General features: G+C 40.7%; 12 protein-coding genes and 1 pseudogene across 12 annotated transcripts in view; 6 read left to right on the top strand and 7 right to left on the bottom strand.

The window, feature by feature from the left end:
* The first annotated feature begins 675 nt into the window (after positions 1 to 675).
* LOC139475365 (uncharacterized) lies at positions 676 to 5151 on the top strand (annotated as a pseudogene).
* Positions 5152 to 21110: 15959 nt separating this feature from the next.
* On the top strand, positions 21111 to 22412 carry LOC139475362 (uncharacterized protein F54H12.2-like). The gene has a single exon (XM_071258586.1). It carries the CDS (start codon positions 21111 to 21113, stop codon positions 22410 to 22412), a length of 1302 nt encoding a protein of 433 aa, XP_071114687.1.
* Positions 22413 to 33485: 11073 nt separating this feature from the next.
* Positions 33486 to 47679, top strand: LOC139475068 (1-deoxypentalenic acid 11-beta-hydroxylase-like). The gene is made up of 9 exons (XM_071258298.1): positions 33486 to 33698; positions 35110 to 35278; positions 37624 to 37681; positions 38133 to 38196; positions 40329 to 40484; positions 41006 to 41064; positions 42777 to 42882; positions 43201 to 43260; positions 44699 to 47679. The coding sequence occupies exons 1-9, from the start codon at positions 33568 to 33570 to the stop codon at positions 44841 to 44843; spliced, it is 948 nt and encodes a 315-aa protein (XP_071114399.1). The 5' UTR covers positions 33486 to 33567; the 3' UTR covers positions 44844 to 47679.
* A 1371-nt stretch (positions 47680 to 49050) lies between these two features.
* On the bottom strand, positions 49051 to 68837 carry LOC139474521 (nuclear migration protein nudC-like). Its single transcript, XM_071257574.1, has 10 exons — positions 68686 to 68837; positions 65187 to 65264; positions 63873 to 64088; positions 63159 to 63236; positions 58352 to 58462; positions 55686 to 55754; positions 54586 to 54711; positions 52597 to 52680; positions 51287 to 51405; positions 49051 to 50351 (listed from the first exon to the last, which is right to left on the bottom strand). Exons 1-10 carry the CDS (start codon positions 68755 to 68757, stop codon positions 50300 to 50302), a joined length of 1005 nt encoding a protein of 334 aa, XP_071113675.1. The 5' UTR covers positions 68758 to 68837; the 3' UTR covers positions 49051 to 50299.
* A 77-nt stretch (positions 68838 to 68914) lies between these two features.
* On the top strand, positions 68915 to 79160 carry LOC139474700 (uncharacterized). The gene is made up of 4 exons (XM_071257801.1): positions 68915 to 69021; positions 73068 to 73825; positions 74763 to 74910; positions 78305 to 79160. Exons 1-4 carry the CDS (start codon positions 68972 to 68974, stop codon positions 78462 to 78464), a joined length of 1116 nt encoding a protein of 371 aa, XP_071113902.1. The 5' UTR covers positions 68915 to 68971; the 3' UTR covers positions 78465 to 79160.
* Positions 79161 to 79526: 366 nt separating this feature from the next.
* On the top strand, positions 79527 to 79946 carry LOC139475361 (uncharacterized). The gene has a single exon (XM_071258585.1). The coding sequence runs from the start codon at positions 79527 to 79529 to the stop codon at positions 79944 to 79946; it is 420 nt and encodes a 139-aa protein (XP_071114686.1).
* Positions 79947 to 82109: 2163 nt separating this feature from the next.
* On the bottom strand, positions 82110 to 92025 carry LOC139474402 (uncharacterized). The gene is made up of 5 exons (XM_071257408.1): positions 91897 to 92025; positions 90308 to 90353; positions 89017 to 89444; positions 86211 to 87297; positions 82110 to 84074 (listed from the first exon to the last, which is right to left on the bottom strand). The coding sequence occupies exons 1-5, from the start codon at positions 91924 to 91926 to the stop codon at positions 82303 to 82305; spliced, it is 3363 nt and encodes a 1120-aa protein (XP_071113509.1). The 5' UTR covers positions 91927 to 92025; the 3' UTR covers positions 82110 to 82302.
* Positions 92026 to 105161: 13136 nt separating this feature from the next.
* On the bottom strand, positions 105162 to 113750 carry LOC139474886 (uncharacterized). Its single transcript, XM_071258079.1, has 5 exons — positions 113653 to 113750; positions 112987 to 113145; positions 110435 to 110496; positions 107417 to 107536; positions 105162 to 106988 (listed from the first exon to the last, which is right to left on the bottom strand). Exons 3-5 carry the CDS (start codon positions 110487 to 110489, stop codon positions 106645 to 106647), a joined length of 519 nt encoding a protein of 172 aa, XP_071114180.1. The 5' UTR covers positions 110490 to 110496; positions 112987 to 113145; positions 113653 to 113750; the 3' UTR covers positions 105162 to 106644.
* Positions 113751 to 121046: 7296 nt separating this feature from the next.
* On the bottom strand, positions 121047 to 137708 carry LOC139474940 (betaine--homocysteine S-methyltransferase 1-like). The gene is made up of 7 exons (XM_071258133.1): positions 137647 to 137708; positions 129951 to 130141; positions 129476 to 129670; positions 125062 to 125173; positions 123292 to 123470; positions 122882 to 122963; positions 121047 to 121743 (listed from the first exon to the last, which is right to left on the bottom strand). The coding sequence occupies exons 1-7, from the start codon at positions 137657 to 137659 to the stop codon at positions 121460 to 121462; spliced, it is 1056 nt and encodes a 351-aa protein (XP_071114234.1). The 5' UTR covers positions 137660 to 137708; the 3' UTR covers positions 121047 to 121459.
* Positions 137709 to 144632: 6924 nt separating this feature from the next.
* Positions 144633 to 159063, bottom strand: LOC139474234 (WASH complex subunit 3-like). Its single transcript, XM_071257155.1, has 6 exons — positions 158915 to 159063; positions 157905 to 158069; positions 151382 to 151528; positions 150898 to 151005; positions 149747 to 149811; positions 144633 to 149528 (listed from the first exon to the last, which is right to left on the bottom strand). Exons 1-6 carry the CDS (start codon positions 158963 to 158965, stop codon positions 149369 to 149371), a joined length of 696 nt encoding a protein of 231 aa, XP_071113256.1. The 5' UTR covers positions 158966 to 159063; the 3' UTR covers positions 144633 to 149368.
* A 219-nt stretch (positions 159064 to 159282) lies between these two features.
* LOC139473609 (transportin-3-like) lies at positions 159283 to 197721 on the top strand. The gene is made up of 27 exons (XM_071256281.1): positions 159283 to 159469; positions 162846 to 162935; positions 164571 to 164612; positions 165361 to 165432; positions 165806 to 165879; positions 166362 to 166425; positions 168320 to 168412; positions 168649 to 168792; positions 170689 to 170763; positions 172941 to 173041; positions 173665 to 173740; positions 173923 to 173985; positions 176810 to 176956; positions 177439 to 177546; positions 178147 to 178241; positions 178642 to 178781; positions 183000 to 183191; positions 183698 to 183789; positions 183972 to 184057; positions 184533 to 184593; positions 185519 to 185659; positions 185916 to 186032; positions 186489 to 186583; positions 186885 to 187041; positions 187533 to 187700; positions 189921 to 190033; positions 192208 to 197721. The coding sequence occupies exons 1-27, from the start codon at positions 159353 to 159355 to the stop codon at positions 192266 to 192268; spliced, it is 2784 nt and encodes a 927-aa protein (XP_071112382.1). The 5' UTR covers positions 159283 to 159352; the 3' UTR covers positions 192269 to 197721.
* Positions 197722 to 203876: 6155 nt separating this feature from the next.
* On the bottom strand, positions 203877 to 278025 carry LOC139474279 (ras-related and estrogen-regulated growth inhibitor-like). Its single transcript, XM_071257225.1, has 4 exons — positions 277781 to 278025; positions 222390 to 222446; positions 213492 to 213604; positions 203877 to 205170 (listed from the first exon to the last, which is right to left on the bottom strand). Exons 1-4 carry the CDS (start codon positions 277869 to 277871, stop codon positions 204724 to 204726), a joined length of 708 nt encoding a protein of 235 aa, XP_071113326.1. The 5' UTR covers positions 277872 to 278025; the 3' UTR covers positions 203877 to 204723.
* Positions 278026 to 285853: 7828 nt separating this feature from the next.
* LOC139476032 (organic cation transporter protein-like) overlaps positions 285854 to 288358 on the bottom strand; it is a 9797-nt gene continuing 7292 nt past the window's right edge. The window contains exons 7-10 of the mRNA XM_071259272.1: positions 287820 to 288046; positions 287558 to 287733; positions 286708 to 286859; positions 285854 to 285940 (exon numbers count right to left, since the gene is read on the bottom strand). Coding sequence (XP_071115373.1) covers positions 285862 to 285940; positions 286708 to 286859; positions 287558 to 287733; positions 287820 to 288046 — 634 coding nt within the window. The 3' untranslated portion in view covers positions 285854 to 285861. The remainder of the gene's footprint in view (positions 285941 to 286707; positions 286860 to 287557; positions 287734 to 287819; positions 288047 to 288358) is intronic.

Below are 288358 nucleotides of genomic sequence, written 5' to 3'. Positions count from 1 at the left end.
ATACTATGCCGCTGGAACTGGGCATGGAAGCTCCTATTCGCGAAAGGACTTTCACATCGTAAGTATGGAGGACATGGTGACAATATTGAAAATGTCGTTTTGCCTCATTACCCAAGCATGTCTGAATTGCATGTGAAAGGCGATATGTTGTAAGCAAACGACGTGTGTACGGGTATATGGTATTTTTCTTTCTGTACTTCAGTTTTGACTATACTATGAACATAGAATATTTTATACCCAGAGAGAGGTAATAAAACTGCATATTCCACCTCTTTTTTGAAGTCACCAGGTTTATGAATCTCACATTTTGTTCCCAACCAATGATGACACATATATATTATATACTGGTTTCGGGCACCTTTAAGGAAAGAGCGAAACTATACAGATAGAACTTCATAATATTACTGATATTATACAATTGCTATTCATGCCAGGCTACTTGCTTCTAAACCGCAAGTTACGAAGGGAAAACCTCTACACATGTTATTACTAGGAAGAACTGGAAGCGGGAAGAATGCCACTGGCAATACGATACTGGGACAAGAGACGTTTGAATATTGCGGGGGGGGGGGGGGGGGGGGGGGGGGGGGGGGGGAATCAGTTACACACAAATGCAACCTGGCATATCAAAGAGTCGATGACCGAGACCTCTATGTCCTTGACACACCTGGAACTATGGACACGGGCAACCCAGAAGAGGTGTTACGGGAGCTCGGTAAAGCAGTCGTATGTTTGCTTTAAATACCACGCTCTGTGACATTATTGAGCGGTATTCAGGTAGATGTAGATATAATAATATTCTATAGGTGTATAATAAACCTTACGACGTGTATAATAAACTTTAAGGTTTATGTTGGGTCTAGGCTGATTTTAATACCTACAATTTGTTGTCGGGGAATTAGCGTGGACCGCACACTTTAAAACAACCAAGAGAAGCATCTATTAGTGACCAGTCTTTATTCGGTGTATCTCATCAGTCTTTTACATATCACAATAACACATAAGCAAAGTACAGCCTAAGACAATTAAAATATTCCGAAAATTATGAATTAACGGTTACTGTATAAATCTTACTGACAATGTATCATACAATAAACAGTTGCATTTTAAACAATGAAACGAAGACACTTTACATTTGGTTGAAAATAAAACACACGTGATTTACCGCAATTGAGGACAATGTATTGTAAATAAATAAGATTACTCTTAGGTAAGACACGTACTACATGTGTTACCAATAAATTAAATAATCTTACATGATCTTTGATATTTATGAAGAACGTAATGATAAGCTTTACCTTAATACAACCAAGCAAGGGACAATTTAAACCGAAAAATAAAACTACACAAATATTAATATACAATTTCAATCTACTTGTTCAATAATATGACTACATCTTTTATATCTAAACTACGGTTTATAACCAAAAATCATATGCCGAACGGCATGTCCTTGAATGTGTACACTGTATACATAAATAGAACTCAACAATACTGAGAATATAGCAATACATGAGCAGCTGAATAAAACAACAAGTGTTATGGGAGCTCACGGGTTTTAAGTCCACAGTATAGTTACCTAGCTTAATAAGTACATAGTGTAAACATTAATTACATCAAGGGTAGTGTGAATCATTTGAATTGAACACACACAGTCATTTTTTAAGGATACATTCATTTACATAACTTTAATTGCAAACATTCAATAAAATATAAGATTGACAACAGGTGCACAAGAATGATTTTGCTTCCACGAGCCCGATTATGTATGGGCTCCATGGCCAAGTCGGACCAAACACTTGTGACTTAAACTCAGCAGTAGTCTCAAGTATAGACTATCTTGTAGACAAGGAAGTCATTATATAGGCTTTACGACCTTACACCAAGCTGTCATGTGGGTTGTATTCTATCGTTACCAACCAACAACAGTGAACATAAGCCCGAATCACTCTGACATAAGGTGGGTATACTCATGTGTTTACATGTGAAATGTTTCATTCTGTAAAGATCATATATCTGTCTATTGTATACCTAACTAAAATGACTACTTCAGATATTTAATTAAATGTTACATGTAAACATAACAATATTAACACAGCTAAATGTTTTTCGTTAAACAGGTTATTTCGCCATATTTGATACGAAGACACATCACGGTAAGTATAAGCATGTCTTAAGTGTGTGAAGCCCAAGCTTTTATGTTTTAGTGACTTAATTTCATGTCTTGATAAATATATCGCCTGTATTGAAAAACACGCTTCTGCATTCTTGCATGTCACAAAACGAGACCGACATAAATAATACAAGTATTTGGCTACACGCCAAGACTTGAGAGACATATGCTTTTGATTTTGCATTGCACGTATCGAGGTCGAATGCTACGGGATAGAAGGTGTTTGTATGGTGGCCGAGAGGTGAACGAGATTTTTCAGTCACATTTCAAATTATACCTATGGAGAGAACGTTACATTTGTCTCACTATTTACTTAAATATAAACAAACTGTACAGAAGTGGGGGGTTCTTAGACAATCCACTGATTTCTGCGTAAAAAGTAATTGATTGATGTATGGTCCTATTTAGGAGTGTTATGGGACTATCACGCCGTCAGCGCGTGGCGGGTTCTGAAAATAATCTAAATACTAATGCAACACATTCATTTCTTTGAAGTCGAACATGTCATTTCCCACTGTAGGTTGTGGAAATAGCGAAATAAAGACAGCCACTGGGGTCCCCCACCACCCGTGGTATAGCAATACATGTTACCCGCTTAGTGGGAAAGTAAAGGTCATATCAGTCATGACTGGATACATGTACCTGGTTAAGGTACATGTCTTTATGCATGGTCATGGTATGGTGGTGGTGAAGGGACGGCCGCTACAGTCATGGGAACTCCTGTCAAGTTCAGATATCCGGATTTATATCTCATTCAAATTAACAAGAATATTTCATAACAGAGGCAGGTTTCCAGATAAACAGGGTTTCACGCTATTTTGTGTTAATCCTTCCAGGTAACGATGATACAGATAATTTATAAGTTGCATGACCCCGTGGTGATTCTAGGTTAGAACAGACCTCAAACAACATATGCTGGCGTAAGATGCGACTAAATGAACCGGGTGGTCAGGCACGGTGACGGCTGATTGTGAGCTCCGTACGGCCTATTTTGGATTGTCTTGTCCAGACTCGATTATTCACAAGGCGCCATCCTATACATGTAATGTCGCTGAGCGCGCTGAGTGCGTCGTGAAGCAGCAAACAAGCATTAAGTGAGAATCAAACTCTAAGTTTAACGTCTCCACTTAGTGAATGAGTGAAGAGCATTTCAGTGATATTGCATGTAAGTTTAAGGTAGTTTCAGAACATAACATGCATGTCTTCCAAATTGCGGAGTAACATAACCCTGATATTTTGGTTTTTACCCTGCGTACAATAAATATGGATTAAATAAGTAAATAAGTCAAAGGTTGCTTCAGCGATATGTTCATCTACATGTACATTGGAGGTTGATTTCATTTCTAACATTAGTTAACAGACATGATCGGTTGTCTAATCGCCAATACACCACGAGCTTGATGAGGCCCCGTTCCAATACAACGGATAATGGGAAATACTTCTGTCTCTTTACGGCTCTTAATTTATACATCGAAAGCACGTGATCAAACTTAATAATTCTCATAACGTGTTTCAAACGTGCAGTATATACTGGTTTCTAAAATATTTCGACGAGCGTGAAATCATGCTAAGGAATGGTAAACCTTCCAACAAAAACATTTATGTGTAAATTAAAATTATAGTTCTTCCGTTTCCTATTCAGGCCAACCTGCCTTATTTATCAAAACCGGGAGTTCCGAAGGGAAAACCTCTACACATGTTGTTACTAGGAAAAACTGGAAGCGGGAAGAGTGCCACTGGCAATACGATACTGGGACAAGAGTCGTTTGAATATTGTGGGGGAGCCAAATCAGTTACACACAAATGCAACCTGGCATATCAAAGAGTCGATGACCGAGACCTCTATGTCGTTGACACATCTGGAACTATGGACACGGGCAACCCAGAAGAGGCGTTACGGGAGCTCGGTAAAGCAGTCGTGTGTCTACCGGAAGGGTATGATGCATTTGTTATTGTGCTGAAACAGGGAGATCGGATGACAGAGGAGGAGAAAGATGCCCTGAAAAAATTGGAAATTATTTTCGGACCAAAGATGATGCAATACGCTCTAGTCGTTTTCACTCACGGGGACAATTTTTATGCTGAAATAACGAAGAAAAAACAAAACATCACTTTCGATCAGTTCATTGAAACGACGGGAGTTGAATATTTGAAAGGATTTCTATCACGTTGTGGAGGAAAGTACATACTCGTCAATAACATGTGTGCAACGGATACTGAAACGAAAAAGGAAACGGTGCGAATAATCAAACATATCGACAAAATGATCCTCAAAAACGGGTCCATACGGTATACAAATGCCTTCTTTGATATGGCAAAGAATTTGACTGGAAGTGAAAGTTCGAGAGTGGACGAAGTAGTAAAGGAAATAAAGAAAACGGGTGAATGTTTTCCAGGCAGATCCATTGTGATAACTGCTGACGCTGGAAGAAAATGCATCAAGGACCTAACCGTGGGTCAAAATGTGCTTACTTTCGGGCCAAAAGGACAGCGAATCTGGACCGAGGTTTATCTCTTTGGCCATAAGTTAGAATGCTACTGCTCGACGTTTGTCTGCCTGAAGACCAAGTCTCATGTACTGAAGCTATCTCCGAAGCACCACGTCTATGTTGTCACATCAGGCGGCCTGCGGACCATGTATGCCCAGGATGTGAGGGTGAACCATTGGCTGCCTGTTCTGGACAAAGGTGGTCAGTACCAGACCAAGGAACAGCTAGGTGACCGATATCTGGCTGTCCGAGGAGGAAGGTATCTACGCCCCCTTCACTATGACTGGCACCATAGTCGTTGACGGTGTCCTTACGTCATGCTACGTCGGTGTCCCCCATGATGCCGCCCACTCACTGCTGTGGCCCGTGCGACAGTTGTACAAGACGTCGCCGATAGCACTCGCCGTCATCAGCAAGACTCGTGAGGACGGTATGCCGTGGTGGATCAAATGGTGTCTGGATCACAGAATAATGGACTTGACAAGTTAGCTGTGAGCTGTGTCATTGGATGTATGCTGTAGATGTCAGTGTACAATGTACTTTGTTAGAGTATATGTATTGTTAGAAGAGTTGTTCCAAATGTTATAGAAATAGAAATGATACATACTGTTTATGTCAATAGTTGGCGTGTTAAATTTACATTTGTATTGTAATAGTGAGTGAGGTAAAATTTAGCATCACACTGCGCGTGATGTGGATTCAATGATGTTGAAATACATATAGAGAATCTCACCCGAGTGTCTTTTGATATCAAATATATCAACACACGAGTTGATAAAAGTGGAAAAATTCCGAGGCTTTTATCAACGAGTGATGATATATTTGATATCAAAAGACACGAGGGTGAGATTTTATTTATCATCCAACATCATTCTTCCAACTTTTTCAATTTGTAGACAGTGTAAAAAGTACTGCTAACAGCTTCAGTAGCAGAGCCATTAGTGATGTCATTTGATTGTGGCGTCATGGTAACCGGTGACGTCACAATGGTCTGCAAAGCATTGTGATGTAATTTCACTGCAGCGATAGATATCGCTTTATCTAATCCAAGCAATATCTCCTGTGGAAGCCAGTTTTGGATGATAAATCACCATTAGCCCCCTGGATGCCACAGGGACACATATGCCCTCCTCTGCAACCCTCACTTTGAAGTCGAATAAAATTCAAAATACATCATCCACACAAATACACTTCACAGTTTTAAATAAGATGTGAAATTCCCTGTTCTGTGCTACCATACTCTGGCATTTTAGGCCAAGCAAAAGTACTGAAAATGACCTCTGAAAATTAGGTACATAGTAAATGTCGCTATTTTTTACACATTACTAAATCACCACTCGCGCATATTAGTGATCACGGGTATCTGTCTTTCATGAAATCAACCAAGATCATTCCAAAACGTCTTCGATAACCCTAGAATCGTTTGGAATGTTTTGGAAAATACGCAAACACGCCGAAGTGAACTTTCCGCCATATTGGATAGTGTTTACAAAATCACGTTTCAGGTCCACCGGTTATGAGGCGCCTGTAACATCACGTATATTTCAAACTTAGCTGCGATACATACATCATTGAATTCCACATACATTTTAGAATCAAATGACTAATGGTCTTTGTCACCAATACAAAGTGGCTGGGTGAAATCAAGCAAAATAAGTGAGGTGTGAAAACGAACGCTGTGCTCGAAAAACTGCACTTGCTTGAAATGTAAACAAAGCAAAATTCAAATTGTACACAGTGTAGCAGTTTCTCCTATTTTGAACTATCCATTCGTCTATTCGTTCAAGATATTGGCTCAACATTTTCAGAATATGCACGGGAAGAGAATCGTAGGAAGAAATTAATGAATTTGAAATATATACATTGCAATGATTTGATATTTTCAACAGAAATTGCCAAAGTTAGCGTTCTCCGTGACGCCATAACTAACGCAAAATCACGCACAACGACAACGGCATTTATCGGAATTTCTAACTATTTCCGTTGGTTTCAATTAAATATATAACAACAAATAACAGTACATAGATTGTCAGAATGTTTCTGATTACATACATATCACATTTATGTATATGCGATCCCTGAATCAACGAAAGTCCCCTCGTAAAATCCGGCGTACTGTTGACAGTGAACACGACATTTAGTAAAAGTCGGTCACAGGTAGTGATGTCATACGTCAACATTGTTGTACATATTTGGTAATTTCTTTGAGGGGTGAAGGTCCTTGAATGAGAGTGCACGCGATCATTTTACCATGCTGTTTACAGTTTCTGTTATGATGTAGATTTTGCATATTTTTAATGCATTTTTTTTTTACACGATTAATTTCACTTTGGATATTTGTGAATGTTCAAAATGATATCATACATACATATAGGCCACAACATGTATGAACGAACCTTTGATAATCTCCTGTTTGTTTGAACATTGTTTACATAACAATTGATTTCGAATACGATATTTCTTTCCTTTGGACGAGTGTTACAAGATGAAATGTAAATGTAACTGCAGCATGTACGTATTTCTTGGGATGTGTAATAGTCAATAGTATAAGTACTAGTTCATATAACCAATGTCCATGAATAGCCGTTTCATTTTATTTTATAACTAAAACTGAATATATTAATTACTTCAACAAAATGGATAATATTTTTCGGTAAAATATATGCACACATTTCTGAAAGAATTGCCTTGATCTTGGAATTGTTTTTTATGTCGTTTGATACACAGAACAGTGATATCTAACGATTCGCCAGGTGCGCGTTAGTCACAAACAATTTCCGAATTATTCCTCTCGTTTTGCATTATATAATCAATGGGTTCATTCTTTTTTCAATATTGTGATCACAGGATATTAAACTGTTTACTTTATTTCTCCAGGAATTGTAAAATGTATAAAAATAAAACCCATGCCAGGTACCCCGTTGGTTCAACCTTATACGATTATCCTGATAATTCTATACCAATAGAGCTTTCTTCGCATCTTTTATTGTGTAAATCTGAGACGAGATGAAGAGAAATAATAGCATAATAATGAACAAACATGTCCAATATTGAATATTTTTGGTTGTTTTGAAATATTCTTTTGGGTATTTCATTTCGTAAATTGATGCCCAATTAAGATACACGATAAACTATCTAATTGTTAACATATTCAAGACATTATGTACTTGGTGAAAGCAGTCCTTTTATGTTGTGTCGAAAAAGCGTCAAATTCCGTTTTACACATGGAGATTTTCCATACCATGAACGAAAATTAGGGGAGATATATATTGATCAAAATACCAGTGTCGTCTTTCTCCGACGTTATCAAAGACAAAACCAGCCATGGCGTCAAAAGGAATGGTATTATTTTGGGGGTATTTCATTACATTTGATGATAAGGCTAGTGCTCCATTAATAATGATGCAACATTAGTCAAATTACACTTACACAATCAGGATAAGGTTGGAATCTAAGGACTAAGTTATATCTTAGAAAGGGCCATCCATTTATCTATTACCTCTTTTTTTAGGAAGTACGATTTCCTCATTTCTTATGGGTTTTGTTTATAACTAAACTCTGGCGCTTGGCATTAAGGGGCTAAAACAAGGCTTGGTCGGCTCGGAGTCAGTACACTGTGTCTGAGTGGGGTATTCATGTTAAACTGCAGCATGGTAGTAGATAATAAGTAAGAAGTATCCCCCCTAACCCCCTCATTTGATGACGTCACAAGTGCACCTAGTAACCCCACGTGACTGATGACGTCACAAGTGCACCTAGTAACCCCACGTGACTGATGACGTCACATAACCTTGACCTTGGGGAGGGGGGGGGGGTGTTGTCAACGTCATTGCCTCATTAATATGCAGAATAACTCATTAATATGCAAATGTATGCATGACGTCATAGGTCAATTAGGTTAATAAAGGGTCAACTGACCAAATGCAATCATGCAATTAATGACTTGACCATTCGTTAACCATAGAACATGGGATAGTAATGAATGTCCCTATATGGACATGATACTACGACCGGGGGTTGGGTTGGGTCTTGACTCACGCGGAATGGAATGTCATTGTGAGACCATTTTGGCGCGAGAACATGTGGTAAACATTTGAACCTTTTGCGTTGAAGACATTTCTCTGTGGGCATTCGGTAGCGGGCTATGTGTGGTAATATTAAAAAGCCCAGGAACAGGTTCATGTAGAAAGATCTCCCGATATTCAATTACGTTCATTAACGGTCAACTGATTGGATGCAATCATGCAATTAATTACTTGACCATTCGTTAAACGTAGAACAACACGTGTCTAAAAACAAGATGGTGGACGTTGCCACGAACGCTCACGGGCGTCACGTGTCCTCGGTTTGTATCTCGCGCCTGACCTACAAGTCAGTTCTATGGGACCCCATTCCACATCTCAGGCTAAGTTGATCCATACCTGCAATAACTCAATCATAGTCCAATATAATCATGACGTCACAGGTCAGAAAGGCTAATGAGAGGTCTGTTGTTCCAATGCACGAATGCAGTGTGTTAATGAGTCCTTCATTTAGTGAGAACGAAGCGTAGTAATGAGTGTCCCTATATGGAAGTGGCTACTACGAGGTTCAAATGTGATTCACGGGGAAAGGAATGTCATTGTTAGACATATGCCATTGATGCATGTATTTCGCGTAGTAATGACTGTCACATGTGGCAAAGAGGGGTGTGAGTTGAATTTCCATAGAAACCACATGTCCAGTTCTTAACTCTTCTAGTGTTACCTTTTATAAGCTCCTTTTTAACATTCAGTTTCCATGACAACTATATAAAACAATAAGGGTTAACAGTCTTGACTCCTAGCTAGAGGTCAGCTCGGAGAAATATAGAGTCGGTATCGCGAAACCCGTGTGTTGAAGACTGTAATGTATGCCAGTCTGGTCTAAGACGTTTTAATACTGTAAAATTCTATTCTCTTTATTCTAAAAGATGTTTGAGTTCAAAATGTCGGTTCAGTTTCCTATTTCAATTGAAAAAATACTCGTTTAACCCATACCCAGAATCATTTTCATGAGAAAAAATAGAGTGAAATAACGCAGTTTCAAGAAATTTTATACGATATCCTTTCACATGTCAACACTTTTCAATGAAAAAGAATAATGTCTCACGTTTACAAGAGTGTTTCAGTTTTAATGCATAAAACTCTTGTTCTTAAACAATCTGGTGAATAGAAACAGCTGTTTCAACGGGGGCATGTTAGGAGTATTGGGTTGTAGCGGACACGCCTGTTGACTGAGCAAACAACTGTGTTGAATGGAAACAGCTGTGTCAACAGGCGTGGCGTGTTAGGAGTTAGGTGTAATTGGTTGAAGCGGACACGCCTGTTTACTTACCAAACAAATCTCGTGAATGAAAACAGCTGAGTCAACAGGGGCTTGTTAGGAATATTGGGTTGTAGCGGACACGCCTGTTGACTGAGCAAACAACTGTGTTGAATGGAAACAGCTGTGTCAACAGGGGCGTGTTAGGAATATTGGGTTGTAGCGGACACGCCTGTTGACTGAGCAAACAACTGTGTTGAATGGAAACAGCTGTGTCAACAGGGGCGAGTTAGGAATATTGGGTTGTAATGGACACGCCTGTTGATTGAACAAACAGGTCTCACGAATGAAAACACATGTGTCAACACAACAGGGGGTGTTGAATATGTGTCAATTTTGCCCTATAAATAGCAGAGTTGTCATCTAAACCTCACATTCCGTCTCTCTTGATTCATAAATGAACATTGTGCCTATCTGTGCCATTTATTTTTCTCCCTACCAAAAGGTGACACAGGAGTTTGTTTTTCAAATTGGATAGATTTATTCTTCATACAAAAGGTAAGAGTTTTATGTTTTACATTGCATAAACAATTATATTAAAAAGATCTTCTAATTATAATTATAATTTCAGTATATCACAAGTATTACATCCTTGCATCCATTTTAAAACAGTGTAAATTTTGTCCCAAGATCTATCAAAGTTGTGATTATGAAGAACACTTCGAACTCCTTTAAATTGTCATGTTGACTTTAATAGTCTGAAAGACAAACTATTCTATTTATTATCTCTTTATTTATTTCAGAAAATAGAAGTGTTCCAAGAACATTGTTTGCTAGACTTTATGTAAAAAAAAAAAATAAATAAATAAATAAATGTCTACCCCATCTACAACACCTGTGTATACATGTGAGTTTTGTCAAAAATCCTACAGTAACAAAAAGCACATTGTTAGACATCAGAGGAATTGTGGCCCAGCTTCCAAACATTTTGATTGTCAATTATGTTCCAAATCATTCAACCGTAGTGATAACTTACAAAGACACATAAAAAGTCAACACAAAGATCCACAACCATCTACTTCTACTTCTACCTTTACTTTTACTTGTCATACATGTTCGACCACTTTCCCATCAGTGAAAGATCTCACTAAACACAGGAGACAAACCCATTCAAATCAACAAAGTGGTGGCGGGGCTGCAGCTAAACGTAGGAAAACTAATGTAGATAATCAACAGTCATGTTCCAGACAAGCAATAAATGGAAATGTCAGGGAATTTGATTTTATTCCTCAGGGCCAAGAGGGAAATGATCCCTACTATTATTTTGTGAAAATTCAACCTGACATGATTCATCACTTGAAAACAGAAATTGAAACAAAACATAGTATCAAGTGGGGACTTTGTACCCAATTTAGATTCAGCAAAACCAACTCGGACGGTCTGAATTCATTTACTGAACCTTACTTTCGAACCAAAATGTCTCCAGCCACCCAAGCTGATGATTTGGATGCGTTGTACACCGAAGCCGCAAACACAATCATGAAACTGATGGACAATTACGAAGGAGATAGTTCAAACTTAAACTTTGAAACTGTGTTGAGCGTGAAATTATCCGTGGTTAAATTTCAACCCTTTCGCGGAAGTTCGTATCTCCCCCTCCCTCCTTCGCTAGAGAACAAGCGCTGTCTGTTAAACATTAAAAACGTGGACGACGACCTCTGTTTTGCCTATTGCGTTTTGGCTCATCTGTTCCCCGTTCAGTCTGATCTGGTCGGAGAACAAGTGAGTCACTACAAGGACAAACTACACGAGTTAGATTTGAAAGGGTGTGAATTTCCCATGAGTCTTAAACATATTTCAAAATTTGAAAAAGCAAACGATCTCAGCATCAATGTGTATGGCATTGATGGAGATGAAGATCAACACCATGTTGTCTTTCCTTTGCGAGTCAGTTCCGATGTGACCCACTTACCTAAAGAACGTCATATCAATCTCCTTCTGCTAATGTCAGAAGTAGACGAGGAAGAGTCGGACGAATCCTCCATTTCACATTATGTTCTGATCACCAGTTTGCCGGCTTTGATAAGAAAAGCTGGAGACACTAACAGCAAATTCATTTGTCGGAAATGTTTGTGGACGTTTACATCTGATGATAGATTACAAAAGCACACCCCTTACTGTTATCACAAAGCTCAACGAATTAAAATGCCTGAACCAAACAAAGCCTTTAGAAGGTTCGGACTGGGTCACTATGCCAAAACAGTCAAAGTCCCCTTTGTGATCTACTGTGATTTTGAATCCGTGTTGTCACCTTTAGAACATAATGAGACATCGGAGAGGAGAAGTCACCACGTCCACGAGCACATTCCCTGTGGTTACAGTTATCAAATTGTATGTCGGGAACCCGACATGTACACATTTCCATTGAGAACCTATAGCGGCGAACGGGCCTCAGAGCATTTCATGACACATCTTTTGGAGGATTACGATCATATCACGGACATTTTAAATCATCCCGTGCCCATAAAATTAAAAGATGAGGAAAAGTTAGCTTTAGATTCGAAAACCCATTGCTATCTTTGTGGGGAGAAAGTACAGCAGAATGAGCGACACATCGATCACGATCATTTGACGGGTCGAGTCAGGGGTCTGTGTCACAATTACTGCAACGTCAACTACAACGAAGCCAAATTTGTCAATGTCATTTGTCACAATGCTTCGAGGTATGACAATCATTTGATTCTTCAAGCAGCAGAACTGTTTGCCGATCGAAAGTTGACGTGCATAGGTCAAAATTCGGAACACTTCATCATGTTTCAAATAGATCAACTTCGTTTCTTGGACAGTTTCAAATTTTTAAACACCAGCTTACAAAATTTGGCCAACAATTTGAGAAGCAAAGGCGAAGAAGAATTTGTCTATTTGACAAAGAACTTTCCCGAACATGTGGATTTGCTGACTCGAAAGTTACCCTACTTTTATGAGTATGTGGACAGTTTTGAAAAATTAGATCGAACAGAATTTCCGAGTCGTGACGACTTTTACTCTTCCTTAACGGAAGAAACCATTTCTGAACAAGACTATGCCTTCGCCCGTCACATTTGGGAGACTTTTAAAATTAGATCGGTGAGACAGTTCATGGAATTGTACGTTGCCGTAGACACTTTGATTTTGACCGATGTGTTCGAAGCATTCCGTGACATGTGTCTGAGCTACTACAGATTGGACCCGTGTCAGTACTTTACTCTCCCGGGGATGGCCATGGATGCTTGTCTTTTGATGACGGGGGTGAGCTTAGATCTTATGACCGATCCCGATATGTACAACTTTGTCTCAAACGCAGTGAGAGGAGGCGTGGCGAGTATCAATCATCGCCACGCTCAAGCCAATAACAAACACATGTCCGATTTCGACCCGTCCAAACCCGAATCTCACCTGATGTACTTTGACATTAACAATTTGTATGGTGCAGCCATGAGTTGTCCTTTACCTCAAGGTCATTTTGACTGGGTAGACGAAACAGAAATAGAGTCTATTGATTGGTTGCAACTAGACCCCGAAGGTAGCGTGGGTTACATTGTAGAGTGTGATTTGGAATATCAACGTCACCTTCATTCTGTCCATCAGTCGCTGCCCCTCGCTCCCACCAAAGAAAGCATTCCCTTTGAAGATATGTCCCCCTATCATAGAGAATTGCTCGCAGAGCTTGGTATCAAAGGGGTGAAAGCCACGGGAACCAAACTTTTTGGCACATTGAAAAACAAAGAATGTTGTCTTTCCTTTGCGAGTCAGTTCCGATGTGACCCACTTACCTAAAGAACGTCATATCAATCTCCTTCTGCTAATGTCAGAAGTAGACGAGGAAGAGTCGGACGAATCCTCCATTTCACATTATGTTCTGATCACCAGTTTGCCGGCTTTGATAAGAAAAGCTGGAGACACTAACAGCAAATTCATTTGTCGGAAATGTTTGTGGACGTTTACATCTGATGATAGATTACAAAAGCACACCCCTTACTGTTATCACAAAGCTCAACGAATTAAAATGCCTGAACCAAACAAAGCCTTTAGAAGGTTCGGACTGGGTCACTATGCCAAAACAGTCAAAGTCCCCTTTGTGATCTACTGTGATTTTGAATCCGTGTTGTCACCTTTAGAACATAATGAGACATCGGAGAGGAGAAGTCACCACGTCCACGAGCACATTCCCTGTGGTTACAGTTATCAAATTGTATGTCGGGAACCCGACATGTACACATTTCCATTGAGAACCTATAGCGGCGAACGGGCCTCAGAGCATTTCATGACACATCTTTTGGAGGATTACGATCATATCACGGACATTTTAAATCATCCCGTGCCCATAAAATTAAAAGATGAGGAAAAGTTAGCTTTAGATTCGAAAACCCATTGCTATCTTTGTGGGGAGAAAGTACAGCAGAATGAGCGACACATCGATCACGATCATTTGACGGGTCGAGTCAGGGGTCTGTGTCACAATTACTGCAACGTCAACTACAACGAAGCCAAATTTGTCAATGTCATTTGTCACAATGCTTCGAGGTATGACAATCATTTGATTCTTCAAGCAGCAGAACTGTTTGCCGATCGAAAGTTGACGTGCATAGGTCAAAATTCGGAACACTTCATCATGTTTCAAATAGATCAACTTCGTTTCTTGGACAGTTTCAAATTTTTAAACACCAGCTTACAAAATTTGGCCAACAATTTGAGAAGCAAAGGCGAAGAAGAATTTGTCTATTTGACAAAGAACTTTCCCGAACATGTGGATTTGCTGACTCGAAAGTTACCCTACTTTTATGAGTATGTGGACAGTTTTGAAAAATTAGATCGAACAGAATTTCCGAGTCGTGACGACTTTTACTCTTCCTTAACGGAAGAAACCATTTCTGAACAAGACTATGCCTTCGCCCGTCACATTTGGGAGACTTTTAAAATTAGATCGGTGAGACAGTTCATGGAATTGTACGTTGCCGTAGACACTTTGATTTTGACCGATGTGTTCGAAGCATTCCGTGACATGTGTCTGAGCTACTACAGATTGGACCCGTGTCAGTACTTTACTCTCCCGGGGATGGCCATGGATGCTTGTCTTTTGATGACGGGGGTGAGCTTAGATCTTATGACCGATCCCGATATGTACAACTTTGTCTCAAACGCAGTGAGAGGAGGCGTGGCGAGTATCAATCATCGCCACGCTCAAGCCAATAACAAACACATGTCCGATTTCGACCCGTCCAAACCCGAATCTCACCTGATGTACTTTGACATTAACAATTTGTATGGTGCAGCCATGAGTTGTCCTTTACCTCAAGGTCATTTTGACTGGGTAGACGAAACAGAAATAGAGTCTATTGATTGGTTGCAACTAGACCCCGAAGGTAGCGTGGGTTACATTGTAGAGTGTGATTTGGAATATCAACGTCACCTTCATTCTGTCCATCAGTCGCTGCCCCTCGCTCCCACCAAAGAAAGCATTCCCTTTGAAGATATGTCCCCCTATCATAGAGAATTGCTCGCAGAGCTTGGTATCAAAGGGGTGAAAGCCACGGGAACCAAACTTTTTGGCACATTGAAAAACAAAGAAAATTATATCATTTACTTGGCTACTTTGCAGCAATATTTACAATTGGGTTTGAAACTGAAAAAAGTACACAAAGTTTTGAAATTTACTCAGACCAAATGGATGAAGCCCTACATTGACTTTAACACTCAGAAACGAAAAGAAGCCACGGATGACTTTTCGAAAGATTTGTTTAAACTTCTCTCAAATGCCGTGTATGGGAAACAGTTGCAAAATGTAAGAAATTACAAACAAATTGAATTAATTGCGACCGAGGAAAGACTGCGAAGGTTTTCATCAAAATCCAATTTCAAAAGTGTAAACATCTTTTCGGAAAATTTGGTCGTGGTGAGCATGGAAAAGGTGTCTGTGACTTTGAACCAACCCGTCGCCGTGGGCTTCACCATTTTGGAACACGCAAAAAGACTTCTTTATGACTTTCACTACAATGTCATGTTGAAGGAATACGATAGTGACAATGTCAGGGTCCTCATGACAGACACGGATAGCTTGTTTTATCAAATCTGGTCCCCTGTGGGTACTCCTGTCCGCGATCCTCAAGACTTTATGTTAGCTAACACCCACCTCTTTGACACCTCAAACTATCCCGTAGACCACCCACTTCATTCAATGGAAAGACACAAGGCCATCGGTTTGATGAAAGATGAAGTGGGTGGCAAAACCATCAGAGAGTTTGTCGGACTTCGTCCCAAAAACTATAGTTTTATTTTTGACAAAACTCCTGGTGAAAGGGTTGAGAAACGCACTGCTAAAGGTGTGCAGAAAGCTTTTGTCAAAAAACATCTCCGTCACCAGATGTTTAAAGATTGTCTTTTTAAACACCAACAAAACATGTCAACATTTCATCAAATTCGATCCATTCATAACACACTCTTGACAGTCAAAGTGATCAAATTGGGTTTAACTCCTCAAGATGATAAGCGATACTTGCTGACAGATGGCATCGAATCTCGACCCTATGGGTTCAATCCTATTTAGAACTTTGTAACTAACATTCCCCATTCCAAGAAAATAAAAAATGAGATCGTCTAGCAAACAATGACTACATCCACAAAATGATGAAACCTCTGGAGTGTTCCTCGACATGTGAAAGGTAGAAGAAACATTTCATTATTGTTTTGTTTTTAAAAACTTTTGCGAAAAATATGTTGTGAAGTAAATTTTTAAAAACAGTTAGTGATGAAAGCTAGAAATAAAACTTAATGACAGATACATTGATTTGACCACAAAAAAACTTGTATGACAAAACACTTATGACAGAAAATATAAATGTCAGAAACCAAATAGGTTTGACATCAACAAATCAAAAAATTGGTTTGACAAAAACAAATAAAATAAAACACAAGAAATATGTTTGAAAGTAACAAAATATGTTACAGAAAAAAAAAAATGTCCAGGATATAAATTTTTTAAAATAAAATGTGTTTTCTATAAACAGGATGAGTGGACGAGCAACTACCTACCACTACAGGGTGAGAGGGGGAAGAGGAGAACTTATCCGAGATGGGGCACAATCGAAACGATCTCGCCTTGCTGCTTATCTTGCTGGATGTCGATCTCTGGAGAGAACCCTGAGAACACATTGTCAACGGGATAGCACATCAGCGGATATATTAACAGGACCTTTCACTATTAACGTCCGGGAAGTGAGTATTCCCGAACCAAATCAGAATCTTTGATCAAACAGAGAACAATTTGAAATGGTCCTTGAAAAGCTTTACTTGGACCGCTTACGTGTCATAGTGAATGAATTGTGCAATAGTAACTGTTATGGGTCTGAGATAAATCACCCATCGCAACGCCATCATCAGTGTTTGATGATCGAGCCTGATGAATGTGTGATGATGTACTTTGACGATGCTTTAGAAGCTGTGTCCCATGGCGACATCTTTGAAGAGGCGAGGACACAAAAGAATTCTTCTGGAGTTGACTTCCTGGACATTCAAAACCTGCCTTATGAGAATGTTGATGACTTGAACAGACATTTTTTAACTTCCAGTAGGAAGGAACGATTGGAGGCCAAATTGATTGAGATCATATGATGAGATCATGAAAGTATTCATCTACATATCATAAATAGATAATATGTCTGTTACTTAGTGTGAATAAAAGTTAGATAAAAAGAATAATGTGTTCTTTTCATGTGTGTTTCTTTCTTTGTTGAATATATTATGAACAAGAGATAACAGAATGGTTATCAGAGAGAGTTTGAATATAATTAAACCTATAAATATACTACATAAACACCCAATGAAATGTTTTTTTTTCATGTAGATCCAATCATCAAAGGTTTTAATGAACACGTGATCAACAAACCAACCAACCAACCAATGAATTTGAAATAATAGAATAGTGTCATGCTCATCATTGCGCTTAAATCACACGCATTTCTTCCTGTACATTCAGAGACTCGAGTTGTTTCAGAAAAACACAGTTACTGTATCATGGCAGAAAGGTTAGTGTTCACTCCATCTTAATTTACAATTTACATAGCTAATGTCTTTTAAGTTGTTTATCATAGTATTAGTATTCACTCGACATAGCTATTGCCTTTTAATTTGTTAATGGTGGTATTTGTCACTTTTTGGTTTGTTTAAGTAAAAAAAAATAATAACAAAGAGCTGTCACAGAAATTCTAAATTTAGTCATTCTATCTTTAAACAGAGTGGGAAGAAAAGACAAATCTACATTCTATTCCTGGAAGCAGGTCATGAAAATGCCGCACACCCTAAACGAGGCGGTCATTCACCAATCTCACGAATGGTTTCCAAATCGTGACGAATGCGTGAAAAACGCCAAGCGCAAGTTTCGAGACGATTTCAACGTCACTAAGCGAGTGATTATAAAAAAATCTTGCTGGGCACTCTCCGCGGACGAGGTCGCCGTGGCGGAGAAGATGAAACTCGTTGAAAACTTGTTGACTTTATGCTACTGTCTTCAACTCACCAAGATGATCAAACGACTGTCTCGTGAATTGTGTTTCGGGTGCATGTTCGATGCAGAAGGTGAATGGGGCCACACCTGCGATATGTCTGAACAACAACTGATGGAGAAATACTTTAACACGGCATTATCCGACGTAGACGATGGAGAGGTGCACGAGAGCTGGATAAAACTGCTGCTAGAAGACCCAAGTTTTCGAGATGTGAGGGACTTTAACTTGGTCCCGTATCGATGCAAGGACTATCGTGACTCTCAATTTAAAACGTCTCAATGGAAGGAGGGATTGAAAGAACGCGTCGAGAAAATGTTAAAGTTAGACAAAAGAATGTGAAATGTTTTTTCTTGGGACTAATTGAATGAATGTTTTGTTTGTTTATTTTAATTATGATATTGATTTGATAATAAAAATCAATGTTGAAAATTTGTATTTTGTTTGTATTTTATCTTCAGTCACACATAATGAGCGAGTGAGTGAGTGAGTTAGGGTTTAATGCCGTTTTCAACAATTGTTTTCCGTTATACCATGGCGGCAGGGTTTATAGCTGCAGGAGGAAAAGCCTGCATCACCAATGTGGTTATGTGATGCAGTGACACCTGCGAGCTTCGGCCTGGTACCTGCGAACAGACACACACAGACGCACAACAACAATGATATAAAACGAAACATCATCCATGATATTCTATCATTACACGATGAGCTCTCGAGAGATAACTTCTGACAAAGTACTAGAAGATTATTATTTCACTCCCAGAAATCCGGGCGCGTTTTTGGGTCCGAGTAAACTCAAAAAGGTGTTAAAAGGTCAATTGGAAGTTCCAGCGAGCAGTGTCAGACGGTTTGTCAACAATCAAGATGCTTACAGTTTACACAAACCCGTCAGATACCGTTTCAATCGAATGAAAGTCAGAGTGAATTCTATCGACGAAATGTTCGACGTGGATTTGGCCGACCTGTCTAGGTTTACGAAGTGGAACGATGGTGTGAGATACTTGCTGGTGGCCATCGACATATTGAGCCGCTTTGCATTCGCCCTTCCGTTAGACAATAAGAAACCCGAAACCGTCTTGAAAGCTTTCAAACACATCCTCGAACAGCGACGTCCCGGGAAGGTGAGAGTAGATGGCGGAAGCGAATTTAAGGGGGCGTTCAAGACGTTTTTAGAAAAACAAAAGATAAAACTCACCATAGCTCGCAACGAAAACATCAAAAGTAATTACGTTGAACGTTTTAACAGAACACTGAAATCACTGATCACCAGATACATGACCCACAATAACACCAAACGTTATCTGGACGTTCTGGCGGATTTAGTATCCAATTATAATCACACCCTTCATTCGTCTCTGCCTCATCTCTCTCCTGCAGATGTCGATAAAACCAACGAAGTGAAAGTGTGGGATCACCTCTATCTGGAACCTCTGAGAAAAGTCAAACCCAACATCAAGAAATACTTATTTAAAGTGGGCGACCTGGTTCGCATCTCATACCTCAGGAAACCTTTCACCAAGGAACTCGATCTCAAGTGGACGGAAGAACTGTTTAAAGTGGCTCGACGTTACAAGAAGCAAACGTTCCCTCAGTACAAGCTGAAAGATTTCCACGACGAACCCTTGATAGGTAGCTTTTACGCGAACGAACTACAGAAGGTCGAGAAAGAGGGTGATGTGCTGTGGCAAGTCGACAAAATTCTGAAAAGAAAAAAGGTGAAAGGCAAGACCCATGTTCTAGTGCGTTGGCTAGGGTGGCCCAGTTCCTTTGATTCCTACGTAGAAGAGAGCGAACTGAAAGACCTCTGATGATGGAAAAGTACGTTTTTCTCAAAAGCTCAGACTCCAAAACAACCTCCTTTCCTGAGAATTCACCCTATCATTTTCGAGTCAAATTAAATCAAAGGTTAGTCTTTGACGGATTCTGGGTGGTGTCTTTAGTCGAGCTCAATTTTGGAAAGCTGGATGCGAAAAAAATCCCCAGTGGTGACCCCTACGTGGACGTGTTATGTAACTTATGTGACAGCTCGTTGGTAGGGGAAACTCAACTGGCCTTATTGAGACGCATCGATCTGAGACAGGGGCCTACCTATACGTTTGGTAGTGAATTTACCATTCGTGTCAAATTAAAAGAAACCGACAATATTGAGCTGTATTTAAAGTCGGGGAGTACCTCTACACCGTCATTCTTAACGGAAGAGACCTACGCCACACTTCACTTAAGACGTTATCCTTTTGTGGAGTAAACATGGATGCTTCGCGCCCATTGTATTTCCCCGACTACGCCAAGTTTAAACATTACTTTGACAAACACGCGACAAGGTCATCCTCCAGACTGGTTAATGGGAAGATGCAAAGGATGGTGATTCCAGTTCATCGACAGGCAACACAACAACAAAAGGCAGATCCTCCAACTAAGGTCACTCTCCAAATGACATCCGAATCCCAAAGCGAAGTAGAGAGAGCAGAAGCACACGGCAAAAGAGAAAAGGCTTTAAAACGCAAGGCGGGGGCTAAGTGCGTCACAACCAAGAAGATACGTCGAACTGACAACATCAACGCACCTTCCAAGACGGCTAAAGTGCTCAAGTGTACCCCAGTGAAAGAAAACGACATCTTTAGTTAAATCATGGCCCTGTTGAACGACAAAGAATTCGAGGAACTGGTTCCCGAAACCTTAAATCTCTTCACTCTGCCTCCCTATCAAACCAGCGTTCAGAAACATTACTTCGTCAACGTGCGTCCTCTGAGCCAAATCAACGATTCCACACCTTTGGAATTTCACGTGTCCAATTCCGGAGGCGACTACGTCGATCTGAAGCGCACCCGTCTGCACCTCAATGTCAAAGTCACTCAAACGGACGGTACAGCATTAGCAGAAGATGAAAACGTGGCCCCCGTGAACCTGTTTTTGCAGTCGCTCTTTTCTCAAGTCACGGTCTACCTGCAGAATCAGCTCGTGTCTTCCACCAACAACCATTACGCTTACAAAAGTATGATGAAGACCCTGTTGGAGTACGGAGCCGAGGCAAAGACCACTCAGTTGACAGCTCAGCTGTTCTACAAGGACGTAGCCGAACAAAACTCCGACCTGGAGAGTAGCGACGTCACTGGATCTATCAACGGCGGAATGTCATCGAGAGCCTCCTACATAGCGGACAGCAAAGTACTGACCATGTCGGGACCCATCTACGAAGATATCTTTGACATGAACCGGTACCTGCTGAACGAGGTGGACCTGACATTGAAGATGTACAGATCGAATCCTGAATTCTGCTTGATGAGCAGCGTGACCGAGCACGAATTCAAAGTTCAAATCTTGGATGCCTACCTACAGGTATGCAAAGTCAAAGTCAACCCCGCCCTGATTTTGGCTCACAACACGCTGTTCGAAAAGACGAACGCTCTCTACCCGTATACAAAAAATGAGGTCAAGGTCACCAGCATCCCCACCACGCAGCAGACTCACTGCATAGACAACGTCTCTAACCCCGTGGCCAACAGATACGTCGTCGGATTGGTGGACAGTTCGAGTCTAAATGGCAGCTATACAGGCAACCCGTTTAATTTTAAGTCGTCCATGCTTAAAAAGATGACGTTGTACATCGATGGGGTCAGTGTTCCGGGTCAACCCACCGAAGCAGATGATGTCGCCTGTTACGTTAACATGCTAGACGGCATGGGTCTGTGGAAGGAAAACAAGGGAAACGCTATCACCAGAAGTGAATTTCTCTTGGGGAATGCCTTGTTCGTCTTCGACATTGATAAAATGTGTGCAGATTCGGAGTACCTGAACCTGGTGAAATCTGGAAGTGTGAGGCTCGAACTTGAATTCAAATGGCCACTCACCACGACGCTGAGTTGCGTCGTCTTGACTCAGAGGAATTCCATCATCGAAATCGACCAGGCTCGCAACGTGTTTGTCAAGTAACTTTCAATTCATCTAAAAGAAAAAAGCAGAGACAATATGAAAGCCTCTCAGCTTTGGTGCGCCATACAGTGTGACCCGAGTTTACAATCCCATGTCATAGGTGTTTTTGCCAAAGATACTTTGCCCACTCTGACACCTGGCCAGCGTGCCAAAGGTGTGGGACTCATTGTCAACACAGAGACTAGCACAAGAGAAGGTCGTCACTGGATCGCCATGTATTTCAAAGGGAATAAAGCAGAAATGTTTGATTCTTTATCAGAACGACCCGTGGATAAAGTATTCAATCACTATTTGAAGTCTGAGAATAGCTCCTCTTACACTCGCAATAGAAAGCAATTACAATCTTCAAACTCTGATACATGCGGATTTTTTACATTGTATTATCTGTTATGTAAATTCAAATCCAATTTACGCATGGATGATATTGTACAGCAGTTCGATACAAATGATCATTTAATCAACGATGAATACGTTTCCGCATTTGTTTGTCGCTATTTTAGATATTGTACAGATTCGTGTTCACGCCATATTCATGAGTCATGTACGAGATAATCATATGACATGGGCATGCAGTTTGTGAAATGCTTTGTTTCATGTCTATATGCTGTGGTAGAAGTCAATAAAACATCAGTTTTAGTCCTCATTGTGTCATGTTGTGTATAAATACCTATGTGAGTAGTCTATCAAAAACAGTTCTATGGTAAAGAGTGACCAAGACACATCATCACCATGGAAGAAGAATTGAAATGTCTTTTGCCTTTTCAAACCCCTACTACCATATCAGTGGTGGGCGGGTCATCGAGTGGTAAAACAGTTTGGGTTGCACAACTGCTAAAAGAAGTCAATACCATGTTCGACCCAGCACCAAACCTCATTATTTACTGTTACGCTGTTTGGCAAGATGTGTACACTGACATAGAGAGATCTGTCAACAACAACATTCGATTTCGGGATTCTCTACCAACAGAAGATGAACTAAAATCGTATTCTTTGGAGACTGACAAGAACTGTTTGCTGGTCGTCGATGATTACATGGAGCAAGTGTGTAAAAATCAGTTATTCTTACGTCTCTACAGTACTTTATCCCACCACCTCGGGATTTCCGTCATAAACATACAGCAATCAGCCTATCCCAAAGGAGAGTGTAACAGAACCATGTCTTTAAACACTCATTACTTCGTGCTGTTGTCCAACCCACGATCGGCACACGAATACAAAATTTTAGCATCACAAATATTTCCGGGTCAAGCGAAATATTTTTCGGATTCCTTCCAGGATGCTGTGAGTAGGAAAAAATACGGGTATCTCGTTATGGATGTGTCGCCCTATGCAGAAGAGGAATACGGACGTTTGCGTACGGGGATATTTCCAGGTGACGTGTGCACGGTGTACTTACCACAGTAAGGAAAAAACAACAACAACAGAAAACAAATCATTGCGCATGACATTGTTGATGTGTGACTAAGAAGTACAGATGTGCTATACCCTTTTGGTTCATTTCGCTTTCACCTCACAAACAGAACAGAACTAAGGCTCGAAACACGATGGATGTATGTGGGAGGTTTGATGTCGATTCAGTTACAGACTGCGCAGAAGTAATAGAGCGCAGTACAGATGTGTACGGAGAAAAGTTTAGCGACAGACTGAAATCCTTCGCTATCTGGCCTCTTCAGATGAAGCAGTCTCCAAAATCCATGGCAGAGGCTGGATTTATATACACAGGACAAAACGACAGAGTCTACTGTTTCAAATGCAAAATTCGCGTACACCGATGGATACCAGAAGATGACCCGATGACGGAACACTTCAGACTGTCCCCTCGCTGTACCTATATCCACATGGTGTGCGAAGAACCCAAGGTCAACAAGGAAGGGTAGAAAAAAGAAATCTCTGTTGGTTTTTTGGGGGGAGGGAGGATGCAATAAAACACTATTGGCAAGCATACACCTGTTCATTTGAGAGCGAGACAATCAAACAGTAAACACCATTATGAGTGGACTACTGGAGAAACATTTAACTTTTCTACTGATGCTGGAACAAGCTAACACCAAGCAAAGAAAAGCTTTGCTGACGCATGCATCGCGTGAACAGTTTATGGGTGTTATCACTCTGTTATTCAACATTTTAAGAGGGAATATACACTTATCGGATGAGGATAAAATTCGACTGTCGCGTCACAAGAAGTGCATTCGCTCCTTGGCCAGCAAGACAGTTAGTCGACGTGAAAAACGTGAGTTGATACTCGCACATCATTCTGTTCTCCCGGTTTGCATCAGAGCCTATCGAGCATACCTCTCGTCGTCAGCACAGTCGGGAGATAACGTTCATCATGAGCAAACCTTTGGTTCTTCTGACGAGGGAGACGTATCAAAGATTGATGACCAACCGAGAAGAACAGAATCCACAGACGACAGTGAATCAGACAGCGGAGGATCCTCAGACAGCGATTTCTAATAGACTTGACAATGATACATCACTGCCTGTTACAGAGGGACAAACTGAAAGGAAGCTCATGCTTCAAGTTCCTGACCAGTTAATCAGAGACATTTCCTCTACGAAGACAATAGGGAGGTTAATGGCTTTGTGGTTGTTCGTCAAAGAAAACATTCTGAGTGGGCAATTGAGTTTGAATAAACATTTACAAGTTGTGATGAGCAATGGAGATGTATTGCATAATTCAAACATTGTGGACTTGATTCGCTATGTCATCACGTCACCCCGTGTTCAAAGCAGACGGCATCCGGAGGGTTACCAGGAATTTCGTAAACTTTTAAGACAATTAAACGTTCCAAAGCATTTCGTGAAAAGCAGACAAAAGGAAGACAAAAAAGAAAAGCGTGTAAAAGCCTTAGTTATCAAGCGTAAAGCAGTTGATGGTGTGCCCGGGAACGCTAAATCGAGAAAGTTAGAAGCTTTTTAATGCAAATGAACATGTATATCCATATAGATGATGTACAAGTTGTCGATACAAATTATGCATAACATGAAATACATTGTTTGTAATAGTTTATGACAAACTAATGTTTACTTTTGATCAACATTGTTAACCTCTTGATGCTTTTCGTCAATTTTGTTTCTCAATGTATAATGTCATTGTGTTAAATAAAATGTAGATCTCATTATTTTTTTCCGGTGTTGTTTTTAAAAATCCCCTTTCCTCGAGAACACTCCGTTACAAAATGGTTGCAGTCTATTTCCAAATATGGGGACTGAAACAGGAGAAGAAATCTACATTTGCTTCCACATGACTTAATTGCAGTTGCAAACTTCAATTCCAAGGTCTTTTAGTTCTACAGTAAAACTCAAATCCCAAGGCATGTTTGTTCTGCAGTAAAACAATGCAGTAAACATCCCATCACTTTGTATCAATGATATGTTACTGAGGGGTTAGATGCTTTACCATCATACTACATTGTCTTTGATTAAGATGGTTCCCGATGTCAATTTGCGTGTTAAATGTATGCAGTCTTCTATTTTCCAAGGATGGACAGTGATATACAAGGAGAAGTTTAAGTCTACACTGTTTATTCACTGATGACGTCGCAAGATGCGGTAAAGTAACTTTAGAAAGAAAAGAAATATGGACTCTTTGTAGAAAATGTTCAGTGATATAAAATCATTGTTTACCATCCGTGTTGAATAAGCTGTACTTGATGAAAGTTATTTTATTAAAACTACATTCATACATATGGACATTGAGCCGTAGGCATCACGCCCTGGAGTCTGGATCCCGTCTTGTATTAACAGCAGCAGGTGTTGCGGCTATTGTATGCCCCCACGAATGTCAACAGCAGGGTTGCATACCTATTATGCTTAAACCACATCCAAACAACCACATCGTGCTTGCCCCTCCACCAAAAAAAAAAAACCCCAACAAAACAAAAACGTGTCTGACAGGTTCCCATGTGTCACATTTTTTTCACACAACACTTTCATAAATATGAACTCAGCACTCCCTCAGCAATACAGAATAGGAACTGTGGGCAAATTAAAGAATCCATTTTGTTTATCTGGTTGACTTAAAAACATCATTAGCCATGCGATCTTGGTGTTGACATATGAACGTACACATTCTCGATATTATGTGAAAGTCCGCAATACTTGTTGATATAAGGATGTAAAATTTCACAAAAAAAATAGACATCAAATAATTCTTATTAAGTTCATATTGTGCTGTTCTGTTTACATACACAAAATGAGGGCGATGATATGTCACTTATTGCTGTCAGATCTCTTCACATCGACTCAGGATGTCATTAAGCCAGCAGTCAAAATAATGTATGGTATTGTTCTCTTGGGGAAATGCGTATGTGAGCAGAATAGTTCCTCCAATAAATGTCGGTAAGTTAAACACAAGATGTAAGCATTCATCATTGTTTAAGCACTCTTCTCTGGGACAACCCATATCATACCACCCATATCATAAGTTATGATTTAAACATATTTTATTCAGTAAATATTTAGTTAAGTCGCAAGTCTGACAGTCTGATTTTACGACCGGTCAGTTAAATTAAACTGTCAACAACTCGATTGCCAAGCAATATATTTACTTATCAAACATACTCATACACGAACATGCTCTCAATCAATCTCCAATAATTATCAATTGACTTTCAAGTTATCAGGCAACGACCATTCCGTTAGCTAGCTATCGCGGTATTATAATATGTATCTAGCAAACAATGGTTACATGTTCAGTTTAAAGTTAAAACTGTCATGAAATATTACACAATGATTTTGCAAATTCGTACTTTGCAGAGTTAAAGATTATGGTTGTAAATTTCACACAGGCGAATTGGTGTTTTTCATATAATTAGTATTGTTCCTTTACAAAATTAGATCCTGATATTCTTAGTATTCAACATGCCTTTATTGAATAGCATATGATAAAATTACACCAGTTTCTTATAAGTGAAAAATCTAAGAATGAACACACCCCACGTAGCGTGTTTAGTTTAGAACCGTATGACTAGACAAATTATTCGTTTAAAATATTTGCGTTATTCAATGTCAGTCAGACAGTTGGGTGTGGGCATCTAACAGTGTCGGGACAGTCATCTAGGCCCGCAGTTTGGGTTTTCATTGTCAAAAAACGGGAGGGGTGTTTCAGTTGTATTGGAATTACCGACCATTATTTATTGGATAAAATTCAATACGCGGTACGTGAATTTTGTCTCTCCATTCACATGTATCACATGGCATGTGTATAGTAACTCATACCATATGTGAACTTTCTACAACGGAGTGGAGCAGTGGTTAACCATTCATAAGCAGACTCACGATAAATGGCATGTGGTGACCTCAATTTCAGGAGGCTCTCTGGACGTTAGTATTTCACAAAACAGCGACACTGACAAAACAAGGTGTTATGTGTATCACATATACCAACTCATTCGGACTGTTGTAAAATAAACCTCACTTGTTACCATATAAGCAATATGATCTACTGTTAGATGCGTCGACAACTGTGTACATAGTACACTAACTAAATATGGAAATATTACTATGCCCATTGAGCGTTGTAAAGAAGGTGATCACGTGACTCCCCAGCGAATATGTACTTGGTGAAGCTTGCGTTGAATTGATCATCGGGTTATCTTCCTGACCACTGGCAGAGGACACAATACACCAAACGATTAATCTTAAGGTTTTAAAAAGCTAATCATGCTAAATTCAGAATATTCTAACTTTATCTTGAGTCATAGAAATTTATCATGACAAGGGTTAACTAACACGATGCTTAGATCACCTTTTAAAAACCTTAAGATTAATCGTAAGTGTTTTGTAAAAAGACAATATAAGAATACATCGATCGATGTCTGACTTTATTAAACAGCACATAGGTAAAGGTAACTACATCACGATGTCTCTTCATTACGATGGTTCTTCAATGGGACGCCATTTGTGGTGCACACATCCTGGAACAAAGGGAACATTGAATTTGTACATGTACAATGAGAATTCGTTGGACTCATGATAAGATAATAAACTCAATCAAGGTTTTTTTCTCATACAAATGCATACATCATGCAGAAACAGACTATAACATCTACAGCCAGGAATCGCAATGCTATGGCATGTACCCAAAAGTTTTGCGCCGCTCGCAAAATAAAGTATAGGCCGTATCAGACATCACTTTTTTACATTTCATACAAAGTTAATTTTCATGACATCACTTCGAGTATTCTATTTCTTGCGTTGTAAAATGTTTAACGAGTGATGTTTTATCAACAACAACAACAACAAAAAGAAGAAGGATTATATCTGATTTCTGTTGGGTATTAAACTCTACAAATGAATTAGTAAAAAGGAATCTGTTTTAAGTTTAACTGTTAAATAATATGAATCATTAAGTCAAAAGCATGATGTACAAATGCATACGTAACATTACAAAAATGCTTTACACAAATATGCATTAGAGGTAGACAGATGAGAAAGAAAGAAAAAGGATTTCAATATAACTAATTACTTATCAGTAAATAATCTGTAAAAATATTTAGATTAAAATTATTACTCACCTAAGACTGACTCTGACACAGCAGCACGTCATCTCCATTCTCCTCATTCATTCCGTCTTCAGTACACTTGAAGAATTTTATTCGGTTGAACATTCGATTGGATTTAGACCGACCTTGTCCCTCGAAGATCAAATGAGTTGAATTTTCGAGGGCTTCCGAGTACTGCATATTCAGAAGGACGTCAAAGTCCATGCTTCCTACTTTCTTCACTGCAGGAGACAGTAGAACTTTCCACAGGTCTTCATCCTTGACACAGATGGATTCGTGAGAGATGATCTCGAGCAAAAGATTCTTTGGTAAATCACTCACTTTACATCTTGTGGAATTTTCTTGTAGGATTCCGTTTGCATTCACCTTTTTCATCAGTTCATGTCGGGAAACGATGGTCACTTTGGGTTTGAACATTTTATTCCCCTCCATGTTATCAGCTACTTCTGATGATAAACGCTTGAGAGACGTGGCCATTTTTTGGGGGGTATGGTGAAAAAGCTCTCTGTGATGATACCAATGGTGGATTGGAGACCAACTGTATCGCAAAAAGATTTGGGCTTTCTTTTTTATATGATTTTGCATGGCTATCGTGAGAAGCAGCACATGCCCCTGTTGACACAGGTGTTGGTCAACTGGTTCACGATAGCCATGCAAAACGGATGTTTTTGACACAGACCCACCCAAGAGGGAAACCCGTCCCTCCTGTTGACACATCTGTTTCCATTCAACAGAGTTGTTTGGTAAGTAAACAGGCGTGTCCGCTACAACCCAATATTCCTGACACGCCTCTGTTGACACAGCTGTTTCCGTTCAACACAGTTGTTTGCTCAGTCAACAGGCGTGTCCGTTACAATCGAATATTCCTAACACGCCCCTGTTGACACAGCTGTTTTCGTTCAACACAGTTGTTTGCTCAGTCAACAGGCGTGTCCGCTTCAACCCATTACACCTAACTCCTAACACGCCACCCCTGTTGACACAGCTGTTTTCATTTACGAGATTTGTTTGGTAAGTAAACAGGCGTGCCCGCTTCAGCCAATTACACCTAACTTCTAACGCCACTCCTGTTGACACAGCTGTTTCCATTCAACACAGTTGTTTGCTCAGTCAACAGGCATGTCCGCTACAACCCAATACTCCTAACATGCCCCGTTGAAACAGCTGTTTCTGTGCACCAGATTGTTTAAGAACAAGAGTTTTATGCATTAAAAATGAAACACGCTTGTATTGTTTTTTTCAATGAAATAAACGTGAGACATGATTTTTTTTTTTTTCATTGAAAATTGTTGACATGTGAAAGGATATCGTATAAAATTTCTTGAAACGACGTTATTTCACTCTATTTTTTCTGATGAAAATGATTCTGGGTATGAGTTAAACGAGTATTTTTTCCATTGAAATAGGAAACTGAATCGACATTTTGAACTCAAACATCTTTTAGAAGAACAAGAATAGAATTTTACAGTATTAAAACGTCTTAGACCAGACTGGCATACATTACAGTCTTCAACACACGGGTTTCGCGATACCGACTCTATATTTCTCCGAGCTGACCTCTAGCTAGGAGTCAAGACTGTTAACCCTTATTGTTTTATATAGTTGTCATGGAAACTGAATGTTAAAAAGGAGCTTATAAAAGGTAACACTAGAAGAGTTAAGAACTGGACATGTGGTTTCTATGGAAATTCAATTCACACCCCTCTTTGCTACATGTGACAGTCATTACTACGCGAAATACATGCATCAATGGCATATGTCTAACAATGACATTCCTTTCCCCGTGAATCACATTTGAACCTCGTAGTAGCCACTTCCATATAGGGACACTCATTACTACGCTTCGTTCTCACTAAATGAAGGACTCATTAACACACTGCATTCGTGCATTGGAACAACAGACCTCTCATTAGCCTTTCTGACCTGTGACGTCATGATTATATTGGACTATGATTGAGTTATTGCAGGTATGGATCAACTTAGCCTGAGATGTGGAATGGGGTCCCATAGAACTGACTTGTAGGTCAGGCGCGAGATACAAACCGAGGACACGTGACGCCCGTGAGCGTTCATGGCAACGTCCACCATCTTGTTTTTAGACACGTGTTGTTCTACGTTTAACGAATGGTCAAGTAATTAATTGCATGATTGCATCCAATCAGTTGACCGTTAATGAACGTAATTGAATATCGGGAGATCTTTCTACATGAACCTGTTCCTGGGCTTTTTAATATTACCACACATAGCCCGCTACCGAATGCCCACAGAGAAATGTCTTCAACGCAAAAGGTTCAAATGTTTACCACATGTTCTCGCGCCAAAATGGTCTCACAATGACATTCCATTCCGCGTGAGTCAAGACCCAACCCAACCCCCGGTCGTAGTATCATGTCCATATAGGGACATTCATTACTATCCCATGTTCTATGGTTAACGAATGGTCAAGTCATTAATTGCATGATTGCATTTGGTCAGTTGACCCTTTATTAACCTAATTGACCTATGACGTCATGCATACATTTGCATATTAATGAGTTATTCTGCATATTAATGAGGCAATGACGTTGACAACACCCCCCCCCCCCTCCCCAAGGTCAAGGTTATGTGACGTCATCAGTCACGTGGGGTTACTAGGTGCACTTGTGACGTCATCAGTCACGTGGGGTTACTAGGTGCACTTGTGACGTCATCAAATGAGGGGGTGAGGGGGGATACTTCTTACTTATTATCTACTCATGGTATCTCAGTGAGCTAGCACTATAAATCGGCATCAGTCCGGACTAGTACAAGCAGCCACACAAACACACACGCACGTCACAAACACACACACGTACATGCACGTCGCTATATAAGTGCAATAATCTTGGACGCGACGTTAAACCCCATTTCATCTCACCTCACCTCACCTCACCTCGTATCGTGTATGGCTTATGCTCAGCGGCACACAACAATGGAGGGTGCTTGACGATAGCGCCATTATTTTATTTGTTTGTTTGTTGTTTAACCTCGCACTCGTCAATATTCAGCTATATGACGGGAGTCTGTTAATAATCGAGTCTGGACCAGACAATCCAGTGATTGACATCATGAGCATCGACCCAGGCTAATGGTATACATGACATGCATCAACCAAGTCAGCGAGCCTGACCACCCGATCCCGTTAGTCGCTTCTAACGACAGGCATAGTCGCCTGTTATGGCAAGGTCTTCACGGGTCTCCATTATTTTGACAGTACTTCGATCCGAGTGTCTATGCAGAGTCCGCGTCGGTTTGGATTCATGCATAAATATTGCATAAATGTGCATGTTCCGCATTGGGTAGTATAGCTTTATGAGGCCTTGTTTTACTACTTATACCTGATGTTATTATATCAATAATTCATTTATTGACATCAAAAAATGAATTATTGCTATCAAAAATTCGATTTAATGATATCATAAAGGTTATTATTGATATCATGAAATAGTTATTGATGTCTCAAATTCGAATTTTAGACATACATTGAATTTGTATCTAAAAATGATTTATGATGTCACTAAATCGAATTCGTGATATCTATATGTCTTACGTAATTGTTTTAAATATTTGATCAAATTCAGTTTTTAGATATCAGCAATTCATTTTACGCCATCAAATTATCGAGTCTGTGATGTCAATTATTCAATTAGTGTCACAGGAACTCGTTACTGGTCAGTAAATAAAAATATATACCCCCTATATGTAAGTAGAAACTAGAAACTTACATATAGGGGGTATATATTTTTATTGTGCTGACCTCTACTTACATATAGGGGTATATATTTTTATTTGCTGACCAATAACGAGTTGTACTTACATATAGGGGTATATATTTTTATTTACTGACCTCTGCTTACATATAGAGGTATATATTTATATTTACTGACCTCTACTTACATATAGGGGGTATATATTTTTATTTACTGACCTCTACTTACATATAGGGGGTATATGTTTTTATTTACTGACCAATAACGAGTTGTACTTACATATAGGGGGTATATATTTTTATTTACCCACCAATAACGAGTTGTACTTACATATAGGGGTATATATTTTTATTTACTAACCTCTACTGACATATAGGTGGTATATATTTTTATTTACTGACCTCTACTTACATATAGGGGGTATATATTTTTATTTACTGACCTCTACTTACATATAGGGGGTATATATTTTTATTTACTGACCTCTACTTACATATAGGGGTATATATTTATATTTACCCACCAATAACGAGTTGTACTTACATATAGGGGTATATATTTTTATTTACTGACCAATAATGAGTTCCTGTGATTTGTGTACACATAATAGTTTTGATTACTAATGTAGTGACTGCGTGCATGTATATTTACGTATAGCTTCAATATGGCGAGGAAACATAAACCGAAAACCACGCGCATATCCCGACAAGTGTCTGTGTTGGTTCAGGGTTGCTGTGTGTTTATCACTGTGTAATAGAGAGTCACGAAAAGAAAAGTTTCAGATGTGAGGGTCACGTGATTTACATGTGATTTATACACTAGTTCAAAATGACGACCAGTTTGTTTGGCCGTGCGAAGCAGTGCTATTGCTATCTTATCTGTGATTGACAACCCACGTACGCACAAAACACCACGTCGGAGATGGCGACGAGAGAGGTGAAACTCGGGACAAGGACAGTACAGTTTCCATCAACGTATCTGCAAGAGTTGCAAGATTGCAATGATAAACTTGATGATGTGGACGCTCTGCACAAGGAACTCGATGATAAAGGGTATGTTAGAGGTGAAATAGGGTTTAACATCGCGTTCAAGATTATTACACTTATGTAGCGACGTGCATGCACGTGTGTGTTTGTGTGTGGCTGCTTTTTTCTAGTCCGGACTAATACCGAGACACCATGCCGCAGTTTACATAAATAACCCACTCAGTACGCTGACTCCGAGGCGACTAGCCGAGAGCAGCGATGGGGTCTTAGGGTAGACCAGACCGCGTGCCAGGCATCGTATCAACAAGTGTCATCTTTCTACGTCTATGGTATGATGTGGCCAGGGTTCGAACCCCGGACCTTCTGGGTGGACGCTTTACCACTAGGCCACGTAGGCGGTCTATTCATGTTAGCCAGGCACGGATCATTTTAAGGTTCCCAACGATGATTACTTTATTTACAGATCCACTGAGCCACAATTCAACAAAAGAACTACTTTTGAAAATGCTCAGGCAAATTGACCAACCTTGAGTATCGATCTATAGCCAAGTGTAGGATGTTTAAATGCTATCACAGTCTTATTGACTCCGTTACCATGGTTACAGTATTTAGATATATGTACTGAAAACATACTTTAAAAAGTGAAAAATAGCCATAGTTCAGTCCATTTTCTTCCCTTGTAATCCCTGTTAATTTATTTCAGAGTTATAAAAAGACAGTCACAGGTATATATGTATTTGCCTGTTATGACTTCTTTCAAACCCAACTGCATCTTCTATATTTAGCTTCTCTGTTTTGGTTACAAATCTTTAAAAGTAAGCCTCCTTATGTGTGAGCCTGCAGTACAAAGACAGGAGAGACACAGGATGTGAGGTGTGTGTGGTGGGATTGATCTTAGGACTGTATGTTAACATTCTTTCATGCCACCCCTCAATTCATGTAAAAAAAAGAAATTCCCAACCCCCACTCCATCCAATTTATATCAAATAATGATCAAATTTATAACTCTTTTATTTGAAAGAAATATAACTCTCCACTGTCCCATGAACATGGAGCTGTATTAACAGCTAGGCCACCTTGATTTAGCTGGAATATTGCAGACCCATATATTTGCACAGAAAAATTTCTTTCACTTAATGACCTTAATCTAATTTTGTTTGTTTGTTTGTTTGATGTTTAACACCGCACTCAACAATATTCCAGCTATATGATGGCGGTCTGTAAATAATCGAATCTTGACCAGACAATCCAGTGATTGACATCATGAGAATTGATCCACGCAATTGGGATACAATGACATGTATCAACCAAGTCAGCGAGCCTGATTACCCGATCCCATTAGTCACCCTTACGACAAGCATGGGTTGCTGGAGACCCCGGATCTTCATGGGTCGACCTTAATCAAAACATCAGTTAGTGGAGTGCTTGTAAACCAGCACAATGGTATGATTGTGTGTTATGATGATGTGTTTTTCAGGTATCTGTTCATCCGTGGTCTCCATGATCGGGAAGAGGTTCTGGCGGCACGCCTGGCAGTCCTACAGTACTTAAAGGACCAGGGGGAGGGGATCCTCCACCCCTCGGAGCCAGTGGAGAAGGGGGTCCTCCAGCAAGGCTGTGGGGTAGGGTGTGTACCCACCATGGAGGTAGGTCATATATCTGCCGTCTCTGTGTCAAACTGAACTGACAGAATGAACAACGTCCCATGCCTTGATCACCCTGCAAAATTTAATTGCCTCCTGTAACTAGCAATAGGGTGCTGATGACCTGTTCTTACGCCAGTTTTACTTAAGCTACAGTCACACAGATAATGCGACCGCGATGCAACCTCTTGGCAACTGATTTCCTTTGCGACCGACTGGCGATCACCGAGACCGGTGCAACTACTTCTGCCCATATTTGGTATTAGGGTATGATCACCGATCAATCAGTGATAGGTTTTCGGCAACTGTTTACCGCAGATACGGCGAAATGTTTGCAACTGGCTGAGACCAATCGGTTCACTAGTCACTTTTGATAAGTCAGCTAATCTTCGGTGACTTGTTGCAACTGAACGGGGACTGGTCAGTGACTAGTTGTCGGTCGATCACCAAAAGACATAATGCATAAAAAGGGTGCTTTTCTGAATCAAATCATTTGCAAGTTGTCAAAATGTTAACAGCAGGACAGTAGCAGTTACTCCGTCTGCAAAGAATAAATCAAAATGCTGCAGTTGCTGCCATGATGGTGTACAGAAGATTGAGAAGGACAAGGCAAAGGCAGTATTGGCAGAAACCTTGGATCACAAGAGGGACACAGCTAGGAGACTATGAGAATCTGATGGCAGAGTTGGAGAGAGTAAAGTCGTGGTGATTTCGTTGGCTACGTCAGAGTGGAGCAGACTTGTGCACCACAGCAGTTGTCTCTATTGTATCTTTTACAATTTCTGGTTCTTTCATTTTCCTGCCTTTACGGACCATAGTGATGAATGGAAATAATTTATGTGAACTCTCTGAGTACTTATGACAAAATGATGCTGTAATGCCTAGACAGGACTTTTATAGACGGTCACGTGTTGCAAGCCCAACTGCGAATGATCGACGCACGTTTGGAAACCACTTTGCACCCAATCGACAACCAGTCACCAATCAAGCGACTGCTGATCACCATCTCATCACTGAATAATTAAATTTTCGTTGTGTTCATGGAAATTCCTGCATTCTGATTAGCTGAATTGGTCACGTGTTATTGCATTCATTTCCAAATGAATGTAAAAAATTAAGCCACCCCCACCGCAGCCCACTACTTTTATTACAGCGGAATGTCGGGGAATCCCAATATTACAGTCGAGGGAATTCCCTTTCTGCTCACGTGTATCGTCATGCACAGGACATTTAGCGACTTTCATTCATATTCATTGTCTAAACTACCCTTTGAAACTGAAGGCCGAGAATGAATGAAACAGCAAACGTACAGGCTCACTCCCCTGTTTTTTTCCCGCTCACCTCGGTTCAACTTTCATGTCTTCGGGTTTCATTTCTAACTAGCATTTCTCCAACTGTGTTTTACCCTAATCAGGGAAATAATGTTTGAATCACGCAGTAAATGACCATGTTATTTGAAACACCTGCCTTCTCTTGGACATATTTTTTCCGGTTCGTTACAGTCTGACTGTGCCAGTTCTTTTCGCCTCTTGCCTTAATTGAACATTCATTTAATCCCACTCTCCGTTGATTGGCTACTGACTGTGTAGGCGTGTCAAGTTATGTGCATAAATTAAACGATCACCTGATTCATGTCAGGCCACTGTATGTATTCCTACACCTGGAATGTTTATCAATGTCGTCATTTTTGTCCGTTTTGATATATTTAACTGTTTGGGGTTAAACTGTTGTAGATAAAACATGTTTTACCTTGTCAAATTCATACAGTTTGCACATCGGTTTTTCAATTCATACCTCAATGAACCGAAAAAAATACACAGTCAATCCTTAATTAATCACCGATAGGTCACTACTAGCTCACAAAGAGTCAACACACTTGTGTAGACAAAACCAATCGCCGCACAGTGGAAACCAATCTGTGATTAAAATAACACCACTTAGGGACCTGTAGGAGACCAATGAAACCTCCATGCGACCATATCGGACGCAGCCAATCTTTTGTGCATGTTCCAAAGACTGGTTGAGACCGAATGGGTTTTGCGACCGCTCTGAAAACGTTTAGTGACTTCGGTGAAACCTTTCAGAGACACCAGAAACCTCATTGCGATTGTCAAATATTTTGGCCGCCAGGAGGTTGCATCACAATCGCATTGTCTGTGTGACTGAGGCTTTAAATAGATATAGGCCTATCATGTTCTTTGAATGGCCAACATTTTTCACAATCAAGTATGTCCCATCCACATTATAGGATGTCTGGACTGAATGCTGATGTTGGTGCCCAATAACAATATCATTCAGCATAAATGACTACATGAACTGTTTGACATGTTTGATTTTCTCACATGCAGGGTGTCCCGAGTATCACCCACCGAGATCCTGTCAAAGCAGTCATTGAAGGCCCTAGACGTAAGTAGGAGTAAACAAGTCCTTTCACTCTTATATGCTAAGTGGCAAGCAGGGTAGCAATAGGTGCCACAGGGATTTATCTGGACCTGCTCACAGGCCAATATTTGGCACCCAACTCTGCTGCAATTGTCAGTAAAGATGGCCAAATGGTAAATACAAATGTCCTTTTCATGTAAATATAGTTATAACTTAAGTGATGGTTGGTTGAGGTCACGTCTAAGCCAATGGTAACAGAAGCACACCCCAAAAAATGACAGCAAAGGGGCGGGGGTACCACAGACACATGAACACTATTATCCTTCTAGCAGTGTTTGAAGGCATCTTGGGTTGTATATTTCCCAGGGAGCTGAGAATGACAAATAAAGTGCACACCTGCCCATTAATAAAAATGCAGAATTTCAATCGTTTATTGTATATGGAATACCCAAATCTCATTCCTATTTATTTACAGCTTTCAGTTTCTTCAAGAAGTTCTTTGGTAAAGATGTTACAACACTGGACTTCAAGTGGTTACGGTAGGCAAGAGTTTGGGTCACTTACTGATGCAGTGATAATTAAATACCATTGATTCATAAAGCAGCAGGGAAGAGACAGACTAGTTTCTCAGCTGTGGTAGAGTGTACATTCAATGTCACTATTCCTATAGAGGGATTTGTCTTAACCTGCTCAGTGGCCAATATTTGGCCCCAAGTTTGAAGCAATTGTCAGTTAAAAAATCATCCCAAATTTGAATGAAAATATTGCCAAGTCATGTTATGATAGTGATGACTAATGTTATCACTTGCAGAGCCAACATACATTTCACTGATAACAGGACCAATGAACAAGAAGATGTTTTCATGTTTAGTTTACATTTTAGCATTGAATGAAGTATGAAGATAACCCTGTATTTCAGAAAAATAGTACTTTCAAGAAAATCCCAATTTTGAACAAACTTATGTTTCTTCCCCCAATTTGTCTGTCCCTGATATGGAGTCCCAACAGGAGGGAAGTATGAGATGAACCTAGACTTGACCTGTATGCTCCTGCATCATATATATAGCAGTGATGTCTGCAATGTACAAGCAAGTTGACCTACTGGATGTAACCCATGAAGATCTGGGTTTGAACTGGTCTTCAGCAACCCATGCTTGTCGTAAGAGGCGACTAACGAGATTGGTTGGTAGGAGTCACTGACTTGGTTGATGTATGTCATTGTATCCCAATTGCGTAGATCGATGCTCATGATGTCAATCACTGGATTGTCTGGTCCAGACTCAATTATTTACGTTGTAGTTGTACATTCTGTCTCCTGCAGGGCTGTTCCCACCGATGCCTTCACCGGGGTCCAGGGATACTCACTTTGTTGTTGTACATCCTGTCTCCTGCAGGGCTGTTCCCACCGATGCCTTCACCGGGGTCCAGGGATACTCACTTTGTTGTTGTACATCCTGTCTCCTGCAGGGCTGTTCCCACTGATGCCTTCACCGAGGTCCAGGGATACTCACTTTGTTGTTGTACATCCTGTCTCCTGCAGGGCTGTTCCCACCGATGCCTTCACCGGGGTCCAGGGATACTCACTTTGTTGTTGTACATCCTCTCTCCAGCAGGGCTGTTCCCACCGATGCCTTCACCGGGGTCCAGGGATACTCACTTTGTTGTTGTACATCCTGTCTCCTGCAGGGCTGTTCCCACCGATGCCTTCACCGAGGTCCAGGGATACTCACTTTGTTGTTGTACATCCTGTCTCCTGCAGGGCTGTTCCCACCGATGCCTTCACCGGGGTCCAGGGATACTCACTTTGTTGTTGTACATCCTCTCTCCAGCAGGGCTGTTCCCACCGATGCCTTCACCGGGGTCCAGGGATACTCACTTTGTTGTTGTACATCCTGTCTCCTGCAGGGCTGTTCCCACCGATGCCTTCACCGGGGTCCAGGGATACTCACGTTGTTGTTGTAGTTGTACATTCTGTCTCCAGCAGGGCTGTTCCCACCGATGCCTTCACCGGGGTCCAGGGATACTCACTTTTTTGTTGTTGTACATTCTGTCTCCTGCAGGGCTGTTCCCACCGATGCCTTCACCAGGGTCCAGGGATACTCACGTTGTTGTTGTAGTTGTACATTCTGTCTCCAGCAGGGCTGTTCCCACCGATGCCTTCACCGGGGTCCAGCGATACTCACTTTGTTGTTGTACATTCTGTCTCCTGCAGGGCTGTTCCCACCGATGCCTTCACCAGGGTCCAGGGATACTCACGTTGTTGTTGTAGTTGTACATTCTGTCTCCAGCAGGGCTGTTCCCACCGATGCCTTCACCGGGGTCCAGGGATACTCACGTTGTTGTTGTTGTACATTCTGTCTCCAGCAGGGCTGTTCCCACCGATGCCTTCACCGGGGTCCAGGGATACTCACTTTGTTGTTGTACATTCTGTCTCCTGGAGGGCTGTTCCCACCGATGCCTTCACCGGGGTCCAGGGATACTCTCATTGTAGTTGTACATTGTGTCTCCTGCAGGGATGTTCCCACCGATGCCTTCACCGAGGTCCAGGGATACTCACGTTGTTGTTGTAGTTGTACGTTCTGTCTCCTGCAGGGCTGTTCCCACCGATGCCTTCACCGAGGTCCAGGGATACTCACGTTGTTGTTGTAGTTGTACGTTCTGTCTCCTGCAGGGCTGTTCCCACCGATGCCTTCACCGGGGTCCATGTGGACAGTGTGTATATGAGTCGTGGCTCCCAGTCCCTCCTCACCATGTGGACTCCGGTGGGGGATATCAGCATAGAGATGGGTGTCCTGGCCATGTGTGAGGGATCACATCAACTACCTGGGTCAGTTGAGATAGTGAGGGAGTGAGTGAGTTGGTTTGATGTGGGAAGAAAGCCTAAAGTGATGCAGCTCTAAGACGTTTACTGTCGTAAATATTGCAAATACATAATGGTAAATTGGATTACAGCGTACATGTTAAATAAACCCTTAAAGTGTTTTATACAGTATTGTTGGGATATAATTGTTGGATTATACTTAAATAATAATTAGTTTCATTTGTTTTATTGGCTTCAGTTCAGGGATGTAAACATTCATCTTAAAGATGTTATATGTGATCACGTCTTAATGAAAACGTGAAATACTTACATATTTAGAACCACCACCTACACCAAAAGATAGTAAATGTCTACACTGTGTTAACGGCCCAGATAACCTATTATCAGTTGTGAGAACTGATTGAGAATATGATCAGTATGATTGAGCATGTCATAGATTATTGTTGTGGGGATTATGGACTCACTGATACCACAGTCACGAGAGCCTATTAGATTATTAGAATCAGCATTGTTATTGAATATTTCAGGTTTGCTCAATTCCAAAACACATATGGCAATCTTGACGCAGAGGAAGCAAGACTGAAAGGTAGCTGTGGGACTGTTGTTTTATCCATGCTGAGACAAATACACAAACAGACATTATTATCATAATAGTATCTCAGAACAGTTTCTGGAACATTTCTACAGAACCACTATTGAATAAAGTGTATTCACATATTGCCGTGCTTTCACAGTGTATCCACATATTGCTGTGCCTTCACAGTGTATTCACATATTGCAATACCTTCATAGTGTATTCACATATTGCAATAACTTCATAGTGTATTCACATTATCAAGGCATTGCAATATTGCAGTGACTTCATAGTGTATTCACATATTGCAATACCTTCATAGTGTATTCACATTTTGCAGTGCCTTCACAGTATATTCACATATTGCAATACCTACATAGTGTAGTCACATATTACAGTGCCTACATAGTGTATTCACATGTTGCAGTGCCAATATAGCGTATTCACATATTGCCGTGCCTACATAGTGTATTCACATATTGCAGTGCCTACATAGTGTTTTCACATATTGCAGTGCCTACATAGTGTATTCCCATATTGTAGTGCCTCCATAGTGTATTCACATATTGTAGTGCCTTTATAGTGTGTTCACATATTGCAGTGCCTACATAGTGTATTCACATATTGCAGTGCCTACATAGTGTAGTCACATATTACAGTGCCTTCATAGTGTATTTACATATTGCAGTGCCTACATAGTGTATTCATATATTGCAGTGCCTACATAGCGTATTCACATATTGTAATACCTACATAGTGTAGTCACATATTACAGTGCCTACATAGTGTAGTCACATATTGTAGTGCCTACATAGTGTATTCACATGTTGCAGTGCCAATATAGCGTATTCACATATTGCAATACCTACATAGTGTATTCACATATTACAGTGCCTACATAGTGTAGTCACATATTGTAGTGCCTACATAGTGTATTCATATATTGCAGTGCCTACATAGTGTATTCACATATTGCAGTGCCTACATAGTGTATTCATATATTGCAGTGCCTACATAGTGTATTCACATATTGTAGTGCCTACATAGTGTATTCATATATTGCAGTGCCTACATAGTGTATTCACATATTGCAATACCTACATAGTGTATTCACATATTGCAGTGCCTACATAGTGTATTCACATATTGCAATACCTACATAGTGTATTCACATATTGCAGTGCCTACATAGTGTATTCACATATTACAGTGCCTACATAGTGTAGTCACATATTGTAGTGCCTACTTAGTGTATTCATATATTGCAGTGCCTACATAGTGTATTCACATATTGCAGTGCCTACATAGTGTATTCACATATTGCAATGCCTACATAGTGTATTCACATATTGCAGTGCCTACATAGTGTATTCATATATTGCAGTGCCTACATAGTGTATTCACATATTGTAGTGCCTACATAGTCTATTCATATATTGCAGTGCCTACATAGTGTATTCACATATTGCAATACCTACATAGTGTATTCACATATTGCAGTGCCTACATAGTGTATTCACATATTACAGTGCCTACATAGTGTAGTCACATATTGTAGTGCCTACATAGTGTATTCATATATTGCAGTGCCTACATAGTGTATTCACATATTGCAGTGCCTACATAGTGCAGTGCCTACATAGTGTATTCACATATTGCAGTGCCTACATAGTGTATTCCCATATTGCAATACCTCAATAGTGTATTTTCATTTTTCAATGCAGGCACTGGGTGGTTTACAACAGATCCTTTTGAAATAACAGACAAATTTGGAGGCCAATGGAAAACCACAGACTTCAAGGCGGGTGACGTCATGGTATTTGGAATGAGGTGAGTGAGTTGGTATTATCTGTTGTAACTTCATAGACAGGAAGTACATGCATTCTACAGACCTTAGTGTAGTACACAGAATAAAACATAAGCTCACTTGTCTTTAAAATTCCTGTCCTTCAGGAACCACCCAGCTTACAAATAGTCATAATATAACAAGATGTATGTGGAATAATGAAATTAGGATGCATGTTGGAAGCACTTGTTCACACCTATAAAACACTGTCCACCCGTACTATTAATGGGCTGGGTTTCACACATGGTAAACATAGGAATAAGAATATTATTTTTATGAAATGATCTTGGAATGATGTACAGGACGGTGCACATGTCTACCTGCAACCTGACGAACCTTGCCCGCATCAGCTGTGATACACGGTACGTCCCAAACATTTCCCCTCCCTTTACTCTCCCTGTCACTGCCCCAGCACCCACACCTACTATGGACTGTAGTGTATACCTGACACATAATGATGATGCAATGATCACTTTGGAAGTATACAATATTAAAATGATTACGTCTACACAACAGTGTTTCAGTATTATTTATCAATCAAGTTTTGGACATCTTGAAGCATGATGTCATCACACATTACAAGAGAACAAATAACCGTAATGAGCTTATTTCACAGCAGTAGCCAATTTTTCAAGGAATTTTATTGAATTTTAAGTCCTTTTTGAGAAATCTTAGATTTTAAGTCATTTCAAGGCCCAACAATCAATTCAAGTCTGAATGTTAATTTTATGGACAGTAAAATATCATCTCACCCAGTACAGCCACATTACTGATGGGTCAGTGTTAACAGTGTAATATCATCTCACCCAGTACAGCCACATTACTGATGGGTCTGTGTCTATAGTGAAGTATCATCTCACCCAGTACAGCCACATTACTGATGGGTCTGTGTCTACAGTGTAATATCATCTCACCCAGTACAGCCACATTACTGATGGGTCTGTGTCTACAGTGTAATATCATCTCACCCAGTACAGCCACATTACTGATGGGTCTGTGTCTACAGTGTAATATCATCTCACCCAGTACAGCCACATTACTGATGGGTCAGTGTCTACAGTGAAATATCATCTCACCCAGTACAGCCACATTACTGATGGGTCTGTGTCTACAGTGTAATATCATCTCACCCAGTACAGCCACATTACTGATGGGTCTGTGACTACAGTGAAATATCATCTCACCCAGTACAGCCACATTACTGATGGGTCTGTGTCTACAGTGTAATATCATCTCACCCAGTATAGCCACATTACTGATGGGTCTGTGACTACAGTGAAATATCATCTCACCCAGTACAGCCACATTACTGATGGGTCTGTGTCTACAGTGTAATATCATCTCACCCAGTACAGCCACATTGCTGATGGGTCTGTGTCTATAGTGAAGTATCATCTCGCCCAGTATAGCCACAGTTTGGGAAAGTGCCCTGTGTGGAGTCCAGGGCAGAATGTTCCCATGAATCCTATGCTTGTTATAAGGCTGGACTAGTGAGCATTGGTAGGCTGTGTCACCATGCCCAAAATGTCATGGACTGTCATCCACCCCAAAATGCCATGGACTGTCATCCACCCCAAAATGTCATGGACTGTCATCCTCCCAAAATGCCATTGACTGTCATCATACCCACAATATCATGTCATGGACTGTCAACCACTGGGTTGCCTGGCCTGATTATTTGCAGGCTCAAATTTTGCTTTCATACAGGAACATTCAGTCATTAATTTGGGTAAATACTGTCGATTTATTCTCTTTAAGTCTTGTAACTCCATGCCTATTGACAAATTTCTTCTGATGTAGATGGCAGCCATCCGATGAGCCAGCAGACAGTCGCTACATGGAGGGCAGTGAAGGACCCGAGTTAGCATTTGGTCTCCACGCGAAGGACGAGAGCTCTGCTAGTGAGACCACCATGGAATCACTCCGACTCAGATGGGGGCTGTGAGAAAGGCTCATCTTCAAAGTTTTGTCTGTTTCAGACAATATTTAGAAAATATAAAGCTAATTGAAGTGCTGTAATTACTCAGATCTTTCAACCCTTGTGGGTAAAATCAAGCATTATGTATGTAATATGTACTTGTACTTTGTACATGTTGTAAGATATTTACTGGAAATGAACTAGTTTCAGGAAAGATGTACATGTGGATAAATAGAAGGGATCACATGAATGGAACAATCAGTGGTCGTGAGGTGTATGTATAATACTTGTCATAAGAGGCGACTAACGGGATTGGGTGGTCAGGCTCTCTGACTTGGTTGATGTATGTCATCGATCCCATTTGCGTGGATCCATGCTCATGATTCACTGGATTGTCTGGTCCAGACACAATTATTTACAGACCGCCATCATATAGCTGCAATATTGCTGAGTGCGGTGTTTAACAACAAACCAACCAACCAACCAACAGTTATGTAAAAGACTGTTCATGATTGTGACCCCTGTGGACCCGGACAACTACGGTACCTGACTTTGTTGTTACTGTTTCAACTTGTAAGCCACGTAACCATAACACAGTACTTGCTTGTTCAAGACCAGAGCTGAGGCAATCTAGACTGGAGTTAGGACTCCTTCTTGAATTTATTCTCTAGGGTCTGGGAGACAGACTATGGTTGTTCCTGTAATTGTAAAACCCTCAAGAAGTGAGCTTTGGTCTTCCGTTTGGTCATACAGAGTCATGGGGTCGCCTCGTGGTTACATCATTGCATCTTACAGTAAACGCCAGAGTTTCACATGTTTCATATGAGCTGTTCTGTCTGAGTTTCATGTTATCATGTTTTATCTGGCCAAAAATGTGAGATCATGGCAATCTTTGATTCAACATAGTCTTTGGCTGTGCTTTAAGTAATCTAAAGGCTCAATGCTTCCATTTGGGTTTTAATACAAGACAAAGACGGTTTGCTGGATGGATGTATTATCTACTGAGCAGTGGCTGAAGCGTTTAAATATTGTTAAAATAGAAATAAAGGTGGGTCTTTTATGCCAATTCTATCACCAGCAGGGGAATCATGGTAATTGTTACTTATATGACCAACACACTACTTAATGTGCTCAAGAAGAAAGTAACTCAATGGCACAACAAGGATTATCCCCCGCCATGAAGAGGAAGGGGATATAGGAACGGAGTTCATCCGTCCTTCCGCTTCTCAAAGGGGACAAAGTTTCTAAAAACTATTTCAGTCAGAGAAAAGCAATTTTACACTCCGATGTTACTGGTCATGATTCAATAATTGGTGTCGTAAGTTCCATTTTTGCAGAGTAATGGCCCTTGCTCAGTTTGCTTTTCAACTTAGTGCACACTGCGTCAAATGTTTTCTCAGAAACTACTGAAATTACATGAATGAAAGTTTGCATGCTTATATATATAAGAGATACATGTCAAGATTAAATTTGAAATTGGTTCCATAATTAGTTTTTTTACAGAGCTATGGCCCTTGCTCCATGCTTTTTTACTTTGCCCATGGTGTCTGCAATGGGGGCAACTTTTCTCAGTGACTTACGTTAGATGAAAGAGTTAGTGAACTGTGTGTATAGTATCTGCAATGGGGACATTTCTCAGAAACTTCTGAAGTTTCATGAATGAAAGTTTGCATGCTTATCTATGAGATACATGTCAAGACTGTTTGAAAATTGTGTGTATCAATTTCACATTTAATAATTGTTTCTGATGACATAAAACAACCCGAGTGTCCATCTCTTCTTACTGTTCAATAGGACTCTCTTTTTTATAGTTCATATTCAGTACTATATGAACAAATAATTCTTATGTGCCCCATGGCGAGGGATAGTGATAACGCTGTTTTCTTGTTTATACATGTTTTTCTCATTACTGGGTTATTAAACATATTTTGCTGTCCTGAGTTGTAGTTAAATGTAGCATAAAACAGGAACTTGTTTCCATTGTCGCTGTGCACGGACAATTCTTCTGTAGTTGTGGATACATTCAGTTAAGACCGTTGGGGCATTATAAAGCCATATCCTGAACACAAAGACTGTAAACACTGCATCCAAGTCCTTGATTGTGTCCACATGCGACTGAGCTACTCAATCATCTCTTTAAGATATGGGTACAAAACATATGAGGCTGTTTGTTTTTCTGCTAATAAAGGTACCTGCTGCAATGAGCAGGTTGGTTTTAGCGCCACTTTGTGCAGCATTTCAGTGACATCACAGCATGGCAGCATCGAAAGCCCAAAGTGATGCTGACCTTATGTTTACCACTTTGGTGAAACCCATGAGCACAGGTGTCGTGCTGACAAACCTAGAAACATAACCACGGGAGACTGGGATTCGAACCCATTATCTTATGGTTCCTGCCGACCTTGGGGACACAACTCTGCACAGTGAGTGCCGGCACCTTTTCATCAACCACATTGAGAGCATGAGCTCTGGATCTTCATATGTCTTTTGACTGATATTTTGAATTGAGTTAATACAATACGCTTCAGGTCATAATTGTTAGATGGTTTTTTTCATGTATTTTAGTAGTAATTAATAAATTATCAATTTAATGTACCTGTAAATGCTTGGTTTTTACAATTATTTGTGCTTGGATTTCCTTCATTTAGTTGGGTTGTTTTCATTTGAGCAAAATGCCTCACACATCCATTTGATGTATTTTTACATGTATGTTTAGACCCTATGCATCTTCTCTCTTGCTATCAGTCTTTGATGTCAGCACATTATCCTACTCTGACTATTCATTCATTTTCAGTAACAACAGTGTCAGTGTATTTCTGGCTGGCAACCCTATATTTTACAACTGCTAAGTGGTATGAATGGTCTCAAGTGTCTTTAGTAAGTTTAGTAAAACAAAATGTAATTATTATTTTGAACTTTTATGTATAAATTTGTGTAAATACAGGTTTTGAAAAATTCCCATAAATTATTCTTATTATTCTTATAAAAACATACCATTGAATACAAAATCTGAAATATACTATTGTAAAAAAGCATTTATTTCATTCAGATCAGTTAATTCATGTTTACTGTGAAAAAAGTTGGAATTTGAAGAAAAAATAATTTTGGACAATTTTATTAATGTTGTTATGACAATTTACTCCCAAAGGAACAAGGGGACTACACTTTTTATATATCATTTTAAAATAACCATAATCTAAAGTAGTTACATTTGCAATTCTTTCCATTTCTACATGGGATTTGTCTGCAACAATTTTAGTAATTAGCCTGTGCTGAATGCTAGTCCCTGGTCCATGACCAACAGTCCCCAGTGCTGAATTGTAGACAAGGTTTTTTAGGACTCTTTGTCTTTTGTCTATCATCCAATCACCTGAACGTTTGAGGTATTTCAATGGTCATAACTAGATGGAATACAGTGCACACAAAAATGTACATACTCTCCCAACACAGAGCACATACTCCATCAACACTTATTTACATGTAAAAATGGCTGTAACATGAGCAGAGTTTGAAATCAAGTCAGAATGTAGCTCACATTCTCCTTTCAAAATTCAAATCTAATTTTACATGGCTGCTATGTACAATGGTAATTTTTAAAGTGACCTTATGCAATACTCAGGCATTTCTGCATGTCCTTCAGATTTTGAGGGTGCAGTATCATTCTAACAGTTTGTTGTGCGTTTTGATTTTACAACTTCTTGAACATCCATACTTGTTACTACAGTGGCCATGACAAACGTGGGTTGGCCCTTTACTATACATGTACCACACATTCATCAGTTTCAGCTGAAGTGTAATATAGTAAGACCCGGGACAGAATAGGTCCGCAGCAACCCATGCTTGCCATAAGAGGTGACCATGCTTGTCGTAAGAGGCGACTAACGGCATCAGGTGGTCAGGCTCGCTGATGCATGTCATAGATCCCAATTGCATGGATCGCTGCTCATGAGATTAATCACTGGATTGTCTGGTCCAGACTTGATTATTTACAGACCACAATCATATAGCTGGAATATTGCTGTGTGTGGTGTTCAACAACAAACCAACCAACCCACCAAATCAATATGAGTACCATATTCTTTTTCTGAACTTAATAATTAAATGATGCATTTATTCAAGAAAGCTTTGGATGCACACACGATAGAACCATGTGGCTCTATTTTCATGTGATTGACCATTCTGCCTGGAATTCGTCCACTTCGAAGAGCATTTAAAACACAGACTATACCAAGACTGATGATTGAAACCATTTATTACTGATGAAATGACAAAGAAACTTTCATGACTGTTCAATCAACAGCTTCATCGATGAAGGATTTTCTCAATCTCACTGTGAATATTTGACAGTCCAGAGTCATCACTCACTCCTGTTGTGAGATAGTGGTGTATTGATATGGAACACCACTGTGCAATAATATATACAGTAACGAAACAAGAACCTAGTACAGGGACATGATGATGACGTGACTTGCTGGACAACCAATGGTCACACACTCTTCCTACACGACACAGCATTGGCCCACAATACTACATTGGTAATCATGTCCATCTGATATTATCTACATTTAAATATAAATGTACGGTACCTGTCTGGAACTGAGTGGTAAAAAGCACGAGTACTGTAACCATGGTAACCTTTCCTTGTCTTTATAAAAAAAACATGGCCATACCAAAGAGTTTTATCAACACTCATGAAACAAACATCAATAATTTGAGTTCCCTCACATCATGTTCATAGAGTATTGAAGACCTTTAGCTGACTTATTAACGTGGATTGGTCAACATGGTCAATTTAAACGTAATTAATTTTTCAGTTATAGTTGTCATCCAGTTGATTGGGATAAAAGAGGGCAGGAAATTCTGTGTGTATATCTTATTGTAAAACATACGATGCATTTGATATTGAAACTTAGTTTGCATTATTATAGCAGTTGTACCTTTCTTTTCCAAGCATTTAACATGATTTAAGACAATGTAAGATAGAGCAGTTGGAAAATATAATTGATAATTTTTTCTGATCATGGTTTTCAGCTGTGGTTGGTTAATTGCTTTGTGTGACTTCGATATTTCAGTGTCTGATCAAAGTCTTGAATAACAAAACGGACAACAAACATATTGTAACAAATCTCCAAAATATCAAAACCACGAAGTTAGACTGTATAAAATATCCATTATCACTGGTTCTACATAAAGCAAGATGTATCACAAACATTGTCATATCTACCTTATTTAATGCGAGTCTTATTCAGAAAATGAAGACGACATAAACATGTTAAAGGAATGGTATGCATTTGAGGGGGTGACCACTGAAACAACACGTTCAATACAAATGCTGGTGAACAGCTGGTTTTTCCATCACAACACAAAGACAGTTTTCATAACAAAAATTGGTGTAAAATGGAAATGTGTTGTTGATCTGTATGTACACGAAACAAGGAGTTGTTGATCACATTTGGAGATGGTTGACTTATCAGCAGTGTTCATCATGTAAATTTGCACTTGGAGAAGTCCATTTCAGGATGTTGTGTCATGAACCTGCAACATGAGACAACAATGCATGTAATTACTATGTACGAGGATGATCGTCAACATGGAGAGAAACTCGTACCAATTGGCAGTCCTGGCAAATTCGACCTAAACTGGTCAGCATCCCTTCATCATCACTCATCAAATCTAGTGAAAATCTGCCTTCATTGGGTATATAGAGGCACACCAAATTACAGCCATAACCGTGATAATAGTCCAGTCAATCTATGACTAAACAGTACTTTAGTTTTTTTTCGTGTTTCTTGTATGTGAAGATAAAGCACATAACAGCAATATCTAAATAGGGGAAAGCTTTCTATGGCAGGATTTTTGCCCTCTTTTCATGTTTCGTTATCACATGAATTTCCCTAGAGTTATGTTTTCAACATAATGTACAATGTTATGATATCGATGGAAAGCTGAGACCTCCACGCTGCATGATTGATTCAAAATACTTTTAATAAAAGTGGTCTTGAATGGAAGTCCCCAGTTTAAAACTAGTACCGGAAAGCTCAAGAAAGCTGCCTTTTTATTGGCTAATGTTGACTTCTCCAGTCATTCATGTCATTGGTTGGTCAAAGTTCACGAAAGGTCTTCCTGACCTGCAATGGGATGTCCTTAGCAGTTGTGAGAGTGAGGGAGTATGGTTTTACGCTGCTTAGCTGTTGTGAGAACTAAGATCTGATGTTAATGAGAGTGAGGTAAATTAGACATGTGATCAATCCTGTTTTGTTTATTTGAAGGATTAATTGTATGTTTTACTTCTCCTGCATTACTCCTTAATTTGTGATCACAAGAACCACGGAAATGGATCCTGGGGTTAGTGCTGGTTTACTGACATGCGAGCCCTGGCGATATAGAGGATGCCAACTGTCCAATCAAAAGAATATACTACCGAAACATGACATTGTTGACATGCCAGATTTTCAGTCCCCGCGACTTACTTGTTGAGGATATCCTGTTTCTTCTGCTCATCTGATGTGGGTAACCCCATCTCTTTCTGTCTCTGATCAAACATCATCTTCTCCACCATCGCCCGCGTCTCTCCATCCAGGTCAGACAGCTGCAACAGTCATGGTTACATGTCTCAACTCAAAAATCATTCCTGGTTTTCATTCTCTGGACCAAGCAGGTTGAATATCAGCCTCGACCAGTGTGTATGCCTGACTCAACAGATCCCAACCTCCAGGATAGGGGAAGAACTACTCCCCAGGCAACAGCGTTTGTTGTAAGAGTCGACAATGGAATGGGTGCTCTAGACCCGGGGACGAGGTTAATTGCATTCTTCGATAGTTGCTCATGTTTACTGTTCTAACTGGTCAAGACTTGATAATGAACAGGTCTCCGGAATACTGCTGACTTGTATGTAACAGATAATCTCACCTGATTGTCTGTTGATATTAATATTTATTATTGCTGCTCAATAAACCAAGATATGGATAATATAGTTGTTTGGGTTTATATTCAATTAGGTATTTCCGCTAACAAAAGTGTGCAGTGAGGCCGTCTTATTGTTGATAGTCATTTTGGAGACATACATGCAAAGTTTAATAATGTGAGAAAAGACAACTCACATTTTTCACATTTAATTCATGGTCATGTTAATTTCAAGTTTCACAGTATTAACATCATCTACGCAATTGTGATACGATGACCACCCAATCCTGTTAGTCGCTTCCTATGACAAGCAAGGGTGGCAAGGGAGTTAACTGACTAAAAAAAGTCCAGTTTCCACCCTTGCCGAACTAGGCAGGTATTATGGAGCTACAACTTGGCTGGACTAACAAGTCCATAGTGCATAGTCCAATCAAAATCGCATATAGAAATCAACATCCGGTTCGTAAACAGTATGGACTTCAATGTGCAAAACAAAAATCTTTTCATGTATTTAATCAAGGTGCTTACATGATTTTATGCACATCGCGAGGTAAGACACCATTTTGTTTAAAGCAAATGCAAGTGGAATCTGATTGGTCAATAGGAGGGATATAGAAGGGGCATAACTCACAATAGCCACTGGTGGAAATTCCAGCCTAGTTCGGCAAGGGTGGAAACTGGACTTTTATAGTCAGTTAACTCCCTTGCCCTGGGAAGTTGCCTTTTACCATGCCTACGCCAAGCATGGGTTTGCTGAGGATCAGTTCTTACCCCGATCTTCACAGATTGGTTGGAACAGGTAACACAATCAGCCTGTTCAAGCAACAAGCAGTGACCTGGTTCTATATAAACTTATACAACAAACATGGTCTCTCACCTTCGAATTCTCTGGTTGCACTTTCTTTGTGTTTATTTCTGGGTCTGTTGTGACAATTCGACTCCACCATTCCATCTTGTTAATCTGCAGACAAATGACAAAAACTCATCTGAGACACAAAGTAACAACTGCCACAACATGACAACATTCAGTATCTGAGCACTACGGCAAGTGATAGTGGTAAGTTTATGACTGTTGGTTTGTCACCGTGTCTCAGTCATAGATTTAGTGATCTGACTCATTCATTTTCTTGTGATTTAATGGTACTCTCTCTCATTCATGTATTAACTTGATGTATGTTATCTTGTATATGTTTGCTACCTTATTCATGTATTGAAAATGTTTTTGTATCTATGATTTTCACACATTAGGGGAATTTACATTCAAATATTTCTCATGTATTTATATTCATTTTTGCATCATCACTAATTGTACATAACTTGTTGTTAATCTTCAATGTTACCGTTAGATAGCTTATGTTCAGCACTTTATTTTGTTACCTACATCTTTATTATAGATATAGTAGTTAGTTTGCTGTTTGTGTTAAGCCCGTGTTTAGAAAAAACATGTTGGTTTGGTGCCTCAGACTACTGTATCTGACGTCTGCGAGCAGTGCATATGTATTCTGTCAGATCTTGTGTCCTTCGCCCCCGGGACTCGTTAGGCCATTTGTACGGGTCAATGTGCTACGAGGTGGTCACGTTCGAAACTGAGGTTTTGTTAGTAAGTGGTTACGGGACACCTTCTATCTAGTATTGACTTACTCTGGTTGTATTGATCTAAACTTAGTACTGTATTTTCTTGAGTAAAGTGAGCACCCATTCATTCATTCAGAGCATTGAGTTAACTGACTCAGGTTTTAATTTTAATCTGGACGGTATCTTGACAAAGTGTTTTTTAACTACTCTCCTTTTATTACTGTAATACATGAATATTTGCTCTGATGTAATTAATCAGTGATTTGTCTCAGCGCAGATTGGGTTTATAGGATTCTTTCATTGTCATCAATTGGTACCAATTTTTGTCAATAATAAACCTGTGAACCTATTACCACGTTTTCATTATTACTTTATTCTTGTTTAATGACACCCCTTATCATTGGAGCACAACTCTGTGACAGGATCAAAATACAATCTCATTAAAATCAAATCTTAGTTCTCGCTACCCTTTATCAAAGACCTGAGGACATCCAATTATGGGTCATGTCAGAACATCCTTTCATCTGACCAATCAGAGCATCGCTTACCAGATCAGGAAAGTGACAGTCTGAATGTGTTTTCTAATCAGGCAACCTCGAAATCGTTACCTACTAAAGGTACGGACTGTATGACTGATTCCATGAAAAACAATGTCAATCTCTCACTTAAATATGTTTAATGGGATTAACATTTGAAACGGAACTGACTTTCCCTAGCCCGAGGAAAGTACTGCCATACAATCTCGGCCATCTATTTATCATTTTCGTTTGTTCAGTATTTAAATTTTGAATCAGTATTTTTCAAGGCATTGTCTGGAATGGAAGTCGCCAGTTTTAAACTGGTGTAAAGCTTGGGAAAACTGATTTCTGATTGCCAACTTCTTGTTAGTCATTGTTAGTCATTGTTAGTCTTGTTAGTCATTTCATTGTTCAGTCAAAGTTAGCAAAAGGTCATTCTGACATGACCCTTAATGGGATGTGTCTCAGTTCAAAGTTTTGAACCAAACTAAAGTTTCACAATGAGTTTGGGTTATCATTTTTAATGAAATTGCATTAGATTGATTTTTGTCCTGTTGGATGCAATTTCAACTTGGAACATACTAAATCAATGTGAATGATGACATACAGGCTTGATCTGAATGAAGTGAACCACTTTTTGTCAGTCTCAGCAAATGCTCAGTGACCATGTGGACAAATAACACATTCATCTCATTTTGTGACCTTAAAAAGTTGACATGTTCTGCTCCTGGCTGCATCCCCCATGAATTGATGGATATTGGATATTCACTGACCTTCTCTATGTTGATGACCAGTACTTTCTTGTCCTGGATGACCCAGGTGGACTCCTCCATCTTGACACTGTTGTACAGCTCACCATCAATAACAGGGGGCTGACCTTTCAGGCCTGCCTTTAGGTGCTGCAATCAGTTCAGAATAATTACTACTTAGTGGAGAAATTGAGAATCTGTTGATTCTGGAAAATGTTTGCCATGTCTTCCTAATGGAATAATTGAAAATGACAGTCTGACTGTTTCACATGTAACATTCAAAATTATGACTGGTCCCACAGAAAATATTCTTCTTAAATAGAAACAAGAATTCTAAACAATTTTTCTTACATTTAGTGATTTACCAAGGATACTGGTCCAGATTATTGTTAACTGACATTTTCCTATTGGGGCCGAAAACCCTGACAACTGATCAAACAGCAACTGTCTCAGATGGAGTTCAACCAGTGACTATCGTCATTACCCAACAGTCTATTTGTGCTTGTTTAACTCACTCATCTGTTCCATATACTTTTGCAAAATCTCTTGTAAAGAACATGACAAATGGCAAATACATTCATCTTATAGCAACCTGTTTGATGAAAGTCAAACAAGTACATACAATCACACTATACAGGTAATGCAAGGTTGTGCTGCTAATGTAATCATATTGATAAAGATTGTATTTTGGTAATGTGCCCTGTCACTGGGCAACGGATGCAACTGAAGAATACGGAAGATATCAACCCTAAACTATATATGTTTACGTGAATGAGACTTTGTGTACATGACACAACATAGCTTGATGAATAGTTTTGATGACACTGCTTATATTACAAAGATGTCTTCATCACGTTAATCATAATTACCTGTCATATACAGTACATGATACATACTTGAATACAGGACTATCATGTTTGATATTGTGAATGAATTGAACACTAAACCTCCTGGCTGTGTGTGTGTGTGTGTGTGTGTGTGTGTGTGTCTGTGTGTGTGTGTGTGTGTGGTGGTGACACTACTGTCTCTCATAACTTCACACACTTGCATTTATTTAGGTCACCGGTACACATGCTGTAAACATGATTAAATCAATACACTGACAACAATTACTTGTAACTTACCTTTTTCTGTATGTCTACAACCAAATCTTTCCCCTTGAGATTGAACTTAACATCAAACGGAATCTTTATCTGAAATCCAGAGTTTTCTCACATTATCAAGCAGAATTAATCAAATGTATAAAAGATGATGAATGCAACCATTCTGAAGAGATACAGTTTCTTACATACATGATAAAATACAGATTCACATATAGAGGTAAAGCTACTGTGTTTTGAAATTGGATGTAGTCCCCCGATAGAGAAGATACCTCTTATTTCTACTTGGCGCCGAGTGCTTTAGCACCAGCTTTCAAATGTCTAAATATGTCTCTCTAACAAACTTGATGAATCAACATTCTACTACTTGCTTTACATGTGTAGAGAATGTGTAAAGATCCGGGGTAGAACAGGTCTTCAGCAGCCCATGCTTGCCATAAAAGACAACTATGCTTGTCATAAAAGGCATCTAACGGGATCGGGTGGTCAGGCCCGCTGACTTGGTTGATGCATGTCATCGTATCCCAATTACGTGGATTGATGTTCATGATGTCAATCACTGGATTCTCTGGCCCAAACTCAATTATTTACATACTGCCATACTGCAATTACCCCCAGTAAATACGAATTTCAAAATAAATGCCTCTTCACCACGAACCATGTGGCAGAACTTAACCTATATCATGGTTTCTTGCACCTCATAACTGTCAAAAGGCTGCCAATGTTGTTGCTTACGTAAGCTATGCCTCTGACAAATTACAAAAAGCAAGATGACAACCCCGACCTGTGATGTGGTTCAACATTAACCTGTTGATTCACTGGGAATGAGCCTGCTGGTACAATGTGATTGCCAATGGAACTGTAGTAAGACTAAACAGACGCTTTTTAGGCTGCAAATGAGCTGGCTATTTTGACGCAAGGAATCTGATTTGACCTGTCACAACTGTCACGTTAATTTACTTCACAGGCCGGCATGGTGGCCCAGAAACAGTGGTTCCTGAATGATTTGCTTAATTGTGAGTGTTCTGAAATGAATTTCATCAAGATTTGATAAATCGTTAAAATCAAGTGCCTGTGCTGTAACTTCAGTGATATCGGGACATTGTTTTTGTGGCCTTTCAAAGGGAGGAGTGTTTTCTGATAGACTTTCAAATCCCATCCTATCAAATCTTTACGGTGGTGGTTGACTGAGATGACAAGGAAAATTAATCACAAAAAGGTTTGTAAACAACATGTCATGAATACACCTTTTTATAATGTGATATTTTACTTTCATTGTCGGTTGTATCAATGAGAAAACGTGTTCCAAGTCTGTTCGCCAGATCATCTATTAACTTCGAGAAAGCCGTTGACCCGGCATGTATTAGAGACCTGGGTGCCTTTGTACAAAACAACCTTAGCACCATGACTGTCATAAGTCTATGCTAAGGTATAAGAGTTATGATCACCTCAGTGCTAAGATCGCTTTGTACAACAGCACCCTGGCTTGTGAAAGAGACCCAGCGTGTAACAGAGGAAATATTGATATGTTCCTATGGGGGATAGATCGGCAGCCTTTTTTTATGAATCGATATGTAGGCTAAGGATGTATTCATATGCACGTTTTTTGTGTGTAAAGGTTTAATATATTTCAAAGCGGTTTCCGTAGCAAAAGGAAACCTCTTTTTAACAAATCAGAATCAAGCATTCTTCAATGTCATGGTAGAATGTACATTAACATGATTAACAAAGCAGGGCCCATTCCACAAAGGGATCGTAGCGCTGAGGTGATTGTAACTATTTTACATAGACTTAAGACAGTTATGGCACTACGATCGCTTTATGGAACAGGGGTCAGTAGCATAATTATCACAGTGCTCCAGATAACTTTTCAACTATTTGAGTACAATACTACTGATTATTATTATCAGAGTTGACAAGTACCAGATATATTTTTGAAACCAGTAAGTACTGTACAGTTTGTTTGTAGATTTGATGAGTACTAGTATGATATATAGGCGAGGTTAAATGGGGTTTAACGTTGCATTCCAGATTTTTTCACTTATAATGAGTGAGTGAGTATGGTTTTACGCCGCTTTTAGCAATATTCCAGCAATAACACGATGGGGGACACCAGAAATGGGCTCACTTATAATGTGATGAGCAAGCATGTGTGGACTGCGCGTTCCGTTCCAAATTCAAATTAGCGAGGTTAAATCTACAGGTAACCTAGCTCTACAATGAAAACACAGTACCGTATTTGACGTAAGAAGCGCCTAGGGCTGTCTCAAAATTAGAAATAGGGGGCTCTTATTAGAATATTATTATGGTGGAAAAAAAAAAGAGTTGAAAGATAAATTTCATGGTTTATGATGACAGCCTGAAATGTTTATATACGACAGATGTATTTTTCCAGAATTTAATTGCCAATAATAAAGGGTGCATATAACACATGAGTGCGTATTATATGCGAATAGGGGAAGGAAGGGGTGCGTATTATATGAGAACAGGGGTCAGAAGGGTAGCTAATTGGGATTGTTCACTAGCCAATATATTAGCAAATCTCGCCGTGGGCGCTTATTAGAGCGGAGTGCTTATTACGTCGAATACGGTATGTTAATCTCCTAATTAGACACTCTATAGTATATTCTTGATGACTCACACTTGTGCACCTTGAGAATATAAACAATAAATGGATGACCAGTGGTTACCTCAACTTCCTCCAGCGTCTGGGTCCAGCGGTAATGCTCCATGTCAGCTCCATTTTCAGAGTTGGGTTTCAGCTTGCCTTTGTCCTTTTCATCCTCCTCATCATCATCAGACTGCAAGGTAAACAAGGTAAGTATCAAGCAGGAATCTCGGATGCAGCCTGATAGGACCACCACACATAATTTTTTGTATCAACATTAGAACCATCTGAGTAAGTGAGTGAGTGAATCGGGTTTAACGCCGCTTTGAACAGTGTTCCAGTTATATGAGCCAAATTTGGAAGGAAAGCCTGATGAGATGCAAGTCTCAGACATTACCACTTTGGTGAAACCCCTGTGCACAGGTGCTGACAAGCCTAAACGTACTAGATTTGTTTGTTTGTTGCTTAACACCGCAATCAGCAATATTCCAGCATATGACGGCAGTCTGTAAATAATCAAGTCTGGACCAGACAATCCAGTGATTCTCATCATGAGCATCAATCTACGCGATTGGGATATGATGACCATGTCAGCATGTCTGACCAACAGTTAGTTGCCTCTTACAAGTATCGGTTGCTGAAGATCAATCATAACCCAGATCCTCATGGGTAGACATGCTGGAAACATAGGGAATCCAAGTAATCGGAGGGTGTTTTGGGGTGTATGTTCTATTTGTTCTACGCTGTTTCACGATTGAAGCAAGAAGGAATATTGCATAAAAATATAAGATGCATTGGATATGAAACCCTGGGAATCAGAGTATTCCCCTTATATAAATACTTATCCTGACACAACAGTATGCAATATTCCTTCTTGGTTTCGATCATATAACAGTGTAGAACAATGTAAAACAATCACCGGAACACACGCTCATGCTCCTAGCATGCTCCTGTACTACTCATCACTTTTCCCCACGATTGCCCGTACACAGGTAACAAGTTAACTTGGTGCATTTATCCCACAGTAGGGCAGTTGGTTGGGTCAACTGCATATCCCTATTAGCCATTTAGTGGTTGGGTCAGAGCACATACTAGACTAGACTGCCACTTTGTCTCCAACCCCAGGGTGCGTTCAACTTTCACAAGTCCCATAATACATGCATGATTACAGGTAAGGCATGGTCTGAAATTACATTGCAACTGGAGACACTCGAAATATTGGAAACCGTAGTTGCCCTCACGATACATAGTATCACTAGTACTGAGTTAAGTCAATCCGCAGAAAGAAGGACAAAGCATGCAGGAGTACCGGTATGGTTGTCTTTGATAGCAGTCCTGTTCCCACCAAGTCACGGCGATGTGGAGGGGCAACAGGTTGTTGGGCACGACAAGAGGACCCAGCTGGTGGACTCCGTCGATATCCTCAACAGACAGATCCCAGAGGTAGAAGTCGCCAAAAACAAACCTAGACGATGTCTATGATGGAGCTGTTGGTGTAGATGGCCATCATGGAAATCAACACCTGAATTCCATGGGACTGGAAGCTTCAGGCGGATCCATACTAAAATGGGTGTAAGCCTGAAGAGTGGAGCAGCGTAACCAATATGACAGCATATTTTGGAGATATTCCTGCGACCCTCCTCGAATATCGGTAGGAAAACGCGTTTAAGTTGGTGCCAAAAACGATATGTCAATATAACAGGGTAACTCACAAAGAGGGCAGAGGGAGATGTCCTCTGTGTCACCAGAACCTACAATGTTAGTCAGCAGGGTGTTTGTGAAGGTGTGATTAGACTGACCAGGCAATTGATTTTTGGCAATAAAGTCCCACATTAAGCCAAGATGTACTTCCTCTGGTGGTGATACAGGTAGATCGGGAGGTGCCAAAGACCGAGTTAATACAGCTGAAACATGACTGGCAAATGGTGCCGCCTGACAGCTGTTCAGTCTGTCGGATGTAGTGAAGGAGTTTGTCATGAGTGGAGTTGTCGCCAAAGTAGGATCCATATCGTATTAATGGCAATAAGTCTGGAAACACAACAACTTCATGTCATACAGGGATGTGGTAGAAGGGCAGTTGTGTCTGGCAATTGCCACTCCTTGGGGCCATGACTGACTTGGGCAAGAGAGGGTGTCAGCAAGAATGTTGGAAACACCAAGAAGTGGCGAGCTCTCACCTTCAACAGAATGTAGTCTATGAGACGGTAGAATGCGAACGTGAGATCCAGGAGACTGTGAGTGAGTGGATCCCAACCGATTGATGTAATGATAAATTGTGACATGAGTTCCCAGCAAGATCGGCTGCCATGTCTGAATGGCCAATAGAACTGCTTTAAACTCCAGACAGTTGATGTGCAAATGGAGAAATGGGGTGGATCACAGTCCTGAAGCCCAGATATTCCCCCCACCCTTCGTTTTGATGCATCCATCAATAGGTGACGAGTTGGAATGAAGTTGGTCAAAGAGATCCCGTTGAAGATATTTGAATCAAGGGTCCATCAGTGGATGTAGGGTCGTAGTGGGAGAGAGATAAGACGTTGTCAGGCGTGTCTTGATCGAACCACAGCTGGAAAAAATCTGCAGACGACATAACTGCTGGCATACACAGCAGTTTTGAGTCCTGCGCCAAGCGTTGCTAACTGTGTATCTCAAGTCCAGATGACAAGCCTGTTTGGACCAGAAGTTCCACCGTGGCCATGAAACAAAGAGGAGGCCTCGATTTGTGTTGAATAGTCACTTGATGAAGTGAAGAGTCCAGGAAAGAGTCAACTCTGACTTGTTGAAATTAATCTGCCATCCAAGCTGCTGAAGGAAACGGAAATCCAATCTGTCTGAAGCAGCCGAGACAAGGAATCACTCATAAGGCAATTGTCAATGTACAAGCTGAAGGGGATCCCCTGCTGGTGTAGGAATGTCCCTAGGCTTTTGGTAATAGGAGTGAAAACCAACTGGGTTGCAGAGATGACAAACAGTAGGACTTGTCAGCGAATTTAAAATGGAGATACTGACAATGGGCTGGAAAAAAGGAGACACGCAGGTAGGCATCCTGGAGGTCGAGTGAGGCCAGGAAGTCGCCAGGTTGAATGATAGACCAGGGCAGCGGTAGCATAACCATCCAAAACCATTGTGGCGTGTCCAAGAAGTTGCGGTTGAAGACAGACAGATTGTGAATAATACGTATCTGGGGACGAGCTCCAAGTGTTATTTCAGGCACGGTAGTTGGAGCAGCAATACAGTGCGAGGAGGTTGCACTAGTAAGGGTAAGCGAGGTACCGATATATAGCAGAGTCTGAATGACCCAGTGGTCGGAGAAGAGTTGGTCATAGCTTAGCCAGAACCGATGGGGATGTCTGCCAACAGGAGAGTAATAAGAAATGAAGACCAATGGCGGAAGATCCCAGTCACCCACCCTGGAAGGAGTATCTGCCTGCCGTGCAGGGAGCCATCGTGTCGTCTTGTGGCCCTGTACCCAGCGCCCGAGGACGAGGGCTGAGAGTGGCCCCTTGCCGATCTGGCCTTAGAAACCTGAGAAGTTGTGGCCTGCATTGAAGGTTTGGAGTAGATGTTTAGCCTCAGGTTGATAGGGTGTCCTCCATGTGTATTGGGTACCCAGGCGGGTTATACACATCGGCAAATTCTGAACTGTAGCTTCAGCCTAGGCAATGGAGAAAGATTTCTAATAAACCTCCTGAACCTTACTGTTGAAGAGTTTCATAAATGACCAAGGTTGGCAAAAGAGTTCAAACAAAAGGGATGGGCGCTATCCAGCCTCCTAAATATAACATAACGACACATAAGGAGGAGGGAGCCCGTAGCAAGCATAAGAATTGAGTCAAGTCCCCGAAGTCTCATACAAAGTCGAGAGCAAGTCCCTCAAAAGGTATGTCTTCCACTGGCCAATCCAATGCCTGCATGAAGATGGTAATGAGAGAGGGTAGCTGTAGTGTGCCCTCTAGCGTAGTATAAGTATGTAAAACTTGAAAAGGTCATGGATACGTGTTCACAATCAGTGCAATTCTGGTCAAAGGTGCAGGAGACCTGGCAGAGACCATGGTGGTCCTGTGCTGATTTCTTCCAAAGCAGTCCACGAACTTTCGAGGAGAGCACAGGAAGGACCAGTTTGTCCATAATTTCTCAAAATCTAAAACACAAGAAGAGAATTAATATTGACAAAAATCATGAACATTAAACAAAATGCAACCGGCTTTCACGTGCCTCAGGGAGCAATGGTGGGGAAAGAACGCCTGTGAGGAGGAGAAGGGGCCATTTAATTATATTTATCGATAAATAACAAACAGGGACCCTGATAATTATGCACTAAGGAGGATAAATCGAAGTCAAACCCAAATGACAAAACCAATCCATTCATAATTGTGGGATGAAAGCACAATACGTCCATTCAGCACAGGTGATGAAAGAAAAAGTGACGAGTAGTACAGAAGCATACTGGGAGTGAGGTGGTCAGAGGGTGTGTTCCTGTGATAATTTTACATTATTCTACACTGTCATATGATCGAAGCAAGAAGGGGTGTGTGAGTATTGTTTTACGCCGCTCTTAGCAATATTCCAGCAATGTCACAGCAGGGTACACCAGAAATGGGCTTCACACATTGTACCCATGTGGGGAATTGAACCTGGGTCTTCAGCATGACAACCAAACACTTAAACCACTCGGCAACCCCACTGCTCCAAAGCAAAGAGGAATATTGCATACTGTTATGGAGGGATGAATTACAAACATACATATTCATAATATTTGGTTATGATCACAATAGCCAGTGGTTAGAACATAGAGTCAATACATCAGTGCTGTCTTGACAACCACCTAACCTACTGGCATGCCTCTCTACAAGTCACATACAGATCAAGTACAGTCCCTGTCTAATCACCTCCTTGTCACCACTCCCGCTATCATCTTTCTTCGATTCACCATTAACTTCAGTGCCTTCAGCCGGCTTGGACTTCTTCTGTAATGAAAGCAGTAACCCTTAGCATGGTTGACAACCAAATATTTGCTTATCATCAGTTTTTGTTGGTTAATATATGAAGAATTACTCATATTCAAGAGATTCTAGATTGGTTTGTCGGACAAACGAAACATACTGTTACGTTGCAGGAACCGACGGTCATGAGCGCATCACTTGTAATGTCATAGATCCATGACTAGAGATGCACCGTTTGTCTCGTGCAGGATTAACGTGTAAAGTTTGGAAATCATGTGCAGCATGTCGTGATAAGAATAAAGACACCCTGTGGTGACAATTGACTGATTGTTAATTGGTCATGTGGTACACATTGGAAACATCTCTTCTTGACATGCATAGTTCTCTATATGTTTCTATGGTTTGCGTTTCTTTTGGCGGTGAGTATATATATATATATATATATATATATATATATATATATATATATATATATATATATATATACACATACATACATACATACATACATACATACATACATACATACATACATACATACATACATACATACATGCTTCAACTTGCCACAGAGAAGACTACTTGACTTTATATAACACTATGCTGCTGACATTGAAACACACTGGAAATAGATATGAAAGTATAACAGCCGCATCAAACCTGTGCAATTTCCTTCTGTAATTTCTCAGCTTCTTCATCAGTCAGTTCTTTGATTTTAGGTTCCTCTTTCTGACCTTCCTGTTCTTTCTCCTCTGTAGCTTTCCGTCTTGCTATTTTCTCTTGTCTGCGTTTCTCTTCGGCCTCCTTCTCTGCTTTGACCTCAGCAGCCTTGGCTTCAGCTTGAGACTGGTACTTCTTAAACTTCTCCTGAATCATCTGAAAAACACACAGGAGAATACAGACTGGGTTCTGGCAGCAAAACAGCATCATGAAGTACAAAATATCTGAGGATGAAGTGAGTGAGTGAGTTGGGTTTAACACTGTTTTTAACAGTATTCCAGTTATATCATGGCGTCTCTGCTTAATGTGGGAGGAAAGCCCGAAGTGATGCAGGTCCCAGACGTTTACCACTTCGGTGAAACCCACGAGCACCGGTATGGTGCTGACAAACCTAGAAACATAATCAGGGAAAACCGTGATTCAAACCCACAATCATAGGTTTCTGGCATGCCCAAGGGGATGCAATTCTGCACTGCGAATCGCGACATCTTAGACTACTAGGTCACCCATGCCCCCCCCTGAGGACCAAGTGAAAGTTGAGGGTATAAACATTACTAACTACTGCTAAACAAACATCAGAGGACATCCTATTACAGGTCATGTCAGAACGGCCTTTCATCCAACCAATCAGAGCATCGCTTACCAGATCGTCAAATCATGCAACCTTGAAAAGGTTAACACGGGGTAAGCCCAACGGCAGGTACAGGCTGTACTACTGATTCGGACAAGATCATCTAACTTTCGCTTGGAACGGAAGAGTCTTTCCATAGCCCATGGAAGTACTGCCTAACCATCTTGGCCATTCGTTAGACATTCCAGATTTATTTTCCTTTGTTCAGTTTTCAAATTTTGAACTGAGAACTTTGACAAAATATGTTTACAAAGGGTCAATCGAGTCAAGAAAGGAAGTCTCCAGTTTCAAACTAGTGCCGCACTGCTCAAGCTGCTTTCTGATTGGCTAATGTGGTCTTCCTATTGGTTATTTCATTGGCCAGTCAAAGATCACAAAAAATTGTTCTGATGAGACCTGTAATCAGGTAATGGGATGTCCTCCAATCTCTGTGTGGTGATAGTAAGCACTAAGATCTGATATTAATGTTATTGGGTGTCATGGAACAATACCATGACGTAACCTCGGCCAACAGTTACTGTCCCATGTGCTACAACTAGAAATGTTATTCTAGTCACAAAATACACAAGGGAGTGTGGGTGCATATGGAATAATTTAACCAGATCTGCTGTTGAACAAAGTACCTTCTCGGCTGCTCCTTCCCCACCACCCATGTAGAAGTCAGTTTTCCGCGACAAGAAATTGAAGAGCACATCTAGCAACTGCAACCAGAAATAAAAATGAAAATAATTTTGTTGTTGGCTACTATGGTTCCTGTTCAACAATCACTAACACATACCGTACATACTGACAGTGTAGTGACAACCAACAACATATTTTTCACACACAAGGCATATTCAAGCTATTGCAGTGTTTAGCAAATTGCAATCAAGTTTAGCAAGGTTTGTTTGACACACAGAATCAGCCATAAAAATTTGTAGTTGAAATTGTTGATCTCCCATGATTGCTGTTGATTCTGTAGCCCATAAACATGATAATTTACGCTTGTTTAATAATATAACCACCATGACAATTTGGGCTGGCTATGGGTATAAATCTGGGGAGATTGATAATCGTCAACTAAATATTGATCAATTATTGCTATTCGCCAGCACTAATGACAATACAGTGCTTTAGAGTGCTTTAAAGGAGCATATGCTTGACCTGATGCCCTCTTCTAATCCTGGTACCCGTTCCACAGAGCGATCTTAGCACTTTCGATTATCTGAAGTCTATGTTGAAGCATATTATAATGATCATCTCAGTGCTAAGACCGCTTTGTGGAATAGGACTCAGGACTAGATGTTGGAAATATCAAATGCTGTGTAAACCATCACCTCAGTCAGTGTAATGAGGGTTTTAATAACATTTCCTTAACATGATCATGATGATTTATTACTGATGTAATTCCCAAAATCTAAATTCCCAAAGAAACACAATGAACACAGTGCTGGTAATCATGTTCCTGTGGTGTCAGAATGACATGAATCAAACTTGCATGGACTGACAATTTGTTGAAGCCTTGTCACCCTTTAATACTCATGTATGGCTGAAGCAAGTGAATACATATGAACATGATGAAAGATGGGTCAGGCATCATTGCCAGCAGAAACATGGAACTATGCACTCACATCATGCATATGACCAGTGTTAGAAATTGGCACTAGTCCTGTGGTCCTTGCCATACTGTCCAGTAGTTAAAGTATCATAAGGACTAGTAGAAATTTGCCATTATTAATAGTTTTGCTATATATTATTATTATTATAAGGACCAGTGCACTAAAAATATAAGTTTCTATTGCCATGATCGCTGATGACTCAGAAATTGACAAAAGGTAGTGTTTGGCATGCTGCTTTTTTTCTGGGGTTAACATTGTCAATGACAAGGGCTCCTACTTTAGTGCCAGTGTGAAGCACTGAAAATTGCAATATACCATTCTTGGCTGCAGGAAAATCCTTGTATAATTCATTTGACAAGACATTAGCCGAATCATGGTAATACGATGTCAGTCAGCATGATCTGTGAAGGGTATAGCGGTTCTACAGCTATGTTTAATGGATGCATCAGAATGAGGCTGCCAACACACTCTTCAGTCCTGGTGCATGTGATTCATAGGTCTTATTTAGAGAGTACTTAGGATTCAGCATGTTCATCAAGGAACACAAATATAATCATATTTGGCATAATGATTCAACATATATGGAGTAATTATAAATTTACTTTAGATATTTGACTTTTTCAATTTTTTGGCAGTAGCTGTGTCTATGATTAACATTCGCCTTTGTAGAGTGAATTCTGAGATGCTTTTGAGATTTGTGTAATTATATTCAGTGAGTGAGTGAGTGAGTTGGGTTTAACGCCGATTTTAACATTATTCCAGTTATATCACGGTGTGTCAGCTTAATGGGGGAGGGAAGCCCGAAGTGATGCAGGTCTCAGACGTTTACCACTTCGGTGAAACCCAAGAGCATGGGTATGGTGCTGACAAACCTAGAAACATAATCAGGGTGAACCGGGATTCGAACCCACAATCATAGGTTTCTGGCGTGTCCAGGGGACTCAACTCTGCACAGCGAATCGCCTTAGACGACTGAGCCACCCGTGCCCCCTAATTATATTCAGGATTCAGGGGTGAGCAAAAGTAAATCAAGAGTGAAAAATTAGATTTGGCATTATGGGGAGGGGGTTGGCACTCTCCAGAATGTATGAGCATGTGGAAAATAGTCTTGTATTTGGTCAAAAGAGTGAGTGAGATCATATTTAATGTCCCATCAGCATTATTTCAGCAAAATCTGCACTACATCTACTCATGTACCTGTCATGGTGGTTACCCATTCACTGAACAATTAAAAAACCTCCAACCAAAATCATAGTGATTAGCAAATTTTGAACAGCTGGCCTCTGTATTTTTAGGTCAACAGTCACCCTCCCCTTACGTGTCTATCTGAGGCACTGCCAGTTACCTCATGTGCTTTGTTCAACATATGATTGGATAAGTGTGTACCCAACTTTTCAGAATCATGTAACTGTTTATCCATTGTATTCCATCCGCCCTAGCCCATTTTTCAAGACACCAGTGTCTAGTCTGGTGCAGGCTAAAATGGCACCTCAGCAAAACGTCACCGATTTCTCAGACTAAAACGTCACCTCATTTGGCGAAAATGGCTACTAATCATGCTAATTGTCGGGCGAAAACGACACCTCAATTTTTAATAACAATAAAAATTATTTATTCAGTAGTAGTATATATGCTTTATTTACATGCTTTATTATGTTATGTTGTAGTATATATGTTTTCCTTTGGCATATGTTGGGCGGGGACACAGTCTGTTATCCAAAGGAACATTCTTGGCTGCCGACAGAAAGGGGAGATATATATATATATAAAATATCTATAAAATTACTATTTATTTCCTACTAAGTAAAATGAATATTTCCGCCAGGCTCAGTTTCATCTTAACATGGAGTTAATCGACTTACGGTCTCCCAATCAGAGTTGGTGAGTAAATTGGACATAATTTAATTTAACAATTATTTGTGTTTGCAAGTGACCATGTAAGTTTAATTTCATTTATTTTACTTCAAAGCATGTGATGCCTTCACATATAAGTATAGATCTAGTTGTGCCTCCAAATCAGAGTCGGTGAGGTAAAGGCTAGTTTGTAATGTACCAGTAAACATTTTGTAACATTTCACAAAATTATGTTTGTGTTTGAGGTTGATTTAATTCATGTATTTCAGTGCCAAGGTTAAAAGAATAATAAAGTGACATTTTCACCATAGGCAAGGTGATGTTTTGGCCAATCAATGCCATTTTCGCTCAGTGAGGTTTTGCTGAGGTGCCGTCTAACTAGGCCTATAACCCGTCTACTCCATGTGTTTTGGTCCACTTTGGTGCACCCCCTTTTTCACACTCCTGAATCTGTCTGTTTATACATGTTATCCCACTGAAAACGAAAATAACAAATATACACCATGTCATGATACATCCATATGGTAATAGCTATCATGATCCTATTTTAGAGAGAGGGTTCATTTTGTCTGAATATTGTAGACGGTTCCAGATCGCAACTAAGATCTTCGCTTCGTGCCTTGTTTGACAATACTCAATAGCACGATATGAGCACATTCCACGATTTTACCTCTTGAACACCTCCTTCACATTGTGAGGCCATGCCAAGAAGCATCCCGTCAAATCTCTCAGGGTCTGCCATTGTCGTCTTTGGTTACTTTCGCTTTTAGTTCACCTTAGTCTTGAAAGCACTACCTCCACTAGCAACTTTGCACGCTAATACCCACTTCCGGTTATTGATACAGGAAATTGGCAGATACGCATGCGTCGTATCCAGCATAGCTCACATCCGTAAACAATGTCGGCGTCTCTGTTCTGTAAGTGTGACAGCTAGGCCTAAGGAAACCTCAGTGACAATGAACCCCGACCCTGATTTCGTTCTCCGTGGGAAATCCCCTTCGTACTGGTATGTTTCTTTCCTAGTCAGCTTGCATGCGAATATTTGCAGTTTCTGGACTGAATGACTGCTTCGATGAAACGGCGGGCGGTCACAACAAAACAAGTGTGAACACGACTTAGTCACAGTTCTACAGCACAAAGTTCACGAAAGAAATGGAAAAAAATAATAGTTGTTATCTATTTTTATGACACAATTTGGGAAATTCATGACAAACACATTATAAGATAAAATATCTACACTGAAATTAAAACGTTTTATAAACTTATTATCAGAGACCATATAATAGAGGGACGATCCTCCCCAACAGTTTATCATAAACCATCAGCGCTACGGTCTGGCATGTAACTGATACATCCCGACACCCTGCTGTTAACCTCTCTGTACCGCTGCAGATGCGCAGTAGATGCGCAGACATTCACGACTGACCATTCTGGTAACCACGTAAACAATATTATATAATATCCGGGGTAAGAGTTAATTCCCTTAGCCGAGATTTCTCCGAATACGACCAGCGACAATCCAATAAAAGGACGTCTTTTAGCGGATTACAAAGATTTTTTTATGATATCTCTCATTAGCACATGTCATTTGGCTGCAAATTATTTGCTGAACATGTGTGTCTTTCGGAACATCTATTTCAATTTACATTCGCCACAGCCATGGACGACTTCATTAACTTGGACGATTTCGTCTTGGACCTAGATATGCCACTTGAAGAATTCCCTCTCTTCGATCAGGGGTTGGTTTCGGATGACTCTTGGTCTAAATAGAATGACAGTGATGTTACTGCTACCAAGCCGTTGGTAATACCTCCCAAAAAGTTTCACTCAAAGAAAAAGATAGGAAATGAAAATATGACGTCTGTCCACAAGCGTAAGTTTTCGAGGGCGTGTGACGAAAAAGCCGCTCCGATATCAAAAGTATTTTATAATGTATTCTATTTGTTTTAAAAATCAGTTAATATATCTCATTTTATGCTGCAATTGTTAACTATTATAAATAAACAAATATACCAAATCTACTACGAACGCCACAGAAAACTACGATCAGGTAAATTGCACAGGAACTCAGGAAGTGTAAATAAAACTCATCCAGAAGCAAGGAAGACACTTGTAACATATCACCATATTCCCGATGTTCACAAAATATATCTCCAGATTGACTTTATATCTTATAATAAGTCCAGACTAGATTTACTTGCAAAAATGCATGATCATCGACTGGTGTAAATGCTTTACTATTCGCCAGAAAGAAAATGACGCCATATTAATGTTTTTATTTCATGTAAATTCGCTACTATTTTATAATGCTAATAGTTCCAGTGAATTAGAAATACACATTAAACTATGAGCGTTGTTAAATGAATTTTCGATGTGTCCTACAATGGGGTTCGAAAGAATCAAATGTTATTGGTTAATGCCAGTTTGGGGCTAGCAGTGATAATGGGGTTTGCCGGAGCGAGGTAAGTTTTTTTTCAAAGGGAGGCTACTATTAAATTCCAAAGCAAAGAGGACGATTGTAATTTTACAATCGTTATTCGATATTACCCGATTAGATTGATATTTCAACATACAAATAATTAGATATTTCAGGTATAACAATATATCTTCAACGAGCATGGTACTAGATATGTACTAGTGTATCGTAAACTGTAGTAACGTTTGTTGTTTTCCAAATTCTTTCATCATAGTTTTCTATATCTGATCAATGAAAAACAAACTTTAAACTCTAACCTGGAACGAAGCATGCAACTATTACTATTAAAACAAAACAAAACATCACAAACTCTGACATGTGTTTTTCACAGAAAAGGACAATAGACCATCTATATATTTTACTGAATGACACCTTCGACCTTGTTGTCTGGAACTTCTCTCCCGACGACTGCCGATATAATCCTTCTTCTTTCTTGGCATTTACAAAGCAAATGATAATTTTATTATACAAATATTTCATGTAACGGATTTTTGTTTTTGTATGATGTTTTCATTGTTGTGTAAATACACAAAGTAAGTAGTACTTTCATCATATTTACATTATTATGATTGGGTTTAGGACAATATCATTTTGCTCATAATCAATAATTACACGGCATAAAATAAATAATTGATTAAATGGAGTCATGATTTATACAGACAAAATCTACAGAAGATAACAAATATGTAGTATTGTAGTAGGTAGTATATGCACGATATGTGATAGAAGCCTAACTGAAACAAAGTTAAACTTACGAAGAAATGGCGAAAGCAATGGTAAAAAAATACGCGTTTTACAAAAACAATTCTTATATCATACAATATAAGTGACTTTGTAGAATGTTTCAAAGGATATTTGCGGATGATGATCACAGACAAAATGCATGTTATGTGGTCTGCTATATGGTAATTTAACTTAAAATATGTGACGTAAAATATGGCCTTGCGCCAAAAATCATACCAAAATACCAACTGCCGATCGTACCTAAATAACGTTGGTACCAAGCCAAAGGGGAAATGAATGTAAAACTGTTAAATTCAGGACCGATAATAGGAACACATTCATCTGAAAGCATGCGAAAATTAAGAGTTATGGTGTAATTATTTCGGGAAAATTCAGATTTAGTCCCATTTCTGGAGTCAAAATCTGAAATTTCGCATCCGCCCTAAATTTGTTAATGGCACTAAGCCAATTTTTAACATATCTCCTTTTTATACACCTAGGTAACCAAGGACTTTCATTGCGAATTAGAGGCCGTTATTGAAAATCAAAATCTGCACTTTTGCAGATTTTACATATGCGCCATTTTGTTCTCTCGGACAAAGACAAAGCGTGATCACAGCCATCAAATACAGTGACAACGACATGCTTTAGGCCACCAACAAATCTCAGTTGTAATGTTAACAATGTTAAGAAATACATGAGTGTAATTATGTATTGTCAAATATATCTTTTGCATGGGAAAAAAGGCAACAACGATGACTACAGTGAACGCGTTTCTGCTCGCTTCCGGACAGGCTGCGCAGTACAAGCCGTAGCACTGATGGTTTCGCGCATAGGCTAGAGGGCCGTCCCTCTATTATATGGTCTCTGTTATTATGAAAGACATCAGAACAAATAATATCCCAATACTGTTTTTAGTCTTATACTATAGCCTGCAACCTCAGGGTATCGCAGTACTTGTCATGTACGCTAAATGGAACAAAATGCACTCACCAACCTTTATGATTATTCATGTTCTCTATATCAGATATCATTTATTTTATCAAATAATGCATATTTTACTGATAAAAGTTCACTATTTACATCAGTAGTAAAACCTGGGCCTCGCGCTCTGTTTGACAAGGGAGAGAACTCCATTGTATCGCGGTACAGAGAAAAGTTGTGTATGGAGGTCCGAATTGGACAAAAAGAGGACATAATTCTACCAACCAATGGTATGATCCTGCCAGACATCAGTGATTTGTCCAGACAAGTGCAAAGACAGCACAAGTAAAATTCTAAATGTGTTATCAGTAATAGGTATTCAATGCATATTTACCGAAAATTAAGACAAACATATTTTTACAAGTCAACAACAAAATATCAGAAATGATATTCTAAGATTCTTTATAAAAAAATTGGATGACAATAATTTGTCACAAAATGGAAAAGTGTTTAACGTCAACAATAAATATATATAAAGCACTTCTAGTATGCCCAAAGTATGTATTTATCTTTTGGCTACTAGTGAAGAACGTATTTCTAAGTTTGGCATTATGGCCCTTATGATCTCCCAATAGATTCTTGGCACAGAGCGGGAAAAAATGTGCGGACTACGTAACTTCCGTTTCCTTAATAGTCGCCATGAATATGCAGATGATCTAGTTCAGGTCGATAGAGAATGTTTACTTGGGGAACTGCTTTCATATTGCTCACTGAGGCATAAATGTATCATATAATAATATTCACTAACCATGCTAACTTTTCATTAAACATATGGAACATTGTGTTAGATATAGAGAAATATTTAACGTCTAATGTTGTGTCTGACACTTAATTGTCAGAACAAGTATAACTATGGATTATGTTTTCAGGTCCAAACCTGGATATCTTAGCAACAGTCAACTAACCACCACAACAAGCGGAGTGGGGAGGTATTCTCCAGAGTGTTACCATGACAATTATGACAACCAGAAATTGTCCCAGTCATTAAGAAGCATGAGTCATAATCTAAACAGAGTAAGCAGTAATTTAAAACAAACCCTACTTGGAAAAGATTCAGAAGCAACTAACTTATCTCAATCTAAGGATTTCCACAGCAGTTTACATACAAGTGCTACAGAGGCTGAACTGGCTCGATTAATGCATCACAACTTAGATTTGGAAGATTCCTATGCTGGTAGGCCACGGTCAAGAGAGGAATCTCAGTGGTACACAAGCCCAGTCCACATGTCTCAGACGTACCTCCGGCCATCTCGGTCCACTTCGCCTATACATAACACAACTGGTACCCTTGGAGCATTACTGGATGAAGAAATAACTTCAGACAAGCAGGTATATAGAGAAATTGCCTATAAAGCACAAGCCAATGAAGGTGGTCTTGCAGCCACATATTTTCCAGTTACTCTCGGTGCAGGTTATTACATGCAAGCAGCAGACAGGCAGACTGGGCCTCCCCTGTCATCCACCAAACTTGTCAAGACTAGTCCATCAAAGTCACGGTCAAACACTGGAATATTGAAGAAATCTAAGCGTGCAAAATCTGCAGCCAGAGCGGATGAGCTTCTCGGTAACAGTGAATACAAGAGACATGATAACATGCACTTCCTGGTGAATGAGGCCCCAACTATTGGTAAGCTGGAGTTTAGGGTCAGCAAGTTATGGAAATGCAGGATATAGTTAAATATCATTCAAGAGTTTTGTAAGTTCTTTAAATGTTGTCTACATGAAGGACACTAAAGAATGCTCTACATGCACAGTTTTTTATATTTTCATTTCTCATGTTCATGAACTATGATTCAAGAATTGGCTTCAATAATGTCTGTGGTTATGAAGATATAAACATAAAAAAATGATGTGCATGCTGCCTTGAATCTGCATAGTATTGAACCTTGAATAACACACAAGGATAAGACTAGATATGCTGTTGTGTTAGATCCTTGTTAGATCCATTACCTTTGTTCAAACAGTTATTCTTGTAGATGACAGTGATAGAAAATTCTTCTTTTTAAGTGTGCACTTCAGGCACCAGGAACATATTAACCATGATGAATATAGCCATGGCATTATCACTCTAATACAAGGAACCCTGGATTATGTGATTAATATAAAGAGGGAGATTGTACGGATGTCAACTAATTCTGATGAGGAACACAGCGTTTCGGAGTACCGTATGTACTTACTCCTTCAGGTGAATGAATGCAAGGATGCAGAGGGCATATATGTACCTGTAAGAAAATAAAGGCAGTAAGATAACAACTTGGTGGAAGCCAACAGTTAATTAGCGCGGATTGGTGATCGATTAACAATGGACAAATGGGAGCCAGGAGTTAAATTAGCCCTGATTCAGTGATTGGTTATGAGCAATGGACAAATGGAAGCCAACTGGATTAATTAGCTTTGATAGTAGCATAAGGTGACAGATAGATGGTGACACAGATTAATAAATCAATCAGTCCCAAGCACGTTGTGTTCCTCATAATAAAAAGTTGACATCCATAAATTCTCTTTTTTATGTGTATCACTTCTAAAAGACATTTGAAGACTTATTATGTTCAATGTTGATTCAGCGTCAGCAGTGAAGTTGATAACAGTGACGCCCTATCAGACTGAGCTGGCTCGACTGCGGATGGAGAGACTGAGGATGGAGGAGGACAGGTTGCTGGAGCTGAAGAGACAGGAGGAGTTGGAGAGAATACGAGGGCCCAAGCAGAAATGGTAAGGTATCTTTTGGTACTATGTGAGATTGGACATGCAAAGCGAATAATTTTTTTAGGTCTGTGTTATTGCATATTCAGATAAAGAAATAATTTGGTTACATTTTTTGTTTTTCATTTAGCGATAATAAAGGTCGGGAATCAGTCAAGGGCTAATAGAGTTGTGATGCCAGTACACTGGGTAGTCCCTGCATGCTTGCTTCAGTGACTTTGTCCAAGCAAGCACAAATCAGAGTTCTGTAGTTGGAATTGAAAATCAACATTGTCAAGAGGCTTAGAACTGTGTCTGGCAGTTTCATAACATGTAGAAAAATATTTCTGATTAAAAGTCATATCCCTGTTAGTATTGTCTGAAATGCCAGTAATATATGTGTTAAAGAAGGGTAATAAATGCCTGGGGTTTTTTTCCAATGTCAGTAAACAACAATACGATTACTGTTAATCTGATGTCTACATATGGTACCAATAAATTTTAAATTGGGGAATGCAGATGTTTTATTTTGTGGTTGAATTGTTTTCATAACTGACAGATGTTGAAGCGGTGTTGATGTTGGTGGTGTCTTACTGATGTGAGGGTTGGGTGTGTGTTGTGTCTTACTGATGTGTATGGTGTTTTACTGATGTGAGGGTTGGGTGTGTGTTGTGTCTTACTGATGTGTATGGTGTTTTACTGATGTGAGGGTTGGGTGTGTGTTGTGTCTTACTGATTTGTATGGTGTTTTACTTATGTGAGAGTTGGGTGTGAGTGTGGTGTCTTACTGATGTGTATAGTGTTTTACTGATGTGAGGGTTGTGTGTGTGTGTTGTCTTACTGATGTGTATGGTGTTTTTCTGATGTGAGGGTTGTGTGTGTGTGTGTGGTGTCTTACTGATGTGTATGGTGTTTTACTGATGTGAGGGTTGGGTGTGTGTGTGGTGTCTTACTGATGTGTATGGTGTTTTACTGATGTGAGGGTTGGGTGTGTGTGTGTGTGTGTGGTGTCTTACTGATATGTATAGTGTTTTACTGATGTGAGGGTTGCCCCCAAACAGTTTGTGGGTTGAGCTTTGATCCCAATCCCGCAAACTTATATCGCATTTCCTCCCAGGAGAAAAGGAATGTTTCACAGGCTGCAATATAATCTATTGATCAGAACGATCTTGACGTTTTGTTAATGTTTATGTTGGTAATTAATCCACTAAACAACATTCAGAGAGTCTGGAATCTGCCATGAATATCATATGGATTAAGTATCTCCCAATTAAACTTTGTTAATAGGATTCATCTAGCATCTTTATCCACAAGTATTTCATTTCCCATGGTGACTTTTAGACCACTTGGAATAGATAGAACACTTCACATGGACCTTGCTTACACTGCACTGTTTTCAATCTGGCAGAGGTCCTTGAGCGTAGAACATCTATATGAAATCATTTTTAATTATACAAATATCATATATATGTGTTGTAATACATTTATATCATTGAAAATATAAATGACTAAATGACAGAACAAGGATTTTTTAGGGATTGCTCATTGTGTAATCATTGTGATTGGTTGTTGGTTTCAAACTCATGTCTGAATAAGATATGACATTAATTATATTTTCCCTTGTCCTCAATGTTACAAGTCCTAACTGAATTTTACCAGTCTCAGAGTTGAAGATTTTTCTTAATTTAGAACCCTGATGAGCAAGAAACGTCTCTGATGAGAGAGGTAAAGATTGTGCTGTCAGTCATGCAGCTGTGGTGAAAAAAGGGTCAAAACAACATTTTTGATATATATTTGACATGATGTAAAACTAAAACTTTGTAAAAGCTATGTCCAGTTGATTGGTGCGAGATGTTGTAGGTGGGGGATGTTGGTGGAGATCGATGTAGGTTGGGATGTTGGTGGAGTTTGATGTTGATGGTGGATGTTGGTGGAGATCGATGTAGGTTGGGATGTTGGTGGAGATCGATGATGATTGGGGGATGTTGGTGGAGATCGATGTAGGTTGGGATGTTGGTGGAGATCGATGATGATTGGGGGATGTTGGTGGAGATTGATGTAGATGGGGGATGTTGATGGGGGATGTTAGTGGGGAATGTTGGTGGAGATCGATGTAGGTTGGGGATGTTAGTGGAGATCGATGTTGATGGGGGATGTTGGTGGAGATCGATGTAGGTTGGGGATGTTGGTGGAGATCGATGTTGATGGGGGATGTTGGTGGAGATCGATGTTGATGGGGGATGTTAGTGGAGATCAATGTAGGTTGGGGATGTTGGTGAAGATCGATTTTGATGGGGGATGTTGGTGGAGATCGATGTTGATGGGGGGTGTTGATGGAATCCGTCGATGGGGGATGTTGGTGGAGATCGATGTAGATGGGGGATGTTGATGGGGAATGTTGGTGGAGATCGATGTAGGTTGGGGATGTTAGTGGAGATCGATGTTGATTGGGGATGTTGGTGGAGATCGATGTAGGTTGGGGATGTTGGTTGAGATCGATGTTGATGGGGGGATGTTGGTTGAGATCGATGTTGATGGGGGATGTTAGTGGAGATCGATGTAGGTTGGGGATGTTGGTGAAGATCGATTTTGATGGGGGATGTTGGTGGAGATCGATGTTGATGGGGGATGTTGATGGGGGATGTTGGTGGAGATCAATGTTGATGGGGAATGTTGATGGAGATCGATGTCGATTAGGGATGTTGATGGGGGATGTTGGTGGAGATCGATGTTGATGGTGGATGTCGGTGGAGATCGATGTAGGTTGGGATGTTGATGGGGGATGTTGGTGGAGATTGATGTTGATTGGGGATGTTGATTGGGGATGTTGATGGGGGATGTTGGTGAAGATCGATGTAGGTTGGGGATGTTAGTGGAGATCGATGTAGATGGGGGATGTTGGTGGAGATCGATGTTGATGGGGGATGTTAGTGGAGATCGATGTTGATGGTGGATGTTGGTGGAGATTGATGTAGGTTGGGGATGTTGGTGGAGATCGATGTTGACGTGGGATGTTGGTGAAGATCAATTTTGATGGGGATGTTGGTGGAGATCAATGTTGATGGGGGATGTTAATTGGGGATGTTGGTGGAGATCGATGTAGGTTGGGGATGTTGGTGAAGATCGATGTTGATGGGGGATGTTGATTGGGGGTGTTGATGGAATCCGTCGATGGGGGATGGTATCAATGTCAATGACTGAATTTTTCATTCATCACTGATGTATTACCATTGGGAGAGGATATTAGCAATGCACTGTTGGAAGCTAATGGGGATGCTTGGTTCCTTGAGGTTTGTTACAGTAGTATTATAACCTGTGGACCCCTAAGTCTTGGAGTTGAACAGGGCTAGATTAAGAGCCTTGGCTTTCCTGCTTCATTTTCTAACAACATTGTTTAATTAACTTTTCCACGCTTGTTTCCTAGGTACGAGATGAAGACCCCAGAGTTCCACTACGAGGCTCACAAGAATAATCAGCTGATCAGGTCACGTGACAAATGGCAGGATCTGCTGACATATCGGGAAGAGCTGAGTCATGCCTCAGATGACTTTCACCGTTCCTGGGATTCACCACTCACAGCTTGAAACTTTACAACCTTCTTGCATACAGTTGACCCATGCAGCATACAGTTGACCCGTGTAGCATACAGTTGACTGTTGCAGCATGCAGTTGCCCCATGCAGCATACAGTTGACCCTTGCAGCATACAGTTGACCCATGCAGCATACAGTTGACCCTTGCAGCATACAGTTGACCCATGCAGCATACAGTTGACCCTTGCAGCATACAGTTAACCCTTTCTGCATACAGTTGACCCTTGCAGCATGCATTTGACCCTTGCAGCATACAGTTGACCCTTGCAGCATACAGTTGACCCATGCAGCATGCAGTTTACCCTTGCAGCATACAGTTGATGCCAGTTGATAATAATATTGATCATCATCTCAAATGAATTTTGTGGAAGTACCTGAATTTAGAGAATTTGATTTAAAAACATGGCTTATGGAAGAAAAAATAGGAAGTTTTTATTGGTCTTATTATTTCAGCATTTAATTTATTGTTTATCTAATTTATTAAAGTTTTTATTTTCTCCCGTAGAGGAGCGTGTAGAATGTAGTGTTATTTGTTTCACTTCATGTACAAGAGCTACATATAATTGAATAATTGAATTGCATTATTGGCAAATAGTATCACAATGTATAAATCATTTTTATATATAATTGAAAAATACAAAGGAATTAAATATGTAACTAGCAAACTGAAGTTTCATTTATGCCTTTGAATGACGTTACAGTTGACTATAGTGTTAGCAGAATGTGACATCCGTTCATTCTGACCATCTGTTGTTATTGATAGTTAATTTTGAGTTAATGAATGTATCTTCTTGTGCTTGGTCTGGTCATTCTGTAATGTCAGTATACAGGAAATAGAAACTTTTAGCCATGAGATGAAACACAATATATCTACAGATAAATTATAAAATGTATTTTTCTTTTTGTTTCTTCTCAAAACGATGTGATAAATTGAGTTATCATTGACAGTTCTGGTCAATTTGCATTCATTAAGTCTTTTGGTGTTACTTTGTTGAAAATATATTACCAAGTGATTGAGTCATAGTGTACGCTCAGTCAGGAATTAATGTTAAGTATGCTTCAAATAGGTGGGGTGCACACCCCTCCACACCAAGCAGACCTCAATACACCCTTCAGAACACCACGGCACACCCTCTCCATGCCAGTGCACATCCCTGAACACCCCTACACACCCTTCACACCACGGCACACCCTCTCCATGCCAGTGCACATCCCTGAACACCTCTACACACCCTTCACCACACCACGGCACACCCTCTCCATGCCAGCACACAATCCTGAACACACCTACACACCCTTCACCACACCATGGCACACCCTCTCCATGCCAGCACACATCCCTGAACACCCCTACACACCCTTCACCACACCACGGCAAACCCTCTCCATGCCAGTGCACATCCCTGAACACCCACCCCTACACACTCTTCACCACACCACGGCACACCCTCTCCATGCCAGTGCACATCCCTGAACACCCCTACACACCCTTCACCACACCACGGCACACCTTCTCCATGCCAGCACACATCCCTGAACACACCTACACACACTTCACCACACCACGGCACACCCTCTCCATGCCAGTGCACATCCCTGAACACCCACCCCTACACACCCTTCACCACACCACGGCACACCCTCACTATGCCAGTGCACATCCCTGAACACCCCTACACACCCTCCACCACACCACGGCACACCCTCTCCATGCCAGTGCACATCCCTGAACACCCACCCCTACACACCCTTCTTCACACTCCTTTGTATCCCTGCTCCCCTGTGAAGATCCGGGGTAGAATAGGTATTCAGTAACCCATGCTTGCCGTAAAAGGCGACTATTCTTGTTGTAATAGGCGACTTAGGGGATTTGGTGGTCAGGGTTGCTGACTTGGTTGATACATGTCATCGTATCCCAATTGCGTGGATCGATGCTCATGATGTCAATCACTGGATTGTCTGGTCCATACTCGATCATTTACTGACCGCCGTCATATAGCTGGAATATTGCTGAGTGCAGCGTTAAACAACAAACAAATCCTACCCCTGCTTAGCCCTCCACATCCCTCCTCTTGGTCCATGTATGTTGTAAGAACAGATATTGTCAATAATGAAAATGTAGTAGTTATCAGATCAATAGCCGAATACACTCTTCCAGTTATATCCCAGCATGTCAGCTTACTGTGGGAGGAAAGTCTGATGTGATGCAGGTCTCAGACGTTTACCACTTTAGTGAAACCCACGAGCACAGGTATGCTGCTGACAAACCTAGAAACATAATGTAATTCGAACAATCTTAGGTGTCTGGTGCATCAATGCAACTCTGCACAGTGAATTGCATGGCCTATGACAACTGGGCCACCCATGCCCCCAATGAGACCAGAAGAGGGCTGCAATTGCTGATAATGTGTGTGTGCATTAACAAGCATAAGAATGTGCACTGTAATTCAGCTGTCCAGAACCATGACAACAGACAGTAGCTCACAGGCACCTATCATCTAAGTGACCCAATGGCACAGTACATTGTTCTCTGTCATCCATCTGTTCATGTTTTACTTCTCTGACCTGGCTAAAGGGATGAGCCTGAAACTTAATGATGAGGTTTAGCTCCATAATAGGGCTCAGATGTGTTCATGGCATCAAACTATAGAAAAAAAACCTGGGTGTTTATATGAAAAATATCACTGGACGAGTGACCTTTGGCTAGTCTGTTGATTTATTCAATCTTGCAGTTCCAATTTGTATCATGTAGTATGTAGTATGGAAAGTGATCCCTTTAATGAGTGAGTGAATGTTGTTTTACTGCTGCAGACTGCAACATTACCCTATGCTACAGCAGCCCATCAGGGTGCACACAGTCCACTAGATCAGACCTTGTAACAACATCCTGGTTGTGTTGGGGTGGTGGCGTAGCCTAGTGGTTCAAACATTCGCTCATCACACTGGATACAATGTGTGAAGCCCATGTCTGGTGTCCCGCACCCAGATATTGCTGGAATATTGTTAAAAGCGATGTAACACTATAACCACTCACTCACTCCAGTTTGTGTGGACTTTTACAAGCACTGGGGCCTCAACACTTGAATGAGCAAGGGGAGATTATGAACGCTTTTGGGGATGAGCATGACCTTTACTCATAAAGTACCCAATGACCAAATGCTTGGCCCACAAATCTGTACTTTTTAATCCGTTGTAGAGGTCAAGCTGGTTAAAAAAATATCGAACTGTCATCTCAACATTCTCTTGTTTATTACCAGAGAGATGTATATTGGCTGAATGACTTTTAATCAAAATTTATCTTGGACTTAAAATTTTCTACTAAATTGAGCTATTTGATCCCTGATCTACCAAATAAGGGGACATGTTCCATATCGCATATCGTGGTCTGTTCTACCTGTGAGTGGAATTAGACTGGGGTAAGGAGTCAACCGGAGACGTATCCAGATTGAGTGATATATTTACGATTTTACCTTAGTCTCATTTGCCATCCTTCATCTTAGGAACAATGCAGGTAGTTTAAAGTTTGAAATGTACTGAAAGCTGGTACTTACTGGATGTGTATGATTAGATTCAGGATTAGATACATCTAACGTTTACACAAGGCTCTGTTGTGCTGTTTAAGAAAACAGTATGGAAATCAGGTTATAAAATATTTATTCAAAAAGAAATGCAAACAGTATCTTTGATATCCCAATAGCATCCTTCTTCAGAAGTAAATGGTTATAAACAATATCTGAGCTACATACACATTCGTATTTGTCGAGCACGGGCGGAGCAATTATCATTCATAGATAGACCTGAAGAAAGGATTATTTTGTCACTGAATGTTCCTATGACATAGGTTCTGTCGGGGACAGAGTTGCAGCTGTCGTGGTCTCTGTAGACTGCGTTGAGCCAGGGCAGTAGTTCCTGGCTTGTTCGGGAGGACATTTCCAGCTCCCATCACATGCACAGGTGCATCTGAAAGAAATGCATCCTTTCCGCAGTTTGAACTCCGAGTTTCCAGGATATTTCCTACCCTGAACAACACACCTCTGGCATGTTTCCCGACTCACTGTTGGTTCACTGGAAGGTTTCTTACAGATATCCACAGCAGCATCTGTTTGACATCCCCATCTACCATCACACCGGCAGTGACATGGGTACACTTTGCAGCCTCTTTTAACCTTGAATTTAGATTCGCCCGCATAATCCATTCCATCCACCATGCACTTCTTACAAAGGTCTTCCTTAGGAGTCGGTTGTGTGGTTGGCTTCAGTTGAACAGATGTTGTCTGGCATATATTAACAGCGCTTCTGTCATCACATTCCACGGACCCACTACATGTACATCTGCATTCCTTGACAATACAGCCGCGTGTTGTCAGGAATGTCGAGTTTCCTGGATACTGCCTTCCCTGAACAAGGCACTTTTGACATGACACTAAGTCTTTCTTTGGTGGGGATTCCGTCTCATTACAGCCATGCTGCGCCTGGTATCTCCTACAGGTGTGCTTACCATTGCATAAGCATATGCATCTGTCGGTGTAACATCCATTCTGTAAGTCAAACTGAGAATTTCCATCATATTGTGTTCCATTAATCATACATTTCTTGCACTCCTGAGGTCCTGGTGTCCTCACATTGTCGGTGGCAATTACCTCGAACAGAGGCTTGACGGATGGTGGACGAGTACCACATATGTTGACAGCACTTTCTTCGTAACACTCGACAGTTCCACTACAGGTACACGCACAGTTGAGAGCTGTACACCCAGTGGTGAACTTGAACGTTGCATTTCCAGGGTAGTGCACTCCCTGTAAAAAACATCCTCGACAGGGCCTCAGATCATCAATTGATCCATCATCAAACCCTGTGTCGTCGTTGCAGATATTGCGTGCCCAGTTCCGAATGCATGAGTACCTTCCGTTGCATAAGCAGAAACAAGTGTCAATGTAACATCCCACCTTGGCGTTGAACTGTGAGTTCCCATCAATCAGTCTTCCTGCCACTACGCACTTTTGGCAGTCCTGCAGCTCCACCCTCTGCTTGTTCACCTGTATTTCTAGCTGCGGCTGTGGAGTTGGCTGTGCTGACACGCATCTGTTCACTGCACTTGATTGATCACACTCTATGGTCCCATTACAGCTACAACTGCAGTCAGTAGTGATGCAGTCCCTAGTGTACTGGAACCTAGATTCTGAGGGGTGTTCTATGCCTTCAATAAGACACTTCTTACAGTTACGATTTGGTTTCAAATCGAATCGAGATGCCTCTGATCCTGTTTGACTGTTTGGGACACAAGTGTTCTCTGTTTGGTTTGGTGAACAAGCTGAGGTGCCATTACAGAAGCATTTGCATTCTCTGAACAAGGTGCACCCATCTTGTAGTTCAAACATGCTATTCCCTTGGACGATTTCTCCTTCAACAGTACAACTGCTGCATGCGGGTCTTTCTCTCTTTTTCTCTATACCTTGTTCACAGACCCTCACTTTGTCCTGAGCTGGGCAGTCATAGGAGCCATCACAGTGACAGATACACTGGTACTTGTGACAGTCCTCCTCATAGGAAAATCTAGAATGTCCACGGAAAGTCTGGTTTCCAACTTTACAGTCTGTGCAACCTAAAACAAACGTTCAGTCCTTGTCAGATTTTCATAAATATATATAAATATAATATATACCACAAATTAGTATTCTGCCAATATGGCAGTGTGGGTATATATATATACTCTTCAAAAAAAGAAACTTCACATAGATGCAAAACCACTTTTTGCCAAATATCTAAAATAATTACAGTAAATGAGAACCAAATAAGTCAAACAGAAAGATGATGTGTCTATAATTCGCGAAAACACATGCAAAGCACATAAACGTAGCGTTTGGGGATCAATTTTACAGCTTCATCCAAACGCAACCGCCCGTAAAAAACGTGCAGCACAGGATCCTGCATTTAGGCATGCAGGCCCCCCTGCTGAATGGGTATAAAAATCCACATCAACGGCTGTTCATACAGTCCTTATAACGGCAGTAGAGGTGGTGACAGAATGCCAAGACTGAATGCAGCTCAACGGAACAACGCCATTGGGAGATTACAAGCTAGAGCAACTCAGCAAGAAGTAGCCAGGCACTTTGGCGTATCCAGACAGACAATCTCCGCACTGTGGACCCGATACAACAACACCAACAGAGTTGACGACAGACCAAGGTGACAACCCAAGCACAAGATCGATACATCCGGCTGCGACACCTCCGAGACCGCACTACCACAGCCACGTCTACAACCACACAGATCCCTGGGGTACGCAGAATATCAGATCAAACGGTACGCAACAGACTAAGGGAGGCTGGACTTTTTGCACGAAGACCTGTTCGACGTCATGTATTGCCCCCACGTAATCTGACGGACCATCTGCTTTGGTGCCAACAGAGGGTTAGATGGGCACGTGCAAGGTGGAGAAATGTACTGTTTACTGACGAGTCCCGTTTCCTACTCACACGTGCTGATGGGCGGGCTCGTGTCTACAGACGTCGGGGTGAATGTTACGCCCCCAACTGTGTGCAGCAGGTTGTCCCATTTGGCGGCGGGAGTGTCATGGTATGGACCGGAATTCATCACGGTGGTAGGACGCCTCTCGTGCATGTGGCAGGTACATTGACAGGTGTGCGTTACAGAGACTTGATCCTACAGCCTTACGTTCTTCCTCACGTCAACGTTCATGGCGGACAGTTCCAGCAGGACAACGCTCGGTCGCATATTGCAAGTGTGTGTCAGATCTTCTTACAACACAACAACATCGAGACATTACCTTGGCCAGCCCGGTCACCAGATTTGTCCCCGATTGAGTATCTGTGGGACGAGTTGGATCGATGCGTCCGCAGAAGGAATCCAACGCCCCAAACACTTCCGGCGCTTCTTGATGCACTTCAGCATGAATGGCAGCACATCCAACAACGTGTTATTGACAACTTGATTGCATCTATGGGTCGTCGGTGTCAAGCAGTGATTGATGCACGTGGTGGGCACAAACGATACTGACATTTTCTGTACCCCTGTGACATTGACTGTATCGTGTACGTGTGTCTGTCTAGGTGACACGATTAATGTTTTGAACATTGTGTACATTGATCTTCAAACAGTGTTTCAATTATGGTTTCTGTGTCCTATTTTGAAACAATCGCATTATATTACATTTTGAAAGTCAGTGTCAAGTTTCTTTTTTTGAAGAGTATATAACTGAAGTTGTTTTTATCAGTCTATCCTTAAAATATCACATGGAAACATACGAAAGCCTTATGATGTGCTTTTGGTAGCGTTCTTTTTTAAAATCCGAAATGTCTCGTTATTTCAAATATTTTCTAGACAATGAACTTTTTCGCGTTACTTCGAATAATTTTTCATTATTTCAAGTTTATCGCAAAAACGAAATTTCGAGAAAATAATCGATGTGACGAGAGAAAAACTCGAAGCAATGAGAATATAATAGAAATAATGAGTAAATAAATGAGGTAACAAGTTTCTTAAATAAACTTGAAATAACAAGAAAACATTTGACATTACAAAACTATTCCAAATGACGAGAAAAAACTCGAAATTTCGAGAAAATAAACAAATAATTGAAATAACGAGAAATTTTGATTTAAAAATTAACATATATATATATATATATGCTACCAAAGTGGCACCATTAGGCTTTGACCAAAGTGGCACTGACAATGCTTTGACTAAACAAGAAATGTATAAAGCAAAAACCACTTACGGCTCCTAATCAACTTTTCATATTCAGAGCGTTGCTGACTTGCTGATCTTGCAGTAGTGGATGTTGGACTGGTGGTTGAAACACTATTCCGTTCGAGGCGTGTATCATTCTCAGACAGTTCATGTTTCCCTCCGAATGGCATTTCTCTGTCGTGTGTACCCTTAATGTTCTCTTCAGATCTTCGCTTTTCATAGTATTCTTCCTTTTCCTTCATCAGCTTTTGACGTTGTGCCTCTTCTTCGAGCCGAAGTATCCTCGTAACTTCCTCATTCTGTCCTCTCTGTTTTTCCAACTGTCTTATTCTCTTTTCTTCCAACTGTCGTCTACTCTCTTCTTCTCTGCGTCTTTTGTCGCCGTCAACTTGTCCTGTGCCGACTTTTTCTAGCTGACGCCTCCTTTCTTCATCTAATGTTCTTCTCCTTTCTTCATCTAATGTTCTTCTCCTTTCTTCATCTAATGTTCTTCTCCTTTCTTCATCTAATGTTCTTCTCCTTTCTTCATCTAATGTTCTTCTCCTTTCTTCATCTAATGTTCTTCTCCTTTCTTCATCTAATTTTCTTTTCATTTCTTCATCTAATTTTCTTCTCCTTTCTTCATCTAATTGTCTTCTCCTTTCTTCATCTAATTGTCTTCTCCTTTCTTCATCTGAGTTTCGTCTAGTTTCTTCCTCTAACTGTCGCCTTCTTTGTTCATCTACCTGATGTTGCCTTTCTTCTTCTAAATGTCGTTGTTTTTCCTCTTCTAACTCCAGTCTCCTGTTCTCCTCCACTCTCATATCTTCCGACGGTCCATTGCCTTCTACCTGACGATGACCACTCTGATGTACGCCCTGACGGATAATAGTGGCATTAGCTTCATTGTCTGTTAGTTTCTGTCCGTCTTCACCGACTCGGTTAACTCTGCTCACATCAAATTGAGGATCTTTCTTTTCTGGTTGATGTCTGCTCTGGTCTTTGGGTTCTCTGTCTCTCTCATTATATATCAAACTCTCGACATCTTCATCTCCTCCCTCTGCACCTTGTTGTGCTGAAGACGTCCTGGTTCCTCCTTGCAGTCTGTTAATCCGGTCTTCTTCTTTCCTTGAGACCTTAAAACAAATATGTTCTGTTCACAACACAACTTATAACCACTCTTATTGAAAAACCAACTGTCCTTTTGTTAACAAACACAATGCAAAATATCACAATAATGTCCTGTGGATTGTAAATTAATAATACATTGATATGGTAGCACTAATATGTTACAAGAAATATGTATAATAAGGGAATATGTGTATTCCCTGAAATTTTCAGGGAATATATTTAATGTCTGATTCACTCAGGGAATATACATAATCCCTAAAATGTTCAGGTATTATACATATTCCCTGATTTAACATCAAATTTGTTAGACAAATTCCTTGAACGTACTTTTGAGGCTCTCATATCGTAAAACTTGATATAAAAAATCGAGAAGACAAATTTATTTGACATGATAACAAATACCTTTCAAAAATATCATAGGTGTTGTGATTGAATGCAGTGACAATGACTTGTACACAATAGCTGTGAAAGGTGGCATACTGAATGGGAAGTTCTCTCGTAACCAGTTTGATGTTTGTGCTACAGCATTGTACTTAACTGAAGACATTGTCACTGACAAGAACATTTCACTTCGCCAGGCTGTGCAGTTTGAATCCAACTGTGGAGGACAAGGTTTCCCCCGGTGTAACTGTGCTGGTAGAAAGAAATGTCAGACCAACAGATGTAGATCTTTCAAGGCTAAGCTGCTTTGTAACTCAAGGTGCCACTCAAGTCTGACATGTGTCAACAAAAACTAAATTGTTCTTCTTTGTTAAGTCAAGAAGACTAATTGTTTAGTTAAGTGAAAGGTATTTGTTATCATGTCAAATAAATTTGTCGTCTCATAAATAATTTGTTTGTTTTTTTGATCAAATTTGACCACATAAGATACTCAAAAGTAATTCCAGGGAATATGTCTAAAAAACTTGATGTTAAATCAGGGAATATGTATAATACCTGAAAAGCTTAGGGATTATGTATATTCCAGGAGTGAATCAGACATGAAATATATTCCCTGAAGTTTTCAGGGATTATACATATTCCCTGATTATAGATATTCCCTGTAACATATATATGTTGGGCGACAGCACCCTGATGACACACTGTTAATTAACTTGCGTATGGTTGCCCGTGGTATTGGGCGCCATTCCGCCTGAAGAACTACCCTAAACTGATCCTCGTTCGTCAACATATCCCACATAGCCAACGCACATCAACAATACCCAAATCAGTTCAAGTGCCATGTGTGATGCCGCCACTGACCATGACACAACCGCCCCCGTACCGAACATGGCCAAGAATTGATGCCTGGCATACGGCTCGCCGCTACGTCGCCAAGAACGTTTCCTATAATCTGTGGATAGGAGGCAAAACCATGATTCGTGTGGAAACATGGTGTAACGCCATTTGTGCACATCCCGTCCCTGGTGTTGCCTGACCCACCCCAATTTTTGCCTCCTATGGTAAGCTGTTAGGGTCACATCCTTCACAGGACACCTTGCTTTCAAGCGGGCTGCATAGAGCCGGTTGTTAATGGTAGGTATTGAAATCCGCCTCCCGATTTTTTAGCGACAATAGACAGCTGATATTCTTATTTAAAACTATGGGTGCTGATTCTTTTAAAAAGAAAACACCTTGTAACTTTTGTGGCCGACATTTCATTTTTTGAAACAGTCTGAACCACAATATGTTTTTTACGATAAAATCCAGCATAACAAATGGTTGGTACCTAAGACAGTAATTACCTTCCGTTCGTGTTCGAGCCGTCGTTTCCGTTCCCACCTAGCCTGATACCTGCGATTGCCTATAGGGACCCGTCTTCTAGCAGCAGCCAGCATTACCGCGGCTCCTCTATGTCTCTTAGAATTTCGGGCCCGTTTAGCAGCTTCCTTCGCCTTGAGACCTTCCTCTAACCTCCTTCTGGCCAGAGCAACTGCTACTGCTGACCTTCTGTGTCGTGCATTACTTCCGCCTTCCATCATGGCAACCCAGGTCTTGGGTGAACTTGATTTCCGGGACGTCACGGATTTAGTTTCGGCTCTTACGACGATTCGTTTCTTGGTTGTTCCTTGGTTGGTGAACGACGACTGGCTCATGGCGTTTGCAAAGAGGTCGTGCTGACTTTTTGTTTGTCTGAACACTTCCCTACCAACCTTGGCTGATTCGGCATTGCCTGAATGAATGATACAGATTTATGCATATATTATTTCACTCAAAGACATTGGAGATCATCTTTTTTTCAAATTTTAAGTGCACCAACCGTGGTGTGCATAATGTATTAACGTTAATAGTTACACATTTGCAATCACGGTCAGGATACACAAATGGTGATGAATGTAAGGAGGGAAACCCACCCCTCCAACACCTCAACAATATTGAGCTATAACTTAGTACCCTTTTCATGAGTAACCGTTGTGGTGAATCAGCGTTAGTTTGTTTGTTGTTTAACGCCACACTCAGCAATATTCAAGTAATATAACGGCGGTCTGTAACTAATGGAGTCTGGACCAGACAATCCAGTGATTAATATCATGAGCATCGATCCACGCAAATTGGATACGATGACATGCATCAACCAAGTCAGCGAACGGGACCACCTGATCCCGTTAGTCGCCTCTTACAAGCAAGGGTTTCTGAAGACCTATTTTACCCCGGATCTTCATGGGTCGAATCAGCGTTAGGACAGGTCCCCATCAAACTATGCTCGTCGTACGAGAAGACTAAAATGGGTTGGGTAGTCAGGCTAGGAGAATCAGTTGGTTGCGTGTCATACCACACCAAAGGCGTTGCTCAATATCATTCACATGTGTGTCCGCCATTTGTGTGAAAGGCCATCCCCAAGAAAGAATTCTCAGCATTCTCAGCTGAATAAACCAAATATACGCCTTGCACATACTGGATCCATGCCAGAATACCAATAAATAGTTGAATGCATAAGCTTTAAATAAACTTAAGTTAGCTTCATGTACATATGGAAAAGCTAAACCTGTAATCACCTGCAACTAATGTTAACAACAGAGAATTACATAAACTTACATGCGGCCTCTTTGAAACTGCAGCAAAGTATTCCGATGGCGACAACCTGCAACATCAGATGGGTGGTAAACGAGAGAGAAAACTGACAAGGAACGCATGTCTGGATCTTTACTCTACATTTCACAGTTCATGAGAGAGAGAGAGAGATTTAAAAGAAATATATATTCGAAAAATAGAAGTGCGTCATTTATTTAGGACTGATCTTGCAATTTTGTCTGGTTATATGTGTTGGGTTATTGGTGTGTTTGTGTGGCCGTGAGATGCTGCTTCAAGAGTACATGGAGTTGAGTGTAGCGGCTTCAGTATCACACAGTCCACAGCACGCAAAGTTGGGGGATCCGGTCATTGATGGCTTATTCCGGTGAAAGTTAAAGTGTTTCTTCTCTTCACTTGAGCTACAGGGTGTATCCGAAGATGTACATTTCGATAGCGTTGTTTGTAGAACGTATTTTGATAGACATTGCTACCAACTGTAAAGTGTGTTGGTGACAGGTACACATTTCCCATTTACTCATACACGTGTATACGTTCTCTACACAATTCAGGGCTCGATTTATATAAGGAAATTGATTTAACTTACACCAATGCCTAGTAGCACCAGACAAAAAAACCAGGTTGCACCTGGTCCCATAAAGTTGTACATACACTGAAGTACCTACAGTTTGATGACGTCAAGCCCAAGAAAGCATGACAAGTTAAACATAACTCGGGGATTATATGATGCAGTATGGTAATTAGAAATTAGTGGTACTGAATGTGTTCAAAGACCCTTCCGAGTAAGGGGTAGACGAAAAACAGGTTGGACCCTGGTCCCATCAATTTATCAAAATTTAAATGTGCACAGAACCCGCAGTTTGATGACTCCAAGCCCAAGAAAGCTTGACAAATTCTACTTAACATCAGGCAATAACATAACATCAGGGATTATTTATGTAGTATGGTAAATAGAGGTTAGAGGTATTGAGGTATTAGAGGTTCAAACATTTGAAAGATTTTCACATGCACTTGGTGCATGTAGACATAAACATAAGATTGCATTTTTCAATAATAGGATGTACTGGTGCATGGTTTATATGGCTAAATCGAGCCCTGTAATTATAACATACGTGGAGTAATACATTAAATAAACCCCGTCAATCCAGAACCTTGTATTCCCAATACAGTAATCATAAATGGCATGGGAAGGTATCAAAATAAGATGATACTTTTATCAACTATCCCAGTCATCGTTTACGTCTATTGCCTTTTGAGCAGAAGTTCGAAGGTTCGATCCCCGGCCGGGTCATACCAAAAGACGTTAAAAGATGGTACTTGACGTTACCCTGCCTGGCGCTCGGTTCAGGGGCTAAAAGAAGGACTGGTAGGCTCGGAGTCGGTATGCTGTGTCTGAGTGTGGTATTCATGTTCAGTGTGCTATCACTATAAATGTCAGCATTAGTCCGGACTAATATAAGCACACACACACACACACACACACACACACACACACACACAAATACACACACATAATTGCCATATACTACTAATCAACAGTGCCAGAGCATATTTTCCTATACAATGAAAATATACTGTAACCACCGAAGACATACCTGCCCCCATATCTTGCTGCGACTGGCCATTGTGGAGGTGTAGCGTCTAGGCCTCGTTCCGGAGAGTGCAGATGGCTGGAGTAAGGCGGGACCGCTGAACACACGTCAGGAAACCTCCTCTTCATCTACTCTCCATCACTGACCGCGATGTATCACTACATGTCCTATATATTTGTGTAGTAGGCCAGACACCTTAGGGATAGACCATTTGATATTCTATTCCCCTCCACCCCCACACCCCCACATCCAAGAATGGTCGATCCCCTATATGATCAGATTGAATGTCGAGTCGGTTTTAAGTTGTTAGATAATTTGTTCATAAATATATACGTCATCTTTGCACTCTTTCTTATCATCTGTTTATGACTGCAGAGTGTGTCTTATTTCATGCTTACAAATATTCTCTCAAACACTCGACAAGAAAAGTGTCAGTACAAGCTGTGACAGTACATACATGACTCTACATAGCTTGACATACATGTGTGAACTTGTGGGTTTGGTTTGAGCCGTTTTAAACAGAATTTAAGTCATATAACGGCATGTCAGCTTCATCTGTGAGGAAAGTCCGAAGTAATGCGGTTCTGAGACATTTCGTGAACATAATCAAGACCCACGAAATTTGATTTCTGGCACGTCTACGGGACGCATCACGGATTTGCATATTGGTTTCACGTAACGTAGTGATTTTGAAAGAGCATATAAATCGAACATGTCATACTAAGTGTTCATGAGATCATGGGTGTTATCGAAAAAATAAATTGTCACAGAATTCTTGACAAAAATAATTGTTCTTCAGACTGTGAGAAAAAATAAATTGCCTGCCACAAAATTACATTGTCACCAGGTGTTTTTCTTAAAAAATATTCAGGCTCATTGTTGTAATTAAATAAATATCTGGTTTTGCAGCTGTAGCTGAAATTATATAAAATCTTCAGACAAAATCCTCCCCTCCCCCCTACCACCCCGAATGGTCTGTCAGTTATATGATTACGCTTGAAGAATGTATTATGATTCTGTTTTAAGATGTTGGATAAATAGTGCCTAGATATATACTTCATCTGCGCACTCTTTCTTATCATATGATTAGGGCTGTAGGGAATATCTTATTTAATGCTAGGGGCGGTCGGGTAGCCTAGTGGTTAAAGGGTTCGCTCGTCACGCCGAAGACCCGGGTTCGAATCCCTACATGGGTACAATGTGTGAAGCCAATTTCTGGTGTCCCCAGCCGTGATGTTGCTGGAATATTGCTAAAAGTGGCCTAAAACCAAACTCACTCACTCACTCACTATTTAATGCTTACAAATGTCGTTCTAAGTGTTCATGAAAACAGAAGAAAGTTAGTCTATGACACTTACTTTCAACATCCACGTGACTGATAGCGTGTTATTCTTTCCTTTATACTTAAAAGCACATTTTGGTATTTTGAGATGAAGCGGGGAAATCATTCGCGATAGCTTGGTCGTTACATACTTCCCGTCCGTCGTTTGTTACTTCGATGTGTTGTCGAGCTACTAGTGTGTTACGTAACAAAAAGAGTCGATAACTGTGTTCATCATTGTATGGAAGGTCATCATTTCAATCTAACGATAATTCCTTGTGTGAAAATATACACGTATTGTGTTTAACACCGCATGACCTTGCACCCATAAAGATGTTTCGGGAACACAGATTCGACAGATGTAGGTATCGTCACACATTGCACAACTAATAGAGACACGTTGGTGACATAACCGTTTAATAACTTTTCAAAAATACGGCTGCATCATTCAAGGAGAGAAACTTTTTTATTGGCCACTGACCTACAAAGAAAAGAATGAATTATTATTTCTTCACATGGAGTATGCAGTGATAGAAACGAGAACAACCGGTATCGTTATTTCTCGTTAATTTAATTATTTTCTCGTTAATTCAATTATTTTCTCGTTACTTCTAGTTTTTTCCTCGTTAGTTTGAGTTTATTTAAAAAAAACTTGAAATTTCGATTTTTTTTCTCGTTACTTCGAATATTTTCTCGATATTTCAAGTTTATTTTCTCGTTATTTCAATTATTTTCTCGTTACCTCGATTGTTTTTCTCTTAACATTTCGATTATATTGTCATTATTATAAGTTTATTTGAAAAAAATCGAAATTTAAAATATTTTCTCGTTATTTCAAAAACTCGAAATTTTGATTTTCGCTTTATTTCATTTATTTTATTCGAGATTTCGATTTTTTCTCGTTATTTCGATTATTTTCTCGTTTTTTTTCAAGTTTATTTAAAAAACTCGAAAATAATTGAAAAAACGAGAAATTTCGATTTAAAAAAAATAAAATATGGTACTAAAGTGGGACCAATACGCTTTCGTAGAATACCACCTACTACCATGGCGTCGTCTTGGAAGAGACATTACCGTCTTTATGTCTCGTATCACTAAGTAAACTAAACAGCATATTTTTTTAAGATGAAACGAATTAGTTTCGCCTAATTTAGCGAATCGGTCTCAGAACGAAGGTGTGGTAGCGACTGGGTCAGTAGTATTTCCATTCAAGAATGGAGATAAACCACACAGGAGACACAAAGATAAGAAACGTACTAACGATAAGATTTTGTTGATGCAAAACAACGTCTCTCCGTGCACAGTCACCTTGTTATGTTAAACCATAATTTTCAAAACTTTCTCACGAATGCAAATACAGGGACCTTATGTCTGATGTATAACTGCCCAATATATTTCTCAAAGTTTAAAGTTCACGTAATGATAAAACTACAATTAGAAAATATCAGTTAGACAATTATTTAAAACTTCTGTGTATGGTTATTTCATAAACCTAAATTATAATCACCTTGCTGCGTGTAGTCTGTTTCACTTGCGGATAGCATCCGTTTTGCTGTCACCATCTGTCTCTGAAAATATACGGAAACAGTGGCAGTGTGTGAGTGAGTAAGTATGGTTTTACGCCGCAGTGATGTGTACATGACTGTGATGTGTGATTGACTTTACAACTATTGTAACAATGTCGGAAATCGAACCCAGACCTTTGGTACCCCAAGTGAACACTATAACGTCAAGACTACGCCTCCGCCGTGTCTATACATATGACTTGTATATGAGTGAGCGGGGGAGTTGTGGAGTGACACTCACATGAACAGGATTTCGCTAATACCATACGTGTTTGTTTAATATGGGAGGAAAATCCAGAGTGATGCAGGCCTCAAACATTAACCAGTTTGGAGATACCCTGAGCAGGGAATAGTGCACACAAACCACGAGTCATAATCATGGCAAACGATACGCGGATCCTGATACGACTACGGGGTGCAACTATCCCCAGCGAAATGCGGCGCCCTTGACCTGACCATTGAGTTGTGTAACATATGGAAGTTTATAACAGGACATAAATAAAACAATGTTTGTAGAAACCTACGTTTATAATCGTCGATTACTTTTCTCTCTTCCTCACTCTCCATAAACGACCGTAGATCGTCCTCCCTTTCCCCCAGTGCAGACAGACTTTGCCTAGAATGGATATCAAATACTTAAACTTCATCCTTTGCGCTAAACACAAATTCCTTTTCGTCCAATACCAAGTATGTATGGATTCCCAGAAGGGACACTGTCGCGTTGTCGCATATATTGTTCAAAGAGCAACAATGCGACAACTGGACAGAGCGAATAAACGTCACTGACAGTATAAAACGTTGTCACATTGTCTCGCTTAGGCAAAATTTGACGTGTTTGTGCGCGGGCGACAACGCCCTCAAGAGTTCCATACATATGTTGTAAGCTTAATTAGACAACCAAAATATATAATTACATAGTTCTTCTGATTGATTACCCTTTCATGTGCGTCTTGCCAGATGGGTTTACTGCTACGGGTCGATGAACTGTAGGTAAAAGTTTCCCAAGGCGAAGTAGGGCATGGATTTAAGCATTAAACAATGACACACGTGTATGCCTACAAAGCCTCAACTGGCATAAAGAAAATCATCCTTACGCTTTACTCTCCTTCCTGCGGCTTCCTTCTCGACGGAAGACAATATTGATGAAGGAGCTCACAAGAGGAAGCAGCACAAGCAGCACTAGCATCAGCTTCATGTCTGGTGAAAGGTTTAGCTCTAGAAAGAAAAGTACAATATTATATCCTCCAAAATGCCATGCCAGACAACGGCGAGGATTTATGAAGGTCATTTTGCAACGTTTCAAGATTATAAAGTAAGGATACTACCACTACTACTACTACTACTACTACTACTACTACTACTACTACTACTATTACTACTACTACTACTTCTACTACTACTATTTCTCTGCCAAGCTCGGCATTAATGTACGAAAACTGATAGGCTCGGAGTCAGCATACTGTGTCTCAGTCCGGTACATATGTTAAACTGCTGTATGGTATCCACCATTAGAACGGTGTTGAAAAAGTGAAGTGGACAAATAAAAACCGCGCTGGCATGATGCAATGTGTGCAATATCTCATTCTACGTTTTGATGATTACTTGTCAATTTTCAGGATAAGTCAACAGCGTTTTGATGTACAACTAAAAATTGATATATTCTGGAAATCGAAACCAAAACTGCCTTCGTCGTGAGTAACGACAAGCATAGTCGCCTTTACGGCAAGCATGGGTTGCTAAAAACCTATTCTACCCCGGATCTTCACGGGTCCCCATACCAATGAATAAGACGGCATGTGCATATGGCATGATGAAAGGTCGCTATAAAGGATATGTTTCTTCCAAATAATATACTCTTTGACCCCAAAAATTATACTCACATTGTGCCAACTTCAAGTCACCGTTTCTCCGCTGTATAACAGGGTACTGATGGTTACTGCCCTTTATAAACGCAGGAACGCCTACTTTCCACTGACCCAGGGTGCTGACGCCAGCCGTGACAGAGATGTGATGATGTGATATGTGCAATACTGATATGACACGAACTTCTTTCACACCCGGTTCGTTTGTCAGTCCCGTCTGACCTTCAATACGTCCCTACCTGAGTGGATTGGAGAATTTTTTCCATTAACTTTCAATCTGCGTTCATTGTGGGTTGTTTATAGGTACTCTGTATTGTTTGTCGTTTGTAGAATGAGGCGAAGTATACAAATATCATTACTGGGACTAACACCATTGATGCACGCAAACTACACAACGGATTGCAATATCAGTGGAAACATATTGCAAGCTTATTTCAGTTAGCATTTACACACTGGTTGCACGTGTTATGATATTTATAAGGGGTGTCAATACTGCGCAGTTTCATCTGGTGATTTTGGTAATTATTGGATAGGTTTGAATCAGGTGAGTGCGACGAAGCAACAGAACAAATTGTACTTCTACAAATACACATGCCTGAAAAACCTGGGATGAGAGGGTAGGTGATGTGAGGGTAGGGTGATGTGAGGGTAGGGTGATGTGAGGGTAGGGTGATGTTAGGGTAGGGTGATGGAAGGCTAGGGTGATATGAGGGTAGGGTGATGTTAGAGTAGGGTGATGTTAGGGTAGGGTGATGGAAGGCTAGGGTGATATGAGGGTAGGGTGATGTTAGAGTAGGGTGGTTTGAGGGTAGGATGTGGGGATTGTTTGGTGATGGAAAGGTAGTGTATAGGGTGATGGGAGGGTAGGGTGATAGGAGATTAAGGTGATGTGAGGGTAGGGTGATGTGAGGGTAGGGTGGTGTGAGAGTAGGGTGAGGGGAATTAGGATGATCGAAGGGTAGTGTTATGAGTGATGGAGATTTTGGTGTAGGGTGATGAGATGGTTGTGTTTAGGGTGATTGGAGGATAGGGTGATGGGAGATTAGGTTTACCTGAGGTTAGGGTGATGTGAGGGTAGTGTGTAGGGTAATGTGAGGGTTTTGTGTAGGGCGATGGAAGGGTAGGGTAAAGCGTAGGGTGACGGGAGGGTTTGTTGTAAGGTGATGTGTAGGGTGATGGGAGGGTTTTGTGTTAGGCGATGGAAGGGTAGGGGGAAGTGTAGGGTGATGGAAGGTTAGGGTGATGGAAGGGTAGGGTGATGGGAGGGTAGTGGAAGGTTAGGGTGATGAAGGGTAGGGTGCGACGAAGCAATAGAACACATTGCACTTCTACAAATACACACACCTGAAAAACCTGGGATGTGAGGGTAGGTAGGTGTGAGGGTATGGTGAGAGGATTGTTGGGTGATGGAAGGGTAGTGTTAAGGGTGATCGGAGATTAGGTGTGTGAGTAAGTTGGGTTTAACGCCGCTTTTAACAGTATTCCAGTTATATCACGGCCTGTCAGCTTAATGTGGGAGGAAAGCCCAAAGTGATGCAGGTCTCGGACGTTTACCACTTCGGTGATGTGAGGGAAGGGTGATATGAGGGTAGAGTGAGGGGATTGTAGGGTGATGGAAGGGTGGTGTGCAGGGTGAAGGAAGGATAGGGTGATGGGAGGGTTTGGTGTAGGGTGATGGGAGGATAGGGTGATGGAAGGTTAGGGTGATGTGAGGGTAGGATGATGTGAGGGTAGGGTGATGTGAGGGTAGGGTGAGGGGATTGTAGGGTGATGAAAGGGTAGTGTGGAGGGTGATGGGAGGGTATGGTGATGTGAGGGTTGAGTGATGTGACGGTAGTGTGTAGGATGATGTGAGGGTAGGGTGAGGTGATTGTAGGGTGATGAAAGGGTAGTGTAGAGGGTGATGGGAGAGTATGGGGATGTGAGGGTTGAGTGATGTGACGGTAGTGTGTAGGGTGATGTGAGGATAGGGTGATGGGAGGTAGTGTGTAGGGTGCTGTGAGGATGGGGTGATGGGAGGTAGTGTGTAGGGTGATGTGAGGATAGGGTGATGGGAGGTAGTGTGTAGGGTGATGTGAGGATAGGGTGATGGGAGGTAGTGTGTAGGGTGATGTGATTGTAGGGTGATGGGAGGTAGTGTGTAGGGTGATGTGAGGATAGGGTGATGGGAGGTAGTGTGTAGGGTGATGTGAGGATAGGGTGATGGGAGGTAGTGTGTAGGGTGATGTGAGGATAGGGTGATGGGAGGTAGTGTGTAGGGTGATGTGAGGATAGGGTGATGGGAGGTAGTGTGTAGGGTGATGTGAGGATAGGGTGATGGGAGGTAGTGTGTAGGGTGATGTGAGGATAGGGTGATGGGAGGTAGTGTGTAGGGTGATGTGAGGATAGGGTGATGTGAGGTAGTGTGTAGGGTGATGTTAGGATAGGGTGATGGGAGGTAGTGTGTAGGGTGATGTGAGGATAGGGTGATGGGAGGTAGTGTGTAGGGTGATGTGAGGATAGGGTGATGGGAGGTAGTGTGTAGGGTGATGTGAGGATAAGGTGATATGAGTATAGGGTGATGTGAGGGTAGGGTGATGTGAGGGTAGGGTGAGGGGATTGTAGGGTGATGAAAGGGTAGTGTGAAAGGTGATGGGAGGTGGAAGGTTAGGGTGATTGCGAGGGATAGGGGCGGGGGGGGGGGGACTTAAGGTGATTGGGGTAGGGTTATAGAACGTTAGGGTGATAGAAGGGTAGAGTGATGGGAGGGTATGGTGATGGGGGGTGGGGGTGGAAGATGATGGAAGTGTGGTTATGGAAGGGTAGGGTGATGGGAGGGTAGGGTGATGTGAGGGTAGGGTGATGGAAGGATAGGGTGATTGGAGGGTAGGGTGATTGGAGGGTAGGGTGATTGGAGGGTAGGGTGATTAGAGGGTAAGGTGATTGGAGGGTAGTGTGATGGGAGGATAGGGTGATGGAAGGGTAGGGTTGTGCAAGGGAAAGATGATTGGGGCGGAGGGATTGCAGGGCTGAGGAATGGTGGTGCAGGATACTTTGAAAATAAGAATTCCATTGCTAAGATTTATCAATATCAGAGAAGATAGTGGTCCTTCGTCACTCTGCTTGTCTCAGAGCGGGATTAAAGTCGCTGTCACAGAAATTGTTTCAACACGTCTTAATAAGTTTCAGTTAGATGGGGATTTTGCTGATTGTAACGCAAAAGAAAGTTATACAGAGTAGAAAAACAATTCTTATGCATGACATATCATATTATTTACTTTAATTCATTTCACGGTATTTTGTATGCTAAAAAGTCGTTTTCCTTCTTATTTCTAATTGACTAACACGTCCCATAAAGCATTCGTAAAATATCTGACACGCTTCTTACCATTTCATTGAACATTTAACAGGGTCGATTTGTTCAAGCCAGCAGCTGGGATCAGCGCTTGGCAGAGCTTGAAAGCGCTGGGAAGCAGTGTCTGCGACAACCCTCCGCTGTATCTGCGCATATCGATAGACAGGACGGATGTGTATGTGTAGCAGTGACAGATTTTGTATATTTCTTGTATTTTACATGTTACGTATGATTCATGTACATACTTAAATGTTATTTAGTCCTCTTATTTCATTTCTCAGCCCACCTTCAAAATTACACTATCATTCATAGCCATTTTACTAAGCATGCTTACTGCATGGTTAGTTTGCGAAATTCACACCCTGTGCGCTTTCCCCACTCAGGCCCTTTTGTCTTCATCCTCAGTTTGGGTACTCAGCTCAGCTGTGTACTGGACACATCAGGAGGTATGTGGTCACTCCACAAATATTCTTAAAAAACAAACTTACATCTATATTCTGACTCGTGATTCGTAAGGATATTCTCAGTGGGAGCTTTGGATCATATTCCAATGTTAGTATTTTAGTATTGGATTTATGACTTTATTCACTAATTGCAATAAAGTACTTCAAATTTAGTGATGAAGTTAAAGGTGTTTTCAAGGCACAAAAGGCATCATTTACAAAACATGTGAAACGACCGATATTTTTATCTTTACCCAGTCTGCCGTTGCATGATCTTAGACCTGTTAGTTTGCACATATCAATGAGGGAACGTCCACGCTTATTGATGCTCTGATATCCTCAATATTTCCCACATCTTCATCAATTGGTAAATATGTGGTATCGTCATCAATAATGTAGTCACAAAAGGAGCCATCACCTGTCCCTGCATTTAAATCGCCCTGAACAATGATGTCACAATCCTGATCTGCCGTTTTAAACTTAGCAACGTCAGCCCTTAGTATTTCAAATAATGATTCGTCTGCATGCTTACTCGATCCTTCAGGTGAATAGTAAACAGTTGCATGGTAAACATTTCTTTGATCTGGAATGTAAATTTTTAACCAAATTATATTACAAGAGTCACTTTTAAGGAGAGTACAAAAGTTTACAATAGATTTCTTTTTGTAAACTTGGATTCCACCAGAGTTTCTATAGAACCGTGTGTTTTAGCACGTATTGAACTAAAACCTGTCTAGTCCTGAATGTCCACACAGTCATTATCACACCATGTTTCCACAAATGAAATTAGATAATATTTGTTAATAAAGTTAATAAAGTCGGATTTCTGTAAATACTTTCGCAAAAGGGATAATATTTACGTTGTTAGGACCTTGGCCACACCTTTATTCTTTAGCTTTACGTGTTTTTGAGAGTTGTGTTGGATTCATCGTCCCATGTATACATTTTGTTGTCAATAATCAGTTTATCAGATCTCAACACAGTGAAACTTCCATTTTCACGAGCTTCATACATGAAGTCTTTCAATTTGGCCCTAGATTCTCTCACTTTCTTCGTGAAATCATCTGCAACCCCAATCTTAGTCCCCTTAAGTTTTCCTGTTGATTTCAGCACTGTAGACTTCGACTTAAAGTCTTTGAACTTCACAAGAATGGGTCTTGCGCCTAGTGATTTACTCGGTAGTCTCTACACACTGAATATATATATATTCTTGCTCATGACAAGACTAGCATGTATTTACTTGAAAGTATATGAACACTGACAACCATAGCCAGTGCATTTGCAACAAATGCTAAATGCTACCTACTGTATTAGTACGTTTGTGAATTGAAGTGTACTCCTGTGTTTGTAATATATTGTTTTATATGTGTTATAATGTAGAACTAATTGTTTCAGGGTTTCCTTACATACCATCTGGAATAAACATATTGGCCACTGACGAACATAGTAACGTCTGTTGTCTGTGAGCGGCTCACGAAGTCCTACTACATATGTTACGAAGCAGAACACCATACAAAACATATCTTCTGACGCTTTGGTGTAATCTAAATAATTTTATCCTTACTGGTGATGAACAACAGGTACATATAGGCTAAAGCAATATGCTCACCCGGCCCTGATCCGTGATGGGTAATTTGATAGCATGAAACTCCTTATGCAAACATGTTAGTTGAAACAATAACCAAAACCTGATTGATAGTAGTAAATGAATAGGCCTAGCCTGATTGAACATCGGTAACTTCATTCTCAGGGAGAGACAGTTCAATTTGCTTCGTTGTCGTGCCATTTTTATTTTTCTTCACAGCACGGCCAAGGTTCTCCCAGAGTTGCCGACTTTCGGTCTTCATCGCTGTGTCACAGCCTGGAGTCGTAAAGCACAGCACTGGTTAGTGCCAGGCATAGTCCAGTCAGAATGTACAATTCATTGGTGCATTTAGTGTAACATAATCACCTTTCTCATAACATTGTGTTGCACCATTTGTTCGGACATTTACGTTTAAAAGGTGTTATGTCATAGACACATAAGGCAATGTGGTTAAGAGATCTAGATCTACATACATATACATATATCTGCACACTAGATTGAGACACAATTGCAGCACACAAAACCCATTCCATTGCCTTTTCGAAATCACTTTATATGACATTATTATCAAATATTGTAGTCTCAGAGTGCAAGAAGCTTTACATAGTATTTTATTTCCAGTACATTGTACATAGTCTTTTATATCAGTACTTTATATACATGTCATTCTTCAATTGTAATTGTTTTTGTTACTGGAAAAAGAGGAACCTTCATGGAACCATTGGAATCCAAAAGAACAAGCCATTAACAGAGACCAAGTTACGGTATCTACTGTGCTTTAATCACATCATCAACCCCAAATGGACCTTATGGTAGCTTTGTAGTTGTTGATGCTTCCGCTGTTGTTGTTGTTGAAGTCAGTATCATATCTAATTATGACATGGTCAATTAAGGTTCAAGTATGTGTTGTTATCCTTGTAGATTCTTTAATTACACGATGTAAATTGTTCCTTTCCATAAGCTCGGTAATACAGAATGTTTTACGACTCATGACACTGTCATTAAGATCTCAAAAAGAAGAAAAAGAAAAAAGGGAAAAGGAGAAAAAGGAGAGGAGAACGAACAAGAATGAGGAGCAGGAGGAGACAAAGAAGGAGGAGGTGAGGTAACATCGGGTTTAAGGTCGCGTCCAAGATTATTGCACTTATATAGCGACGAGCATGCACGCGTGTGTGTCCGCACTGATGCCGATTTATAGATATATCCCACTGAGGTACCATGTCGCAGTTTAACGTGAATACCCTACTCAGACACAGTATACTCACTCCGAGCCGACCAGTCCTTATTTTAGCCACTAAATACCGAGTAATGTCACGAAAAGTACCATCTTTTAACGTCTTTTGGTACGGCGATGGCCAGGGATCGAACCTCGGAACTGCCGCACCCGGCGGACGCTCTACCACGAGACCGCGTAGGAGTTCAAAAGAAGGAGACGGAGAAGAAGAAAGAGAAGGGGAGGAGGAGAAAAATGACAAGAAGGAAAAGAAGAAAAAGAAGAATGAGGAAGAGGAGAAAAAGAAGGGAGAGGGGAAAAGGAGGAGGAGGAGAAGAAGAACATGATCGCCTACAAACAGCTCTATATAGATGTAAGGTATGGACATCTATGCCTACAAACAGCTCTATAAGGATGTAAGGTATGGACATCTATGTCTACAAACAGCTCTATATGGATGTAAGGAATGGACATCTGTGTCTACAAACAGCTCTATAATGATGTAAAGTATGGACATATGTGTATACAAACAGCTCTATAAGGATGTAAGGTATGGACATCTATAATGTCTACAAACAGCTCTATACGGATGTAAGGTATGGACACCTGTGTCTACAAACAGCTCTATAAGGATGTAAGGTATGGACATATGTGTATACAAACAGCTCTATATGGATGTACGGTATGGACATCTATGTCTACAAACAGCTCTATGTGGATGTAAGGAATGGACATCTGAGTCTACAAACAGCTCTATATGGATGTAAGGTATGGACATCTATGTCTACAAACAGCTGTATACGGATGTACGGTGTGGACATATATGTCTACAAACAGCTCTATAAGGATGTAAGGTATGGACATATGTGTCTACAAACAGCTCTATATTGATGTACGGTATGGACATTTATGTCTACAAACAGCTCTTTACGGATGTAAGGAATGGACATATGTGTCTACAAACAGCTCTATACGGATGTAAGGTATGGACATTTGTGTCTACAAACAACTCTATAAGGATGTAAAGTATGGACATCTATGTCTACAAACAGCTCTATGTGGATGTAAGGTATGGACATCTATGTCTACAAACAGCTCTATAAGGATGTAAGGTATGGATATCTTTGTCTACAAACAGCTCTATAAGGATGTAAGGTATGGACATATGTGTCTACAAACAGCTATATAAGGATGTAAGGTATGGACATCTTTGTCTACAAACAGCTCTATAAGGATGTAAGGTATGGACATCTTTGTCTACAAACAGCTCTATATGGATGTAAGGTATGGACATACGTGTCTACAAACAACTCTATACGGATTTACGGTATGGACATCTTTGTCTACAAACAGCTCTATAAGGATGTACGGTATGGACATTTTTGTCTACAAACAGCTCTATACGGATGTACGGTATGGACATCTATATCTACAAACAGCTCTATAAGGATGTAAGGTATGGATATCTGCGTCTACAAACAGCTCTATAAGGATGTAAGGTATGGACATATATGTCTACAAACATCTCTATACGGATGTACGGTGTGGACATATATGTCTACAAACAGCTCTATAAGGATGTAAGGTATGGACATATGTGCCTACAAACAGCTCTATATTGATGTACGGTATGGACATCTATGTCTACAAACAGCTCTATACGGATGTAAGGTATGGGCATATGTGTCTACAAACAGCTCTATAAGGATGTAAGGTATGGACATCTATGTCTACAAACAGCTCTATATGAATGTAAGGTATGGACATCTTTGTCTACAAACAGCTCTATGTGGATGTAAGGTTCTAACATCTGTATCTACAAACAGCTCTATAAGGATGTAAGGTATGGGCATATATGTATACAAACAGCTCTATACGGATGTAAGGTATGGACATCTATGCCTACAAACAGCTCTATACAGATGTAAGGTATGGACATCTGCGTCTACAAACAGCTCTATAAGGATTAGGGTCAGCGGGATAGATCTTGGCCATACCTCCGCCCGTATTGAACTCCTTCTTCGAAACCTTTAAACATCATCATCCGTTGTTAGTATTAAACACTTACTTATTTAGGTTGAGGGTAGGTTATAACTTAGGTAACATTTGAAGCAGTGCTTACGGGCGGAAATCTTTCCCATGACGTCACAGGAGGGCTATTACAAATATCAGTGTGTAGTATATACATGGTTTTTTTAAGGTAAGCAATTCCTACAACACCATTGTGTCTTGCATGACCGTCGCTGAGAGGCAGGTAGAGGAAATGGCGAGTTCACTTCCCACAATAATAACATCAGTAGTAAAGGATACGGACAATAACACTGAAGCGGTAAGCTTTCTTTAATCAGCCCACAATTCCTAGTGCAATTTGGAAAACCACGAAAGAGGAAAAACTCCCCAGAGATACTCATTGATGTTGACCAACAAAACAACAATTCTGCGCACAAGTTTATTGTTTACATGTGGACACAAAAATGTAACAATGTGCCCACGGTGGCTTACAGCAAGGACATCAGAAGAATTTTACAAGAGGGCACTATCCACGAACAATGTATTACATTGTTGAACATAACCTGACCCGAAAAGCACGTTCGACGACTTCAAGGCGCACGGCCAGGACGGTCTGTCGTTACAATCAAACTTAATACGTAATGTCTAGTGAAATATGATGAAACCAACACACAAATATCACTGTTGTATGCCTAATCCACACAGCCTCAATCTGAATGTACAGTCAGGAGTACTTTAACCAGGTTTCACGTGCCGATAGGTCTATACACTAAAGTTCACTTCCAGCAAAAAGGTCATCTTCGGTACAAACGTCAATTCCATGAACCTCTCCACAATGGCGACTCCCAGTGTTTACCATCGCCTCGGTCCAAACGCGGATGCTGGGTTATGGAAGGGTGAGGAAGAATTTAAATGCCAAAATATATGATTCAGGATGCATTTTGAAATTATTACCCACACATTAGTCAATTAATAGTTTGTTTTGTTCATTATCGATGACGTTATTTGGTATTTTGTACAAGCCAATATGGTGAGTGTGCTTCAAAAGGGTATGTATGTGTGCGTGCGAGATTGTGTGTACCTCCTCCACTATAAAACCTTTCATAATGTCCCGTTATGATGTGAAGGGAGGGTGGAGATACCTACGAATATTCCGATTACCAAGTTTTAATTGGCCTTAAAAGAGGACTTATCAGAACGTGTCTGCATATGTCAAATCTGCACACCAGACGATTCCATTAAAGGCACATGTGTGACATGCATGCCTCTGTGAAAAAGGAAAATCCATGCAAATATGTGTTTTCGTATATTTTGCAAGAGGCATTTCATGTTATTTTTTATTTATTTTATATCTTTTCGCCTTAAACCTCTGGAACCAGGTTTGTTATGCAATGTGCCAAAGGCAATTCACATACGATTTAGTACATCTTAATGATGACAATTGCCATTAAGGCATTGATGACAATAAATTGATTGCACGAAGCAAACTTATCTGCGAAAGACCCAGGGGACCTGAACGTTACATCATTGGGAGTCTTCTCCACGGTATAAGTATAATCACTAAGAATAAGGTTCCCTCCCTTGTACAACAATATATTACGACCTTTGGGGGTATGTGATTCCACCCTATTACTGGGTAGGTTGAACTTGAAAGCATAATCTACTCGTCCAGCGTTCATATTCGCCTTCCAGCCGTTTTGGTAATTGTTCTTCGCTATTGCCTCCTTGCCGTGGGCTGGGCTCAGACCAGTGCCGTACACGCCTGAAACCACACGGAGATAGTGAACAAGTGAACAAGATGCTAGGGGTCGTCAGTCACCCGCAAACAAGAACCAACAGATTAGAACAGACAGCAACTCCTGCTCCTGACGTCATGCTGGGACAGATAATAACTTCTGCAGCTACTGTCGTGCTGGGAGAGATAGTACCTCAGTGACATCCTAACAAAGTGGATAAGATTCTGCTACTGCCGTGGCTACTGACATGCTGTAACAGATAGTAACTCGGTCACACATATTTATTGAAAGGATTATCAATATTCACTTATTTCAATTCTGCATAAGGCAATGTTCAACGATATCATACCCATGTTACCCTTCTGTTACTTTGCTGTGAATCATCATTACAACACACTACAATTTAGACGCTGAAGATTTAACAGGTGGAACCGATGTCTGCGCAAATACGTACCTGTTCCAAAGTGGGCATATTTCGGATCCGTACTCTGTTTAATAAAACCACTTTGTTTTATGCCGTCAACACCAGCTTTGTTGGTGTAGTGATAGAAGACTGTTGCATATCCGGGAGCGGCTGAAAATACAATCGTCTATGAATAATCCATCAGGATGAATACGATTTTCCGCAGACTAATATTATTGAAAACAGTTTTGATAATGTAGCCGTTGTACACTTATGATTTACTGAATTAGGCATATTAAATTATCAACTGGACATATCAGTGAAGTGATTGGAAACAAGTTAATGTCAAGCAACAAGAAAATTAGCAGATCAAAATAATCGAATGGTTTCCCTATCCATCAACCAGAGTGAGGCTTCCCGTTAGAACACCGATGCTAAACATATGGTGCCATTGATGTAAACAACTAGGATATCCCAGATATCTGATGTGGGGTATTGCGTTACATTACAGTTCAGAGAATCAGTTCATCACCATCCCGGTAGCTAGCCTGGATGTGTGTGTGTGTGTGTGTGTGTGTGTGGGAGGGGGAGGGGGGGGGGGGGGGGGGTGGGTGGGGGGTGGGGGGTGTGTGTGTGGGTGTGGGTGGGTGTGGGGGGTGCTATTCAGCTCCAGCTACAAATATAGATATTTCTTATTGAAAACACTGAACCTGATTTTTTAAAAAGAGAAACGCCAAGAAACCTGGCAACTAAGCAATTTATGTTGCAGGCAATTTTCTTTTTCGAAAGTAAAACATCCCATCAAAGCCAACATAGATGTCACCTTTTCTGGCGGCAAGTCTATCGAGACCCACCTACAAGCCAGTGTAGAGACACAACCCCAGAGGATGTATATAACAGATCCCCAGCCATGAGCCATGAACAGGGAACCTATTTGCCCAGTGCTTGGAATTTATTGCTTTGATCTTTGTCAGTGCTAATTATCTAACTGGCTTCCATGTGTCCATTGTTATATCCATTCTATTACCTATTAATGCTAATTACTCCCCGGCCTCCCGTTTTCTCATTGTCCATTGCCCACAACCAATCAGTGATCATTTAAGTCCCGGCTTTCATTTGTCCATCATAATCATCTATCAGCGCTATTTACTCTTCAGTGTAGGTTTCCATGTGGCAAAGTTTCCCTTTAAGTTCCACCTTTGTTATCTCATTACTTTTGTGGTTCTTAAAGGTACATATATATGCTCTCTGGTTAACAGCATTTATTCTAACTAGGAAGCACCCTTTACTTACCCCAATATCTCAACGAATTTTCAACTACCTAAACGAAAACCAAATAGATAACCTCCAACAAAACTGCAAACCATCAAATATATTTACCCCAAAACTAAAAATCCCCAAAATAGACACATCTCTGGCAAACTCAATAAACAAACAAACCGATCCAAACATAGCTAAATCCACCACACTAGCTTACATACACGAAAACTGGCCAAATTGGTGCCACATCTACACAGACGGATCTTCCGATCCGATCACAAATCGCACAGGTTTCGGAGTCCACATAGCACAACCAAATAGGAACACACAATCTTATCGACTCCCAAACAACCAATCCATCTTCACTGCAGAGTTAATGGGCATAGCATCCGCCCTCCATAACCAACATGCTAAAAAACATAAAAAAATCCTAATACTCACAGACTCACTAAGTGGACTACAGGCTCTCCAAAATAAAAAACACCAAAAACCGCCCTAAACTCATTAACCAAATACTCAAAAGCGCAAATAACTTAACAGAGGCAGGCAAACTAATAGCATTTATCTGGATCCCAGCCCACGTAGGAATATATGGAAACGAAAACGCCGATCAAGCCGCCAAAAAATCCCTCAAAATTCCTGAAATAAGCCTTAATCTACCAATATCTAAAGCAGAGATCAAAAGCATTAACAAACGTAAAATCACCCAAAAATGGCATAAGACATACCTAAAAACAAACACACAGATAATCAAAATCCTCAAAAAACCTCTAACCAAACCTAAAATCCTCCATCCATCCAAGAAAATTGATAGAATAATCACCAAACTCCAAACAGGTCACACCAAACTAAACAGTCAACTCCTAAAAATAAAAAAACACGCAACCGGAAAATGCCCACACTGCCCACACCTGGAAACAATAGAACATGCACTATTACACTGCACGCACTACCAAACCCACCGAGCAACACTCCAAACAAATCTAAAACTAGATAAAGCCATAACCCTAGAATCAATCCTAAATCCACATAACAATATAGAAAAATTTAAAGCACTAGGCGTATACTTAACTAAAACCAATCTAATGATCCGCATCTAAAAACACTCAACCACACTCCCTTAGTACACTACCACACCCCTAGGCATGTATTCCAAATTTCAAAATCTCCAAAACTTATATAAGCAACCACTAAAACCCCCCTCTGGTTGCAACACCTTTATTTTCCCTTCAAAACCACGCTAAATGGCCCGACCGGGCCCGTGTGCGAAATACGCTCCAGTCGGAAAGCGCACGTTAAATCTCCAAACGTAAGTAAGTAAGTAAGCATTTATTCACCTGATGAAGGGGTAAGTAATACTCTGAAACTTTGTGTACCTTATAATAAAGAAGTTGACATCCATAAATTCTCTTCCTTATGTGTATCACTTCTAAATGCCTTTCAAAGACTTGAAAAAAGATACATTTTTAAAAACAATTGTTCCCTTAACAAGTTGTTTTAGATATCAAGCCAAGCCAGCGTTCTTCTCCATTAGAGATGTACAACACTGTGAAGGGAAAGAAAGTTTTAAGCTTGACTTTTTTATCCAAAAATCGGTTTGACCTAAGTTGTAACTTTGTAAGAATCCATATTTCAAGAATGTTGTTATCAATGTATTCTTAAGTGTATTACTGTCGTATTATGTTTTTGCCGTCTATTATGGAAGTTGAAAGTTGGTTCAATTCTTCTCACACCTGTGTAAACATCATATTGAGGATATTTGAATATTATTGGAGCAGTTAACGTCTTATTGATCATTCAGACACTCACCAGATATCAGTATAAGCGCTATCTGGAGTACGACCAGCTGCTTCTTGAAGTTCATTCTGTTTCTGGAGAAGGACAATTTACAAAACATACACACTATGTCATGTATTATACAAAAGTGGTATATAAAGTACCACTAACTAAGGGGAATGATTTAGGAATGACTTTGACAATGCCGCGGCCTGTTTAGATGGCGTTTAACGAAGGACGAGATGCTTTTTCAATATATATATATGGTGACCCAGTGTTTCCTTTAGTAATCAAGTCGAGCAGGACGAACGGGTTTCCAAGGTCAATCTTAAAAGAACCTCCAATGGAACCCTGATCGAGTGAATCGTTGGAAATGCTCAAATAAAGTTATTATACTAATTTAATAATTTTCACAGTTAGAACATCTTCGGAAATGCTTTCCACATTTACATTCTTAAAATAAATGCAAAAGTTGTAGTAAATATTTTCAAAAGTAAAATTCGTGGATAAAGCATGCCATATTACTGGATAATAAAACTGGAAATTACATTAAAACAGATTAAACTTTTGACGGCATACGAATGATCCAATGTAATGTACATGTACATGGACCTAATACAGATTACCCTGTATTTTACAACACACTATCGAACAATATTATAGACTTTGACAATGAAGCTATCGTATTTTGCGGGTACTGGAATTTGGTTCTTAAACCTTTAATCGACCTTGACAGTTATCAAAATTGAAACAATTCTAAAGATCGAAATGTATTTTTTGAGAATATGGAAAATGTTGATCTCCTTGATATCTTGATGGAACTATACCACGAAAATAGAAAAGACCTAAGACAACAAGCGAAGCTTGAATTTTATCTAGTATCAAAAGAATGTTTAAAACTTTCTTTGCAATGTAATATTCTACCAGGTTAAAAATCTGACCACTCTGTGATTACTTTGGAATTTTCTAATGTCTTCGGTAAAACTAAGGGTAAATGATATTGATAATTCAACACATCCTTATTGTACAAAGAGGAACACATACAATTAGTTGGAGACTTATTATAGACTCAACATTTGAATATGCGCAGGATAAAAAGGACATTGAAGTAATAGATGATTTATTGGAATAACGATAAGTGATTCTCTATTTCTTTACACTTTTCTTGTGAAAGTTAGAGGCAAATCAATTTCTTTGGGTTCATCTATAAAAGGAAACCAAGTGAAGAAAATGAATTTCTTTTTAAAAAAGTAAGTGAATTAGAAAATTTCATTTTAGAAGATGTCCAAAACATAAATGAATCAACATTGGCAGATTTAAGTGAATATAAATCCGAACTGAATAAAATCAGAGAAGAACATGTGAGAGTAATTCACGAAGTATGAATGACATGAGGAAGGTGAAACACCAACTAGCTATTAGGAATTATTATACTAATAAAAACGTACAAACAATTTAGTAAATCATAGTAGTGAAATAATTACTGATGAAAATCAGATCATGGAAGATCAAAAGATATTTTATAAAAAAATGGTATTCTATTTCAGAAAACATAGATGATGATCACCGAAACTTTTTAGACAAAATAACTCCCATCTTAGACCAAGCCCTCTACACACAATAAATAAAACCAATGAAAATGAATGAAATTTCAAAAGCTGGTAAAATAAAAGTCCAGGAATTGACGGTTTTCCAATTTAACTTTTCAAATGGCAAAAAATTATCAATATTGACATTTCTGGCGAGGAAATATTTTTACAATACAGAAATGTATAAAATATATTTAGATGTTAGACTTTCAATATAGAATTATATATAGAATTATTTATACCAGAATTGTTTATGATGAATATTAATGATGATAACAATTGTTCCTTTTGTGAGAAGGAACCAGAATCTTCGATGCATGTTTATATGGAATGCCACTATGTAGATTCAGTTTGGACACAACTAGAGAACCATCTTCATAGTTTACCTTTTGAAATTAAATTTGATGAAAACCAGATATTATTATTACAAAAAAATACTTGATCATGTTATTATAATATAAAAGATATATCTATACTTCTAACATTAAGAAGGAAAAACAAACACTAATGTCTAATCAATATTTTGTAAAAAAACCAACATTTATCTTTTTGAAAAATTCTTGGCCAAACGAGAAACACAATGAAATCTTTTCTTTACAAATGGTCTGATCTATGTGACCTACTTTGCTTAATCTTATTGGGTTTCAAGAAATATCTTATACGTGGTGACCATTAAGATTTAGTATTACTGCTTGTGTCCACACGGCATATCCTTTGTTTTCTTAAACAATGATATGTAATTTTACATAATGAAATACACCCTTTAATAATAACATGATGTGACAGCGACAAGGAAATATTTGTTTGCTTTCCTAAAGGGTAATTTAGGCGAAAGAAAATAATGCGCGAAAGACTATTTGAGTAATTTTGTATCTTTAGAGGTACATTAATGAATTTCTATATTCTTAGAATATCCCCCGCTCCTCTGCTTTTCTTTCGACTAAAGATTCTACAGAAGCAAAACAAACAAGTGTCTGAAAGGAAAATTATACTCACAACGAAAATTAACGTCTTCACGACTCGAGCATTGATGACGAGATGATATAGAGATGTGTCTGGGTAGGGTCATGATCACGTGATGGTTATTGTCCGCAAGTGAGAACTATGCCCTCATAGTTAACATCCTGTTTGTGATCACGTTTACGTTGCAAATTTCTGAAACAATGGTATATTAATACATATGATTCTTGGGGAGTAAACGGTCGAGTATGGACCAGACAGTCAATGGAACCACGCAGTTTGAACACGATGACATGGTGGTGGGGGGCCTTTTGGGCCCCGAAGTGAAGCAGTGATACAGACGAGACGTTTACCTCTGTGTAGAATATGGTATTCGAACCAACGATTATATCATCAAAACACCGATATACGAATGCAAAAAAACTGAAACACAGAACTAGACTCAGTTTCAGAGCTGAAACCAACTGTGGTTTTAATAATTTCATGCATAAAATCACTGTCACCAGCTGACTGAACTGACTTTGAACATTTAACATCGATTAGTTAGGCAGCATGGCCAATCGGGTGAAACTTAAATAATTGAAGCTGAACTGAACGTATGAGAGGAAACGAATTACATAATTCTTTTAATTATGAGACTCGTGACGATCCAGATTGGAATAGGTCTTCAGGAACTAATGCTTGTCGTAAAAGGCGACTAACGGGATCGGGTGGTCAGAATCGCTGAATTGTTTGACGCTTGTCGTGGTATCCCAATTGTGTGGAACGATGCTGATGATGTCAATCACTGGATTGTCTGGTCCAGATACGATTATTTACAGACCGCCGTCATAGAGCTGGAATATAGTTGTAGTGTGGAGTTAAACAACAAACAAGCAATTATTATTTTTGCAACAATTACCATTGTTTTCAACAGCGATTTGCATATTTGCTGCTTGATGGTGTCAGAGATGGTAAACAATGCGTTAGTAAGACATTGGACAGGGAGAGGATGTCCTGTTAGAAACTGCAGATCACGCACGTGATTCAGCGGAAGTATGTACTCAGAGGATGGCACAATCACTTATACTGCATTATATGTCCTATTGAATATACAGGAACCTGTAAAAACATGTGTGATGAAATGTTAGGAGATACGTGTATGATGAAGTTTAGGGAGATACATGTGTGATGAAGTGTAGGGAGATACATGTATGATGAAGTGTAGGGGGGTACATGCATGGTGTAGTGTAGGGAGATACATATATGATGAAGTGTAGGGAGATACATATATGATGAAGTGTAGGGAGATACATGCATGATGAAGTGTAGGGAGATACATATATAATGAAGTGTAGGGAGATACATATACGATTAATTGTAGAGACATACATGCATCATGAAGTGTAGATAGAGTATATGCATGATGAAGTGTTTGGAGATACATGTATGATGAAGAGTTCGGAGATACATGCATGATGAAGTGTAGGGATATACATATATGATGAAGTGTAGGGAGATACATGCATCATGAAGTGTAGGTAGATTATATGCATGATGAAGTGTTTGGAGATACATGTATGATGAAGAGTTCGGGGATACATGTATGATGAAGTGTAGGGAGATCCATCTATGATGAATTGTAGAGAGATGCGTATATGATGAAGTGTAGAGAGATACATGTATGATGAAGTGTAGAGAGATACATATATGATGAAGTGTAGGGAGATACATGTATGATGAAGTGTAGAGAAATACATGCGTGATGAAGTGTAGAGAGATACATATATGATGAAGTGTAGAGAGATACATGCATCATGAAGTGTAGATAGATTATATGCATGATGAAGTGTTTGGAGATACATGTATGATGAAGAGTTCGGAGATACATGCATGATGAAGTGTAGGGATATACATATATGGTGAAGTGTAGGGAGATACATGCATCATGAAGTGTAGGTAGATTATATGCATGATGAAGTGTTTGGAGATACATGTATGATGAAGAGTTCGGGGATACATGCATGATGAAGTGTAGGGATATATATGTATATATGATGAAGTGTAGGGAGATACATGTATGATGAAGTGAAGGGAGATACATATATGATGAAGTGTAGAGAGATACATGTATGATGAAGTGTATAGAGATACATGCATGATGAAGTGTAGAGAGATACATGTATGATGGAGTGTATAGAGATACATATATGATGAAGTGTAGAGAGATACATGTATGATGAAGTGTATAGAGATACATGTATGATGAAGTGTAGAGAGATACATGTATGATGAAGTGTAGAGAGATACATGTATGATGAAGTGTATAGAGATACATATATGATGAAGTGTAGGGAGATACATGTATGATGAAGCGTAGAGATATACATGTATGATGAAGTGTAGGGAGATACATGTATGATGAAGTGTAGGGAGATCCATGTATGATGAATTGTAGAGAGATGCGTATATGATGAAGTGTAGAGAGATACATGTATGATGAAGTGTAGAGAGATACATATATGATGAAGTGTAGGGAGATACATGTATGATGAAGTGTAGAGAAATACATGCGTGATGAAGTGTAAAGAGATACATGTATGATGACGTTAAGGGAGATACATATCTGATGAAGTGTAGGGAGATACATATCTGATGAAGTGTTTGGAGATACATGTATGATGAAGCGTAGAGAGATACATATATGATGAAGTGTAGGGAGATTACATGTATGATGAAGTGTAGGGAGATACATATATGATGAAGTGTAGGGAGATACATGTATGATGAAGTGTATAGAGATACATGTATGATGAAGTGTAGAGAGATACATATATGATGAAGTGTAGGGAGATACATATCTAATGAAGTGTAGAGAGATACATGTATGATGAAGTGTAGAGAGATACATATGTGATGAAGTGTAGAGAGATACATGTATGATGACATGTAGGGAGATACATGTATGATGACGTGTAGAGAGATACATGTATGATGAAGTGTAGAGAGATACATATATGATGACGTGTAGAGAGATACATGTATGATGAAGTGTAGAGAGGTACATGTATGATGAAATGTAGAGAGATACATGTATGATGAAGTGTAGAGAGATACATGTATGATGAAGTGTAGAGAGATACATGTATGATGAAGTGTAGAGAGATACATGTATGATGACGTGTAGAGAGATACATGTATGATGACGTGTAGAGAGATACATGTATGATGAAGTGTAGAGAGATACATGTATGATGAAGTGTAGAGAGATACATGTATAATGACGTGTAGGGAGATACATGTATGATGAAGTGTTTGGAGGTACGTTTTTGATGAAGTGTAGGGAGATACAGTACATGCATGCTGAAGTGTTTGGAGGTACGTTTTTGATGAAGTGTAGAGAGATACATGTATGATGAAGTGTAAAGAGATACATGTATGATGAAGTGTAGAGGTGAGGTGAAATTGGGTTTAACGTCGCGTCCAAGATTATTGCACTTATATAGCGACGTGCATGCACGTGTATGTGTGTGTGTGGCTGCTTGTACTAGTCTGGACTGATGCCGATTTATAGTGCTAGCTCACTGAGATACCATGCCGCAGTTTTAACACGAATACCCCACTCAGACACAGTATACTGACTCCGAGCCGACCAGTCCTTGTTTTAGCCCCTTCATGCCGAGCGCCAGACAGGGTAACAACAAGTACAATCTTTTAACGTCTTTTTGTATGACGCGGCCCGGGATCGAACCCTGGACCTTCCGCTCTCCGGGCGGACGCTCTACCACAAGACCACGGAGGCGGTCTGATGAAGTGTAGAGAGATACATATATGATGAAGTGTAGGGAGATACATATCTGATGAAGTGTAGAGAAATACATGTATGATGAAGTGTAGAGAGATACATATGTGATGAAGTGTAGAGAGATACATGTATGATGACGTGTAGGGAGATACATGTATGATGACGTGTAGAGAGATACATGTATGATGAAGTGTAGAGAGATACATATATGATGAAGTGTAGAGAGATACATGTATGATGAAGTGTAGAGAGGTACATGTATGATGAAATGTAGAGAGATACATGTATGATGAAGTGTAGAGAGATACATGTATGATGAAGTGTAGAGAGATACATGTATGATGAAGTGTAGAGAGATACATGTATAATGACGTGTAGGGAGATACATGTATGATGACGTGTAGAGAGATACATGTATGATGAAGTGTAGAGAGATACATGTATGATGAAGTGTAGAGAGATACATGTATAATGACGTGTAGGGAGATACATGTATAATGACGTGTAGGGAGATACATGTATGATGAAGTGTAGAGAGATACATGTATGATGACGTGTAGAGAGATACATGTATGATGACGTGTAGAGAGATACATGTATGATGAAGTGTAGAGAGATACATGTATGATGAAGTGTAGAGAGATACATGTATAATGACGTGTAGGGAGATACATGTATGATGAAGTGTTTGGAGGTACGTTTTTGATGAAGTGTAGAGAGATACAGTACATGCATGCTGAAGTGTTTGGAGGCACGTTTTTGATGAAGTGTAGAGAGATACATGTATGATGAAGTGTAGGGAGATACATGTATGATGAAGTGTAGGGAGATACATGTATGTTGAAGTGTATAGAGGTTATCACGCGAGTGTGTTGTATTTAGCGAGCCTCAGTGTTCATTCCTAATACAGGATATTTACCATCCTCAAACACACAAGCGTGATAACCTCTTTATCATATAATGTCATTCTTTAAATCTGTGCTTGAAAATAGCTTTCCCTCTCTCACAAACATTACCGAAACATTGCGAGTTATAAAATGCCTTAGCTGCATCGCAGTTAGACACTGATTTTCAGTATATTAGACTGTTCTTTTGATGATGATAGCAATTATCTCTTTAGTTTATCAAGATTCCCGATGGTTAATTCTGACTCGATCGCCGAAAGACAAGGGCGACGTCATGTTTGTTTGTAAACACTGGAAGTAGTCCCTACTTGACCTTTGATATTTGCATATCTACCCGCATATGACCCCAACGGACATCGTTTTTATCCGTTGGCTTTATCCTGCCGAGAAACCTACCCATTATATGATAAATGGAGATACATGTATGATGAAGTTGTCGGGTTCAAACATGCATATTGACCTGAGGGCATAAATACGTATGTGATATGTATGTTCAAAGCAACCCGTTGCGACATGCATACGAGCATGTGAGTCAAACTGAATTTCCGAAACGAATGTAAGAATTCTTGCATTTCCCGAGCGAGAGCGAGGGTAATGCATGATCTATTACACGAGTTTCTTAAAATTCATTATGACACACATTTGAGTGTAATAATTTCATTATTACCCATTATTTTTTAATCCGTTTGAGCTCCCCTTTAGAAACATGCACTGATTACCACGAAAAACACAATTTGTTGAATGACGTTAACAATCTTCAGCTCTGTAGTGATATACATGTACACAGTAACCTGTAGTGATATACATGTACACAGTAACCTGTAGTGATGTACATGTACACAGTAACCTGTAGTGATATACATGTACACAGTAACCTGTAGTGATATACATGTACACAGTAACCTGTAGTGATGTACATGCACATAGGAACCTGTAGTGATGTACATGTACACAGTAACCTGTAGTGATATACATGTACACAGTAACCTGTAGTGATATACATGTACACAGTAACCTGTAGTGATGTACATGCACATAGGAACCTGTAGTGATATACATGTACACAGTAACCTGCAGTGATGTACATGCACATAGGAACCTGTAGTGATGTACATGCACATAGTAACCTGTATGGATATACATGTACACAGTAACCTGTAGTGATGTACATGCACATAGGAACCTGTAGTGATATACATGTACACAGTAACCTGCAGTGATGTACATGCACATAGGAACCTGTAGTGATATACATGTACACAGTAACCTGTAGTGATGTACATGTACACAGGAACCTGTAGTGATATACATGTACACAGTAACCTGTAGTGATGTACATGTACACAGTAACCTGTAGTGATATACATGTACACAGTAACCTGTAGTGATGTACATGCACATAGGAACCTGCAGTGATGTACATGTACATAGTAACCTGTAGTGATATACATGTGCACAGTAACCTGTAGTGATGTACATGCACATAGGAACCTGCAGTGATGTACATGCACATAGTAACCTGTATGGATATACATGTACACAGTAACCTGTAGTGATGTACATGCACATAGGAACCTGTAGTGATATACATGTACACAGTAACCTGCAGTGATGTACATGCACATAGGAACCTGTAGTGATATACATGTACACAGTAACCTGCAGTGATGTACATGCACATAGGAACCTGTAGTGATATACATGTACACAGTAACCTGCAGTGATGTACATGCACATAGGAACCTGTAGTGATATACATGTACACAGTAACCTGTAGTGATGTACATGTACACAGTAACCTGTAGTGATATACATGTACACAGTAACCTGTAGTGATGTACATGCACATAGGAACCTGCAGTGATGTACATGTACATAGTAACCTGTAGTGATATACATGTGCACAGTAACCTGTAGTGATGTACATGCACATAGGAACCTGCAGTGATGTACATGCACATAGTAACCTGTATGGATATACATGTACACAGTAACCTGTAGTGATGTACATGCACATAGGAACCTGTAGTGATATACATGTACACAGTAACCTGCAGTGATGTACATGCACATAGGAACCTGTAGTGATATACATGTACACAGTAACCTGCAGTGATGTACATGCACATAGGAACCTGTAGTGATATACATGTACACAGTAACCTGCAGTGATGTACATGCACATAGGAACCTGTAGTGATATACATGTACACAGTAACCTGCAGTGATGTACATGTACACAGTAACCTGTAGTGATATACATGTACACAGTAACCTGCAGTGATGTACATGCACATAGGAACCTGCAGTGATATACATGCACATAGGAACCTGTAGTGATGTACATGTGCATAGTAACATGTAGTGATATACTTGTACATAGTAACATGTAGTAATATATAACATGTAATAAATATCTTTCATTAACGTTTATTCATTCTTGTCACATAACTATTTCCGTGTGATTTAAGTAGTTCTGATACAATATATATTTACAGTATAACAGGGATATGGGCTACACCAAGCTATGTTCTTGTGAGTAATGTGGGTTTCGTAACTCGTGTTGAAGCAGAATTACTTTTATAAACAAATCTTATTTAAATACTAGATACAATGCAAATGAAGAGACGTCCATCTGCGACATCTCAACAACACAATGGGTTTACAGGATGACAATTCAACTATATTGAAAGGATGTTACAACTTGTCGGAAACTACTTTGTACGTCCTTATCAGCAGCGGCAACCAACTATGTCATCATGAGCGAACAATTTCTTGGGAACAGGTTATGTGTACTCGAGTTTCCACGAAACTGTAATATTTTCAAAATGGATGGTGGTATAGATGTCTCAGAAATTATAGGTGCGTTTGTGTTGGCATAACACTAAATCAAAACCACAAAGCATTGAAACTCCGTGGCTCAGCTTCCTTATTGACTTTAGAGAAATCCCTTAACTATTTAATTTCACATACTTTAACAATCGCTACGACAACACGTATTCTTCTTATCTATTAAAGCAACAAAACCATTTACATAAGCATAATATATCTCTACTAAGAGATTTCTTTGTGTGATTCCGACGAAAACATAACCCCTTGTTTCTGGAGCACTATGACATAGTCATGAGCGTATCCTGTCCGAGATCTACATACTTCTGCCAACGATGCTGGAGTGCCTCGATCCCACTGGTGTACGAGGCTTACTCCTGGTGGTTTAAAACCTCCTCCGCAGATATGGTATCATCATCGTTTGAATCAAGCTTCCAAGACAGTTCTTTCTTTAAGTTTGAGAAGAGTTTGAAATCTGACAGTGCCACATCTTGTGAGTTCAGAGCCACAGTCGTGTATTGCAACCATGGCGACAACGGACAGGTTTAAGAAAGTTAGAGGCAAACACACATTGCAAGGAGAGGATTAGTGTTTATTTACAACAGCATCATCATGCTGAGATCTGGGCTGATCGGTCACTGCCAGAGCACAAAGACTGCAAATCGTGAATTTCATGAAGTCTGGTAGACGTCTTAGAGAGTCTTGCTTGAGAACTCTTAAAATGTCTACCTGCTCCACCAAATCACCTCGCTATTTATTCAGAACTTGACCTCAAATTATCATACGTCTCTCTCTCTTTTAGTGTATTAAAAATATTTATGACAAATATATATGTATATATAATAAGTATACAAATAATACCATAAACAAAACAAACAGATGTAAAATGCTTATCATTATCCAATCGATCGCTACACAGCAAATACATTTATAAAATGCATACAAGGTAATTCAACGAAAGCAAGCATTATGATAAAAAACATATATGTAACTAATCGTTATTACTGCTAACTGTCTGTTTCAAGCCCTCCTGGTTGTAACTAAGGAAGGCAGCGTTCTGGCCGAACACATAATGCTGAGACATTTCTGGAGAGTATCTGCTGGCTGGCGGTTGACGCCCGTATCCTTCCGCGACTATTCGCATGTAGCTGGAACTATTTCCGCAACATAGTCCCACGTACTGTACCCCCAGATCGAAAGCCGCCTGGGTGAACTTTGCAATCTGGGTTCGGCTGCACAGCTGGGCAGACAGGTCGTGGGGGAACGCCCGTTTACCTGGAAAAAATGTAATAGTAAATATGTTTGTATACCATTCAACTTTAGATAGCAATGACTTCGTCATGATGTTTTCCAACTTATGACTCATAATGTGGTATGTACATGGCATCCTCACACTTGAGTAGTATTATATATGATCGTGAAATATTTTAAAAGAAAATATTATATCATCTGGGTTTTTTATTTTAAGGTTTTAAATGGTCATAGACTAGCTGGATGGGCATGTCGTTCTTGATCTCATGGAACTCTCGAACTAAACATCGGCTATATAGAGCTGGGAGTAGATTCGTATATTGAGTTATATAGGGTCGACGGTAACTTTAAACATAGTTTCAGTCATATTGCGCCTTAAGTTAATATTCGAGCCCAAAGTCACGGCGGCTGTGGATGTGTTTGTTTGCTTGTTGTTTAACGCCTCACTCGGCAATATTCCATCTGTATGACGGTTGTCTGTGAATAATCAAGTCTGGACTAGACAATCCAGTGATTGGCATCGTGAACATCGATCCACGCAAATGGGATACGATGACCTCCATCAAACAAGTCAGTGACTCTGACAACCCGATCCCGTTAGCATGGGTTGTTGAAGAGCAATTCTAACCCGGATCTTCACGGAAATCCGAAGATGTCATCTGTTTAAAAGTGAGTGAGTGAGTTGGGTATAACGCCACTTTTAACAGTATTTCAGTTATATCCTGGCGTGTCAGCTTAATGTTGGAGGAAAAAGTGATACAGGTCTCAGACGTTTACCGCTTCGGTGAAACCCACGAGCACGGGTATGGTGATGACAAACCTAGAAACATAATCGGGGCGAACCGGCATTCGAACCCACAATCATAGGTTTCTGGCGCGCCCAAGGGGCACAGCGAATCGCGACGCCTTAGACGACTGGGCCACCCGTGCCCCCTCTGTTTAAAAAAATAACTTGAAGTATTGTTGTATGGTGCTAGGAGAGGCATTCAACACCCTGGACCCCTTAGTGCCATGTGATCAATGGTTCAGGAAATGCAACTCTGACTGTATAAACCCTTGTTCCTCAGATAACAACGGCATCCTTATTGAACCACAACATATAGTAGGACACAAATAAACGTGAGTAGAAGTTATAACGGTGAAATGCAAGCAGGTACAACACCTGTTTCGGGGTCCTTGAGCGACTGCATTGTGGGAAAATCCGCCGTGGTTCTGTACGGGACGGGCAGAGCGGCGATAGGGCCCTGGGAGCCAATAAACTTGGTATGAGAGTGAGTGAGACATGTTTTACGTCGCTTTAAAAGTACATATGTATCACAACGCTGTATCAGACCCCCTTTATAACCGTTGCGAATGTTCGAACGATCAGCAGATTCTAGCTTGGCTAAGTTACTGCGTTTTAGCCAACTGTGAACGCCATCTGGCACACAAACAGCCAAGCCACATGCAGTAACCTACCAATTACATTTCAAGAACAGGGAACTGGGGACAATTTCTACCCCTGCTTCTCCACCTTGGCTAAACAAGAGGCGGGATTCCTTCATATCAATCCTACGACTGCCAACCACACACCTTGCAAGCCCTTCTGACTTCCTTCATCAGTGTCATTGTTGTCTTGGGGCCCCTGTGGCAGTTTAACCCTACCACAGCAGCCCCTGCAGCCTCGAGTCTGCGACACGCCTCCGCCATGGGGACACCGTCGTGCGTGGTGTCGACAGTCTGTGGGGCCAGGGTGACGACTGCAGGTAGACCTGCCAACACAGTGAGTGAACGTCGATTGCACAGCACATTTACATCGTACATAATAACTTAAAGGAAGCCATCGATCGATACCAAAAGGATGGAAGACCCAAAGTCGCACGTGATGTTTTGTTTGTTTGTTGTTTAACGCCGCGCTGAGCAATATTCCAGCTATATGACGGCGGTGTGTAAATAATCGCGTCTGGACCAGAAAATCCGTTGACTGACATCACGAGCATCGATCCACGCAATTGGGATACGATGACATGCATCAACCAAGTCAGCGACTCTGACTACTCGATCCCGTTATACCCCCATCACACCAAACTAGTTCTCAATACGTTCGTAAAAATTTTGTCGAACGGGCTCCAACTGTGTATGAATGTTGTGGACGTTATCCCGTCCATCCCGTTCTGCAATGTGTGTGATTGACAACGTACTCAAAACGATAAAGACGTATTATGAACGGAATTGCCGTACTTCTCACGGAATTGCCGTACTTCGAACCTACTAGGGATGTGTTACGACGTGGTCCAGTCCGACATAAATTTCAGTACATGTGCACACCGATCGGGTTGACTTCTCTTTGGAGGCATGATGTGTACAGCTCGGAGCGCTGAACTTGAATGAAGACCAGGACGCAAATACACACGCACTTGGGACGAGATGAGGACGTACTGTGAACGAGTTGGTCGGGTTAAGAATAAGTTAGAACTGGCTTGAACGTATTGTGAACGGGGTAGAACAAGGTTGAACTGGTTAAGAACGGGTTCATAACGGCTAAGGACGTGCTCGAACTGCTTCGAAACGTTGTCGGAATGAGATGAACGGGCCCTTTTACACGATCTGAACTGGATACGAACGGACTGCAGACTGGCTAAGAACGAGAAAGACGTATTAAGGACTGCTTATGAACGAACTAGCATCATAGTTTAATGCCAAACTACGCGTTCTACCGTGATCACAGCCCGTTCTAGTGTTTTGTTTAGAACGGGGAAGAACGGGATAGAACTACTTTGGTGTGATGGTAGCATAAGCGTTAGTCGCCTCATACGGCAAGAATTGTCTGCGCTTTACTTATGCCTGAGTCAGTACTCCGCTTTTAGCAACAATTCAGCAATGACACGTGGGCTTCACACATTGTACTCACGTGGGGAGGACGTAGGAGAAACGACCAACTTGCTGTAGGTGATAGACGTTTATTATATTGCAGATCAATATCAGATCAGAGTCATTAAAACGGGGCGAGTCTTAGGAACCTAGCCTTCTAACCGCGGATCCTTGCAAGGCTGACAGCGCCTAAGGGACCGACCATTTGATCTTTTGGGGGCCTAGGATTTTATGCAAAAAATGTTTTGAAAAAAATGATTATGCTTCTGACTGTTGAGAAAAAAAGAAATTGTCTGCCACACAAATTTCATTGTTGAAAGATGTTTTTCTCTTAATATCAAATCTCGATACAAAATACCCACATCACATGATCAAGACGATCCCGTATATGCATGGCGCTTCTGTTAATAAGATTTACTAGTTCGTAAAACTATCCAGTACGCCAGGCACGCCAGGCACGCCCTCTGTTGGCGAGACAACGGGATCACCTACCTTGTCCGTATTTCTTTATAGACTCCAAAGCAATCTCAGCTTCTCCCAGATCGCTGAATGTTTCAGCAACAATGAAATCTGCGCCATATTGTTGCGCCCACTCGATTTGTTCCTGAATAATATAAATTAGTTGTCAATCAGCGACAACAATTTCTGAATCTGAACGTAAAGCTCACAAAGACATCGTTTCAATCCCCAGATAACATAATTAAATAAAGAATGAAGCAGCAGTAGCATTTTGGGTCAGTGTGTTATAATTCCTACAAATATCTTACCTCTTTTACAAATTATATTATAAATTCATGTTCTGGCAATAATCAAACTATAAAATCTTCGGATCTTTCAATAGACGTCCTCTTCACTGATACTTATCCCAATAGTTTTTTTAGTTAGACAATATCCTCAGTCATAATGCATTTGTGCATGCGCAAGGCGGGAAAAACATCATTTCTTTCCTGTGTGTGTTATCTCTCTGGCAAATTGACTTCCTTAGAGGAACACACGTGCGTCAAGGGGGTCTAGATAGATCACGTTACTCAAGCCACCCGCCCAAAACTAAGGAGCAGGTAGGTAGTGCAAAAGTGCTCTCTCGACCACAGTCACACGTGACAACCGTGTCAATAGCTCTGACGGTTATGAATCATCAACTTATTACAGTTGTTCAGCACAATCCTCGCGCAGCTCGAGCCAAGGGTCGCAGCTGAGAGAAATATATACACCACGTGATTATACGTGGTTATACTGGTTCATCTCACGATGAAACCGTTATGCTCCCATTTAAGCCAAATGACTACTCATTTAAAGATATCATTTACGAAATATATAAGTTGATTCCTTCAGTCAAACCGCCAAGCAATGAGGAAGCTGAAACGGTGCTTATTTAACGGGCGGTGAAAATCCTGTATAAAGGGGGAATGTTTTCATACATTGCCCCGTATCACAGAAAATGTGGTCGCTAAAAGGAATGCGGAATTAAACGCTTCTACCAGCAGATGTTTCAACCTGCCTTTTTCCCCACAAAGGGAGACAATGCTATGAGACACACACTTGCCCGTTTCCCACATCACCTACCATTGATGAGGAATATTCGATCTGGTCAGACACCCAAATACAAGGATTAATGTCTAGATGAATGAATTCAAAGAATAAGACACTGTCAATAAGCAGATGATAAACATTAGCATGTACATGAACAGGTTTGCGATGGGCATCAGACATGTACTTCCACCCTGTTAACAGTGGCGAATTTGCAGGTCAACCATGTGACACGAAAGTAGAGATGAACCTGACACATGTTGGGATCATTCATAGTGAGATGGGCAGCATTCTGAAATGCACGGAGAGCTCCAATCTGCACATGTTTGGATGTTCACACTACTATCTCCTTGGCACGATACCCAGAGTCACACGGACCCTCCTTAAAAGCAGACTTGGACGTGAGTCTTTTCGTGCCTCTACTTGGAGAAGTTTGTCACATTCCAGGGAGGTATGAATCCCGAAGAAGGAGAGGTCGTGGTCAATCCTATACCAGAGTTTGAGGCAGACGTCTTTCATGACTCTCTACTCTCTGCTTCCACCAAGAATCACTCAGGCAACTCTTATTGACCTTGCTATGTTACAGAAACTCCATTACCGATTACCAAAATTCAACTAAACGCCTACCGCAGAGCCAGTCGGCGGTCGTCTGTCTGTCAACTATACGCCGAAAACTGGAAGTCAATTACGGACGACAATTGGCTGCTGAAAATGGTACAAAGAGCGTACAAACTCTATTTCCACCAGCATCCAGAACTTTTAGTCCACACCAAACGACAACGTTTTCATCTAGTAGGGGCCAAGGTCGCGGCAACAGAACTACTAAACAAGGGGGCCATCAGCGTCCCACAAAAGTCTGACACCACAAGAGGTTTTTACTGTCCAGTCGTTCTGCTCCCCCTACAAAAACACTTCAAAGATACTCAACAGAGACTACCTAGTACATCCCCCAAAGTTTCAAATGGAGTCAGTCAAAAAGTTACGCAACTCTCTCAGACAAGGAGATTATCCAAGCAATCAAGTCATGGTCTCATCTGCTGCACCACTCATCAGTACTGATAGCTACAGTGGTAGCTTACATACAACATCAAGGGGGCACGAGATAAGAACTTTTGTGGAGGGAGGTTACGCTTTTATTTGCCTTGGCAGAGTCAGTGAGTTGCAGGAAAGAGGCACGGCACATACCGGGAAGAGTCAACATACTTGCAGACCGTCTATCCTGGAGACACAGATTGTAACCACGGAATGGACTCTCAATCCCAAGGTATTCAAATGGATCACCTCGGCGTGGGATACCCCTCATCTGGCTCTTTTTGCCACATGCCTAAACCGACTTTCCATATATGTCAGCCCAGTCCCAGGTCCATTAGCACTCCAGGTCGACGGCCTATCCATGAGTTGGCAAGGGATGTTCACCGATGCCTTCCTTCCTTGGTCTCTCATGGACAGTGTAATAAGGAAGATCGAGGACACATATTGCATCATAATTCTGATAGCCCCAGCACGGCCCAACAGAGTATGGTTCCCAAGACTGCTTCCGCTACTCATAGAAGAACTTCTCAAACTACCAGAACGTCATAATCTCCTCAGCTAACCAAAATCAGACATATTTTAAGGCAGCCTCGTAAATCTCCACCTTCACGCCTGGAAACTATAGCGCCAAAGATGCAAGTTTCCAGTTTCTCTAAACCAGCTTCAGAAGCGGTGGCTAGCTCAAGGAAACCAGCTTCCTCAACAATCAATAAAGTCAGATGGAGAAATTTCTAAGTGGCGAATAGAAAGAGGTTTGCATGACGAGACCATAACAGTACCCACAGTGGCTGATTTGCTACTTCACTAGAGAAATGGGAAGAAATTCAGACATGGTACAATTGAAGGCTATAGATCAGCATTTGCCTCAGTTCTGCAACATGATGGTCTGTCCACAGGCTCATGCCCAGTATTCAGTCGACTCATAAAGTTTTTTTCCCTGCATGATATTAAAGTCCCACGCATTCGGACCCGGGGGACATGTTAGTCATATATCACCAAAAAAACAGGGACAATTATGACGTCATAGAATGGGAAGGGCGCCACGAGTGCCAAAGTTTTCTTCAGATTTGCCATGGGTAAAACCAGAGAGGTAGGCATTGGTTCACACCCCCGTTTCCTTTATGTATTCCCCGACTGCACGTCTGCGTTTTCTGGGAGTACTAGATAACAGATCCCGATGGTCCTTCTGGTAAATACTGGCTATGATGTAAGAGAGTTATGGTATTTGTAGGAATTATGTAACAATAGTTATCATTGTGTATAGTTCTAAAATACTACCTCTATTACATAAGGCAATAGTTCCCCCAACCTCCCCAATATATCTTACATCTAGTCGATGCAGGTTATTGGAAAGAAGTGATCTTTTCCCGCCTTGCGCATGCGCAGATGCAGTGTGACTAAGGACAGGGTCTACCTCAAAAGTATTAGGATAATTGGCAGCAAAAACGACGTTTGTTGAAAAATCTGAAGATTTTATAGTTTGATTGTTGACAAAAACAGGAAGTTATGGTTATGATGTAATAGAGGTAGTATTCTTAGAATTGTACACAATGATAACTATTGTTTGAAATCTCATACTATTAAGATAAATAACCTGATCTCACTCGTCACCAGCTCTATGTCTCTTATCAATGACTTAAATCAGAATTTCTTTCGCTCATGGGATTGAAATCACCAACAAATCAAAACGGTTAATCTGCATTCCAGTTCGGCATTGATCAACATCATCAATCGCAAACTCACCACAGCGAATCACAACAGGCAAGTCACACAATGTGACCACCAACTGTTCATTTCTAACGGCTTTTGTGATGACACATTATAATAATAATAATAATGATAATAATAAAATAGGCTATTTATATTGGGCATATATCCACATCGCTATTATTACCCCAGTCACTGGATCACTGTGCACTCAGAATCATTATCAGCTCCCTGAGGAGTATACAATTCAAGCTGCCTGTTAGGCGCTAGAGAGTTATTAGTCATTGCTATCTCACTCATTCACTGCTGGGTGAACAGAGGCACGTTTTGAACAAAGTCACTAGCCCAAGGAGACGCCTCATGTGTTTTATGTGCTTCAGTGTGTGGCAGGACCAAAGCACTAGAAACAATCAGTTTCATCCCTCCAAGGACTCTCCAGGACCGACGTTGCCTAACTATAGCAAAGAGAAGCTGTAACAACTAATTCCACAAAACCACAACTGTGTCATCTTGTGGACCAATCCTGCACACTCCCGGAGGATTACACAAGTGACCAAAAAAAAGCTTTGGTCTTGGAGGGAGTTACACAGGGGGAGCCCACTCCTGGGTAAACGGTGCATGGTGTTTCTTGGAAACTCACCTTGAACATGGCCTCCGTTTTTTCAATTGAGTCCCTGTCGTCCTTCATGTAGATGGTGGTGTTGCAAATGTTGCCAGCCATCAACGTCCCGGTCTCGTCTGCGACGTCACGCGCTATCTTCAGGGCATCGTGATTCAGCTTCTCTAGGAGATGTTCCTTACCAATAAGACGGAGCTTCTCTCGGTGGCCATAGTACTGGAATATACAAGTGGATGAGTTATCTATATGTCTGATTCCAACAGTGTGCTCATTGTGTGGCGAGCAAACACGTAACTATTGCCCCGACCCCAGAGTGTAATAAAGAATATACTTTTTGTGTCTCGTCATAAAATGCATTTCATAAAGTCTTAGTGGATATTTTACATTACTTGAGACTTTAAAATTATCAAACGAGAGAACATGTGTTGTGTGTATATGATGCGTATGTCGATAAATGAAAGAATAAGTGAAGGAATGTCTCAGACAAAGGTATTACCGTGAATGCAAGAACAACGTCACTTCCGGCGTGGACGAACTCCTCGTGCATGTTCCGAACAAGATTCGGATGCTCCAACACCACTTCCGGTACGAAACATCCGGCTCTGAGGTAGCCCCTTCTCTCGAACTCGAACACATATCCTTCCGCCACCAGCACGTTACCTCCACCGGACAACCTCTCGACTAAACCTGAAGAGCATCAAATCATAAATAACCAATGGGTTACAACGTTAATATTATTATGATAACTGTGCTGATGCGATGGGGAAACATGTCAACACAAGCCTTACAAAACAAGGTCAGAATGGTTTACAATCTTAAGTTTAAGACATCTTGCTTTGTTCAGTAGGCGTTTCTCAACAGAAGTGTACATTCCATTATCACGGAAACTTTGGCAATAAAACGGGACCTGGTATCTGATCACAAACGCACCAAGCACGACGTTTCGTGATAATGTTGCTGATCTAGAAACTTCTTGCACCGATTTGTGACGACGGTTGTAACAAGGGTTCGACACATCCAAATAACAATCAAAATATTGGAAGCATTTGACATCACAACCACCAGTAATGAATGACTTCTAAAACCCTTCTTCCTGATGCTATTTTAAACATGCAATGTATGTATTATAATACATTAAAGTGAGTATGTATATTTGTTTATTGTTAATTTTATATTGTACTCTTGTCCCACCGTGTGTCGTTTTGAGTAAATTAATTAATCTGAGTTTGAATTGGAATCTCAATCTGGTGTCCCCGCCGTGACATTGCTTGAATATTGCTAAAAGCAACGTAAAACATACTCTCACACCGGTTTTCACGGCAGGAAGTGGGCATCATACATTGTACCATAGACCATAAGATATTGTAGTATGGTCTCTGGTTGTACCCATTTGGGAAATCGAACAGGGGCCTTCATTAACAATGAAACGATTGTTAATGAAGGGGGACAGTGGTGTAGACAAGTCAGAACGCCAGTTAATTCATATTATCCATTATTGGGGGCAGTCCTATGTGGAGATGTTAATGTAAGGACTGGTCACGAATTAGTTTATTTGATAGATGATGAGATAGATTATCTACCTCTTCATAAAGAATAGATATCAGATGAAATGTGTCAACAACGATGTGTCAGTGATTTTCATATAATTAACTGTGGTAGAGCCTTACTTGAATTGTGTAAGTCACTTAGGCATCACATCGTTAATGGCAGGACAAACGCAGCTAGTCCAGGCAATCTTGCTTTTATTTCTCACACAGGAAGTAGAACTGTAGATTATTATATTGTTTCATCGAGTTCATTTGAAACTATTACAGATATGGCAGTGGTTGAACGAACTGACTCAGATCACTTGCCTATTGCCTGTCCCATCAAATATCTTATTCCTTGTACTTTTCAACAAACTAATAATGTAAACACTGCATCGGCTTCATAAACCCCTGTAACAAGCTAAGACTTCCTCCTGAGGAAGCTGTTTCAACTTTCATCTCAGTAATACATTAAGTGGAGAAATGTTTAACGAGTTTGCAGTTATTTTGAAGGGTAATTAACGCAGCAGTTACTAAGCTGACTGACATTGTGATATGTTGTGCTACAAGTACTGGCGCTGTTTGCTTTTGGTCCAGAAACGTCGTGTATCTCAGCCAGTCTGGATTGATAGCGAGTGTCAGACAACCTGGTTTGACAGCGAGTGTCTCAACAACTTCAGAAATCATAAGTGTGATTTGAACTTGCAGGAACATAATCGTGCAAAGTCAGAATTTTAAAAGATTTGTGAACGTAAGAAACAACTGTATGACATAAAACTGAGTGACGATATTAGTCAGCGCATTATGGAAATTGTAAAACGTTTTGGAAAAATACCTAAGAAGTCGTTTTCGTAAAAACTCACTAGACAGATCTAAAACTCCTAATGTATGGCGTTCTTATTTTCAGAACTTATTGAATCCGATGAGCATGGCGGCAAAAACAGAATTGATCTATCAATATCTGATTTATTAGATCTCATATGTGTGATTAATTTACTGAACTTCCATTCGCGGAAGAATTGTTATCTGGTGATATCACAGAACAAGAAGTGAGAGAAGCAGTAAAACGTCCTGAAATGGTAAAGCTTCAGGCGTTGATCGAGTCCCACCAGACAAAATATCAGAAGATTTTATTTTATTCAAGACAAACCTTGACACAGGTATTTCCCCGATGTATGGAATATTGGAATGATAATGTCTTTATACAAATCAGGAAATCAAGTCAACCAAGCAATTTCAGAGGCATATCTATTTTAAATGTCGTCGGAAAACTATTTGCATTTGTTGTTGAAAATTGGCTTAAAATTTGGCTTGAAGTAAATGATATGATATCTGAAGCTCAAGCAGGGTTTCGCTCTGAGTATTCTGCAGTTGTTAACATCCTAATATTTATGTAAACCTAGAGGTAGTTTTTATTCCGCCTTTGTTAACTTCCGCAAAGCTTTTAATAACGTTGATAGAAAAACTGCTGTACCTATTGATCACTAAAGAATGTCCTGGGAAAATGTCAATAGTTCTTAAAAATATGTATTCCTCAATCAAAGCATGTATTAAAACTGACTCGAGTATGACTCGGGTTTTATTTCTTCTAGTGGTGTTCGTTAAGGTTGCATCTTAAGCTCCGTCTTATTCGTCTTTATTACAAAGACACAAGACATTATAGATACTATGCTATTGCTGTTCGCGGATGATGTTGCTCTGGTGTCCTACTGTGTGGTAGGCCTGCAGAAACAGCTTAATATATTGCAAGCATATTCTGTATTAAGTGGGGTTTAAAAGTAAACCTTGAAGAGAAAACCTATGTTATTGTTTTTAGAAATGGTGGAATTATATGGAAGCGTGGAAATTGGATATCTGGTTTTAAACATTTAGAAATTGCTAGGTATTATAAGAATTTGTGACCATCAATGTCCTCGAGACTAAATTGGTCCAAGGCTTTTAAGACCTTAGCCTTTCAGGCATCTAATGGAATGTTTCCTGTTTATAAATTATTTAAGGAAAACAAATGTATCTCGTTTTCAACAGCAAATTCGATATTTGATGGTACAATTGTAACTAATTTGTTATACGGCTTAGGAAATATGATGCATTAAATATTTTGAATCCATTGAAAAAGTTCATACTTTCTATTTTCAGCGATTTGTATGCAATGGTAAATATGCTTCAAATAAGGCAGTACTTGGTGAACCTGGTCGCTGTAGTACTTATGTTCATAGCCAGCTGCGTGTTGCTAAATATTGAATAAAATTATTAAAAATGGATGCTCATAGATATCTAATTCAATGTTGCAAAATGTTAAAGCAATTAGATAATGAGGGGAAAACGAATTGGGGATCTGGTGTAAGAAGCATATTATTTAAAACTGGATTTTCCTTTGCATGGATCTCAGAAGACAACGGTAATAAAAAACTATTTGAAATACATTTAAACAAAGATTATTAGATATATTTCAGCAAAACCGGCACCATCAAGTGTCCTCTTCACACTTTCTCTAGCAATATGCTGGTATTAAATCATCAGAAAAGTATATTACTGTATTGACAGATGAATCTCTATTGAGAGGTCTTTGTAAATTTTGAATATCTCTCCATAACTTCCATACCAATAAATGTCGTACATCCAAGGCTATTGGTTTTGTAAATTGTATATGTACTAGCTGTACCAACCAGAGATTGAAGACGAGTTTCATGTTCTTTTTATATGTAAAAAATATAAAACTATGAGATCATAGTTTCTGTCTAATTTAGATATTATGCACAATCAATTGATGATCAAATTGTTTAATTCCAACAATGAAGATGTTATCAAATCTTTTGCAATGTATTTGAAACATGAATTTACTTTAATTTCAATATATACTCTTCAAAAAAAAGAAACTTGACACTGACTTTCAAAATGTAATATAATGCGATTTTTCAAAATAGGACACAGAAACCATAATTGAAACGCTGTTTGAAGATCAATGTACACAATGTTCAAAACATTAATCGTGTCACCTAGACAGACACACGAACACGATACAGTTAATGTCACAGGGGTACAGAAAATGTCAGTATCGGTTGTGCCCACCACGTGCATCAATCACTTCTTGACCCCGACGACCCATAGATGCAATCAAGTTGTCAATAACACGCTGTTGGATGTGCTGCCATTCATGATGAAGTGCATCAAGAAGCACCGGAAGTGTTTGGGGCGTGGGATTCCTTCTGCGAACGCGTCGATCCAACTCGTCCCACAGATGCTTAATCGGCTGGCCAAGGTAATGTCTGGATGTTGTTGTGCTGTAAGAAGTCCTGACAAACACGTGCAATATGCGGTCGAGCGTTGTCCTGCTGGAACTGTCCGCCATGAACTTTGACGTGAGGAAGAACGTAAGGCTGTAGGATCAAGTCTCTGTAACGCACACCTGTCAATGCACCTGCCACATGCACGAGAGGCGTCCTACCACCGTGATGAATTCCGGTCCATACCATGACACTCCCGCCGCCAAATGGGACAACCTGCTGCACACAGTTGGGGACGTAACGTTCACCCCGACGTCTGTAGACACGTGCGCGCCCATCAGCACGTGTGAGTAGGAAACGGGACTCGTCAGTAAACAGTTCATTTCTCCACCTTGCACATGCCCATCTAACCCTCTGTTGGCACCAAAGCAGATGGTCCGCCAGATGACGTGGGGTCAATGCCTAAATGCAGGATCCTGTGCTGCACGTTTTTTACAGGCGGTTGCGTTTGGATGAAGCTATAAAATTGATTTTATTTATTATTTTAGATATTTTGCAAAAAGTGGTTTTACATCTGTGAAGTTTCTTTTTTTTAAGAGTATATCCAATGCTATGTTCAAGATCACGATTGATATTCACGAATTTGTTAAAAACTGAACTTCACTTTTAGCCACATGGCCTTCCATGTTTTAAACTGTCTGTCTGTCTGTCTGCCTGTCTGTCTGAAACGATTTTAGTTCCAGAAATACACACCCTACATAGCTCACTTCACTTTGTGTTTATGTTCGGAAATATAGATGTGAGATAAATCCTACATCACATTTATTAATGGACGAATGGGAATCTTGATAGCCATACATAGTTATAGTTCATGCGTACATGCGTACATGCGTCAAGCGTACATGCGTTATCTTTCAGCCTTGACCTTGACACCGGAACAGTTGACAGTTGGTTTTAAAGGTTGCCGTACACATTGCATAAATTAATGATGCCGTGCTGATAACCTTAATAAAACAACGAAAGAGCAGGTGTAATCTCTTGACATGGAGCAGACCTATCCACTCAAACCTCTTGAACCGGTTTATATTTTTGTTCAATTCGTTTTTCTTTTCGAACTGAGCGACAATAACACCCGTGCCTTGACATTGATTAACGATCATGTGTCAACAAATTATGGATAAATGTAATGAACACAGTTCACGTGTACACAAGTAGAGTTGGGTCGAATTGTAATATCACTACTCCGGGTGTATGTGGACGGGGGTATACAAACCTCAATCTGAGCTTAAGAGTCATGTGTCAGACAAAACAGAAACTATGACGTAGTTTGCATTTTTCAGAGTCTCATTCACAGTGGTGTTTATGAACGAATAGACCACAAGATACTGCTGAGGGGGCAAACTCGTCTTGCTAATGATAGATTTTTTGTCACAATAAACAAAGAGCCAAAGTTGAGAGTATCATCACTCCAGGTGACCTCAGTGATATTATACAATCTGTCAGAGTTGTTCCTAGCCCATTTTCAGAGACAGAAATGAAGAGCCAGGATTTTATGGACTATCGCAAATTAAACCAAGCTAGTATTAAATCAACTTTCAAAGATCAGAATGGTGCAAAGGTTGCCTTTTCAAAGGTAAGGTGGTTCAGCGATGGAATGAGCGATGTGAAAGACTTTCTGACAGGCGAAGTAAAACAAATCTCACATGAATCTGAAGTGTGGCGTAGGTACACCCATGACCATAGTGAAGCCTGGAAGAAAGTACGTGTGTTTAGGCGATGTGCCTTCTCACAAAATCTGTCGCGGAAGTATTCAGACCTCGTCATACTAAAAAAACCTAAGTGGGCAGACATCTGCAAACAACTGCCTTACATTTGTGATACAACAAAACGTGCCTTAGTTGAAAGATTATAGTTACTGTTCATGCTATTTTGCGTTGAGAAAGTTGTAAGAGTTACGTAATAAAAAAGCACCATCAGGGAAATGATACTGGGGATATAACCTGTACAATACAAGTGTTCATGTTTGCACCCTCTTACAGTGTGCATTTAGCAGAGGAACGACCAATGAACATGTTTTGAATGATTCCCTCTTCAATAAAGATGCTCTACTGTTTCGAAATCTATATTTTTATCTTTCTGCTTACGATTGATAGCGTATTGATGATTGGTGATGCTTCATTGAATACCAGAATATCATGTAGAAATTTTACATGGAAACTATGTGGTTTATCAAATATTATTTTTCTCGTATAATTATGATGAATCTTAAGTGAAACAAGTTAAAATATAATTTTAAAAAAATAATTTTTTGACTTAGGTTGTTTTCCTACAGGATTTTAATGGCTAAGGTTCTTTTGAAAAATTCCTTGACTTAGGCTATCTTGCCTTTATCTTTTTGCATCAAAATACGATATTTTCCATTTCCCACGATATGAACAAGTAACTCTACTATTCTATTCTCTAAAAAGTAGCATTTTCTGCCTCTCCTGTAAAGTTGCAAAAAGTGCTTTGCGACCCTTCAGATAGAAAACACACGACAGCACATGATTAATGGTAAGGGCCGCTGATGCAGGAGTCGTTTAATCATATAAATATTATTTCATTAGGACAACATGCTTTTCGTACAGGCCTAGGATGGAATGTATTGTTAAGTGCGATATCGTAGTTGTGTACTGCAACGCTTTTACTAGATCAGACATCTACATGTCGCTAACACAGATTCGCTCACGCAAAACGTTCTTGTAGTCCCTTACTGATTTTGACCAGCCTTCACTCGACTCAAACGTGTATCAGGTTCATAACGCAGCAACTATGCATACCTGGGCCAGTACTGACCCGATTACAACAATGAGAGCCTCATAACTTCTTTAAGTGGGAGGCATTGAAATAAAGAAGTTGTATATCCATATAACTATCTCCCATGTAAATAAAAGTCCGCCCCGATACAAGAAAAACTGCTTTGCGCGTTAGCTGGGAATTGGACCAGGGCCCACTTGCACAAAGCGATCTTAGCGCTAAGATGATCGTAACGCCCATACTTCAACATAGGCTTACAATAATCTTAGCGCTAAGATCGGCTAGTGCAAATGGGCCCAGTACTGTTTTCGGTTACAGGGCTGCCATGAGATAATAATTCTATGCTGCGGAATCAAACGGATGAAACATCAGAATTAATATCACTGCCCAATTTTATCGTGAGTACTTTACAGGTTTTGTAAACACTACGTTTTCACATTAAGGAACGTAGTGTAAACAAACCCGTGAAGATGTGATCTCATCCACTGCAGCCCGAGACATTCGGTAGGTTAAGAAATAAGCCGAGTGGACGTGTCCTTTTGGTAGAGGCTCTGGGCTCTCCTGGACAACTAATACATGAAGTCGCGTTGAACAAAGATACAAACTGAATGAACAGTAAAGGTGTTTAGATGGGAAACGAGCCTACCTTGGCCTGGCATTGTGGTCTGAATGGTGATGAGGTAGATAAGCTATATATGTCATCGACCCTTATGCAACACAGGACTTGAGGTAGTCATAACCAGTTTAAACCGGATCTCACCTGTTACTGGGCCGTGTCTACTGATAGTGCCATTCAGCATGTTGACCTTCTACTGACGTCATTATATTGTAACTGGGGGTTCTTCTTTTCTCAGGATATTTCTACAGAAAGCCCAGGGCATTCACTCAATATATAATCTGGACACAACACGTTTAATGAATTTGGTTGTTTCATTTAAAACAAACGTTCCTTATAGTTTATTAGACTGTAACGTTGAACACGACATTTGGTCCTTGTTCCTCGACTGTTGCCATCATTCCGGCTGTATCTCCACATGCAGCTGGTATGGTCTCAGATATTATTTGCTCAGGTGCATTCGACATGGTGTCAGACATGTGGGCCTTCTGTGTATCTGATGTACCTTTGTAGGTCCTTACGGCCACGCCCTTGTGACCTGCATTGAACACGAATATTCGTTAACGGATTACTAGTATTTAATGGAGTTATACAAATTGTGTAATGAAAGTCACATAACATGGGCTAAATGTGTCACTTGGCCATGGCACAACATGTAGGGCTAAAACGTTGTGGGTATTTTAAACCAACCTCATGCTAACCAGTTTTCTCGCAGATAAAGCCTTGCAGCTCTACACTCTAAAACCAAGTGTTCTACTTCTAGACTCCAGACAGAACACATGGATGTAACGCTTTAAGAACGCGTCCATGTGTTCTAAAAATAATCTGAAAATTAATGTTCTCCATCCAGAACAGTAATATTCGACAAATATTTTTAGAATGTTTCCACTTGTTCTGACGATGTAACACTTTCAGAACACTTGTAAGGCTTTTTAGGCCGATAATCTGAACACTACCGTCACAGATAATGAATTTGCCCTCTATCCAGGCGACATTGTCTTTAAAGGCGTAAGAATTCAAACCATAGCTACACAAACTGTTTGATTGGTATTCTAGAAGTTGGTGAATAAATAGGAGATGTATGCATATTTACATTAGGGCTACAAGTCTTTGGTAGATATTTCATTATAACAGCATCAAAAGTAGCACATGATATTTGTCAGCTAGTGAGACCGGAGACCAGGCTCGCAGAGACGAGAACGCACTGTAGAAGTAGAAACGCCTAAGGCCACTGGCGTTCAGCGGGTCATTTCTGAGTGTGGTAGCAGTCCCGAAGTGATGACGTCTTGCTGCAATCAGGAGAAACCTGTCTCCCCGCTGTGTGATGGAACGCTGTCGACCACCTGCATATCGCTGGGTAGCTGATCCAAACGTCTGGTATCGATTCCACGCCCTACTGACACTAAAGACGTTTGCAACGTGACATTGTGTTTGCCCAGTTTCAAGCATGCCTTTGCATCTGTCTTATTCTTAGATAGTCAAACGATTTGCAACGATTCTGTCACGATACATTCAAACAAGGTTTTCAAGCACCCCGTACACATCGTGCCCATAACTGCATGTCTCTGCCCGTTCATAATGAAACTGAAGTCCTACAGGTTCTACTACACCAAATCAGAACCCGTTTGGACAGTGCCTTCAGTGCAGATCGATCGATATCTGCAGGCTGTGATTGGAGGATATTCTGTAAGATTTTTATGTCTTTCAAATGTACATCCATCCAGTTATTAAAACTGACCATGTTTTTCTATATTTAGTACTGTCTTTTCAAACATGATGACTTATGCTGAATGTGACCACAGCTATTTTCAAGTAGGTGACATTTGGTGCGAAACTGATGAGGGAGTGTTTAGCTTCCTGTACTCGGAAAAGGAGCTGGCTAAGCTAGTTATTTTGTACTTTTTTTATTGCTGCTCTAAGGTCAAACTGTGCTCACACGTACAGGTAATAGCTGTTGAATGCTTAGTTATTTTAAAAAAAAATATAACGTTACTATGGAAGTATATTGTAAAAGATTTGGTTGTGTGTAACCTGTAGTGGTTGCGCAATCATTGTGTACATGGATATAATACAGTATATGCTTCAGGAAACGTCGTGTCACATATATAACAAGCATGAAATACTCATATCCCCCGCGAGTATGTCCTGTTGTGTGCAATGCATTAGCTCCGGTGAACTATGTTTACTGGGCCTTTTTGTAAATGGCCTAATTGCAGCACTAAAAAAAGTTATTACTGGTGTTGTTTTTTATCATATGCAGTTTATGATAGAATATGTAACTGTATTTGTAATGAGTAAGAGTGAGACATATGGACAAACAACTTCTTTAATACAATTAGGATCGATGGTTTCGGTGTAGGTTCTGACACCGTTCACCGCAAGTGAAGTACAGAGTATGGGTGACAAGAATATACAGGATAGGAGGCAGTGTTTATACAGTTGAGTAGGTTTAAGATCAGCTACACTGTTGTATTTGTTATGAGTTGTGTTTCTGCATGAAGTTAGTCAGTGAATGCAACAACCGTGTCCATAACACTTTTGGAGGAACATACACACAAGCAATGCAGAACTTACCAACAAGAAAGGAAATGTATTCAATACTGCAAGATGACATTATGTGCCAAGTTTGGTGAGGAAATATGGTACGGTTTTCAAGATCTGCTCCGGAAACGAGGACTACCGCAATTTTCAGTCTAAGGCAAAGTTGTTGTCATCGAAACTCGAAAAATATTTTTTGAATTAAATATCCAATTCTATCAAAAGGCACCAGTTCACCACTAGACCTATCTATGTCACAAGTTTGGTGAAGAAATATGGTACGGTTTTCAAGATCTGCTCCGGAAACGAAATGTGATGGAAGGACGGAAGGGCGGACGGATGGCACCCATTCGTATATCCCCCTTCCACTTCGTGGCGTGGGATAATAAATGGTGATCAATTTAATCACTGCGGTCAACACACTGCCCTCCTCATTCCCATCTGTGCCTGAAAACCGAATCTCTCGCAATGAAGATGTTTGGAGTTTGACTCGGGTCTGTCTCACAGTGCCTGAACTATATTATTTTCCCTTCTACCCAGCCCTTACCGTAATGATATAGTTCTAAATGAAGCAAGTCTAGATTCTCTTCTGGTCTCCCCATCCCACAGAAGCTTCTTTTCAATCTGAAGGGAGTTGTTTGTTTTTGTCAAAATTGTATATTTTCAGAGAATAAACATTAGTCTAAGTTTGACTCCATCAATAAAAGGAAGGATACGGGGGAATTGTAAGACGTTACTTTTCAAGGTAGTCGTGATGTCCGACTCCACAACATCCAACGAACATTTTTTCATATGTTTATAAACTCGCAAATGATACATACGACATTGCCCTAACAATATTGGTTATTAAACACAAGATGACTGTGATAATCACGCTTGTTTTATGTTTTACAGGCTAGAAAATGTTTTGCCGAAAATGTCATTGGACTTTCAAAGCTATAACTTACAAAATTAGCCATAGATATATACTGAAGCAAATCTAGACCAGTGCCTCCTCAACAGATCTGCAGACCTGATCACTTGTTTCTTGTCCTCCCTGGCGTCACCGTGTGCTGTGTTCTGTAATTTATATGATATTGATCATTTGAAATGATTCCTGTAATAAAAACGAGAAAACCAAGCGAGTCTCAATCTCTTTACAATCAGATCGTAGTTCTCGATAGCACTGTTTAGCGATAGCGAGGACTAAGATCTGGTTTTAATCAGATTGGTCTGTTTCTCCAAATGGTTTCACAAAGGGAAAGTCAGAAACATGTTATGTGTACGTATAGATCTAGTTCCTTATGTTCATGACATGCTCACACCAGCCCTACTCTCCGCCGATTTCATTCCCTCGTGACCCAAATAAAGATTTTTGTGAGAGTTGTTCATATCCGAACATCATACTCCCAATTCATATAAAACCTGATATTTATATTCATTTCGGGATAACACTTTCTTACTAAAGTACAGATTCTCGTGCCTTTTGAGGTTGAGTCCCGTCCTTACTTTATTGAGAAAGTGTAACATTTCACCACTTTCTGAATGGCATTGCGTGTTCAAAGCCTCCGTCCATGAGAGCCGTACCAATTTACACTTGTCAGAGGGGTACACAAAGTACGTGAAGCTAGACTTTGCTGACTTTGCGTGCTGGTGATTAGGTGCCTCACTCTGGCAGTATGGGTTCGAATCCCGACGTGAGAATCTGTACTTTACTAAGAAAGTGTTATCCCAACTATAACATTTGTTACATATGACCACTTTCTAAATAACATTGTGTGTTCGTATATTCATTTCACTTGAACATCATTTCGGAAACGTTCAAATGGTCACAAGTACAAACAGACATTTGTGATGATAGCAACTACATATTAGTAGAATTTCATCTAACAATTTGTGAATTACGCATGTGTGTTGCAGTGATAGAAATGACGGTTAAAATGGCGAAGTATATGTCGTCTGCTTGTTATATTTAGTCGGGCTACATGAGTTATTATTAAACAATTTTGGGTTTATAAAATATTATACAATATTCAACAAAATATCAATCTTCTTATACGCATTTTCTGTTTGACTTAAAACGCAATCAGCAGCTCTTATTCTAAAATAGATACATCCAGAGCACAAATATATAGTCCAGGTTAAAGTTATCTATCAATATTCAGCACAGTCATGATCTTTGCTACTGTGCATGGACCTCTCGCCATGAGAGAACACACGGGCTCTAAAACAGATCACAGGCGTTCAGCAATGGAACAGCTATCACAGGACATCGTATTCTGTGGCAGACTATGTGGACGCGTCCAGTGTTCAATATTAGAACAAAGAGTGCAATGCAAGCACAGAATAAGGACTGAAATATGCAGACGTTAACAAAAAGCCACAACAGGGTAACTTGTGTACGGGGCGGAATGGCTGGCGTATGGCGTCCGTCTTAATGTTGTCATCTGCCGTGTTGATATCTACGATAACATAATTTGATTTGTGTTCAAGTCTTCTCATTGTGATATTGGTCCATGCTTTGTCGTTGGAGACACACGCATATCGCGACATAGTGACAAATTGCAAGAGATAAACTTGAAACAACTTCTATGGACACGACAGGTGTGAGGGTTGTTAGCTAGACATAAAAAACATTAACATCCCCTTTCAGCAATCATACTCCACTTGGCTTGGCTTGTCCCTTTAAACATACGTAACACACCACACAGATGGAGGGCTACGTAATACTATGAGACTGAAAGTGAGGTAATGGTAAAGTAGACACAATGACAGCCTTGAAATTCTAAGAGGTATGTCTGGTCGCGTCATTGCACTCATATAGCGACGACATGCACTTGCATGTGTATGGTTGCTTGCTCTAGTCCGGAATGATGCCGAGTTTACAGTGCCAGCCCACTGAGATACCATGAGGCAGTTTCACATGAATACGCAAATCAGACTCAGTATACTGACTCCGACCCGACCAGTCCTTGTTTTAGCCCCTTAACGCCGAGCGCCAGGCAGTGTAACGAGTACCATCTTTTTAATGTCGTTTGTATGACGCGGTTGGAGGAAGGCAAATAGAGAGAAACGTTCACCACTTGGATCTACAAGAATGTATATTAATCCAATACACAATAGCTACATTTACTGTACACGAAGTTTCAACTATGATACTTACACATCTTCCCGAGGCAAGGGAGTTAAGTGACTGTAACAATGTGGAAACTGGACTTTTATAGTCAGTTAACTCCCTTGACTGGGAGGTGACCCATACATTAAGGAGAATATCTATTTCTAATGCCATACAATTTTTCCAGTTGTTAAAAAAAGTCTAAAATCCCAATGATATGAACAAAACGTGATTTCATCATGAAGAGAAACATGACAAAGTTCAAATCTCTCAGTCTGGCAATATGATAGAACATGTTTATATTCTCTCCTCATAAACAACCACTGGACAGATGAAGCTGAAACTTCACATTCTTGTTCCCACCACTTGTGACATGTAAATTTGCTCTTATGCAGCTGTATTGAAAAACCTGTTTATGACACAGCTCAATATGTAACATACTGCTCTTAAAATGTCTATTTCTCTCTGTAAACTACTACGAAACTGTTAGTTTGAGGCACAAACAGACTTTTCAATGTTGGTGCTGTGAAGGATTTGAACCCCTTGAACAAAGTGAGGTGTCCTCATAGGTTGGTACAAGTACTGATGTTTCAGCTTCATGGGTCCAGTGGTTTCTGAGAAAATGATGTTTATAGTGGAATGTAATGATAACCACTACTAACTACACTTATACCCAATGGCATTACATCTTAACAAAGTAATGGCTAATGGCCATAAGATGTCCAGTTTGCAGTATGGTCAAAACCTGTGAAGATCTGGGGTAAAATAGGTCTTCGGCAACCCATGCTTGCCGTAAAAGGCGACTATGCTTGTCGTAAAAGGCGACTAATGGGATCGGATGGTCAGGCTCGCTGACTTGGTTGATGCATGTCATTGTATCCCAATTACATGGATCGATGGTCATGATGTCAATCATTGGATTGTCTGGTCCAGACTCGATTATTTACAGACCCCCGTCATATAGCTGGAATATTGCCGAGTGCAGCATTAAACAACAACAACAGTATGATCAAAGTGCAAATGTCAACATTTTAAAATCTATATCATCTGTATATGTAGAATCCCACCCGAAAATACACATTACATTTCTATACATTTAGAATGAAAGTTGCTGAGGAATGGCCATAAATAGATTTTTCAATATAGCTTGATTTGGTTTGGCACCCCTTGAACAGATTCAGGTGTTATCACTGGTCGGAACAAGCATGTGAAGTTTTAGCTGCATTGGTTTGTGGGATGATCTGTACCCATGATGCAGTTGCCGCCAGACAACTAGGCCACGATATGAGCTCACTTTCAGTCAGGTGACCTGAACAGGTTTGCCTTTATTGTAGCTTGAGGTCGCAGGGAGTACTTCATTCCATAAAGAAGACAAACATGGATGTATGCTTCAAATGTACATCGATAGCACACCTTTATTCATCATACATAATCCATCATTAATATGACCTAACAGAACATATTTCAAACATTTTGTATTTGACAAATGGACCCTTTTATCACATGATACTTATACGCTCATCACTGCTCATAGACTCAGGTTCATTCTTGAATTCTCCCATCCTCAACTACTCGACCAAAAATCTCTTACAGATATCAAAGCATGCACATGATATCAGTGTTGTGTGGTGCTGTACAGTATTAAACATAAGTGTGAGTGAACCAGTTAGGTCTCATTCCAATTTGTGCAGTAAACTTAAGATACAATAATATATGTTATAGTTTCAGATTGGTACATATATTTTTAAGTCCTTTGACATTTTGTCTTGATATTTAAGAATGGTTATGGTAAAGATGAATGTCCTACTTAAAATGATAATTTCACAGAAATAAACCCTAATGTCTATGGCCATTCAACTCTTGAAACTGTTGCTGCTATTGTAGGGATTAAACAGATCCTGTCTTAACCCACTCTCCTGTGATCACATGGAATGGTGAAACATTTCACCATGCTTTCAAAACACAGTGATCCTGAACACACTTGTGTCTGTTCTCCCACATCCCAACTTTGTCCTTGCAGCAGGTACATGCATGCCTTTGAGAGTGCTACCTTCTCCATATATCTTTGTAAACATGTCAAATTAAACTTAAAGATGCAAATTTCGAAGATCCAGGGTAGAATAGGTCTTCAGCAACCCATGCTTACTGTGAAAGGCGACTATGCTTGTTGTAACAGGCGACTAATGGGATTGGGTGGTCAGGCTCGCTGACTTCATTGATGAATGCCATCGTATCCCAATTGTGTGGATCGATGCTCATGATGTCAATCACTGGATTGTCTGGTCCAGATTCAATTATTTACAGACCGCCGTAATATAGCTGGAATATTGCTGGGTGGGGCGTTAAACAACAAGCAAACTAACAAAACAAAATCCCCATTCAGTAATGTGTCACTGCCAAGACATTAAAAACAAATTAGTATCCTTTCAAGTACATTGAACATAAATGAATGACAATTTCTCTGAAATAATATTTAATTTTCTCAATCATTATTAGACGTGCATCGAAGACATTAAAAGATCAGTCAGTTCAGAAAACTAGTTCTCATGGTACCAGACTTTGCCAGTTCAGATAGCACTTTTGGACACAAACCAATCTGTCTACATTAAACCCTCTTATCAAAGTAGAAGCTATTCTTTGATGACATCATGGAATGTTTTACAGGGTTGTTATGAAAATATCTAAGGTCAAGAAAGATTTGGTAAACATAAAAATATTATCTTCCAAAAATCAAATGAAAAAAAATATGCCATGTTTGATTATGTTGTTTCCGTTAAAATGTCAACACCAGATGAGTGCTTCTACACAGATACAGAGGGGGGTGTTTGATATCATTTCACTTTTGTAATCAGCACTTCTGGTTCCTCTTTTTATTCTTTATGTAATTACGTTTCAGCCGAACCTAATTAATTTTAAAATAGTGTACAACCTCTTCGCCCTGCATTCTCTCCCTCACCCACAAAAGAATCCCAAGAAATAGAATTTGATGTCTAATATAATACAATATTACAATGGCATTACATGGCGTTTCTGCAACTGCAGCTATATACCCTGTGACATCGTGATGAAGCAATGAAAACAGGTTATGTTTCAATATGGCTGCTTTCAAGACTACACAACAACTTACTGTTATGGTTAGGATCATGGGTACAAGCTTGTCAATTAATGAAGAAAATCCTGTGTTTGACACTGCAACTCAACTGAACAACGCTCCAAGGTCATCATAAACATACCACTAGTCTTGCTATGTCACTTCATGTTCACACCACAAAGCATGCTCCTATACATATATTTGCTGTGTTTGAACTTAAGCATCAAAGTCAAGGGAGCTTCGTCATAACTCTAATGTTAAAAGTCTGGTCCCTAGATTTAAACACTTCTGGCGCAAAGCTAGAGGATCACCTTAATTTTGAACACAAGCTTGTGTTGTGGTTCTGGTACTGCATACACAGTCGATGCACTGTTACTATGACCAGTTATTTCCACATCATGAAACTTGAAAATACTGTCACGTAAACATCTCAGCTTGTTATGTGTTCACAAGCTAGTTATTTAAACACATCTATATCCAATATATAGAAATAAATAACAGAGGTGGTATTTATACACATGTATATATTATCCTGATTATGCCAGCTTCACACAAACATTGGCAATTATCAATTCACGATAACCATGATAACAAATAACAACAGTAACCTTGTTCCCTGACAGGGAGGTACAACAGCTGGCTGACATCCTTCAACTCCTTGCATGGCCATCACAGAACAGAGTGTGCCAGGGAAAACGGACTTCCGTTAATAACACACTTGCAGCCAGTGCACACGCACACAAAACACACTTCTCCAGGTCTGCAGGGTCAAGTGAAATCCTGTTGATATGGACAGTACTATTCTCAGTGAAATCATCCCTTTCAACAAGTTTCTGGATTAACAAATTATTGACAGGACAAAAATGTATATATAATATTATATTTTATCCCAAATTTTCAATCTGGGGTAGAATAGGTCTTCAGAAACCCATGCTTGCCGTGAATGGTGACTATGCTTGTTGTAAGAGGGAACTAATGGGATTGGGTGGTCAGACTCACTGACTTTGTTGGTGCATGCAACCAACCAAATTTTCAAAAAATGTTTGGCAGGAAGCATTTTAATATTATTTTTTTAAACAAGCTGTTCAATGCATCTGTGAACACTAATTGTTGATGGATGTGATTCATATGAAGCATGAATGCTTGGTAGGACTACGTATATATTCCTTTTAGGAAAGGAAGAATGGAAGACACAGAGCAAATTTCTTTGTAGGTACTTGGGGAAAACAACATGATGTGAGACGGGTGTTTGGAGTGTGTGTAGTTATGGCTCGTGGAGTAATGTGCAGACATTGATAACACATTCATCTGGATAGTTGGGTTTCCAGGCCAACCAGGTTCAACTGTATATGACATCAAAAGACAGAGATACCAAACATAATTGCTTCTCATTCACTGACTACAGACATGAATCTGATGTCACACTCTGGTTAAATAATATTGACATAACATTACAATCAATCTGGACATCAATCTGGAATGTACAATTATGTATACATTGTCACTTTGTCAGCATCTGTGCAGACACTGTGCGCACTGACAGTGTTGAGGCTTCCATACACCTGGACTCTGCACTATGCTAACCTCACAAACATGATATTGTATGATCAGGACACTTCAGAAGCAGGCAACATTTTTCTGTTGTTAATATAACAATACAGGGGTCCCCAAAGTTGAAAGGACACACTTGTGACACCCACTCAGAAGTCACAGTGCCGAGTTGGGAGGGAAATCCAATTGACATCTCTGCATTATCCTTGAAGGTGGGTTTACTTTAATTGCGAAACGATGTTTACACAAAATATATCAGTTACTATATAAACCTGAAATACACAAAGACCATGGAAAACACATACAAATTTGATCTTGAAGCTCTTACTCAACACTGATTATTTCAGAGAAGTATGGAGGTATCATGAAAATAACAAACAAGAAACAGTACTCATGACATCCTTGTTTGATGGTCTTGTAAATTTGCTCGGTACGCCCCGACTCAGTCAAGAATTTAAAATGTGACCACTGCGCCTTCCTTTTAAAAATCATATGATGATACATAAACAAAGAACAGCACAGTGGACCAAAGCGGGGAGAAGGACACCAACTCAGGTATGTTGTTCGGGTCTTTCTGGTACAAGGGAAATATGACCTTTCTAGACATGGAATCCTGATTTTTTTAACAGGATCTCATGCTGGTGTTTTTTGTATGAGGGTGTGGAGGTATTATCTACATGGGTTGGTATATTAAAAAATTCTACTTGTTTGGATTTATCCAGATTTATCTGATTATCCAGATTTTCACAACAAACTAATCTTCCTCTTTATACCCTTGATAGTTGTCAGTGATGGAACCCTATCTATGAGAGACATGTTTGTCCAGCTGACGTCACAGCTATCACATGGGCAATGTCTTTGGTCTGAGGTTTAATAGCATAACAACAACTGATAAAAATACTAACATGAACTCATAACTGACAATTTGAACTTGTGCTGGTCAGAGCACTGTGCATCTTCCCGAGGCAAGGGTGTAAACTGACTAGTCCAGTTTCCACCCTTGCCAAACTAAGCTGGAGCTTCTTTGTTATATTTTGGCTGTCCTTATAAGCCTATGCATAGCACATTCAAAAATGGCGTTACAAAATCAAAACCGTTTCGAAAACAACATGGTGAATCTGATTGGTCAATAGTAAGGACATAGAAGGGACATAACTCACAAAAGCACCTGGTGACAAACAATTGAGTCACGAAATACCGCCCATGTTCAGCAAGGGTGGAAACTGGACTTTATGGCCAGTTAACTGCCTTGATTCAGGAAGATGATTACTTTGTATCTTATGTGTTGATCTACACTGTATACTGAGAATTTTCTGCACTAATATAAAACAACAAAATCTTTTTGCCATGACGTCAAGCTTAACCAGCTTATCAACTCTACATAGTATTAGCAATGATATATCAGGAAATTCAGGAATCAATACAACATGATCTTCACTACATGAGAGGGAATTTGTGGAATGAGTTATTGCACAGTATCACCAGTCTTCATCATCACTGTCACCACCTCCATCATCTTCATCATCATCACCATTATCATTATCATCACTGAAGTCATCACTGTCACTCTTGTTGCCGCCGCCACCACCGCCCCCAGATGAGCTTCCTCCACCGTCAGGCGCCGGGGCATCTGGGTTGCTAGTGTAATACAGAAGCAAGCATGGAAAAAAGGAGTGGATCTTCACATGTTCAGTATTTCCATTCAGTTACAAATTTACTGGTACCCAGGAGCGGTAGCACCTCAAAATACTGGTACATTCAATATTTTGGCCCAATAGAGTTAAATGTTGCAGAACTGCCAAACTACTCATATCACCTTTTGATACACAATTCTGATGTTGGTTAGAGATACTTACTCCAGTAAATCTGGGTTCAGTCCTTCAGCAATCATCTTGTTCTTGACAGCCATAGCTGGCACCCCCTGAAGCAGGAAAGGGATAGTGAGAGAGAGAGAGAGAGAGAGAGAGAGAGAGAGAGAGAGAGAGAGAGAGAGAAGAGAGAGAGAGAGAGAGAGAGAGAGAGAGAGAGAGAGAGAGAGAGAGAGAGGCGGACAACCGGGTGAGAGATCAGCAGACAACACAGAGAGAGTGAGAACAGCAGACAACAGAGAGAGAGAGAGAACAGAAGACAACAGAGAGAGAGAGAGAGAGCGTGAGAACTGTGCCTGAGTCTGACAATACTGCCCTCCACTGTGCCTGAGTCTGACAATACTGCCCTCCACTGTGCCTGAGTCTGACAATACAGCCCTCCACTGTGCCTGAGTCTGACAATACAGCCCTCCACTGTGCCTGAGTCTGACAATACAGCCCTCCACTGTGCCTGAGTCTGACAATACTGCCCTCCACTGTGCCTGAGTCTGACAATACTGCCCTCCACTGTGCCTGAGTCTGACAATACTGCCCCTCCACTGTGCCTGAGTCTGACAATACTGCCCTTCACTGTGCCTGAGTCTGACAATACAGCCCTCCACTGTGCCTGAGTCTGACAATACAGCCCTCCACTGTGCCTGAGTCTGACAATACTGCCCTCCACTGTGCCTGAGTCTGACAATACTGCCCTCCACTGTGCCTGAGTCTGACAATACAGCCCTCCACTGTGCCTGAGTCTGACAATACAGCCCTCCACTGTGCCTGAGTCGAATATTTTATGTCAGTTTCAGTTACTATTGTGAGCGATGGTACACGTCAAAAAGGCATTCTGTACTTCCAGTGGAGAGGTTATGAGGTGGGCCATCCTTTTGAGGATAAGCTTTCTTTGACAAAATATAAGATGGCTGTCTAGCAGCATTACTAAATTTACAAAAGAGATCACAGCTGAACCCCTTTATAGTCAGAAACACCTGTTCAAGAAACGCAGCAGTTCAGGAGTAAAAAATGTAGAAGTCTATGGACGACATCCAATCTTGTCTCCTCAAATTGCCTTTTTATTTCAGTAAGCAATGGACAAAGATGACAAAGTATTGCCAAGTATAGATGTAAGCACAAACTCTCTGAAAGCCTTCACTTACCACTTGAACCATCTTGAAGAACCTGGTGTAACTAGGATGTTGCGATACTGTCATTGTTGGCTTAGCTTCCTCCGGTGCTGCTGCTGCTGCTGCCCCAGGATCACCAGGCTGAAGGGGGAACAGGAATACAGTCTGAGTGGGGCATATTGTAGTCAGCAAAAGGGATTACTGTTATTATTTATCTGTTCATCAATATAGAACTATAAAATAAACAGCAAGAATCTGAGATTTTCAAATTTGCCATGAATACAAAAGCAGAGCCTATGTGACTGTTAAAGCTCAACCACAAAAAAGGACAACTATGCAAAAAAATCTTATTTCCTCCATGTTGTGTTTAGGTTTCCTGTCATGTGTGAAGGAGAAAATCCATGAGATAACAAAGTGACTTGAGCTGTGAACATACAGATGCTTCCCTAGGCAGCCAATCAGTTTACTGGAAGTGATTTAGAGTTACTTGCTGATGTGATGTCTACACAGTACTCACCACCGTTGATGGTGCGGGTGCTGCTGTGGCAGATGAGGCAGGAGCAGCTGTTGTTGTTGTGGGTGTAGCAGAGGAGTCGGTAACTGTAGTCGTGGTACTGCTGCTGGCTGCCACGGTCACGTTCTCCAGGCCAGGCACTGAAGACAGCTGCAGAACACATACTAGCATACATGTGTGACCTGACAATATTCTAAATGATAGGCCCAGTAAACCCCTAGGGTACCTAGGTCCTACTCAGGACCCAACGGACCCGAGTACCCAAGTTACTCCTCCTAGCTCTAATCCATATGGTTTTTACATAAGCTGTGCCATGTGTCTCGTAGGCCCTGCAAACCTGATATTTGATATTTTGATAAAATAAATGTCATACTTGTATTAAGTACAATGTGTGACACAATAATAAAATGACTTTCTTCTTCTTATTCATGTATTGTATTATCATATAATGAGTATGTTTCTCTGCAGGATAAAGCCAACGGATATAAACGATATCCGTTGAGGTCAAATGCGGATAGAGATGCAAATATCAAAGGTCAAGTAGGGACTACTTTCAGTGTTTATGAACAAACATGGCGTCGCATCATTCAGCAATTGAGTCAGAATTAACCATCGGGAATCTGGATAAACTACAGGGATAATTGCTATCATTATCAAAAGAACAGTCTAATATCCTGAAAATCAGTGTCTAACTCTGACGTACCTAAGGCATTTTATAAATTTTGGCAACTTTGGAGATATAAATTTGGAAACAATTTTGCGAGGGCACTAGGCCTAGCCAAGCGGGATCAGTAGCCACATCTGTGCTTGTCGACCTCTGCAGCTTGGAACTTTTTCCACAAATTAAAATTGTTGGATTTGGCCGAAATATGTTTGAATTGTTACCTTGTTTCGTTTTGTCGCTGTGTGTACATCTGACTACACTTCTTAATGTTATGACAGGACAGGCGGACTGTCTGAACGTGGTCGTGACGTCTCATAGACTAGGGTTAGAGTAGCTTCCCTTTGACAAAGGGCTGTTACTCTAGCGGACATACAGATGGATTGCCGCGAAATGCAAGTAAAAACAGTTGTTGTTTTGCGTATATGTTGCTTCGCCACTGTATAAGAAACAGATTTCAGTTGGAACTATATTGGCTACTGTCACTGTCCGACTGACATATCACTTACCCTGTCACGTAATAAATATTAATGCGCACATTCCAGGAAAACTCACAATGTTTAGGTAATGTTTGTGAGACAGGGAAAGCGATTTTCAAGCACAGAATTAAATAATGACATTATATGATAAAGAGGTTATCACGCTTGTGTGTTTGGGGATGGTAAATATCCTGTATTAGGAATAAACACTATGTATTTAGCTCACCAAGGCTTGCTTAATACAATGTTTATTTCTAATGCAGGATATTTAAAAATAACCTTTTGAAAATTATCATCCATCAGTGTGATATTTAATATATTGGACTTATCACTAAATAGTGTAGATATTCTTTTGGGGCATACTGGATTTGAGATAAATTGTAATAATAGTATGTCCATCAAACTAGTTTCTCTCCTGTTACCAACAGCTAAGTACGATCTTGAAACAATTAATTCTCCCTCATTTGAAAGTGATGGTTGTTTCATGCACATTAACACTCCCTGTCCACTACATGGCAACTTCTTTCTGGTGATGTGGAGTCTAAACGTCCCATTTTTTATGCAGTCAGTGGTATCACAGGTAAGGAGTCCTTTTTTCATAGTTCTCTACCGTTTCCCTCCTATTGCTGTGTAATTAACAAAATATTTTTTTTAAAATGTTCACATAACTAGAGTTTTAATGTCTCTTCAATTTCCCTCCATTTTGAGTTGCATAGGGACCATCCATTTGTCGTAAAGTATATATTTACTGTTAATTTCCCTCCTGTTTCTATGGCTAAGGTTACAGTAACAGGAGGGAGATTTCTTGAAGAATTTGCAAGAAAGTAACAGAATTCAAACCTTACCCAGGCATAAGACTGACTACATATTTAAGCTCATAGTTTGAGAGTGTAATTTGGTTTTGCTTTAAATACAAAATAAACTGGAAAACCTTGAGCAATTTCTTGTGAAGATAACAGGAAGGGAAAAAGGTAACAGGATAGAAATCAATTACAACTATCATAGATTTAAAATTATTTAAGTTGTGTTGACAGATTCATCATTGGTTAGTAGTAGTTTAATACAATGCATGTTAGTAAAATTCTCAAGTGAAATTGTACGTTCCAATGTTGTGAAAGTTGAACATATTACATTTGTACCAACTACTTAATGTTAACTAGTAACAGCAGGGATGCAGTTTGGTAACAGGATGGAAATCCTTTTCTATCAGATAATATTACAGGTGTATTTTATACATTGACTGTATTCCACTGATCAAAATTGTAGTTATAATTGATAGGCCATGTTTGACATAACTAAACAGTTAAAATTGAATATATGGTTTGAATAGGAAACACGACAGAACATTTTGGCAACAGTATAGAAAGTTCTGGTAGACAAACATCATACATCTAATAGAATGTTGCTTTTTTCCCACAGGAAACATGGTTCACAAAGACACAGAATCAGAGCCAATATAGGCCAAGGTGAAATTCTAATCCAATAAAAAGACAAGCTTACCTATCTAAAGAAAGACAAAAGAATGAAAACGAAAAACGGGGGAAGGAAAAGTTGGTTAAGGACCTGACTCGGAGAGAGCATAGAAAGGGTACTTTCATGAAGATGATGAAGAACATAAAGAGTCGGGAGAAGGGCATGGCAAGGATCAAATACTTCAAATTAGTAAAATCTAAATATTTTTACATTTGTATACTTATCCTGCATTAGCCCGTATTGCATTTACTGCTGCCTTTTGACAGAGTAACAAACTGTGTGAGATCCAGCTGCAGAAGAAAATTTGTTCCAACCAGTAGAGGCAACACCCTCGCACAGTCAGCACGAGACCCGGAAGTCAAGGCGTCAAAACACATAACTGCTTTAAACATAACATCTGAAATTTCATGGGAGGCAGCATAGCGAAGGGAGGGCACTTAGACTTCGTAATGTAGGATAAGTAGACAAATGTAAAAAATATTTACATTTTACTAAATGTTTTAACATATCCTGCATTGCTCCAGTTCGCATCTTCATCAGAATGCACGGCTATTGGGCATATTTTCAGATTTGGTCCATAATAAACCCTCGTCAAGGTCTGATGAATCCACATCGCATACAAGTGATGACCGGAACATCTATGACCATTCCTGTCTTCAGGAAACAAGAGTTGATGCAAAAAGTAAAACCTGAACAGGTGACAGAAATAGAATGAGGCTGGTAGCCAAAAAATAGTACTGATCTAAGAGCGAATGCGGAACACAGTAGAGACCTCTATTCTGGGGTGATTAACATCACAGAGGTCGACCGGCCCCGCTCAGGGTATTTCAGAATCAGTGGCGTCTGTGACTGGTGACCTGTTGGGCTACAACCTGGGAACCAAGACTGTGAACGCCGGCGACATCTTCCAAGGCTACAACACGAGGTAGTGGCTGGTGAAGACGGTGTCAGATCGCCAAGATCAGCCTTCCATGATCAACTGGATGGAGCAGTTACTATGAAGAGCCATGGTAAATGCAGTCGCCCTGATCTCGTGTGGGTTGTTAGCCTTGGGGGATGACCGCCCTGAGCCACAGGGAAATAGTATTCCGACTGCAACAAAGGGGGACCAACAGAAAAAGGCGTTTCCTAGACTTGCGGCAGGCTTTAGATCGTAGTAGGAAACCTTCTGTGCCAGAACTGGGGACAATTAAAGCTCCCCCTCATCGTTGGCACCCACAATGGATGACAGGGGGAATTCTAGCCGAATAGCCCTTGGCTCATAGGGCTTTCAGCAGAGGTGCCGGCGTGCAGACGAAACCGTGCGGGTTTTTGGGTGTAGCAACCAACTGTGTGGGTGAAGCAGAAGGTTGGACCACGCCGAAAGTTCCAGGGGGTTGTCTCTGGCGATGTATCGGAGGTCAACAAACCACTTTCTGGACAACCAAGGCACGACAAAAATCTGTGTCAGGTGCCGAGTGGCCTGTATCTTTGTATCTGTATCTTTGAAGAACCCTGGGAAGGAGAACCGGAAAAGCATACGCGCGTATTGCTACCCAGGGAACACTGAAGGCCACAGCGGCCGGATCCGGCACTGGTGAAATGTAAGTTGGCTTTGAAGAAACGGCTTCCAATGAACATGTGAGCACCTTCAGCCTCATCCAAGGAATGACCCTGCAGGTCATCTCTCCTAAAGCATGGCGCTTAAACGAGGGGGTTAAGGAGAATGTTGCAAAACAAAACCTCGCCCAGACAACCAGTGAAGGCTGAATCAGACCAAATGTCTACTGGTTAAAAAGATTTCTCCCAGGAAGTTGAATGATAATCACGATCCTGACGACGTACAGGAGAGAAGCAACAATTGAAAGACATGGTTTCACCTTGCCATTATGACGATCTATGAGAGTCAGTAATAGAAGAAGATGCCAGTGCCGAAGTAGAGTAGAAGATCAGCTGAGATATTCAGGAGATACTCTGCTGAGATACTCAGGCGCCAAGGGCGCCAGGAGAGTTGGAGGCACCGATAATGCTGGAAGGCTTGGCTGAGATATTCAGGTGCCGGAGGCGCTGGGAAGTTTGGTTGAGATACTCAGGCACCGTAGGCACCGTGAGCGCCAGGAAGCTTGGCTGAGATACTCAGGTAGGCACCGTGAGCGCAAGGAAGCTTGGTTGAGATACTCAGGCACCGTAGGCACCGTGAGTGCCAGGAACCTTGGCTGAGATACTCAGGCGGCGGAGGTTCCTGAGAAGCTTGGTTGAGATACTCAGGCACCGAGAGACGCCGGTGGCTTTGCTTCTCGGGAGCACCGACGGTACCGCTGCTGTCGACGTAGATGCGGAGGAGATGGAAAGCTGGTCCCATTACCGTTGTCGATAAATGTGACTGCACAGGAGGTGTAGAAAGACCGCAGTCTCTGAGTTGAAAGCCATATCAGGGTGTCAACGAGCACACTGAGTGAGGCGTGTCCTGGATACTCGTATTGAGTTGATGGAGCACAGCGACAAAGGACTGCAACATTGGCAAAACCACAAAGTACAGTAAGCATAATGTGTTTTATTTAAGTTTATGAGAGCAAACAATTACACTAAAAGGTAGTGAGAAGGCAAAGCTTTAAGCATGCCAAAACAAAATAAATAAACTTAGTGTATTACCTAAGCCAAAGAGAGAATTCAAAATGCAGAACACAAATTTACGTGGCCACGTGATGAATGGCAAAAATGGCGGGGAAAAAATAAAATGGCGGGAACAACAGTACTCCGGTAAATTACTGTGACTAGAGCCACAAACGAGTGAGAAACGTTACAAATTACGAATTGGAAGATGCTAAAGGTAACAGCCCATAAACATGTAACAATGTAGCAGCAGACGATGAATGTAGAAACACGCAAAAAATAGAAACAATTAGCTTAATTTCCACAAGGGACACAAAGTACGTCCATCCATGGAGGTGACAAAGCAGTTATGTGTTTTGATGTGACGTCATGACTTCCGGGTCACGTGTCGACTGTGTGAGGGTGCTGCTTCTACTGGTTGGAACAACTTTTCTTCAGCAGCTGGACCTCTCACATAGTTCGTCTCTCTGTCAAAAGACAGCAGTAAATGCAATACGGAGTAATGCAGGATAAGTTAAAAAACATTATGGAAATAGAAAGAAACAAAAGCAGGGAACTGCTACTGGAGTAGGATAACATGAAAGTGGGGAAAAAAGGGATGTAGAAGTGAGGAGGGAAGGAAGCGATGAGAGGGTTGATGTGGATGATTATGATAGTGATGAGTAAAAAAAGAAGGAATAAGAAGAATAAAAAAAGGTGTTGATGCTGAAAAGATAGTTAGAAGGGCAGGGAGAGTGGATAAGAAAAGAGTGACAGTTGATGCTTATGAGAGATTAACTACAATGTGTATATGAAAACATACAATACATATTTTTCCCTCGAGCGCATCAATGGATCAAAGAATCATGTAAAATATACATCATCGAATAAACAAAAAATTCCAACACAGCTAAGCAGTAGAGATGTCATGTTATAATGAATAACAGTATTCCATGTTCCATGCCATATAGCTGACAAGAGGTTGTTGCATGATGATTTTCTCTTCTGCATTAAGTTTATCTTCTTTTTAACCATAACCCCATAGTTAAAACTGGAGACAACAAGTTAATACTTAATAATATTTATTATTGGAAAGGGAACCACTAAACTTAAACTGGAATAATCATGATGATTTTGAATTCATACTTACCTGTTATTATTTTCTTTGAGTATCCATGATCACAGATTTAAAAGATTTTTTTTACTTATGATAATCTTAAAATCCCTCCATCATGTCTATCAAATAAATGCTATGAACATGACAAATGAAAGATAGTTTATATTTAAATCTCATAGTTTTTTCAACACCTAGGGTGTAGGGAGTACTTCATTAATGGATTACCTTGGCCTCCAGCAGACTCATGGAGATCTCCAGGTGCTGGATCCGGTTGGAAAGTTGTTCCAGTTTTTGTTCACATACTCCCGAGAATCGATTAAGAAAGCTGGCAGTATGTGTTATGAAGTGATTGATGAAAGCTATGGTCCGCTTCTGATGTATTGCTTCGACCTTAGATTGAAAAAAACAAAAGTTGGATGAAATATACTTCATCATGCATTCAAAACAAATTCATATGGTTATGTAAGAAATCATTCCTTTTCCTGCCAAAAGAAACATGAACCATAGAAACATACAGTGACGTATGAATATTAAGTAGAGATGTTTCCAATGTGTGCCACTTTAATGACAAAACTAACAATCAGTGAGCATGGTCAAGTGTTACTACAGCGTGACTTTATTCTTTTCATGATATGCTGCACATGATTTCCAAACTTTACACGCTAATCCTGCTTGAGGCAAAAGGTGCATCTCGAGTCATGGATCTCTGACATTTCAGGCTGTCAGCATAAACCACGAAATTTATCTTTTAACTCTGTGTTTTTCCACTAAAATAACATTTTAATAAGAGCCGCCTGTTTCTAATTTTGAGAGCGCCTTGGGCCCTTATTACGTCGAATATGGTACGTCACTGTATAAGATCGTTTCCTATATGATACGCTGGAAAACATGGGTTTGGCATAAAGGAAGTGACAAACAACTAAAGAACCAGTTACATGCATTGCATCCTGCGGCAGAATGGACTCATCCAACGGTACGTTTCTGTATTTTGTTTTTGGCTCGGGGTACATTTCTGAAGTACTTGTGCCGACAACGACCCATTCAGCTGAGTTGGTGGAGACAAAGTTAATAATTTGATTAAAGCTATCTTACAATACATCCACACTGTCAACATAAAAATAATGGGATCCGATTGATCAATTCAACTACAATCACTGGATCCAGGCCACGATCATGGCGATTAGCTTTGCACAATAATATATCTGGCTAGTGTCTTAATAATTTCCCCTTTAAACCTTTGTGTAATCCACTCCTGGGCCGACAAGGGGAAGACCGTCGGCGTCCATGGCACCAATGTATCTCTATCAAATGTTCCTGTGAATTATGCGTTGGTCAAATTAAACATAACGTGGAAGTGTATATCCCTGTTGAGTCAGTCTCATAGGGGAGGAGCACGAGTGTTTACTAACGAAGGTGAAGGACCTGCACTGTCACGGGGTGAATATTTTTGAAAAATGAAACAAACAATTTTAATCTGCCATGGCAATGAAGTGTTCAATATACTCTTCATTTTCATTTCCAAATTAACCTTTTGATTTACTAAATTTTGCCAAACACGATATGCGATACTGCGCGCCCGATACTGCTACCTGGGCACTATTTCCGGTCAGAAGAACTTCGCCAGAGAAAAGTTCGATGGTTTTGCAAACGAAATAGAGTATTTTACTTATAAAATGGAGCAAGCGCCGACCTTAGATACTGTAAATCAAGCTTTACAAGCACTTTATAACAATCCAGATGTTGTTGGAAAAGAAAAGGCTTCAGTTTGGCTTGGAGAGCTTCAGAGATCTGTAAGTGCAAAAATTCCATGCGAAAATGTGACGTGCGGGTGGTTGGCATGGTTAGGATGAATAGTTTGGTGACTGAGAGTCGTAGCTCACTGAAGCCAATTTTCCCTGATCACACATCGCAACGTCCACAGATTACTGTAAAATAGATACAAAGAAATACGTAGATGAACGATTTTCCCATTAATCACAAGTAAATACTATTTGAAAGCCATTCTATTTTGTGGGCCTTATTCTGCAAGGATGCTAGCTCTGTATCTGGCAAATAATCTTCATATATTTTCTCCATGTCTAACCCTCAGCATCTCAATAGCGAATGCTTCATATCTAACTCCTGATGATGAAGCTAGAAGTGTGGTTTGGGATCTAGCAGCTTGAACTTCTAAGGACATGTGGTTTTTAAGAGGCTGTAGGTGAATTCGTTAGCAAACTAATTCGTAGCCATGGAGAATTTGTGGACACTCCTAACTCGTAGAGAAAATACACAATGACCTCGTAGACAAAACAGATAAAGTTGTGACAGACTTAAATATTGATTTGTTACATATCATCTTGAAATATTTTGTGGCAAGTGTATCATCATGATCATGTGTATTTCAAATCTTTTTTTAACATCAAATACTTGATGAATTGTGTCCATGATGACCTAACTTGATGATCAAACAGTTGTTTAATCTTTTATCCACTCACCATTTACCAAATGATCTGCTTGTCCTTCTCACCTTGGATATATATACTTACCAGATTATTTATTTATGAGAGGTATTTACAAAGGCTTCCACAAAAGAAATTCTATTACTAGCCATAATTGTTAAAATATATACCCTGTTATCATGGTTATACGAATGTACTTACATATATGAGGGCCATTGTGGAGGGATATAGTTTTTATTCACAGACCAATAGTGAGTTCCCGTGGTTAATATTCCGCTCAGTATTTATATTATCATTCAATTCCAATATTAAAAACAAATGTGTCTACGAAATCACTCCCGGTTTGTCTTCGAGTTCACCTTAAATTGTGTCTACAAATTTGGTTGTGTCTGTGAATTTACCGCATCCCTTTTTCACATGAAAATTACATAAAATAAATATGCAGTTGTGCACAGTAAATATGGTAAAACCATATTTTTTTTATTACCTCTTCAAGACCGATACTACTAGAGGATGATCAATAAATATGACAGAGTAGTGGATACAGGAGTTATGGTTATGGGAGGCACTCTTGTTAACTGTCAGATTTAAATTAATGAATGTTTACCTGTTTACTGAATTGATATACACAGTGCATCCTTACAGTCCTCAAAATGATAGAACACGTTCATGTGTTTAATAATGATTAATATTGTTTTCATTTTCGTACTACGACTAGTGTTAGAAATTGGTACTAGTCCTGTAGTCCTTGCCAAAATGCCCAATAGTTAAGGTATCGTAAGGACTAGTAGAAATTTGCCACATTATAAGGGTATTGCTGTATGTTATCATTATAAGGACTAGTGGACTAAAAACGTTAGTTTCTATTGCTGCTATGACACTTTTGTTGTGTAGTCAAAGACCATAACATAAATGTTATGGTCTTTGGTGTAGCACAGCAATGATATTAACTTATGAACAATTACACTTTTCGTGATCATCATGATCATGGTGTTTGGTCATTTAGCCAACAGCTATTCAAATCTATCTGAAGAAAAGCTTTGTATCATTTGTACATGGTGTATACAGGTGCATGCATTGCAAGACAGAATGAAGTTTGTACCTAGAGGTTGATATGACACTGACATTTGAAAAAGATCCTGAACATGTTGAAACGTAGTTAAAACCATTTTATTATCACATGTTTGACAGAATTATCAGCAACCCAAACTGTGGAGTCGTAATCTCATGGAGTCATCTCCACTGCCTTGTAACGTAAAATATTATGATCACAATCATGACAATGGCACGGAAAAAAGAGTACCTATGAAAATATGGTTCTTGTCTTGTTTTTTACCATGTTTACTGGATATGACTTAATGGTTTATTCGAAAAATCCAGTTCTAGTTTTTTGTTCATGTTATAATGGAATTATAATTTGGTACGAATGAAGAGAGTCATTTACTTCATTTGTTCCAACTTCTGAATTTAATGTGGGGGCACGGGTGGCCCAGTCGTCGAAAGCGCCGCGATTCGCTGTGCAGAGTTGTGTCCCTTGGGCACGCTAGAAACCTATGATTGTGGGTTCGAATCCCGGTTCGCCCCAATTATGTTTCTAGATTTGTCAGCACCATACCCGTGCTCGTGGGTTTTACCGAAGTGGTAAATGTTTAAGACCTGCATCACTTCTAGCTTTCCTTCCACATTAACATGATTAAGCTGACACGCCGCAATATAACTGGAATACTGTTAAAAACAGCGTTAAACCCAACTCACTGACTCACTGAATGTAATCTCCTCTGTAGTCATCAAAATTTCAGAGAGGACTGACAGAGGGATTACCAATGGCTTGAGTTTTACATTGTGACTCACCACTGAACTCCCTTCACCTAGGTCAAACTCTTACCAAGAAAAGCTACTGTTAGTCCATGATGTATCAGACACTGCAAAACATATTTAACTTCTGACAGGTGTTAATTAATGCATATGTAGGGCCCTGGTCTTTGACTACGCTATCATGCTCATTTTTGCTTATGTCATTATCCTAATTTCCTAAACTGCTAAAGGGATATACTACTTCTGATTGATTCAGACACTAAACATGCAAAATGAATAAAATTCAAGGGCTCTGGGTTCCCAATAATTTTGCATGATGTTAAATGTTTTATCTGTCAGCAGTTTTAGCCAGTAGCCCAAAGCCTGAGTCTAGTTACATTCTGTTCAGTCAAGTAAGCTGAGCTAGTAAAAGTAACATTACACTAAGATAAATAAAAAGTTATGTTAAAAGCCATGTTTGAGCTTGTAGTCTCAAAAGCTTTTGAAGCAGACTGTTATGTGGTTCCGTTAATTCTTACCGTCACACTTTTCTCATTGTGTTCAATGTCAAGCTAATTTTGATATACATAAATGTCCCATATTGTCAGGGATTCAACTTAACCTGAAACATTTCCAGCCCAAATAGTGATCGCGTACATAAGGACACCCCTAAAGAGCCTGGAATTCTACTGGCCCTTGATATACACTGTACCTTTAACATTAGGCCAAATGACTTTGGCAACCAGGCTAGTGCCAAGTTGCATCCCCTTTTTGTTCTGGTTGGAAAAGTGGAATATGTGACTTAATCATTGGACTTGCTGTTGCCATAGAGCTTGTAATTTTGAACAAATTCAATTACATTTTGATGAATGCATTAAACATTTTATTTCAGTTTTGCATCCTCAGTATGCCATATTTTGTGTTTTTACAGGTATTTGCCTGGCAGATAGCTGATCAACTACTGCGCCTCAATCAGTCCCTAGAATCATGCTACTTTGCAGCTCAGACGATGAGGACAAAGGTCAGTATGCATGGTTTATTAGTAATGTCAAGTTTCCTATATATACTACATCCTTGTCACAGCTATGTTTTTTGTATAAGTCAAGGTGATGTTTGTATGAAGCATGTTAAATGCTAACAATGGTTAATGAGATTTTAATGTTAATTTTTTTACAGTTATAGATAGTGATGTAATTATATAGAGTGTGTGCATGCGTGTGTGGGGATACAAAGGTTGGCGCAGATATAGTGAGATAATTGTGTAAGATAGGTGGCTGAGGATGCATGTTTGCAGGTATGAGTGGATACACAGGAGCACATGCAGACTTGGGGTTGGGGGACTGAGCCTGCCTGCACCGATGTCACTTTTTCCCCCTTTCTTTTACTCACTTATAGTGTTTTCTTTTAAACTGTAAATGTTTTACGCATTTGAATGACATTAGTGTGTACACATATCTACCAAACTATGTCGCAATTTCTATGCTGTACAATGTGTGACACTTAGATAAAAATCTTCTTTTTCTGCTTCTTCTTAATACTGTTCGTACTCTGTGGTAGCTAGTTTCAAAATGTGAATTCAGGCCAGAAAATGTTGCTTGCCCAGATGCTGAGTAGATGTTGACATGTAAGTTTATTATCCATATTTAGAAAATAATATATGTCAGTGTATTGATGCATTGATTAGGGATACCATCAGTTGCAAGATAACACTAGGGGCAGATTTGTAAATTGTATAAACTCCAAAAGGTTAGGCTTGAGATTGTTGAAAATTAGTCATCATCATGATCATGGCTATGAGGTTACATGTGATAAGATATGTTATTACTCACCTGTGAATAGATCACTCGTTTAATAAACATACAGCTGTATTACACTGTGTAATACAAAGTGTGTGGTTATGTACTATGGGAACAAGTTTCACTAATAAATATTGAAAACTCCAAGCATCCCGTGGCCTTTTCAGTGACATTGCATATAGAGATGATAGATCACTGAGAGGAGCTTATGCACACTCGATGTCTGCCTATTCACAAACGACAGTAAAGTTAAAAACAAATAATTATAAACAATATGTAATAAATAAAATACTAAACAAGCTCCCGTGAAATACCCCTCATCAGATACCAGAACTATTCACTCGTTTCATAAAATTGGTAATACAGGGGAGCTTGTTTCGTATTCTATGTACATACCATTATGTATAAAGAGCATGTATTGTATCTTGACAAAGTGAATCATAACCATTACAGTCATGTGGTTGATAACTGAAATTTAGTTTTTCATTATCAGAGGGTATGACTAGCTTCCCAAATAAATTTAGTATTTGACATTTAATATTGCTTCCAAATAACTTACATAATCAGGTATATACTTACCATGTTTACTTTATGTTAGTTTTACTATTGATTAATGCTGTTACACAATACTGGTATTGTGGCCAAAGACCCATGAAGATCCGGGGTAAAATAGGTCTTCAGCAACCCATGGTTGCCATAAAAGATGACTTTGCTTGTCATAAAAGGCGACTAATGGGATCGGTCTGTCAGGCTCGCTGCGTGTGCATAAATACAGTATCGGGAGAGATTTTAGCTTGAACCATGTGAACCATTTCACTTGCTTCCACAAAAGATTTTTTACTTGTGCATTTCACTTTCAGATCCAGTATGCCTTTCATGAACTGCCTCAGGCCTCACACCAGGTATAGTTTCATTAGTTGGCCATCAAGGATACAAGATCCTCTGTTGCTTGCAATGTAACTTGTGGGTGGATTGGACCATTGAGATTTCCTAGTTAAGTTGGGTGGTTGAACTGTTGGTCATAATTTGCCTTTTGCAGACCTGAATTAAAGTCATTGTTTTGCAAAGACTGATTTGAAGTGGATACAAATGAGATTTGAGTATGTTAAGTTCATTCATTTACAGTTATCCCCCTGTTACCATGATGGTTACTGGTACTGTAGACGATGATGTAATAAAAATATATTCATGATTTAAAAACATAACTGCTTGATTATTCAGTGAACCCCAGTGCCCAAATGACATTGTTTTAAACAAATTCAAAATGATAAACAGCCATGTAGTGATAAATATATCTGTTGATATATAAACACACAAACCTAGCCTGTGTTGCATGGTCTTGCAGCCTCATTGCCTCAACAATTGTCTTCATAATATTTCAGTGTTTATTTTAGTTTCCCTCTGAAATTGAACCATGTGAACAGAACATTTTATCTGGTTCTACATAAAATGTTTCTCATTAATTATTTGCCAATAAAGACGTAAAAATAATGCAATGATCACCGGAAAGCTATGAGGTCCATTGGTGAATTAGCATGTCAGTGTTAAAAGATTGATGTATCCAGCATGCTCTGGCCATGGCAATGTTCATTTCCTGGATAAGATCGGTCGGTGATCAAATGTCATGTTTCTGTTAATGTTGGTTGATAGTCGCTGCGAGACTCACTACTAGAGCATGCTGGGAAGATTACCCCCGAGACACCGGCTGTTATTGTTACACAGGTGAGTGTGCTAACTGTCTTTATATTTTCAAGGAATGTTGGAAGGAATGTGATATCCCATTTAGTGTTACTTGCTGAAACTTCAGTTCCAGTTTCACCAAGCTTATTCACTTCTTGTTGCTCAAAGTTCGCGAAAGGCCTTGAGCTGTATTGGGATATTCTTAGATGTATGTGTAGTGGTAACAATCACAAACATTTGATATTAATAAAATTGTCATTGTCATTTGCAGTGAATAACATGTCTAATCTGCATAATCTTCACTGTCATGTTTAAGGTAGTAGGTACAGTTGGTGTTTAGTTTGTAAGAATGAATAAGATCAGAGTCAACTACAATGTGGACAGCTATAGCATACAACACAACCTGTCATTGCAGCTTAGCTTGGCCTTGGCCGACCTCGCCCTGGAGATGGCCACATGGAAGGATGCTGTCTCAGATCTCATTCAAAAGTAAGTGAAGCTTGGTAGTGTACAGTACAGGGAGATGTGTCAGTCAGCAATAGTACGAGGCTGTAGGGAAATCTGTATCTATGGAGTTGAAAAACATTCATCACATTCAGATGTCCTGACGGTTTGGATCGTTGCCCACACTATTGATCACTGGACTGCCTACTTGCAGGTGGAATATTGCTGAATAGAGGCATGAAACAACAAACAAAACTTGTCCAGGTGTTTCACTACACAACTACTGCTGGTATAAGAACACGAGGAGGTAGTGTTATGTTTTCCCAGTTATTTTTATTCTTATATCATGTGTATGAATTAAGTCAGATGTGGCGATTCTCAATGGGGGAATAGGGATAAGATATTGTATTAATGGTGGGTAATGAAACATGTATTGAAAGGAACAGTGGGCTTGCCCTGTGGTTGTGTGGTTACATCGTATATCTACATGACACTCAGCATAATTTACAACTGCCTGTTATCTTCAGATTTGGCTCAAACATGCAGCAACTTCCATTCCTGCTGGAGGTTCTCACAGTCATGCCTGAAGAGGTCAGTAGCCATACCAAGACTTTGTGATGATAGTAGCCATACCAAGACTTTGTGATGATAGTAGCCATACAGTCTGTGTGATAGTAGCCATACAGTCTGTGTGATAGTAGCCATACAGTCTGTGTGATGATAGTAGCCATACTCAGTCTGTGTGATGATAGTAGCCATACTCAGTCTGTGTGATGATAGTAGCCATACAGTCTGTGTGATGATAGTAGCCATACAGTCTGTGTGATGATAGTAGCCATACAGTCTGTGTGATGATAGTAGCCATACTCAGTCTGTGTGATGATAGTAGCCATACAGTCTGTGTGATGATAGTAGCCATACTCAGTCTTTGTGATGATAGTAGCCATACTCAGTCTGTGTGATGATAGTAGCCATACTCAGTCTTTGTGATGATAGTAGCCATACTCAGTCTTTGTGATGATAGTAGCCATACAGTCTGTGTGATGAAAGTAGCCATACAGTCTGTGTGATGAAAGTAGCCATACTCAGTCTGTGTAATGATAGTAGCCATACATAGTCCGTCTGATGATAGTAGCCATACACAGTCTGTGTAATGATAGTACAGAGGAAAGCCCGAAGTGATGCAGGTCTCAGACGTTTACCACTTCGGTGAAATCCACGAGCACGGGTATGGTGCTGACAAACCTAGAAACATAATTGGGGCAAACCGGGATTTGAACCCACAATCATAGGTTTCTGGCATGCCCAAGGGACGCAACTCTGCTCAGTGAATCACGGGGCCCTTAGACAACTGGGCCACCCGTGCCCCCAGTAGCCTGATAGATTCCTGGTCTGTATGACTAGTAGCTGGATGCATTCCTGGTCTGTATACTAGTAACTGGGTGCATTCCTTGTGTGTATGACTAGTAGCTGGATGCATTCTTTGTGTGTATGACTAGTAGCTGGATGCATTCCTTGTGTGTATGACTAGTAGCTGGATGCATTCCTGGTCTGTATGACTCGTAGCTGGATGCATTCCTTCTGTGTATGACTAGTAGCTGGATGCATTCCTGGTCTGTATGACTAGTAGCTGGATGCATTCCTGGTCTGTATGATTAGTAGCTGGATGCATTTCTAGTCTGTATGACTAGTAGCTGGATGCATTCCTGGTCTGTATGACTCGTAGCTGGATGCATTCCTTCTGTGTATGACTAGTAGCTGGATGCATTCCTGGTCTGTATGACTAGTAGCTGGATGCATTCCTGGTCTGTATGACTAGTAGCTGGATGCATTCCTTGTCTTTATGATTGGTAGCCTGATGGATTCCTGGTCTGTATGACTAGTAGCTGGGTGCATTCCTGGTCTGTATGATTAGTAGCCTGATGCATTCCTGATCTGTATGATTAGTAGCCTGATGGATTCCTGGTCTGTATGATTAGTAGCCTGATGGATTCCTGGTCTGTATGGCTAGTAGCTGGATACATTCCTGGTCTGTATGATTAGTAGCCTGATGGATTCCTGGTCTGTATGATTAGTAGCCTGATGGATTCCTGGTCTGTATGGCTTGTAGCTGGATACATTGCTGGTCTGTATGATTAGTAGCCTGATGGATTCCTGGTCTGTATGATTAGTAGTTGGATGCATTCCTTGTGTGTATGACTAGTAATTGGGTGCATTCCTTTTCTGTATGATGATAGTAGCAAGATGCATACCTTAACTGTATGATGGTAGTAGCCAGATGCATAACCGGTCTATGTGATGAATTAGCAAGATGTATGTATCAGATCTATATATATGCAAGATATACACCAGGTCTATTCATATTTGCATGATGATTGTGTATGACCAATATTTTCTTCCATGTGCAGCATTATTATTGAGTCTGAAATATGATTATTTTGTGAATCAAGGAATATCTTGCCTCAATCCTGAATGTATTTTCCAGATCAATAGCCGCTCCCTCCGTCTTGGGGCAAACAGAAGAACAGAGATCACGGAGGAGCTGGGGAAGTCTTGCCCTTTAGTCATACAGCTACTGGTGAGGTCCCATACCTCCTTATGCAGGAGGTCATATGGTCTTTAAGTAATATGCTGTAATCTTCATATTGTCGGTCATTACCTTGAATGAGCAGTGGGGTTGCCTAGTGGTTGAAGCGTTGGCTTGTCACTCTGAAGACTCAAGTTTGATATTAATATTATTTGTATACTTTGTATGGATCTTGATTACTGCTGCTATGTTTCACCCTTGTGTATATTGTGTGTGTTTGTGTGCAGGCTGCCTGTGTCGACAGCGTGGAGGGGAACCACCGGGTCCAGGCCAAAGTGTTCCGGGTACTTGGGAGCTGGTTCAGTGTCGGCGCCATCCCCAGTGACAGCATCCTCAACACTAAACTCCTGCAGGCTCCATTCCAGGCACTGGTGAGTTGGAACAAGCAGGGGCGGGGCGCCATTCCAGGCTATTGGGAGTTGGCACAAGCATGGGCAGGGCGCCATTCCAGGCTCTTGGGAGTTGGCACAAGCATGGGCGGGGCACCATTCCAGGCTCTTAGGAGTTGGCACAAGCAGAGGCCAGGGCCATTCCAGGCAATTGGGAGTTGACACAAGCATGGGCAGGGCGCCATTCCAGGCTCTTGGGAGTTGGCACAAGCATGGGCGGGGCGCCATTCCAGACTCTTAGGAGTTGGCACAAGCAGAGGCCGGGGCCATTCCAGGCTCTTGGAAGTTGGCACAAGCATAGGCAGGGCGCCATTCCAGGCTCTTGGGAGTTGGCACAAGCATGGGCGGTGCGCCATTCCAGGCTCTTAGGAGTTGGCACAAGCAGAGGCCGGGACCATTCCAGGCTCTTGGGAGTTGGCACAAGCATGGGCGGTGCGCCATTCCAGGCTCTTAGGAGTTGGCACAAGCAGAGGCCGGGACCATTCCAGGCTCTTGGGAGTTTGCACAAGCAGGGGCGGGGCGCCATTCCAGGCTCTTGGGGGTTGGCACAAGCAGGAGTGGGGTGCCATTCCAGGCTCTTGGGAGTTTGCACAAGCAGGGGCGGGGCGCCATTCCAGGCTCTTGGGGGTTGGCACAAGCAGGAGTGGGGTGCCATTCCAGGCACTTGGGAGTTTGCACAAGCAAGAGCGGGGCGCCATTCCAGGCTCTTGGGAGTTGGCTGAAGTGTGGGTGGGGTTGGGTGGTAGGGAAGGAGACAGGAGTGGGAGGGGAGTGTACATCCCTGGATAAGGCCCTGGGCTTCTCAAGCACTTGATTATTTTGATCAACATGGTTGGAAGGGAAAATAGATGGTTTCATTGATGTTTAAGGAAAATGGGTTCTGTGTTACAGAATAACACATTGATATTCTTCCCCCGTTGAGATGTCAAGTCAGAATAGGTCCTCGGCAACCAATGCAAACCATAAGGACAAACTTATATCCGGTGGTTCCAGTGTGTAACAAGGAAGAGTGTGTCATTATTCCCTTATGGTTTTGTCATGCAATTGGTTTTCTTGGACAATCTCATTAACATCAGATCTGACTTCTCGCTACCACTATGTACAGATCTGAGGACATCCCATTACAGGTCACACCAGATCAACCTTTCACAAACTATACCAACCAGTGAAATGACTATTAATGAATAGAACTATTAGCACGATAAGGCACTAGTTTCAGCTGGCGACTTCCATTCAAAACTAAGCTTTGAAATATATCGATTCAAGATTTTAAAAACCAAAATAATTCTGGAATGTCTAATTGACTGCAGAGATTGTATATCAGTACTCATACTGGCTATGCAAAGTCGTTTCCGTTTCAAATGTTTATCCCACTGAAGTGAGAGATGGGCGATGATGAGTCATACAGCCCATAACTGTTTTTAGAAATGCCCTGTGTTAACCTTGCATGATAAGAAACCACATTCTGACTGTCACTTTCCTGATCTCGTAACAATGCCCTCATTGGCCAGATAAAAGGTCTTTCTGATGTGACCCTTAATGACGTGTCCTCAGACCTTTGCATAGTGGTAGCGAGAAGTCAGATCTGATGTTAATGAGATTGAAAAGTGTCAGTAATATCTGTTCTTGATAATACCACTACAGACTGTCAGTGATTTGTCAATAATTGGTTTTCTTTTTCTCCTGAGAATACTACCCACACACTGTGACAATGATTTTAATGAGATTGTTTGCACGGACCAACATTATCATGTACAGGCCTCAATAATCATTCCATTATTCATTCAGAGGAGTCACTTCCTTATGGAATCAAAAAACATAGTCCCTCATTAAAGTTTTGCTAAGATTTGTGTTGTATGAGCGGTTTATGTTTGACAGGCAAGTCGAGAGTGTCCATCTCCCCTCCATGAGGCAGCCACAGATTGTGTGTGTTCCGCTCTGTACTGCACTGAGGTGAGTACTCCATGACTGGTAGTCATGCATTGGTATAAAGGGTAGTTGCGGTTAACATATCCCCTCATATATATTATATGGGGCGATCGGGTAGCCTCGTGGTTAAAGTGTTTGCTCATCACACTGAAGACCCAGTTTTGTGTGAAGCCCATTTCTGGTGGCCCCTGCCATCATGTTGCTGGAATATTGCTAAAGGCGGCGTAAAACCAAACTCACTCACTCACTCATATATATTGTTTCTCATCATCTTTTCTGCATGTAGTTTCTCATTTATTCATCAAAAGTAAACTTTGAATGAGGATTCCTGATCAACATCACGACCCTTTTCAAAATCCTTGATGCTTGTTAAAAGTTCATCTTTGAGAAAAACTTGATACTACTTTGGATGTACAAAGTGATTGGTTTTATAAAGATTTATGAATATTTTTATATGTAGCCAACTGAAGATATAGAAGTGTGTTGTACATCCTTCAGTGCAATTTGTCAGTCTGTAATCCACAGTAGTGACATACAGAAATATAGAACCGCTGACGTTAAATGATGAATGATGGATCAGTGAGTACAGTAACTGCTGCTTGAGGAGTGATGTATGAAAATAGTGTGTATTGATTGCATTTGACATCAGGCCCTGCTGCACCTGTAAAACACCCCAGATAAAGCATTCTGTTTTATATGCTGCTATTCATATGTAGTGTTCAATTGTTACTAATGAAAGAGAGGCGTGGAAAGGTAAAGAATGTTCAGCAGGAATGATAAGCACTATTAAGTGTCAAGTATGGTTGGAAGACAAGGAATAAACTCTTCAGCAGTAAAAAAGGTGAAAATGTCTACTGCGCATGTGCATTAAGGTAAACAACCGGGTGCTACTTGTTGAGCACTATTAATTGGCAGGAAAGCGTTGGCTAATAAGATTAACTCATTGGCCAAGCCAAGCTTCGCTTCAAGCTGGCCCCGTGAGTTAATTGAAATCCGAAAAGGTGCGCCTGGAAAAGAGCACTACTCCTATTTTATGTTATCGCGATAGCAGCACACAAGTTCTGACGAAAAGATTTAACTTCATGGCACCATTGTAAAGATTTTCCTGACACTAAGAATTGTATTAAGATGAAGATAAATATGAGACGGACGTCCAAAAACCATGGACTCGTGCTGTGGGAGCAGTTAAAGAATATATACAAAACAAAAACTTGAATCCTGCAGGTGTGGCTCAATCGACCGACCAACCAATGGCATTTATGCCCGGGTAAAAAAACGGGTAAAAATTCCAGTCCGTCGATAACGGACAAGGACGTAAACAATCTGTCATTGTCATTGAATAAGATCATGTTTTTCTTCTCCATTTATTTTTAACTTGATGTTATTATTACTGCAATTGCTATGGTTTAAACTGTAGCTTTTGCAACATATTGTTGACTTCACACACGCAGTGAACTTCCTACAAATACCCGCCAGAAACACATGGTCCTCTTTGTGACTGCTGATGTATCCCATAATTATTACTGTTCGTGCTCACTAATAATTGAGCTATCAGACTTATGATGACATGTGAACATGATTACAGAATGAACATCAATATTTGGTTGGACTACATATTTCATAAAGCAAAGAAACAAGACAACAGGCTACTGATTTCTTCTCTTGACTTTTATTTTTAACATCCTGAAATAAACGATCAAAACGATATGCCTTAACTGTTCCATGACGTGGATGAAATAACTAATCAGCTGCTAATTGATATAGGAAATGCTCACACTCATAATGTGAACTCTCAACATCTACTGAATGTTGTATTGAATTATAGACCATTCATTGTGGGCTATGATGAATAGATAAACCACTAAACTTGTGAAGTTTATGTAATAATTTTCAAACAAACAATCCTGATAGTGCAACATGTCAGTTTTAAATCACACACATTCAAGTACACACACGTCTTCTTCTCATGTATCCGCATTCAGCCGCTAACCGCACAGACCATGGCCACCTATTGGCTAAACAAGTCTCCTGGTGGTAATGAAGGCCGCGAAGTGACACCAATATACAAGATATTCAAAGTCCTTTTACACGCGCTTCATTGACTTTGCCCAAGCACGCAAAAAAACGGGTCCTGCAGTAGAAATTGAAAATCCACATCCCAAAGAGGCCCCCCTGACTGGTTAAGTACTGTATGATTTCAGAGTTTGTCGAAGAATCCCCAGATGGCCCAGCACCTGTTTGAAGGAGTCCTTACTCTGCCCACCGCCTACCATCTCTCCGTGGCGGACGAGGATTCCGACAAGTCAGTGCATATGTTTTACTAAACTCCATTTGCTATAAAGTATGTATATTAATATACCAAGTGGAGTGGTATCGATCACTCAGTGATTCATGGTTGACTAAAATAGACTATTGGTAGACAATGTAGCAGCTGTGTCTGGAACAGCTCGCTAAGAAGAATAAGATTGGTGACAACCTAGGAAACGGACCTAGCTGCAAACGATTGTGCCATGAGCCTGCATTTTGTCACTGGGTTGTTATGCCATATCTTTCACTAAATCAACAATGCTAGGTGAGACATGTATCATCATCATTATGGAAGATATGTGTCTTTAATATGTTTACAAACTTCCCTTCTTGAATGCTTCCCCTTTGACAGTCAGGTTGGGACTTGTTGTCGCGACAAGGGTCTTGTGATTATTGACTGTCAGACTGATAACCGTAGAATATGATACTATCAATTCATATTCTTGTAATGGAATACAATCACTGCTTGATGATGAGCTTCTGGTAGCAATATTTGGATGTATTAAATCCTTAGCAGCATTTAAGTGATAGAAAATGTAAAACTGTGACTTCCTGCTGTGTAGGGTGGAAGGACAGTGGTTGAAACTGGGCCTAATACCCTGATGATTTGTGTTCCAGGTCAGTTAACTACTGCAGGATATTTACAGAAATGGCAGAATCATTTTTAGAATCTATTGTTTCCACACCTAATCAGGTAAGAATAACGAGTGACTGTGAAAATACTTCTTTGAAACAGTAGCTATTGTTATCTATTGAAATTCCTAATTTCCCATTCTTTCAAAGACTACATTAAAACAGTACATGTAAGAGAATTGTTTATGATAATTTTGTGGTGTTTCCTGACTGGTTTTTCAATGATGTTGTTTATTATTTCAGGCTCTTGGGGATTTTAGAACGTTGGAACTTTTGTTAACCTGTGTCGGCCATCATTTGTACGAGGTAACATTATTATTTGACAGTTTGCAATGTTATGACCTGGTCCTGTTGCTCAAGATAGCCTTCAGTGGTTAAAGCAGTGGCTTGTCAAGCTGAAAATTCCTTGCAAGATTTCAATGGTTCAATCCTACTTTTAATGTCTCAAGGTGTTATATTCTTGGAATATTAGTGTCAAACCAGACTCACTCCAGCTGAACCGAGTAGGATAATGTACAGGTACTTGAGGTGATGTGTCAGAATGTTATGATCTTGTGAGGTGACATTGTGGATCATTATTTATATGTCATGGGGAATTATGGAAAATATGTTATCTTTGTTAAACAAGGTATTAGTAATCTGGATATCACCCTTTGTGATATGATGTCAAGATTGCACATGCTATCACATGCTGGGTCCAAGCTTCACATGTTGGGTCCTAGTGTCATGCTTGTTCCTAGTGTCACATGCAGGGTCCTTGTGTCACATGTGGGGTCTTAATGGCACATGTTGGGTCCTAGTGTCGTGCTTGTTCCTAGTGTCACATGCGGGGTCCTTGTGTCACATGTTGGGTCTTAATGTCACATGTTGGGTCCTAGTGTCACATGTTGTGTGCAAGTGTCACATGCAGGGTCGTAGTGTCACATGTGGGGTCTTAATGGCACATGTGGGGTCCTAGTGTCATGCTTGTTCCTAGTGTCACATGCAGGGTCCTTGTGTCACATGCGGGGTCTTAATGGCACATGTTGGGTCCTAGTGTCATGCTTGTTCCTAGTGTCACATGCAGGGTCCTTGTGTCACATGTGGGGTCTTAATGGCACATATTGGATCCTAGCGTCATGATTGTTCCTAGTGTCACATGCGGGGTCCTTGTGTCACATGTTGGGTCTTAATGTCACACGTTGGGTTTTAATGTCACATGTTGGGTCCTAGTGTCACATGTTGGGTGCAAGTGTCACATGCGGGGTCGTAGTGTCACATGTTGGGTCCTAGAGTCATGCGACCTGTGAAGATTCCAGGGTAGAATAGGTCTTCAGCAACCCATGCTTGCCGTAAAAGGTGACTATGCTTGTTGTAAAAGGCGACTAACGGGATCGGGTGGTCACGCTCACTGACTTGGTTGATACATGTCAACGGTCCCAATTGCATGAATCGATGCTCATTATATTAATCGCTGGATTGTCTGGTCCAGACTCGGTTATTTACAGACCGCCGTCATATAGCTGGAATATTGCTGAGTGCAGCGTTAAACAACAAACCAACCAACCAACCAACCTAGTGTCATGCTTGTTCTTGTTCCTAGTGTCACATTTGTGGTCCAAGTGTCACATGCTGGTTCCTGTTGTCACATTTGGGGGGCCTAATGTCACATGCTGGGTCCTACTGTCACATGCTGGCTCAAGTGTCATATTCGGGGCCCTAGTGTCAAATTTGGGGTCCTAATGCCACATGCGGGGTCATAGTGTCACATGCTTGGTCCTAATGTCACATGCTGGGTCCTCGGTCTTCAGCAACCCATGCTTGCTGTAAAGAGCGACTCACAAGATCGGGTGGTCAGGTTCGCTGACTTGGTTGATGTTTGCTGTGTGTCCCAATAGTGTGGATCGATGCTCATGATGTCAATCACTTGATTGTCTAGTCCAGACTCTGTTATTTACAGACTGTTGTCATAAAGCTGGAATATTGCGGAGTGTGGCGTTATACAACAAACAAACAAACAAACAACAAACCTACTGTCACATCTTCGGTTGTAGTGTCAACTGCTTGCTCCTAGTGTCACATGTTTGGTCTAAGTGTTACATGTGGGGTTCTAGTGTCACATGCTGGGTCGTAGTGTCAAATGCTTGTTCCTAGTGTCACATGTTTGGTCCTATTGTCACATGCTGAGTTCTATTGTCAAATGTCTATTGTCCTACTGTACCTGTTTGCTCCTAGTGTACCTGTTCGCTCGTAGTGTCACATACTTGTTCCTATTGTCACATGTAGGGTCCTAGTGTCACATGCTGGGTCGTAGTGTCACATGCTGGGTCCTATTGTCACATGTTGGGTCCTAGTATCACATGTAGGGTCCTAGTGTCACATGCTTGTTCCTGGTGTCACATGCTGGGTCCTAGTGTCACATGCTGGGCCATAGTGTCACATGCTGGGCCCTAGTGTCACATGCTGGGCCCTAGTGTCACATGCTGGGTCCCAGTGTCACATGCTGGGTCCTAGTGTTACATGCTGGGTCCTAGTGTTACATGCTGGGTCCCAGTGTCACATGCTGGGTCCTAGTGTCACATGCTGGGTCCTAGTGTCACATGCTGGGTCCCAGTGTCACATGCTGGGCCATAGTGTCACATGCTTGGCCATAGTGTCACATGCTGGGCCCTAGTGTCACATGCTGGGTCCCAGTGTCACATGCTGGGTCCTAGTGTTACGTGCTGGGTCCTAGTGTCACATGCTGGGTCCTAGTGTCACATGTAGGATCCTAGTGTCACATGTAGGGTCCTAGTGTCACATGCTTTCCTTGTGTCCCATGCAGGGTCCTAGTGTCACATGTTGGGTCCTATTGTCACATACAGAGACATAATGTCACATGTTAGGCCTAGTGTCACATGTTGGGTCCTAGTGTCACATGCTGGGTCCTCGTGTAAAATGTTTGTTCCTCATGTCACATGTAAGCTCCTATTGTCACAGACTGTTGATTAGTGCCACTAGTGCAAATCCTGAGTCTACTAAAATGTATTGTTTGCAGAGCTTATGATAGCCCCTATATTAGCATGGAGAGCTTTTAAGGCTCTGTTTACATGGTCTATATACTTAAACGTTTTAGGCACAGACTGGTTTTATATGTGTGCTCTTCCTCCAGGTTGCCGAGATCACCTTCAACTTCTGGTACAGACTGTCAGAGGAGCTGTATCAGCTGAACTCAGTCGACATGAATGAAATATTCAAGCCCTACATCCAGAGACTGATTGTAGCACTATCACGGCATTGTCAGATGGAACCCGATCATGTTAGTGGATCTCACACTCTTAGATTTGAACTATTTTCACTCACAGTGTGAGACTGTCTGCACTAAGGCTCGGACATATTAGTGTTATTTCTCATGCATTGTGGCATCATTAAGAATTCTGTTTCTTCATTACAAATCTGTTTCAATGTGTTCATCTTAATCATGTTAATATCAGTAATTTACTGTTTATTTTAACTTAATTCATGATTTTCATTCAAGAACTTTAGCATAAGTATTTGCTTGAACATTATAATGATTACATTTCATTTGATTGAGTTCGATACCAAAAGACATTAAAAGATGGTACTTGTTGTTACTCTGCCTGACGCTCGACATTAATGTGGCGAAAAAAGCACTGATTGGCTCTGAATCACTGTAATGTGTCTGATTTACCATTTCACCTAACCTCGCTTGATAGACACTTTGTCAAGTTCTTTGTTATAGTGATATTTGTTGTTCAGTTTGTGGGATATCTCTTGCAGGAAGGTGTTCCAGATGACACAGGAGATTTTGGGGAGTTCCGTCTCCGAGTGTCTGAGCTCATCAAAGATGTAGTATTCATTGTTGGTTCCTCGTCCTGCTTTTCACAGGTAACAATGACTGCTGCACACGCTGATCCAATTGTTTCTCACAGTTGCATGTTAGCATCATATGTGATCTTGTGGACTAACATGCAACTGTACATATAGTCATACTGGTGCGTTGCTTCCTCCGTAAGCAAAGACATGATTGATGTGCTAAAACATGTTTACTTCTGTTCCATTCCTGTAAACTGTAACATATCATCCCCAGTATAAAACTTTTAAAAAAATTCTATAAAGGAACCCTTGAGTATTAAGATACTGTTAGGTCTGAGGTGAAGAAGAGATGACTTTAGGCCACTAGAGCTGAGAAGGGGATGAGAATGGCATTGGGTGATTGTTTAATGAGGAAGCATATGTTCTGGGGTCTTAAGAGAGACTACATTTTCTGAAATGCATTAAAATGCATGGTGACCGGGGGATATCTCTGTAGACGTAGATAACTTTACAAAAATTGTAATTGATACTTTGAAGATTGACTAATATCTTTACCATGAGAACAGTTCCTAGACTACTTTTGTTAGAAACTGAGACGTTTTGTTGAGTCAGAAACTGTCTGTTGAAATGTCTCTAAGAGACTGTTGACAATGTATTATGTGTTCTCCCCAGATGTTTGAGAACCTGAAGAACCAGGCCACATCCTCCTGGGATCTGTCCGAGTCCTCCTTGTTCGTCATGAGCGCCGTCGCCAAAAATATTCTCCCGTACGTACACCGTCCTCCACATACTCTAACAGGCAGTGTACCTGTGAATATTTCCCATGTTTGTCTTTGTTTGTCTGTCTGGAAGCCAAAATTATGATTAAATGTAAGGAGTTTTACTTTTGCAGCTGCAATAAACAATTGTAAGAAGACCTTGGAACTTTCAGTTTTATGCACTGAGTACTGTTAAAAGAATAAGAAAATTTTACTATTTAAGTTGAAATAGTCCCAAATGTTTCAAAAATCTTTACCCAAGGAGTCTATCCTCCATAAAAATATTCATGAATTTTATTGTGCAGATCAATGAAAGTTAGGGCTTGAGATAAGTGGTTCACCATGGTTTACAGAGATTGCCTGTCTGCAGTAATATTTTTAATTTTAAATTTAAATATGTGCTTTACAGAGACGAGAATGAGATAGTGCCTCAGGTGTTAGAGGCCGTGTTGTCACTCCCGAATACAGCCCACGTCGCTGTCCGGTATTCCAGTGTCCAGCTCATTGGGGAACTCTGCGAATGGATAGAGAGACACCCACAGTATCTAGGTGAGTTAACACATACTGCTGAGAAACAGTTTTGTATATTCATGGAGAGAATTCTACCAGGTACAGTGCAATTGTAGTTGACATATTTCTCAGGCTGTTAAGGGGCAAGTCTCATCAGTATATACAACTTTGCAGATTTGGATATTTCCTAACATGTCATGGCAAATATTGATTTCAAAACATCGAAAGCAGCACGTAAATAAGGTTTATTTGCACTTTAGTCTTTTGTCTTATCAATTTCAAAAGCTGAAACGAAAATACGGCAGAGACAGGTCCATTATATAGAGAGGCTGTGTATCTGGTCTTGTTGGAGGAAATTACCTTTTGATTGCACCAGCTACCTCCACAATTACACACTTGTTTGCACCAGCTACCTCCACAATTACACACTTGTTTGCACCAGGTACCTCCACAATTACACACTTGTTTGCACCAGCTACCTCCACAATTACACACTTGTTTGCACCAACTACCTCCACAATTACACACTTGTTTGCACCAACTAACTCCACAATTACACATTTGATTGCACCAACTACCTCCACAATTACACATTTGATTGCACCAGCTACCTCCACAATTACACACTTGATTGCACCAACTACCTTCACAATTAAACACTTCCTTGCACCAGCTACCTCCACAATTACACACTTGTTTGCACCAGCTACCTCCACAATTACACACTTGTTTGCACCAACTACCTCCACAATTACACACTTGTTTGCACCAACTACCTCCACAATTACACATTTGATTGCACCAACTACCTCCACAATTACACACTCGATTGCACCAACTACCTCCACAATTACACACTTGATTGCACCAAGTACCTCCAAAATTACACACTTGATTGCACCAAGTACCTCCAAAATTACACACTTGATTGCACCAAGAACCTCAAAAACTACACACTTGATTGCACCAGCTACCTCCACAATTACACACTTGATTGCACCAACTACCTTCACAATTAAACACTTCATTGCACCAACTACCTCCACAATTACACACTTGTTTGCACCAACTACCTCCACAATTACACACTTGTTTGCGCCAACTACCTCCACAATTACACACTTGTTTGCACCAACTACCTCCACAATTACACATTTGATTGCACCAGCTACCTCCACAATTACACACTTGTTTGCACCAACTACCTCCACAATTACACACTTGTTTGCACCAACTACCTCCACAATTACACACTTGATTGCACCAACTACCTTCACAATTAAACACTTGATTGCACCAACTACCTTCACAATTAAACACTTGTTTGCACCAACTACCTCCACAATTACACACTTGTTTGCACCAACTACCTCCACAATTACACACTTGATTGCACCAACTACCTCCACAATTACACACTTGATTGCACCAACTACCTTCACAATTAAACACTTGATTGCACCAACTACCTTCACAATTAAACACTTGTTTGCACCAACTACCTCCACAATTACACACTTGATTGCACCAACTACCTCCACAATTACACACTTGATTGCACCAACTACCCTCCAAAATCACATGTTTGATATCACAAAAAGCCTGCCCCTCCATTTGTACTCAAGCAGGAACAGCCTCTGTTCCTGGTCATGGTTCTCTGCACAGGTTCTCGACAAGGCTAACCTCATCTTCACCGAGGCAAGGGAGTTAACTGACTATAAAAGTCCAGTTTCCACCCTTGCCGAATTAGGCTGGTATTATGGAGTTATATTTTGACTGGACTTACGAGTCTATGCATAGTCCAATCAAAATCATGCAACGAAATCAAAATCCGCTTCGTAAACTGTTGTGCAGATTTCGGTCGATTACAGGATTTGCAAAGCATGTGCAACAGATATTTTCCAGATATTTTCATGTTTTTAATCAAGGTGCTCATGTGATTTGATGCGATGATAAGACCCATTTTATCGCAATATAGATCCTGATTATTGATCAGATTGTTTTGACTGGGCGCCGTCATTTTGTTTGAAACAAGTGACACGAGAGGTGGAACCTGATTGGTTCATAGGAGAGGCTTAGAAGGGACATAACTCGTAGTAATCACTGGTGGCGCTACAATCGAGGTGGATCGAGCCTGGAATTCCAGCCTGGTTCGGCAAGGGTGGAAACTGGACTTTTAAAGTCAGTTAACTCTCTTGCCTCGGGAAGATGGGCTTACCTATTCATCACCCTTTTTAACCCTTAGACTTTCTCCTTTCCAGTTAGCAATGATCATTTGTAGTGTATTTTCATTCATATGAGTGAGATTAAAGGATTATAATGTACTGTTTCTTTCAACAATCACAAATTGAGGTCAATATTTGGGGAAAAAATAATGTGGGAGACATGCTTTTTCTTCAAATACGTTTATTGTTCACGTTCAGTACTTTTCTCATTTTTAATTTAGTTGTTAAACTTTTCTTTGTTCAGAATATTGGCTGACCTGTGTATAAAATGATGAAGCATAGTACTTACTTTCACAACTTTCAGATATGACCGACAATAGTAACTCAAATATGGATGGATGATCCCATCTTGGATGCATGGATTACAAGTGATTGCAAAACACAGATTAGTTTGTTTGTTTTGGTTCTATTCTCCAAATCACAGATTCCTGTTGCAGTTGAGAAAAAAACACACAAAGATATAGCGACATGTCATAGACTCTGTGAATCTGTGTCACTTGCTAACGTTACATTACACTATACACATAGCTGAGTGTATTATGATACCTGGACTGACTGCCTACATACATTATGCAATAATCTACTGCAGTTGCATGTTGTTGTGAGATGAGTGACTGAAGGTGACACAAATACTCTTCAACACAACTATTCTTGACATAAAATACATGGAATCCATACTGTTATACAACTCAGGCATCCATGCTAATTAAAATGTGCCTCATCGTTAATGCTTCAAGCCTTGTTTGGGTTGTAACAAATACAGATCTCCAAATACATACTTTTAATTAAACACAACAGCCCTAATTTTTAAACACTTTTTTCTCGGCTATCGTATTATACATCATACTGACTACATGATTATGTAAGAAACATTTATTACTATTTTCACTTTAGCTGTTTGTCCCATATAGCAGCATTTGCGGTTGCCTCATTCTTCAGTATTCACTCACCCACTGTTTCAAATGGTTATGCACCATGTGCAATTGAACATCTTTGTCCCTTTGGATTTCCTTTAAGTAAGGATTACTTCTTTTGTCTAGATATTTCCTCGGGGTGAAAGCATCCCCATGTGAATGCCTCCCCATGCCAAATGTAAGGAAGGACCTGCCCCATACTGACTCTCCCCGTCAGAGATACCATCACTGAGCATGGTGACAGTGTGCTGCTATTCCGTGGAATTCCATGGAGGGGAAAGCCAGCTGCATAGTTTCTGTTATATAAATAATGATCCAGACTCCAGATCCCCTTCTGTTGAGCTGAATATTCGTCCTACTATTGTCCAACTGGTCAGTTGTATACAGAGTTTGTAGGAGATGTGTGCAGTGCTAGCGCATGTACTGTTGTATGGGTATGTACAGTCACAAATTCAGGTGTTGTCGTTTGACTAAATGCTGTAAGTGTATTGCTTGAATAAATGTGTTGTACTGGGCCCTGTTCCACAAACCGATCTTATCGCTATAGTTCCTATACTTTTACATAGACTTATGACAGTAGTAGCGTTAAGATTGCTTTGTAGAACAGGGCCCTGTACTGTTGGATTATGACATTAGTTTCATTGCCAATACAATGCAAGTCTGCTGTATAACCATGATAACAGTCCATGATGTGAAAGATGACAGGTGCAAGTGTTCTCATTTCTTTATTACTTGGTAGTGAACTGGTGACTTGTTTATAAATATTCCTCATCAGGTAAAATGTATGGGATACTGTATATGGTGGGTCACAGAAAATAATGGCCTTGCAATTCTTATGTCATGTTATATAAATATAATATACACGCATTCATGAATATATACTTGCAGTTCACTGCATTTGGCATTTTCTTTTTTTTTTATGGTAATTTATGGCAAAATACAGGTATTGGATTTTTCATTATAAAATCAAACCAAAAAAATCTTTAAAAAAGTTTTTGTTGAAAAAAAGGAATTGGCAATTGCGATGAACAAATGATAAAGTGTTATCATGGTTATGGCTAAAAGTGTGAAGAGTAGTGATGGAGTAAAGGAGATGCTGATGCTGCTTCGTGTTGCAGACCCAGTATTACAGTATCTCCTGGCCGGCCTCCAGCAGCCCCCTCTCGCCTCTATATCTGCCAACAGTCTACAGAGCATCTCCACGCAGTGTCGAGACCACATGATCGAACACTTCGCCGGACTCATACAGATCGTGCAGGCAATGGGCACCTTCAATCTCTCCAATGATGCTGCCATAGGACTACTGAAAGGTAGGGGTTGGTTTGATTGGAAAGGAAATTGATCAGGAAAGATGGAAGAGCATGTTTTAAGTCTCTGTGTCCCATTTTCATGAATGAAAGCATGGATAGCTATATATGTAAAATTAACAAAATGTTATTGAAAGAATGAGAACATGAATGTGTTTAAACACAAGACATTCATCACCTCTCATTCAGTGTTATGTTAATACAGGGTATTGGTTTTATATGGAAGCACTTTTTACTACCTTCAAGGGCAAACATATCGGGGTTCATAAAGTCACGTCATGAGACAACAATGTATTGTTTCTGTCATCTGGACGGCATTGTTGACGTCATTCAAATCTTATTCTGACATGAGGTCGGAATGATGTCACACTAGAAACAAGGTCATCATGGTCATAGCTGAAGATTGTTGACGTCATTCGACAAATTGTGGTTCCACTGTTGCGACTTGCAACACTAAAATGAACACTCATATGATAGACAGATAGTGATAGTGATGATTGTGTTTCTAGGTACAGCCACTATTCTGGGCCGCCTTCCTCACGGTAAAGTCACGGAGGGCCTTCAACAGCTGTGCTCCATACAGTTATCTCCCCTGAATAAAGTAAGCCCATATACCTCAACTTAAATATAGCTTTAGATGCATCTATAATGCATGACGAAATAAGTTCGTCAAATTAATTATTTCATAAGACGATTCAGTTTGTGTTGCATAATTTGTTGAAAGTATTTCCTTTTAGTTGTGTCTTTACTTTTTGTTTAGTCTTTTTGCTGTTTTCTTCCCAGTTAATATCTGAAGAAACTGGGCCAGTGAAGCATGGCTCAATCAACGACCCTACACTATGGCTGGACAGACTAGCTGCAGTCTTTAGGTGGGTGAGCAGTGTTGGAAAGTAAGAATTAACATGATTCAGTCCTTGGCCTTGTTGAATACTACAGGAACAAACCACCAGGATCCCAGGAACCCCATAATTTAAAATGCTTGTTTGTGGAACAGGAGACTTTGTTTAATTAATAGCTTTGGACTATGTTTGTTCAGACTGTAGCAACATATCGATGGTCATGTTACTGGTTCCATGATAAGACAATAATTGTATGAATATGCTGCTCATATTTGTCATATTTTTCGAAAATGTATCCTGTGTAGTCATTTCTGATGGTATGTGCAAGAGTTCCCATTCCATTGTTAATATAATTGAGTGAAGTTTACTAAATATGTTTCCATTCTGTGTCTGTCCAAGTGATGATAGAATACAACTCCTTAGTATGACAAATGTATCACTTCCTGGCTGATGGGTCAGTGGATATGTCAATGAATGTTGATGAAGACATGTTCTCTGTGTACAGGTTTACAAACCCCAGTGTGTCCAACGGGCAGGTCCATCCATGTCAGCCGGTCATACAGGAGGTGAGATGCTCACTGGCAGTAGTAAAGCCTTCATGCGTAAACTTAATGAAGGAACTATTCTCCGTACACAAAGCAAAAATTGCTCTTTCCTAAAAGTGATATGGATATTCCAGGCTAGAATTTGTCCCTTGTAACCTATTGTTGTAGTCGAAGGGGGTTTAGTGGATGAGGTGGTCAGGCTCAGTGACTTGGTTGAGTGCATGTTATTGTACCCATCAGTGTGGGACATTACTCTTAGTATCAGTCACAGGTTCATCTGGTCCAGACTCAATTATTTACAGCTGGAATATTGCTGGCTGCTTTGTTAAACATGGACAGTAGTATTTACAATTGAAGGTTTTAAGTTGACGATAGACTCACCGGTGATTCAGTAACTAGTAAGCTGCAAACAAGGTGGGTTGGCCCAGTGCTATGAAGTGGCCAGGGTTTTACGTGACTCACAAATGTAAAGAATGCAAAAACCTATAGTGTGTCCCAAGGGACGTACAATAATATTCATTGTCACAGCTAACCAAGAGCAGATATGAGTGTCTGTATTTCACCCATCACTCATGACCACTGTCCACATGATGATTGATTCATTCCAGGCTCTAAAGTAATTATCTAAATGTACAGTACACTACACAGTTTCATTAGATTACAGGCCCATCATTTTGCCTGCAAGGACCCTTTAAATTAATTATTGAAGGTCCCGTGGAGCCCCCACTTTGTTAGTCAAGGTAAAACCCTGAGTGACTCAACTCCATCACGACCTGCATGTCCGAGGTTTGGGAGTTATCAGCACCAGACCCATGTTTGCTTGTTACATCAACGTGATATCTGCCATTAAACTGATGGCAGTGAAATATTGTGAAATGTGATATTAAAACTAAACTAGTTTCCTGAGGAGTATGATCATGGTACCATGTTGGTCATTGTGTTGCAGGTATGGCCAGTATTATCTAACGCATGTAACAAGTATCAAGCAGATGTGAGGATCATTGAGAGGTGTTGTCGCTGTATTAGGTTTGCAATCAGATGCCTGGGGAAGAACTCCGCAACATTGTTAACACCTTTAGTCACACAGGTAAGAGGACAGGCAGTACTCTCACTTATACTAGACAGTGGCGTCCCGGGGCCACATCCAGAAGTCTTCACACAACAGATGCTAGATTAATGTCTATCAAGATGCTGCAAATTGCAAAATATGTGATTGACAGTTTACAGTTGGTCATGATAAAACTGAAGAATAAGTGTTAAAAGGCATTCACTCATTTAAGTGTATCATGCCTTTGCAATTTGGCCTCGACTGTACATTGATATTTAAAACTGTTGGTTTCCAGATGGTGAGTCTCTACCAGGTCCATCAGCATTCATGTTTCCTGTACCTCGGCAGTATTCTGGTAGACGAGTATGGCACAGAACAAGGCTGTATACCAGGGCTTCTAGACATGTTGCAGGTGAGGAACTTCACTGTCGCAGATGGGTCGTTTTAGGGGGTAGTGAAAGAAATGGTGATCAAAGGGATGGGGACGATGAAAGCGATGGGGACGATGGAGGTGGTGGTGATGAAGGGAATGGTGATGAGGCTGGTGCTGATGAAGTTGATGGTGCTAATGAAGGGGATGGGGATGATGGTGTGAGTGAAGATGGTTTTATACAGCTTTTAGCAATATTCCAGCAAGATCACGGCAGGGGACTCAGAAATTGACTTCACATATTGTACCCATGTGGGAAATCGAACCACTAGGCTACTCACCGCCCCATAATGATGGAGGTGGTGGTGATAAAGGGAATGACGAAGGGGATGGTGGTGATGATTGGGTTGGTAGTGATGATGGAGTCGGTGGTGATGACTTATACTGAGAGTGTCATGGGGTAAATATGGTACTGAATGTTTTTTCCTCTGCTGACAGGCTTTTTGCGGACCAACATTTAAGATTCTAGAAGAGCACAATGGTCTTCGCAACCACCCCGATACAGTAGACGACTTATTCCGGTTATGTCTTAGGTGAGTGAAGTAACATTGTCATTAGTTATTAGCTTGAATTACATCATGGTCTTGCATGTTAGAAGTGTTTCTGCTTATGAACATATTTTAATATTGATCATGGTAATGGTGGAACCAGAGACATTGACTGTAGTCATACTTGATGGTTGAAGTGTTTGTTACAGAAAAATAGGGTAAGCAGTAGGACACCTGATTATCTTTGTGATATAGCAGGAATAGCACTGACTGTTCCATGAAACAGCATTCAATCGCTGATAATTTGACGTTGCACACCATAGATCATGTGTCCTTTTACTGCCAGGTTCATCCAGCGATCGCCTGCATCCTTCCTGCAGAGTCAGATGGCCAAGCCTCTCCTGTGTTGTGCAATAGCGGCGTGCTCCCTCGATCACAAGGATGCCAATGCTTCCGTCATGAAGTTCCTCACAGACTTCATTAAGTGTGCAAGAGAAAAAGAAGTAAGGTGTTCCTGAATTCAAAGTCCCATAGGTTTTACTTCAGTTTGATGGGTCAGTAATAGTTTGTTTGTTGTGATGTTATCTAAAATAAGGATTGTATGGTCACAATGTCTGTGTATGTATGGATGGTATGCTGCTAACCTGATATGAGTACAGTGACTATCCAGGTGGACGTGTTGTCATTGAATTGTATTTGCCACCATAATGGAACTGACATTTTCAGATTAATTTCAAGTTCAACTCAACCTTGATGCTCATCACAACAGTTGATGCCTTCTGAACTATGTAGACATATACCATGTCTTCGTGTCGGTGTGGATTGTTGCCTTGTCCAGACATGATCTTTTCCAGGCTGCTGGGATAGAGCTGGAATATTGCCGACTGAATTGATCAACAATTCACAGCCTTCACAACGGTTGAGTTTTGTGAGATAATATCAGACTTTTTATGCTTGTTTTACATTTCTCTGACTTCTTCAGTGTCCATTACAGGACAAGGAGGACTTTGAGCTGCGGAAGACAGCAGTATCAACGTTACTTAATGATCATGGTCAAGCTCTAGTGCATGCATGCATCAATGCCTGCATCTTCTGTCTGCCCACGTATATGATACCGGATGTAGCTGAAGTTCTGTACGAGCTGATGCTGATTGACAGGGCGGTAGGTTGATATTTCAAATATTTAGGGAAAATATGACTAATGCATTGACGTTGATAATATGAGGGATGAATATGAATAGGAGACTGATATTGATAATATGAGGGATGAATATGAATAGGAGTCTGATATTGATAATACGAGGGATGAATATGAATAGGAGACTGATATTGATAATATGAGGGATGAATATGTATAGGATACTGATATTGATAATATGAGGGGTGGATATGAATAGAATACTGATAATGATAATATGAGGTATGAATATGAATAGGATACTGATATTGATAATATGAGGTATGAATATGTATAGGATACTGATATTGATAATATGAGGGGTGGACATGAATAGAATACTGATATTGATAATATGAGGTATGAATATGAATAGGATACTGATATTGATAATATCAGGTATGAATATGTATAGGAGACTGATATTGATAATTTAAGGTATGAATATGAATAGGAGACTGATATTTATAATATGAGTGATGAATATGAATAGGAGACTGATATATTGATAATATGAGGTATGAATATGTATAGGAGACTGATATTGATAATTTAAGGTATGAATATGAATAGGAGACTGATATTGATAATTTAAGGTATGAATATGAATAGGAGACTGATATTGATAACATGAGTGATGAATATGAATAGGAGACTGATATATTGATAATATGAGGTATGAATATGTATAGGAGACTGATATTGATAATTTAAGGTATGAATATGAATAGGAGACTGATATTGATAATATGAGAGATGAATATGAATAGGAGACTGATATTGATAATATGAGCGATGAACAGGAATAGGAGAATGATATATTGATAATATGAGCGATGAATATGAATAGGAGACTGATATTGATAACATGAGGGATGGATATGAATAGGATACTGATATTGATAACATGAGGGGTGGATATGAATAGAATACTGATATTGATAATATGAGGGGTGGATATGAATAGGATACTGATATTGATAATATGAGGTATGAATATGTATAGGATACTGATATTGATAATATGAGGGGTGGACATGAATAGAATACTGATATTGATAATATGAGGGGTGGATATGTATAGGATGCTGATATTGACAATATGAGGGGTGGATATGAATAGAATACTGATATTGATAATATGAGGGGTGGAAATGAATAGGATGCTGATATTGATAATATGAGGGATGGATATGAATAGGATGCTGATATTGATAATATGAGAGATGGATATGAATAGGATGCTGATATTGATAATATGAGGGGTGGAAATGAATAGGATGCTGATATTGATAATATGAGGGATGGATATGAATAGGATGCTGATATTGATAATATGAGAGATGGATATGAATAGGATGCTGATATTGATAATATGAGAGATGGATATGAATAGGATGCTGATATTGATAACATGAGGGGTGGATATGAATAGAATACTGATATTGATAATATGAGGGATGGATATGAATAGGATGCTGATATTGATAATATGAGGGATGGATATGAATAGGATGCTGATATTGATATTATGAGGGGTGGAAATGAATAGGAGACTGATATTGATAATATGAGGGGTGGATATGAATAGGATGCTGATATTGATAATATGAGGGGTGGATATGAATAGGATGCTGATATTGATAATATGAGGGGTGGATATGAATAGGAGACTGATATTGATAATATGAGGGGTGGATATGAATAGGATGCTGATGTTGATAATATGAGGGGTGGAAATGAATAGGAGACTGAATTACTGAATCCTTTTCCTTGGTTATCTTAATTTACCTTCCCTTAAATTTTCATCAACAATTTTTCCAACCAATCAGACATCAGGATAAAGAAAAAGAAAGTGGGTGAGGGAGATGGACGTGAAGACATCCTTTCCATCTAAATGAATTTTAAAGGGCTCTCTTTTGCACGTCAGTCAGTTTTTCAATGTTGAATGTACCGCAAATTGTGTTGTAGTCAATGAAAATCAAGCGGGGGTTGTAATTTAAGATCACGAGAACCCCAGGACAAAGGAATGGATCCAGGGGTTAGTGTAGGTTCACCAAAATGCGAGCCCTGGGGATATAGAGGTTGGGTTATCCATTTGTAATATGCTATTATGGGTATTATGTGAGATATATTTCACTGCTTGTGCAGACTCATGTCTCAGCTGGACTTTTCTTCACTTTGCTAACTTGTGTTTTATGACAGACATTCTGTGTATGGCTGGAGACAACGCTGACTGCCCTGCCCACTGAGAGTAGTGGAGGAGCTGTCACGGCCACGAAGAAACAGCTGACAGATTTCCATAAAACAGTCACAAGGTTTGTGAACATGTGATGACACTGACTTAGAGTGCCCTTCCTGCTTGTTAGGTGATAGTAATACATAGGAATACAATAGTCATCAGAGTAGATCTTCACCCAAATTTGACATCTCCCGACAAGAAAAGGTGGGAGGCATTTTAAGTTAATGTTTTTATAGGCATGCTCAGGACATCTGTGTACCTGTGATTTACCAAGTGATTTTCTTTTTCTATAGACTGGGGAGAGTAAAATGATGCGAGACCACTATTTAGTAGTGAAGTGGGCAGGGGGAAATGTTTAAACTTATCCTATCTCACCATGCTCACACTATGCATATCTTCTTCTTCGATCCTATGTGTGCAACGTGCTTAAACCCTGTTTCCATCTTCTAGAACAAAAACATTAGCCTAAACACACCCCAGCATCACTCTGGTAACGACCAACAATTGGGTCCATTTGGTGCTCTCATGCACAGTAACCTTCCACATTTTGACCATGTGCGTCTCTCTACCCACTTATTCTCTTTCTAATCGTCACCGTGTGTGGACATATTGCTTGGACCTAGAGAACACATTTGTTTTGTTGAGACTTATTGCGGTTTGAGACAGTCTACAACATGGGAAAGAAGAACAAACTTCCCCTGGCCTGTGCGAAATGCCAACATACTGATTCAACGTCAGACCTGCACAAGTTGCGATTATTGTGACCAGTGTAATTTGGAATCTAGATGCACAGAGTGTCATTCTTTAGAAGATTCTGCATTCCGTATCTATGTCCAGAGATACCACAGATGAATCCTAGACCGCAGATCTAAGTCTAAAGATTCCATGATATCATCGTCTGTCTGAGAAAACGAAAGTCGCTAATCCGTTAAAGATTCCATTCTCAGAATTGTCAAACACGCATGATCATAGGAGGAACAATAAACTGACTGCTCCATCCAAGGCTACTCATCAGGATGCTCCCAATCGTCTATCTTGGGATTGTCAGAAAGAAGCTACACTGGATCGAAGATCAGGGGCTAAGGATTGGGACCGGCACTCTCTCTCTCTAAGGATAGGCATTTAAGATCGGACTGACGCTCCTGACATTCTCGGAACACGATTGTACACACCGCTCCCATGTTTAACACCTCCCAGAACAACTAGTATGGTGGGATTAGTCGCAGGTACCAAGGTCTAGTTTGACTTTGGTTGACTGCTCTTCAGCTCGTACCCCCTTGGAATGCCCTTCCTACTTTAGAGATAGGTCCCCTGTCATTGATTACCATCACCAACATTAGTCTGCAACATTAAAGTCCCCATTAGGCATGGACGTTACAAGAAATAGAACGGTGTCCCAAACCTTTATTCCACTCACCACTGCCTAGAGTATGTGATTTAGGGTTTTGGTTCGAAGATCCTCTTACAGATATTGTCAGTCGTTCCCTTTCATGTCTTGGTTTGGCTCATGCACTCGAATGTGTTCGATAACCTTGACGTTAAGAGAGGTCAAATCATTGACCCAGTTGTTGGTCGTAACCCTAGAGATGCTGGGTTGTGTTTTTGTTTAAGAAGTTGGAAACAGGGTTCAAACATGTTTTCACATAGGATCAAAAAAGAAAGAACATTTTGCTTGGTGTGAGGTAGGATAATTGTATAAGTAAATATACAACAGAAACTAAAATTTCCAATTAATTTGTCATTGATAGAGATCACAGATTTCTATTAGGAACCAGTTCAAACGTTTGATAGTGTGTGAGGTGGTAATGGCCTTTATCATCACCGGCAATAGTCCGTCTTGTGCAGTGAGTAATATATCAAGACGGATTTGATCGATAAAACACAGGGCAAAGACGAAAATGAGTGACAAAAGAGGCCACTAGACTCGGAAATTTAACATTTTGGAATTAAGGTTTTTGGGGGGATTTGGGGTATATCTTAAAACTTAAGAAATTCAGTTTTTTATCTGATATTAAGCTTTTGAACTGGTCCCTTTGTATAGTGTTAACAGATACTCAATTGTTTTACAAGAGTTTTCATGAAAAAGTCCATTAACTCAAGACAATTTAACGTTTTGGTCACTGCTGTAAGCTGATCAACACTATAGTCTGAAAGAGCCCATAAATTAACTTGCTGTAGTTACCATGGTTACCAAGGTTTCATTGTATTTCCTGTTATATGGTCCTGTATTTCTCTTCTTTCTTGTTTCAGTGCTGAGCATCTCAAGCCTGTATCCCATGCCATCAGAGATTTCTCCCGCCTATATAGATAGAAACAACTAGTTGTCTGGATAACACTACACACATAGACACAGCTAGTTGTCACTCATGCAGTATCCTGGTGCTAGTCAATGCGTGTGACAGAAGCCATTGTGTCCTGGGTCTCCAAGACTCCCACTGCTTAAGCAGGCCTTAAGTAGATGTTATGTTTGCCTTAGCTGAGCTTAAGTATGCCTTAAGTTCTCCAGCTGTGATAAGCGTTCAGTGTTGCATGTGTCACAAAGCACCCCGAAGGCCTCTCATGTCCTGATGCTTCACCTGACTAGCCAGGACCTGACTGAAGATTTGAAGGCAAAAAAGAAATCCTTAAGAGATTTTACTGAGTATGAAAGACTTTTGATGGGCATGTTTTGATGGTTGAAGAATCCCTGCTAGTTATATGCATTCTCAGTCTTCGTTCGAAGGGGAAGCCTTGAGTTACAGGTGGAATATGATGGTTCATGAAAGCCCCCTCCTTGTGCTCTTGCTGCTCAATGTAATCCTCGATGCTGATACTCAACTGGAGTGATAATCTCGAACAGTCTATGCCTGGACTCTACCACAGTATTGGGCATGTATCAGGCTGGTATCACCTCAGCATGCTCTTCAGCAATTCTATAGATATGTGTGTCACATTGTAGTCTGTGTGAGATGAAGACAATTCATCATATTCAGGGATTTTGCTGGGTGGTACTGACATCTGTATTACCCATATTATCCCAGGTAATACTAACATCGGTCAAACACATACTATCCCATGTTATACTGACACTGATATAATCCATACTATACCGGGTTATACTGACATCTGTATCTGTATAACCCATACTATACCGGGTTATACTGACATCTGTATAACCCATACTATACCTGGTTATACTGACATCTGTATAACCCATACTATACCTGGTTATACTGACATCTGTATAACCCATACTATACCGGGTTATACTGACATCTGTATAACCCATACTATACCTGGTTATACTGACATCTGTATAACCCATATTATGCCTGGTTATACTGACATCTGTATAACCCATACTATACCGGGTTATACTGAAATCTGTATAACCCATACTATATCTGGTTATACTGACATCTGTATAACCCATACTATGCCAGATTTGACCTGTGTTTGTAGGAGTTTCACACATTGTGCTGACATTATGCTAATGTAACTGAAATTCAAAACAGTATTAAATCTATGTCAGCTTCTGAAGCATATTTGAAGCTGTAACAGAATACTTGGAACAGAATAGCTTGGGTGCACAGAAAAATGTTGTTCCTCTCTTGACCATATATATATATCTGAAAGCATGCTCTTACACCGCTGTCATAACTAGCCAGCAACAGCACTTACTACCAGGTGATACATGATATGTTTAACCATATGGTTACAATGTTAGTGACAGTCCATGGGTTGACGAGTTGAAGTATGAGTGTTGTCTGTTGCTCACTAGTGTTGTAGTGTATCCAGACATTGTATATTACTTGACTGTGATTTCTTTGGTCCACCCGGTCCAGATGGTGAATGCCAAATGAGATGGTGAATGCCTTTCATAAGTTGGCACCGGAAGGTGAATACCAATGTGTTGGGCAAGGTTTGGTGCATCAGTTGCACAAGGTGAATGCCAGAAGTAGGGGGAAATGTCTTGGTAAAGACGATGAATGCCATTGGTTCATCAGCTTCTTAAAGTGAATGCCAACAGATGTGGTGATTGTCTTTGGGACATTGACATCCGAAGGTAAATGCCAAAAAGCTTAGGGAATGCATTTAAAACATCAGCTCAGGAAAGCGCATACCTTTGACACCTTACCTTGAGAAGATGAATGCCTTTGGTCCATTGGCTTGAAAAGGTGAATATGTATGGTCCATTGGCTTGAGAAGGAGAATGGCTTTGGAATATCAACTCAAGAAGATCCATTGGCTCCCAAAGGTGAATGTCTGTGTTGCGTTCACTCCAGAAAAGGAATGCCCTAGGCATTGAATGCTTCTTGGAGTTGAATGATTGCACTCGTAATTAGGGTGTTAAGAGTACTTATGCATAGGTTTCTGAATGGGGAATGTCAATTGCAATGCAGCTGTTATAAATTGCTGAGATGTAGTTCGTGCTAGTGAATAAGGAGGTTCTTGGGTTTTTTGCTGTTAAATATGCAGACACATAAAAACAGGAGTGTGAATGCTGGGCTTGCAATACCAAGTCAGAACCAGCAAAGTATAAAGAATTCCATCAGGTGTATTGTCAAAATGTGCAATTATCAGTAGTCAGAAGACACTGACTAATGTCTGAAGAATGTGGCACATCAAAATGAGCACCAGCTGTAGTGGTTGATCCTGTACAGAGAAGGATGGCGTTGTGTTCGATTGTCATGGTCTTCCCTAAATGAAAAGGAGTGTTGATTTCAATGTGGTTCTTATACCATAAGTGTTTTGTTCTGTGTCTCCAGTGCTGTTGTTGCAGTAGGGCTACAAGAGTGTTGCATCATGAAGTATGACAGTTCTCCAGGCAACTGGTCTATGAAGCAGTTCAAGCATGTCAAGCAAATTTTCATCTCATTACTATCCAAATTTAGTCTTCTGATCATTTGTCTTGTAAGGTGCAGGCACAGATGATCTAGTGCTGTGCAGAGTTGCATCCCTTAGCATTGCCAGAATCCTAGATCGTGGAGTCAGTCAGCTCCACACCATGTTCCTTGGTTTCAACTCTATCTTATCACATACAAACTTTATCACTTAAGGTAATCCTCAACACTTGGCTGGCATGCCATGATATAACCCATTTCTGGTGTCCCCTGTCGAGTTGCTGCTATATTGCTAAAAGCCATACTCATACTCAACTGTTGTGCTTCTCACATTCTCATTATGTTTAGATATGATCATAATACCTCTAGCTGTGTCTATAAATTTGATGCCCATGTCCGTTGAAGGAAGTAAACCCAGTCAAGATTCTTTCCTGTTCAGCTTTCATACAACATACCAAGTTAGAGATGTCAAAACTATGCAAGTAAGTATAGTCAGAAACTATATAAAAACATAAAATTAAGTTCAAACAGAATGGTGTTTAATGTAACCTTTTTTTATTTTAAGACAGCTTTTGTTAAGTATTTGTTGTTAAGGACAAGCTCATCTGTAAAACAAATAACTGATTGGTCTGGCCTGATATAGTTGAGAGCTGTCATACTGAATGATGTGCCATGTTGCTGAGGAACATGTTCCTGTAATGGATGAGGTTTTGAAATTTATCATGCTGTAATTAGTGCTTGCTGTCTCAAATTATTTTTTGCAAAGGAATTGGTTGTGCTTTGATGTGTATTTTCTATGTTTAAATGATACCAGATGTCAACTGAGCATGTGATGTCTGAGATTACTGAATCAAAACAAGAAAGTAGGTGAAGCCACAGTTGTTTACAGTCCTAGGAAGTCTGGTGCTTTTGAACACCAGTAATGCTCAATCAAAAACCATTGCGTTAGTTTGCATGATTCAAATCTTGATTCATCCGGAAGCGAGAAACAAGTGTCTGAATTTCAAAACCTATGGATGTAGTTGAGTGTTGATATTTGTCATGTACATTTTGTAAACTGTGTCCTCTTCTGTTTGTATCTGTACATTGTTTTAGAACATGTGTAGATGTTTTAATTCTTTGTTATATTTATTTCTTTTATGTTCACAGTTTGGTCTGTTGTTGTAACAGACGTGAGATGATGTTAGAGTAACACTGTACTTTTGGGGTCAACGTCCCTCTGCGAAACATGAACAAAGCTGCATGTATCAACTCCTGTATTTTATGAGTTAAGGATGTCTGCTGGAATGTTTCCATGTTTCGTTTGTAACTTGTAGGTCATGTGTTAGAAGTTCTTCAAAGACATTTTAAGTGAAGCTGTCCCCGATGCCAAACGGTGCAGCCAAGAAAAACTTATTTATGGTCACTGATTGCTCGTGGCAAAGGTTGTCAACTATGAGTTTTATGTAAAAAATGTTTACATGGTGAATGACTGCTGTGTCGCTGAGAAATTGTGAAGTTGGTACACCACAATGAAAGGAAGGCACCATGAACCCCCATCCATTTTGACAGATCATATTTTCAACATCTAGTTCTATTAATGTGTCAGAGAAAAATGTAAAATCTTTCCATAGAGTTTAGCAGACATCCTTAAAAGCCTTTTCTCTTTGTTTTATGAAGTTTTAGTTATTTTACTACATGTAATGAAATGCATGCTTTGGTTGGTGTGAGTGTGGTAAAGACGTTTGACACAAGGTTACATTTAAATATTAGAAGCCCCCAACTCACGACAGTCTCTTTATTAACCAGATATTGACAGACAAGCATTTTATCTAACTCTTGTTAAAACTAAAATGGCATATACCTGTTGAATTTATATGTATAAAACAAGTTTCTTTTCGACAAGAATTAATCCAGTCTTTGATGCCATCACCAGACTTCCATGTTTGTACTCTCAGAACACAAACGGTGGTTCTTCACTTCGTTTCTTTTCAATCGTTTTTGAACATTGTTATTTAAGTTCTACGTTCCTAAAGGCTGGTTATTCTGCAGCAAGACTATTGAAATCTGAAATTGTACAAATGTATAAATATATATATCAATTTTGTATAATTGTACATACAAACGCTCTTAGGAGAACCATGGTGTAGATTTGGAACCGACATGCATACAGTGTTAGTGCTTGTGGCTCTGGGTTATGCTGATGTTAAATATAACAATGATGTCATGCTAGTTACCTGTCCAGAACAAACCTCCTTGTTTTCTTCCTCTAGTCCAACTGCTGAGTGTATGACAAGCTTTCATTTATATCACTATTCTATGAACCTAAACCAATTCTTTAAAACTCTTCATTCAAAACTGATCTCCCACTGAAGTATTATTTTCTATTGCCGTTACCGCTATTGAGTAAATAAGCCTACAATTATCCTAATTTCAAATATACTTCTTTCCCACTTTTGTCAAAACAATTAGGGGCGGTGGGGTAGCCTAGTGGTTAAATCCTCCGTTTGTCACCCCGAAGACCCAGGTTCTATTCCCCACATGGTTACATTGTGTGAAGCCCATTTCAGGTTTCCCATTGTGATATTGCTGGAATATTGCTAAAAACGGCGTAAAACTATACTCGCTCACTCAAAACAATTAACTTGATATTATTCAATTATATTAGACAGATATTCTTGAATGTAGACTATGTTTCATTCCTACCGATTAGATGTTAAACCACTAAGTCTAGTCACTGTCAATCATGTGAAAATGACAAACTGCTCAAATCCCAGGTAGACTAAGGATTTTGCTGTCATGCCAGTGTTATATGTTACCAAGGTAAGTAGAGGATAAATGGAAATAACTAACTGTACCACATTGTTACAAATTCAGGCTTTATTTTTGATTCAGCAACTGCACTTGCATCTTATTTTTTTTTACCTTTTATTTATGCTGACAATAAATTTTATCCATGACAGTTTGACTTGTTGTCTGTCAAGTTAATATGTGTTCAGTAGTGGTGTAAGTATCATAGTTACCAGAGCAACAGAGCATAACCAGAACCATCATCTATACCACAATTCCAGGTGTTCCAGCCAAAGCTCAATTTACTGGAGTTGCATCCATAAGTTTTTTCTGCTTGATCGCAACCTAGATTCATCCTAAATATGATCCTTGGTGCGTCTGTGCTACATCCATGCTTATTGGATCACTTGGTCTGTCTCCTAGGTCACTTTGGGGTTTGCCCCCACTTGGGTTGACATGCTGTGACATCACTAGAACCTGTTTGTTGTTTAACGCCACACACACCCGATGACCTTAGCATGGGTCTCTGAAGAACAAGTATTACTGGGTTCTGCAGGGGTCGACATCACTAGGAACCCATTTGATTTGGTATACATCTTTTGGAGTGATCTGTCAATTCCTAGAAGTAAATCTATGGGTGTATCCAGGACAGATGGCAACGTTTCCCATGCCTGCTCTCGCCTTAAATACTGGGGACTTGACACAGCCATCACCGGTGAAGATCCGGGGTAGAATAGGTCTTCAGCAACCCATGCTGGCTGTAAAAGGTTACTATGCTTGTAGTAAGAGGCGACTAACTGGATCGGGTGGTAAGGCTCACTGACTTGGTTGATGCATGTCTTCAATCAAAATTGCGTGGATAGGTGCTGATGATATTAATCACTGGATTGTCTGGTCCAGACATGATTATTTACAGACCGCCGTCATATAGCTGGAATATTGCTGAGTGTGGCGTTGAACAACAAACAAACAGACCAAATCACTCACTTGATTATACCTGAATGGAGGCAGGTTTCAGTTCAGAATTGGAAGTACGACATGAGTCAATTTAGTTGTGCTCTACGAGTAATATAATACTCCCAAAAAACTAGTTTTGATTTAAGTGCATGCAACACTACAAAACATGATTTTCCTCTGTTGGTGGGCTGAATTGATTGGTATTGGGTTATGTAAGATAGCTACGCGATAAATCGCAAAGAACAATGAAGAAGAAGCGTGTTTGATTTAAGAAATAAACGACGAGTTGGAGTGGTTTATCGTACAATAAAACACTGCAGGGAGAATAAACGATGAGGGGCGATCAGCATATCCATCCTTTTTCCGTTTCAGGAGTAGAACTGCAAAACCGTTAAGTATTTCTATTTGAAACTTGATATAGGTAGCCAAACTCCATTTCCGAATTGCACCAGACCGGGGGGATATGTCATCTCCTGATGTCTCTTTTTATATCAGAATTCTGTTTTTAGTGCAGAGGTCACAGCCTCTGAACGATTTTCGCAACCAACTGAGGGGGGAAGGGAGGCACAAGGTGGGCAATGTGGTTAAAAGCATTTGCCAGTCACGCCTTGTCCATTTTAGCTCACCTGTCTGGAAGTGAAGTGACCTGTCCAGGCAGAATGCTGATCCAATTTGAAATTGTCTTTTTTAGCTATTACTCAGTGTATTCTGCATGTATCAGCTGCAACCTTTGACTTTCCAATACCCTGTTTTTCTAGTATTACTGCATTTTGACATTTCCGCTGAAACGGCGAATGCCCATGGAGCTGAAACTTTGATTGATCTACTGCGTCTCTAAACTATGGACACAGAGGTCCGGTCTGTATTTGTAAATGACCACCACGGTTCCCCCATATCTAGAAACACATTATTGGCTATTAATTGACCATGAACTGAAATTCTGCGCAGGTGTAATCATTTGAGGGGCCAAACATTTTTTTTTCATTTTTGTGATGTTATGAATATTGATCTTTAAATGCTGACTTCGAGACATGTATCAAGCAATGTTATATGCAAGTGGTACACATTTTGATTCAGGAGAAAGTTCAAGCAAGCACTAACTGTCTACGGACCAAGCAGAACGGCATTCTCGTCAATTTGACTAATGCCTCAGTTACCCCTTCGCTGGTCAAAGCCAAAACAGCTACCAGTTCCCTCTGTTGAGAAAGGACTAGGTACCTACAGCACAGCAAAGAAAAGTCTCTTTGACAGTCTTCTTAGAGACCAGCCATTTGGTTTGTGGGAAGGTCAGGGAGTTTGAATGGAGACTAGGTATTTGTTCAGTTCAGCCTAAATATTTTTGTCTAAAAAAACCGCATTGCAACATTGTAGTTTTTGTGGCAAAATGTTTTTAGCCAAGAATCGGTTTTTTAATGATGCAAAATTACCCTTTTTTCATTTTGCTTAGAATCTTAAGCATCAATAGTTCCCTAACTCCTGTATATGTTTGTACTAAAATAAGGTTGTAGTGTCAAGTCATGTCTTCATGCTCAAGCAAGGTGAACACCGGGACCGCTGTGTTCAGTCCCATTACTAACTAGACGTATCAAATTTCATTACATTTTGAACACAAATGGCAGTAGGGTTTCAATATTTGTTTGCTATATTCAAAATCAGATTCGAAGCTCCTGAACAAAAGTAGGTGTCATCATTGATGGGAACGAGCATGCGGAGTAGCAGCTTCGTTGGTCCAGTGGTTTCTGGGGAGTGGATGTGTTACAGAGCATAGAGTGCATTTTAAGTGCAATGGTCAAATCAGGGTCAACATTTTAAATATCGCCCCAAAACGGAACATGTACGTTGAGCCTCACAACAAAATACACATAAACAAAATTACACTTCAAATGACAATGGCTTTATAATGGTGTTTTTTTCAATATGGCTACCGTATGATTCGCACCTCTTGAACAAATCGGGCTGTCATTGGCAGGACAAGCATTTGAAGTTTCAACTGTATTGAGATGAGCTAAAAATATCCCTGTGTACAACTGTCTCAAAGTAATGTAATTCTGTTTTGTAAGTTCAGCTAAATTGAATTTCCTGAGACAAATTAAAAGTATTATGCTTTGTAGGTGGTCGTATGCTTTTTATCCGAAATCAATTATGAGCAAATAATTTGAATAGATCAAGTCACAGAAAATCAGAAGAGTCCCTGTAATTGCGTAAACACAACTATCGAGATTGCCACGCTTGCCTGTTGTGTCTGATTATTGATTTTCACTGTGTTTTTCTTAGACAGGTACTCGGTTCGGAGTTTTCTGTCCATTTCAGTCGAGACAAATTTACCGGAGTGTCAGTCCGAGAGGGATATTCAATGCTGAGTGTCCCCGAGGTTAGATGTTCCTTGAAAGTCTATTGTTTTATTGTGACGCCTAAAAATTGCAATTACAAACCTAACCATCTGATGCCTCGTCTTTCCAACAGTAACAGCGTTGGGGATCTTGTCTTTATGATATGTTGAGGAGTTGTTCTTTTAGTTCTCTGTGAAAATTGAATTGGGTCCTTTAATCTTAACTTGGCTAAATAAATGATAATATCTAGATCGTACATGAAATAAAGTCACAAAAAACGCAAAGTGTTACATAAACAGTTTATTTTCATGTTAAACGTACCCATTAAACATTACTGCAAATCGACAACAGACATGTATTGGCAAGAATGCAGTATGTTACCCCTGCACTTCCACACCGCAGTCGTTAGATAAAGATTATTATACGAGCATGCGATGTTACGAAACGATTATCTTACACAATTCTTACACGAGTTTCGTAAAGTCAGTATCTTTATTTCCTATTTATGTTTAATCCTTTAGATACAATGCATTGATGCCCCTTCTTTGAAACCCATAATTGTCGAATGACATCAGCAAACTTCAGCTATGACGACGTAATAAGATCGAATAATGTCAACAATGCCGTCGGTATGACGTAAACAACACACTGGTGCGCGTGATATCTGCATACAGTGTACATACGATTTGTGTGGAGGACGAATATCATTTGTTTTGTTAATTTGTAACGCGTATGGTAACCTTCGCCCGCAGTATATTCCAGAAAAGTTTCATGTTCATCCCACATTTTCTAACTTTAATGTTCTAATGTGAAACTGAGACAGATAGTGAACTAGAAATACAGCCATGTTTGAGCATTATGCAATAAATCGCCGTTTGGCCATTTTGTCTTCTGGGCCGAAGGCATACACAATGTATTAGAAATTAAACAACACTCCTGTGCACGCTAGAATACCATAAGGTACCCCTTAGCATCCCACCCAAGTCACTAGAGAAGACTATACAGTATTATTTATGCTCATAAAAATTTGCTTCACTTACAAAATCTGAAACTGTCTGCCACAAAGACGCAATGCCACAGAGCAGATCCTACTTGTAGAAAGCGGCGGTAATTCTGCGATCATGTCTACACCCTCCCGAGGGGGTCAGGGACAGATTACCTCCCCAATACCCCAGGGTTGTCTCCAGAACCGACATCAGAGCATTCTGTAGTGGACACGGTCAGAGCATGACACGGATGCATAAGTAATTTGTAAGTGCTTAGCTCAAGGATTTATATGACAGGAACGTCTTGGTCGCATTGGTATCTCTCGAACGTATTCTCAGCTTACCATGCAGAGAAAATAATTTTATACTTCTTAGCGTTTGTCCAGCCTAGTAATTGCTACAGGTGACAATACCGACCCTGTAGTTGACCCAGACCCCCATCCCCTGTTTAATCATCCAGAGACCGCCATTACCAGTATAGCTTGAAAACTGTAGACTGTCACCAACATTCAGTTCATGTCAACACACATCACAAACTTATGAACCGTAGAACGGTAATGGCTTTCTGCAAGTGGAACCTGTCGGGTAAACGTAGACACAACAGGATTTGCCATGTTGAAGTAGTGTCAAGTAATACATACTTTTCACAATGCGCCCCGCAAGTACCACTATGCACACCATCGACACGGGCTCCATTCTGCCTAGCTATATATATATACACACAATAGGTCTCTCCTGCAGTCTCGGCTCCCGCAACGAATTGTCGCTTTTCAATATCAGTCTTGCTATATATCCTTGCAGCCACTTGGCTATTCGCAAACAGGTTACGTGAGACCAGGGATGCTTGATGTATACAGTCGTTACTGGTGATTAAAAAAGTACGGTGTCTGGTGTGATACTGTTATAGGGATCATATTGATCTACGCGTATATTGATAGGGAGCTTTAACACTCTTTGGATACTTAATAAAACTGAAAAACAGTCGCACAGCAAACTAAACGTTCAATCAGGAACATATAACACTGCAGCTGGCATACAGATGGCAGTGCATAGACGTACAGAGAGATGGAACCAAAAATGGATGACATCTGGCGAAACCGAAAACCCTTTCAACAGTACTACTTGAGACGAGTCTTTATGATACTGTTACAATAATGGTGAAAGGGCGGAATTGGAAGGTTTCTATATTTCTGTGTTGGAATTCTATTTGATATTTGGAAACAAGTTCCCAAATATAATAGTTCTTGCTGAAAACAAACGAGCATTTCCAGCAAGTGCTACTTAAAATAGCTTCATTGAATTAACCCTTGGAAAGAATCCATCTCTATTCAATAATGTCGTCTCTCAAAGAGAGTCGTTACCCATCTCACGTGACATGCTTTAAGTGGGGGCTTATCGCTGAGATATGCGTCAGAATTCTTGGTGCATGTCACCTCGTATGTATTGACGCTACATATAATTAAATGGAATATATGTTGCAGTCTTAACAAATCTCGTGTGATATTAAATTATTTTTGGAATATGGAAAATGAAAATTATGTGACAGAAAAAAAAATCCCTTCGCACATTATTCTTGCATATTTACTCTGGTTATAATTCAATAATAAGGACACTGTCTTTCCTTGATACGTTGTGAAACGTCCCTGGTCTTTGATGTGGTGGATGGTCTGTCCGAAGATGGAAAGGTCGTAGGTTCTACTCCCTGACTGCGTCACATCAAAATACTTTAAAAGATGGCTACCCTGCCTGGCGCCCGATATCAAGGAGAAAAAAAGGACTGAGAGGTCAGAGTGAACGTACTGTGTTTGATTTGGGTATCCATATTAAGCTGTGACATTTCAGTGGGCTAGCACTAAATAAGAGGCATGAAATCAGGACTAGTACAAGCAGCCACTCACAAACACGCGTGCATGCACGTCGTTATATAAGAGCAGTAATCTTGAACGCGACGTTAAACCCAATACCCGTCGTTTCTGTTCCTGGCGTTGATGCTGCATCAAGGGACCGAAGGCGAGACATATCCAGAACATGACACGGACGCATAAATAATCTCTCGAACGTATTGGCACCTGTCCATGTACAGAAAACGATATTAAACTACTTCGCGTGTGTCCAACCAAGATATTTCTACAGGCGGGCAATACCGCCCCATGGCGAGACGAGATGCGCACCTTAGTGTCAGAGGTTCCGCCAACTTCACCCAGTTATGACGAAGCAGGATGATGAGAAGAGCGGGTTTCCAGCTGATTAATCAGTCGCTGTATGTTTTTCAGACCTACTTCAACCCATAACGTCCGGTCACAGTTTCTTTTGAAGGTCCTTGGTAGCGGTTTATTACCTAACTCTCGTCCATGAGGTATTAGTCCAAGGCCTTAACCACCGTACGTTAGTCCCACACATTCAAGGTAGGAGAATCAAGCTCATGGGCTACTTGCAGCGGCTACGTTGATACTGCAATGATAATCGGGGATAAAATATACATTCGCGAAATAAGGAAAACAAATCGACCACAGGGATTGGTAACCCCCAGATATGGGATTGCGGGATCGTTCTAAATAATACGCGTCACAGACAAATTTCCAAGCTGATACTTCAGGGTCAAGGCATCTACTGTAGCCAATGTCAGACATTGTTGTCTCTGATGAACTAATCGGTTTCCATTCAAAGAAAATAACTTGCATGCTTTTCTTTTTTGAATCAAAGCGTCCCTGTGTTAAAGTTGAGGTTCATCCACGTGTAAGACATAGTCAGTCAACGACAAAATCATAAGGCGACCTGTGTCTGAGAGCATTACGTATATGTCCGAGTGTGTCAGAACCTCCGCACCAGGTTATAATGTCATTAAATATTTGAGTAAATGGAATAAACGTGAAGGCGAAAGAAAACAATGGCCACACATCGTCACAATGTTGAGGTCCTCGATCGCCATTTCCGCTCAGCAAGGTTTCTAAGAGATTGTCTGATTTGTAACTTGGCCGCCACGGCCGGTCTCTGCATGATCCAAGTAAGTTTTTCTCGTTTCTTATGCACCGTCTTCACCTGTCGACACAGTATACTGAACACCTCATACACACTGTCACAGTCATCGCTAGCCGACACTTCACAGTGGAGGCAGTTATGTTCCTGCGCCCACCCGGTACACTCCTGGAGCGTCAGTTGACGCATGTGTATAAGGTCACACTTATTGCCAGCGATAACGATTGGCAGTCTCTCATCTTCTCTAGCCAATCGGAGACGGTCCACCAAGTCCACAACAAACTGGAAACTTTCCGGGTCCGTCACTGAGTAGACCAATAGGAAACCGTCCGCCCAGGTGATCGGATCCTCCTTAAGTCCGTTGCTGGGTGCCTGGAAGTATTAAGATAATAGTTTTAACCAAGTATAGGAACTACATTAAAGGGATCAAAGGCTCTTGGTTTCTCACTGTCCGAGCACATTGAAGTAATTCCAAACACAATTGTTGGACACAATCATCTACCTGACTTACTAGACTCTAAGCTCAGGGGAGCGGTCGGGTAGCCTAGTGGTTAAAGCGTTCACTCGTCACGCCGAAGACCCGGGTTCGATTCCCGACATGGGTACAATGTGTGAAGCCCATTTCTGGTGTCCCCCGCCGTGATATTGCTGGAATATTGCTAAAAGCGGCGTAAAACCATACTCACTCACTCACTCTATAGGCTCAGGGCACCAGATCACGGAGCGTAATCTCCTTTAAAAATATTGGAAATACAACAGTTGACTGATCGAGTTTATACTGTGTTGTGGTTTCAGTTGATATACAACAGGAAAACAACGAGAATACGCACTGGTTATCCAGCTGAACCAACACACAAAACGCGTTTGAGACAAGAAGGCGGCGCACAGACGTTGGGCAAACATATTTGGTTTCTAACAGGTAGAGAGGGTGTACGCATGTTGTGCACGTGCAGGTCATGACAATGAAATTGAATACGCTCCCGTGGAGACACGTGTCGCTCGTAAGACTATTAATAGTTCGGTGTGACAAGTCGATACTAGAATTGTTAGCCGAGACGCGCTCACATCCACCGTACTACTTGTCGCGGACCACCCCCTACCCCTTTCTTAACAGTGGTACGCGCCAGTGAGCGGACCTCATACATAGTCATACGGGGTTAATTTTCAGATCACAAATCAACTTATTCTGGCTTACTAGTAAGCTAGATGAGGACTCTGTTGTGGTTGCCGTATCCCAATTCATTCATCGTTTATTATCAGTCGTTCCATGTCACTGCATGAAACTATGGGAAGAATCTTTAGGTCTGTCTTATTAGGGATTCGAGACAAAAATATATCGTTGGGATTTTTGTAAACCACACAGTGGTCCCAATGAGAAGGTTTATTGCTCTTTATTTGTGTTTAGTCTCAAATCCTTAATTAAGGTCACTTTCGTATAGGTATACGTTTTGGGCTAAGTGATACAGGCGGAGATGTTATTATTTGTAGCCAGTCGGAGGTGTATGTACATCTCACACCGTAGACATATCTGACGAGTCGTTTCGTAGCCTTCAATAGTGGTATGTAGATGAACGAACGAGGAGCTATGACAGCGAAGCACAGAAATAGAAAAGAAATTGCAAAGGAATCATTGTAAAGGCCAATGCAGATCATAAAATGCGACAACTCAATATTGCCAACAAATGAGTAAATATATACTTGTGCTTTCAACAATTAAACTTTATCGGAGCTTGCGCTATTTCGCGGAAAGAAATAATTTCTTAAACCGACAGATGGCATGAGAGTGTATACTAAAAATGTTCCACAGTCACAGAAATAGATTTGAATAATATGATTATATGAACAATTCTTCTTAAGAACATCCTCAGTACTAGGCCATCAGCCTCGGTCCAAAGTTTTGGCCACCGGTATCAAGTTAGGGGAATAACGCTCATAGCGATTTTTGGCAAGGTATGGACCCCTAGAGCATTGCAGCGGTGGCAGCTTTTTGGTGTTATCACCATTTTTCAAAATGGCCGCCAAAATACGCGTTACCACATATAAGTGGCCATATCTAAGCTCATAGAGCAGTTAGGACGGTCATTCTGGTGTCTATGACAAGGTTTGAGGGGTCAGTCGCGGTGTTTATATGTGTATACGCTCTGTATTTTGACCATTTACTGACCAGCCGTCCTTTGTGTGGTGTTTAGGTTGAGATCTTCCTTACAGGTAAGTAATATATCTTATATGCATTGATATTATGAATTTGTACATATTTGTGTAATCAGTTATTGGTATATCATCACACTATCTATTTTATTTATTTGAGAATGAGTGAGTGAATGCATATTTACTTACCATGTCTGTGTATAGTTACCTATGTTGTTTGCGCGTAATATGAAGCGATCGCATATATGTATTTAAGGGGATTACATGTAACATGTTTGCTACACGATACAGTTTTCCTTGAGTATGTGTGTACATGTATTTAGAGGCAGTCACCACAGTCGTTATACTGTAAGATCAGTAGTTGGTGCACCCCGTTCCAATCCGTGTGTTTGTTTGTTTGTTGTTTAACGCTGCACTCAACAATATTCCAGATATATGACGAGGGTCGCTAACTAATCAAGTCTGGGCCTGACAATCCAGTGATTGCCACCATGAGCATCGATCTACGCATTTGGGATACGATGACATGGAATCAACCAAGTCAGCGAGCCTGACCACCCGATTCCTTTAGTCGCCTCTTACGACAAGCATTGTCGCCTGTTACGGCAAGCATGGGTTGCTGAAAAAAAACTATTTTTTACCCCGGAACTTAACTGTTCCGGAACTGTGTGTCATCTCCAAAGTATGATTGTATATTTGTATATGAATGCAATTATGTATATCATAGCATTATGCAGATATACTGATGCACACATACAGTGTCAGAATACAGCTGCATGAATTCTGACAAGAATACCAGAGGGAGAGCACATGACTCCCATGCTGACTTAACTACGCTGGATGCCATTCAACCAAAGGGTGCGACTAAACTACTCACCCTGGTTTACAATGCAATGCATGGTTTGGCTCCTGCATAGTTACAGGAACCCATGCTGCCCTACAAGTCAGCACGTTCTCTGCGATCAAAGGATCAACATGTGCAGGCGGTGCCACAAGAAATCCGAGAAACAGAACATTTGACACTCAAAACCTGTGCTTTGAAGAGAACCTTTAACTGGATCAATCATGGAATAAGTGCATTAGAGCAGTGCTGCTTTGTAACTATGATGTCGTCCGTGTGATGCTGTAAATGAGTACACGGATGACTGGATGTGATATGTCCGTACATATCTAAGAACGTGCATATTTATCATGAAGTATATGTTTGTTCGGACTTGGGTCGCACACTCCTCACCACCTGCGCCCTGTGTCTGTTCTGAACACTTCCCTGGTTACAGGAGTACATTTACTTCAAGTACAAGATTCCGTTCCACAAAGCTATCGTAGAGCTACGATTATCGTAACGGTAAGACTTCCGTCCGTATCTCCCACTCAAAGAAATATAATGGAAAGACAATATGTAAATATAATTAACTTTTGGATAGGGGATAGAGGATTCGGACGGCAGTCTTTCCATCGTAACTCTCTTACTTTCACTGTCGTCGCGCTAGGATCGCTTTGTTGAACTGTGCCTTGGACGCCAAAATGGCCTTGACGATAAACCTGACGGTAGTGTTTCGAAGTTCTCAATGAACGTGTGGCAATTGGCTGTCAGCATTTTAAGATTTGTTAACTAGGTGCTGAAGTAAATTCATATATTGCTCTATAATATTGTTGACAGTCACAGTCAGAGTACACAGGCTTTCAGGGGGCAAATCTAGGTTTGTCAGCACCATACCCGTGCTTGTGGTAAATGTCTGAGATCTGCATCACTGCCCTGACGCGTTAAACCTAACTCACTCACTCACTCGTGCGCATGTCCTCGTTTTCTTCACAAGGAAAGGCCATAACGAGGAAAGTCCATCACGGTCCTGCAAAAATGTGTGCAAAAACATGAATTCAAGGATAAAAAAATGCCTAAAGGATCAGAATCAATGGTTCTGTTTTATTCGTGCCAGAGTATCCCCAAGTGTTTCTCAAGGAATGTGTCATTTCAAGGATTCCTGACAAACATGTGAATGTCAAAATGTGTCGTTGATAGGCTTATGAACAACATTTTCCTTGTCATGTGACTGACCTCTCGTCCAATGGAAAATCCGTATATCGTGTAGACTTTACAACCTATTTGCACGTGTTGGAAGGTTGAAGCAATGTCCATTAATATCGTTTGCTTGCATCTCGATTCAGACAATCGATGAATTTCTTGCGACACCACCCATGATACCATTATGAGGTTACACATAAACTGCCTCAACCTATAAATTAGCCAACACCACAAAACTGAAGTGTTTTTAGTTGCAGAACTTCATTTGTCCAGCATATGCCTATTCGCCAAGAGCACGTTTTTATGTCAGAAATTCCGTGGATCTCGTGCTAACGATTCGCGACTGTACAGCACTCGCCATTTATCAATTTGACGGATAAAACTAGCGAGATGTGTTGCAATTGCTGAAAGCTTTCTACCACCCGTTGAAGCAAACGATTACTGGCTCGCTCCCGCCCTCCATTTGAAACGAGTGAGTGAGTTGGGTTTAACGCAGCTTTAAACAGTATTCCAGTTATATCACGGCGTGTCAGCTTAATGTCGGAGGAACGCCCGAAGTGATGCAGGTCTCAGACGTTTACCACTTAGGTGAAACCCACGAGCACGGGTATGGTGCTGACAAACCTAGAAACATAATCGGGGCAAACCGGGATTCGAACCCACAATCATAGGTTTCTGGCGACCCGTGCAAGCTGCTCCAGCCCCTTTGTCCATTATGTGCTAGGCCTTTGTCCATCATGGTCTAGGCCTTTGTCTATCATGTGCTAGGCCTTTGTCCATCATGTGCTAGGCCTTTGTCTATCATGTGCTAGACCTTTGTGCATCATGTGCTAGGCCTTTGTCCAACATACTGATTGGCAGAAGAAAGAAACATCTCCCTTTTCAACTTATTTTAGAAATACGTATGTGCTTTTTCATGTCTGCATGCTGAAGTCCACAACTTGCAGGTATAGGGAAGTCTTAGTTCGGATGTTTCGAGAAGTGTTTAAAGTTAACATTTCCAGTGGATGAAGAGGACCATCTGGTCGCGGTGACAGGACCATCTGGAATGTCAAGATAACCGCCTGTTTCCGTAACGTCATTGATTATAGGACGTGCTAGTTGAACATGTATTAGCTATGTAAGAAACTACTTCAGGATTATCCGATGTGCTGTACCATCGATAATTTCCAAACTAATGTTTTCATTTTCGTCTACTAATCTCTGTTTCATGGGGGAAGATCTAGCCCAACAGTGCATACTTATATGGCGTGGTGTTCAGTCTACGTTAAACTTAGCCCTCAGTTAAATGTCACTTGGAGTAATATCAACGTGTTCCAACTGCTCATCTGATTGTGCTAGATAACGAGACGGTCGCATAAACGTGCATTTGGAGACATGATTATATGTTTTCATGCGATGTACGGCCTTGGTCGTCGACTCCCCCGACACTCGGTAATAAAGTATGAACGTAGACTACTGTGGAGAACCACGTAATGTAGGACTGTCATAAGGACTGGCAGAAGTCAAGGTCAGTGACCTTCATCTTAGAACAGGAGGCGCATCTTCTCCGCACATTTATCCTCGCAACACAGAGGAAGAGCCAGATAAAATCTACTTTCGTGAAGAATTAGATCACAGGAGCCATATTCCTTCACAAGCACTAATTGAGTGTCGACTCACATACCGATTATTCCCTTCAGCTGGGTTGCTGGGCCGGGGCCGGTAGGCTAGCATGGTGCAGTACAACGTCACGAGCCGCCAGTGCTGTGCCGTATCTAGGCGGCACGACACCGCATCAACAATATCAAACACACTTAAACGATTCAATTATGATCCCGTGCTTGAGATCCGTGATAACGTGGTTGTGTGGATCTCAGGCTTAAGAGCCCCTTAGCAGAAGAAGCTCGGGTGACATGACATTGATTGGTGCAGGCTTGCTCTGACAGAAACATCCTGAAGGTGATGAACGACTTGTTTTATTTGTCAAATTGTCAATAGAGAATTGCCTGGTGTCAATGTACTCGCTGTTTCGCTCGCTTTTGTAATAGTGAACATGATGAGCATGCTCATGTCACGCTCCTTTTATAGGGACCACGCTCTTGTTATAGAGGCCACGCTCTTGTTATAGAGGCCACGCTCTTGTTATAGAGGCAAAGCTCTTGTTATAGAGGCCACGCTCTTGTTATAGAGGCAACGCTCTTGTTGTGGAGGTCACGCTCTTGTTGTGGAGGCCACGCTCTTGCAATAAATAAACAGTCAGTGAATACTCTTTTATTCGTGGACAGGGAGTTGGTGAGGTGGACTCGTTCTTGTAACAGTGGACTCTTTGTACTGGTTAATACTCTCATAACTGTTTGCATGTTTGACCATTTGAATGTGATCACATTGTCTGTCAACGGCCACAAATTTGCTGTCGTGCTTTCGAAAGAAAATAAAAGTTAACGAATGAATATACCCCTTTAATGTTCTCGCTCCCCCTGCACTCCCCCCCCCCCCCCCCCCCCCCCCCGTGACATCGCCTCCCAAAGCTGAGATCCACTTAATAATGATGTTAACATAAACTATTGTATGCACAGAAAAGGAACAAGCTCCAACAATGTGCCAGTACAAACAGGGGATCCGACACATGCACAGGAAGGAAGCAGGGGTTCAACCATGTCAGTAGGGTCGGCAACATGCAACGTTATCTGATGAAGATGTTACAGGAGACGTAAGTGATGCGTCATGTTGTGTACGGCTTGCAATGCCGTGACCAGGTCGGCAGTCTGACTCACTATGGCTCGCTGTGTGGATTACAGCCCGTTATGCTCAGGCTCACACGACGTGTATTGCAGATGGTACGACCATTTACTACAATGAAGCATTTCAAATGATACCCATTTCAGTCAACCTGTACACTTAGTAAGAATAGCCTGTACTAATAAAGGAGACATATAGAGCCTCTGCCTGGAGAGCGGAAGGTCGGGGTTCGATCCCCGGCCGCATCACACCAAAAGACGTTAAGATATGGTACTGGTTGTTTCCCTGCCTGGCGATCGGCATTAAGGGGCTACTTGTTACCTTGACTTGCACTAGGCATAAATGGGAAAAACAAGAACTCGTCGGCTAGGAGTCAGTATACTGTGTCTGAGTGGGGTATTCATGTTAAACTGCGGCATGGTATCTCAGTGTGTTAGCACTATAAAATCGGCATTAGTCCGGACTAGTACACGCACGCACGCACGCACGCACGCACGCACGCATGTGCGCGGCCATATATGTGCAATAATCGTCAATGCGACGTTAAATCCCATTGCACCTCACCCCACCTATTCTAAAAAGAAATTACCCAAAGCTTGAATATGAACTATATGCGAGTTGATCTTCAGCGGAAACAACTAGCCTTTATAAAGTTTCCTCTTCCAACATGTGGTCAAGTTAAAGGCCACAGTGCCCAATGTGCTATATTTTCTCAGACGATGATAACGTTTCATAACAGCCGATGGCTGGCGTGTGCAAAATGCTACTGTTACCCTATCCCACTAGGAGTCAACACACGACGAAGTACCTTATCGTGGAAAAATGGACATATTTGTTGAATCATTATCCGACTTTAACATGGCTTCACTGTCCTCTGAGTCTGGTACGTGTGTCTCATGCTACGTGTCTCATGTACACGTGTTGTCAGGGTAGTCAGGGTTAGCCACTTGGTGCTGCTTCTTACGACAGCGAGTATAGGGGCTTCCGTAGCCCACAGAGATGACAAAATAACCACGTCTCGAGACGTGCATTTTATGTCTGCTCGTCTTTCCATTAGGGGAGTATTCGAGGAACGGATCACTTCAGTGAAGCCTCACACGTGTTGTGCCAACAAGAAACTCCTTAAGGTATTCTAATCAAGGAGAACGTGACAATATACTTCTTCTAACACAGCTGATGAAGACGTGGTTGCCCAGTTGAGTTCGAAACACTTCCAATGGTCCCGGATTGACCCTGACTATGATCCTGGTGTGACAGACATTGACACATAAAGCTGATCTGCCCTGACGTGCCTTATTAAAGGCGTCGTCAATCTCAACCTCCTTTACAAAGAAATAACCCCATGTCTAGTAGAGCTGGCCACCAGGGTCAGTCTTTTCTAAACAGTGTTCTAGATATCAGATGTTTCTGGAAACATTCAAGTAACAAATCAGTTGTAACCTCCAGTCAGGCGTGTGATGAGCTTCTGTTCGTTCCCACAAGAAGACGTATTGGTTGGAGGAGATTGTTTAGTTCTACGAGAGAACATGCTTGTGTTGTATAACGTTATTCATCATGCATGGCCGTTTTATTCAACATGCACCTGATCGCTGTTCAACGCGATATTGTGTTGTTCAACATTCACTCGATTGTTGTTCAACGTGACCTTGTGTTGTTCGAAGCTTACTCCGTTGTCGTTCAACCTGCACCAAAGGGTTGTCTTGTATTTGGCACCTGGGTACACATTATTTATAGCTCTCCCAATTTGTGTGTCTGTTACAGTTAATGCATGCAGTCTAGGGCAACAGTGTTAGTAACTAACCGTGTTCCGCAGGGGACGCTTATAGGAGTCAGGCCTTACGTGCCACTGCGTGTCCATGATGTTGATGGTCACGTGTTTGCCGTCCACGACACCAGCGCGAGAAAAGATTGCCTCTGAAACACAAGTAGTTGAATGAGTGAGAAACAATGGCTTGTTATATTATGAGTTAAGGCAATCTCCATAAAATCATATCTTAGAGATCGCTACCGAGGACATTCCATCACAGGTCACTTCCGTACGACCTTTCACGAACTTTGACTGACAATGAAATGCCTAACAGGAAGTTGACATTAGCCAAATAGAAAGCAACTTTCTCCAGCTTTACGGCACTAGTTTCAAAATGGCGACAAATGTTTGACAATGTTTTAGATTAAAAATCTGAAATCTGAACTAAAGACATTTCAGGAATGTCTAACAAATGGCCGAGACTGCATGGCATTGAATCAGTCGGGCAGCCCGTAACTGTCTTTCGGAGCTCCCAGTTTGCTGGATTAGAAAACATTCACTTGTGCGATCTCGTTTTGACGTCACCTGTAAATGGATATCCGCAGACCTGTACCGGTAGCGAGCACCGAGATCTGATTTTAATGAAACACCTAAAGAGGCAAAAAGAAATGAAAAAACAACTCATTTGTCACCGAGACACAAGTCAACGTTCAACACATATAGTCTGTCACTTGATGAATGTGTAGTATTAACCTCGAAATGTGTATGAGACTCTACAAGCATAAACCAAGTTGTCTGTATGAACCACTAGCTTCTAAATGCTTAACATGAAAAAACGTTTTTGAAAAACACATTCCGTGCTTAGAGCTAAATGAGTGGGTAGATAGAAGTGTGTTTATTTTAACTGCGATCTCCGAACCATTCCAACCTAAATTCACAATAGCTCTGAAGGAAAACATGAAGTTTATGATTGTCAAAATCACCAGCGGTATTGATTGTCAGTAAAACGGGTTACATTCAAAGGTACAACCTTCGAACTGAAAATACCTTTAAATGCAAAACCGGACGCGTTGCGGATACAGAAGAGTATATGAAAATACGTAAACTGTCGGGCAAAAGAAGGTTTACACTGGAAAACCGGACTTGACCAAGCAATTACAAGTCGCTGAACACTGCAAACTTAAGGTAAAATCACAACTATGATACCCGTATCAAACACATCACCACCAAATAACCATTTCTTGTTTCATTTCTAGTCACGATTGGTCAATGCTTTCTTTTGTCCGGGAGTTTATGCATGAAGTTTACAACATGGTCTAAAACGGCAGTGACTTAGTACCTTGAGCACAGAGTAATTACACACAAAAGGATTTCCCTAAAACACATGGTATCCAGACAGACAGTGCGCCACAGACGTTGACATTAATTTTGTTACAATCAGTGGTCAGGTCACATCCCACTTTAACGCACATGCTATAAACAATAACCACGTCATATGGAACTACGATGTATGTGTGACCGTTGCTTGAACCGCTGACCTTGCTCTAAACCAACGAAAAGGGCGAGCGACGAGACGTTAATAGCTTGAGGTGATGGAGGTCCCCAGTCACCCTGAAGCCCACACTACAGGCCATGATAGTCCTGCGCCATGACTGTGGAATATATATTTTTTAGGTATTTATGTTACTACAATCCTAGGCAAGTCTAGATCAAACTAGCCAAGTCTAGTATGCTTGATGCCACATGAGAATATTTGAGTACAGTTTGACACAACTACTAGTATTTATAAGATTCACGAAGAACTGAATGTGATCACGGACTTGAATAAGCAGGGTTATACAGGTCCGTGTTGTGAGCGACACAATAACATCACGTGCGCGACTCCCCTCTCGAGCATTGACTGAAGGGCAAAAGGAAGAACACAACTCAGCTGATCTTAACATATATAATGTTCAATTAATCTTTAGCGATATTATGTAGCCATTTTCAATTGAAAAGTTAGCGGTGTTATATAAAAATATGAACTGTTCTGGCATTTAATCAACACTTAAAGAATATTTCAACATGGTCTTATATTTTAAAATATAATTTGATTTAAAACTTTTAAAAATACCCCCCCACACACAATTAGCACAATACACAACTGCCGATGGGTATCTTCGAATCTTATCTTTGAAATTTATATTCCCTTTTTCAGCACAATTGAAAAACAATTATGGAAGGCGTCATGTAACTTTAAATTCATCTCTTAGCCCATTTCTTCATTAAACCATTTTTTTACACAAAATTACTCAGCCACCGATTACTTTTTACAAACTGTTGCAGGGATGAGTGATACTTAAATAGACATAATCAATTTTCAATTACATAAAAAAAATCGTGTACTTTCTTTTGCTCCCAAGTTTAAATGGCATATCCATACTGTGGACAACGGTGGCCAGTTATCAGTGAGACGGTATATGTTGTAAGTGAGCGGGGTACGGTGCATTCAGTAGTATTCACGGGGCCTCACACACTGCACCCTATGTGGGCAAACCGAACAAGAGAACGCTCTAACCACTACTCTAGCGCCCCGAAACGATACGTGGATTCATCAAGCTTTATTAGATGGATAAAATCACCACCTGCTAAGCTAACCTTCGACCATATCCGACAAACTAATGATTGCAGCCACGTGATGAACTGGAAGACGTCTCTGCCTGGTCGTTGGATCAGCGGAACTGTTGCCTTGTTATTACCCGAAATTGTGAGATCTTGTTCTTGATATACGACCGTTGCCAAATGGTCCTGTTATTGACAAAGCATCCATGAGATGACGACAACTCGACAACCTACACACTCTCTGTCACTCTCCCAGCATTGCTGTGATATAAGGTACAAATATCACCAACAAGGTGTGCTGTCGCATGTCTTTTGTGTTGGGGTAAGGGTAGGGGTAAGGGTGAGGGTAAGGGTAAGGGTGAGGGTGAGGGTGAGGGTAAGGGTAGGGGTAAGGGTAAGGGTGAGGGTGAGAGGTTCAGAGGTGAAGGCTGACACACGGGATGCTGAGAGGGAACGTCATCATCAAGAGAGAGTTGTGAGATGACTGAGCTAGTATTGCATTGTACCTCGAGATGGTTGAATAGTGTCGACTACATCGGTTACTCCCTCGAGGCTATACTTGACAGTCCTCGCTAGCTGATGGTTTAAAATTCCCTTCCTGGCGTCGTTTTCAATATCTGTTCAATTTTCTCATCCTATAATTGTAATCGTGATTTTGTGTGAATTGGATAACATGCCCCGTCTACAACAGCTGGATAATACTTTGTGTGGTCAAATTGACGACACAACAGAAGAAATGAATCATAAAATAGGAATATGTTATGGTAATGTTCAGTCCGGTGATACGATGATGACATCTGCTATCTTAAAGTATCGATATCTTTCGAAAACAAAAACTGTGCTGATCACCACCCCAATTAGGATGTCTTTCCTTCATTAAACAGAAATGTAACCTCCTCATATGACTGAATTACTGCTCAGCCATATATCATTTCGACGAGTAAGGGCGTCAGCCATTATTACTGACTGACATCAGATAGCATGAGAAGCACACCTCATGTGTGCGACCCGGAGGTGGCAGACGTTATTTGCCCATGAAGTAACGCACCAGGTTCGACCAATGGTTCGAACAACATCTTTTCTATGACAAATCAGGAATTGACAGTGACCATGTAGTTATATTCCAGGGTTTATCAATACCCATGTAGTGATATACCAGGTTTTAACAATACCCATGTAGTCATATACCAGGTTCTAACAATACCATGTAGTCATATACCAAGTTCTTACAATACCATGTAGTCATATACCAGGTTTTAACAATACCCATGTAGTCATATACCAGGTTCTAACAACGCCAATGTAGTGATAAACCAGGTTCTCACAATACTCATGTAGTCATATACCAGGTTCTATCAATACCCATGTAGTGATATGCCAGGTTCTAACAATAATCATGTAGTCATATACCAGGTTCTAACAATACCCATGTAGTCATATACCAGGTTCTTACAATACCATGTAGTCATATACCAGGTTCTAACAATACCAATCTAGTCATATACCAGGTTCTAACAATACCATGTAGTCATATACCAGGTTCTAACAATACCAATGTAGTCATATACCAGGTTCTTACAATACCATGTAGTCATATAACAGGTTCTTACAATACCATGTAGTCATATACCAGGTTCTAACAATACCCATGTAGTCATATACCAGGTTCTAACAATACCAATCTAGTCATATACCAGGTTCTAACAATACAAATGTAGTCATATACCAGGTTCTAACAATACCCATGTAGTCATATACCAGGTTCTAACAATACTAATGCAGTCATAAACCAGGTTCTAACAATACCCATGTAGTCATATACCAGGTTCTAACAATACCCATGTAGTCATATACCAGGTTCTAATAATACCATGTAGTCATATACCAGGTTCTAACAATACCCATGTAGTTATATACCAGGTTCTAGCAATACCAATGTAGTCATATACCAGGTTCTAACAACCGCCATGTAGTAATGTACCAGGTTCTAACAATATCCATGTAGTAATGTACCAGGTTCTAACAATACCCATGTAGTGAGACACCAGGTTCTAACAATACCCATGTAGTGAGACACCAGGTTCTAACAATACCCATGTAGTGAGACACCAGGTTCTAACAATATCCATGTAGTGAGATACCAGGTTCTAACAATACCCATGTAGTGAGACACCAGGTTCTAACAATACCCATGTAGTGAGACACCAGCTTCTAACAATACCCATGTAGTGAGACACTCGCCATTCAGTAGTACACAAGGTTCTGCTAGTTTATTTTAGTCATATTCTTTGTATCAAAGCGTTGTATTGCGTTTGTTCCATTTGTGTAATCAGTTTTTAGCCGGTGTAAAAACACAAACATGAATTTACCTCAAGAATAATAAAAACTTAAATGTATTCAGATTTCAACACGTGCCGGAAGCCACGCTAAAGAACATGGCAAGCTAGTCGACAGTCTCTTCCGTCGACACATGAAACTATCTGTTTTGCCCCGAGTCTAACCGACTGAAAGAATAGGCACATATTCGTCTGAACAAACAGTGATAACTGACTGCTGTCTGAACGCCGGTTTTAATAAAAGCAACATTTGATCAAAGTAAATTTTATGGCTCCCGATGCTGTGAGCCGAGACCTGTTTATAGTTGAATCTGTTGTGCGTTAACTGGTGTTTAATTGTAGACGGAGCTAACATGTGCTCTTCCTCTAGGTAGTTCTCATGTTGATCTAAGGCACGTGGTCTACAGTAAACATGTCATATTGTGTTTATTCAGCTCTAACTCCGGGGCTAAGATGAATGATAGGCGGAGGTGCAATGTTTATTACCATGTCGTGGTATTTTGCAGACAACAACATAAAATCATATAAGGTATATTTCAGACAGCTACCATTTAACCACACTGATTGTTCCAAGCAGAAAATATCAGCTTCCGATAGTATGAACCGTGGTTTGAAAGTAAAGAAAGTCCTTAGAAAAACAAAGCATTCAGGGAGTGTTGGGCTGTGTAAAGCTTGCCGTCATATTTAAATCATATCTTTACATTACACATTTTATTGATTATCGATAGCAAAACACTACTGCACAAAGTGCAAGTTAAAATGGTATTGTTTACGTTGCCACCATTTTGTTTGGCACAAGCAGTGCCGTTTCTTCATGATTACGAAACCGAAAACACTGGAGCTTTCCAGCAATGATAGGTTGTGTGTCATTGTGTTTTATGTACATCGCCGAGATTTTTATTTGAGGAGCAATTTCATGCCGTGCAATCAATAATGTTTCAAAGCCTTGATATGTGAGGGTATAAAACAGAACAGTTAAAGAAATGTTGCTTCAAATCACCTGGCTTAGTTATTGCCAGTTCCTGGATATATCAGCAAAACAGATTACCGTATGACCTGATGTTAGCTCTATGTACTTTATATCAGAGACATTCTGCTGAGGCAAAAACTATTCAACAGTGCATTCCGGCCAATTTAAATAACTAGTAATGGATTTCTGATATGTCATTTCCACGACACACAGTCGCGAGTTTGATTGCAAGGAAAAGATTATTAAGGTTCAGGGATAGCTATTGACAATTTAGACGCAAAGTGTTTCAAATTGGATTCAGTTAATACGTAATATGGCAAACGGCAGGATACCCCTCCTCATGCTAAAAAGCATGTTTAACGGAAATTGTCGTGAGAACGTTTCCTTTGGCGAAGATGATTAAGCCGTTGCGATGAGGTGGTGGATGGGATTAAGGATCCATAGCTATCTATACATATCTATTTCCAACACATATACGGCGTCATGTCATTATTTCCATCACATGTAAGACGTGATGTCATTATTTCCCACACATATTAGACGTGATGTCAGTATTTCCCACACATAAAAGACGTGATTTCCAGCATATATACAGTGTCATTTCATGATTTTCAGCATATATGCAGCGTGATGTGATGATTTCCAGCATATATACATCGTCATTTCATGATTTTCAGCATATATACAGTGTCATTTCATGAGTTTTAGCATATATACAGCGTGATGTGATGATTTTCAGCATATAAAAAGTGTCATTTCATGATTTCCAGCATATATACAGTGTCATTTCATGATTTTCAGCATATATACAGCGTGATGTGATGATTTCCAGCATATATACAGCGAGATGTCATGATTTCCAGCATATATACATCGTCATGTCATGATTTTAAGCATATATACAGTGTCATTTCATGATTTTCAGCATATATACAGCGTGATGTGATGATTTCAGCATATATACATCTTCATATCATGATTTCCTCCACGCGTTGCAGCGACCGAGAGTTACGCGACGAGAGGTACTATGACTATTTCCCTCGCATGCACTGCGTCGTGTCATGGTTTCACTAAAATGCATTCTGTCGTGTCATACTGTGTCATGGTTTCACTAACATGCATTCTGCCATGTCATACTGTGTCATGGTTTCACTAACATTCATTCTGTCGTGTCATACTGTGTCATGGTTTCACTAACATGCATTCTGCCATGTCATACTGTGTCATGGTTTCACTAACATGCATTCTGCCATGTCATACTCAGTCATGGTTTCACTAACATGCATTCTGCCATGTCATACTGTGTAATGATTCACTAACATTCATTCTGTCGTGTCATACTGTGTCATGGTTTCACTAACATGCATTCTGCCATGTCATACTGTGTCATGGTTTCACTAACATGCATTCTGTCGTGTCATACTGTGTCATGGTTTCACTAACATGCATTCTGCCATGTCATACTCTGTCATGGTTTCACTAACATGCATTCTGCCATGTCATACTGTGTAATGATTCACTAACATGCATTTTGTCGTGTCATACTGTGTCATGATTTCGCTAACATGCATTCTGTCTTGTCATACAGTGTAATGATTTCACTAACATGCATTCTGCCATGTGATACTGTGTAATGATTTCACTAGCATTCATTCTGTCTTGTCATACTGTGTAATGATTTCACCAACATGCATTCTGTCTTGTCATACTGTCTAATGATTTAACTAACATTCATTCTGTCTTGTCATACTGTGTAATGATTTCACTAAAATGCATTCTGCCATATGATACTGTGTAATGATTTCACTAACATTCATTCTGTCTTGTCATACTGTGTAATGATTTCACCAACATGCATTCTGTCTTGTCATACTGTCTAATGATTTAACTAACATTCATTCTGTCTTGTCATACTGTGTAATGATTTCACTAACATGCATTCTGTCTTGTCATACTGTGTAATGATTTCACTAACATGCATTCTGTCTTGTCATACTGTGTAATGATTTCACTAACATGCATTCTGCCATGTGATACTGTGTAATGATTTCACTAACATGCATTCTGCCATGTCATACTGTGTAATGATTTCACTAACATGCATTCTGTTTTGTCATACTGTGTAATGATTTCACCAACATGCATTCTGTCTTGTCATACTGTCTAATGATTTAACTAACATTCATTCTGTCTTGTCATACTGTGTAATGATTTCACCAACATGCATTCTGTCGTGTCATACTGTGTAATGATTTCACTAACATGTATTCTGTCTTGTCATACTGTGTAATGATTTCACTAACATGCATTCTGCCATGTGATACTGTGTAATGATTTCACTAACATGCATTCTGCCATGTCATACCGTGTAATGATTTCTCTAACATACATTCTGTCTTGTCATACTGTGTAATGATTTCACCAACATGCATTCTGTCTTGTCATACTGTGTAATGATTTCACTAACATGCATTCTGTCTTGTCATACTGTGTAATGATTTCACTAACATGCATTCTGCCTTGTCATACTGTGTAATGATTTCACTAACATGCATTCTGTTTTGTCATACTGTGTAATGATTTCACCAACATGCATTCTGTCTTGTCATACTGTGTAATGATTTCACTAACATGCATTCTGTCTTGTCATACTGTGTAATGATTTCACTAACATACATTCTGTCTTGTCATACTGTGTAATGATTTCACCAACATGCATTCTGTCTTGTCATACTGTCATACTGCCATGTCATACTGTGTACTGATTTCACCAACATGCATTCTGTCTTGTCATACTGAGTAATGATTTCACTAACATGCATTCTGCCATGTCATACTGGGTAATGATTTAACTAAGATGCATTCTGCCATGTCATACTGAGTAATGATTTCACGAACATGCATTCTGCCATGTCATACTGTGTAATGATTTCACTAACATGCATTCTGTCGTGTCATACTGTTAATGAGTTCAATGACATAAATTGTAACGTGTTGTATTGTGTACATGATTGCATTGTGACCACACATCTTCAACAAACTCACCCATTTCCGGATCGTAATCTCCAATGAACCTCTTCGTCAGATACCGCACTATCAGAGCTGTAAGAAACACAGGAACGAGTGTTAGTTCAAGACGGACCAGAATTCAAAGTGTCTGATGATAATCAGTCTGTCATTGGATGTGTAATGAGGAGATACTACCGCGGACATAATTGTCACCAGAAACGAAACATCCACATGTATCTTTACACGGTGTGTATACGTCTTTTACCTTAACACTCAACACAAATACACACACTCTACATGTACACAGTATAGAGGGTGTAATATATGTGCGGAACAATCAAATCTGTAATTACTATTTTGGACCGAGACACGACATGGCTGCGTCAATGGAGCCGATAATCCAGTGATTGATATCATGAGCATCGATCCACGCAATTATGATACGATGACATGCATCAACCAAGTCAGCGAGCCAGCGAGTTAGATCCATCTTAAGACAAGCATAGTCAGTCTTACTACAAGCATGGGTTGCTGAGTAGTAGTAGTAGTAGTAGTAGTAGTAGTAGTAGTAGTAGTAGTAGTAGTAGTAGTAGTTGTAGTAGTAGTAGTGGTAGTAGTAGCTTGTTATGATTACTTTCTCAATATCTCGATTCCTACCCCCTCTCCCACCCACCCATGTGTATGTGACTCATGTGTTGATACACGGACATGTTTAGTCATCCCCTCGCTTTATACAGCAACATATGACAGACATGAACGTGTTGGCTATAGTAGTGGAAGATGGTTGATGCATTGACTCAAACCTCGGGATTCTACACGTCGTTCACATCAACTTTCAGCAGAGATAAAGACAACAACCACAAATACACAAATAAAAGACTTGTAATTAATATCCGGAATAATCAACATTGTAATTATTACTCTGGATCGAGACACGCCATTGATGACTCGATAACTGTTCCTGGCTTCCCGATCAGTGGAGCCGCCACCGACAGGCTGTCATGAGGATCACAGCGAGCTCTGCCAGATTCCCCCATTATTCTCCAGCGCTCCATATAGCTGTGTTTCTTTGTTTGTTGTGTAACGCCGCACTCAGCAATATTCCAGCTATATGACGGCGGTCTGTAAATAATCGAGTCTGGACCAGACAACCCAGTGATTGATATCAGGACCATTGATCCACACAAATGGGATACATGACATGCATCAACCAAGTCAGCGAGCCTGACCACCCGATCCGTTAGTCGCCTCTTACGACAAGCATTGTTGCCTTTTAAGGCGAGCATGGGTTGCTGAAACCTATTCTACCCCCATACAGCAGTGACTGCACTAGGCATCCCCATAAGTTGTAGCAAGATCATGAGGGGTACATGGGATTTCCGGCGTCCAGAGTTAGGCTTTGTACCACGAGCCGGAGCTGAGTGATATAAAACCTAACGAGGGACGCACACAACCCCAAGTAATCCGAGTGATCCTGCTACAACGAATGTATCTTACCGACATTTTAATTAAGCGCCAGGTCCTGATGGTGTCTCTGTAGTTTAAGATATGACAGTAATGTTTTAATTCCATGCCTTGTTACTCTTTTGACTCCCCTCCATGGGGTGTCCTTGATGTAAATAACTATCGGGGTATCACTCCTATGGATATTTGTGGCAAGCTTTTCACGCAGGCTCTAAATATCAGGTTGAAACAGTTTCTGGAGTTATGTGATGTCAGGCAGGTTTTCGTGGATAATATGTTTGTAATGCAATCTGTAGTTCAGATATATTTGGTTGTTTATAAATTTCCAGAACGCTCTGGTTTGACTTCACTGAAACAGACTTAATTGAGTGAGTGAGTGAAAGTGAGTATGGTTTTACGCTGCTTTGGGCAATATTTCAGCAATGTCACAGCTGGGGTCACCAGAAATGGGCTTCGCACATGGTAAGCATGCAGGGAATCGAACCCGGGTCTTCGGCGAACGCTTTAACCACTAGGCTACACCATCGCCCACGGAAATAATTGAGAAACACTTTCCATCATATAGGATATTTACTCTAAAACTTTATTTTCGGTTAAAATATCACAGAACAGTATATGGGATTAATCTAATTGTTTCAGTGGTAATAAACTAGACTGCGTTTTAAGCCCTATTTTGTTTTCACTATTTATTGATAAGTGGGAGAATGATATCCAACAGATGGGAGAGGGGAATCTCAACAGGATTTAATGGAGCTATTCCTGCTTTTGTATGCTGATGATTTGATCATTCATTTGGAGACTGCGTCATATCATGATTTCCTTACATAATACTGCCTCCAGTCATGATTTCCTAACATAATATTGCGTCAGGTCATGATTTCCTTTCATAATACTGCCTCATGTCATGATTTCCTTACATAATATTGCGTCATGTCATGATTTCCTTACATAATATTGAGCCATGTCAGGATTTCCTGAGATAATAGTGCGTCATGTTATGAATTCCTTACATAATACTTCATCATGTCTTGATTTCCTTACATAATACTGTGTCGTATCATGAATGGTTTCACCTTACACAATAGTGCATCATGTCATGATGTCTTTACATAATACTGCGTCATCTCATCATTCCGCTTACATAACGCTGCGTCGTGTCATGACCTCACTATCTCGTATTACACCTTGCCGCAAGCATTTTTTTTCTTGCCCTGATTCAATAACAATTCTGTCAGTTCATCACAAATCATGGAAGACTGGTGCTCCAGTGGCCCATGGCGGTGCATAGTAGCGTCCTTTCGGCGTCCCTGCTTCGCATACCAGGCGCGCCCTTAAAGAATAACGTATAGTCTAATATTTTATTACACACACTATTTCTCACTTTTAAATTGTTTTTCTAATGTTGATTTCATTACCCTTTTTCAAGAATGGATTTGATAAAATTCAATACAGATAGTCCACAGTCAAGTTCAACCATTAACAATTATATCTATTCAAAAACGGTTTCCCTTGAAGCTACGAATGTTTTACTGCACTGATACTACTGCTAATTTAAAAAAAAAACATGTTGACCTTTCATCTACTTTGACTAAGATCAAAGTTTAAGTCGTACAATCAGCCCGGGACAGCAGCGGAAGTAATCGTTGGCCATAGGAGCGCAACAGATGTAGGTGCCTACATGCAAGTGTGGTACAAGAACTTCATGGATGCCAAAATCACACCAGTCCTCCATGAGCAGATATGTCTGACATACATCGGGTACAGTCGTGTAAGTCAGCAATAAGAAATATGTGGCTGTCAACAGTGTCTAATTCCACAAGTGTCCCTTCACACTTCAGCGTGTAGTATATGGATTGTGTAACATAAATGAGTGTGTCATACTGAATTTAGGGAACGAGTTTCCAGCACTTCCTGAACAGTTGTGCCAAAGAGGTACTGTGTTGAATATTGATTACTAACGTCAACGTGATGGCAGCAAGTATGGGTTGTTGGGTCAGTACAATATGGCGTCAATGATGACGTCTGTTTTACCCCAAGAATGGTTTACGTTAATAATGTTACGAGTGAAATAATTATGGGACGTGGTGTTATTGAATTGCATTAACTCGTTGTTTTGGAATAGTGTGGTTACTAAGTATCAGAGTATTGACTATGTGTTATTGTAGAAATCTGGCAATCCGCCTTGTTTGTTCGTGTCTTTTCGGAAGTCCGCGTCCTGAGCTTTTGTTGTGAGCATTTGCCAGATTCAGACAGTATAAAATAATGTTATTTCTGGATACATTTGAGATTAAAATGTCGTGATTGAAATGCAGTTTGTCAAGAAGTACAACGTGTCAGTATTTATGCAAAAGACATTCGGATATGACTTCTTGCGGCATCCGTTCAAGTATCTGTCTTGGTGACAGTTAAAAGTGTTCACTACATTTCCAGGTGAGCTACAGTGCCACGACAATTGGTTTTTAATTTCAACTCCGTAATAACAAATGGTCGGCTCAATGAACTGACTATATTTCATGGTGCGAACTGTACCCCTTTCTCTTCTACGTGAAACGTGTGTATCTTGATAGAGTGATAAACTATAGACTGAAGATCCGGGTTAGAATAGATCTTCAGCAACCCATGGTTGCCAACAGTAGGAACAGTCTTTTAGGTTCCTGCCTTGTGTTGTGGTAAAAAGTTCACTGGCATCTGTATATTTTATCATTTTACATTTGGTGTTGGGGACGTTGAAAATTAACTGATAATGGTAAGCGTCTGTCCAGTCCATGAATCGGTGTATCAATTTCGTCCCTATCGCTTGTGAAGTAAATAATGTGTCCATGAAGGCCCTAACAGATCTTTATAGAAAACTGTTTGCATCAAAGAGATTAAGTATTTTATATGTACATATACAGTGTGCATCCTTAGCGAGGAAACACGACGTGGTAGAACATCAGCGGAGGAAGAAGAATGGTTTATGCTTCAAGTTGTCTGGCATAGATTCATGTTTATGACTTTTGGGCTCAACTGTGTAACAATGATGCACATTAGAAATATTCTGTAGCATTAATTTACATACCCAACCCGGAGATTGGGATAGGTCGTTTTTTTATATTTAACTTGGCACCGAGTACCAATTTGATTGTCCAAAAATAATTTCACAAAGAATTCAAATAAACACGTTTACGATACAACGGAAATGTCAAGGGGAAATAGCGTTTTGGCCATTACGTTGATAGCATACTTTGAATGGCTAACACACGGGAAGCCAAGCTTCAGATGTACTGTTATGCCACTATTTTCTTCATTAAAGAGCATTGCAAATCATGAGAGCAACGACCACCGGCGTGTTTACTCAGAAGTTTTTACCGTGAAGTGTTTATTAACGGGAAGGAAGGTCGTTGTGTCATAAAGCCCTGTGGTGCCCGGTGCAGTCACTGCTGTATGGAGCGCTGGAGAATAATGGGGGAATCTGGCAGAGCTCGCTGTGATCCTCATGACAGCCTGTCGGTGGCGGCTCCACTGATCGGGAAGCCAGGAACAGTTATCGAGTCATCAATGGCGTGTCTCGATCCAGAGTAATAATTACAATGTTGATTATTCCGGATATTAATTACAAGTCTTCTATTTGTGTATGTGTGGTTGTTGTCTTTTTCTCTACTGAATGTTCATGTGAACGACGTGTAGAATCCCGAGGTTTGAGTCAATGCATCAACCATCCTCCACTACTATAGCCAACACGTTCATGTCTGTCATATGTTGCTGTATAAAGCGAGGGGATGACTAAACATGCCCGTGTATCAACACATGAGTCACATACACATGGGTGGTAGTAGTAGTAGTAGTAGTAGTAGTAGTAGTAGTAGTAGTAGTAGTAGTAGTAGTACAGTAGACTAATAGAAGTAGTGGGGGTAGTACTGGTAGAAGAGTGGTGATGATGGTAGTAGTGATAGTGGTGGTGGAGGTAATGGTGGTCGTAGTAGTGGTGGTAGTAGCATCATGCTGACAAAGACGCATCCCAGTAGGGGCAATATGCAAAGACGTAAGGCCCCGTGGGATCGGGCTAAACACAAACTGCAGACACAGAACTAATAGGAACTGTAATTCTCCCGACGTCAAATGTAATACCAGCGACAAGTACACGTTACACCCAGCAACCCCCCGAGACATGCACTGAGGAGAAATGAACACGGCTATACAATCTGTCCACACCTTACAGGCTCTGTGTGTGTTAGCTGCTGTACATATTTCACCTGCCGTGATACCGTGTCTTTCAACTGATCCTAGCATAACTGTCTGGGTTATGTGTTGATCGAGAGCTATAAGTCATGGGGCACGATATCCTACTGGGTGCCCGGAAATAACCGAGGTGTAACGGAACGAGCCGATTAAGACAAGAGTGCAAGAAAATAGAGCTAATGTTGTATGTTTAAGTGTGACTGTCCCGAAATAACCTTCGTCTGGTGAAGCCGAGTGTAGGAAGGTCAGATTGACAGAGCTGTGGGTATTTGCTCATATGCAGTACCAAGGATGCTGTGCTCTTACATTGAGACGCAATGAAGATATAGCATCAACAGTTGGAGAACTTCAAACTTTAGGTTGTCTGAAAGACTGTTATTAAGTTGACAGAATAACGGAAGCAACAGTTTAAGAAGGGCAAACTCCGTATAAAACAAATGCCCTGATGGATAATTAGGCTTAGGCTTAGTAACATACGTTTACAAGTATGTTGACAACGAGATACTGGTTACATAGACTTGAAAGGTTCCTCACTTGTTATTGAATATTCGTCAAGCTCTCAGTCACACCGTAAGTCAGCCATGTACACATCTCGCTCGGGCAGATTATCTATTAAATCAAATCAGGAACAGCTAGAAGTACCAGAAGTTCTTCAATTTTTATAAATATGTTCAAGAATATCAATGCATCAATGAAATTGTTTGAATAATGTTATTTGTATATATTTATTAATATTATACAGATTTAAAATAAGTAAATGCAGCAAAGAGGGTTTGTGTGATCCTGGCACGGTCAGGCTGGTTTGGCTCATCATCGGCCCAGGGTCCGAGAACAATGGCGTGACATTTCGAAAGCGAGGTTAGCATATTTACCTTGTTTTTCCTGAATCTTGTGAATCACATTTGTGTCAAAAGGGACAGATAGTTCAATGATATCTATTTGATTTAATTGTTTTTATCAAAAAGGACAAGATCAGGTCTGTTGGCCTGGATAAGTCTGAGGCTTTATACGGGCCTATTCCAAAGAAGTTTATATTTATCATTTTCCATGACGCCCTCCACACATTCTGGGTCTCACCATGGATGGACCTCTGTATCAAAACTACAAGCAGGGTTTATCTACTACTTCGTTACATCAGTCCAATCAGAATGTAGACTTTTATAAATATCAAGGTAGAATGTCGGTTTCATTTTGAAGTTAATATAAAACGTCAACGCCAGAGAATAACCATTCACTATTATCCATCGGAACAGATTCCAGGCGTGAAAGGTAAAACAGCAGTGAAAATGGTACGAATTGCTTACTGATGACACCAGGTTTTCACGAAAGGGTTAGCATGTCCTGCCCTACTTGTATCCCCAGCAACCCACACAATGTGCATACAAAATAAGTATTTGTTGCGTGACGCTGCACAGCAGTACTTCTGCCATGCGACGGCAGCCTTTAAACAAACCAGACAATGAAGTGATCGAAGGACCAGAAAATCTAGTGTGTGACACGTTCGCGGATTTTCCTATTTTGTTGAGAGCCAATTACACGGAGTCAATGTCTCACTTAACGCCACGAAACCAATAGCAACGCCCAGACCTAGAGTGACAATGAGCACAACCCCCTGTAGGCAGTTGTAGCAGACGGGACATATTACTGGCCCAAGATCAACGAACATACAGTTACTCTCGTGGGTATAAACTACCACAACGGAGGGTATCGTATACGTTTCGTAAGTCAGGCACATAAACACAGTAGTCATATGTTATTTTACCATTATTTTTAAACACCCTCTCAGTGTTCTTTGCCCGTTTGATCTTCTTCGGTTGCTGAGTATTCGATGGTAATTGCACTTTGAATGGTCCTCTATCCCACAGACTTCAAGGAATCAACCTGTGTTCCATGGGACAATTCTGCTACGGAAAAACCCATTTGTCACCTAGAGCCAATACCATTAATCGCCCAGAGCTATTGCCACAGCGCGACGGATGTGCAAAGCCTCGCCAACGGGAAACAGACTCTACGTTCTTGAACTGTTGATGATTAGGACTGTCATAAACACAAAGGGATAACTGGATAGATCTTGGTGCCACATTTCGCGTCGAAAGGTTTCTTTATTATTGAACTTGTATCTTTTATTCGAATATCAATACACAACTGTGTAATTGTTTCTGATTTCACTAATCCCGGCTTACTGTCTTAGTGACTCGTTTCATTCAAGCATTGGGAGGTCAATCTTGCCGACCACCGACCAGGAATTAATGGCTGTTTCTCCAGTGTGGGTGTAGCATGCAAACCAACCTTCATGACTGCTTCATTGGCGGCTGGTGACCAACAACAGATTGTCTTGCTTGTGTCGCAAATGTTTACAGCCTGAGTGATGTTGGCGGAGAGACTTAGTCCCTGTCATCCTCCTAACAGTTTAGGAAAACACAAATATAACATAAACCATTGTTTTCACCGGAATTTCCTCATATTTGATGAGAGTAGCCGTTTCCAAATTAAGGGTCTGTCCCTTAGTTGCCTGGGCCTACAACAGACTCGCTACGACGATGAACCTTGCTGTGTCTTGTCCTACTCGTACTCAGCCGGGACCACATACTACACAAGTAGAAACATACAACGTCTGCTGATCTTGGGTTCGACTACTGTATTCGTCCGTGCATGTTTTGTTTCACCAAAGTGGCATGCGTCTTAGCCCGGCATCCCTTTTGGGCTGTCCTCCGACGTTATGCTGATACCTCGTCATATTCCTGAAATGCTGCTCCAAGCGGCATGCTGTTCCCAATCTATAAACTCAGACATATTCCCGGGGCAAGGGCGTTAACTGACTATAACAGTCCCGTTTCCACCCTTGCCGAACTGGAATTATTTTGGCTGGACTAACGAGCCTATGCATAGTCCTATCACAATCGCGTAACGAACTACACATCCGGTTTGTAAGCAACATGGATTTCAACGTGCAGATTTCGTCGACTGCAGGATTTGCAAAGCATGTGTACCGCCAACTTTGCAAATTCTTTCATGTTTTTAATGAAGGTGCTCAAGTGATTTGATTACAATATAAATCTTGATTATCGATGAGATCGTCTTCGAATGGGCGCCCCCATTTTGTTTGAAGCAAATGCAAGTGATATGAGAGATGGAATCTGATTGGTCAAAAGGAGACACATAGAAGGGACATAACTAGTGATAGCCACTGGTGGACATTCCAGCCTAGTTCGGCAAAGGTGGAAACTGGACTTTCATAGTTAGTTAACTCCGTAGCCTCAGGAAGATGAAACTAAGACTGACGTAAGAGAGCTAAAACACCACCACAAGTGGCGTCAACCCAACTCACGTGCACTCACTGATGTGACAGGGGTTAATTATTGATAACTTCTACGATTAGATATACATGCAAAGAAAGAGAAAACTGTTTACAAAAGGGTGTGGAAATCGTTTGTATAACTTTCAGTGTGTTTAAGTTTCAACATGACAATCCGTTATCTAATGAACAGATGAAACGTTGCTCCCTTGTGTATTTTTATACCAAGGTTTTCACTCAACACGCTAGTACATCACATAAACTTACAGCACGTGCCTGGGACGCATCCGTCAACACCAGAACGAGGCTCTAGTAACCTCCATTACTTGTTATCGGTTTGATATCTTTCTCTTTGTTTTTGTGAGATATTTGTATAAACAGCTGATGTATCCTGCTCCCTGTTGTAACTAATGATGTTTACCCACGTGACCCCGCGTGCGAGCAAAGTGTCCTGATATTCATCCGTGAGAAACAACTAATTCACACATTCATGTGTGTCTGGCGTTTTGAGAAATGTACGCAATTGCCTGTTATTTCTTGGGTGTGTTGTCATGATATAAGCATTTGGTCTGTTATGACAGTGAGAATGTGCTTCATGTGTGCAGGCAGGGGGTAAACAGACCCAGCTTGAACTACACACACCAGCAGCACAACACCAGGTTTTAGAAAACCATCAACACCATTTAACAAATTCAATTTTTACATCCCTGCAATTAAAGCATGACACTACTCTGTCCATTGTATCACATGCCTGTCATTTCAAACCATTATAGTATGCCCCTGTGAGTGATTTATAACAGGTAACAAACAATAATAACAAAACAAATGGCCTTAAAATCAAAACACAAAATTAATCAATAAGAAAACAATCACAGAGTGAATCCAGATTGAAGTAATTATATATAATTTCCCATTAAGAAAGGGACACGAGGCATCGTCTACCACCTTCAACTATCAAAATGCAAATTCCATGTCTTCCAAAAATTCCAATTCCCGAAATTGAGGCCCGCTGTATTGAACTGCCTGTTCTATAGAGGCGGTTCCACACAGCTGGCCTGAATTTTGAAGAGTTGTGCAAAGTTTACCTGTTTATTATACATTCTATTTCACCACAACCATCAAGTGAGAATATTGGCAATAAAAACAATGAATTAAAACTTGAAGATGACAGGAGACTGAGGTATGCCTGTGTTACCTGCTCAAGTTTAATGACTTCTGTTGTGGTGCATCTGTACAGTGATTTCACATACAAGTCTGGAGCACAGAAGCTGTCTGTGAGGCTGCCGAATACATTAATGGTATGCTTCAATCTTACGTGTCATAGCGGAAGATATGTGACGAATATGCCTCATCAACTGTACAGCTCGTTCTGTTTGTACCGTTCCAAAGAAAAACAATAACATTCTAAGATCTAAACCTTAATATCCGAACATTTGGTATTAAGTTAGGTGAGAAAACATACCCTTGCTGTGCTACTAATTATTCAAAATATACTCTGTATAAATTGCTACGAAAGTGTAATTCTTAATGTTGGTTGAATTTATGGTTAAAAGGTCGACTGTCGATGGAAGCACGCTGCGGTGCTTCTTTCCCCATCTTTTTGTTTGTTTGTTAGAAATATTCCGGCTATATGACGGCGGTCTGTAAATACTCTGGACCAGGAAATCCAGTGATTGACATCATGAGTATCGATCCACGCAAGTGACATGCATCAACCAAATCAGCGAACCTGACCACCAGATCCCATTAGTCGCCTCTTACGACAAGCATAGTCGCGTTTTACGGCAAGCATTGGTTGCTGAGTGAACCGTTGATATTCATGATTTGTTATAGCCTAGATGGGACAATAGCCACATTACAAGTCATATATACAGTTGGGCCTCCTGTGTGTAAGCAAATAAAGTGATGCTATTTCTGACATTTAACGTGGCGTCATGGTCACGTGTACTGAACCGTCAAACAACGTGGACAACCTGATGAACTACAGCATTTCTCCCGGAATGGTTAAAATAACTCAATGGAAATGATCACTGACATTATTTTCACAATTCAATAGTGAGTTACGTCTTGAGCCCCTTTAAGCACAGACCAGCAAAACAACACCATGGCCCAGAGTGACTTATTTGGCTCTTAAGTAGGAATTAAACCACGATCTATGGCATGTAGAGCGAACGTTGTCGCTGCTAAACTTACAAAACGCTCTTAACGTACACGATACCATGATTAGGCGATTAACAGAAGAAGACATTTTAAAGACCATGAATACAAAATTAATATATTTCAAATCGATGAAAGTGCAGGGACCTCCCTGCACTTTCATCGATTGCCGTTTAACCACTTCCCCGTAACACCGACACCTAACCCATGGTGGTGTAATCAGTTACCAAACATACGACAGTTGAAGTGAAATGCGACCCTCTTGAGATTTTAACTCACCAAAGAAGCTGACGCTGGTTCTGTTTACTCAGTAAAAACTATGGTTATTGACGGGGATACCAAACAGAAAAGAATCCTGATGGGTTTAAAAGTATTCTAAAACCAATAACAGGTTCAAGGACGAGTGGCCTTGGCGTCAAATATTGCCTGCGGGCAACGCTCGGTGACAACAATTAATGTGCGACGTCATCTAGACTAAAGAGATAAGACCTGGACGATACCGTGATGACACACACACACACACACACCATCGGCTAGCAACATCACGGCTCTTCCTGTGTTGTTCTCTGTTGTAGGGCAGTGGATCAATAAATTAGCCTGGTGTGATTACCTACCTGTCATCAACAAGTACCTCTCCCCTGCTCGCAACGACTGACATAGTGGTCATTTGCTTCATGAATGGCCGAACATACAAGGACTGAACAATTGAACAATCTAGGGAAGGAAGGGTATAGATGGTTTGGGATGGACTGTTTTAGAGCGAGAGTATACAAGACATTCAATATTTTCTCTTACACAAAAGGACACAGACTGTTTTGGAGACCCCCAACACATACCTATCAGGACTTTTCCAGTGCACACATATTTTTTCAGTACCCCAAAACACGAAACACACACACAACATACTTTGGTAAGAGACGACTTGGAGATTGGTCACAAAGGTTGTGTGGTATTTACAGTGAGGGGCCCCTGATACCGTTTAGCATTGCCTCGACTGTGTTGAACCGCATGAACCAATACTGGGTTGTTCGTTGTTTGAGTCCAACATGATTGTTTGTATGTTTGATCTTACATTACAAATGAATTTTAAACTTGAATAAATATCCCAAGAGAAGTCCGTGAAACGCGGATAGACACATGTGCGATGGAGGTGAGGTGAAATGGGGTTTAACGTCGAGTCCAAGATTAATAAAAAATATAGGGACGTGCATGTATGTGTGTGTGTTTGTGTGGCTGCTTGTACTGATGCCGATTTATAGTGCTAGCCCGCTGAGATACCATGTCACAGTTTAGGATGAATACCCGACTTAGACACAGAATACCCGACTCCGAGGCGACCAGTCCTTGTTTTAGCCCCTTAATGTCGAGCGCAAGGCATGGTTACAACAAGTACCACATTTTAACGTCTTTTGGTATGACGCGGCCGGGGATCGAGCCCCGCTCTCACAGCGAACGCTCTACCACTAGACCACGAAGCTGATCAATGCGCTGGACAACCAGGGACAATGTTCCCGGATCCAGGAACCAATACCAGGGACAAGGGCCCAGGATCCAATACCAGGGACAACGGTCCAGGATCCAGGAACCAATACCAGGCACAAAGGTACAGAATCCAGGAACTAATACCAGGGAAAAGGGTGCAGGATGCAGGAACCGATGCCAGGGACAGCGGTCCAGGATCAAGGAACCAATACCAGGGACAAAGGTCCAAGAACCAATACCAGGGACAAAGGTCCAGGATCCAGGAACCAATTCCAGGAACAAGGTCCAGGATCCAGGAACCAATACCTAGGACAAAGGTACAGGTGCCAGAAAGTTTCCCACATGCCCAGATCAAGTGAGAGGGCCGCGTCAGCAGTGGTGTGTGTGCTCCGTGGGAACTAACCCATGGAAGGACAGCACCATTATTTAGTACCCTGGCACGGCACCATAGGAAGCAACAGCAACTGTTTGTGTAAATTTGTTTATCAAATTTAGATAAATACCAGTAAAATAAACTTTAGCAGTTTTGACACTATTTTGAAGACCAAAATCTGGCCAATGTTAAGAACTGTTAAAATCTGTTAATGTTAAAATCATAGCATAACTACCGACGAAATTATAAACAAATACTCTGTAGGAATTATCATTTCAAAATAGTAAATGTAGCATATTTCAAAAACTTTTACAATTTATGAATCATCTACTTCACATGTGGTTAACATATCAATAAAGGCAGAAGTAAGATTTGAAAGTTATAGCCAAAGTCAATCTTAAACTAGTTATGTTGATAAAGCGTAGTGTTATAACAGTGCGAAAATCATCATATTTTTCTTCAAGTTTTATCAAAATGAAATATATTCTTCTACTTTAAGTTTCACATTCCCAAGCCAGTAAACGCTACATAGTTTACAGGACGCCTATCATAATACGTAACACTTGGAGATGCAAGCTGTCGAAACCAGTCAAACGAGCTGGCAGATGCTAATCAGCTAGCGCTATAGAAATTCTAGACCCGGCTGACCAGACTCAGACACAGTTGACCAGCAAATAAACAATTAACTAAGCAAGTCAGCACATCAAAACTTGCATAATTTGACCAAATTTTGATTAAAAAACCTTAAAATTTCAGCTTATTTTCATGACATTTCAATTTAGAAAACAAAGGGCCCTTAAAAACTTCCATATGTTTTAAGTGTGTGCAAGGCATTTAGAAGTGACACATATGAGAAAAAGAATTTATGGATGTCAACATTTTTATTATTAGGAACATAACGTTTGTTGACTGAATGCTAGGATGCAGACAGCATATACGACGTATATACTCTGCAAAAAACAATTACGCAAAAGGGATTTTTAGATGTATAATTTTATATTGTATACATAATCAACAGAGGTTAATCGTTTCTTCAAAATTGGCATACATCTTTGTCATTGACCCAGGTCCCATATGACACACCTGGAGCAGTTGAATTTCAAGGTCAAGGCCATCTGTTCTCAATATCATATATGGCTACCAGTAGAGTTCAAAACTGACTGGCATCGTCGTCCCATGGAAGCAATCAGATCCCGAATTGTGTGTCATAGTGAATTTTAACCCACTCTGCCTGCAGTGCTTGCAGTGGTTGCTGCTGACGTGCTCGTAGTCGTTGATCCATTGTATCCCATAAATTTCGTTTGGGTTTAAATCTGGAGACCTGGGGCAGGACCTGCATATTGTGATTTCTGGAAAAAAGGCTGATGTCAGTCTTGCCGTGTGGTGTCGGGCGTTGTTTTGTTGGAAAATGACGTTTGCTTGTTGCATAATGGGAAGGACGTGTGGCTGAAGAATCTCATCCGTGTAACGTTGTGCCGTTAAGTTCCCTTGAACTTGCACCAAGTCTGTTCTACCAGTGTAGGAGTCGGTTGTCCACATTATCACACTACCGCCACCAAATCTGTCCACTTCCTGTATGCCGTTTCGTGTAGAACTTTCCCCGCGACGCCTGTAAACACGACGTCTACCATCCGCACTGTAAAGCATAACACGTGAATCGCTGCTAAACCAAAATTGTCTCAATTGCAGTTGGGGTCCATACTCTGTGACCCTGACACCATTGACGTCCGACAAAATAACACCTCGAACTGGTCGTCCAACGCGAATACCTTCGGCGCGTAGACGGTTCATCACTGTCAGGGCGGATATGCTTGGCAGTCCTGATATTGCCGTAGTCGTAGAGGTGGCCGTGGTGGTTCTTACTTGACGTAGCCGTATGATTCTTTCCTGTGCTCTAGTTGTAATAAGTGGTCGACCGGATCTGGGACGGTCCCGTGTTGTCCCGTGTGTCTGATAACGGTTCCACTGTCTGGTTATGGTGGTTGGTGCAGTCGGCCGATGGCGTTGTTGCGTTGAGCTTCCGTCAGTTGTGGCATGTTTTTGCTGTTCACCAGTTTGAGATTGCTGATGGCATGCAAAGAAAACCCAACGCCTTTCTGCAGTAGCTCAATTTTTCAACACAAGTAAATCCCAATCCATGCAAAAATGACCAATACAATTGGTATTAATTGTGTATGGATGTCGACAACACTCAATATTTACGATATTACTCTTTTTCCGTTTCTTTTTTTGCAGAGTATAAGTACGTGTTAAGACAACAAAAGTAATAAGATAACAAAGGTGGAAACATAAACAATTGAAGCCGACAGTTTCCTTTGAGTACCTCATGATAATAAAGAGGGGCGGTCGGGTAGCCTAGTGTTTAAAGCGTTCATTCGTCACGCCGAAGACCCGGGTTCGATTCCCGACATGGGTACAAAGTGTGAAGCCCATTTGTGGTGTCCCACGCCGTTATATTGCTGGAATATTGCTAAAAGCGGCGTAAAACCATACTCACTCACTCACTCACTCATAATAAAGAAAGTTATAAATTTCCTCTCGAACCTGTTTTACACTTGCTATAACGGCAACTGAGACCCATGCTTCTCACTTCAACCCTTCTAATACAAGTCATTGAATGTCCCTGTCGCGATAATCATCACACAGATTGTCAGCTCGCGCCTTAGAAGGTATCTATCTTTCTGTATTTGCATAACAGGATGTGCAACTTTTATTTAGTGTGGTGTTGTGGCTGCCTTAGAATGCGTGATGTCTTCGAGGCTAGCGGTTACAGACTGCCGGCATCTGATGTGGGATGGCCATCAGATGTGCCCGGATATAGGTATGACGGAACAAGCCGATGAAGGCTGAGTGCATAAAGGTTAGAGTGATGGATCGACGGACCATACAACTTGATCGCACATTCGGATGTATCAAGAGGTGCTCAGAAATGTCCCTGTCGTGGCGGAACCGACAATGCACGCTTAATTAGGATACAGTGGTTGTTAGCAAGATGAGGCTGTGTACAAATAACGTCACTGTAAGGTCTGGTTACTCTAGTAATATATCTTGTTCAGGCTCGCAGTAGTTAGTCCAGGAATAACAATACACTTGCTCGGTGTTACAAATGGTCGTATAACAATGTCTACACCAAGACGAGAAACAGGCAACATGCAGGGCACCGACGTCTGTCAGTACCATCTCGGCTATACACCAACCATTGACAGTGAAACGGATATAGATAAAAGGTTATATCAGAGTGAGTGAGTGAGTGAGTGAGTGAGTGAGTGAGTGAGTGAGTGAGTGAGTGAGTGAGTGAGTGAGTGAGTGATTTGGGTTTTTCGCCTCTTTGAACAGTATTCCTCACATACCCCTTGAAGCATAAGATTTATCTCATGTTATCTACATTTATCTCATGTTATTGCGACAACTGCGTGAATGCCCCATGACAAAAATTCCGATGGTGGTGGTGGTGATGGTGGTCGTGGTGATGTGAATATGATGATGATGATGATCATCATCATCATCATCATCATCATGCAACATTGTCTTTTACTTATAAACAATCGTAAAACATACATACATAATGTGTCACGTTTCGAAGATATCTATGCTCTTCCTGACACAGATTAGTTCTACATTTATCTCAAATTATTGCGACAACTGCGTGAATGCCCCATGACAAAAATGCCATCATTTACATTTAGGAGACTGGTTGCTGAGCAATTAACTGTTGCTTACTCGAACAAACATCCAAAGTGGTTGATGCACTGTTATGAAACTTACAGCCTCGGTGTGTGTTGAGAGCCTATCACTGAACATGTCACAACATGCAATCATGTTATTGACATGTTCAGTTTCAAGAGCACTGTAAACATGACAGTCTAGGTTGATGGTAATCATCCGATGTCCGTGGCATAACCATGGAAACGGCCTTGGCTTTATCACCAGTAAGTTTCACCTGTGAAGAATTCCCAATATGAATTCAAGATACTCCAGATTGCTTTCGAGAACATTACGCAATCTCAAATAAACTGAATAAACTGTACGTCGCCTCGCACCATGTGAGTCAGTTAATGATAACAAAACATGATCACGTTCTCGAGGTTGTGTTTCTCATGAAAACACGTGCAGGTTAGCAACACAGTCACGTTCTGCTGATAAGTCCAATTAACGTGTTACATAATGGCTGATGATGAACAGCGTGTGTTGATTGTCTTAAGTAACCATCCAAGTACGGACTCGCAGGGCTATCGCCGAATAAGTACCACTTTAATTTGGTACAGATGGTTGATCCTGCAGGAACTGATCCTCATCACAAACCACGAGCAGGCAGTTCACTGTCTTAATGACAGTGTTTATTGTGTAGACAAGTTAGGGTTTGTCGGTGACCTGATCAGAATACGTCTACGTGTACAAAAGAAACAAGGAATAAAGAAGATTAAAGAATGATTTTGAATGAGAATTCATAAAACCAGTGTGTGAAATAGTCTCACAATATTGCTGGCCATGTGGGCTAGCGAGACTTAAAAAATACATTTAACAAGCTAAAATATGCTTATTTTCCAGTAATTTGAATCTGAGAAGGTATCAATAGACTAAACCCAAATTGCAAACAATGAGTCAAATATTATAAAGGGGGTAATTCTGATCTCGCAACATCGGTGGTCGTGTTGATCTACAGAAACAGAAGAACTGTTTTACGTTGAAGAACGAAGAGATGTGCTGTAATCAGACGGGTTAGGGAATGTTTTTGCATATCTTACAACCATGACAGCCATCACCCCGATGTACAGAACTGCATCCCCTGACTTCCATGATCCGTTTTCTTTCCTTGTTTGTTGTTTAACTAAGCAACATTGCAGTTATATGACGGTAATATGCACATAATCGAATCTGTACCAGATACTCTAATAATTGACATCATTAACATTGATCTGCGCAATTGGGTTACGATGATATACACAAACCAAGTCACTGAGCCTGACCACCCGATCCCGTTATAGTCGCCTCTTATAAGCATGGGTTACTGAAGATCAATTATAATCCGAATCTTGTTGTAGAATTCTACTTTGATCCCGATGTGCCATGATCTTGCAGCACTAACCATTACAAGAACTTACAATTGGTTTACTCCAATCATAATACATATATCACTACATAATAAAATCAAAGTCTGAAAACTTTTGATTAAAACTAGATCATCGTAAATGTAGATAAAAACTGGTCTGACTTTCAACACGCCAAATCACGTGATATCTGTATTCTTATTACATTGATCAATTTGGTCGAATAAGGAATGATTTTGTCTCACATTTTCAATTCTACAAAGGGTAATATTCCTCTGAAGGAGGATCCTAGAAGGATCTAACATATCTAAGATCGTTCTGGCAAATGTCAACTTAAGATTTGTATCATTATCCGAAAACCACTCTTTAAACTTCCTAAAATAACTTATTGCCACATCGAGAAGCAGAAAACCAAATCAGTGTGGTCTGCTGCGACGACTTATTGAAGCCACGTTTACGAAACGTCTTTCTTCCGATAGGACTCAAATCGGCTAGACTCCAATATCCTGATGATGAATTGTTTTGATTTGGGGGATCAGTTGTGATGTAACAACACCGGTTGTCATGTACAGTTGACCTCATCAGACCACCAAGCGATCAGACAATGAGACCATCAAGCGAACAGATCTTTACGCCATCATTTCATCACGGCATCAGGCCTGTAAGGGACCTGATCGTGTGACAACCAGACCACCAGGTAATCACCTCATGGAACTTTTCGGTTACCAGACCATCACCTTTATCAGACCATTTTGACAGCAGATCATCACACCATCACCCGAGCCAACATGACATGTTTGGCAGTAAGACCATATGATCTTCAGACCATTGCTTCTTCATCAGACAATTAAGATCACGTAGATCACAGGACCATAACACATAACGTCAGATCATCAGACCATCTGGTTTTCAGAACAACAGACTATCACCATAATACTTTCAGATATCTGACCATGAGACCATCAGGCCCTAAGATACTCATCCCTACAGCATCATGCCATCATGTCATCAGACATTATAGCATCAGACAGTTAGATCATCGGGCCATCAAACCTACATGTACACAGCCACATGTCGTGTGTGGTGTTTGTAAGGCAGCATGCCAAGAGAGGGAGATGGTGTGTGGTGTGTGACGGCGCTTTTAGCAGTATCATGTTTAAAGAGCCCTAACGTACTCCTTTATTGATACATATGACTGTTGTTGAGCGTGGGTGTTACGAAGGATGTATGAAATGAAAGGGTGTTATACTGGTTAGGCTACCTGTTATGACGTCACTGTGAAGACACTGGATCCTGTTAACACCACGACCACTCAAACACCATACACACACCCTACTTCCCTTATAATCAACGGGGCGGTCGGGTAGCCTAGTGGTTAAAGCGTTCGCTCGTCACGCCGAAGACCCGGGTTCGATTCCCGACATGGGTACAATGTGTGAAGCCCATTTGTGGTGTCCCCCGCCGTGATATTGCTGGAATATTGCTAAAAGCGGCGTAAATCCTCACTCACTCACTCATTATAATCAACGTATTTACTAGGTATTGTATTACGGTTTGGAATCAGGTGGACATAAACACTAGATTGGATACGATGCTACATCGACCCAGCCAGACCACAACTTGATCACACAAGACAGTGGCCGATGTGCTGTCAGGTGGTATGTGAATGCTTTCATTTTACGAGCCTGATTGGAGGTGGCGTCTACGAAAAATCAGTCTATGTTAGTTTATGGAAACAAGAAAATAAGTAAGAAAATGTGTTGTTTGTATGTGAGGTGACCGTTAAGGTTGGTAGATGGTTGTTAAAGTCAGTCAGTCATCATGGGCTGGCTACGTTACAACAATCGAGGCGATAACACTGACAGAAGGTGTCTTATATTGTGAACATATCTTGTGTCCCGAAACCGTATGTCTGGTGTGTGCAGCGAACACTTCGAACACACGACAATTCATTGCTTCTTAAAGTCAGCACGGTATAAATGTAAGCGACATCAGCTAGATAAAACTAACATGAACCTTAAGTCATTTTTGCAATAGTTAAAGTAGCGTTTCATTAAAAGCTCAAGAGTGATGCAATCTTGACAATCTCGCCATTACCATGGTTTACAATACACGCGTGGTGGGCAAATGAAAACAGTAAATATTATGACAGTATCTATAGCGTTATGAGGGTGATTATGTGTGATGTGTGAACGGGTAATACGCCAGGAATGATAAACAACCATGCTCACCAGTCACAATCAGAACAAGAGTCATCGGGTTTGGTGCAATTCGAAAATGGAGTTTGGCTACTTTTACACAACATTTGGTTCATTGCCATTGGATACCTGTTCAGTATTTTTCAAAATGCCAAATCATCAAAAGGCACCAGTTCAGTACTAGCCTAATCTGTATAGCAAGTTTCATCCAGAAATATTCAACGGTTTTGGAGCACTGCTCCGGAAACGAGCACTGACCTCATTTTCAGTTTAAGTCCAACTTGTCATGAAAACATAAAAAAGCCATCAACAACAAAATCCCAAATCAACAAAAAGCACCAGTACCCCACCAGATTGATCTGTATAGCAAGTGTTATTCAGAAATATTCAACGGTTTTGAAGTTCTGCTCCATAAGCACTACCCAACATGTCATGAAAATGAAAATAATTTTCAAAAAATCCAAACCATCTGAAGGCACCAGTTCCTAACTAGACTGGTCTATAGAGACAGTTTCAACAGGAAATGTTTAACGGTTTTGGTACTACGGACGGCTTATGTTAATCACTATATGCCCCTGTTTTTCAAACCGGGAGATAACAATGCAAAGGATACGATCACACCTGACGTCCACAGGTAAATCCTCTTTTTATTTAGTTGTAAGGATAAAGATTGTGACAAGGTGCTTCACACGTCAAAGAGAGATGGTACTCGGCGCCTTATGGAGGATCCTGAATAACAAACTGCATACGTCATACTGAGAACCAATACATGACCACTGACACAAACTGCGTACCATTGCAATGACATGCTATACACTCAGTGTAGAAAGGACGCTTGCTGAGGAGAACCAGATCTAAGAACAATGCCTTATCTTGTGAACATATCAGTGGATGGGTTGAATTTTTCTTATCTCATATAATTAAATGATTTGTGAAACAGACAACGTTTGAGAAAGTAAATATTAGAAACATGAATCAGTTAGAAAACGTACAACATGTTATGGATAACAACTTCTGGTTTGTTGCATATAGCGACGTTTCGATGTAGATTCTTTCAGCGTTATCAAGCTGGAGTGACAACTACCTCGTACCAAGTGATGAGAGGTATATATGCATGGTATGTTGTGATAAACAGCAGATTAACATTGACGACAACAGGTAATACATAACAAGTAGCATACAGATAAGTGGATGAAGCCAAATATACACTAAGAATAACAAATAGCACACAGGCAATGAAGCACACAGGTGACAAGATGTAATACCCTTGGTCTCTGTTGGTCAAAGGTGAGTGACGACGGATTTCCATAGCTTCTGAGAGTTTTCTTTTGATGACGTCCTCATTGATACAGGAATCGGTAAAAAAATTAATAAGCTAACAAATAGTTTCGGGAAAATAAAACCCACAATGAATATGTACGTTTTGATAAAGAAGAAAAGGATTTCCAAAACAAGCCAAAGGACAATTACTGACAATTAAATTCAGAGTGTAAAACTGCCAACATTTACAGGTGGGTAAACTCACACGTTGTCAAAAAGGGACTATGCCACACAACCCCGATTATCCCGGATATTTGTATACATCTGAATTCATGCTTTCTCGGGTTTCTTCGGAACATTTAATTCAATGAGAAGCATGCGCAAATGCCCAATATCTGGGGTACTTCCTTTCAATGAGAGTTTCCGCGCAACATTGCAAGGGCACTTAGTGGCAACCGTGTCTGGTTGTTCACGATTATTTCCTGGAACACATATATACAGGATGACGTCACACGAATTATGATATATACCCTTGACAGATTCTCCGTAACATCTTCGTTTCGGAAGTGACGTCACTATCTCCATTTATTTGATAATTAAATTAAAACAGATTTTGACTGGCTTGTGAAGTTTATGTCTTCTGAAAGCGAATTCAGCATCGATCTCGCACGAGCCAGCCCTCGATACATATAATTAAATCAGAACAAATGAGGTTTTCTTGAGTAAGACAATCCCAGTTGTATTTGAGGCGGCAAGGCTAAAACTTGATTTTGCATCCAAACAGAGCGGGGATTGAACAATGTGGATGAAACGTGATAGGATTGCTATTTGACGCGAGCTCTATCTCTGACTATGCTATATTATAACCACTATTGTTTAAGGGGTGTGAAGGGTGTGGCCAGGGGGTAGTTAGAGCTGTGAGGTGAAAAGGGATTTAACGTCACGGTCAAGGTTATTTCACTCATACAGCGACGTGCATGCACATGCGTGTGGCTGCTTGTATTTGTATGGACTAATGCTGGGTTTATACAACTAGGGACAGGAGAATGTGCGGCTAGGGTGGGTAAAGTGTGCGGCTAGGGTGGGCAAAGGGTGTGGCTAGGGTGGGCAAAGGGTGTGGGTAGGGGTGAGTAAAGGTTGTGCAATACGTATTTTAGTAATAGGGCTATGTTGCTGTGTATTGTAGTATATTTGAGAATTTTCTTAAGAAACTATGAAGCCTATGGTAAACCCCTCAAAAAGACTGGAAAACTTTCTCTCCAATCGATGCACTTCACTCTTTATTTGTTGCAGACACCTCATTCAGGTACCACAAAATTGCTTGTCTTCTCTCACATAAGCCCTGATAGTAGCTGACATATGGAAGAATGTGCAATAAATGTGTTTATGAACTATTTTCATGGCACGAACAATCATCCTTGTTCTACTCTTGTTGCAGAACCTACGCCTATTCTTGTTAAAAAGTAGCATCATGCATGGTACGTATGTGTCGGTTATGTCTGTGAGGTGGCAATTGATCAGCCACATCCTCTCTGTGAAGAGATGCGTCAGCCGGTTGTGGGTTCATTCCCAAATCCGCCCCGATTTATGACGTTTAGCCTGCACTAAACAGTTTCAAAGTGCACACAGTTCCACAACCTATCACGGAGGTGTGTCAGTTCAATAAGATCACCTACATACAGTTACACATTCCCATCACGGAGGTCTTGGAAACAAGATCACCAATATACAGTTCCACACCCCATCACGGAGGTCTCGGAAACAAGATCACCTACACACAGTTCCACATTCTCTTCACGGAGATCTGTCAGTACAAGAAGATCACCTACATACAGTTCCACATTCCCTTCACAGAGGTCTGTCAGTACAAGAGGATCACCTACATACAGTTCCACACCCCACCACGGAGGTCTGGGAAAAAGGATCACCTACATACAGTTCCACATTCCCTTCAGGGAGGTCTGTCAGTACAAGAAGATCACCTACATACAGTTCCACACCCCATCACGGAGGTCTGGGAAACAAGATCACCTATATACAGTTCCACATTCCCTTCACGGAGGTCTGTCAGCACAAGAAGATCACCTACATACACTTCCACACCCCATCACGGAGGTCTGGGAAACAAGATCACCTATACACAGTTCCACATTCCCTTCACGGAGATCTTTCAGTACAAGAAGATCACCTATATACAGTTCCACACCCCATCACGGAGGTCTGGGGGCACAGGATCACCTACATACAGTTCCACATTCCCTTCACGGAGGTCTGTCAGTACAAGAAGATCACCTACATACACTTCCACACCCCATCACGGAGGTCTGGGAAACAAGATCACCTATATACAGTTCCACATTCCCTTCACGGAGGTCTGTCAGTACAAGAAGATCACCTACATACACTTCCACACCCCATCACGGAGGTCTGGGAAACAAGATCACCTATATACAGTTCCACATTCCCTTCACGGAGGTCTGTCAGTACAAGAAGATCACCTACATACAGTTCCAACCCCATCACGGAGATCTGTCAGTACAAGAAGATCACCTACATACAGTTCCACACCTCGTCACGGAGGTCTGGGGGCACAAGAAGATCATCAGCCACACTGTCATGTTGGCTCGCAGTGGCCGACGCTGTTGATATTTGACTTTGTCATGGGTGACCCAGCGGTAATTAGTTCTGACTCATCCCTGTCGATCCAGCTTCATCACGATGTGAGAGGATATGAACAAGGTTTCTTTGGGTCAAACTAATACTTGCTCGGCTGTTCTCGCGAATGTCACCGAATCATTTAGCAAGAAATGATTCAAACCTAGGCTTTACTCTGTCCACATATGAGAGTATGAACCCAAACTTTACCCACAAGGGTTCTATTCACGTGTTACAAGTTTTGAACAGTTTTGCATTTATTTCACAAAGTGTGGACGGAAAGCAGATGCTGATAATGGTCATACACGTTTATCATGTTTAATGTTTGAAACAATAAGTATAAGTATGTGGCTTACAGACTTAGCACCTTCCATTTCATATTCGGGATGGGATATTGTGAATTCGTGAAAAAAATTATGTTTCAGACCTTAAACAAAGTTATTTTCCTGACACAAAAAAGACACTGCTGGAGGAGTTTTACTTTGAAAAATAAGGTCCATAGCTGTAGCTGAAAAAATCTAATCTTGCTACAAAATCAAAATCCTCCCTCCCACCTCTCTCGCACCTCACTCCCACCTCACTCCCACCTCTTTCCCACCTCTCTCCCACCTCTCTCCCACCTCACTCCCACCTCTCTCGCACCTAACTCCCACCTCACTCCCACCTCTCTCCCACCTCTCTCCCACCTCACTCCCACCTCACTCCCACCTCTCTCGCACCTCACTCCCACCTCACTCCCACCTCACTCCCACCTCTCTCCCACCTCACTCCCACCTCTCTCCCACCTCTCTCGCACCTCACTCCCACCTCTCTCCGTGCCTCTCTCCAACCTCACTCCCACCTCACCCCCACCTCACTCCCTCCTCCCTCCCACCTCACTCCCGCCTCACTCCAACCTCACTCCCACCTCACTCCAACCTCACTCCAACCTCACCCCCACCTCTCTCCCACCTCACTCCCACCTCACTCCCACCTCTCTCCCACCTCATCCCAACCCGTACACACACACACACACACACACACACACACACACACACACACACACACACGATAATATCAAATGGTCGGTCCCTAAGGATCATAATCATTGAAAATTTATTAATCGACCTACGAACAACTTACAATCGCCGAGCTAAAGCAGTTAAGCCACATGTGCTTTCACCCTCTTACACTTAAAACGCTAAGGCACAGGTGGCTGACAACTCTCGACAATACAATTAAGTATTCAACTTTTCTATTTCAAACGTACTTAAGTGTGTGTAATAATTTCCCATCACACGATAACGGGTCGTTTCTTTCATACAACCATTATACTCCTTTGTACTTGTCACAACGTATGTTTTCCCATTTCCATTGGCCTCCCATAGCATTCATTGCCTGGAATCATGTAACCCGTCTTCTTTTTCATAGAACACAAGAAACACTTGGTTTTCATTACTTAAGTGGGTTTCCATTCAAAGTATTTTACATGCAATTAACCTCTGGCAGCATAATGCATCTTGTCTATATCCGTACACGTGAAAGTACCTCTGCGGCTTGAACTACAACAAAGACTAATGCTTTTTCGACACAAAACATGGATCTACAGTGAGTCGACGGTTGGGGAAAGTGCCACTGCACTTATTATTCTGCAATTAACTGGAGGATACATGGAATGACCTCCTTTCTCTGTGATGTCCATAATTTAACATGCTACCTACTTTCCTTCCATATAACTATAAAATAATCCTTTTCCAACACATTAACATTACTAAACGTATCACGACGGCAGTCGAAGAAACGACCATAATTGTGGAACCGAAATCCCCGCTGCTTCAAATTTGGCCTATGCATGTCTAGGTCAGAATTTAGAGACAGAACAGTGCTCCACCTTAACTTCGACGAGTTTGATGAATGCATATTTCTGAAGCTTACGGGCTGGACGTGTCACGAGCTGCCACTAACACGCTAGTGATGATTCCAGCTGACCACATCAAGGTGCATGCACAGAGTCGACGCAGCAGGCTACAGACGCTCGATGGTCTGATTTGCTGCTATGCACAGATGTGGTGTGTGAGCTTGTGTCTCTTGATAAGTAGTTTAGCATGTAGCTGTGCGTCTAACAATGCAAAGTTTGTGGTTACGGGGAGTGAGCATAATGCTGTTAACAGTATAATCATGTAGCATTGTCAAGTGTCTTCTGAAGATGCAGGATGAACATACTTGCTGGGAACTGCGTTGGCTGTACGTAGCAAAGTACGTGGGCAAGTGGTTGTTTGTGTAGAAGACGCTGAGTGGTAGGCCATAACCTTTCACTAGAACTATAACTGTAACGTTTTAAATCTGCGAGGGTGTTTCACAGCGGGTGAGGCTGTACGCCACCTTTTCCATAGTCCCGCCATATCACGGTAGTGACGCTTGGGATGGGTTTAATATATTTTACCAAAATGAGCAATCGATCCCGAGTCTTCGGTGTAACGATCCAAAGCTTCAATCGCCAAGTTATTTCTAGATCTAGTTGCATTTCGAGTGTGAGTGAGTGTGTTACCATATATCAGCTCTGTAACTATTTGGTCATATATATTTTAATTATGTCAATCCACAAAATGTTTCCTACTTTTTCAAAGCGCCGTTTCATAGCACGAACTACCTATCAACTAGTATCAACTATATTATTATATGTAACCGCCATGCATAAAAGAAGGAGTGAGTGAGTGAGTGTGGTTTTACGCCGCTTTTAGCAATATTCCAGCAATATCACGGCGGGGGACACCAGAAATGGGCTTCACACATTGTACCCATGTCGGGAATCGACCCCGGGTCTTCGGCGTGACGAGCTTACACTTTAACCACTAGGCTACCCGACTGCCCCTGTATAAAATAAGGAGGATGACATGCGACAACATGCGATCTTAGGATTTTAATAGTCCTGTCTGTCCCATAACTTATACTATATCTTTGGTTATAACGCAATAATTAATTTCAGAAATAACAGATTATTCCGCCATTTTTAAGTTTTCCTCGCCAGTTCGAATGTTAATACATTAAAGACTTGTTTCCAGACAAAAACACCCCAGAGATACATTTGTTAGCAGTGATGAGTGTGTTAATTACCGAGTCTGGAACTGTGATGAGAATAACATCTTGAAATAAATCATTGCTACGTCAATACATCTCATATGATGCAGAATAACGGACACTGTCGTCAATGTCCAGGCCACGAGTGCGGCGTTAAAACCACCATTATCGATCATGATCATCTAAACAAAACCATCATCCAAACTGTGAAGGGAAATGTGTAACGCCATCATATATCTTGATGATGGCTTTTCTAAAACATAACACACAGCCACTCCAATGTATTTCATGTTTCTTGAGGTGCGGGAAGAGTATTCGGGGACATTGGGGACGTTAGACTAACATATTTTACAGAAAATAAACACATGTTACAGAAAAAAATCGTTGTTAAATTATTGTTATGAAATATCATATAAATGAGTTCAGGGTAGACTTGCCAAATATTATAGACTTGCATGGGCTGTATTGCATATATTTGTCGCCTGTGGGGTCGTATATATTTAGGAACAAGAGATGAGCATGAAAAAATGAAAGAATGCGGTTGTACAAGTGTTGGTTAAACTATTAGAAGTGTCGATATGGCTGGAGACACTTCACGGTGCTCCCAGTGGATACACGTCACGAACCTGGTCAGTGTTTACCTTCCCTCTAGTTCACATAGAACGGGGGGATGATGGTATCGAGCTGCTTTGAGAAGTGATCCCCAACATGTGAGGCTGATGGTGGAAGAAAGCCCAAAGGGACCTCATCGTAGACGTTTATCACTGGTGAAACGCACGAGCACGGGCGTGGGGTTCGAACCAAATACTCACAGAATCTTACACCGAAGAGTAAACAGTGCGGGAAACAAACGAAAGACGATACCCACGACACTGCGCTGAGTGATATCTAGTGTTAACAAATGGAAAATCCTGACAAGACTGTTGCCGAAAATTAGATTCATCAGATCGCGACATTATTCTGTCTCTACCCATAATAAACACGGGCACACACAGTGTGAGAGAACCTGATTTTCTGATCTTTACAAGATCGATTTTAACTCGTTAAACAGCGTACTCCACTCTGAAGAATACCTGAGATGATAGATTACCTGTTTCTAATATTTCGTGGCACTGATTAATTCGTTCATGATCAATGAGTCTTGTAACGGTACCATATATGTTTAATCTTACCGTCTCTATACCATGAACACAGCAGTACCTGTGATAATTACATACAAACAAACCTCCATTCGTCCCTACTCGAGTCTTTCTGTAACCTGCAAGAAGACTAGTCCCCCATCGATGAATGTTATGTACGTCAAACAAATCAAATGGCGGTTAAAGAATCCCCCAGGAATATATTTTTATTTTACATATGTCGTGCATCTAAAAATATAACGAAATACCGGTAAATGTGTTCAATGATACCTTATAATACCATAAGACCAGGCGTGTTTTAAATAGCACCTGGAATACATCTGATGCATGGAGGAAGTATACGTGAATCATTGCGCAACGAGTTGACAAGTCTTTTAGCTATGCCCACTCACTAAAATGGGCACGAGAGGGGCACGAGTCGCTATTCGGCTTGTTCCGGAATAACACGAGTTGGTAACGAATGACACACCTCGTTCACCCGGACACCCCTAGATTGGTACTGGTAGAAAGTTTAACCTCGTTAGTACGGACGCGGTTAATCCGGGAACACCACCTAACGGAAGATTACCGTTGGCAACGCCTGTGTATACATAACGTGACATGACTCCGTTATCATGATGTTGTTAATTTGGGAAATTTGTGACATGTGACACGAGCGCAATGACGGGAGTTCGATCCCGGCCGCGTCGCACCAACAGACGTTAATTGATGGTATTTGTTGTTACCCTGTCTGACACTCGGCATTAAGGGGCTAAAACAAGGACTGGTCGGTTCGGAGTGAGTATTCTGTGTCTGTGTGGGGTATTCACACACACAAAGCAACAAAACACAAAAAAAACCACACGCATGCACGTCTCTATATATGTGCAATTATCTTGGACGCAACGTTAAACCCCATTTCACCTCACCTCTGATAATGGAATACTGGATAATTTAGCATGGTATACGACTTGATTGTCTGGAGATAAGACAACTATGAAACATGCACTTCTGAAGAAGATTTAATTAGCTACCGTGAAATATACCACGTCTCATTACCGAGGGAGACAGCAATTACAGACTGTCAGTCCATGACCACTGGTACTATTTCAGGACAAGCCGAATGACTTTCCTTGCAGTCTACAGTGTTAGACGAGCCTAATGCCCCTTCTCGTGGCCACATCAATGTCTGTAGTCCGCCCTTGTACTAGAGGGAATAGCGACATGTAAATCCGCCTTGCTAAAACATTTACACCACAATAGCTTATTGTACATGACAAGTTTAATAACAACGCCTAAACACTGAGGCTTGGTTCAACACCTGCCTCATAGTCATGAAGTTTGATTCTCTGATGAAAGTCACTGCATGTAGAGTTTACAGCAAAGCATGTGTGATGCCATCGTGATACGATCACACACTAATGCAACCACATCACCGCCGAGGGATTGTCATATAAATGAGTTACTGTTTCAAGAACTGTATGAAGATCTTTGGTTTCACAGGTCCTTCAATCGCGAGGCAGCGCAGACTGTAAACACGAACACCTACACCTACATGAGTCTGAACTGCAAACAGAGGCCCTAATATACGTCACCTTCTGGACATAAACATGTGCTGAGGTACCGCCCTAAAGGTAGGCACACGGCTCTCCTCATCCGTCCGATGCTAGTTACAGGCCGACAAGGTGCTAGTAGTAGCAGCAGCAGTCTCATTATTCATGGTTAAGAACACAACCTGATAAGGAATCAGCTTGACATAAAGAGCGGGACTGAAGGTAATATAAGTGATATTACTCATCGTATACCTGTACGGATACTCCTGCGAATGTAATGTAATCCCTTCCTGGTTCACACCTCGATGTACGAACAACTATGTCCTGGACGCACGATTGTCCAACATTCCTCAGAACACTGGTGTCATTACTGTAACATCCATGTCATCCAGACACCGCCCAGCTCATGTGACAGATACCAGTGTGGTGGGTCCAGCAGTGAAAGGGGATGCGGAACATAACTGGGAAAAATAACATGGAAAGCAATCATATGGTACATCCATCTAACATCCATCTCCTTGCATACCATACCGCCTGGCACACACACACACACACACACAGCCTGGCATACCACACGGCCTGATATACCACACCGCTTGGTACAAAAAACACCTGACATACCACACCACCTGGCACACCATATCGCCTGACACACCACATTACCCGACATACTACCCAGCCTGGTATATCACACCGCCTTGCACACACTCACGCACGCACACACACACGCACTCACACACGCACGCACAAACACACCCTGCATACCACACCGCATGACATAATATACCGCCTTACATAACACACCGCCTTACATAACACACACACACATCCTGACATACCAAACCTCATGATATAACATACCGTCTTACATAACACACCGCCTGGCACAACACACCACCTGACATACCACACCGCCTGACACACACATACACACTGCCTGACACACCTCACCGCATGGCATACACACAGCTTGGCATATTATACCGCCTGGCATACCACACCACCTGGCACACTACGCCGCCTTACATCAAACACCGCCTGGCACATTACGCCGCCTTACATTAAACACCGCCTGGCACACCACAATGCCTGACATGCCACACCGCCTGGCACATACACACAGCCTGACATACTACACCGACTCTCTCTCTCTCTCTCTCACACACACACACACACACACAGACTTCATTATTATTACTTCTGAGTACTTTTGTGTACTTCAGTGTACTTCAGTGTACTTCTGATTACTTCTGTGTACTTCTGTGTACTTCTGTGTACGTCAGTGTACTTCAGTGTCCTTCTGTGTACTTCTGTTTACTTCTGTGTACGTCAGTGTACTTCAGTGTTCTTCTGTGTACTTCTGTGTTCTTCTGTTTACGTCTGTGTACTTCAGTGTACTTCTGTGTACTTCAGCGTACTTCAGCGTACTTCTGTGTACGTCAGTGTACTTCAGTGTCCTTCTGTGTACTTCAGTGTACTTCTGTGTACTTCTGTGTACGACTGTGTACGTCTGTGTACTTCTGTGTACTTCTGTGAATACACTGGATGTCTCCCAGGCTTGGGTACGCTTCGTGGTATAAAACTGGTCAGATGTGTGAGAAGTTTGGCACCACCTGGTGTATGTATGTCATATGTTGCCATGTAGTTTGTCATTACATCTTGGAGTAGGGCCTATGGCATTGTGTAGCATACCAATGTATGTATTCAGATGCAGGTCAAATGCAATCGTATATTAAGTATGTCATGGTATAACGTTGTACGTTAATTGCTTTTATGAAGAAAATGATGCCAGAATGTACGCCATATATTATTATGAATTAACGAGGTCTGCATGGTGAATTGTGGCGCCACACACCACTTGGCCGGCCACAGCACTGAGGCTGGTATTCCAGCAACACGAGGACTGGCTATTTAGTGGAGATACAGCACGGCTGGAACAAGCAACATCCCTCGTGTCCTGGAAATGTAGCACCAGTGTTTCTGTACAATAAATACAACTTCCTGGTAACACACAGACACGATCTCACATGGTGGATATTATTATAATCTTACAAAGAGGCTCGAATTCATGTAAGAAATGTGGACAAAATACAGTGATTATTAGTGAGTGAGTGAGTATGGTTTTACGCCGCTTTTAGCAATATTCCAGCAATATCACGGCGGGGGACACCACAAATGGGCTTCACACATTATAACCATGTCGGGAATCGAACCCAGGTCTTCAGCGTGACGAGAGAACGTTTGAACCACTAGGCTACCCGACCGCCCCGATTATTAAATGAACAATGGAATGACACCAAGCAATAAATGCAAATGATTTACAACATTCTTTACAGTTTGTGATCCAGTTATTCATATTACCTCACATACGTATTAATTCGAGGACGTCAAAATATGTTGGTGATCTTTACATGAAAATATTACATACGTCGGAAATATTCACTCGCACAAACTCAATGACAGACAACACCGTCACACGGTACAACGCTGATAGTTGTAACATGTGTGGCAGTCGAGAGTGTCAGAGAGACGATAGACACATTACTTAAAACATGTCACTACACACAAGAATTGTTAATAGTATCATGTCCTGACTGAAATATAGGATGTCAACGCCAGAGAATGACAAATGATATAGACCGAAGATAATAAACAGACATGCTACCATGTTATCTAAAAAGTACTTCTGAAACCAACTGATAGACCTTCACATGTATGTGAGAACTGTTATACTACTGTCAAAGTGAATCACATGAAAAGTCAGTGGCTTGCACTCTTGGTGTTGATGTAACCTTAAATGCTGTCAATCTGTCCTGGCAATGATATGACCAGAAGCTTTGAATACAGTGATATCTGGAGGAAGGTGCGACAGTTGGAGGAAATGTACATCTTGTGACAGAATTACCATGACAATCTATCCTCCCGGAGACAAGGCATTACAGCAAGACAATGTCTAAAGCTTCTTACACGTCTAAATCGTTAGGTAAATATCGTATACCTAATCACAAATTTCTCCTTTTTCTAACCAAAGGGAACAAACAATATGAAGATATCCTAATGCTCTGTATATAATGGATGGCCCAGTGTACATACTGAGACACGGTGCTGTGTGAGTAGGCAGTGGTCTTAATGCTCAGGTGATAATTGAGGTCGCTGTGATACCAGAAGTGACACTTAATGATCCACAACGCTGGAGTCCGAACGTCCCTGATCAATAAGCTTCATTAATGTGTCTAGCTGACTGTAAACCTTCCGAGGTCGCCGTCGGCCTCAGCATGGATGTACACGTTAGACGTGTCATTATCGTTGAACAGGAAATGACCGTTACGCTAACGATACCAACAGTGTTTAATGCCAGCTAGCTGTCTCAGTACCTTAAGCTACCTCCATAAATAATATTATACAGCAACGTTTTCCGTAATTGTACATCTAGTTTATGATTACGTGTCTCATTGACCAAACAACGCTACAACAAAGACGGGATTTTATAAAAGTAAAATCAATTGTTCAATCTACTTTATGTCAAAGTATAATCTATAAATGCTTGGTAGACTAACTACACACGATCTAACTGACCATAGCCACACAACGTCCGCTGTACTGGCAGTGGGACTACATGGCCCACATACAAAATTAACTATAGAGCGTAGCTACAGTCACTATAAGGCACACATGCCAAATAAGAACATCCTTACTCAGTTGGCATCAATGACGACTATTTGCCGACAATGCTTCTGCAAATTAGTGATTACAATAAGATCAGCAACATCGTGGCTTCATGGTTTCTTGTCGTCATTATATCTCGAACACTTAATAACAATTGCATCGGAAGTGATCCAATATTTTCACCGGTTTCTCTTAACAATTTCATTATTGGCAAAGTCTTTTCTCATTACTCTTAACTACTACTGGATGCCCTTCACCCTGATAACAACTTACATGGCGGCTTCTGCGTTCGACTTTTGGACAAGAGAAATTACCTAGTTTAAAATGTCCCCCAGCCCTACCGTCAGAACAACTAATAATATCGTCTCAAAGCTCAGTTGTAGTTTTCTGGCAGTGCTGCCTTCAGACCAATACCCAGATGAAGGTTTCTCCTACCATTACGCCCGGAACAACACAGTGCATAGCCATATTTTCTCTCAGTGCTTCATTCGGACCAACAAGCAATGCCCAGTCGAATGTTTCTCCCAAAGCTACGTTCGGACCAACACACAATGCCCAATTGAATGTTTCTCCCAAAGCTACATTCGGACCAACAAGCAATGCCCAATTGAATGTTTCTCCCAAAGCTACATTCGGACCAACACACAATGCCTAGTTGAATGTTTCTCCCAGTGCTACATTCTGACCAACATACAATGCCCAGTTGAATGTTTCTCAGTTGAATGTTTCTCCCAGTGCTACATTCGGACCAACATACAATGCCCAGTTGAATGTTTCTCAGTTGAATGTTTCTCCCAGTGCTACATTCGGACCAACACACAATGCCCAGTTGAATGTTTCTCAGTTGAATGTTTCTCCCAGTGCTACATTAGGACCAACACACAATGCCCAGTTGAATGTTTCTCAGTTGAATGTTTCTCCGAGTGCTACATTCGGACCAACATACAATGCCCAGTTGAATGTTTCTCAGTTGAATGTTTCTCCCAGTGCTACATTCGGACCAACAAGCAATGCCCAGTTGAATGTTTCTCCGAGTGCTACATTAGGACCAACACACAATGCCCAGTTGAATGTGTCTCAGTTGAATGTTTCTCCCAGTGCTACATTCTGACCAACACACAATGCCCAGTTGAATGTTTCTGTTGTAGGTTTCTCCCAGTGCTGCCTTCAGACCAATACCGAGATGGTGGTTTCTCCTTCAATCACCTCCAGAACACCACAGTACACAACTATATTTCTTTCAGTGCTTCATTTGGACCAACAAACAATGCCCAGTTGAATGTTTCTGTTGTAGGTTTCTCAAAGTGCTACCTTCAAACCAACACACAATACCAAGTGTGAGATAGCTCGCACATCTGCAGGTTTTAATTATCCCTGTGATGTCAAGTTCCCCTTTATCAATGTGTCCAATCGCTCGTACTGTGATGTGGTAGCATCATCTGTTTACATGTAATCGGTGAAACTAAAACCTTCATTGCTCCACGCGTCCAGCCTACCTGCACTCAGCTGCTATATACCAGTTTAAAGGAACCATGCATTCTAAGAAACGACTGAAGACTTAAATCGGGACAATCAGTAGGATGTTACTCTCGAAGCTATTTGCCTGTCCACCTATAAAGATATTTAATTAGATTTCCATGTCATATTAAAGTTTGCAATAAGAATCTAATGAAATGAGAAATCAATGTTTAGCTTAGACAAAACGATATTTCGCTGACCGAGAAAAAATACTTTCTAGTAATTAGTTCCATCAGAATGTGATCCGTGAAGATCCGGGGTAAAACAGGTCTTCAGCAGCCAATGCTTGTTGTAAAAGGTGACTATGATTGTCGTAAGAGGCGACTAACGGAATCGAGTGGCCAGGCTCGCTGACTTGGTTATTGCATCCCAATTACGTGGATCGATGCTCATGATGTGAATCACTGGGTTGTCTGGTCTAGACTCGATTGTATACAGACCGCCGTCATATAGCTGGAATATTGCTGAGTGCGGCGTTAAACAACAAACAAAAAACCCATAAAAATCATTAGAATGTTATCAATATGATGTTTTCCTTTTGTGTCTAACGAACAGCGATATTTCCACTTTATCAACGCTTATGCGATAGTCAGGTAGTGACCGAAACACTGCCAGTGTGACCACAGATCTTGACTCACTTTATTCTATGACCAATACCATAATAGACATTGTATGATTTGACAGCGGTACGTGTATGTGAACCTTATTGGAATGGGTTTATTTTAATGTTGCAATTAAAAATCAATATTTTTTATGAAGTTACTTCTTTCACTTCGAGCGCATCACAATGCATGCACAATACCAACTTCATGTTGTTTACTCTCGTATCTTCAGCATATGTTTTAGCCACATCCCATCAACAAACAACCGGGGTCTATCTGTAACTGTAACCAGAGGACCCTGGCAGCGTAGTGGAACTCACCACAGCGAGTTGCTGCAAACAACCGGGGTCTATCTGTACTGTAACAACCAGAGGACACTGGCAGCGTAGTGGAACTCACCACAGCGAGCTGCTGCAAACAACCGGGGTCTATCTGTACTGTAACAACCAGAGGACACTGGCAGCGTAGTGGAACTCACCACAGCGAGCTGCTGCAAATAACCGGGGTCTATCTGTACTGTAACAACCAGAGGACACTGGCAGCGTAGTGGAACTCACCACAGCGAGCTGCTGCAAACAACCGGGGTCTATCTGTACTGTAACAACCAGAGGACACTGGCAGCGTAGTGGAACTCACCACAGCGAGCTGCTGCAAATAACCGGGGTCTATCTGTACTGTAACAACCAGAGGACCTTGACAGCGTAGAGGAACTCACCAAAGCGAGCTGCTGCAAACAACCGGGGTCTATCGTTAATCATAACATCCAGAGGTCCCTGGCAGCGTAGAGGAACTCACCACAGCGAGCTGCTGCAAACAACCGGGGTCTATCTGTACTGTAACAACCAGAGGACACTGGCAGCGTAGAGGAACTCACCAAAGCGAGCTGCTGCAAACAACGGGGGTCTCTCTATAACTGTAACAACCAGAGGACCCTGACAGCGTAGAGGAACTCACCACAGCGAGCTGCTGCAAACAACCGGGAGTCTCTCTATAACTGTAACAACCAGAGGACCCTGACAGCGTAGAGGAACTCACCACAGCTTTTGACAACATCTTTGTTACTTAAGTAGCTGTTCCCTGTTGTCGCCCAAAATTGGTGTTTCTCACATGACACTTGTAGTTGTGTTTCCTTTGGCACACCAGGTACCACTTCCTACTATCTTATCTTACACGCGAAAGTTGGATTCTGATTGACTGAAATCCATTCTATTGTTTTCAGTGTGGCCCGCTACATGCACGGTACACTTCTTATGTTCCCCGTTCAAGTTGCCGAACGGTTGGCATAGCATTTGCAATACACCAACCACTATTTTGTATCTGAAATTAATTGTGTAAAACGTCATTCTCTGTATATTTACAATATTCTCTAAATGAAAATACTTGCTTCTGATTGGTTAAAGAGCGGGCAATTATTTTCCATGTAGCCCGCTCATGTTCCCCGCTGAGAAATCAATCAGAACACATCTTAGGTAGCTAGCTTATCTCGCATAAATATCGTTGAGCTGAAATGAAACGAATGCATTGAGCAAAGCGATGTAATTTGGTTCATTTGCGTCGTCTGCAAGCTGTCAAAATGAGTGAAGAAGTGTTTTAGTCTCCGGGTCTGTATGAATGAATGTCGGTGAGTTACATTCGTGGTCAGCAGATCCCTCGGGCCATATTTAGAAGCTGTCAACCTACCTACTTTTGGATGAGATCGTTCGATGCCCAGCTACATCTGTGGGGAACAACTCACTTGACACTTCGTCGTCCACTATACGACGCCATCAAGTTGCGAGTACATGTTCGAATCTCCAGAAATGGCGTCATGATAGAACAATGTTTTATCGTGAAACAAACAACGCTTCGTTCTGTTGCCTTACACGTGCTGACGGGTGACAGTGTCTGGAGCAGAGCCATGTTGTGCACAGTACTACTTGAAATACCTACAACTTTGAACAAGTAAAACAATACACAAGGCTATCAATGCAAAATCATTACCCTAACGCATTCTTAGCAAAACAAAAAATAGAATACGAGAATGGTTAGATATGTTGCTTTAAACAAAACTCATTCATTCACTCACCCTAAACACAAATACATGTATATTTGACAAAATGTTTTATCAGTAGTGAGGGCTGTCGAACATTCCCACATTAGCATCAACCAATACATCCATTACATAAAAATAGTGTACCACATTGACTTTTCAGAACTATCTGAATCAATATTAAACTCATACTCACTCATTCACTTACATCTCGCTTCAGCTAATTCCATTATATCGAAACTATACAACATATTACTCTAAAGTTAGCAGCCTGTTGACAGACATAATAATATATGATGACAAATCTTTCGAAAACAGCAGTTTAAGAAGTGTAAAACAGACAGTCGGCGATATAAACAATAATTTGTTACCGTATAATCTGCATTTGAGTACAAATTAAAAAAAGACCGAAATTCGAGGCACGTGTAGTAAAGTAGCGACAAGTACACACATGAAAGAATAAGTTGCCACAATCATACGGCTTAAGGTGGTTTTCAACTTCAGACCACCTCTCACGTAAACATGCTCCCTTAACAAGAACGAAGACCCTCAAACTGTCTCGGGAACATTGCACACACGCCTATCAGTCTTCACAATGACGTACTCTGTTGCTACAGACCACAGACCTCCCAGTCAGAAACAACACACACTACACAATACACTGTCTCTGCAGAACGTGGCAACAGTTGGTGCTGGAATAGACAACGGTAAACACGCAGCGGTGTAGAGATAGGTCCCAGGCCAATCTCAGAGTCACTAGCTGATATACGTCTCCATGGCATTGCCGGCAGAAGGCAGACACTCTTCCAATTAGGCCACAACAAACTAACTATGTGTTCATCGTATTTACCAGTGTTTACGAAATCAAAGAAAATGATAATGCGGAAACTGTGAGCCATTCCGAGATCCAAACATTCCACATTTTCTTAATACACATGTTGATATCCCATGTTTATCCATATGATCTTACACGTTTTTGTAGGGTGTGTATTTTGTCATCCGTCAACATCCTAGAAACGTCTATCAAAAAATTCAGGTTGTATCTAAAGATATGCAATACAAATCAATCAGATCGATATTCCTCCGCCTTCTTCACCCCACCAAACAGATGAGAGAAAAGAAAAAGAACTTATAAATTCCTTTCATCGAAGCATCTGAAGATAATAATCAGTTCATCATGAGAACGGGGGCACGGGTGGCCCAGTCGTCTAAGGCGCCACGATTCGCTGTGCAGAGTTCCATCCCTTGGGCACGCCAGAAACCTATGACTCTGGGTTCGAATCCCGGTTCGACCCAATTATGTTTCTAGGTTAGTCAGCACCCTACCCGTGCTCGTAGGTTTCACCCAAGTGGTAATTGTCTGAGACCTGCATCACTTCGGGCTTTCATCTCACATTAAGCTGATACGCCGTGATAAAACTGGAATACTGTTAAAAGCGGTGTTAAACCCAACTCACTCACTCATTCCGCAGAACTATATGTACACATCTCGAGATAATATCCTCCTTCAGAACAAAAGGCACGTGAGGACAACACATGACGAGAAATTAGAAGACAAATAATGAACTTGTTCGGCCTTGTCGTGAACGACTAATCATACAACTGAGAGCATGGTACTATGTCAGATACTCATATTGGTGAAAGTAATTGGTCCTCCTGTCTCGAGAGATCTGAGATCGCAAAAGCGGTTAAATTCATCTTCACAGTGAGGACCTTCAAGGAGTGGGGCTCTGCTGCCAGCGCCCACAGACGTCAGTCATCATGTCAAGTTAGTAGCACAACACAGCGAGGTCGCTTTGCTATACCTATGTACTGTCCTGGAAACAATGCCTTCTTGTAGTAGCTTGGTAGCCCAGGACTGTACCCAAAAACGTCTACATGTTGAGAAACATAGGTTAGCATTCATGATCAAGTACCGCGTCACATAGTATATGTATGTCTTGGGGCTAACATATAGTCGTGTTAGTTTCAAGCAGTTAACAGAGATGATTAGACAAAAACAGTTGAACTACTTCGTAAAATAAATCTACATTGTTGACCCTACCAGAGGTAAGGTGTTAGGGGTGGTTTAGCATGCACGCGCGTGCATGTGTGTATGTGCGCGTGAGGGTGCTTGGTCTAGTGAGGACTAATGCCGATTTTATAGTGCGAGTCCACTGACATACCATGCCGTAGTTTTAACATACCCAACTTAGAATCAGAGCCGACCAGTCCTTGATTAAGCCCCTTAATGCCGAGCGCCAAGCAGATTAATAACAAGTCTTTTAATGTCTTTTTATGTTTTTATAGTATGACGCGGCCAGAGATGGAATCCCCGACCGGGCGAACGCTCTACCACTAGACCACGGAGGCGGTCATTGACCCTACCAGAGAACAAGCAGGGACTATGGGAGACATATTCTAGGCCGGGGACTCTAAATGAAGAAACCTAATAATATTTCTCATAAGGGTAAAATGATTGCGTGTAATAAGTGTTCGATATTTGCACATGTGCATTTGAGCTATTCTCGATGCTGATTGGTCAACTGAAGCCATAATATGTCACAGTCCTTCATTGTTGAAAAAATACGATATAACGTCATCCATTGACGTCATAAATTGAATACTTGACGTCATCTGACCGCTAGGCTTCATTCAGTGAAGTTTATTGTACGGTTGACATTTTATTTTTTCCTAAAATGTCCCCGAGGAATATAGAGAATAGCCAACTAGAAACACAGAATTACAGATCATCTGGCCCTCGTGAATTAATACTATTAGTTCCTCTTAAGCTCGATGCTTATTCTCTATGTATTCTACACACGACTCCCCACAAGACCACAAGCATGCCTTTTTGGTTCCTGGAGACAGTTTGTACACGTTAGATGCTGCATCTATTTTACTCCGAAAAATCAGCAAGAAGACAAGCATGGCGTACTGGGGATCCTTTCTACCTGAGAATCCCAACCAACAGAAAAATATGTATTCCTGGGCACCAATTATATCTCGCAAGCTCCAAGCTATATATAGTAGGGATGACATCATGCTAATCTCTAAAATTACATACAACAAATCAGCTTCACCATTATTGTCTACTATGCCACTTCAAGATAAAATATTATTTTAGACCACACTCCGCTACTTCCTAGATAACATGACTGATAGGTTTGTGTTTAATGTGATCACATATCTACTCAAACCACTCGTTATCATTTGAATAAGACCTTTTATGAGCTTCTAGATATAAATCAGCAGCACGTCAATACCCTAGATTACTGACTAGAAAAAACCCGTCTGACGTCAATATATGACTTGCGTCAGTCTAATTAAATCATATTGATGGATCAATTATGTGTGAAGGAATATGTCCATGAGAGGTTTACTGGAGCGTCGTCGAGTTGCAGTTCGATACCGTCTTGCTACTGGTACTCCCGCAACGGAACACCTTGGGCCATTTCCGAGTGCGCTCGCCCGTAACTTCTTAACGTTTGTATAATCGAATATCTTAACCCTAATAGGCGTCAAACGCAAATCGTATATCTGCCTTCAGGTTCTAACCAGTGTGTCAGTACTAGCATGCCAGTCTATTTCTATTATTGGCCAATGAACTTCACATGGAGATTGTAACGGTTTCCATCGTCACGCCACGAGTTGTGGTGGTTGTTCGGCGTATTTAGTAACATTGCACCAACTTAAAGCCACGAATGGATTCCCATCCTGGACACAAACACGGATCTGTGGCATGACAGGCAAACGCTTCAATAACTAGGCTACTAATCTCTTCTTTACAACAGAGAGGCTTCAGAATCCTGGATACATGACCGACCCACAAAACAATACACATAGGTATGCAAACAACGGTACTTTTACCATTTCCATGGAATCAATCAGCGAATGATTCATTCTTTGGGGATAAGACCCATAGATAAGCTTTGACATGTACACGATCTTCTATGAATAACTGCAATCCTGTCGACGCCCTCCACAGGGACACACGATCCTTGTATCTAGCATCAGATGGAGCTTCAAGACGCCCAACTGTGCCGCTTGTTGCTAGGACAAACACAGCCGATGAAGTAGTCCAATCAAAGTAATCAACTTTTGTGGCAGAGCTGTTTAAATTTAAGACTAACATTCACGCAAATCGGATACACTTGAAGTCATCACGTCTTCGCCCATTTTGTGATTGACCTTGTTCCTCCATTTGGTGAGAATGAAGATTCTTGTGGTATTTTAGTCATATGACGGTGGATTTATTCAAGTCCTAAAAGTGTTTTCAAAGAAAACACAAAGTAGATACTTGACACAGTATTGTGAAAATATGAACTGTAATATCTAAGAAAATACATTGATGCCATAAGCTCATTATAATAGTGTGACTATTCTGTAAGTCACTAATGTGATATAAGTACACTGTCAGGAATGTATCTTCAATAATGCCATATGCATGTGGTTGCCATCATCTCCTATGACGTACTTTGACATGCGACACATCAAATACATCAGGTCAGACTAGGCTAGCAGGGAATCTGGCATTTTACCAAGACAATTCTTCAGAGATGTGATTCATGATCAGTGTTTCTTATGCCCGGCTGCGTCTGATAGAACCGGGGATAGAAACTTAAGCTTCAGCAAAATAGTGAACCTTTCTCAATATCATGTAAACTCCCGATAGCACACTTGTAGATAAATAGTCCTTGCTGGTCACGAGGACAGACTTTTAAAACATTGGTTTACGGATCCGCTGACCCTCGAAGTGAAAAGTGGAAGCAAAATAAAATCTTCAAATGACCGTGTATTCATTCAGCCGACTGCGAAGTTACATATCCAGCACAACAAATGGTGGATGAAATAGGTAAAACTGTAAGACTAGCAACCCCAACTTAAGTGTCACATGTTCGTAATATTTAATGGGAGGGGAGTAACTTGATAATCCCACAAGCAAAGTATAGCTGGATTATTTTAGTAGTTTGAAGATGTTTACATGTATATACGTCATAAGTTTCTATTTGTTAAGTCCCAAATGGGTGTTTCGAACACCATGAGCACAAATCATCGACAATATCAGCATACCAACTAACACCTCAAATGAATGAAGGCTATTTCCGACAACTAATGGTTCTCCGACCCCTCGTGCATGGTGGGAAGTCGTGTCAACCGCGGGACTAACTTTCACAGTCTATTTGGAATACTTCGATCAGAGGAGTTCCATTTAACATGATGTCACTCCATAGGAACCCTTTATCCTATAGTGAGTAGAGCCACCACGAGGCTCGACTATTGTACCTGTCTTGGTGTAGGAAACAGATCACGTTGTTAGCTGCTTATAATTCATTGTAACGACCTGTCACTATCCCCTGTGGTGTAATGGTTGCACTGTAATGATTAATCATGAACAAAGTCGATGCCAGCAGCTGCTACCACTCACCCAAGTACAGTACTCTGTTATTGTCGTTATATTTATGCGGAACGTTCTGAGGTCAGGTAAATGGAAATTCTGATGATGTTCATTAATCACGATTTATGATGTAGTACACGGTTCCAGTGCATGGTTCAATATGCCAGCATTGCATTATTCAATTATAAGACGTTCTATTATTGTTGGTACCGACGTCAGCGAGGAGTGCCCATCAACTACGGCAAAACAGCGGGTGCCAAGAACCACTTTGTTCCACATGCTAGAAATCAAGAACAATGACGTGAAAATCAATAACACTGAACCCCATTTAACTGTTAACAGTCAAGAAGCCTTGGTTTATCTTGTCTTTGTGTATCTTTGAAGGTAAACAATGTTTAAAAATGCTGGGTTTAAAGAGAGAGTGTTCATTTACGAGAGGGGCAATGACGACATTCACAATTGTAGGTGTTAGTTAATTAGCCAGCCGCACTGTGCAATACCACCCTTATTCATGACATGGTGTGCTCCAGAACTGTGTTGGTGTTGTAACAACACTGTTATGCAGCAGTGAAGCTCTATGCATGTCAAAAACGAAATTTTGTTCGTGCCTAAGTCACCGCGGGTCACCGTCAACATCATATATACTGATGCAAACACATCAGGAAACAGATATCAATAACACGTAATATTATTTACTTCTATGTTCGATAAAATGTTACTCATATCATTCTCCAGTCATTTGCGTCATGACAAACACATGCGCACATTTACATCCGTTACCTTATTATTGCCATCAGTATCCGTATGTTATTAAATGTGATAGTGCGTGGCTTGGTCGTCTATATTACATAGTCGTACAGCGTTGTGTCGAACTTGGATGTGTCGATTTCCCTGTTGTCTCAAACTCGCTTACTTCTAGTTTAATTTATTTTCGTTCTTTGCGAAATCCATCTAAGTTTAACATCATTTATACTCGGAGCCATGGAACTGGAAGTGTCGAATTACTTGTTGTGTCGAACGCATTTGGGAGTTTACATTTTGTCTTCAGAGCAAAGTAGCTTCATTGTGAAAGACATCAAATCCAATCACACACCCAGCCTCCAGCAGGAGTTTAAATATAACTGGTAAATAGAGAATCTCACCCGAGTGTCTTTTGATATCAAATATATCAACACGAGTTGATAAAAGTGGAAAAAATCCGAGGCTTTCCGAGGAATGTTTCCACTTTTATCCAAGGGTGTTGATATATTTGATGAAAAAAGACACGAGGGTGAGATTTTATTTATCATCCAACATCATTCTTCCAACTGTTTTCAGTTTGTAGACACTAATAAGCAGTGTCTTAGTGTAGAACGTACTGCCAACAACTTCTGTAGCAAAGCCATTAGTGATGGCATTTGATTGTGACGTCATGGTAACAATGACGTCACAATGGTCTGCAAATCATTGCGATGCAATTTCATTTCATTCATATCACACAAGCGATATCTCCTGTGGGAGCCAGTTTGGGATGGTAAAGTATGGTTTACGTTTGGTCAACGGTTGTATGTTATTAATCATGTTACTTATAGTCAGATTTCTGTTGATGTCGAAATGTCTTCATATATATTTAGATATTGCTGAAGGGACGATAAACGTTTACTCCTCACTCGTAGCTTCACCCTACATCGTTTCTCAGGCCACGCGCAGCAGAAAGAAATCCTATTAGCCCTCAGGGACATATTGTCGTTCAACACCACACCACAAGCTCATGAAATAGGACGTCCCCACCCGCAGACAATATATCACCCATCCGTGACAGCATAGTATTGCAGGAGCCTGCAAGTCGTTCCCCTATCTGCACCGAGCACATCGACCACACCAACCTCTTCCACATCTTGCCTGGTGAGGGCAGTTATCAACCGTATCAATATACGTGATGAATTGATAATCCGTAACCCTATCAGTACCCATCGTGCTGATAGTGCAGTGTGTCTTTCAAGATCACACGTATTAATTCCTTGCTTTGCGGCTTACAAAGTTGTTTATAACCCGCGAATTTCAATCGACAATAATCTGTTTTTCACGTGCACAGAACATTTTTGAACACACAAAAACATTAAGCGAAATTAATCAATTCTGCTACCTGTACAAAGGTCGTGTTTTATTTATATACTTTTGCCATCTCCCACGCTTTCGGGAAACAGTTTAAGCATGGCCTAATGCATTTCACATGTACCCTGTCTGTCAAAGAGCCACTTACTCATACCTGTGCTCACATCACAGACGCCGTTTCTCGATTTAATCTACCAAACATCTTTAACATTCTAGTAATCATACATCGTTTCTAACCTGTTTATAATGAATCTGTTTATTATTAAACATAGAAATAACCCAGGTAACCTTTAATTGAGCATCCCGTGTAGGTTCTCAGTGCAGAGTGACTATATATATACTCTGGTGTTATACACAGAAAGACGGTTTCCTCTTCAGCTGGATCAGTGATGCTAACACTAGGCCGATGTGAAGTGTTTCTATATACAGACGCAATAACCACGCCTTCTGCCCTAAACTAGGTGAAACTATTTCCATAATCGAAATGGACGTTAATGATAATGGCTAATTTCTAACATAAACCTTTGTTTATCCGTTCAGAAGGTTGTTTGTCCTATTTCGACAATAACAAGTACATGAAGCATGTAACACCAGGCTAATATTCCTCACATATCAGTCACAACTCAGTACCATACGAGGTGTCGCATGTGGGTGAGATCAATGACGATTTGCTAAGAGATATCGCTACAATGAAACTGCATCGCAATCGATTCCAGACCATTGCGACGTCATCGAATACCATGATATCACAATCAAATGACATCACCAATCTCTCTGCCAGTGAAGTTGATTAGCTGCACTTTGTACACTCAAGACACTGGTTGTTACTGTTTACGAAAGGGAAAAGTTGGAAGAATGATTTTGGTTGACCAATAGTATCTCTTCCGGGTGTATTGTGATATCAAATGTATCAACACTCGAACCTTGGAGATTTAAACTTGTATAGACTTGTGTTGATATCAAAAGACAATCCCTGGGAAGAGATTCTCAGGATAGAGTGAGTGAGTTGGTTTTAACGCTGCTTTTAACAGTATTCCAGTTATATCGCGGCGTGTCAGCTTAGTGTGTGAGGAAAGCACGAAGTGATGCTTGTCTCAGACGTTTACCACTTCGGTGAAACCCACGAGCACGGGTATGGTGCTGACAAACCTGGAAACATAACTGGGGCAAACTGGGATTCAACCCGTGCCTCCTCTCAGGATAGAACAGATGGAGTTAGGTACAGCAAGAGCAATCAGTCAGGCGCCGACGGATAGCATGCATTCATTTATTACTTCTGATGTAACGAAAGCTAAGGGTCCCTCGAAATATCAGCTCGTTGTGTCCAAAAAGTCATTATACCTAACAGACAGTACACCTGGAAGAGCGTTCGTGGCTATTTCCGAATTCGAGTTAAGTTAAATATATTGGACAATATTTGCGGTAGTAGCTACTGTAGACACGACTCTGTGAAACGTGCCCCCGTCGGTATCTGGCAACATAAAATATTCGTGGGGGAAGGTTTGACAAATTTGATCATAGATATATTTCAGGTTATGCATCCCCTGTCCGAATATCAAGGAACTATTTGTAAATTCAGTATATACACATTTCTTTAACTGAATTTACATGTCAAACACACACTATTCATAGCTTTTTTTCTGATGCAACAAAACTAAAACTATCAAGCGACGATATACAGTTTGCATTTGAAAAAGATGAGTGCATTTTCATCCGTAAATCAATGTTGCATCACTACCGGGTCACTCTGCACAGCACTTAGCAGAGTCTCAGGCGACCAGGCAGAGTGACTCAAGCAGAGTCATACCACAGAACGCCGGCACGGTTAAAACTCTTGCGTCCAATTGAGTTCAGGTTCCCATAGAATTAAATACTTTTCTTTCAAGGCCACATTTGGCGTTCTCAAAACACAAATATAACAGTCTCTCTTCAACGGACCATTACCCCACTGTAAAGTATATATCATTCATTATGAACTCAATACACAGGGCCACAAACCAATCAAGCCTTTAAATGTGAAAAAGTATATGCTCTTTAACTACTTGGTTTGACCAATATGACTTTTCGGAAAGGTTCAGTAAAGTCTTGGATATTTATAAGAAATATATTGTCGACTTAGAATACATGATTTACTATCTCGTCTAGCAGTCCACAACTTCGTAAACATCCACTCACTGAGGGACTGCTTCAGGTTAACCCTAAAATGCGAAATGAGCTTTAGTGTATAATTTGGGGAAGAAACATAGAAGAATATGATCATTTTTCGTATATTACAACGTTCCATCACGAATAAATAGCACACTATTAATTGGAAACATCTTGACTATTGAGTCATATTGTCAAACATTCACACATTGCTGTTGCGATGATGGGCAGCTACTTCTTCTACCGCAGAATGAAACAAGATTGTTTATATGTTTCAGTTGTACAGCACAGGTAACATGCAGAACAGAATTCGACCAAGGACCCCACACCCTACCCTCTCTCCACCATTCCTAGGATTGGACGCCACACATGACCCTACGGGTACATGATTCTGAGGAGTTGCAAGATGCATTGGTGACTTCAACAAATAGTTCTCAACAGTTATTAGTTTCCAATTCGTAACAGTGGAAAAAGCTCGAAATAGAAGTGCAGCTTTTGATGTGTAGTCCTCTCGGAGATTTACCTGACTCTTCGTCAGTAGGGCTCTGAAGTACAGCCATGTTGTGATTGTTCCACACTGGCATGTCTCTGTACTCGCAGACAGCACGTAGTCAGAACAGAATCAATTCCCTGACTGAGACAGGCTGACGTTAACAGAAAACATCTGACGGATTCACAATCCATTTTGTGAATTGCCTACCTTACGACAGATAAATATTTATGTTTGCTGCGAAAGCCTGTATCTGACGAGAGACAAATGTCCGCCATGTACACAAACCGAACTTTTAAGTCGTCGCTTAAACAGGTCACTCATCTGGACTTGAAATAGATTTCATAAATATCAATTTGTTGTGGCGTGACCTTTTCAGACAACTAGCCAGTATAGGTGTTCATTAGGGAACATCTGGACACAGAATGTCATCCGATGTGACATGTGCGTGTGTCCAGTATGATATACGACTTGGTGAAGATGTGGGTTTCGTAATAGAAGAATGCCAGCGAGTTAGAAGATTGTCAATATCACTGTTACGCTAACACGGAGCTATACCATGTGACCACTACTTTCCCAAGAAATTGAATGTTCTTCATTTACTTTTCTATCGGAGGTTCAAAAAGTGGAATTGTATATTATGTTTATCGGCCCAACATGTTTGAAAGTTGATACTAACTATCAAAATGAATTTCAGTCATGGCACAGGTGTCCGCAAGCGGATAAAATATCCTTCACTACTTGAAGGTCGAGGTCAATACACATATGCTTATATAAAGGTTATGTTCGATCATGTGATCACCACCGTGTGAACCTGAGGTTAAACATGGTCAGATGAACAGAAAAAATGTACAATTTCGAACGCATTCCAGAGTTTTGCAACAACAAAAACACAAAGTTCATAGATCAATGAACCAATAGCCTACACATTAATCCAGACTTCCGTTACTTGTCAGTGAAAAGGCATTCTGTTTAGACCTTGAAGAACGCGTATAGGACGCTGTAGCCGAGACCCTGTGTGAGAGTTTGGTAATCCGCCATCATTGTCAGTGCTTGAACTGTGTTTTGTGTTTTACTCTGCATAGGCAGACTGAAACTACATCACACTAGTTTGTAGGTAATCGCATCCATGGATAGTTCGGGCATCAATGGGTCTCCAGGACGTCATGGTTGTCGTCGGATCTGACAACAATAAGGAGCGTGTAGCCTCCAGGCTCATCTTGCCGCGACTTCAGAGATTTTTATTTATGATATCAACCACTGGATTCGAAGTCACGATGGTAATATCTTTATCCCAACAGCTTGTAAGCAATTCATGTTTGGATTATGTTGAGGTATAATGTCGCAGCTTGTCATCCAATAGTTATAGGAACTACAAGAACACTTGTAGTGTTGTCTGGGTCCTCACGCGGGAGCTAGTCGTATAGTGTCAAACATAAATATTACTATTCTTTACCAGTTTATTATTGTAATCTATCATCGTAAACGGATATTCACAATTTTATTATTGTCTAATTTACTACATAATAATTGTACTGATCACGGAGATTAAAACTTGAAAAGCTTAAAACTAAAACAATCGATCAGTAGGTTATCACTGGATAATTGTACAGTTCCAGGAATAATAATTACCCTCCATGGAATAAACACTCTATGTCTGAACAGTGACGACAAATAGTTCAGCATGTGGCTTACCTGACGCATCCCCTATATCATTTAACTGATCAAGCAGCTGTATTTTATGAAGTAATTATTACTCCTTTGAACGTACTTCGACTGATAACGTCGATGAGTTCACATGAAGCTTAAATGAACTTCAACACCTATGGTCTTATAGCAATGCTTTTCTATCCTATTTATACGAAATAGTTTGTGTTTGGTGGTGTCTGTATTTCAACAGGGGCCCCAGCTTGTCACAGAGGTTAACAATGTGACAGTTTCAAAATTAACAGTCTAGTCTACACTGAAATAATATAAATCTCATGAAACATGAACTGTTCAAAATAACACCGAGTATCGTAACCGACGAATGATCAAACGGTTTCGTTGCTACAAACGTGTAAAAAGTATCAATCGTCGGAGCCTTTAAAAATCGTAGACGGTATAAACATCAAGAGCATATTCCCGTAATTGCGATGGTCATCATGAGAAGTGGTCGTTAACATTTCAACACTGGTATTTATAGATATGTTCACAGTATTGGTCTTTTCTATATCAAAATAAAAAAATACAGAAGTTTAAAGCGACAATAACTGTTATAGTGAATGAATAGTTGCTATAATATTCATTGGTGACATTTTTGAAACGTTGTTTTTCCAATGAAAATATTGTAACCAATGATAAATGAGTGAGGATGAGTGAAGCGTTAAAGCGTATTACCGGTATAATATATCACGGCGGCGATCGTGATGATGGGTTGTAGTATAGTCTATATCTAGTGGTTCGAATGCTCGCGTAGAAATCCGGTTTTGATTCCTACATGGGTACTACACAGGTGAAGTCTTTCTTTGTTGCGTCTCCAGCCTTGAGACTACTGGACAATTGCTAAACGTGGCCAAAATTCTTCATCACGTACACATTTGCTCAATAACAATAACAACAACAATAATAATAATAATAATACCACCAACGAGACGAAGATGGATGTCAAGAAACAATTCAAAGACGGATTCACAACAGCTTTAAAGGAAAGACCAGTTGAATTTTCTCTGGCCAAAGTTCATCAGAAGGAACGATTGTCTTTCAACTGTTAATTGTTCCTGCCTCTATAGATGTCATGATAACGCTTGGCGTAAGTAACGAGCTCTGTGATAAAAGCATGTCGATTGAGGCCCGGGTTACTTTCATTATAGCTACACACCTGTTATCGTTCTTCACATGTGTGTCTATTTCAAGCCCTACATAAGACACTGAACGACCTACGCTGAGAACAAAAATACATACATTCTCATTTTCATGTACACATCAAAGCCCCGCACCAATACAACATGGAGCTAGGATTCGATGGAAACCGCAATGTAACTGGTTGATTCAGGGATGGTTCATTAAACTTGTCATGATATTAATCACTGGGTTCTCTTGTCAAGACTCGATTATTTACAGACCGCTGCCATATAGCTGGAATATTGCTGAGTGCGGCGTTTAACAACAAACCATCCAACCATCCAACCAAATCATTAAACTTGTCAAATCTGATGACAATGTGCGAAGTGTCTTGTTGAGTTCCAACAACAAACTATCATTTCTTTGCACGAATTGAGCTAATGCCATTGTTGTACCGTCGCCAATGATGGATCTTTTTATTTGGATGAGGAACTTGCTATTTGGTGCAAATACAGAATATTTCCACAGTTCGTTATTAGTATGCAATGATCAAGACGTTTCAAGAGCTATTCGTGTTATGTCTCGTCATGAAATGAGTAAACAGGTGTTCATCAATAGGCATACGTAGGCATCAGAAGAACACTGAACACAAATATAACAGGCAGGTAGATGGTGAATGAGTGAGTGAGTGAGTGGGCGAGTTGGGAGACATCCCCCAGCAGTATTTCAGTTGTGTAACGTCCAGCTGAATGTGAATGCAAAGACCGGAACAACACTTGTAAATTATTATTTGTAGTGATACCCGCGAGAACGGAGCTGATAAACCCAGGTTCATGATCAGGGAGAATAATGGACTCGAACCCACGTTAATAGGATCCTGGCAATCTTAGGAACACGTCTCTGCATAAAGACTTGGGCCGCTGAAGACGACTGTGCCTTGAGTGGTGCCACCTATGTGATGGCTGTGCCATCCGAACCATGCCAAACTACAATGTAACATTGCGAAAACATCATCTTACGTAACGTTGATATAGTTGCAGATGACGTCTATTCGTGATCAAATAGTATCGTGAAGCACTTATCGTTCTTAAGTTTTAAAACTAGTTATTCACGAGAGTAGATTATACATACAATTACAGTATCCCATACCTCGTGGCTGTGCGTGGTGTTTCATGCACAGAGGTTGTGTACTCAAAATGATCACCTGCTTGTGGAAATGTCCAGTGCTCGGACACATGACAGGATACGTGGTGTCATGTGGTGACATTTAATTATTGCTGTTTATGTTATACTTATTACATCAGAGAAACTTAGGCCATAGTTTAAGTTCCGTAATCTCAAACGTCAAAATCTATTTACTACACATAGTCTCCATAGCATCCTTGTACGTCCATCTTATATAATGTCAGCTAATTTCAAAGCTCAAGACACACGCACGAACGCCTTTGATAGTTCCATCTCGAGTGTTGTTCTCTACCGACAGTAACATCCAGAGTATCTCTAATGCTGGGAATTAATTCCTGCCGCCAACTGTCAGATGTAGGGGCCACATCTGATTCTGATTCTCGTGTGTTTGAGAGTTTCCCGTACCAGTAATCCAGGCACGACTAGCGCAATACTGTAAAGATGGGTAATAGCGTGGGACAGTAAGCCTAACTGATCAAATGTGCAGAGAGAATAACAGAAGAATTTTTATAAGCTATGAAAGTGTCAGTGTAAACAAATAGAGATCATCTTCAACACACTGTTAGTAAATCGTATAACGGTCTACTTGGTTGGGTACCGGTTACTGTTTATTTTGGCTATTTAATGTATAAAGGACAAACAGATGGTCGAGAAAGAACAATACACCTGTTTCTGTTGATTCAGTTTTTGATTGTGTAAACATATCTATTCTGAGAAATCCCTCAGAGATTTTAGAAATTATTCAGCGTGATACGTTTAGAGAAGTGAATAAGCAATGGAACAATGATTTTAAGCAACTTAAGGATGGCACACCTTAGCACCCTTGCTGGCGTTCAAACTGTCGGCCTTCAGGCTTAGTTAACGACCAAGTTGAAACAGCCATTCAAACAAGTGGGTTGCCTGTCTGCAATGTCAAACTACATTAGATCGTATCGACACACCGGGTGAGGAAATTCGACTTTAAATGAAATCTATATTGTGACCTATATTAACAATGAAGTTTAATGATGGCTAAAGAGCATATGTATCACCCAGGCTGCTGGGGAAAAGGGGGTGCAACTGATTCTTAGACACTTTGAAACATAGACTATTAAAATGGGAATACAGCGACTATACTACTACTACAACTACTACTAATACTACTTCTAATAATAATAATAATTTATTGAATTTGAATTTTCTGTCTCTTTTGACAGTGATGTGTTTGACAAGATTCAGGAAAAACATGGCAAGTATGCAGGCCTCGCTTTTGAAAAATCACGATTGCATCCCAAGGACCAAGTTGTCCGACTCCCCATTCTTCTCGGTGTCTTCGGTTTCGCACCTCCCAGTCTGTTGACTGACACTGGGAGAGTACCCGGGTTTGCTACCAGGAATACAGCCCCTCTGGCAATCTGGGTAATGTAGAAGGCTGCAGTGTTGGAGAGTCTTCACATTCTCCGAAAGGTTCTGGGTGGGTTTGACTAGGCAGCGCTTCCCTGGAGTCCAATTTGCTGTCTGGGCTACGTGTAGAGGGCAAGGGCCCTGAGCTGGTGATGATCCTAGCCAGCCTGACTGTGCCAGGATCACCCAAACCCCCTTTGCTGCATTTTGTTTTTAATCTGTACATACTAATAATAATGGCAAGTATGCGGACCTCGCTTTCGAAATGTCATGCGTGCATCCCAAGTGCCAAGTTGTCCGACTTGTTGTTCTCGGTGCCTTGGGTTTGGTACCTCCCAATCTGTTGACTGACACTGGGAGAGTACCCGGATTTGCTTCCAGGAATACAGCCCTTCTGACAATCTCGGTAATGCAGAAGGCTGCAGTGATGGGAAATCTTCACATTCTTCGAAAAGTTCTGGGTGGGTTCGACACGGCAGCGCTTCCTGTGAGAAGTCCCACTCCATGTCTGGGCTGCGTGTAGATGGGTCAAGGACCCTGCTCTGATGATGAGCCTAACCTGCCCGACTGGTCCAGGACCCCCCAAACCCTCTGTGCTGCATACTTTTTTTCTAATCTGTAAAACAGTAATTAGGAAGAGTGACCGACTTAGTGTGCAATCATACCCAGACGGCTTACAACATCAGCTGGCCTTCGTTGGCTCAGCTATCACAAGCCACTGTGATGTGGCTGAATAATGGCCATGTCGGCATAAACCACACTCCTACTTGAGCATCGTGACAGGGGCCGTCAATCATGCTATATACACGCTCTAATGGTCTAAGAGAGTTCACCTGGAACAGTAAGACGCAGATGCAAACAAGACCACAATCCAATCTCAGCTGCCCTTTACGATAAATGGCTATAAGAGACTTGCTGCCAAGGAGGCAGTTAATACTAAGCAAGGGCCACATCAGTCGTGACATGGAGCGATCTTTTCATAGTTAGTTTAGGAGATGAAGTCTTCCGCTCTCAACCTCAGGGGACTTACCAGATATACCAGAACAGCAATGAATGATTAATGTTCTATTCATCGTCCAATATGAATCTGTTCATAGAGTCCTTAGAGACGGGTGTGTGACGCTGATACAATCTTCTGCTTGGAAAGTTTTTGAATATGATAATGACCGGGCCTATTAGGAGAAAGAACATGGTTCACTACCTCCAATAAATACTCCCTCCAGTCGCCCACCGATAAGCCATGTAATCAGTGTTTCATGTGCAGGCTGTCTTACAAAGCAAACTTTTATCGATTGTTGTTTGTATATACTACAGGAGAAGGAAAATGATCACATAGCATCAGAAAAAGGCACCTTTCACTTCAGAGTATGACAATGTTGATGACGACTACCATAATAAACACTTTCATTTTACGTTCAACGGAAATAGGATCAATATCTCCCAATCTGTATCGGAAAAAACTACCTTCTTAAGTTATTTCCATAGTGGGAAATGTTTTCACACGAACACAGGGTAGATATATGGGATATACAATGAATGTCCGGAGTGTCATTACAATATTACGTACAATAACCTACCAGGTAAAAGAAACCTATGATTGATGGTAGCTAAGAACTGAAACAAACCAGAAATGGTTATTCAATGGTGTTGTATTTGATACGGGTATTATAGTTGTGTTTTGGACCTAACGTTTGCAGTGTTTCGGCGACTGTTTCAGTCTACTGACGTATAAATAACAATTTTCAAGTGTATACTTTCTTTATTTTTGCTTGTCAGTTCAGTACTGCTGCATCTTTTGGACATTACATAATAGACTTTCAGGGTCCTGCTCTCCATATAATTATTTGCTGGTTGCGTACCCTCCTACTGAGAATGTCACCTGTTGAATAGCTCTACACAATAGTCTTGTTTTGTAATTGCTGGTTCTAGAAAAGCCTAAACGTTTCATCAACTCTTTCCGATACGTCTATGCATCTAACAATAGCTTCTCTTATCATTTGAACAGGCGCCAAAGCATGGTACATCAAAAGACTTGATTAATGCAGGTGAATTCGTTTTATTATTTTTAGCAGATAGCATCTTAAAATATAATGCTTTTAATAAAAGTCAAAGAACATGTAAGAGATTTGGTTTTTCTGACATAATGGTATCATTGACATCGAATTGCACTACAGATCAGATTTGGCATCTAAGTGCAGACATGGTAACAGATTATTAGATTGCATTACGCCACCTACCTGACTTGCCGACACCACGTAGTCCCAGTACAGCTATGTTGACATCTTTCCCCCCATTGCCGTAGCGGGGGCCGTGTGCTTTATCGTCCATATTCCGCCACGTGCACGGAGTTAGCAGAACTGAAGCAGACGATATCCGCTCATCTCGTCTACTCGCCTAAACTGACGGCATTCGCTGCGCAGCTGTTTGTTTTGATGTGGTGGTCGCTGTTATTACCTAATTGACTCGTCAGCCCCATAATAAACACCGGCTAGTCTCTGTGCTGGAAGAAAGTCTTGTGTATCCGTTTGACCGCATTGATTGAATCGGAGAATACTATTTTCTCACCAAACTGATGCAGGCAGGCATAAATCGGCAACTGAGGCAGACATCGGAATCGTAAAATAACATCAGTCAGTTTGCTTGTTTGACTGAACAGGAACGGGAGTGGCAATGAGACACGTGAGAAATAGATAACTTCAATAAATCAGAAATGTATGTCTCTAAGCGTGTGTATTTGGTACCTGGTACAGATCAGAATATAAAGTATTTGGGCTGAAAGCAGAAACACACAATGCATTGAGCTTTACAAGAGCAATGAAAAACTACACGCTCTCTATAATGTTTGTCAGTAGAATGTGTCCTGAATGGTCAACTCTTCGCCCAGGTGATTGCTCGAGAAATTATTAAAAGTAGGACAGATGACCACCATATATGTGATCAGTACCATGCACTTATCTTCATTACTGATTGTTTGTCTCCACTGTGAATGGTACTGTTGACACCTTAGCGGAGTAGCTTGCCATCTGAAGAAACACAGAGTAGTACATTGTATGTAAATAGCCTGTCAACATCCGGTTATTTGACATCACTTCGGGTCTTCTTACCACATCATTCTGACACGCCGTGATATAACTGAAATACCGTTTAAGCCTATGTTAAACCAAACTTAATCACTCACTCACCCAAGGTATTGGAAAATGACTATTGCACAGGAAAACGTTGCTGCACACTGCTCCGAGTCAATTACATGTTCTTCTTTGTTACAGTCCACAACCAGATCGTTAAATGCGTTAGGAACCAGACAGTTCAACAAGTGGTATTATACCTGCAATTCGCCGAATTTGTTGTCCTGGGACCAGCTTTCTATATATGGTCTCCCAAGTGCGACAAGCCGTATTACGTATTGGATTACGATGTAGGGAGCACGATATAGCTAGTTGTCCTTGATAACCTATTAATGACCTTATTCCATCTTCGAAACATTTCGAACTCGTTTATCATACTAGACACGTGTCTTAATGATTTGGTTTGTTGTTTAACCCCGCACTCAGCAATATACCAGCTATATGACGGCGGTCGGTAAATAATCGATTCTGGACCAGACAATCCCGTGATTGATATCATTAGCATCGATCCACGCAATTGATAGACATCGATGACATGCATCAACCAAGTCAGCGAGCCTGACCACCCGATCTCGATAGTCGCCTCCTACGACAAGCATAGTCGCCTTTTACGGCAATCATGGGTTGCTATTCTACCAGGGATCTTAAGTATCTTAATGAAGCTGTTGACTAAGAGCAACGACTGATGATTGTTAGAAAAGACCCACCTTTTTATTTAAACATGTTTAGAATTCGCCAAGGATACACGCAGGTCACTCAGTATATGTCACGACAAAGACATGGATGAATAATGATGTTCTCAAAGTCACGACGGCATTCACAACGTACATTCGAACAGAATGATAATAACATATTTCTAAAAATAGTGGTGTAACGGGTGGCCCAGACGTCTAAGGCTTCGCGATTTGCTGTGCAGAGTTTCGTCCTTTGGGCACGCTAGAAATCTATGATTGTGGGTTCGAATGCCGGTTCTCCCCGAATATGTTTCTAGGTTTGTCAGCACCATATCCGTGCTCGTGGGTTTCACCGAAGTGGTAAACGTCAGAGACCTGCATCACTTCGGGCTTTCCTCCCACATTGAGCTGACACGCCGCGATATAACTGGAATATTGTTAAAAGCGGCGTTAAACCCAACTAACTCACTCACTCACTCTAAAAATAGTGATTTAGTCGGGTTTAACGCTTATTTGAATAGTATTCATAAACCCACGCGAACGGAATGGTGCAGAACGAATTAGACGACGTGGCCATCTGTTAAATAACAAATAATCTTAATTGTTCAGATTTAGTAGAATGTCTATCAGTGTCTATATTTCAAGGCAACGAATTGTATTGTGAACCGGCGTCAGCTTGCCCTAACCTCGTAAGGACAGGTGCTAGGCGGCGTGAAACATATTTTACTATGGGTGTCTATAGTGTATGAACTGTCTTGTCTTCAAGTATCTATTGTGACTTTGTTCAAACTGAAACGGTTTCCTTTTTCAGCACCCAGAATAATGTGTGTGTTCCCTGTACACCATCTCCTGCATGTCTAAACTAAACATTTCACCGTGACATACTACACGTGTCATGACCATTGACGTACTGCAGGTGTCGTGATTAATGATGCAATGCTAATGCAATGACCATTGACGTACTGCAGGTGTCGTGATTATTGATGCAATGCTAATGCAATGACCATTGACGTACTGCAGATGTCGTGATTATTGATGCAATGCTAATGCAATGACCATTGACGTACTGCAGATGTCGTGATTATTGATGCAATGGTAATGCAATGACCATTGACGTACTGCAGGTGTCGTGATTATTGATGCAATGCTAATGCAATGACCATTGACGTACTGCAGATGTCGTGATTACTGATGCAATGGTCATGCAATGACCATTGGCGTACTGCATGTGTCGTGATTCTTGATGCAATGCTAATGCAATGACCATTGACGTACTGCAGATGTCGTGATTATTGATGCAATGCTAATGCAATGACCATTGACGTACTGCAGGTGTCGTGATTATTGATGCAATGCTAATGCTATGACCATTGACGTACTGCAGATGTCGTGATTATTGATGCAATGCTAATGCAATGACCATTGACGTACTGCAGGTGTCGTGATTACTGATGCAATGCTAATTCAATGACCATTGACGTGCTGCAGACGTCGTGATTATTGATGCGATGGTGATGCAATGCTAATGCAATGACCACTGACGTACTGCAGATGTCGTGACCACGGATGTATTGGTTGTGTATTACATATGAAGACGAAGAATGTCGTCAACAAGTGTTGCACTACAAGACGCATTACACAAACATGCCACATGCTAAAAGAATTACGGATGGCTGCTAGCGTGAGTCTCATGCTCGTGTGTCACTCAAGGTCTAGGAACTTACATGATATTGTTTTAGTGACACACTTCACCCCAGTACGGATGAGTGGTATGTTGTAATCACTGAGCTGGGAGAATTGGAACTGTACGCTCGTTTTTTTGTAACTAGAGATATTAAACATGGACTTGATAACGGAATACATGTCATTGCATCGCATCACATCCCACTGATCTTCACAATATCTGAACAATACCGTCACCTTTGAACACGGTAAGTGCTAGAAAACCAATTTCAAGCTACACAAAGATCTGAGGACATCGCATTACAGGTTAACCACTCAGAGCGTCGCTTGCGAGGTTGCGAACGTGTTTGTTTCTTTGTTGATAAACGCCGCACACATCACTACTACAGCTATTAGCGGTGGTCTGTAAATAATCGAGTCTAGACCAGACAATCCAATGATTGACATCTTGAGCATCGATCTACTCAATTGGGATACGATGACATGCATCGACCAAGTCAGCGAGCCTGACCACTCGACCTCGTTAGTTGCCCATTACGATGAGCATATTCGCCTCCTAGGGCAAGAATGGGTTGACCTTTTCTAACTGGGATCTTCACGGGTGATCGCGAAAGCGTAAGTCCGAATGCGTTTTCATGCAGTCTCGAAAAGGTTAACACGAAGCATTCCGATCTCGTAGAAAATCGTCCATCGTTATTATCCCCTCATTGTCACAGAAAGCTGAAGCCTTGACTTTGCCAGCTGACGCCCCCGCTTATATTTCTTTGATGGGGATGAGGCAAAATGTGTTCACTTTTTACTCTGGCATTATGTGACTCCGTGATGGACCCAGATCCCGTCCTGGGTTACAGTTCGCTTACATCTGGTCAAGGATACCTGGATATGTTGAGCCTAGGTACCTATCTTGGTCACGCGTCGCTCATGTGGAGTGTGTCAGTAAAGATGGAATGTACTGACACCAATGTGAACCCACTACTGTCAGCGATATGCTGATCTGTGACACCTCGGTCAGCTTAAACAATGCTGTCCTCTTGTGTTTTAGGCGCGACACGACGACAAGACCATGTGTAATAGTGTGTGCTACTTCCGCCACGCTGTCTTAACAGGTTGACTATACAGGACAGCCGTGCGCTTTATAGCTTCGTGCATTTCCCTTGGCGACATATCCGTTTTAAACAGGTACTTTCTCACTGCTCATTTTTCGCAGTCTCTGTCACAGCAACTTCGCTCGTCACGCCGAAGACCCGGGTTCGATTCCACACATGGGTACAATGTTTGAAGCCAATGTCTGGTGTCCCTCGCCTTGGATTGGCTGGAATAGTGCTAAAAGCGGCGTAAAACCATACTCACTCTCAATTTGCATACCCGAAAACAAATAAGTCGAACTTGGTGCTATGCCTTCCAAGATTCTTCATATTCATGTTGAAACCTGAGATGACACAAAACAATAAGTATGAGGCCATCAACCTCTCGATTTACTGCGGTATGTCTTGACATTATGTAGCATCCCGGTACTGAGGATGGGTGTGACCAACATGGAGAAAGCACGCATATTTTACGAACGCTTCTCAATATCTTAATAATCGTTCAAAGCCTTCTGACAGAAAGGGAATAAACTCAAACACGTACGTGTTCGATTTTCGAACCAATCAAGTTAAAACGAAGTCAACACCAGCTAGTCACGTGAGTAACTAATATACTAACATTTTAGTCAAATTCTTGAATACACCCATAGACATTTTCAAATTGAAACGACCCGTAAAGATCCGGGGTAGAATAGGTCTTCTGCAACCCATGCTTGCCGTAAAAGGTGACTATGCTTGTCGTAAGGGGCGACTAACGAGATCGGGTGGTCAGGCTCGCCGACTTGGTTGATGCATGTCATCGATCCCAATTGCATGGATTGATGCTCATGATGAATCACTGGATTGTCTGGTCCAGACTCGATTATTTACCGACCGCCGTCATAGAGTTGGAATATTGCTGAGTGCGGCGTTAAACAAAAACAAACAAATCATATTAAAACATTCTCCAAAATGCAGCTGTCTTACAAACGAAGACTTTGAATAAATCTACGATTTCCCTGTATAAAACTGCACGTCAGTCCATTCAACGGAAAACAAAGTATCAGTTTCGTTTTGATACCGTTTTCTGAAACCAATTTCGGGAGTCCATGCAAGTCGGAATTAACTCTCTGTACGAAATTCTCACGTCGATCAAGTATTAGATTAGGAAAATGGCATCCATGTCAAATTCTTCCATGAAAAGTATTACGAAAGTTTTTTAAATCCAAAATTCCCATTTAGGTCAGGATTTCCCAGCAAATTGACTGACACCCTCCTTGACCTTGTGGTGCGGAACTCTGGGGATAGCTGGGGATGAACTCGGAGTAGGGATCACTCTATGCTGGAAATCGTTCCACTTGGTGTAGTGACGGTCCCTGTAAACAAGGGACGTCCTCGGAGTAGGGATCACTCTATGCTGGAAATCGTTCCACCTGGTGTAGTGACGGTCCCTGTAAACAAGGAACGTCCTCGGAGTAGGGATCACTCTATGCTGGAAATCGTTCCACCTGGTGTAGTGACGGTCCCTCGGGTGGTCGGCGTATCTGAGAGACTGGTTTCAGCCGTTGCCTTCAAGCTACCATTGCGGTCCACACTGAGCACCCCTTCTGTTTGCTGGTCCAGATAATCCCTCTATTGTTCTACGCCTGACAGAATGTGTTGTTTTAAGAGAAGTTTGGAAACCGGAAGGACATCACCACTGCCACCCTCAATATTAATGTTGTCATTGATTGCAGCCATTTTGAATAATAAGTAAGCCTGAAAGCGAACCGTTGTGTACTGTCGAATATGTACAAGCCGCCGTGAAATAGTTGGAATATTTATGACAGCGGCGGCCAACATCGTATGATCGTCACACTATCCACCTATATTTAGGAAACCCAATTATCTGACTCTAGTGTAATAAAACATGCACTTCCACATAATTGTATCTTTGAGATAACAGATTTATTGGCGGGTAAAATGAAAACGCTTCTATATACATGGACACGTTGGTGTTTGGTTACTTAGACATATTCTGGCTAGTTCTGACACGCGTAATCTGTCATTTGAGGGGCATATCCTTTGATACGGGCACTATTGACTATCTTGATTAATTAAACATTACATGGGTTATGTTTATGTGGATTTCAACACTATTTTAGTTTTATCATGGCGTGTCAGCTTGCCTGTTGGGGGAAGCCAGGACTGTGCACATATTTGGATACTCAATTATCATTGGGAAATAATTATTTGAGTAATGTTTTAAAGTTTTTTATGTATATCACATAAGAACATTTATCATATAATGGGTAGGTTTCTCGGCAGGATAAAGCCAACGGATAAAAACGATATCCGTTGGGGTCATATGCGGATAGAGATGCAAATATCAAAGGTCAAGTAGGGACTACTTTCAGTGTTTATAAACAAACATGGCGTCGCACTTGTCATTCGGCGATCGAGTCAGAATTAACCATCGTGAATCTGGATAAACTACAGGGATAATTGCTTCAATTATTTAAAAAAAACAGTCTTATATACTGAAAGTCAGTGTCGAACTGCAACGTAACTAAGGCATTTTATAAGTTTGGGCAACTTTGGAGATATAAATTTCGAAACAATTTTGCGAGGGCACTAGGCCTAGCCAAGCGGGATCAGAAGCCATATCTGTGCTTGTAGACCTCTGCGGCTTGAAACCTTTTCCACAAATAAAAATAGTTGGGTTTAGGCGAAATATGTATGAATTGTTACCTTGTTTCGTTTTGGCGCTGTGTATACATCTGACTACACTTCTTAACGTTATGACAGAACAGGCTGACTGTGAAAAATCACTGGCCGTGATGTCTCATAGACTAGGGTTAGAGTAGCTTCCCTTTGACAAAGGGCAGTTACTCTAGCGGACAGACCGATGGATTGTCGCAAAAGGCAAGTAAAAACAATTGTTGTTTTGCGTATATGTTGCTTCGCCACTGTATAAGAAACAGATTTCAGTTTGAACTATATTGGCTACTGTCACTGTCCGATTGACACATCACCTACCCTGTGACGTAATAAATATCAATGCGCGCATTCAAGGAAAACTCGCAATGTTTAGGTAATGTTTGTGAGTGAGGGGAAGCGATTTTCAAGCACAGAATGGAAGAATCACATTATATGATAAAGAGGTTATCACGCTTGTGTGTTTAGGGATGGTAAAATATCCTGTATTAGGAATAAACACTATGTATTTAGCTCGCCAAGGCTCGCTAAATACAATGTTTATTCCTAATGCAGGATATTAACCATCCCCAAACACACTCGCGTGATAACCTCTATATACTAGTATGTAAGGGTTGAAATCCCTTGGGGATTCCGGGTACAAATAGGACAGCAATATTTAGATTGTGTGGCATCGTATTTTGACGGCGTGGATCGTTATTCATTGACAAAGCTTGAATATTTTACCGCCGCATTTGGTGGAATAGTGATGACAGTGGCGAAAAAATACAATCTCTTTACTAAGAAAAAACACATGCATAGCGAGATTATCATAAATGATTTAATTAATTGAAATAAACCACATAAAATGGGAACATGTTATCGCTACCTCATAAAAACGCAAACATATTAACATGGAGATATTTTGTCATGAGGTGCTCACACAGAAATTGGACAAATAGCAACAAGTTTCTCGAAATTGTGTAATTGTTCACACTTTTATATCAATATAGATGAACCATTGATTACATTTTAAATATTGTAACATTATTAAATACTTGAGTATGAAACAAAGCTTTGTTCAGCTCTTCAACATTTAGCCTTGTTCACTGGATGTTTGATTGTCATGGTGAACTTTAGATTCATCCGTGTGGTCCATGTGATGGGACATCTTACTGGAAAGACAATCAAAATCATACGTATGACACATAGTTTCTTTTTATATGTGCTCCAGAGCATCGACTTATTTAATGTCTCAAGCCCCATCGGACGTTATTCCGACATCACAGGTTACACACGTTACAATCAGGTGTAGTCAAACACACAATACCACTTACGTACGAGCACGTTCGGAATGAGGACACTACAAAAAGCCGACATGGTATACTGAGATTGCATGCCTATGTAATCATATATATAATGTACGTGTTTTGACATTTGTGCACAAAAGTAAAAAAAAATGCCTCATTTTTGCCACACAGTGATATTTGCACGAATATATAATGCCTTCTTTATCACAATTGGGAGCGACGTTTCGGTGTAGGTTCTGACACTGCTTGTTTGACAACAGTGTTGGAACCTACACCGAAACGTCGCTCCCAATTGTAATAAAGAAGTTGTATATTTAATCCTTACTTATTAATAATATGGTCGTTTTCATTCACTTGACACTTGACACAATAACATCGCTTTAAGCAGTATTCACGCAATATCGGGGGACAACAGAAATGGGCTTTACACATTTTACCCTTATGAGGAATTGAGTCCTTCGGCGTCTACCCAATCATCACTGCCCAGACGAAACACAAACACAAAACATTGATGAATACGACCATTACGCAATATGACAATGTTTCCACACACATCAAGAAATAAAATTCATGACTGACACACATATCACATGTTTGATTTGTCATATCACATACTCATTTGTTGAACTCACTTCCCAAAATGTTTTGCATCGTTGATAGTTTCTGGTAGCTCTTTATGCATCGTTTCTGGCAGCCACAGGGCGAGTATTCCCGCCACCACACTCAGAGAGCCAAACACGGTGAGGGGGACAGCTCTGCTGAAATCACCGCAAACCACGGCACCCTTGATACAGATGAAATATAGATGCATGACAAAACCACACTTTTCGAACACATACAAAATACTGAATAAGCTTCTGCTATCTTCGTCCTGATGGAAATGCACCCGTAATGATCCGGGGTGAATAGGTCTTCAGCAAACCATGCTTGCCGTAAAAGGCGACTATGCTTGCCGTAAGAGGCGACTAATGGGATCGGGTGGTCAGGCTCGCTGACTTGGTCGATGCATGTCATAATATCCTAATTGCGTGGCTTGATGCTCATGATGTCAATCACTGGATTTTCTGGTCCAGATTCGATAATTAACAGACCGCCGTCATATAGCTGGAATATTGCTGAGTGCGGCTTTAAACAACAAACCAAAACCTGACGGAAATGAAAATCAATATCCATCCTGGAACATTAAAAACAATTTTCGTCAGATCATAAGTCAAACATGTTTTTTCAGTAAAAGGAAACAATGCCAACTTCCGTGTATGAACCAAGGATTGATTTATCAATTGACAACCGACAACGGTTCTTCATTCTATTTAAATGTGTTTCCTAAGACTTCCATGTTAAGGTGTAACCTGCTGGTCTGCAACAGTACACATGTCAGCATCTAGCACTCATCATGTCAAGCCAATCGTCTCAAATAATCTCGATGATGAAAAAGTACAATGACATTTACATCCAATTTCAAAGCTGTCAAGAATCTCTTACCAGGCTTACAATATGAGGGGAGATTATGGCCCCAACGCGTCCCGAAAAGGAGCTGCTGCCGATTCCGGAGTTTCGTACAACCGTTGGAAACAGTTCCGCAGAAAATATGTAAATAGTGCAATCAGTTGCCCCAAACCTTCCAATCATGGCCAGGGTTGCTGTGATCCATTCGTCTTCTGAAAAGTAAGTTTCTTCTTTGGATAAACTGAATAACGAGTCGTTTACCCGTTTTGCGATCATCACGTGTATATATACCACTGACCTTGACCTCCATACATTATGGGGACGATGGTGGCAAGGCAGGCAGTGCCTCCCAACAACATGTTTCCACAATGAAGAACTTTTCTTCCTAGTTTGTCCAGTAGAAACAAACACAGGCCGATGGCCGTGACCTCCGCGATGTTCCCAATGGTGTAGTTGAGGAAGATGTCACCGACAAGATCGTCAACGTTCAGGGCTAGCCCGTAGAACACCATGATGATCACAAACCTGTTAAATATAGAGGTGTTGCCTTAATAAGGGCATTTTGAAATGGGTGAATGATTTCTCCCTCCACATATATATCATTTTTGTGAAAACAACTATTGTTATCTTACGGCACACACTGCATGGAAACGTATAATAATCACATTGTCAAATAAAGCACTGTAAATATATCAATTTAACGTACGTATACATACAAAGAAATAACAACAAACATGAATATAACCTATTCATTAAAGATATAAACATTATGTAATTTCAGATTTACCCGTGTAATATGTTATTTTGGGGGGATCAAAGGCGTGAGTTTCACAATAT

Source organism: Haliotis cracherodii, unplaced genomic scaffold, assembly GCF_022045235.1.
Source record: "Haliotis cracherodii isolate W230 unplaced genomic scaffold, xgHalCrac1.p SCAF_3, whole genome shotgun sequence".
NCBI lineage: Eukaryota > Metazoa > Mollusca > Gastropoda > Lepetellida > Haliotidae > Haliotis > Haliotis cracherodii.
Note: the sequence above shows the minus strand (reverse complement) of the source record. Positions and strands in the feature narration are given on the sequence as shown.

Excerpts from the sequence above, each read along its gene's own strand:
- LOC139475362 (XM_071258586.1), top strand. The coding sequence starts at position 21,111 with ATGGCCCTGTTGAACGACAAAGAATTCGAGGAACTGGTTCCCGAAACC.
- LOC139475068 (XM_071258298.1), top strand. The coding sequence starts at position 33,568 with ATGGCGACGAGAGAGGTGAAACTCGGGACAAGGACAGTACAGTTTCCA. Across the intron at positions 35,279-37,623 it reads GGTGTGTACCCACCATGGAG|GGTGTCCCGAGTATCACCCA; the intron begins GTAGGTCATATA and ends TCTCACATGCAG. Across the intron at positions 38,197-40,328 it reads CTGGACTTCAAGTGGTTACG|GGCTGTTCCCACCGATGCCT; the intron begins GTAGGCAAGAGT and ends TGTCTCCTGCAG.
- LOC139474521 (XM_071257574.1), bottom strand. The coding sequence starts at position 68,757 with ATGGCAGACCCTGAGAGATTTGACGGGATGCTTCTTGGCATGGCCTCA. Across the intron at positions 65,265-68,685 it reads GTGAAGGAGGTGTTCAAGAG|TTGCTAGATGTGCTCTTCAA; the intron begins GTAAAATCGTGG and ends TTCTGGTTGCAG. Across the intron at positions 54,712-55,685 it reads TTGTAGACATACAGAAAAAG|CACCTAAAGGCAGGCCTGAA; the intron begins GTAAGTTACAAG and ends AACTGATTGCAG.
- LOC139474700 (XM_071257801.1), top strand. The coding sequence starts at position 68,972 with ATGAACCCCGACCCTGATTTCGTTCTCCGTGGGAAATCCCCTTCGTAC. Across the intron at positions 69,022-73,067 it reads GGGAAATCCCCTTCGTACTG|GTCCAAACCTGGATATCTTA; the intron begins GTATGTTTCTTT and ends TTATGTTTTCAG. Across the intron at positions 74,911-78,304 it reads CGAGGGCCCAAGCAGAAATG|GTACGAGATGAAGACCCCAG; the intron begins GTAAGGTATCTT and ends CTTGTTTCCTAG.
- LOC139475361 (XM_071258585.1), top strand. The coding sequence starts at position 79,527 with ATGCTTCAAATAGGTGGGGTGCACACCCCTCCACACCAAGCAGACCTC.
- LOC139474402 (XM_071257408.1), bottom strand. The coding sequence starts at position 91,926 with ATGGCCAGTCGCAGCAAGATATGGGGGCAG. Across the intron at positions 90,354-91,896 it reads GCAGCAAGATATGGGGGCAG|GTTGTCGCCATCGGAATACT; the intron begins GTATGTCTTCGG and ends CTGATGTTGCAG. Across the intron at positions 89,445-90,307 it reads CAGTTTCAAAGAGGCCGCAT|GCAATGCCGAATCAGCCAAG; the intron begins GTAAGTTTATGT and ends TCATTCATTCAG.
- LOC139474886 (XM_071258079.1), bottom strand. The coding sequence starts at position 110,489 with ATGAACTTCAAGAAGCAGCTGGTCGTACTCCAGATAGCGCTTATACTG. Across the intron at positions 107,537-110,434 it reads AGCGCTTATACTGATATCTG|CCGCTCCCGGATATGCAACA; the intron begins GTGAGTGTCTGA and ends TTGTATTTTCAG. Across the intron at positions 106,989-107,416 it reads ATATGCCCACTTTGGAACAG|GCGTGTACGGCACTGGTCTG; the intron begins GTACGTATTTGC and ends GTGTGGTTTCAG.
- LOC139474940 (XM_071258133.1), bottom strand. Across the intron at positions 125,174-129,475 it reads AAACGGAGGCCATGTTCAAG|GAACAAATCGAGTGGGCGCA; the intron begins GTGAGTTTCCAA and ends TATATTATTCAG. Across the intron at positions 123,471-125,061 it reads TATAAAGAAATACGGACAAG|GTCTACCTGCAGTCGTCACC; the intron begins GTAGGTGATCCC and ends CTGTGTTGGCAG.
- LOC139474234 (XM_071257155.1), bottom strand. The coding sequence starts at position 158,965 with ATGGACGCCGACGGTCTTCCCCTTGTCGGCCCAGGAGTGGATTACACA. Across the intron at positions 149,812-150,897 it reads TCTTCAAGATGGTTCAAGTG|GGGGTGCCAGCTATGGCTGT; the intron begins GTAAGTGAAGGC and ends TTCCTGCTTCAG. Across the intron at positions 149,529-149,746 it reads CTGAACCCAGATTTACTGGA|CAACCCAGATGCCCCGGCGC; the intron begins GTAAGTATCTCT and ends GTATTACACTAG.
- LOC139473609 (XM_071256281.1), top strand. The coding sequence starts at position 159,353 with ATGGAGCAAGCGCCGACCTTAGATACTGTAAATCAAGCTTTACAAGCA. Across the intron at positions 183,790-183,971 it reads AGTTATCTCCCCTGAATAAA|TTAATATCTGAAGAAACTGG; the intron begins GTAAGCCCATAT and ends TTTTCTTCCCAG. Across the intron at positions 190,034-192,207 it reads TTCCATAAAACAGTCACAAG|TGCTGAGCATCTCAAGCCTG; the intron begins GTTTGTGAACAT and ends TTCTTGTTTCAG.
- LOC139474279 (XM_071257225.1), bottom strand. The coding sequence starts at position 277,871 with ATGGACGATAAAGCACACGGCCCCCGCTACGGCAATGGGGGGAAAGAT. Across the intron at positions 222,447-277,780 it reads ACGTGGTGTCGGCAAGTCAG|CTCTGATAGTGCGGTATCTG; the intron begins GTAGGTGGCGTA and ends TGTTTCTTACAG. Across the intron at positions 213,605-222,389 it reads AGATTACGATCCGGAAATGG|AGGCAATCTTTTCTCGCGCT; the intron begins GTGAGTTTGTTG and ends CTTGTGTTTCAG.